General features: G+C 38.6%; 3 protein-coding genes and 3 long non-coding RNA genes across 10 annotated transcripts; 4 read left to right on the top strand and 2 right to left on the bottom strand.

The window, feature by feature from the left end:
• Positions 1-19,391: 19,391 nt before the first annotated feature.
• Positions 19,392-24,021, bottom strand: LOC146434454 (uncharacterized). The gene is made up of 2 exons (XR_014853267.1): positions 23,716-24,021; positions 19,392-20,663 (listed from the first exon to the last, which is right to left on the bottom strand). It is a non-coding gene; the product is annotated as an uncharacterized LOC146434454 (long non-coding RNA).
• Positions 24,022-24,140: 119 nt separating this feature from the next.
• Positions 24,141-40,654, top strand: SLC40A1 (solute carrier family 40 member 1). Its single transcript, XM_085065988.1, has 8 exons — positions 24,141-24,399; positions 24,621-24,688; positions 28,907-29,066; positions 29,885-30,000; positions 30,312-30,438; positions 33,446-33,688; positions 35,585-36,244; positions 37,354-40,654. Exons 1-8 carry the CDS (start codon positions 24,360-24,362, stop codon positions 37,671-37,673), a joined length of 1,734 nt encoding a protein of 577 aa, XP_084922114.1. The 5' UTR covers positions 24,141-24,359; the 3' UTR covers positions 37,674-40,654.
• Positions 40,655-71,806: 31,152 nt separating this feature from the next.
• Positions 71,807-88,704, bottom strand: WDR75 (WD repeat domain 75). 2 transcript variants are annotated; one of them, XM_085065985.1, is made up of 21 exons: positions 88,586-88,704; positions 88,308-88,437; positions 87,501-87,566; positions 86,850-86,943; positions 86,136-86,260; positions 85,746-85,816; positions 85,118-85,231; positions 84,508-84,596; positions 83,526-83,684; positions 83,160-83,219; positions 82,955-83,070; positions 82,320-82,492; positions 81,389-81,552; positions 78,747-78,930; positions 77,313-77,407; positions 76,803-76,898; positions 76,085-76,254; positions 75,450-75,509; positions 74,216-74,359; positions 74,044-74,135; positions 71,807-72,162 (listed from the first exon to the last, which is right to left on the bottom strand). In XM_085065985.1, exons 1-21 carry the CDS (start codon positions 88,669-88,671, stop codon positions 71,958-71,960), a joined length of 2,493 nt encoding a protein of 830 aa, XP_084922111.1. In that variant the 5' UTR covers positions 88,672-88,704; the 3' UTR covers positions 71,807-71,957. The 2 variants fall into 2 exon arrangements, with proteins under 2 accessions (XP_084922111.1, XP_084922113.1); XM_085065987.1 differs by lacking the exon at positions 87,501-87,566.
• LOC146434452 (uncharacterized) lies at positions 75,262-78,752 on the top strand. The gene is made up of 3 exons (XR_014853390.1): positions 75,262-75,334; positions 78,286-78,379; positions 78,479-78,752. It is a non-coding gene; the product is annotated as an uncharacterized LOC146434452 (long non-coding RNA).
• Positions 88,705-91,093: 2,389 nt separating the features above from the next.
• On the top strand, positions 91,094-93,098 carry LOC146434450 (uncharacterized). Its single transcript, XR_014853389.1, has 3 exons — positions 91,094-91,205; positions 92,040-92,168; positions 92,268-93,098. It is a non-coding gene; the product is annotated as an uncharacterized LOC146434450 (long non-coding RNA).
• Positions 93,099-112,574: 19,476 nt separating this feature from the next.
• Positions 112,575-254,401, top strand: COL5A2 (collagen type V alpha 2 chain). 4 transcript variants are annotated; one of them, XM_085065983.1, is made up of 55 exons: positions 112,575-112,650; positions 126,031-126,116; positions 206,061-206,282; positions 207,734-207,747; positions 209,065-209,097; positions 209,741-209,773; positions 210,313-210,366; positions 213,968-214,078; positions 215,756-215,833; positions 217,781-217,825; positions 218,335-218,388; positions 219,004-219,057; positions 220,525-220,578; positions 221,368-221,421; positions 222,127-222,180; positions 223,224-223,268; positions 224,216-224,269; positions 225,142-225,186; positions 227,485-227,538; positions 229,282-229,380; positions 229,806-229,850; positions 229,957-230,055; positions 230,468-230,521; positions 231,036-231,143; positions 231,637-231,690; positions 232,401-232,499; positions 233,196-233,249; positions 233,739-233,837; positions 233,930-233,983; positions 234,082-234,135; positions 234,615-234,668; positions 235,234-235,287; positions 235,621-235,665; positions 236,100-236,198; positions 236,931-237,038; positions 237,163-237,216; positions 238,636-238,689; positions 238,811-238,864; positions 239,864-239,917; positions 240,682-240,789; positions 240,897-240,950; positions 241,156-241,209; positions 242,267-242,428; positions 242,541-242,648; positions 243,525-243,632; positions 243,798-243,851; positions 244,180-244,287; positions 244,386-244,439; positions 245,717-245,824; positions 246,698-246,751; positions 247,476-247,583; positions 249,161-249,452; positions 249,621-249,808; positions 251,669-251,893; positions 252,778-254,401. In XM_085065983.1, exons 3-55 carry the CDS (start codon positions 206,099-206,101, stop codon positions 252,922-252,924), a joined length of 4,347 nt encoding a protein of 1,448 aa, XP_084922109.1. In that variant the 5' UTR covers positions 112,575-112,650; positions 126,031-126,116; positions 206,061-206,098; the 3' UTR covers positions 252,925-254,401. The 4 variants fall into 4 exon arrangements, with proteins under 4 accessions (XP_084922109.1, XP_084922110.1, XP_084922108.1 ...); XM_085065984.1 differs by lacking the exons at positions 112,575-112,650; positions 126,031-126,116 and adding an exon at positions 154,192-154,336; XM_085065982.1 differs by lacking the exons at positions 112,575-112,650; positions 126,031-126,116 and adding an exon at positions 156,752-157,235.
• The last annotated feature ends 7,966 nt before the right edge of the window (positions 254,402-262,367 follow it).

Here is a 262,367-nt window from a genome sequence, read left to right as displayed (position 1 = left end):
CTAACATTTCTCCGTCCCTTCCATTCTACTATGGATATGTCACAGTGATGTGTCTGTCTGCCTGTCTTTATAAATACATCATTGTCTCATTTTCATCCATTCTTTTTAAACATTGTGTAGTTCTTCTAAATACTCAAGAGTAATCTAAGCTTACAGACTTCTCAGTTGTAGGATTTTATGAGATTTCTATCCTACTTGTGGTCCTTGTACTGACTGCAGTGCAAATATAGTTCAAATCTTCATGAACTGTTTGAAATATTTGCAACTTTAGTAAGAGAGGTTGTATTGTTGACTTTTTTTTGCTTTATGGCTCACACAATCATACATATTATATAGTTTGATAATACTTAAGAGTTTTTGAGCAAGATTGCACCTTGTTTTGGTGGTGTAATGTTTGGTTGGAATGTCTGTGATGTGGATCACAATTTTTCTGCATAGGAAGAAAAAGGATTTTGGCTCCTAATAGAAGCATGAAGAAAGACAATTTGGCTATAAGAATATTTGACAATACACCAACTTGCAAACATGATGCTGATTTGCTTATAACAGAAAGACAAACTGAGGTTACATTATCATAAAATGTCAGTGTTGCCCTTGCCTCCACCTTTAAGCACACCCTCGTGCCTCCAGCCGTGCCTCACCATGGCTGCGTGTGGGGCTGTGTGGTTGGACAGGTGAGGGAGGTGATCCATTTATCTCTGCAGTGCCCAGTGCTGGTGTGATTCTGGCAGTCCCAAAGCAGACCAACTGAAGCTGCTGGAGAATCGTTGCCCAGGGGCTGGAGTGGTTCTGGGGCTTGTCCTTTAAATTCTAGGAGGAATACACATATCTGGGTCACAGAGATCAGTTCTGGTCCCATTGCTTAGTGTGCTTTGCAGCTTGTCACTGCTGTTCTGTTGAGTAATTTGTTTAATCTGAGTAACTCCCAACCCTCTGCGGCCCAAGTGTTTTATTTGTTGTTCATATGTTACAAAGGTTGATGATCAAGTAACCCAGTAGTCAAAGTATAATTTCTGTACTGATTATCCTTTTTATGTTCAGTAATAAATGCTGTTAATGTTTATTAGTCAAAAGTCTATCACTCAGCTTTATTGATTGGTTCAGAAGAGTGATGATAATAGTTTTGAGGCATAATAGCAAATGTGAAATGTTTTTAACTTCTGGTCTTACACAAATTGGTGATTCTTCTACTGATATGGAGTGGGTTTTGATAGGTCCTTTTTAAAATGAATGGATTCCTGTGACAAGATCACACCTGAAATTACAGTCATACCCACAATAAGAGCAGCTATGTTTGCAACTCAGCAAAGGAAAAGGTTGGCACCTTTCACTCCCTGTTCAGAGTGGTGTCATCTTCATCCAAGTTCATTTCAGGGCTGCTGCAGTTCTGGTGGTGTGATGTGCTTGCACTGTTTTTCCTGAGAGCTGGGGAGGTGACATAGAGCTCATCTGGCTGACAGCTAAGTGAGCAATGTCATTCAGTGACATATTTTAGGTCAATCTGCTTGTGTCTATGCCAGCTCTGGTGCTCTAAGCTGTTTTTCTTTTAACTAGCATAAAAGTATTTTTGGAGGTTAATAAAGCATGACATAATGTTAATAAAGTATCAAGGAATATTTCAGTCTTTTAAAGTCCTCACTTTTCAGCATCTGGCATCTTTAAAAATATGCAAAACAACACAATTTACCCAACAAATAATGTAAACAGTTAAAAAACATGACATAGTTACTGATGCCCGAAAGTCTTTGAAGTTGCCATCACCTGTTAGAAAATGCTTAGCCAAAACAGTATCCTTCAATAATGAAGTTCAAGCTCCAAAAGGCTGCTGTTAAAAGCACACTGAAAATGTGAGGGCATCCTTGTGAAAACACTGTCACTCTTGAAGACCTCTGTTCAGCATGTTGGCAGTACATTTGTGTCAGAGGATTTTACAGCTATGGGAGGCACAGAACAGGACTGATACTGCCTTTGAGACTTAGCAGTGCCACATCTCCCTGTTTTGCTGCAGACTGGAAATCCGCATGTACTCCATTCTGTATCTCTGCTTGGTAACATGTTAAACCACCATAATCGATTGTGGGTTCAAGTCTGAGTGGTTTATGAGGTTCAGCTTTAAGTGACTGTAATCTGAGGAAACTTGTCATGCTTGAGAAGAGTCACTCACAGAGGTCCTTGGATGGAAATAGCAGCAGGACAATTGTAGCTCTAATGTTGGCCACAAGAGAGCAAGCCGAAACTGTGCTGGCTGCTCAGAGACAGTCAAAGAAAAGAGTGGGGCCAGCCATGTAAAACAGGTGCATGAGGTCTCTCAAAGGGGAAAGCACAGTCAGAGGGTATTGCATTTATGTAGGTTTTTGTCTGTTTTGGAACATCCTCACTTCCGATCCTGGGTTCTTTTTTATTCAGACATTGTATCATCATAATCCACATGAGCAGCTTTTGAGATGTGACATCAATCTCTGTGTTAATTTCCCAGTTGAACCTACATTTTAATAAATTGCTAATTTATACCAGTCTAAGAAAAATGAAATTGTTGAAATTGGTTCAGTTTGCTTTATGGTAATCCTTCTGCTAATTTGTCTGAGACATCAGTATTTTAAGAAAGTTAGGTTAGTTTACGCAGCCAGGAATCTGGATCTATGTACTGGAATCTAGGCAAAGTTATGGTTTGTTTCCTTAGGTTAAGTATCTTGATTGTCAATTACAACAGAAACCTTGCAAAGCCTACAATCATTCTACTTTAAAAGTCCTGTCACTGCACGTAAAACAAGAAGTCTGAGCACTTTTATGGTCTTGAAGTAGAGTCAGTTTTTTCAGCACTTCTGATACACTGTTAAAGCGCTCTGAGAACTCCTTTGCACAAAAATTCTGTATAGTTCATGAGCATAAACTTATTAACTTTCTAATTAAAAGCAGAATTTCATCACTTTCACATGGAGGATTTTAAGGCTGTTGCCAAAATAGCTGAGAACTATCATCAATCTCTCATTAGGTTTTACAATATAATTGCATACCTCAAAGCTTCTAAAAGTGCTGAACCAAACAGCTTATTTGTAAAATACTCCCAGCAGTCTTTCATCTGATGATTTAAATAAGAGAGGATTTAAAACCAGACTTTTCCAAGTCCCCTCTGTGTTCTTCAAAGTAAAACTGAAGTAGCTCTAATGAGTACAAGGGTCTTTCTCCAGGTCTTATATTGCTGTAGTTGAGAAGAGATGTAATTTTCATAATTTTTCCTTCCTTAGAAGAACAATTTGTTGTTCACTTTGTTAGACTTTAAAAGAGAGTTAAGAAGTTCATGTTAGTGCCAGTTTCACTTAGAAAGGCGGAACTAAAAGATTTGGGTTTGTCTCTTGAAGGGCAGCTCCTCACATGCTCTGAATAACCAATGCACAGGTTTACTGCAGCAACTGTCAAGTTTGAATATGGGATCAGAGTTCCAGATACACATTTTGAGCAGTGAATGTTCAGGGATCTTAACAAATCAAGTGCTCTTACAAAAAAACCCTTTTTGTTTGCAGTATGCAGATGGAAGCCTGGTGCCTGGATGCTGGAAGCTCTTCCGTTGGTGCCACCAAAGAGCAGGAGTATGAGAGAGGCTTAGAACTGCTCAGGAACATTGGCTAGATCAATGCCTCATTGCATTACCTTGGATCCAGCATCTTGATATGAAATCAGATTAGTGCTAATAATTCTGCCTAATGAGAAAAGGAAAAGAGAGCTGCACCAAAAACCCTCTGAGTGAAGAGTCAACCTGCCCAGTAAGTCTGCTTTTTGGAAGCTGAGCTAGGAAGTCTGGAGAAGACTGGAGAGATAATTATGGGCTTGCTTCTCTTTCCTGTTGGGAGTGCCTTCATGACAGTAAGTACTGCATTTAATACTATGTACAACTGGTATTTTCTGGAAGATAAAACCCAGAGATTAGATTGTTTTGAAGGAGTAGGCAGGGCTGAGCAGGATGAGCTGAAGGTATGGAAGTAACAGCCTTTTTTTGCTCCCATAATATGTGTCTCCTGGAATCAGGGACTTGGTAATTTTGGCTGAGATAGGTTACAGCCCCATAAAGCATGTTCCATAGGCACAAAATGGACCTGCCTAAGTGTGAGCTTGGGCAGAACAGAACATGTCTGAGCAGGCTGGAGAAAGGGGGAAATGCATAGTGACTTTGCAAGGCTCTGTGAGGCAAGAGTGAAGGTAAGGCTGTTCGTTCTAAGATGCCCAGTTGAATTAGGACCTTGCCTAGGTTGTTTTATTAAATGCATTGCTCTCATGTGCTTTTTGTGTCTTTGTTCTCATTGTCACATATATTTGGACTTAGCTCTTGCTAGTGGGCAAATAAAGCTACTTGGACACCATGGAGAGAGATTGTTTTTCCAGGTTTGGAGATGGGAGTTATTTGAAAGAAAACACTTAGGTTTTCATGTTCTAATGTGCCAGAGGCCACGCAATCAAACGGCGTTTTGGGCTTCACTTATTTTTAAACTTCATTCTTTGTGTCTTAGGCTATGCTGAGGGTTTCCCATATTATCCATTGTCCTTATTCCTCTCCCGGTTTTTTTTGGTTTTTTTCTCCTCTCTACTTGAAGCTTTGGTACCAGTCAGCCTGCACACATGGCAAAACAACCTGGGACCCAAATAACTGAACCCTTAGTGGAACTTTCAGTCTTGAGGGTTACACTTGTTCATCATTGTTTTATGGTGAATATGATACTTAATGATTTAAGGGTCCATAGAACTCAAAATGCCTGACTGAGATAGATGAATACAGAGAGGAAATCTAAGCCCAAGCAGTGTGAGTTGGCAGGGTGAGGAACAGGACTTGGACGTCCTGGCTTTTATTGATGTTCTACCTATGAGCATTAGTATTTCCATGTTTAAATTACTATTTTCATATTTAAAATGGGGCTATTTTTGCTTTATCAAGTCACAGTCAGAAAACTACTCATTACAGAAGTATTCACTGCACTGAATGGCAAATGTGTATCTATTTTAATTTTATCACAGTTTTTATGTTGACTGTTTTAAACCTTCATGCTTGCTTGGCAGCCTAGACACTTCATCTCAGTAGCTGGAAGGAAAATATTCTGATCAAGTTCTCATGGAGCAGCAGACTAAGCATTCCACAGCTAGGTGAGCTCTGACAGAAAAGCTCACACAAAAGGTTTAATGAAACATATTTTGGGTTATCACAGAACAAAACATTTCCATGTGTCATGTTGACATAAAATGAAAAAAGGCAAAATTCCCTTGTTGCAAGTTGCTGTTCCTTGGGCTTTACTATGATTATCATCTTATTTAAAGTCTAAACATCACTGAAACTTAACTGCTTTCCCCAAATACTCTCCTGTGAAGCCCCATCACTGATTCTGTACTCTTTCCCACTTTTAACACACTTTTTGGAGTAATTACAACTATTACAATTAAGGAAGAAGGGCCCATGGCAGTACAAAAGGGCAGCCTATAACTACCATGAGGTGTAAGTACCTCATGTTTTAGGTAGTGTAATAGCCCATGAAAGGGTTCCTTCTCTTTCAAGGTAGAACCACTAGAACTAAGAAACCAGCAATGTAAATGCTGATAGGCTTTGGATGTTTGCCTTATCTGTATCTGATGCAGTTACTTAAAATGCATTAATACTTCCGCATTCCTGGTATTATCAGTGCTGATTTTTAAAAATGTTAATTCATCTTTTGGAGCAAGAATAATCACAAGGGAGGCATTGGTATCATTGCATAATTCCTGGCATGTATTTTAATTGTTGAACATTTAGCAAAACATTGTCCATGGCTCTGAATTTCACAATAATTTAGGTAATAGAATTAAGGTCTTTCTGCCAGCGATGTGCATTATCATATGTGAGAGAGGTAGCCTAGATAAATCATGCAATTTGCAACACTGAACATTCAAGGAACATCCTTTTTATAAGTATTCTGGCATTTCTTTAAAGAAAGGTAGTGGTATTTGGCACTTCAGAAATCAGTACAATACCTGTGTGGGAGACAAAACAACCCAGAACCAAACCTGTAATGTCTCAGTCTACACAACAATGCAAGTTCAGTTAATACTGTTAAAGCAAACTTTTAAAACCTTTTCACAAAGTATATGAGATTATAAACATAACTTGACAGACTTACTCAGAAGTAGTGACCTTGATTAGCAGTGCTAGTCAGAAATAAGAATACTGAATACAGAATAAACAACCTTTGCCAAATTTTGCTTTCAGTCTCAATAGGTTGAAGTGACAGTCATGTCAGCATCAGTTTACATGGCATAAAGTTTAGAGTGGTCAGTAGTAAAATGGCAAAATTGCAAGCAACATGAACAAGATGGGACTATATTTGATTCTCTGCAGACCAGAACAAAAAGAGAGGCATGACAATAAATTCTAATGAAAGAACATACATTTTTGGAATTATTCCAGTCCAAAAGGATGAAAGTTCTCTCTAAAGAAGGGAAAACGGGCAACTATTTTTTACTTTCTTTGTATCTTCTTACCCTTCTCTGCTGTTTCCACCGTCTATGAAATCTTGAAAAATTATTATCCAGGAGATAATGAATTAGCCAAAATCCACTTATGAAGTGTTCAGAGCTTAAAAGACAATTCAAAATTTAAAGCAATTCTTACACATAGAGTGTGATTTAAGATTTGACTGCAGGGGTTCTTGAGTTCTCTGTCCCAACAGAAGAAAAACCTTTACATCTAAGCCCCTGAACAGTAGTGTCACAGGATCTGCTTGGCTTAGTGGAGAGCACAGCTAAAGTGATAAATCTGTCACAACTGTTCTAGAATTTATACAGTAGTCAGCAGAGCAGGTTTGGCCAACACCTGCTGAAAAGGCCTCATAGTCCTTGCAACTATCAGATTTACCCTATTGCTTACACAGCTACTGCAGAGATTACATTAAGATATCTGATTAAAAATTGTATTAACTAGAAGGAGGTCATGATCTCTTTAAAAATCAGAGGAAGATGATAGTTGCTTTTTCTTCTTTTTCTTTTTTTCTTTTACTCTTTATCTGAAGTCTTTAATTGACTTTTAATCCTCTGTTAAGTAAGTCCTAACTCTGTACAGCCTAACATATATTGTTTGCTACTGCAATGGATGCAACAGCTCCCCAGCTGTACACAGAGCCATTGGAAGTATTTTTGGCTAAGAAATGAAGGCTCTAGCATTCAGTTACTGTTCATGTAACTTACACTTATTTGTTTACTGTGTCTTTTCACAAAGTGTTGCCAGGAGACTTTGTCAGGCTTATTTTCAATCATGCACTAAACTAGACTCCAGCAGCCTGTATGCTTCCTCCATTAGTGCTCTACGTTCATCTTTTTAATAAAACAGCTAACGGCTAGCACCTTGGAGAATGTGTTACTTGAATGACTGAAAAATTGGAAAATTTGCTTCAGAGGTGGCATTGGGAAATGAAATGCATTTCTTGTTCTGAGTAAGAATCGTAAAAAGGATTTATTTTTGTTTACTCTCATATTTAGTATTTTAAACTGTAATTAAAGTCATTGTCATCTTTTTATAGAAGAACTTGGATATGTGATCTGCATCTTGCTCATTTAAAGGAATAGTACTCTGCAAAGCTAAATTCTGCTGCTTTCCTCTTGTAGATAATTTAAATCAAATGACTTGATTACAAAGCAAGATGAGCAAGGTTTATCTGGTGAAAGGCTGTTTGGGTTATTGCATTCTTCTTGAAGGGAATATAAGCAGTGCAGTCTTGAATGTCCTGCTGTTGGAGGATTTTCATTAGCTTTAATCAAACTTCAGGTCTCATTTGTATAAACTTAAGTGTGTGCAAGTTTGTGTGTTCAAGTTTATATATATGTATATAAGCCTACTCCATTAGATATTAATCCTAGATATTCTATTTATTGTTAGTAGTGTTTCATTATATTGTAGAATTCTGTGTTTCATATGTATTTATGTAGTCAAATAAGGACAAATAAGGAAGTTATATGATGTTGAGCACTTAAAAACCCTTGCAAACAAATAATGATAATAAAAGAACCACCTAAGGTGAGCAGAAATAATTTTAAATAGCTTTACACCTTAAGAGATGCTGTTCTTGCTCCACTTCTGATCTGTCTTGCCACTGATACACAACTTTGTCATGGGCTTAATGACCTCTGAGGATGCCAGATGCTGTTTTGAAAAGGATTTTTAAGTCATCATGGATAACTCAACTAATATTTTTTCAAGTTTACAGAAATGCTTAAAACCTAAACTCGGGTGAGTTAACACTCGTACAAAGTTAAAGTTCATGCAAACAGAACAGCAAAAGGCAATTTCACATGTAATGAATCAGTCCTAAATATGCATCTGATACCACTGCAGTTTGCTATTTTCTTTCAGGCACTCCTCCACTCCAAAACCATGCAGGATAACTTAGTATTTATCTTATCAAGCATATCCAGTATTAAATATATACCTCAATATATTATCTTGACAGTATATTCAGCATTCAAGCTGCTTTTAGATTTTCAAAACTGAAAGTATTTTTCTTTGACAAGGCTGCTTCAAGCTGATGAAGAAAGCTAAAGATTTGACTAGTTACTGGACAATTCAGTTTTTAGCCACCGCAGAGTTGTGAGTGTGTCTCATATTCTGATGCTGAGGACAAAGCTGAGGAGACTGAAGATGAAGGTTTTGTGTTCTAACATGTAGATAGGGAAGTGATTTGGGGGAGTGGAGGAAGAGAAGGTTTGTATCATTCAGCCTCTTCCCAGCAGAGCTTCTCATGACAGGTTGCACCATCTATTCTGCCTACATACCTAGCCCTGTGCAGAACAAAAATGAGGAAATACTTGCTAGATGATTGGCAAGAAGTTTGCTAACAGTGTTGACAGTATTTATCTTTCTGATCTTACACTTCACCGGTACTGTGTGTTTAATATATGGGAGAATTATTTACAACTCTATCAGAACTGGAAAAATGGTTGAAAGGGACATCCAAGTAGTAGGGATTGTTGCTCTTTAAATTTTATTTTAAAACAGAAAAGGCACTGATAGGTTCTAATATATTTAGGACTGAAATATACACATGGTTGATAAGTGAAATGTAATGCCACAGAAATTCCTAGTTTTAAAATGCTGATTTTTTAAAAATAAACTACTTTTCTGAGCACTAATGATATTTTTGTTTTCATAGAGTACAGTTGAATCAGGAGAATGAAATCTCATGCTTCAATAGGTGTCAGAAGGGAATTAATTTAAGGCCATAAGTCTTCTGTACTTTCAAGTGCAAAAGCAACAGTGAGTTGCACATCCACTGAAATCTTCTCTGTAGTAGTGGCTGTTGTAGGGCAGGCAGAATGTCAGGAACTGAGGTGAATCCAATAGATCTTATACTGCAGGATCAAATGTTTCTTTTAAGAAGTCAACAGCAACAACAAAATGGCACAGTGGCTTGCACTATACTAACTACTGCTAGCTGCTCAGTATTACAGTAATTGCACAAATGCCAGTGTAGTCTGAGTGGTGTTGTATCAGCAGGGAGGCAGCTGGCAATGCTAAGCTTTGGTTATCATCTTCTCTTTTGAGGCTTTCACTATGCTAATTGGCATGACTAATTAAAAATTACTGGATTCCCTGAAATGCTTTGCATTTGCATTTTAGCATTAGAACATTTTTGTTTGTTTTTCCACTGAAGAATTTACTATAATTTTTTACTGAGATATAACCACAGGGAATTTTGCTTAGACATTAATACGATTAATTTTTAATAGTTTTTGAACTATTTCAGCTTCAGAAGTATGATTTTGCAATCTCTCTGTAGATAATAAATAGGTCTTTTTGCCAGGGTTTATTTATTATATATCTGTCCATTTCTGAATTGCAGAATAGACTTCACACATAGTAAAATCATTTAGCAGCATTTTATTATTTAACTCATTATGGTTTGTTTCTCATCGGTCTACTGTGTGTTTGGATCAAGTAGTTCTCACTGCCTGTGGAGCATCTTCTGTATGACCCAGTAGGTGAAATATTTCTGGTTAACTCAGTAAACTCATGTTCCATGTGTTACTGTGATTTGATGTTAGACTGTACTTTCAGTTCTTTGTATTTGAAAGTCATTAGGCAGGCTTCCTGCTTGACTTCAGTGCCATTGCTTCATGTGTTTATTTGCTTATTGTTTAATTGTAAAATAAAACTTTACTTCTGAGGATTTTTAAAAGTCATCACCCACTCTGCACTAGGCATGAAGTAATCTCCATTTCCTGGCTTTAATTGTTGCATAACACTGCAATGCACAGCGGTGGAACAGCTGCAACATCCTGACTGAAAATTCTGCATTATGTCTGAGGAGGGAGTGGGGTGCAATCAGGCCAATATTCTGTCCTTGAGCACACTGCAGTGTCTACAGAGTTATACAAAACTTGCCTTGTCAGACAGGAAGGATTATTAATTGGAGGAAATTTCCTGGGTAACCCAGCCAGGTTTAGAGTGCACATTGTGAAAGGCTCTTACTAGGCAGTAGCTTCATCTAGCAAGCTGTTTTCCTGCAAACGGAGATTTGATGAAAGACTAGAGTGCCGCACCCTGTGCATAGGTGTGGGAAGAACATTTATCACTGTTTGGTTTGGTACCCAAATGACGTTGCTGATTTTTAATTTGGTGAGGTGATGAGCAGCCTTGACCTCTGTCTCAGAGGGCACACAGGCATACCTCAAAATGAATAAAAATCTTTATCATAGAGTATCTTGCTGTCCTTGTCTATTTCCTAATGACTTAACTACTTCTTCCACAGCTGTTGCTCTCATTTTGACTCCCTGCAATTCTCAGGGTGCAAAATATACAGCCATGTACTCCAATTACTGTTAGTTACTGTTTTGTTGATTATTTTGGCAGGAATGCTTGTACAGCTGCTTCTTTTCTTTCATAAAACATCCCTGGGGACTGATATCCTTGTTCTGATGACAGTGAGAATGTTTTCAGCTTGTACAGAAGTCAGGAGGTTCTCCTAAAAGCACCACACTAGAGCCTGTTGGCCTACAGGATTTAAATATACCAGCTGTGAGACTGTTCATAGCATGGCCATCCCCTAATACTTTATGATCCTCTGAACAAAGGTGGGAGTTAAGTTTATAGCACAGAAACATCTTCCTTGGTTTTTATTCTCCTCACAATGCCACAGCTCACGCTGTATGAACTGAGTAAAAAAAATAAAAAAAATCAGCTAGTTATGCCTCCTTAGCAGAATAAAAGAAATTCTAAGGTGCCATATCAATGATGATGAACTAGGAACAGATGCAGGAGATATCTGGCAACTGGAAGCCTTAATTAATTTCTCAGATGAGATAAAAGAAGATGCAGATGATGACAGAGAAGTGGTGGAACAGGTTGTCCAGGGAGTTTTGCAGTCTCCAGCCTTGGAGGTTTTCAAGACCTAACTGGATAAAGCTTTGAGTAACCTGATCTCATAGCTGACTTTGCTTGGAGCAGGAGATTAGACAAGAGACCTTCTTAGCTCTTTTCCAACATGAATTGTCCTAGTATTCAAGACTTTGAGATTAAGAAAAGCTTGAATGTGTCTAGCATCTCACAAGGGCCATAAAACCTGCCACAATGTAGCCTGATGTTTACCTGCAAGATCTTTCTTTAATTGATTACCCTTCTTTCCAAAGAGCCTGCTCACACCTCCTACTTCTGCTAGTTGACCTGTATCTGTGTGGAATGCTACTTAAACCCCATTTCCCATATTTACTGATCTGCCACAGACTCCAGCACAAAGACTGTACTTATCAGTTGGCCCCAAGACTGCAACAGAAGTTCTGTTTAACTTCTGTGAAGGTATAGTGGAGAGAGAGAATAAGGGCAGTGTGTACCACATCCATTTTATATGCAGGAAGCCTGATTTTCTTCTGTGTGCTTAGCTACTGAAGTTAATTTCCTTACTACTTTCATGCTGACAATTCTACTGAGATCAATTAATCAATTTTTCTTCCTGTCATGCTTTTATCACACTGTTTGCTTTGACCTGGCTGGTAAGCCACTTTTCATTGTTTTACTCCAGCAGTTCTTTAATTTCCATTTTTTTCTAGCACCTAAAACAAATGACTTGCAACTTGCATTTCAGATGTTACTCTTACTTACTCTACTCTCCCTGTTGTCCCTTCTGTTTGCTCCTGCAGCTATGTGCTTTGCTGCATGGCTGCACAGTCCCTGCTCTAACAGCTTCACTTCAGCCCACAATTGTTGCGCAGATTGCTCACAAAAAGCTGTTTCATATCAGAAAGTACATGGCAAACACAGTGGAAAGGCATGCAGTGGAGAGAGGGCTCTGAAGAACCTTCAGGGAAAGTGATGTGTGACTAAACTTAGCACCTATATGTCGCTGTTGAGCAGCTAGCAGAGTAATGAAGGCACCAGTTCTCAGTGGCAAGAAGGAATGACCTTTATTGTTTTGATTTCATCACATATATAGAGTTCTCAAAAGTCACCCACATTGGTCAGTCAGAAGCCTTCCCCCAGGCCTGATTGGCCAGGCCTGCACTGTCCAAGTTCTGGGACACTGTTCCAATAACATCCAAACTTTATCTTTATTTATAAAACACAAGAAAATTTCTCATGGGAAAAACCTGTGCTAGCCACACCTATATATATAGCACATATATATATATGTATGTATGTATGTTTAGTAACCAAGGAGGTCAGGAAAAATAGAGTGGTATTCCCAGTACTTTGCCCAACCACTCTGTTTCCTGAGGAGTGCCCAGTACTGTGGACAGTGTGCAAACAATGTTTTAGGTGTTAACATTGTGACTTTTCCTCATAAAGAACAAATCATGATGTGTCAGTCCTGCAAACTGCCTGCAAACTGTTTTTTTTTTTGCTTGGATTTTAAGAAGTGCTTAGCATCCTGCCATAAAGAGAAGGAGTTCATTTTTAGTACAGTAGATCTGTAAACTGAATGACACATTTCCTATAAAACCAATTCTCAACAAATAGCCAAACAAAATTAGTCAAGTAAAGTATCATCTGCTTATAATGGTCATTAATTTAATATCACCCTGGGCACAGTAACACTACTGTTCCCTGTCTCCTGCTCCCTGGCCTCTCTGTAGAGTTAAACTTCATACAGTATGCATGTGGTGAAACTAAGAAGGAAATTGATTGAATGCTGTCTCCATTTTCAAGTTTTCAGAATACTTGACTGACACTCATTAATTCAACCTCTTAGTGACACATAAAATAATCCTCATTTTATAGATGAGAAAACTGTAGGACCTAAAACTAGACATACCTGCATATGACAGCACTCTGAATTTGCTCTGCAGGACACTGTTCATCTACAAATTTTAGAAGACTTTAGAATATCTCTCTCTTTTTAAAGCACAGTGAATTAAGACAAGAAATGCACTTGTTTGGAAAGACATAAAACCCCCTGGTGATAGAACAAAAAATAGACTGACAAGTGTATTCTCACTCTGCAGCCACTGCGCTGCTGATAAAGCTTGAAGAAAAACATGCCATAGTATTGATATGCCTTTCCTGGAGCTGGCAGCTTGTACAGCATTAGTTCAGTATTGGTACCAGTAGGTTTGGCAGCACAAAACCCAAGCTGACTGAGCACATACCCCATTTCCTACCCAGGCTCCATAGCTGCTGCTCAACTCCGTGCTGTCAGAACGAGATTGGAGTGAAAGGCTGCATTATAGGTGCCCCCTGCATCGGTCACAGAGCCCCAGATGGGAGGAATCCAAGGTTACTGCCTAGCAAGCTCCTATATCATTTCATTTTGGCATCAGTAGGGAGAAAGCAAGCAGTGAATTATCAGTGCTTCCATCCAACTTTCAGTTAAGCCACTCAAGCCACAAAAATATTCTTGTTTTTCTTTCACGTTCTCACGTGAAGGTTTAGATGTAATGTCACTTTTTGCAACTTCTCAAGTCATGTTATGTGTGGTGTTATTGAAAAGAAGCAATTGTGTTCTATAGTTTGGAGATGCAGCCTCTGTTTTTTAAACTAGGTGTTATTTTGTTTGTTAAATAATTACAATTTGCTGTCCTTTTTTACAAAACCTAGATGTGTGCTTGGTTGTGTTCCCATTTAAACATCTTGCAGAGATGGCAAATTAGCTTTCACTGGGTTGCCTTAAATTAGAAATGTATTAGGTCATAAAAGTAAATTTTGTCTCAGAATTTAATAACATTTTGGTCTTTCATCAGGTTTTCTAGTTCTCTCTAGAATTAAAACATGGTTTATTCACTGATTATGTAGAGTAGAAACAGAAGTGGACTAATAATTTGATTAGTGTGGCATATCTGGTATTTCATATACTAATTTGCACTGAATAACTGTCTTTTCTATTGCTATATTAGATCATGATAACATACTTAAGTCAGTGGCAATACCTGAAACACAGCAAATCTTAAATGGCAACAAACTAAAAATATAGTTCAAAATATTTATGAAATAATCTGTTTGAGTAGTTTAGAAATAAACTTTATTTCAGGGTGGCTGGTGAGTTTCTGAACTGAGCTTTCTTCTGTTACGCAACATTACCAAATTAGGTCAAGTTGTGATTTCATAGATAGTTGAATCTATAAAACCTGGCACACAAAACTTGAAACAGACTCATAGAAAAGACAGGCATATTAAGTTGGATAGAAATTGCAGTTGATTTATGGCACCCATAAAACACTAATGGCCTAACAGCTAAGACTATTTTGCCTTCCTGAAAGACTTCAGTCTTGAGCAGAGGAGTTGTTAGGGAAAGTCAGTTTGTGGTGATTTTTATAAATATGTTTTAGTAATACAAAATTCTAACAAACACCTGTCATCAACACTTTACTTTGATGCTAAGGTAGAAAAAGAAACATTCAAAATGGTCCTAGCTGGAGAGAGCTGATGACCAATGTTGAATATATTTGTCATATACATGATAATAGACAATCCTCTAAATACCATATCCTCTTGGAATCTAATCTGACAATCAGTTGGGCACATGATTAGCTGATAAATAGTTGTAAACACATGATTTGCTTGAATCAAACATTAGCTAAATACAGAGTATAATAACAGGTGAAAATAGGTGGAGAAGGAAGCAGATGGCAATAACAAATGGCGATTTCTTGCTTGCTTTCTGTAGGTATAGACTTTTTGCTGCAAAGCAAGGGGCAAATCAGTTCAATGCACTCCTACTGTGAATTTGGCCTTTCATCTTCAAAGTACCTTCCAAACATTTATTAATTATCTTTACAACAGTCCATAAGGCTAATAGATAAATACCAACGTGCTTATGAGAAACTGAAACATAAAGGTGGAGCCATCGGTTGGCGGCTGCATGGTGAGTCAGCACGGAATCGAAGATCAAAATCCAGAAGGGCCTGGCACCCACTCTTTTGGTCAGTCGCTGGATTTAGTCTCTTTCTCAGGCTTGTCTTCCTGTGTGCCAAAGCCTTGATTTTTTTTTTTTTTTGTTTGTTTGTTTGTTTTGCTTGCTTTTTCCCATTTGCCTTCTACTTCCGGCAGGCCTCACTGGAGATCAGATCATGTGCAAATTGGCAGGTACAGTTTTCATTTTTCCTTCTTCCTTCATCCTTTCCTACTTAAGTAAATGCTCAGCCTTCTTGTCCCCTTATGTCCTCTCTTTGGACCGTGTATTTTAGAGAAAGTAGTAAACCTTGAATTGACTGAATCTTACGTTTGTTAATTTGCCATATCAGAGCATAATGATGTAATTTTTCTAATTAAATGTCTGTACCTAACAAATCACAATGATGGATCTCATGTCTTGAATTAGTTAATTAAGTACTTCTTTTGATTTCCTATAAACCTCCAAGTCTAGGTTCTTGTACAAAATGTTAAGGATCTGAACTATTTTATTCCAAAAACTATTTTATTCCCACAGTCCATATCCATGTATTTAATTATCTAAGGAATAACGATTGTGAAGACAGGCATGTTCCCTTGGACAATTTGGAATGATTATCCCTGTCCTAGTAATAATTTGTAACCTTATTCAGTTACAACCACAATTGGCTGCAAGAGCACAAGCTCATATATTGTAGAGGCCCCATTTCCTTCTTTCAGACTGCCTCCTAAAAATCAGTCAGGACAAGTTCCCCACTAAGATGCCATTCAAGGGTTCTGTTGACTCCAAGGGATTATCCTGGAGAAAGCTGTGTAAGGCCAGACTCAGACGATACAAATTGCAACTGAGTGATATGTTTCAATTGCTTGGCTGTGGGGTTTTCCAGTGGAAAAGGCTGGACACAAAAGACTGAAGTAGATTTGGGAAAACTGAATGTGGCTCTCAATCTCCCCGAACCTCAGTTCTTCCCCAGTGTTGCTGCAAACCTAGTGCAGAAGTGCTGCTGAGTCTCAACATAGAAATATTGGCAAAGTACTCTGAGAAAAGCCAAAAACTTGCCATGCTAATAAACACACGTGCTATCCTGCAGATCCAACAGCCTCAGTAAGGTCATTCGAGAGTAGGAATTTGATCTTTTTTTCAAAATTTAGACATCTACTATCATCTGAGATGGCAGAGGCTATCCTGTCTGCCACTCAATGAATACACCTGTACAGCTCAGGTCTCTTACAGGACCTATGTTGTCCTTGCCATTTGGGTGTTTTACTTTCACAGGGTCTCTTGAACTAGATGCCTGTGTTTGGCACCTTATTTTGACCCTACATAACATGTAGTCACTGTGCAGTTTTTCATCTAAATTAATCCCTGTCTCGAAACTTGTTACGGACAAAGCATAAACAAAACACTTGTTTTGCAAGGGGAGGTATGAAATCGATTGCTGACAATAAGAATGTGGTCAAAACAGAAAGACTACAGAAGAAAGGAATTCACAAATGAAAAACCTGTGCTCCTCAGGATGGATGTGAATATTGTGTAAATAGACATTAGTTAGAGGTTTAATTGTGACAACGTTGTCTCTCATAATTATAGGTTACAACAACTCTTATGTTTGTTCTCAAGGTTAAACACATCACAACAATGCTTCTGACCATGTCTGACATCCAGAATTGCACCTTCACTTAAGAAACATCCTCTGCCTGTTTATCCTATATAATTTCCCAACCACTTGGGAGCCCTATACTTAATTGACTTTGGCATGGATTCTCATCCTGAAAACACTTGGAAGCACGTGCATAATTAATGTTTGAGTATTTCTACTGAATACAGTAATTGGCAGTTATGTGTTTTAAAGGACTGAAGACATAATTAGTGAGCAGCTCATAGATTTAAAAGAGTACTTACTTGAAATTTACTTTGAAAAGCGACTTAAGTCAACCTTTTCTGCAGTGAAGCAAGAGCCCTCCCTCAGCCCCAGCTGAGGTCAGAAAAAAATAAATTAATGTACTGTATTGAGACAATTTGAAATCCTTTAATCTTGCCATTGTTTTACGTTTTCTGCATGTGAACCCATATAGTGTATTTTAAGAATATGTTCTTTGCAGTACCAGTAATGTGCAGACTCCTTTAGACTTTTTTCCTTCTCATAGTTAAGTTGTTTGAAAATATTTTCCCTTTTTCCTGATATAAGTATGTCAGGAAAGGACATTCGTTACCTCAAGACTCACGTGCCAGGCTTCATATGACCAGGACCTCATGATGTTGCTAATTTTCCATATCAGTTCCCTTAATTTATTAAAGATCCATTTGGGAGTGCTAGCCATAATAATAGGGTGGAGAAGTGTTAGATAACAGCCAGCTATCGGTCATATTTGTGTTTTCTTTTTAGCTGATTTAAGGTACTGAGTAGATTTGTGCTTGAGATATTTAAAAAAAAAAAAAGGGAGCTCTGCAAAAACATGTAAGCCATGTTTCCAGTTCTGATCCAGCAGTGCTTACACAGAGCTGAAACTGAGGGCTAAGACCACCTCTGGAACCAAAGGCTTTGAAAAACTTTCCAAGGCAGAGGAGTTTGTATCTTTTCCCCAAGCACACTACATAAATATACCACTGCCAGCAGATTCCATATTCTGTTCTGGACATTGCAGGGTCTTCCTGGCAGTATTTCTGTAATATGATTCAGGCCCTTGGTGTCATTAATAAAACAGAAAGGGCGCTTTCTGTGGTATTATCTTAACTTTCACTTCAGACTGGTTAGAAAATTGACAAAACTATATTAATAGGAATGTTCTTATTAGAGCCTGTATAAAAGAAATTTCAAAACAAACTTAAATGTTCAGATTTTGAGTTTTTTTAATTTTTAAATTGGCTATTATGCTTTCCACCTTTAAAGAAAATAGCCTGAAGATGGGCAAAGCTTTCTATGAGAACAGCTTTACCTGGCTGAAACAATAGTTGGTTGAAGTTTGCTGTGTTAGTGAAGGCATATACCATCAGTGACAAGAAGGTATCTGATTGAGTCTGATGGGTAAACTACTCTTTGAAAGCTAAGGTTAGGATTTATGAGAATTTAAAGCTAAGTAATTGTACAATGATGGCTAATTACTAGATTATTATGTTGTTGTTATTGTAAATAATCAATATAGGACTAACACTAAGGGGTTATGTTAATGATATTGCAAAAGGGAAAAAGACTGGCTTATTATTCTTAATAAGATATGGCAACTTAGTTTAATCACTGTCTAACATCAAATACAGGCAGGTGGTAGTATGAGGTTTTTCTTATACTCAGAACTGTGTGTCAGACTCATCCCAGCAGGTTTTGCCAAAGATGTATTTGGCTCAGTGTCATGCCCCATGCAGAGCCCTGTTCACACAGGCTGCTGTATATGGGTGAAGGGCTCCACCTGCAAGATTGATGGCTACACAATTGATGGCTGTTGAGGTGGATATTATTTGTATAACTGCAGAACAGTTCAAATCAATTATTTCATTTGCTTACATATGCTTACTTCATCACGTGATTCTAAGTACATCTTGTACTTTATGCTTTGCCTTCCAAAAAATGAGGTTTCAGGTTGTGGCTGGTTTGAACATAAGTGTATCTTGGTCTCCAAAGAAAAACATGTTTTTATAAAGACTGTTCTGGAGACACCCAGAAACAGAAATTGATAGTGCAACCGAAGCTCTTCCCTTTTCCTGCTGTGGGATCACTGATACTACAGATTGTTCATTTCAAGCTAGTGGCAGGTCAAAAGAATCTTGTGTTCCCTGATACACTTATATTCCAAAAGGTTTTTCAACACTCTCTTAAATCTAGGAATTTTTTTGTTTGTTTTTTAATTTCATTGAAATCCGTGGAAACCAAACATGTGCCTGAAGTTAAAAATGTGCTTTCAAATATTTTCTTGGCATGCAATCAGAATAAAACATTGCAGAAAGGTGAACAGGGATGTCAAACACTGACTCTCTTAAAGAGATCAACCACAAGCTCCAACAGGAGTTGTTTAAGAGAAGAATGCATTTTACTTTTAAGAGAGTTTTTCTTTTTAAGTGATACAAATACAAATATGCTTTCATATTTGATTTTATTGTATGTATCAAAATTCCTTAACAATGAATTAAGGAATAAAGGCAAAATTCATAGGTATTAGAAGGCTGTGGGAAAAATAACAAATCCCAGTTTTTTCATATTGCATACTGAAATACACACAGGAAACAAAATAATGTTTATTAAGCATTGTTGTATTGTTTAGTATTGTTTAGTAACAGAACAATGACACCCTGTAGGAGACAAACTGCAGTAAGTTCTAATGAAGAAAACAAACCAAACGAGCTTAAATTGCAGATAGGCTGTTATCTTACCCTCCAGACTCATTTCAGTCTCTTCCTCAACACAGTGTTCCAGTTCAAGTAAATAATTCCCTCTCTTGAGAAAGAATGTGCAGGATGATATAGGGAGTCTGCAGAAATGTTACTCTTGACATTTGGGTGCAAATCATCCATTTGTCCCTAAGTAGATGTGGCGTCTTCTTTTCTTTTAATTACTTTTTCCTCATTTGATACAAGATGTTTTCTTTATTTGTGTTTAGGGTACAGTGTTTTCTTATGACTGAGAAAGATTGGACAAAAGGAGTCTGTTCTTGCAACAAGTTGTTCTATAACATATGGCATAACATACATGATTTTAAGCAAGTTGTTTTGGTCACTAGTCAGGCTATCACTTATCAGTTACAAAAGCCTGAGCTTGGTTTTGTGAGCACAGAGCTGGTTCAGCTCCCTGAGCCAGCTGTGTATAAGCTAGACAATTCTAGCTTCTCCAAATAAACCTCTCAATTCTAAACTTGCTAGAGCTTCTGGATGGTTTTCTCACTGGAGATTCTCAAAGGAGTCTAGTTCAGGTCCTGAAAATTATGATTGTTTCAGGTTAAAATGACTGGTCTGTCATTTTAACAGACAGGAGAGGCATTTTAAGGACAGCCCTGAGAGACAGAAGCTGTCACTTTGAAGTTTGAATGAAACAAATCCCATAGGAACATCACACTGTGGATCTCAGAGAAAGTGGAAAGGAGCAAATGTTTAGTTAATGACCATTAGTAAGTATAGATATTCAAATCACTAACATGTAAGTGAAATGAACAGTTCTGGGGTAACACCTGGGATACTTTTGCGACTCACGTCTGCATGTTTCCCTGAGCAAGAGCATTGCAAATCTGAGTGTCAGCTGATACAGAGATGGCAGTTCTGAGAGCTGAATGTGTGGGCTTGTGAGCAGCAGAGCCACAGCTTTCCGTGCCTCAGTCATAGCAGGGGGCAGTGCAGTAAAGGTTTCTGAACTTCACCCTTCAAAAGACATAGATTATATATATTCTTTCCAGTTTTGCTAGGCCTTGTTTAAGCTAAATGAGTAAAAAACCACTTTACACACCAAGAGGTGTGTCTTAATGAAGAATGGCAACAGCATGATAATTAAACTTCATGAAACCTTTCAGCTGAGTGTAAGATCCGAGTGTGCATGGTCTCTCACTATGATTCATGTCTCTTTGGTTAAACCATGATGACAATTGCGAGTATTATTTTGCAAAATTGCTATTGTTCTAGGTTCCGCAGCTCTATGACAAGCACAGTGCTTGAAGAAGCTGCCCCTGACGTGGGCAGTTGTTTAAAGCCAAAATACATCCTCTCTTATTTTTCAAGACATGTCTTTCCTGGAAGTGTATCTTTGAATATTACTGACATCATAGTTATGCACTTACCAATAATGAAAACATTTTCAGTTGTTTACATCTTATAGTTGAATTGTTGCCCTTGCTGCCACACTAATTAAATATAACTTTTTTTTGTAGACAGCTATCTCATTAGAAATATTTTGAAGAATGTCTTTTGAATGAAGTTATTTTATATTTTAATCAGAAACTTAAAAAATCTAAAAAATAATTCAGTATCCATATTTCTTCATTCAAATAATAATAAGAAAGATGACATTAGTAATACGTTTTTGAGAAGGCATATGGAATTTATCCACTGAAAAACTTTGGCTAGGAAGACTATAACATGAATATATACCTTGTTAATTCAAATCCCACTTTTTTGTCTCCATGTCCATTCTGCCAGTGACCATTAGTCAGGCCTGGTCTCAAATCTGTGGCTGGTGTGCTGTCCCATTATGGAAATTATTGCTGCAAGACTGCTGAGTCGGGGCTGTACCAAGTAAAACTGGTAACTCCTCTCGTACAACTTTCGGCTATTAAACACCTCCCTAAATACATCAGAAATCTGTAAATGTTGTGGTGAAAAGACTCTGGTGAGCCATTCAACCTGAAAAAATACCTGCATCTTAAAAAATTTATTTACAAGGGCTTCACAAAGCAATCTAATAAAATTTGGATTTAGTGGAGTATTTATAAGAATATTTGTGGCTTTTTTTAGCAGCATCTCAGATGTAAAAATCAAAGTGCTCAAGCTGCTGTATTATGTTGGACATCAGTATTGGAAGGGAAAAAAACCCCAGCTTAGACTTCCTTAAATAGGCATGTGGGGAAAGATCATTAGCAAAGTGGCAAATTTAGGAGAAAAAAAATTAATTTCCCCTACCTGCCAAGTACCCTGCTTTTGGAAGGAGGCAAATGCCTCACAAATCAGCTCTGACCTTTTAGCTATATGTCTAAGACCTCTGCACATTTAGCAGAGAAATTGTTAGAAAAGTATATAATATAAATGCCTTTGGATATAAGAAATTCTGGATGGTACCTGCTGGCAGCAAGTACTTAATATCATTGTGTGCAGTGACTCTGGTGTGTCTGGGACATGTGTGACCTGCAGTGGACAAACTCATGGTTTATCTGCACTCTGCAGTCTTATGCATCATACATGGTGCACTGTGGATAGGCCAACCTCACTTCAGACACACGTTGGGTTCACTGTGCATCATACTGGCCAGACAACACGTTCTTCCTGCAAGAAATGCCAGAGATACAGCAACCATTGCTTTGCAAATTTCAAAGGATGGTAGCTATGTTTTCTTTGCCTTTTGTCATAGCTTAAATATCACCAAAACCCAGCTCATTACCCAGTAGAAAAAATAAGAGATGATGATTTCACGTAGAGAATACAATACGCACACAAAAAGTTCAGCAAACATTCAATCAGAAATGCTTATTTAAACTCTAATTCTAAAAAGCCTAACCAGCAGTACTGTGCTGCAGATCCATCTAGTCCAGTAACTAAACCATAACAGCAGCCACAAGTGCCACCAGGGATAGGGGCAGAAAAGATGCGAGTCAAATGTGTGACAGTATGCAATGGACCATGGCAGGCATCTGTCACACAGAGCTCCTTGAGACTGTGTTGCCTTCCTGCTGAGATACGAGTAACAGCTAGGGGTGAGGCCCGAGTTAATTCAGTGTGTCTTCTTCTGGAGTATGCTGCCCTTGTCAGTTAAGTGCAAGAACTGACAGTTAAGAGACTTAAAACCCACTAAATATCAGTTTTGATACACTGTAGGGTTTTTATTTAATATAGGCTAATAATATTAAAACTTTTAATTTTAGGAAAAAGAATTCTCTTTTTAGCTGTTAGTAAAGAAAAATAGGGTTCAAGCAGTGAGGCTTTGTAAGGCAAACCATCAAGAAAATTTATTCTGCTTTTGATGTCAATCTGAGAAAAGATATTCTGCAAAATTTTAAGGAATATACCATAAGAAATCTTAACTCACATAGGAAAACCAATCCCCTTAAAATAGCAATTTTAAGCTTCCTCTGTTTATATGAAATTTTATTTCTGAATTATTTTTTCCCAAGGTATAGTTTGCATTATGCAAAGGATAATCCATGATTCATGCATAGAAAGTCATCTAATTAATACAAGAATACTTTGAACAAGATCACAGGAGTGGCAACACCAGAACAGGTTATTGGTCTGTTATGTCAGGCATTTGCTTCTGGGGTGGCCTATATACTTGGGGGGAAAAAAGCCAAACGAAAAAAAAATCAAACAAACATAAGAAAAACACAAGCCAACACAAAAGCAATTTTACACGTAGAAGATGGAACTGCAGTATTACACAACGAAAAAATCATCTCAGCTCTGGCAGCCAAGAACAATCATTATGTTTTCAACCGCACAAGAACAGAAAATTCTTTAATATTTTTACAGTGTCCTGGAAAAATACTAGATTATTGTACATTTTGACCGTTTTGCAAGTTCTATAAACATGCAGTTTTTCATGATGGTCTATACAAAAAATAGGTCATAGTGTGCAAAAAGGTATTTATGGTAGGAACTGGGATGCTTCATCTGAAGCAGAGAGCCTGAGCCAGCAGCAACTGAGTCAATTCTGCACCATCTTCATTAGCACAGAAATGCTATATCAGTTAAATAGCTTAAATTTTGGTACCTTGTCTAGTTTTTTCTTGCAAGCTCAGAATTGGGAGCACTGTCCTTGGCAGGTGTTTCAACCCAAGGCTTGTGATACTGGGCGCTTCTCTTACAAGCCCGGATTCTTGAATCCGCATATTCAAGAACGTCACGTTTTTTAAAAAGCCCGAAAACGAAAAGGCTACAGCAGAGAGCCAAGCCAGGGGCAGGACTAAGGGGCCCCCGGCATGGCAAGCGGTGCTCGTGGCTGCTGGGGTCGCACAGCGGTGCCCGGGAGCCGAGGCTGCGGCACCGAGCGCTGCCTGCCCGGGCTCCGCGGGGCGCCCCGCATGCCCTGCCGGCCACTGGCGGTGGCGGTGGCAGTGGCGGCGGCGGGGCCGCCTCCGGGGCGGGCCGGGCGGGGGCGGTGCCGCCGCCGCGTACAAAAGGCTGTAAGCGGCCAGCGCCGAGCCCAAAGCTTTCGGAGGCGGCGGCCGTGAGCACCGAGCCGGGCGTCGAGCGGCGCTCGGCCCCTCCGCGGCGGAGCGTCCCCGCCGCCCGCGGCGCATAAGGCCAAGGCTTTCCGACTTCAGCTACAGTGCTAGCTAAGTCGGGGAAGGCAACACGGAGCGAAGCCGCGCGTCCCCCCTTCTCTCGGCACCGGGCAGCGGCGGAGCGGCCGGCATGGCGCGGGCAGCGGAGGCGGAGGGCCGGCGGCGCGGCGGTCAGTGCGGCGGGCCGACTCTGGAGCGGCTGCCGGGCGCGGAGCGGGCGCGGGTCACCGGGCGGGGCTGCCCGCGGGTGGGGGGCACCGAACTGCGGCGTGTCCCGGTGGCTCCTCCGCTCTCAGAACGGTGTCCACGGCAGCCACCTGTGCCCGGTGTGCCGAAATGCGGTGGATGTGCCCGCATCTGCTTTAGCATCTGTTTCTTGTTTCTCATTTAGGATCTGTGATTGCCTATTTTACGTCTGCAAAGTTTCTTCTTTATCTTGGACATGCACTGTCCACTTGGGTAAGTAAAATACTGGCCTGGTACATGTAGGATTTTATTAATTTGGCAATGATTTACCTGAGCTTTGTGGGTACTTCCCAAAAGTCGTCACAAACTAGCGCACCACCACAAAGATAGAGGTCTTGTTACAATACCTTGCTGTTAAAAGTGTTTATAATCCTTATAGGATATGTTGCAGTAGGTTCAGTTTTAGTAGAGAGTAGTGCAGTACTCAATTTATGGAGGGCCTGGTTCTTACCTGTTAATGTTTTTAAATAACTACAGAACTAGTGAGACTCGTTATAGGGAAAGCAGAATAAGAGACAGGCCGTTGCAGCACATATGGTAAAGGATTTGTGTACTTACTAATTGGAAATTCTCGGTGTTTACAATGGACCCATCACTGCCACTCGCTATCTAACTTGTTGAAAGCATCAGAAGTTGTCCCCTGTAAAAGCATTTATCTCCTGAAATGCTTTCCTCCTGTGCTCATGTAACTTACTATACCAGCTTTTACTCACTTGAAGATACCAAAAATGCTACCTTAAAATATGCACTAAAAAGAGACAATCTGGTTCTGTCCCACAGAATAAAATTAAGAATATGTGTGTATTATAATGCAATCTTAAGTCTCCATACAATAGCTTTGTTCAAAAGTAAGCAGAAAGTTTGCCCCCAATTTCCTTGTTTTGTGTTTTTGTTCTGCATTTGGACTGGTTTGATGTATGTATTGAACAAATGGCTGATCTGCAGTTACAGCACTGCATGCCTGACTCTGGCACCTCTTGCTTTCACTAATCTGAAAGGTCGCACTGATGTTTCTCGTAGTGAAAGAAAGCTCCGAGTGGTACCAAATGTTTGTTTAAACAAGTGCAGTATTTTGGCAGTTGTTAATATTGAAGGAGCTGTTTGGCTCACTGCTATTTAGAGGTCAGGTCAAATGCCTGCAACAGTTTTTGTCAGTCATGCCCACAAAGTGCCTCACTGGCAATTTGGCCAACCCTGCTTACTCCTCGCTTACCAGTGCTTTGCAGCTCCGTGGTGGGATTGCTCTGAGAGTCTGTGAGTAAACGTGACAAAGCAGAGTTAGAAAACAATGTTTCACACAAGTATGAAATATTAGACCACAAGATGTCTATTCATCTGTTTAGCAATATTAATGATATACTCCTGGTAGTGTCCTGGTGAGGGTTGTGGTGAAAATCTTGACACAAAAAACCCCCAACCAAATCTGCTCAAACAGTAGAAATTATTGTACAACAGCTTCTTTTGACAGAACTATGTGCAGGACTTCACCTTTTATATTTCCTAAGCTTTGGTGTTTCTGAGGTCTGAAGGTTTTTGCTAAAAGGAACAGTAAACAAATACCCGAATCTTCAGAACTCCGGGTAACAGATCATCTTTGTTTGAGAATGGCTCTGTCAACAATACAAAACCAGAGAGGAATGGCATTTTGCTGCAGCTGAGAGAGCTAATTTCTGTGTTACTGTGTCATTCCCAAATGCCAAGAGAAGCTGTAAATGATTAAACATGTCACATCTTCAGAAATATTCAGACTTGAGCAAAGTCTAAACTCTGTTGGGCTCTTGCTCAGTGAAGTATTTGAATGTGAGCCTGGCCTCAGGGGTCTTAAAAGGCTGAACAATAATGCTGGAGTCTCAGACCTTATGCTGTTGCTGTCTATCCCTCAGCAATAAAGAACAGCATGGAACTGGGTTCACCTTGTTGGTGCCAGGCCTAATGTTTCCCAGGAGAGCAGCTGATTGCAAGTTCCCAGCCTTATCTGTGCCCCACAGGCCTCAGGAGGCCAGTCAGTAGGTGGTAGCCTGGCTACTGCTTAACTTGTTTGCTTCTGTTCTGAGGTGGGATTGTATACATGCAGTTTAAGGTGATTATAAAGGTAATTATAATTACAGGAGGGGAGGAGCTGTCTTTGAAATGGTAGTGGTGCCAAACAGCTGTAGCTATTTAAAAGTTTTGAAATATCTGCATTTTGAGACATTTTAAGGTGGGATTAAGTATATGTAATCAAGGATCTGCCTGCTTCTGAAGACAATATTTACTGTTCAAATTTCAGTAGATCTTAGCTTGAAATTACATACCTGCTACAAAGTTCTGCAATTCACTAATACTGTTCTACTCCATTATCTTTGCTTATTCTTTATGGTTTTTAATTCTTGAAAAAAATTATACTTCCAGGCTGTGACAGCTGTGGTTACCTCAAAAATTATCTGTGGGTTGGCCTGATCAAACTACTCTGGGTATATGTGTTGGATAAAGTTGAACAGTATTCAAAGGCTCGTAAATGAACTGTACAGCAAAATCATGATCTCTCTGGAGTCAAAGGAACCTTTCCATGAGTTTGAAGTGAGATTCAGTTTTTCACGCTGACATTAGTGACTGGCACTGACTTTCAGATGCTTAGATTTTTTTTTTAAATGCCTTTTTCATCTTGTCAGAATCCAGTAACTGAAACATCTCTGCATAAAGAAGAAAATCCAGACTTAATATGAAAGTTTGTTCCTGGCTAATTTTTCTAGCTTAATAAACAGCTATCTGGGTTAATTCACTTGCATGTATTTTAAGTGAAGTTCTGTAAAGTACCTCAGGACACAGTCAGTTTCAGAGAAACCTGGGCTTGGGAAAATATATGCCTTTGGATTCACTGCTGGGATATTTTCTATGTATTTCTACTAAATAACCATGGAATATAAGTGGAATATATTTATAGAAGACTTTAAATGTCTCTTGGGTGAAAATTGGTTTATTATATAAGGTGAGACATGTAAGATGGTCATGCTTAGAGTAGGATTTGCTGTTGTTTTTAATTAAAAAGCATACAAAATACCCAGAGTTTTTCTTTGAAGAGATGACATTTTTCTTTCCACAGCTGGAATATAATTTTTTAACAGCCCATGATCAAGGAAAAAAATACAAAGGTTTGCACATTACAATGCTTACAGAAATCTCCTTCAGGGAGGTCAAATAACATTAAAAGCCAAATTTTTTTTGTGGCTGTACTAGACTGAAGACAAATCAGAATTGGCAATTATTTTGACCCACCAAATAGTATGCTTTTTATGTATCTCTTGATTGCTGTGTTACATGATACGTTAGATCTGGCAGGCTTTGATTTTTAAAAGTACTTTTACATTACACCTCCCCTAGCCCTTCTGAATATTTGAGGTCCTTAGAAGTTTGTACTCAGCTGTATCATGTAGCAGTTATTTATTTAAGATAAGGCAGCAGAATTAAACAGTTGCATGTTTGGTTTGTAGAAGACTAATGTTAGGGACCCTTATTAAACAACCTGTCTGCCCTAGAGTGGTATGAATGATTTCTATTCATCTGCTTTGTTACTGATTACTTAAAGGATTTCCTGTCATGCATTTCTTGCAATATGTTTAAAAATAAAGTGAGATGTGGCAGCAGAAAAAGCTCCATGTGTTTATGAGAAAAACGAAAGATGTTTTGAATAGTATGAAAATTACTTCACCTGGCTGTGTCTAGCAATTTGGGCTTCCTTCTTATACCTGTAGCAAGTGGTATCAGAACATGAATGCTTTGTATTCTCAGCACTAGGCTAAGTTAGGAATAAGCTGAACTAGCAATGAGTTTACAATAGGTTAAATGAGCTCTGCTATTCTACCTCCTCTGGGTAATATGCCAGTGCTTACCACTAAAGGAGTTGAAGTCCATTGACTTCAGAAACTTCAGTTAACATTTATCTATATCTATCCTGAATTGTATGATGACTTATTTTTGCTTGACTCACTCTTGTGTTATAAAGCAGCGCTTAAGCTTTGATCATCTAAGAGCAAACTTCTGTCTTGAAAAGTTGTTTAATGTTCAGTAAATCTGTTGTTAATGTTTGATCTGTGCCAGAGAATTTGTGTAAGCTTTTTGGGACTTGTTGGACGTGGTTGGTGACAGACTTTGTCCGATAATATAGTAGAAAATGTCTGGGATTTTTGGATTTGTGGTATTAAAAGCTGTAATGATATACTTGATTAGGATGGATGATCTTAGTGATACTGGAATAAAACCAATGATGACAGTATGTAGCAATCAAAAAACCTCCCAAAAAACCAGCAACCACAGAAAGTCCCAAACCACCTCTGTATGTGTAACAAATCTTTATTTTAATACAGAATTTTGACAGGACTTTACTAAAATAGTGAACCTGTATGCTTCTAAAGTGCAGCCAGTAATATTGTGTATGTTCTCTTGCTCTTAAAGGGAGATCGTATGTGGCATTTTGCTGTGTCTGTATTCCTGGTTGAACTTTATGGAAACAGCTTACTCCTGACTGCAGTCTATGGCCTGGTTGTGGCGGGATCAGTCCTTCTCCTGGGAGCCCTTATTGGAGACTGGGTGGACAAGAACTCCAGGCTCAAAGGTTAGAAGCCTAGAGCAGGTTATTTACTTAAGGATGGATCAAATTCACATTAAAAAGGTGAAGCTGACAGAGAATTCCTCAAGTCAAATATGAGAATGGGGCTTGCTCATCCCTTTTAAGGAGGGCAGAGTGGTGATGGTTATACAAAGATGCTCTCAAGACAGGAGGAAAACAGTTTTAAGTCATGATTTGTCTGTTACTCAGGCTAAACCCACATGACGTATGGAAACACAAAAGGTAAATATGTAACTTCAAGGCCTACAGAGCAAGTCCTTTTTACATTGTAACACTAACATACACTTGTATTATTTATTGCCTTCTGTCTGAATAGAAACATCTTTCACTTAAGTGTAAACACACTGCATTTGCATTATGCATATTGTAGCTATATATGTTCTAGTCTGTTTTATAAATAAAATGAGATCAAGTTCTTCAAATGAATTTTTACTTTCCAAAAATTTTCAAAATAGCATCCCTTCCATGGCAGGTTGAAGATGAATTTCAGAGGCTTGAGCTAGGTTTTTCCTACTTGAAACATACTGTCAGCATTCAAACAGGGACTTAGTTTGAGAGAAGACCTACTTTACCTGTAGATCAAGAGCTACAAAATTACATTAGACATTAATTTTTTTCTCTAAGACAATGGAAGGTTCAGAATCTAATGTTTAGTATACTATTTTGGAGGAGACTAGGAAAATAAAGTTTTTAAAAAATCTGTGCATATTTCTTAATTATGTCCTCCTTAAGGTTATAGTTATAGGTTATAGTTAGCTCATTCTTATGTTCATAACTGTTGCTCTCTGTTTGGTTTAAAACAGTGGCCCAGACATCCTTGATTGTGCAGAATTCATCTGTCATCCTGTGTGGTGTTATCCTGATGATTATCTTCTTGTTTAAGACACAGCTCTTGACATTATACCATGGATGGCTTCTCGTGAGTGCCTGAACTTGTTAATAAGAAATTAATTTGCAAAGAAATTTTGGGGAGCATGGGAGATGGATGACTTTTATCTTTTTCTCTAATCTGTATAGACATTTCTGGGAGCTAAAACTGGCAAATGAAAATGCCAGGTAAACAGAGACAATGCTTGTTTTCTGCCAGGAATTGTAGACTTGATCTTGTTTTGTGTGAAGAATAATGCTAAAATGTATGGAATCAAATGCAAAAGTATTTTCTGTTTGTGTAGAAAGTGGAAATCTCCATCAGTTTTCTCACATTGTAACTCTTTCCCCTCATCTCTCTAGACATTGTGTTATATCCTGGTTATCACAATAGCAAATATTGCCAATTTGGCCAGCACTGCCACAGCGATCACAATTCAGAGGGACTGGATTGTTGTGGTTGCAGGGGAAGACAGAAGCAAACTGGCAGGTGAAATATGTTGCCTTTTTAATACCTTGTTTCTTACTTTCCAAGCTTGATTTTATCTTTTAAGACTAGAGTTTTACAGAGATCAGTGCATCTTTGAGTTCCAGGTATTATGAGAAAACATCAGGCAAAAGGGCAGCCTTTATTTCGCTCTTCCTTGCTCTGGACAGCAGCTATTGAGATCACAAATTACTGTTGTGATTGCAATTCAGTTAGGCATCCCCAAACTTGTTTTGCCCTCCTCTTAGTCCTGCTGCAGCTCTGTTAGGAAAACTAGTCTTGCTGAACAAGCCAAGTGTTGCAATACTTTATTTTTAGGTCCCTGGAATGAAACAGAGAACTCTTGCGTAACTGGGCTCCTCTCATAGGGATCAAAGAAAGATGCATGAGAATGAAGTCCAGAACAGTTAAGTAGGTATTTTAGGAAATTGCCAGTAGGTAGTACTATGCATGTAGACACATTTGAAACCTTGCATTTCTGTAGCATTGGATGTCTGACTTGGAGCTGTGAACACTTTCCTTCAGTTTGAACTGGAAGCTCTGCTTTCCTTTGACATCTGATGTTTTTTATCATAGACTACAGACTAAATAATCTTTTTCCTAGAGAATTTTTGTTTGCTTCTCCCCCTGCAGTTGCACAGTGACATTGGTACTACTAGGACAGAGAAATAATTTTCATTCAATTTCTATTGCACCCTGGTAGTCATGACACTACTTGGATATGAGAGATGGGAAATCTTGTCAAGGATGCACAAGGCAAATTACACCAAAGATCTTTGCCTGTGCTGCTCCTCTGATTGTAAGTGTGAGAAGCAGCATTTTTTGTGATGAATTTGGTCAGGCTATATGGGCTCTGAATCAACCCCATAAGGGGACTCAAGCCTTCTCAGACAGAGGAACTGATACTGAACTGCAAACAAGGCACAGAGCAGTTTAACATTACTAAGACCTCTGCAGCTCACTAACTCTGGAACTGAAGTTCAAGTCTGACAGCTTAGGTACTTTCAGGCTTAGACAGCAGTTCAGCTTCTGGACTCTAATTTTGTATAAAGCTGCCTGAATTGCCCCTAAAGTTGAGAGTCCTTTTAGAGATTTGAGCCCTGTGTTCCAGATTTTTACTTGATGTTTGTCTTCAGCGAAGGAATATTATTGACCCATGTCATCCAGGAAAGGCTAATTCTTAGATGCATTAAAAGTGTAATACTTTCAATTCCCAGTCTACAGATTATCCTCCCTCGTCATTTGTTATGACCTTGCAGTGCCTTTCTAGGTCATGGCTTTTGTAGAGCAGCAATACAGGTGAACTCTCAATGCCTGTGAATCACAGGTAGAAAAATAGCAGCTGTCTGTAAATGTCTTAGTTTTAATAGTTGTCATTAACCTTTCTTCTTGTGTCAGACAGTCAGCAAATCATCTCCCACATACCACACATGAGATAAAGCACAGACCACACCTGCAGAGAACTGCTACCTGGGCATCAGTTCTGCTTCTTTACTGCCTCATGAGCTCAGGCACGATTGTATGACCACTTACATTTTGTACTGAGAAATCAGGCAAGAAGTTACTGTAAATTCTCATGTGACTTGATTCAAGAATGAAAACAACCACTGAATTAAGCACCTTAGTTCAACAGATTTATCTGAAACATCCCTTCCAGGCTGATTAAGCTTGTTTTCTGTTTAACCATGATGTGACTTGGCGACTGCTGAAATTCCTTAACTTGAAAAAAAGTTTAAGTGCTGACAATGACTTTGCAGCAAATACTGTTGTCCATATCTGCATTGTTACCTTTCCTCAAAGAGAAGTCTTAGGTATGCAAGTTAGTGGAATAAGGAAATAAGAAATTACCTTAGCTTCTCCTTTGTTACCCTTGACTACTTTTCCTATTCACTCTTTGTACCTTTTCTGAGTGGGATTATTAGTATTTCTCAACTCAAAAAACAAAGGTTAGTTCTTAGAATTTTTAAAGCCAGATGTTATGCAAGTATCCAACTTAACTATTTGACTGAGAGTTAACTAAGTTAACATTGAATTGACTTTGAATTCTAAATAGAGTAGCCCAAATGTTTCTTGGAATGGCAAGGAATAATTCTCTACAGTTTCAATAAAGTAGATTCATACTGATGTAGAGTTTCACATGCCCTTCAAAAACTGTAATTTTATAGTAGGACCAAAATGGGCTTCATGTGTGAAACTGCTGAGTGTCTGGCAACCTCTAGGAGTGGAAGAATGGCGCTATTATTTGGAAACTTACAGGAACCCAAATGGTTTAATGACAGTAAAGTAGATAAGATTGAGGAGGGTGAGGCATCCCTGGCAGCAAATGAAAGATGCATTTGTGCTGAGAATGGGCTGCTTGTTTTGACTGTAAACATCAAAGGACCAGAAAGGAGTGAGGACTTTGCTCAGTAAGATCTGAGGACACCTACAGCTGCTATCAACCAATGTGACTTAACAAGGAAATGTAAAACCATTTCAAAGTTCTGTTCCTATCATGGCAATACTGTGGCCACCAGTTATTAGAAGTAAATGGAGGAGACTAAGAAATACATGTTCCAGTATTAGGAGATAGATTACTGTCTTTGCAAGATAGAATTCTACCTTATGAGATTCCTGGAGTTGTGCATGCTAGGTTTGAGTGTTTCCAGGATAGACTTAGGAGCCCACAGGATCAGTACTGTGTAAAAGTGATCTGTTCTTGTGATGAGCAGTTTTACCTGATCTCATGATGAACAGGACTATGCTGTCTCTGTAAACACAGCATGCTAAACCTGCAAGATCTCATGCAGACAAAACTGGCAGGAGTAGGGACTTGGCTTACAGACACCTTGGTTGATTGCAGTGAACTTAAACATTGAAACAGTCTGAAGGTGCCTCTGGTTACTCCTGCTGGAACCACTTACAGCTGGAGCAAGACTTGAAGCTTTTATATGTGCAATTCACAATTATGTTAGTGAATATTTCAGTGTAAGTGTTCTCCAGTCATTTCATATCAAATAATTTCTGACAGATATGAATGCCACAATAAGAAGAATTGATCAGTTGACCAATATCTTGGCTCCAATGGCTGTTGGTCAGATAATGACATTTGGCTCCCCGATGATTGGCTGTGGATTCATTTCTGGCTGGAACCTGATGTCGATGTGCGTGGAGTATCTGCTGCTCTGGAAGGTTTATCAGAAAACCCCTACTCTGGCTCGCAAATCTGCAAAAGTTGAAGCATCAGAACTGAAACAGCTGAATGTAAAGAAAGGTATTGAATACACAGAAGTAACTATTTAAATTTACAGTATATTCATTGCATCAGTCAAACCAGGTGTTGACATTTGACTTCTACAGGTGCTGCTTTGAGGCTGTATAACCTTCTACTCATAGCTTGGAGATTTCAGGCTTGGGGTATAGATATCAGAGACTCTAGTCTAAGGAACAATACTTTGTGTAACTGTTTGAAGAATTTCATAAAATGCAGCCAAGTAATTAATTCTTTCCTCTTAATTAACCCCTTAGAGTAAGTCTGCCCTGTAACTTAGGGCTGATCATAAGGAATGCTCTTATCCATTTATACTATAGCTAATAAGCTGGACCAGTTGCTTGACTCTGTAGTGTTTACAGCCTCTGTAAGATTATTCCTTGCTAACTCATCTCTACTTACACATAATACTAACAGATTTTCAGGAGTTGTAGAAGAGATGGTCATAGTTCTATTCTGGCATGATTGAATGACTTCTATATGCTCCAGGAAATGGTGGAGAAAAAGATCAACTCTCTTGGTCTTCAGCTCTGCTTCTTTGGCCAAGCAGTACAAGTGGGATTTGTAGTGTAGATGACTATGGCTATTACCACAAGTAACCCTAAAAATGATATTAACATTACTTTAGGTAGACTCATTATCAGAAATTAAAACTGTTTCAGAAGCAGACTTTTTATTGTGATGTACTGGAAATGTCAGATACTGCAATACCAAACTTTAAATGTTTTCCTGTTTTTAAGGTAGAGGTATATGAATACTACTGAAATCTCATGTTAAGGGCTCCCAGCTACAACAGGTTGTGTTATTTTTTGTTGGTTGGGTTTTTTTGTTTTGGTTTTTTTTTTTTTTTGAGAAATAATGAAGAATTACTGGGTTTCATTTAAATGCTAGCTAACAATCTTTGCTCAATACATAGTGAGATAGAAAGCTGCTGTTAAAGCACTGAAGAGATGTATTTTCTCAGCCATCAGATCCATGGTGGTTACAGCTGGTCCAGTAAGCTGTTGGACTAGGCTGATGGCAGTCCAGGATAGGGAGAACAAGATAGGGTGTAGAAAGCTCCATAGCTTTGGTTTTTAAGTAGTTCTGGAGAATGAAGCACTTAGCAAATGTCAATATGTAGGAAAGACCTGTTAATCTTTGCTGTAGGAGTATTCTGATTTCATCAGAGGACATGTGTTTCTAAAAGTTGCTAAAGTACTTCATGGGTCTCACTTGCTGTATGTGGAGTTAGTTTTCAACTTAACAGTGTAAAAACACTGCTCAGGCATCCAAACATTTATAGAATTTCTATCCTACTTACTAGGGTAAAAACTGCTGTGAGGTTTTTTTTATTTTTTGTTTGTGACCAGTGGAAGTACCTTCTTCCTTTATTACAGTGAGAATAGAATTGTAGAAATGAATGGTCTGAGGTTTTGGGTTTGGTTTTTTTTTTAAGTTGAGCTTTGAAAGCTTTTGCCTCTGGACAGGCTTCAGCCTTGGTTCTTCTGGCGTGACATGAGATATTGACAGATGTTTTAGTCTCTTCTTTCTTCAGTTAGCTCTTTTAAACATACAGAGCTGTGTCAAAATGCCAGCTGACATTGGCATTCATTAAGTAAATAATTTCCCTATGGAACTGGAGCATTCAGTCCCAAGTCTAGAAGCAGGCAATGCTTTCTCTTATCACTGTTTAATTAAATAAATTGGTAGGGATAAATTTTACTTGATCTTAGTCCACTGGTAGGATTTGAGGATGCTTTCAATGGTTTAATTTGGGTAATTAAGAGAAATCTTCATAGAGGAGTTTGCCTGATGCACTTCTGCAGTAGTGATCTTACTGCAAACAATTGTCTGTCACTTTTACACTGTGTACTTTGCAGGCAGGAGTGTATCTGACAGCTCCATTTCTATTTACAGAGGGTGACATGAAACCTGCTGAAGGAGTGCAGTTAATTGTTGAGAAAGATGTAACTGACTTTGAGCCCCAAGAGGAGAAGGAAGTTGGCTGTGCTGCCCGGATTGCCGAACCTTTCATAACGTTTCGGGACGGATGGGTTGCGTACTACAACCAGCCCGTGTTCCTTGCAGGCATGGGCCTTGCATTTCTCTATATGACTGTTCTGGGATTCGATTGTATCACTACAGGCTATGCATACACTCAGGGGCTGAGTGGCTCTGTGCTCAGCCTCCTCATGGGTGCCTCAGCAGTCACTGGAATCATGGGAACAGTAGCTTTCACTTGGCTTCGTCGCAAATGCGGCCTCATTCGCACGGGCCTTATTTCTGGAGTTGCTCAGTTGGCTTGTCTGATCTTATGTGTCATCTCTGTATTTATGCCTGGAAGTCCTATGGATTTGACTGTTTCCCCATTTGCTGACATCAGTGCCAGGCTGTTTGAAAATGAGCCATTGCCTACTATAGCATCTCCAGAATCTGAAATGATTTTTGCAACTGGAATGCCCAACTTGTTAAACGGGTCTATTACTCCTGCTAACAGTGACCCAGAGATGAGTCCTGAGCCTGTGCCTTTACTCTCTGTTAGTCTCCTGTTTGCAGGGGTCATTGCTGCTAGAGTTGGTAAGTATTATGTCTCTATTACAATTTGATTTATTATCTGCTTTTAATTCTAAAAATTACAGTGCCTGTCAGCTAAATACAAATTTGAGTTTAGAATTAGAGACTATAGTTGAAGTGTTACATCATGTTTCTGGGGCTAGTTGATTATACTTCTCATAAAAATGAAATGATCCTCCTATAGTATCACCAGGGTAAAGACCACAGTACCAATTCCATGTATCTTGTATGTCACTAACAGGACATTCGGAGAAGAGTGTAACATATTTTTTGGAAAGCTCATCTCCAAATGATTTTTGTTCACAACCAAATGAAACCACTTGTTACTAGGAAACAACTAAACACATCAGCTGTGAAAACGTTCAAACTTCACAGTTTACTAAATTAATCCATGTATTAAAGTTGTCTAGTCTTGGAGTTTAGAAGGGAAGCTTTGATTTGGATGACAGCTTAATTTTTGAGGAATTGCTGGTTAGCATAGTATTAGTATGTCAACAGAATAGGCAGGCAAATACATAAATGTAATGAACAGTAACTGTCATCTGTAGAATCTTTATACTCAATTTCTGTCATTTCCCCTGAATTTTGGAGGAATAAAATACCTGATTTGCATGTATTAAGATTGTTTGCAAGATGAGCTGCTAAAGCTGAATCATGAACAGACTAAACCAGTATGGAAGCTAGTGTCAACCATTTTAAATTATTGCGTATTCTGCGTAGTTTGAAACATGGTTGTTTTTTTTTTTTTTGCATCTTATGGAGAGCTTTAGTGATTGCAGCTAGCATGAATACAATGTAAATAGCTGTAAGCCAGCTATTTAAACAAAGAAAGCATGAGCAAAATATTTACTTGATAGTCATGTTGAAACAGGATGTGGCAGGCAAATTAATGTGTCAAGTTGTAGGTTGTATTTCAGGAAATTTTCGTAAAAGAAAAGTAAATTGCTTTTGTCTATGAATGTGAAATCAGTTCTAGTCAACAAGAGGATACTTTATACTGCGCATTTTTGGCAGAAGTGAGTGCTTGGAAGGATGAATTGAATTGTGCCCGTGATGAAAGTTTGCCATGAGAAGCCCAGCTGTATGGATAATTGTTTTTTTTCTCTCCATAGGCCTTTGGTCCTTTGATTTGACTGTCACACAGTTACTCCAAGAAAACGTGGTAGAATCTGAAAGAGGCATCATAAATGGTGTCCAAAACTCCATGAATTATCTTCTTGATTTGCTGCACTTCATCATGGTCATCTTGGCCCCAAACCCTGAAGCTTTTGGCTTATTGGTGCTTATTTCTGTATCTTTTGTTGCAATGGGCCATATAATGTACTTCAGATTTGCCCAGAAAAGCTTAGGAAAACAACTTTTTGTTTGTCACACTCCTGATCCCAAAGCAGCCCCTGACAGTTCACCACCTGGTAATACATCTACTGTCTGAAAGGATCCACGTCTCTTACTAACTTTGCTTCACAAATATGGTTAAACACATATACTTCCTTTTAGGACCCTGTCTGAGGTGTTTCTCTAGAGTTGAATGCATAACTTAGCTGTTTGGGGAAGCTGTCTCAAGAGAGAAAATTCATATTACAGTGAGCCTGTAAAAATGTTTCATGTTTGGCAGAGGACAGCCTGGTTGGATCTTGACAGCTGCAGTATCAAAGAATGCCCACAAGTCACGTGTCTGGTATTTGATCACAAAAATACTGCTCAAGTTCCATTGCTGACCCCCACAGTGATTCTGTTAAGTGGTTATACATACTCAGGTTACTCATGAATTCTGAATAATTCTTGTGCTCATTGAGTAAAATGAGGTTTTGTTCCTTTTTTTTTTAGTTACTTTAGAATAACTTTTTATACAGTGTTTGGTTTCTTGGAGTTTTTCTCCAGTATTCCTTTACCATGAACAGTTCTGCTTACCTATCTTCTTAAATTTGTATAAACATCTTCTATAAACATTGGACTTTGGTCCTTGTGGGTTCTTTCTAACTCACAATATTCTCCATGGATTCTTCAAGTGGACTAGATTTTTTTTTCCCCCAAAACCTTTACAGTGTTTTATGTTTTGGTTTAACTTTATGGAAACACCTTTGCAGGTTTTTTGCATGTTTCCTTACAAATTAGTTAAGTGTTAGGTACAAGATATTGTATTACACTTTTTTTGCACTTCATAGAGTAAAACAGCCTCATTTAGCAGAAGCTATCGATGTAATATTACAAAGCATGGCTTTTTAATTGCAAGTGGCAGGTTTGCTCGGGTTTGATGTAGCAGAAAGTGCTAAGGTCAGGAGTACTGGTACAGAGAGCTAAATTCTAGTGCTAACTTAGTTTTTGCCTCAGAGTACAAGCAGCTTTAGTTAATTTTCCAATATATCAGGCTTTAATAGGGTTTATAAAAACAATAGCATTTGAAAATAGGTAATATTTCATGCGCAAGGTGGATTACTTGCATTTATCTGATGTGTATGTAAATTTTGACTTTGTTCTAAAACACTGCTAAACCAATGAGATGGTGGACTGAGAGGCCCTCTAAAGCAACTTCAAAGCAATGAAAAAGATACAGCCTTCTGTTCAATAAGTTCTTGCCCTTTTTTGTTTGTTTGGGGTGGGGTTTTTTTGGTTTTTTTTACCCTGCATGTGTACTAACACAGTACTTCCACAGTCATTAACCCTATGTGCACTTTTGTGGAAACTACGCACTTTGCTTTCCCAGTAGAGCTGAACCTGGTGGTGTTCTGTGTTTTGCTATGGCTTGGCAGTCTGACTTCTAAATTTAAATTTTGGTAAAAGGTTTGTTTGCAACATAAGTAGTGAAAACATAATGTCAGCAACTTGTGAAAAGTATCCTCTGTAACTTCTAAGGGGTTTTTTTTTGGTACTATCCTTCACAGTCATGTATGTTGCCAGACTTCAGCCCTGGAATTTGTGTGTGAACTCCATTGAAACTAAAGGCGTTACACCAGGGCTGAATCTAGGCCAGTCATCACAAATTTATAGCAATTACAGCAACCATCAAAGAATGTAAAGAACCTCTAGCAGCTTTTGTCTCAGATAAAATGTTTTGTAAGAGGAGTGAAATGGAATGAATGCGAATCTAATGTACAACCAATGGACTTGTAGCCCATAGTTTTCAATAACTGGATGTAACAATTTTTCTTCTCTAATGGACCAAACCTAATAATTATTCTATGTTGCTGAAAGCTTCTCAGGGATGTTTTCACTAGGTTTATAAGTGTTTATACTTTGACCAAGCATTTGGGTTTTGTTTTGATATAATAAAGTAAAATATGTAATTTAGAGTAGGTTTAAAATTTGTAACTCAATCCTGAGTGTAACTTAAGTAAAAGGGAATTTTGCCATCAGCAGGATTTGTCAGAAGACAAATAAAATAAGCTTATCTAGATTTGTAGAGTAAATATGTTCAAAGGATAGCCTTATGTGGTATATGGTAAGTACACTAGTAAATAAAATAGCTCTGATTTGCCAGATATGTTTTCTCATGTGTATCTGATTTATTACATGGGGACCAGATTTTAATATTGTTAAATATGAATAAAGGTAGTCCAAATGTCAGTGAATGCCTCTATACTGCACTTTGAAAAACATCTGGATGCCACTGTCTATCTTGGACTCACTGGCCATCAGGGAAACAAAGCTGAAAATGCAGCTTTTTTTTTTGCGCTGTCTATAGTCCACAGAACCCAGGGTGCCTAAAACTTAATGCTGTAGCACTAAGCACCAGACATCCCAGAGAGGATGTATTCCTGAAGTCTAGAGAGCTCCAAAAACATGACAAATAGAGCTGGGAGCATGCCATGTTCCTGCTTGTTCCCAAAGACTTTTTTTTTTCTTTCTCCAAGAACAATTTAGTCTTGTTTAATTTGAGTACCAGTTTGTTTCATAAATAGTTCCACAAGATAGTGCAGTACTATTAGGAGAGGACTAGAGCTTTGTATTTTGTAAGCATACTGCTGTTAGGATTCATATGTGCATATCACAGCTGGAAGGCAAGACAACCCTAAAATAGAAAAGTGAATGCTAGTTTTAAGAGGAATAAGGAGGTCTAAATTGGAAAACTTGTGTGTATTGTTCCATGTTGGATGTCAAAAAATGTATACTGCTTGAGCACAATCCATTTATGTGCAAGTCCAAGATGTGTGCAGACACCTGTACTCAGTAGTGCTTTGAAGCAGTGTGGAGCCTGAAGTCTTACTTAGCAGGACTTTCATTAAGTAAGCATTTTTGGCCTTGTATTTATTTATTTTTTTTTTAAATGTCCAAATTGGATGAAAACTGCCCTTAATGTACGCACTAGAAATCACTCTTACCAGAATATTTTATTATACAACCTTATGCTGGACATAGTATTGATTTATGTATGACTATTGTTAAAGCTAATTAATAAATTTGCATAAAAACTTACTTGTCCTGTATTATTCAGTTTGTTGGTACCTTGATTTGTTACACTTAGCATGGATCCTGTGCAAAAAGCTTTTTTGTATGATGGGTTGGAACAGCCATGAATTACAAATTAATAGCATTGAGGCAGGAGCAAATGACAAGTTTGGTCAAGATCTTTCAATGGCCCTGTAACTCTTTGGTGAATTGCTTTTTATTTACCATCCACAGTGGTAAGTTAAGACACGATTGATAAAGGTAAAGTTGTGGTCTTGCATCCTCAGCCTGGGTCTTGCATTAGTGACAGAACAGTTTTGTCTTGGCCTGCTGAGCAACAGAAAGCAAGTGGTTTTACTTTCCCATGTATCTTTATCATACTGAATTTGAGATGATGGCCTTCTGTAGCAGCAACCTGTAGGTGGGAACCCTAAGCCTAGGAGTAGTCACAAATAAATGCAGTACTTTTAGTAGTCAGGTACTTCTCAAAACTAAACCCAGAATATTTCATATAGGACTGCTTCTGGCTGTGTGTATTTAGTATATGTTTGCACAAAGAATTGATCTTTAGAAGGATGTTGCACTGGTTCACTAGGAGTTCTCTGAACTGATTCCTCTTTGAACTAAGATTTTCCTAGAAACAGACATTTATGGTTTGTTCCCACTTGTTAATGTTTGCCTTCTTCACTGCCACTTACAAGTTAAGACAAGTGTTAGAATACTGACTTGAAAATGTAGTTACACATATCCACCCCTGTAAATATAACAGTACAAGGAAAAAAGATTTGTGAATGGTATTGTGTACTTAACAGGTAAAGAACACGTCTTTAAACTGAAAAAGTCCCTTCACAATTTGGGTGGTTTCATTGGGTTTTTTTCATCTAGTTATAAACACTTTGCAAAGTTCTGAGTTTTATAATCCCTTGTGGAATTCAGTGCTCAGCAACCAAAGGTAGAATCATTGGTGGGTATCTCCAATGTTGGTTTGCTTGTTGCACTACTTGGCTTACTAGATAGTTGAGATATCAGCCCTGCCTGTGGAAGGAAAGGTATATTGTATATTCTGTATTGTTCTCCTCTGAAATATTTAATTGCTTTTCTTTTCAAAAGTGTTTTCAGAAAGTGATCACTGATAATGGGGATTGAAAGCTGAATCCTGTTAAAGGAAAGAGTGAATTCAGGCCCTTTTCTATAAACTATTTTGTTTCCTCAATGAGAAATCTGTCTCAGAAATTCCAAAGGAGTAAGCAGGTTCATATCTAGTAACTTTAAAATCCTACAGTCACTGCTGTATTTGCTTCTATAAAGTGAGTGTCCAGGGAATCACAGTAAAGACTCTTTTTGCTATGGAAGAGTACAACTAATAGATGTAGCTTTCTAAATCTAGCACTCTGGAGGTGGTAATGCCTCTCTATCTGCCTCAAGGCTGGTCTATTTTCAGGTTCTCCATGAATATATTGTGCCATAATCTGCATTCATGTCTTTGTCAAGTATTTAGTAGTAAGAGAAATTAGTAGTAAGTGTTAGAGTAATAGTCTTTTTTTGTCTTGCCCTGTGTAGTTACACAGTCTCTATCCTGCTTGTGGGTGCTTTAACTGCATTGTGTAATAAAAAGTATTTTATTCCTGGAATAAGAGTGTGCATTTAGCTTCTGCTTCAAAAAAGACATTCTTTTGCCATGCTAAAGGGCAGAAAAAGCTGGAAAAGGATGTTTGCTTAAAGCCTTGCAGAGAGCATGGACAAAGTGCATGCTGCTCAATAATGCTTTTTCAAATACTTCAGCTTGTCCTTGTGTGGGTCAATATTTCTTTCTAGTTAAACTTTATTGTATTTGGTCACGAGGGAAGCATGCAACTGTGTGCTTTCTATTCTTGGTATGGAATGATGGAGCAATCTGTTTTCACACATGCAGAATTAAGAATTCTTAATCCTTTGTAAAATGCATGGGAAGTTACTTATATTTAGAAAATCGAAGTCCCTTCCTTTGGCAGATAAGGGAAAGAGGATGTGCAGTAGATATCGAAGTATAACTTACTGAGATCTAAAAACCCACCCCCAACAGCAAAACATATGTTAAAGCTGTACAGATTGGCTCAGAATACACCCCAGCTTTGTTCATGGTAAGCCATTGTTCACGTCAGCCAGGAGGGAGACAATAGAACAGGCTATCTGCATCTCAGTGCCACCCTACTCGAGTCGGAAGGTAAGCTCTTCCTTCAGCAGCAGAGCCACCGCAATGTGGTTTAGTCTCTTTGCGTGTCCCCGGGCCGTACACACCCCAGCTGCAATAGCTGTAGCTCCCACGCCTATCTTGTGTAATCCTGGCCCTTCCACCGGGTGGTCCCGCAGCTCTGCCCCTCCCCTGGGGTTTCAGCAGAGCATGTGCTCTGCCTGACCCTGGGCAGTGCCACGTGTGCGGGGGACCCGTGGGTGCTGAGGCACAGGGATGAGCCAGCTGACAGGACAAACAGCACCTGGCAAGCCTGTGCTCTGCCAAAGACCTTGGGGAATGGAAGCAGTTCCAGGCTTCTCTGCCCACCTGGTGCAGTCAAACTTTTGAGACCTTTCTCTTTCATCATATTTAGCTGGAATTAACCAAGAGGTTCAAAAGTTGTTTATCAGGAAGTGAAGGAGGTGGCAGAGGGCACTGAGGTTGCCTAAGTTCTGTGCCCTTGGAAAAAAAGGGTAAAAATGTCATGTCTGTAATGTCGTGTGGGATATGGCTCTGTGTCTGTTGCCAACAGCACACTGTAACAAACTGATGAAGTAGTCCAGAAAAAAATAAGATTAAATTTGATGCAAGGCACTACGTTTAGGCACAACCAACAGACTCCTCAAGTATTGGGTAGGGAATGCTTATCCATTGTTGTAGAAAGTAATTGTGAGGTTATAGGATAACAAAGAGAAAACATAAGTAATGTGAAAAAATAAATAGAAAGGGGATCTATACCATGTATGCTTCATGAACTGAATCATACAAACACCTGTTCTCTTTGGAATTGAAAAAAAAATGGAGACTTGTGTCCAGTTTTTCCTTCATATCTGTCTTGAAAAGCAGTGATAACAACAGAGAAGCCAGGACAGTGCAACAGTTACAGTAAGAGCCCTAGAAGTGCTGAGTAAAGTGCTCTAGGGAGCCCTGCTTGAGCAGGGAGGTTGGACTATATGACCTCCAGGGATCCCTTCCAACCTTACCCATTCTGTAATTCTATGAAATGAGTGAAATGAGTGAAAGAATTCAGGTCATTTTGAGACTGAGGTGATACGCTAACCATACCTGCCAATGTAAAAGGGGATGGAAATAATGTGTAATCTTGTTTGAGAAGACAAGCATTAGCTAAATCAGATTACAGCATACTTGAAACCCTGCAAGTTGGGGAGTTTCCAGTCCTCAATCTTCAAGGCTTTGTACCATTTCTTCCACCTGTGTTTCTCTCCAATTGCATGTAATGTATTTCTGCAGTTCTTACAGTTCAGTGTTGCCTCTAGAATTGCTGCTGAGGCAGTGGACTAGTCTTACTGTTTGCCTTCAGTTTATAAGCAATCTCTGGATTTGCTATTAAAAGTAGTTTTGCAGGATTAGTAAAATGGTCAGGCAGCTTTTATAGGAATTAAAGGGTATTTTCCTAAGCACTGTCAAAACGTAGCAATTACCACAGATTTCATCAAGCACTAATACAGCAGATTTTCACTGTTTTCCAAAATGCTCATGTAATATTCCTGTGCAGAGCCTGCTTGCATTTTATGTGTACATAGCCTATCCAGCTTCCTTCTTTGAGCTCCTTTAGCTCTTGGTATGCTGCTGATTTAGGTAAGAGGTGCAGCTCTTAACTTGAAGAATTTGGACAGTGTATTTTCTGGGGCTGCTTCTAGAAAGGCACAATTTGGTTCTCAGGCTACTGAAAAAGTAAATGCCATATGTGAATTCCTCTATTTCTGGGAGCTTCCTTCCCCTGGTCAACCACATCACATATAAGAACTGACAGGGAATTATACAAATATGTGATCTGTCCAGCTGGGAAAGAGGGAGAAGGAGTTGTCCACGTTAGAAATATTTGCTCAGCTGCTACTGGAGTAAGGCCAGTCAAAGTTACTGTTTACGGTATGAAGTGTGCTGCAGTCCATTTATCTTCCAAAGATAATCAAGCAAGATAAGGAATCCATTCTTTGGGACAGCTTTGGGTTTATTTGCTTGACTGCAATATACTATTCCCTGTCATCCTGTACTGACCTTGGCCTTGTTTAGCCATGTCTGGCAGGAGCAAACTGTGACACAGCTAGGGACCAAAGAGACACTAAGCAGCTCATCCAAGCTACAGAGCTTCCTTAGTGGCTGTCTAAACACTGACACAAACCCCCTGCAAATTTCAGTAGCGTAATCTCAAGGTGTCTGTGGAGTGAATGGATGGTATGGAACTGTGCTACAACCCCTGCATGCAGTGGGGCTGTTGGAATACAAACAGTTCCTGGAGAGAAACACACAAAATATCACTAGTAGTTTATGCCTGTGGAAGGAATGTAAAAAAACCAAAATGTTTTTCCAGACAGAAAAGTTTGGTACAAGAACACCTCCTGACTGTCTTTTGAAAAGTTTCTTCCTCCTCTGGAATACCAAGGAACTTTGTTTTGGGAAGCCTTTATTTACTTCCTTTTAAGACAATGTTTCTCTTATATCTTATTATAAAGCCATTTTTGTCTTGCACACTTCAAGGAGCTTTAACTATACTTTTAATGCCTTTACTATCCCAGGATAGCCTTGCCAGGGATTTTCAGTTGTCAAAGAAGTAGAATCATGCTTTGGATCTTTTCTTTTCTTCTGTCTTTCTTGCTCTGATTAGTTCCTGAGGCTGGCAGAGATCAACAGCCTCCATGCAAAATCCACAGTAGCTACAAAAGAACAAAATACATCTCATCACCTATAATTCCTTCCCCTGAATCTGTGTCATTAGGCTCATCTTAACCAAAAGAGGGAAAAGAAACTTCTCCTGCTGTTTGTTTCCTCTATTTTCTTTAATTTTGTGTGACTATGTGGACACAAGGAGGAACAGTCTTTCTGAATAGGGGAATCAGACCTGAGGAGGCCTAGTCTTGGTTTCATAGCAAAGGAAACCTGATTAGAAAATAAGAGAGATTTGTCTTTTCTTAAGATGATTGCTTAGGTACGTCTTCTCTTCACAAACAATGAATTCTTACCCAGTTCTGCTTTGCTAACTGATACTAAATTTTCAGTAAGCAAATGGTAACAACTTATTTAGTTGGATTATTAGCACAGGTTAGCAGTTGAAGTTCAGGGCTATATAGGAATGCATGGTTTCATTTTATGTGCTTAGCTGTGATAAAATCTAAATGTTGTCTTATCTAAATGGAACAGAGCAAACAGAAGAGACCAAGGCTGATAGCTGGATGTTCAGCAGAAAGCTGTAACTTCAGGCTGATTTTGTACTTGTTTTTCATGTTGCATCTACTGTGTAGTTGGCATTTCCCACTTAGTCATGGAGCACAGAGGTTAGATGAGTATCAGAGCATGGAAACAGAAGTGCTAGAAGATCATGTGAGTAACCTCAGCACTTTCTGGCAAATCCTCTTAAATATCACAAAGGAATTGAAGCTCAGATCAGCATTCTCCTCAACCCTCACCACATTCCTCCACATCCACAGAGCTCCAAACCATGGAAGTTGTGTCTGTGTGTTCAGGATAGGTGCTGATTTCTGTGACTATACGTTTCTGATACATCACGTATTTGCTGAAGCTACTTTTGTGTGCATTGACAAATTTAACACCAGAAAAGAGGGATCAAGAGGACACCCAATTGGTGGCACCCAGCAGGGTTCTCAGTGGTTTTCGTGGTCTATCCTTGTGACCTAGTGCCAAACATGATGGCCAAGGCAACAGCAACTTTTATTTCTGCAGTTCACTGTGTGCAGCATTTCTTGGGATCGTCCTTAAGCATTACTTGAGGGCATTCTGTGCAGATCTCCATGCACTGTTATACATTCCAAGAACCTTCACCTTGGGTGAAGATAACAAGCAAACGTTGTACTGAATTAACAAAAATATATATTCAGAGAATGGTTATTACCATTTTTGGTCTTCTAATTTTCTTTATTAAAAGACAGAATCAGTAACAAAAAATTACAATTCTAATCTTCCTTGTTAATACTTCAGAATAGGAGGATATCAGTATGTTTTCCTGCTTCTTGTTAGATACATTAAAAACAATTTAGTCATTATATATTGCTGCTTGTGAAAACTGCTACTGAGGAAAAGTTTAAGCAATAAAATAGTGAGTAGCTCACTTCAGTAGAACTCACTGCAATGCCTACAATGCATTTTTATTCAGCTAACTTTGCTCACATCTATGAATAACACTGTTAATGAGAAGGGAAGACCAGTTTCTCAAGACCATCCTGAGGAAGTGATACAAGGCATTATTAGATGTGCTTGAGGATGACTCAGCAATTCTTAAGTTACATCATGCTAAATGAATTATCCAGAAGTTTGGCCACGATCACAAAACAACAGGAAGGGGGAAAGTAAGCCAGTTCTGGAGGCTGAAATACAAGCATTAGTTTGAAGTGAAAAAGTTCTGACTGGGTTTCAAAGAGAAGCAAAGTAAGACTGATAGAAACAGAGGCATGGGAGACTGGGATGATAAACAGAAGAAGAAAGTGCAGCAGCCCACCAGGAGTATGTGATGCAGGACATGCTGCAGAATAAGGATCACTGGTTTCATGAGATTACCTCTCTTCTAGTCATTTAATTCCCTGCACACTTCAGACCTTCCATTTATCCTGGTGACATTTCCATCTTTCCCTGGTCCCTTACTCTGAAGCATCACTTGGTCCCCTACAGTAAACCTCCTTTGGATCCTCCTGCTGCCTCTGAAGTCACCTGGACCAAGACAGCTGTGCACCATGCTACTGATACCAACTGAAAGTTAATTCCTACAGGTTGTTTGTGTCTCAGGCTCAGTGACTGCAGGAGACCACCATTTCTGGATTCTGGTCATCTCAGTTACTTGCTGTGGAAATCTAAAAAACTAGGATCATGAAGCAAAATGTGTTCAGGGATTTCAGGAAAAAGAGCAGCCTATGAGGCAGAGACCAAGAGGAATTACTTAATTAGAGCTGTGCTGAAGAGTCCAGTGAGTTACTCATGAACTTGTAAGAAATACATAGCACAAAGGTAGCTGTGATTATCATGTGTTGTGGGTTCATTCTGTATAGCAGAAATATGTGGCACAAAGTACCTATAATGCCCTGTGCCATGTGGATACAACAGCTTTGCTAAAGCAGCAAATTAACTCAGCCTGTCTCTTCAACAGATTCCACGTGTTCAGCCTCTCACAAGTTAAAGTTCTGCAAAGGAAACTGGAAACACCACCCTCTTCTTTCTGGTGAACTACCCTCCACAGAGGCTGGAGAGCCAGGCTGCCCACAATTCCTGTTTAGAGATTATTTTGCTTTCCAAAGATGGATTTTTTTTTGGCAAGAAAATTTACGTAATGATATCTAAATTACAGATAAAATGCAAGATCTGCAACTTCAAGTGGCACTGCAGATATTTTTCTTACCCCTCCTGTATTAAAAAGGGCATGAGAATGTTTCATTATGTGATATCCAAACTCTTGGGTGAAGGTTACAGAGCAGATGCTAAAAGAGTAATATATATTCTGTTCTTCTTAAAAACACGAATGTGTTTTAAATGGTCAGATACTACATGCCAGTCCAACCAGGGAGGTGGGAACATTCCCATACACCAGAGAAAATATTCCTTCCCTTCTTAGTCTTCCCTCTACCATTTTGCATCCCTGGCACATCTGATGAGGTGCTGCTCTACCTGACCTATCCATATCCCTATCCCTGTACTTAACAGTCCCAGGGTGAGGCTGGGAGCAGCTGTGGTGCAACAGGGCCAAAGCAAGAGGTCCTGCACACTGGCCCAGGGGCTGGAAAGAATGTGGGACTTGTGCTGCTGGAAGAGGGGTGTCCAGCCACCTCAGACAGATGTGTCCAAGTTCATCTCAGCAGCCTGAATGGCACCCTTGCTGCTGATAAAGCCAGGACTTCAGTCTAGGGCTCTGTCATACCAGGCTACAAGGAGTAAGGGAGAGGGTAATGAAGTACACAGAAACACTCAGAGGGAAACTCTTCTGTGTCCTTCCACCTGTGTGCTGCTGAAGCCTAGAAAACACAGTAATTACAAAGACTCTCAGAGAACATGATTAACTCCAGCTGGAGCTTTCCAACTCAACTTTTTAAAACCTCTCCCTCCTCATTAAGGGTATTAAGTAGTCACTTTTTCCTAGACTTCAGAGAGAACCACTTTCTGTGTATTAATCCAATCTTTAAATGATCCAGAAATGCTCTTTTCTCCTCCCAGGTCTAAGAAATAACTTATAGATCATGTACTAAGAACATCACAATCTCACCAGCGAGGACTACAACTGAGACCTGAGTGACATCTGCTACTCATCAATGCTAGGTGTGTAAAAAGGTAAGTAAAGTTTCTTCTAAGGTGTGCTAAATGCAGAGAACTCACAGAATGCTTTGAAAAGGTTTTGGGAACTTTCTGTTAAAAGCTGATATGGTGAAGGGGAGAGATACTGTAGGAGAAAACATATTTGCTATTCTCTTTCTCTCAGGGAGATAGAAAGTGTAGGAGAGTGCTTTTCCATCCTTTGTGACCAGCAGCTAATCAGCAGGTTGGAACAATAGGGAACACTAATAACTTGTACGTGCTTTGCCAATTACAATGCTATTTTTGGTATGAGTCTAAGGGCATGATTCAGCAGTTTCTTAGCCAGCAAATAGTTCACACCTATCTCAAGAGTATTTTAAGACTCACAGTATCACATGTTTCTTAGTAATAGTTTTCCTTTCTTCCTTTATCTGTGATTATATAGTAATTCCATTAATGCTTCACTCATTAGTAAGTATGGGAACACATTGGTTTGTACAATACAGTGAGAGAACTCAGTCAAACAGGTACAGTGATCACTAAAGGTATTCCTGCTGAATGCTATTATCTGTGGCACTCTTTAATTCTTGTGAGAAAGTTAATTTTGATCTAAAAATAGCTGAAATCCATGAATTATAACCAAGGCAGGGTCAACTCTGTACCATATTACTTTTTGCATGCAGGTGGGAGGATTAGTGATCTTCTCAAGGCTACTAATACAGAGGAAGCAACTTGGATGTATTTTTGCGATTGGGGTTCTTTCTGACATAGATAAGAGAAAGATACAATGGACAGAGGTCAGCTGTAAGGCTGGAAATTTGGACTGGCAGTGTAAGAGTGAACATAAGTATAATGAGAAAGCTAGGATTTGAGTACCTTAAAATACAGGATGTGTGTGAGAAGCTCCTGTTTAATCTGCAGTCAGGTGTGCACCACTGATGTGATGAGTGTTCACTCTGTATAGCAGAAATACAGCTTCATGAGAAGCAAGCAACGTTGTTGCTGCCTTTGCCACAAAAATCCTGATTAGAACTAAAAAGGAAACAAAACTCACATGATAGAACCTTGAGCAGTCATAAATCCCCTCTATTCACACAGAACACTTTGCACAGATCCCCTCTCCCCACTGTCCTGCTGTCTCAGTGGGTAGCTGGGTAATAGCATGTGCAGGAGCACCTCCTCCTTCAGCTTCCCAGGGAAGAATCCTGATATGGTGGTGTACTGTGGGAAAACACTCTGGCCTCCTTGCTACAGTAGCCTGCTTGTTTCATAAACTCAGCTTTCATGGTTCCTTCTCAGTTTTCAGGCAGAAAATTGGGTAAAGCACATCTGATGCCCCTTGGCACGTCTACCCCATTCCTTGCATGGGGAGGAAAAGAGCCTGTGTGGGCAACTTCCCAGTATCTCCAAAATCAAACATGTTCCTCTGTAGAAAAATCTCATGGTATTTCCTTTGCAGGGAGGGACTGGGAATGAGAGGTGGAAAGAATCTGACCTGATAGTGCAGTGCTCACTGAAAAAGTGAGAAATAATCAGCATGGTTCTCAGTGGAGGTAGTGCTTCCTGTTGTTCATGTGGGAGTCAGGCAATGAAATGCCTTTGCAGCTTCAGCCCATCATCTAGAACTAATGTGAAGTGTCCATTAGTCTGTAGAACTAGATAATGGTTCAGTGGGAAAAGAGACTTCTTGAGTAGGTGAAAAAAATCCCAGACAAATGAGTCTCCCTCAGCCACAAGCACTTGGATGTTCTTGGCAAAAACAACAGAAAATTAACAACAAAAGAACACATACTCCAAAATATATTTTGGGAAAGAAAATACTGAGCCTTATCCAAAGTGTGCCTTAAAAAGCAGTATTCTCTAAACAAGAGTAACTCTGCAAAGGAGAACATTAAAATCTTATTAAATGTCAAACCCCAAACAACTTACTTTTTTTTTTCTTTTAATTAAGCGAAGAGGAAAATCTGTTTATTTAGTTTGAAGCTGTTCTGTCATTTAAACCAAATTCACACCAGAACTTCCTTAATACAATAGTCCCAGCCCACGGATTTGTATTTTAGAGGCATAAAAGATTTATGAAACTGAAATGGAAAGAATGAGCGTTTATATCACATCAAGGCATTAGAATAGCAACAAACCAAAGAATTAACAAAGTAAAACTCTTCCAAGAATACGTCAGTTGTCCTTTGGTAAAGGTAACAAGAAAATGGCTGTTGAAGGTTTGGGGGCTCCTGTGTTCCCTCGGCTGTTCGTGGGACTTCAGCAGGGAAATACAAATGTGAGGCATGTCATGTGAGTTTTTCTCTTGGGCATTTCTAACAAAGCAGAGGTTCTTTAGGTTCAGAGATGAATAAATCCACCCTATCAGGCAATATGTGGTGTGTTTGGGAAGCTTTACGAGAAGGTGTGTTAAAAGAAATCTGTAGTACTGAGTACCAGAGACAAAGCTGACCTCTGACTACAGGCTTAACACAGTATGAATTAGTTACTTACAATGAAAGCCTTTTTCCCCCCTGGATTCCCACAGAGTTAACAGTTCTGTAAGCAAGTAAAGCCAAATGAAAATATGAAAGCTGTACAGACTTCTGGCCTTGTCAGCCACTATGTAAGGCAAAGTTCAGCTCACTGCTCTCCATCGCTGAGATTCTTGGCAAGCAGGACAAAGCTTTCCTCCTACCACTGCTGGAGCCTTGCCACAGCTGTGCTGAACATCTCCCTGCTTTAGGCTCTGAGAAGCTGATGGAGGACATTTCACATTGTACCTGTATCTTTTTTTACTGGGAAAAAACTAAAACTGTGCTCTTGAAATTGCTGTGTTTTTATCTTGAGTAATTCGTAAAGCATTGAAATTTGGTTGGGAAGCTTCAAACACTTCAAACAGATTCTTCTAGTAGACAGAAATCTTTGGCATTCCAGATTACTGGCAAAGGTAATTATTTTACAATATCTTGCAGTTTCAGATTCTTTTAGCAAAGGTGCTCATGAAATTCCTAGGTAGTGTCAGCCTTTTCTTTCTGTCTTTTTATCACATGGTAAGAAAGTCCCTTACCAACACACACAGTGCTTCTGGATGGAGATACGCCTTGTTTTTGCTTGTTTTAGCTTTATTCTTCTGTGTGAAACACCCTGCTACTCAAACTGTACATGCCAGTGGTTCTGGATGCCTGGAAAGTCAAACACCTTTTGGTGTAAGCACTGAAATCACTTCGTCTGGATAACAGTGTTTAATGAAAATGGGGAAAAATCTGTACGGGACCTTCCAGCATTTTAAAGGTAAAACAATATTGCCTTTATCACTCAACTTAATTTTTGGATTCTGAAAATGTTTATTATTATAATTAGAGGGATATAAACTTAGAAGTTGAATGCCACAAATGTGATAACTTTATTGATTTGAGGCTTAAGCCTTTATTCTTTCATGTAAACTTCCATTTTAAACTGTTGCATCAAGGACTTTACACAGATTCCCTGCATGAACTACTGCCTTTAGGAATGAGAAGGAACTAAAAACCTTGCTTGTCTTACTGGTAAAGTGTTATCAGAACGGCAATTACAGCTGATCACGGAATAACAGTCCATTTTTCTGACTGCAGGCTACAAGTTCTTCTCACAGGGTCAGAAAGTGTATGTTGTCTGCTCTCAGACAGCTTTATTACTGCAAGTGTGTATTTTGAATTGCATTAAAGCACAAACCTGAATTCTGATTATCAAGTCACAAAGCTTCTCTTGCAGAACACAATAATCTATCTCCTAAAGTAGGAAACAATTTGTTGCTTTGATGTGAAATAGTTATAACCTGGTTGCTAGGATTTTTAAATTTTTTGCGAGTTCAAATTTCTCTTCTGAGTTAGGCTTCACACACAAGGAATGATAGGAAACAATCACTAGAATGATTTAAGTTCTGTGGCACTCCAACTCAAATAATTAGTTCTCCCTTTGCCTGTAGCAGTGCTCATTATTGGTTCTGTTTCCTGAGTTAAACAAAAGCCAGCAAAATGGCACAGTTTAAGTTGAGAGACTACAAGTGAAAAATCAGCATAGAAGTTTTCCAAACAGTCTGGGTGCTGTTGTCTGGCTGATGTGTGGGAAAAACTTTCTGCGATAACCAACATGCTAAAACAAGCTCTCATGTTTTGAGAACAGATTGTTGTTCATCACCCTTTGCAGAAAAGCAACAGAAAATTCTCGGATTCTGGTAACTTCTACTTAAAAACTACCAACAAGGTAGAAATTTCAGCTGTCCTGCCTTCTAACAGAGTGAATACAGAGGCTCTCTATGAACTAGGAGTCAGCCACCTTTAAAGGTTGCTTTGAAATTCAGACCTGCTGGACATCTTTAGCTTAATATCCAAGCTTGAGATTGTTGCCCCTCTGAACTTCCACGTAAGTGATTGCACTTTGAAGGGGTTTGTTAGGAAATGTCTCAAAGCTCCTGCCCACACCATCCCCACTTTCCCCTCCATCCTCCTGGCATACTGCATCTCTGAACACAGTGTGACACGAGCTCAGTTCTTAGGCCACAGTCCTGTCATAGTGTGTCTATAACTGGGAATTTTTAAGCTGGTTTTGAGGGAAAATCAGTAGTCTTGGCTATGTTTTGTTAGGCTTCAAATACTAATTTACTGAAAAACAGTGGAAATACTTCCTTAAAGGGTGATGAAGGGTACAGTTAAACATTTCTGTGCACATTGAAAAGTGTGGATATGAGGTCACCAATGTGTAAAACACCATCTGCAGTGTATCACATCTGTGCTTAATTTACACAATGAACTTCACCTCAGATGTGAAATAAATGTCTTCCATGCAGCCACTGATATGGAAGATTGTGCTGGAGAGCAGATTTATCTGCTTTTCCAAAGGCTGTGAATAGCAAGGAGGTATGGGCCACAGAGCAGCCTGTCCAGTGCCTATTCAACGTCAGGAAGGCTTACTGTGGCTTCTAATGTGAGGATCTTTCAACTCCAAACTGTTACTTCTGTGTGAACCAGAAAATTCATGTGGTGCTCTTTACCTCAGGGTTACTTGTTAGAAAACTGCTGTTGTTTCTGTGCTTAGAAAGAAAAGCTCATGTTTTTCAGCACAGATATTGCAAATGTAATTATGCTGATACTTGTAATTGGGGAGTTTCATTTCCTTGAAGTTCTTCTCTTTCCTGTGTCCTTGTGAAAACAGAAATACAATTAGGAACTTAAATCGCTGTCTATCGGCTATCTATGGAAAGTTGGCACATTCCTCACATGATCTCTATTTTTGCCTTGAAAAGACCTAATGTACTCTTTCACCCTGCATGTGGTCTAGAATGACCCTCTACCTCTTGTTTGCACTCTTTCAGAGGAGTCACTCTTTTTTTCTTAGAGAGCCTTAAAATTTAAAACTAAAACAGGCAAACTTAAAGTCAAGTTAAAATTCATAAATATATGTGTAATATTAATTTCAAGTAACTTCAGATTCTAGGATAAGAAGGGATTCTCAAATGAAATTTTGATTAAAAATTGGTTTTGTAGAAATGGTATTTTGGGCCAAAAGTCATTTTCACATGATGCAGACACTGGCCAGAAAGGCAGGGATGGCTGACAGCAACTGTGGAATGGCTGAGTGTTGCCAAGAGGCTCTGAGCAGAAAGATGTTGCAAAGATGTTCAGATACTTGGAGAGTTGAGTGGTGAAAACTGAGCCAGAACAGGATAAAATCCAGTGAGGTATGTAAACATCTAGTCTGTCTGTATATAGAGCTGCAAGCATTAATTTGCTTACCTGTGATCTAAAGTTGGTCAGGCATTTTTTCTGCCTTTTGGTGAATGAAAGGTATTTTCCAATCAATTAATTTTACTACAGCATCAGAAATGCAATTTTTTTATGTCCTGGAAATACTTGTGCCTCTACAAACAGGGAATGTGGGTTTCTCAGATGAGTTTGGTGGTTCTCTTTGGTGAGGACCTACATGTGTTCAAGAGAAAATGGGTTATGCTAGATCAGCTTTGGCTCTTTAGTACCAAAACCACAATATGCACACCATGCATATTGGTGCAACCTCATCTAAGCATATATGTACCATCAAACTGTACGAGTGCAAAAGAATTTGATATTTGAGAGGGGAAGTTTCTTCAAAAAGGAAACCTTTGCTGTAAATAGTCTATTTTAATAGATCAAAACCCGAGTTTGGTGCATTCTGATTCTAGCAATAATCATGCTCTATGATTTGCCCCTGGGAGCAAGAAAATTCATTGTGCTCATGACATGTAAAAATATACAAGAAATAATACTTCTGAGGTTTCACATCCTTTCATAATGTAATCAGAAGACCCAGGAGTAGATGTCTGAGCAATGATAGGAGTGCAGTGGAGTCATATGTTTCCCATGGAAATCATTTGTGACTTCCCTCTCTTTACTGCCACACATCTTCAAAGCACAAAACCAGCTTGTATTTTGAGCAGAACAATTATTTGCTTTACATCAAAGTTTTATGTAACTCCTAATTCAAACTGGATTTCAAAGGAGAGAAGTTAGGGGAGGTCTCTGTAACACATGGGTGGCGATGTGTTTTCCTCTCTTGGTACACTTTCTATTGATAGATCTTGACATATTTTGCAAACATTAATAATTCAGCTACTTGCCAGAAAGAAAATATAGTTTGCTGTTTCAGAAGAAGAATCATTGCCAATGCCTTCTACTTTTGCAGAGGCTTGTAAAAGCAGTCATCTTCTCACCTTAACTGCTGTGTGATTGCAGTGTAATTGTGATCTGATAGATCTCCAAGTGTTTCAGTTGAAGTATCTGGGGGATCTTGTCCTACACAGTATAAATTTTACCTCTCAAGATCGTATCCTTTTTGCTGTTTGTGTTGTTCCTGTGGGTCAGTTTAAAAAAAACAGGTCTGTTGTCTTATATGTAGGGAATTAAACTGCTCTCTGAACAGGTTGCTTGCCATCACAGTTGTGATGCAACTAGAATACTTGGAAAATTAATTAAAAGCAGAAATGGAATTACTCATACTAAAAAAAATTGATATTTTTACTATAATGCTTTTTCAACAGAGACAACTGTTGAACAAAGATAACCCAAATTTTTTTTTATCCACATGTTAGACAATTTTTTTCTTCCTCAAAAGCATAGCTCAGTGTTAACTAGTAAAAATGGGGACTGTAATATTTTTTTTATTTGTGCTGATTGGATCACAGAACACCTCGAAGCCTTGTCTGTGATCACGTAGTGTAACTGTGTACAGTTTTTCACCATGGTAATGTGGTCCTCCTGTACTGTGGGACTCTTATTTCTGTCAGTAAAATTGCTGGTTCTGCAGATTATTTGCAGAAAGCTGGTTGTGAACATTTTGCTTTTGACATTCATGCTCAGTCCAAAACTCTTGTGAACTCACTGTTGTTTCTGTTTGCTGGAAAGGCTAAAATGGCTTCAGTTCTGTAATGAATTTGCACTAAACTACCCATTTGAGGGATTATATCTATAGTTCTTTCTAGAAGTTGTATGCCTCCCTAGGACCAGAGGTGGGTGCAGTTGGTTTCCAGTATCACATTTGTTTCATAACCGTTCATTAAAGGGCTCTTTAGACTTGATGTTTTTTTAAATGGGATTAATCCTGTTTATGTCCAAGAACAAAACTGAGGTAAATGTTTTCTTTTATACTCTAGTTTCTTGTGGTCAGGAGCTGAGGTAGCAGAAGTAGTTTGCTTTCAAGGCTGCTGTTGCACTGTTAACAGCCAGAGTAGGGATGTCAGCTCCTGCAGATGAATAAGTGTGTCTTCCTGCCTGTGTGACTGAGATGGGCAAAGGCTCCTCTCAGAACAGGGGAATCGCTTTCCTCAGCCCCAAACTCCATCTCAGATAAAATCCCAGTCAGGACCAACAAATAAATATTTCTTTGTAGTGTCAACCTCGTTGTTACTCAGTGCTGTTAACATTTCTATTTTATATTTTTACTTTAAACTACCCTGTTTTCTGTTTCTGCTTGCACACTCTTGATTCTTTAGCAGGATGAATTTCTTTCCAGGCTGAGAGAGGCATTTTGGGAAGAGAAATAAAAATGGAGTGTCTAAGGAGTACAGTTTAAACACTGCGTTTTCTTCTGCTGTCTTGAATTACCTTAGACATCTCTGCCTGCCTCAGACTGGCTTTTTTGTTCAGACTTAAAGACTTCCTGGAGTCAAATCCAAGGGGAATAACATAAATATTTCATTAATCCCATTGTATAGTCCAGTTCTCCCGTGTGTCAGCTCCTCAGTGGCTCTATCTGAGAGCTAATTTCCATTGTAAGGGACAGAAAAACTTGAAAATTTAAACTCTTTCTAGCAACCAGAGCCTAGTGTAAGCCATCATTCCATTATTCTCCTTCAGTGGTGGACAGGGTGAATTTTTCTTTTCTTTTTTTTTTTTTTTTTTCCTTTCTCCTTCACCATGGGTTTTGGATCAGGCTGGCTGCGTGGTGTTGCTGAGGGCAGAAGAGCTGCTTCCCCACCCAGCCCTATGAACTACATGTCAATTCATGAAGGAAGCCAGCTCTGGAGAGCTGGAGGAAGGAAATACTTTTCCTGTTTTGTATTGGCCCCAGAGACTCTAAAGCTGCTTTTGTGATTAATCTAACCAAGTGCAGTTTGGGAGATGTGTATGCTGTTAATCTCTGAATGTCTTTCCTCTTTGGAATTCAAATATGGTATAAAATCTTTGGTACAGGTATATTTTTTAAAAATTAAAAAATAGTATTTTTTTCTTCAGTCATACAGTTACCACAGATCACAAATTGAAGATAAAAACACTCCGTAAAAGGTTCACTTCATGCTTTCTCTCAGTTATTTTACAGGATTTTTTTTTCAAAAAGTAGATTTTATCCTGGACAGAGGTTGCCCCTATACACAGCTTCTGCAGGATGAGGCTACACAGCACAAGGTGTGCTTTGTAGGGAGTAAACTATTAAGGATTGTCAATGTTTCTTGTTGTGGTCTTTCCTGTGGCTCCAGAGTCCTTTGAGGGAATATATTCCAGTAAAACAAAATCCATTCCTTATTTTATCTACCAGATGGTTCATTCTTTAGCAAACTAATTAAAATAAATAAGCGAGGTATGAAAACTTAATGGAAAAACAAAAAAAACCACCCCATGTTAAAACTGGACAGGGGAGCACTAAAATGAAGCCTGCGATTACTCAATAGTTGTTTTGTTTTTTGTGGTTAGTCAAACTGTCCTTTCCCTGCACAAGTGAGGATTGCTAAGCATGAAAGATCCCCTTTTGTAAGCGATCCAAGCCACAGCTTATCTGCTGTGTCAGCTTTCTCCCAGCTTTAGGTACTGCTAGCAGCAGAGAAGTGCTCTGACTTGTGACTCGTTCAATGACCACGGGTAATGGTTAAGGAATCAAAATGACCCTCAAATCATATGATTTTGACCTGGAGAATGTTATTGGAATTAAGGCAAAGTTTGGCATGTTTTTCAGTTTTTGTTTACTAGAAGGCAAGATATTGCACATGGCCAAATATGAATTTAAAAACCACGTGTGGGAAGTTAAAACCTAGAAAAGATTAAATGAAACTGCTTCGGTATACTGTCCACAGCAATATTATTGCAATCATGCAATATCAGCATTCTCAATAGTGCAGATAGTTATGGATCATGATTTTATCTTTAATCTTTTGGATATATATCCTCAGAACAGTCTAATTTTAATGATAATTTGAATCTGGCACTGTTTGTATACTGAGTCTGATTATAAGTTGGGATTGGTTTAGTTTCTCCAGAAAGGAAAGCAAACCCTATATATTTAAACATGATTGGTGTGCTTGGAGGCACTGCTGCTCCTACAAGCACTGGTGTCTCCAGCTGGATATGCAGTAAGAGGCCTTTGTCACCCAGTACAAGATCTCCTTAATCCTTTACATACATACAGAACAGCTTTTTTTCTCACATTTCTTAGAAGTCTGTAGGTTTAACAGCTTTTCAACTATATGATACACAGAGCAAGTTTCTCATCAGGATCTTTAACTTTTCCAGCAGACAAGCCTCAAATTGTGCAGTAATGCCGATGGTTTCCCAAATGATCCCAAGAAACAAGCCTTAAATCAGTTCCTGACACAAGCTCAGGCTTTTCAAAGCGTTGGTTGTGAGTTTTTTTGGTTTTTTTTTCCAGTTGGTCACAACTACATGATTCATAGATTCCTTGACTGCTGAAATATTGCAGCTTGTGCCAGCTTCCGTAAGGATGCAGAAAGTGTATATTGAATTACACATGATTTCAGTGCCCTGGAGGATGAGTCCTCATCCTTTTGGTGGCAGCCTCACTTTCAGGTTTCTGGATTTGTGGTATCATTTCTCTCTTAGAATTAAATGGTTTGAGCTTCCCATGGCCTTTACAAGCCTTAGGAGCTACTGCAGCAGACAGCAGTCCATGCTGTGTTAGGTAATGTGTGTGTTACGTGGAGGGATATGAGGTAATCTGTACCTGTCATGACTCTGAGAAAGGGTTCATTCCATGTGCAGGGAGATAGAGAAGTATATATGTCATGGAAAATGTGAAAAAGAATCTATAGATATGCATTGGCATTCCAAAGCCGTAATTTTTTAAGCCACTCAACCTTAGCAAATACAAAGTACAACTATAATTATGTGCCTGATTACCTTGAATTGTTGTTATGTACTACAGGCCTGAACCAAGGAAGATCATGACATTGTTTGCTCAGCTGAGACTTTTGCTCAGCAGAAGGGCTCTATCTGCCCAACTTCTCCGTCTGATTGACGTCATGGGCTTCAGTGGGGTTTGTTTGCACTCTTAAATGTGGCTGTGTGCACAAGCAGCTGAACTGCTGTCCAAGTAAGCCTTTCTTTTGGTACATCTAGGAGCTCAGCTCTTTGGGGAGATAAAGAATGTCATCCAGTCTTGTACACCAGTGGCATGTGCCTAATCTTTTGGAGCCCCTTCACCTTATGTGGTATTGGAAAACCAGAAGCTGATTGAGAGCCTGCGGTGCCTAGTTCTTTCACATGAAATTTCTGTCTCCTCTCCCACCCTCATTTCCACTTTCTGAAAGGATCTAGAAGTCTTTGATTTTTGCAAATGCATACGCAAGTAATTCCTAATACATCTGAATTGTCCCAGTAAATTGAATTGGACTAACTTTATGTGCTTGAACTCATGTGGAAGGGCTAGGTCTTCTTGTTTGTAACTTTAGTGCTGTTAAATTCTGAACAGAGAGAGACTGAGAAAAATGTAGCTCTTATTTGGACTGGTAAAAATCAACACACTAGAACTGCATCTAGTATTGTAGGAACAACTCTGGCAAAGTGAAGAGTTTCTATGACAAGATTTGCATAATTAACAGTGTCCCTTGGTCTGCTGCTTGACGTTCCCTGCACCTACAGCTTTATGTAGCTACAGTCAGGGCTTCATTGGAGGGGAAATACTTACTTAGTGCACTAAACTACCATTAGTGCAAGCTAGATTTGACTAGAATTGCTTCCTATTATCCTTTCAGCTAGTACTATCTGCCCCAGTGTTTTAGAACAATTAAACTAAGCCAAAAAAAAATCTTCTGTGTATATAATCTGGTTCTGATTACCTACTTTATTTTCTAAATAGCAGTGGAACTTATTCAGCGAATCAGTGTACAGTCCACAAATGTGGTATTAATTAGTGAGGTACATGTTTTGGACTTGTCTGCCACCAGCTCAGTGGTTTCTGAGTATGTTGGTGCATTGCAGAGAGCTCCTGATTTCTCTGGCTAGCTCCCAGCTGGGAGTTGATATTAACCTACAGACAGGGCAAAATAGTGAAGGAAATAAATTCTTTGCTATGGAACAGCACCCTGTATTGTATTTATGGATTGCTCAAAGGATCATTTTACATTAATTATGATTTCTGTAGAAAAATGTCAGAAGTCAGTGGCTCGAGTGTTATAGGAATATGAATTAATTACACTCCTGAAAGTTAATGTAAATAAATAGCAGTTTTCTAGTAACTTCTTTTGTCTATGATGATTATAAAGGTAGATAAATTAAAAACCAAATAGTCCCAAAAGTTGCATTTCCTCTTTCAAAATAACCAGTTGCTCTCAGAGGGCAACAATATACACCATTGAAAGAGTTTAATGGAACAAGTGGTTAGTAAAATCTGTCCAAGCACTGATATCTGGCATCACAGGAATGATGCTTGATAAAGGAAGAAATTCTTGTCTTGTTTTATGGAATATGCCATTGACATGTCAAATTCCTTTAAAGAGGTACTACACATGTCTAAAATGTGTTCTTCCTTTCCATCTTTTCAATTCCACTGGTTGAGCACAGCCATGGGGCTGTGTTATATCAGTGATGGGTGCTGTGTTTCCTTCCCAGCCATTCTGGGGCTCCAGCCAGTGTCTCCAGACTTGCCCTAAGCTGTCAGAGGGGATTTGCCATGGTGCAAATCCCAACATCTGCTCACACACCCATGGGATGTGTCAGTGCATTTGCGAGAGGTGGAGTAATGGAATAAGCCACAGACCCACCTGCCAGGTTACTGCTACAGTATTTCCCTTCTCTTGAAAGAGCAGAAGTGTAACACAACTGTGTTCTCTGGAAACTAGAGGCTGAAGGCAGATTTACAGTCAAGAAAACCTCTCAGAGTATTTAACTCATGCTTCTTTCATTTCTATCCATTATACACAGCTGTGGTATGCCCTGCACTCCTTGCTTCCAGATACAGTTGTAGCAAAAGAGTACATAAAAAATTCAATTAGTTAATTTCTAATGGTCTACAAATATTTGAAGGATGCTGTGAACTTTCCAAACTATTTTTTGAGGTTACTCATTACTTCAATCAATTAATGTTTGTTTAAATGCAAACACAGCTGTTTTGTATGGTTGTTTGGTTTTTACCCCAGTCATGAGGGACTCACAAACTGAGCAAACGAAACACTTTGGGTTAACAAACCCTATTTCTCCAAAGCCCATAATCTCAAATGATAAATATTATTGCTCTCTGAATTGGGGGCATGAGGGTGGATGGCAAATTGGCTTGGGTTTTGGTTGTTTTTTTTCTGATGTTGTTGCCTTTTGGTATGTGATCCTCAAAGCCATAAAATTCATAGAAATGAGCTTCCACTAATAGCTTTTAAGATGGATTTTGCCTCCATCAACGTGCCAAGAAAAGAGACACATCTGTTTTTAGTGTCATATCTGTGCCACATCTGGAATATATATTTGGCCTAACAAACCCCAACAAACCTGGTGTTGACTCTCATTTCTGCTTGTGCCAGTGACCACACACAAACCCCTCTTTGCCCCACATGATGTGTGTGCTCTATTTGAACATCAGACACCCCCCTGCATTACAAGGCAGCCTTCACCTAGTCAAAAGATGCAATGATAACCTTTTCCCTCAAAAAACTTGGACCAGCGTCACATTTGCTGGTATCTTTCAAACCCTTTGATCTGCAATATGAACACTGTAGCCCTGTTTCCCTATTGTTTTACAGAAAATAGCCCCAGAAATTTTCCCTTTTATTTTGAATCTCTCCCAATAACACCTTCCTATAGGACACTTCAGCATTTCTCAATTGTTCATTTTTCCAAAGATTTCTAATATTTTAATTTTCCTTCCCATAAGCAGATATTTCCTTCATTTACGCTAATTTTTCTTTTATGAACAGGAAAACCTAACCTTTTTGTGGGCAAGCAATAAATACAGGATTAGCAAACTTGCATAATGGGTTGATTCACATTTCATTCTTTGCAGTGTGATCTCATTAATGAATAGTCAAGTTGAATTTGGAAAATGAATACAGGATAAAAAAAAGCTGCTTTGTACCTCTCAGATTCTGGTTAAGAAATAATTAATGTTGACTGGATCTAATAAAAAGGCAGACTTTTCAATTTATCATTTTGAATTGAATGTTTGCTGTGGAATTCCTTATTCATCTTATTTCTTGAGAAATAGCAACACCTAAAGATCCCAAGATCATTTCCTTGGAACCCTGCTGATTTCATTCTTACTAAATTCTATAGATCTGAGCTTGTAGTTATGAAACTTAAAGGAAAATGACAATTAAAGTGATTATTTCAGTAAAACATTAGGAAAATTAATGTAATCCCTATTGTTAAGTGGACAGATTTTTTTTCTGATGGAGAAAAAAAGTTATAACAAATAATTCATTAAAAGTTTTCGTTTTTTGAGTTCTGTTAAGCAGTTTGTATTTTAAACTTTATTTTAATGAGAGCCACATTTGCGTTAGTGGAGAAATGTGTGGAAATTAAAACAGAAACAAAGCAGTTTCCACATGCTATTCATATCTTCCTTTGGAGACCCTTTACTTGTCTCAAAAGTTTGATTTTTTTTGTAAGAAAAAAATTTTATAGGTGTTAGGCTCTAGGTTCTGCCAATTTGGAGCAAAATCAAAGCTTTAGAGTCAAACCCAGAGTCCAGCCTAATCTGTTGTTTTCTATAGTGTGATCTGCTGTGTTGCACATGTAGAGTTTTTAGGTCATCTCTGACTGAACACCTTTTCTCTAATTACTGTAATAAAACGATTATGAAATTTTAGTAATCTTTGAAGTCCATTTGATGTGCTTGCAGGAAACCTCCTTTTTGTTTTTTCCTAATTCTTGTTATTTAGAGCAGTGACCTAGGCTGAATTTGTTAGATTTCATTTTTTGGAATATATTTTAAGTCAAGAGGCCAGCGGGGTCTTCATGTGAGATTCTTGTCTGTGTGGATTTGTGCAGGATCATCTGGATCCTTTGCCATCCCTGGTAGTGCAGGTGGCCCAGTGTTTGAGTAGAGACAAAAGGTACAGCAGGTGCCTCTCCCACTTGGCATGATTGCCTAGGAGGGAGTTGTACAAAAGGAGAAAATTGATTTCTACGTCAGTTCCGTGAGAAAAATGAAACTTCCTGCAATTTCCCTGTGTGTGTCTCCCTCACCCCCACTCCCCTTCCAAATAACTTTTGAACCCTCTGGTCAGTTTTGGCCCTGTTGGATTGGGAGGTGATACTGCAGGAAGTTAATTGAGATGAGCAGTTGCTAAGAGGAGAGAGTCCATGAACATCTTGATGAAGAGGAGTCTGTGGCTCGGCACCAGGAAAATACGGAAAAGAGATGTGAATGCTCCAGGTAGATGAAAAGCAGCCATTGGAGATGCAACAATACCCAAACCCACAAAATTATGGGAAAAACTTTCTGGTTTTCTTTCTCCAAAAGTTTGAAGGAATGTTCCTCTTGAGTCTGTTCCCCTTTGCTGTTCGTTTGCTTGCCGACGCTACTCTTGCAATCCAAGTGGTACCTGTGACTCTCTGCAGATTCGTTCCTTCTGGAGTAACGAAGAGCTAAGCATGCTTAAAGTTTATCTCTGGATGCAGGATTTCCATATGATACATCACATAGCTGTATTTACTCTGAAAAACTACTTAAGAACATTTGAATTTTTTTTAATTGTAAAAAGGAAGCTCTCTTTTTTTGACATGCTTGTGTTTGAACTCGTATCCATCTCTAAGATGAGGTCTCAAGCATGGTTGTGTTATATTTATCTATCTATCTAGAGATCTTTGCAGCATTTCTACAGGGTCTACTGAATTGTTTTACATGAACTGTGCAAGTGGCTTGATTTATTTATAAGCTGAGAAGGGCAGCTGGAAACCTCCGCTATTTGTATATTCCCAAACCATCTTTAATTGTTTTGTAAGTATTCTACTTACATTGCATTATTCCAAGTCAAAATGTTTTTGGAACATTCTTTGCTGGTTATATGGAAAGCTGCTATTTATGGCTTCCGGGTGATTTGCAGTGATGGGCATTCAGGGTGGTTTTCTGGCTTCACCTAAACCTGTTGATTTAGAAGTGGGTTTTTATTTTGCAAGTGATGTGAGTTTTTCTTTCCACTTAATCCCTGAGATCAGCTAGTAGATTTCATAGAAAAGGAAAGATAAACTGTCACTGTATCCTGAGCCTACTCACAAGAATTTGCTGTCCAGAAATAACATACTGTACAGACAGATGGAGCAAGCACTATGAAAATTTTCCTTTCCTACAGATGTGATAGTTCTCAGAAATCCAGCTTTGGTTTGTGCTACGCCAAGTGAAAAAGGGCTCTTTTCAGGATGGGATATTTCAGGGTTTAAATAGTCTCTTTGTACTAAGAGCACATGCACTGCTTTTTACTTGTTTGTATTTTTGGTACTTTCCTTCTTTGAAGTGTTGGGGGAATGGAGCAATCTGCAGCTCACATGAAAAATCAGGAGGCTAAAGTGATGTGCCCTGGGACTTGTACTTCATTGTCTTTGCAGCCGTGATCCCAACAGTCCATGTGCTCCTGGTCGGTCACAGCCCAAGGTGTGAAACCCACTCTGATACTTCTTCTGAGACAGGATTTAGTTGTCTTTCATTCCGAGAACTCATCTATACATAATTTTAATGAATTATGAATTTCTTGCTATGTTGAGCTTCATTTTCAAATGGGAAAAGGAAGAGGTGTCCCTGCTTTCCCTGTATTTCTTCCTTGGAAGAGCTAGGACTGGAAATAAGAGAGGAGCAGGGCCAAGGAAACTCAAAGCACTGAGGAAACATAACCTGAACAAAAGCTTTCATTGCAGAAGTGTCTGCCTTTGGTGGAAATTATATATTGCTTGTGAGTAACAAACCTAACAGGAGTGCCAAGTTACTTCATTATTTGTAAAGCCAGTGATTAAAATGAAAGAGATAACATCTCAGACAATGTTGGAGAGTTTGTTTGTTGGCTTGTTTCACTGGTTTGAGGAAGAACTGAAAACTCCTTTGGTCACTAAGGGAAATCAAATAGCTAAGATATTTGAAGCTTTGATCGCAGTCTTGAATCTAAAAATATAATAAACTAAGTAGCATTGCAAATAAACATAACTTGAGGCATCAATAACAGTAACTGATAACCAGCTTTATGGCTGGGATAATTTAGCTATTTTAAAATAAAGGACCTAGCAGTATAAGAGCCATTTTAAAAAACTGGCAAAAGCCCTTGCTTTTCTGGGCATACCTTCTACCTATTCCTTTGTTGCTGCTCTTATGAAGTAATTAGATGAGTTAATGACTGCAGTGTGTGTTCTTGAATGATAAGCCTAATTCTTAGTCACACAGCTGCATCTGGAAAGGTCAACAGAGGACAAAGGTCATGGCTCCAACAATCATACTTCCTTATGTGTTAAAAACCTCATAATTCTTTAAGAGTTTTCATTTTAGAAGCTAACAGAATAATCACCCTCAGCCGTTTAGTTCCATCAGATTAAAGTATTTTCTTTGAACTGCTGGCCACTGCTTTATTTGTTTATTTACCTATTATTTTGGGAGAGGAGGAAGAGGGTGTAAGGGGAAACCAGGAATTGCTCCATGAGAGCTGAACTGTCTCAGGTATCATACCAAACAAACAGCTCCTGGGAATGTTCTAGGTGTGGCTGCAGCCCTCCTAGCACAAGGGACAGGCTCTGGGACAAACAAGAGAGGTTTGGGTGTATAACATTAAAACTTCCCATCCTGAGCATAGAAAAACCTCTTGAAGAAAAGTCCTGCCCTGTTCTCAGTGGAACTGCAGTTCTGTGAACATCTTAAGCTATTTTTTCATGTATTATCTAGTTTCATCATAAGCAGATCTTTTTTCCCCCAGGCAGTTCCCCACAAAGGCAATGGCAGCTTGTGTTGGCACAGGAGATGCAGAAGTGGGCAGCAGATGTTAGCTGGAAGGTGGGAACACTTCTTTCCATGGTGGCCACTTACATGTTCAAAGCATTTGAAAAAGCCACAGCCTTGGGAACTGCTGATATGCAGGTTCCAGAGCTGTGTGGTAACTTTCCTTACAGCCACATTATGGTATTTACATAAAGGGTTTCATTCTCTGTATTACCAAGAATATTAACAAGAAATTCTTTGTAAGAAGCTTGGGCTACATTCACTTTCAAACCACACTTAAAACTCAGAACACTGCTTACAGCAGTATTTTAAGATTTAGTACTTTACCTTGTTGTTAGCAATGTGACTTTGTGACCCTGGACTAAAGTCAAAGGGTGATTTCTGAAGAGTAGGGATTTCATCCTGAGTTGGCTTTACAGTACAAACACAAATATTATTAATTTCTACTCTCTGATAATGATTTCATCTTGTGAAGATACTCTCTTATGACAAGCTCTCCCCTTTGTTAGTGAAGTAGTTAAAATGCAGAGCTGTTCAGAGTATTATTTAAATGTCTTTTGCAACCATAGAGAGTGACCTTGCTGCTCTGGCTAAATTCCAGATTACATCATTACAACTCACTGCTTAACTCCTCAAGGAAATGCTGTGCAGAGGCCATAGCTAAGTCTGCACTGTTCAGTCTAAACTGGGATATCCACAGAAAACAGGATTCTGCACGGGGAAAGGTGTTTGCTGTGAAACCACAGCAGATTTTAGCTGAGGTATAAACTGCTGCCTTTTCCTGTGCCATCACCAGAAAGACTCAGATAATAAAGGTAATCAGCAAGGAGTACAAGCCAGAACAGAGAAAGAACAGGCTTTAGCACTATCCAGAAAGGTATTAAATGACCCTGACAAGTTTTGCCCTTGAAATTATAAATTAGTCAGAACAAAATTTGACCTGTAAGCAATTAGCCCAAAGAAGGGCAGCAAGATAATTCTGGTGCCACTAAGGGCCCAGGGAAAAGCAAAAAAAAAAGGTAAAAGGGAGGGTATTTAAAGAAAATAGAGTAGCATGCTTTCATTTTTTCCTAAAGATTGTTATCAAAGAATGGAATTGAAATTTTGCAGGAAAGGAAGATTGCTTTTACTAGGAAAAACTGTCTGTGAGAATAGGTAAGCACTGAACAGATTCCATACCACACTTTTATCAGAGGTTTGAAAAATCTAATACCTATCAAGAATAAATATACCTCAGTTACTCTGCTTTGGGGTAGAAGGTCTGTTCAGGTTTCTCTGAGTTATATTTGAAGTTGTTGTTTTCCTATGTCCTATTCTCTGTTGGTTCTAATTCTGGCTGTTAGCAAATGCTTTAGAAGGCTCACTGCAGACTGGGATTTGGCAGATTTGAGATATCTAAAAAAGCCTCCCCAAGGCTAGACAGACAAATGATTGTTAGGCTCAAATACAAAGATCCAGGTGATCCTAAGACATGAGGCACAATTTGCAGGTTTTTTTTCCCCTGTTCTTGAACCCAAAACCCCCACGACAACTACTGTTTAGTAATACCAGCCCGTTTCTTATAGCTTTCCTGCCAAGTCTGCCCACCAAGGACAGGGCATGTGTTGGAGCTGCTGTTAACTAATCAGTTTGGGCCTCACAAAATACCAATGCACAGCAGGAATTTTCAGTCTCTGTGGAACTACACTTGACTGAAACAAGTGGGTTAAAATTACTGAGCACTTCTGCATTTAGAACAGCAGCTGAACAGTCTCAGGGAATAGCCCCTCAGTCAAAACCCATTGTCATGATATATTCCATAAGGCCTTGCTTTTATCTATTTATTTTTTGTAATGCTTGCCATAGCTGCTGGAATTTCAGGCCCTCATGTTTATCCAGCCACTTGTCTGAGTGGAAAATTTGGGAAGTAAACAAGTCCCCTTCTAGGCACCTGCCACCATTGTGTGGTCTGTCCCTCAGCCTAAATAAAGCCATGACTGCTTCTGTGAGAATTGCTGTCCTGCAGTGATGTTCAAAGCACTGAAAGGTATTGAACGCTGACCTCTACACATTGCAAAGGCATTTTCTTACCTGTTGTATTTATCATGTAACTGGAATAATGAGATTAAGGTCAATCTCCTCCTCTGTGGTCTTTTGTGTCAAATCTTTCTAATAAAGAATAATAAAATCTTTATAAACTAGCCTTTAGAAGGAAAAAGCAGAAGCCAAAAAATCAAATAAGATTTGACTTTGGGCATCACAGTAAATACAGAGACTGTTCATGGCTACTGAGATATACAAGATTAAAAAAAAAAAAAGTAAAAATATTGAGGAACAGCACAAAACTTTTAAAACTAAAGCATTCCAAAGCAGCTACAGACAGACCAGTAGCAGCCCTCCTTCTGTGTTCTTCCTTGTTGTAATTGCAGTATCATTCAGAAAACATTGTCTAAAAGGTTGGATAGAATGTGCCAACTAAATGTAGTAAAACTGTAACCAGAGATGTATTTCCTTCTTGAGCAGGAAAAAACACACACTCAGAGCTACAAAGTGAGGGCTCTCTTTGTTTTGCAGTATATTCAGTCTGCTGTGCAAAGCAAAACAGTTAGTAAAGAGAAATGGTTAAGTCTAAAAGCTGTATTTTGATGAAGATTGCTAACGCAATGCACTACTGCTTGAACACAAAACTAAACTACACCTTCAAATGCTGACTTGCACGTGAGTTGTCTCTTGCTCATACTGGGGTGGCTTCCAGGAAAGCACTTGACTTTCACAAGAACATGTGAATTTAAAAAAAAGCCCACATGAAGAGAGAGTAAGGTTTCCTCCTTTAAAGCTACACTTAAAATGTTGCTGACACCGGAACACCACCGGGCTTTGTCGCAGCACTTTTGCAACAACATGTGTAAAGATCTCTGCTCAACTCACACTTGTTTCTCACAGAGCTGAAGTCTGATGTTATTTAAGAAAAAACTCACAAACCTTTCAGTGTGTCTTTTCTAGTATAGTGCATATTTTGAAGTGGGGGAATCTATTTACTTGTATTTTTATTTTCTTGTGTTTTCTATTTCTTAAAGTTTCTGAGTGTTCAAAACCTATCATTTGTCAGTTACAGTCTTAACTCATTTTCCCTATTTGTTCTGTTGAAACGTTTCATTTAGCAAGAAATCCACTGGGTCCAAGGTTCTGAAAGGGTCGTATCAGTTTGAGATCTGCAGATAAGAGGGATGGAAATAAAAATTGCGTAACATTCGGGGAGCTGTGATTTTTTGCTTCAGCCAAATATACCATGAGGTTATCTAAATAGCTGCCATACAAAGGGAAAAAATGCAAAAGCAGAAAACTGGCCATAGTTGTGACAGGGTTAGTGTGTTTTCCTTCTCCCCCTGTTAGTTTGTGTTAGAAATAAAATATACATGAATTTACAGGCAAACTAACTTTGAAAAACTTTTACATGTCTTAAAACATTATTTTTCTGCTTAACTATGGCCTAAATAAGAAAGCAAAGAAATTCTCAGTAATGGTAGTCCTAGGTTTAAGTGATCTGTGACAGAAAAGCATGTGTCTCACAGTCATAAGTAATGATAGTCTGAAGAGCTGTGGTACCTGACTTCATTGCATGAGAAGATGCAGGAGCCCTTTGCTGCCATGGCACTAAGTTAACCCAAGCTGATTTAGTCTGAAACTGTAGCAATCAACTATTTGTTCAATTAACATTAATGTCTGGTCAGATGGAAATATAAAGAGTGTGCAATGAACTATCATCACTTAATTCAAATTGCATGGCATGCATTCCAAGGCTCCTTACAGAAAGCAATGTCTTTTGAATTATCTTTATATCCCCACATTCATGTTTTGACATCCATGACAGTGAACTTAGAGAATAAAAAGGTAAATTTTCTATAGTAACAAGTTTCAAACTAATTTTTGGCATTGATTCAGCCAGCATTCAGATCTAGTGGTAGACTTATTTTTAACAGTTCATTTCAGTGCCTGTCTCTATGGCAGGGTTTCCATTTTTCAGGGATTAAGATTCCCCCCATGCCCTCACCACAGCACATCAAGGGCCAGCACTGCTCACTAGAAGCAAACAGTGCATTTGTGCTAAGATGGGAGAAGTAAACCTGCCAGCAAAATAATTGAGGTGCTTTCCTTGATGCCTAAGAATTAATTTCAATCTTTCCTATACATGGGTTGAAGTGACAGATTTTTTCTGTTGTAGAACACATTCTCCCAAAACCAGTGCTGCCATTAATTGCCTACCAATATATTGTGTTAAAAAAGGAGAGGGAGGAAGGGATCCGCCACTTTGTTTTAAAGGCAAAGTAGGGAGAACTCAGGTTTCACTGACAAGAGTTGAACTGTTCTTGTTTCCAGCATTTTTAATCTGAGTAGTTAATGCAAAATATTGTTTCTTCAGCGCTTTTAGTGACCTATGCCACTTGTATCTGCTTGCCTTCATACTGGAGAATTATATTATATAGGAGATTATATTCACATTTAGGCCCTCTAATTCACCACTTCAAACTAATTCTACACTCTCCTGTGTAGAGTTGAATGATATACAGGAACTCCAGGTGATGCATTAAAGGACTACTAAAGTGGCTGTCAGGTCAACTGATACCTGGAATATTGGTATTTGGAAAGGTTTCACTGGGCTCTGATACACTGAGTACCCTCTGCCCAAGAATCTCCATCCCTGTGAACACCAGCAAACAATCTCTGTATTCTCAAATCAGGCATGTGTATAGTTAAACCACTTCTCATCTGTCTCAATACCTGGAGAAGACCTTCTGGGGAGGAGACTTGTTACTTACCTGTATACAGCACCAAGAACCACCCTGATTTCCCCTGCCACACCTTGAACTAAGCTGTTCAGTGCCAACTGAAGGCATTTGCTGCTGCTGCTGCTGCTTTGGCAGCACTAACCCAGCCTCACTGAGGAAGGATTTTCAGCAGCTGAGCTGTCGCTTTGCTAACTGATCACAAGTCAGATAATCAACTCAGTTTTGCTATTAGCTTTTTAAATATACTTGCAAGGGGGGGGGGGGAAGCCCCCAAACCAGGTTAAATGTTTTCTAAGGTCACAGAGAATCAGTAAGAAACTAGGAGCAGAATCAGCTTTTCAAAACTTTAATCCCTCCCCCTAGTTCTGCATTCCTTTGAAAAGAGAAGCTTCTAAAATTTTTGGCCAAGGACCTGAAAAACTTTTTTAAAGAATATTTAATCCACAAAACTTCAACTTGCAGTATAAAAAAAGATGTCTGTTTAGAAGGCTGATATCCAACTGTAGTCCGTTTTTCTTATTTTTCGTAGCTCTTTTTCCTGGGATTTAGACAGTTTACATGTTGTCTCTCCTAATAATTCCACATGGCTTGTATCTTCTTGTTCCATTTCTGTCACATCTTCCTCATCTGAATCATCCTCTGCTTTTTCACTATCCATTTCTACTTCATCAGCAATTTCTTCAGCACTGGAAGATGGAAACAACCCAATTAATGGGTATTCTCACATACTACAGTATCTCATACTGTAGGCAAGAGGCAAGTTATGCAAATAACTACATAAACATTAGATTTTAGCTATTTTTTTTTATTTCAGTCTAATTTAAAACTACTATACTTTTCCTGCCATCTCAATTTCAAGCCATTTTTCAAATAGCTCTCCTCTAAGTAAACTTAAAATAGTTTTCTTTCTTGAACTATAGTATGTAACTGCAGAGCAGACATGTCAGCATTATGACAAATGTTACAACATCACAGTCCAAGGGAATTAGAAACACTGGATACAATGGTAGGTGAGACAGTATTCAAAAAGGCCATTCTTCTCTTTCAAATCTGAAAAAGGTCACTTGGTCTTAAAGACTGCTAAAATATCTAGAGTGTTACTAGGAAAGAAATTTTTTTTTTTTTAACACAGATATTTAAAGTGTTCCCTTCTGAATTCAAGAGTTTTAAGCCTGTGCTGAAGTAAAACGCACAATTCCAAAGAATTATATGGAACAGTTACCATTTACAACACAGTAATTAATAATATTAATTCATATGTCTGTTGTGTAAATATTCCAGATGTCATTAATAGTGAACTGTGTGGCAGAGCAGTACTGGCCTTCTAAAAATCACCTGTTCTAATGTAAACTATTCATCACTCACAAAATGTAAATGGAGAAGCACACAGTAATTTCACAGTGCCAAGGAAAATAAAAGCATTTAATATTAATAATACATCTACTGTATAATACATACACTATGCAGTGATAAATTCTGGTCAATATTCAAGGGCCCAACGCTGCAGCCCTTACATGTACCTTTAAATGCACAGCCATACTAATCACCACTGTCAAAGTACAAGCTCTCCAAGTGCAAATATTTACCCAGGTCACTGAACTCTCACATTCTTCAGGACTGAAACTAGACTCCAGTTTCCATGTACTAGATTTCTGCCAGTGTTTTGTTGATGTTTTGTTGTGCCATGCAGTAAGAAATGTGTGTGGCAGAAGCCAGGACACTGCTGGTATGGCAGAACACAGAGCACACACAGGCGCTGCTCCAACCAGCTGTGTTTGTTTCCAGGTAAGCCCTGGCCCTGTGAACCACCTGCTCATCCCTCTGGCAAACTCACAAGAGCAGCTCATTCCAAAGACATGTCTACTTCTCTGGCCTGGCAGAGTTTAATGAGACACTTTAAAGAACAGATGGCACAAAAATGCAATTGTTTAACTGGCTTCAGTGTAAGTGACAAGATATTAATCCTAATACAAGACTGCTGTCATCCACCCCTGTGCCTGCATTCATTTTTTAGCAGCATACATTGATCTCAGAGGAGTAAGCTACCATTTTAAGTACCTATCAAACTACTCTATTAAATTGGAATTAATGCATTGTAAGCCAAACTTAGCTGTGCTTACAGTATTCAGCTATATTTTGTAGCTTAATTAGAAATGAAATTTGAGTTCTAAACAAATTCTTAAGATCAAAATTCTTGGTGTATCTAGAAACTGAAACCAAAAATTATGCAGGAAGTCACAGTAATTTCAAATAAAGTTGAGACTCTAATATTTAACAAAAAATAGCACTAAAAACCATTAAATACCTGGAATAAAGTTAAATTCCTAGAGAACATTTGAGTGCAAAAGGCAGCATTTTGCACATAAGCAGGTTATGCAAAACCCAGCCAAAATAACAGCAATAAAAGATCCAATACACTGAACAGCCAGAGCACTGCCACACTGAAGTATCCTAACTTACTGAGTAGATAAAGAGTGCTGGAAAACTGCTTTTACGCTTCAAACAAAGATGTACATAAATAAAAACCTTTCCTCAGTAACTAAAGAGAGTTCTTGAACTTTTCTTACCGTTTGTTCTCTTTGGAGATGAGCAATGAGTTAATAAATATAGTGCAGAGGAAGGAAGCAGATGGCAAAACGTGTGCTGGAGTGTGCAAAAGCTGAAAAGATAAAACAGAAGCTTTATGAAAGATGTTGTTTGTTGTGATTTTGCTTGTACATTTACTGCAATTACTCCTACCTCTTTGACAGCAGGTGAAGCTTGCTCCTGCTTATTATGAACAACTGGTTTTCCAAGGTCTGTATCCTCTTGTGCTTGCTGACGTCTGTGCTTTCCCAAGAGCAAACTAAATGGGGTCACAGGAAGACTTTCTTCTACTGCCAGCTTGGAAAAATGTAAGTAGAATTTTAGTGTCACAAATCTAAGTTCTATTTCCTTTTAAGTTACCAAAATTCAGAATAAACCCAGGTGACAGAAGTCTACACTCAAATTTAACTCAAGTGAGCGATGTGGCTCTTTGTACTCATTCTCTGTCAGGTGTCTGGAGACAATCCTGTGCAGAGGGTTGCAAAACTCTCCAGAATCTGAACCCAAGAACACCAGATCTGAATTGGCTGATGTACCTAGTAACTTCCAAATATGGGAGGTGGTGTATGTGCCACAGAAACTAGGGATGGGTTTTTCAGATTCCACTTAGAAGCAAAAGATCATTTATGTATCAGCATCATCTGCAGAGAGATTAAATTATGTAACAGAAAGCAAAACGTGGCACTTTGACTTTTGGCATTTTCCTACATCAATATACCTCCATCTGAGCATCAAATTATTCCCCCACCCTCCAAAGAAACCACTTACTCATGCCCACATTCCCACAGGATTTTGTATTAGAAAGATACTAACTTCCACTTTGCTCTATTTTATCTAACTGACCAAATCAATCAAATGCTGACATTTCAGTGAGTATGAAACACTTCTTCAGCATAAATTAAAAAAAAAAAAAATCCAATTTCCCAGACATACAGAAATACATACTGGAATGCAATTCTGGAACTCCTTCTCACTGATAAGTCACAACTGACTGCCGACTGTTCATCCTCATCAGAGAGCACAGTTCAGACCACACTCAAGGTTCCAAGTGTTACAGAAACCAAGATAAGGAAAGAACTTACTGAAACATTTTGCTTCATTTTTGTAACCTGAATCTTTTAGAAAAGTAGCGTTTTTTCTTTTTTCTCTCAGGAAAAATGGAGAGTAGCTTACTGATACTTATATATTTTTTTTTGTACAAACAGAACTTCCTGTAAAAAAAAAAAGCAAATCCAGATTGCTGCCCCTTCAGGCAAGTGCCTGTGACTGCAGGTAAGGATCTGGTGTGCATTTTCATGATAGAAGGGAATTTCAGTATTACAAAATGAACACCATCAGGATTTTGAACTGCTCTGTCCATATCAGTCAGAAATTCTATAAGAGGTACCTGTTTGCTTGATGGTGTAAGCCTTTCTTCCAGAGACTTTGTGCTAAGTGTCATTAGCTCCTAAAATGCAGAAGGATATAGCACAGTTATCATATGTGAAACTGCTTTCCATATTTCCATACCTTGCCTACAGAAGCTTCCAACTGGCCCAAAAGCTTTTATCAGACAAATGGAAGAGACAAAACCATCTCTTCATCTTTATTTTGTAAAGAAACTGAGAAGAAGCAAGAATGGACCTGGAGGCTCTACAGACCTTTTGGGAAAACAAACAAAAAACCCCACACCCTCACCCAGAAATTACAGGGAAACTGAGGATAACATGGAACATTTGTATAATCAGCAATAATACATACAGCAAGGTGGTTGTTTAAGTTAAACAGCATAGGCAATGTTCCCAAGTACTCTACCTTCTTGTATCAATGAGGCAGCATAAACTACTCACAGTAGAAAACCAGTAAGTAATTTTGGGCTTACGCTTTTGACAGTTGAAAACCTTCAACAAAGCATGGCTTACACTGACTTGAAATCACAAAAAGAAACTCATATGCTTATAAGCAAAACTCTGAATTTGTATTAATCCATGCTTAAGAAAATAGTTTTTCCCCAGGAACCACCTGCCAGTTACTATTCCTTACTTGTGTATCCGTAAGAAAGAACAGTTGGGATCTTCTTAGCCAAAGGTATTTTTCTGAATTTATCACTTCAGGTTCATCTCTTGGAACAAAGGCAGCAAGCAGGATCTTTTCTTTACAGAGGTTTCTCTGGATGTAGATTGGCCGTGGTTCATTTGGTTTAAACACAAACACTGCAAAACCAAGAATATCTTCTCTTAAAACCAGGAAATTCTTACCCTTCTGGCCAGCTGTCAAAGCCCTGCTTATCACAGCCAGTAAGGGCTGCACAGGATTGCCTCTAAGCACTAGTTTGCAGGAATATAACTGGGTAACTTTACTGCATAATGGAAGGTACCTTTCACAGCACTCCAGTCCAGAGAATATACTTGGAAATTAACATTTCTGTAGGAAGAGTTATTGTAATTTAAAGTCAGAGCCCTAAAACATAGCTGTACAGTTCTGCATTTACAAGAGAGGGTCAAGAACATTTGACACCCTCACCCAGAGAGCGTGGTAAATCCTGAGCTATATCCTGTACCAGAAACTAACTGCTGGAAGAAAAGGTAACATGCTTTACTTGACTGCTGTCAGACATGGCTCAGTTTCCACAGGTGCAAGCACACACATCCATCTTGCAGCTTTCATGGTCTGAATTCTAAGAAAACATTTTCCAGAAATTGTGTTTCCCCAGCTTTAAATTCTGCTGATTATGACTTGTCAAAGGAGGCTTTGTACTTACAGCTGGACTCTTTGGAGAGCCATGAGACCGCAGCAATGTGTTCAGAAAGGGGATCAGGTTGCAGAACTACGACATTGAGGTGGGCACTCCACTCCACTGGAAAGAAAGCACAGCAAGAGCCAGGGGTGAAAAGGAGACAGTCAGTTCTACCCCACTACCTGGCCACACAAAAGGTCAAACAAACAACACACAGGGCCTTAGCTGCTGGAACAGGCAGCATCACTCCTTCCCTGGTGAATAAAAACACACAAACGCTACCAACTTCTACACAAGTGTAAGAAATACTACCTATGACTGGGTTATCATCCATCTAACTTAGGATTTATTCTGCACATGCACACAAAGCACATGCACATGGTCAGGATCCTATCCTGATTAACTATGAAAATCATCCTGTTTCTACAGGACATTTTGTAGTGTGTAAACCTGGAACTGAACTAGAATTATTTCAAGGTTTCACAGTAATGTCAAGTATTAAATTACTCTAGCACATATTCAAGCTGATCTTACATGCACAAGTGAGCAGGTTCCAGCAACACAGAAAGCCATAATCAGTGGCACCAATAAGGTACTTGGAACATGTTAGTCTCCCAAAGCAGATGTTCCTACAGAAGTAAAAAGTCAAAACAAGTTAGTGACCTTCAGAGTTCATGTTTGTTTCTCTGTGTAGCAAGGATTCACAAATCACAAAAAATATTAAGATTTAGTTTTGATATCTAAATCAGGAGTTTGCTTCTTGCATCCACCTCTAGTGTCAAGAAACTTCCCACACAACAATCAGTACAATCAGATTTACAAGTATGTGTAAATATATAAGGATTACATTTTTCTACAGCATTCCAATATAAAAGAGATTTTAGGCTCTTAAATAAACCACAAATCCATACCTACTAGTGTTTACATTGCAATTGGAAAATAACATCCATATTTAAAGAAGCCCTAGCATTGTTTAAGAACTAGAAAGAGAGGAGTTGTTAAAAAAAGTTATTATAGGCTGCTCCAATTAAAGTGTGTGATTGGTTTTCACTTATGTTAATTTCTCAGTCTCTTGTTTGAGAATCACAGAACAGCCTTATGACTTCTAATTGTAAAAGATTTTCAAAAAAAGCTAATGAGACAGAATTTGTGTATTTGAAGTTATGCAACTAATACAGTAATTTAATATATTCCTAGAGTAATTATTTCCTTTTAATGTAACAAATAAAGGCTGTAAGAGGAGGCAGCAGCCTGGGAAAACTTGCCACTGCACCAAGCTAGTGGCTCATGTGCCTCCTGCAATTTTCCTGCACACCAGTTTCAGAATCACACTTCTCAATTTCTAATCTTAGAGGACCAGTAGAAAACAGATTTCATCACAGAAGAAAAGCTTACAAACATTCACACAAAACATGGAAGGGAGAAATCTCTATATGCTGCTGTGATTCTTTGTGTCAAGAGTCTAAACATTCTGACTATGCAATGTTGATGTCTTTTATCATGACAGCACACAATGGAGTATTGCTGGCATAGTCTGCCAGGCAAACATGGGTTTTCCAACAGAGTTTAGAGAGGATCAAGATATGTATTTCACAGTACAGGTAAGGTCACTATGCTTATGTGCTTTATTGATATAATTTCTATTTGTATGTATGTATACATGAATAAAGAACCAACTTCTTGTATTTATACTTTTCCAGGACTTTGATTCATCCCTGGATTAATGGGGAAAAAAGAGAAGGGCTATAAAGACACTACTGTGTGCCCCATGATACAGATTTGAGTATGTGAGGTACAGGATACATGTAAGCAACTAAGAAGGAACTGCAATGCTTGAGCTTATTTTTAACAGTATTTTTAACCAACCACCTAAAGGCATTTTAGTCTTTTATATACATGAATTGAAACTGTTAAATTCAATGTTTATGTGAACATATACAAGGTCTGGGACTGCTATGAAAAACATACCTTATATTTCCAGGTGGATGGCAAAACGTGCACTTAAGATCCCAAGTAAGTGAATCCCAGACAGTGACAGTTTCTTCAAAGCTAACAGCAAGCAAAGAGCCATCTTCTGAGAAGCAGCAGTTTGTAGCTTGGTAGTTGTGGTAGCTGCCTACAAAGTCACAGCTCCAGCTCACACTCTGCTGGGCTGCATCGAATGAACAAACCAGTTAATTCAAGTCTATACACGAAGAAAGAAAAATTCAAGTATTATCGCTGCAAAATAGGCTCAAGAACAAGGCAGTTTTCTTTCACAATTTTTGAAGAGTACAGGGAATCTGTCCTGTTCTAGTATGAGAAACAGCTGTTAAGGTTTTAATTTGTCCTCAGTTTTGCATTTGAACAGTGAATCCTGAGACTGACATGGTACAATATTCATGCTAAGTTTGCCCACTCTGTTAACTGTGTTCTCAAATAGGCAGATTAAAAAGATATTCAAACAGATTTAACATTTATTATTCTGAAGAATTGTTCTTTCAAAACTCTAGCAAGAGCATGAGCATGACTCAAAATTTAAACACAGGTTGCATTTGAGTACAGCAAAGCTCGTGGTTCATTCACAGAAGAGTTGAGGATCACCAAGTGACCCACCAGCATGCTTCTTGTGTTGGTTCACCAGCCAGTGCATTCTGTTGGTACACCTTTCCCACTGTTGATAACTGCCATAAAATAAACCAGAGCAAAGTGATGTACTTACCACATTAACATATATTTCCCAGTACAAAATCATTCATACAGCATGCTTTTGAAACATGAGTAGAGTGAGGAAAGAAAGGAAGGTAAGTTCACCCTATGCTAAGATATCCTTTATATAATGGCTATAAGTTGATGATTAAAAGACCTGCCTGTAGGAGGCAAAAAAAAAAAAGCTAGAAACAATTGAGTACTTCCAATTGCATGGCACCATCTAGGGGCACAGTGAGAGATCTGCTCCAATTAACTCAGGCTAGAGTGTACTCAACTGAGGAACTCATTGGTAAATTAGTATTTGCTGCAGAGAAGTTGCAGCATGTCAAGCCTTTCTACCTGAGCATTCCTACTCTGCCCCACTGGACAAGTACACCACAGCCAGCACTAATTTGTACTTTTACATGTGCCATGGAATAGAAACCTGTAGCACTTAAAAAACAGACACCCTGATGAGGCCAGTCAGCAGATACCAAACTATTTTGTGGAAAGAAAGAAAAAATTAGGTTTCATTCCCAACTGACATTATACTCAAGATGAAAGCATCTACACATCAAGTTAACATGTAAATTAGGCTCAGAGTAATTTATGAAAAAAGCAAACCCAAACACTTTTTCAGACACCACTGAGGGGGTTACTACTAATACAGTAAACAACACAAGCTTTTGTCTTTCTTTTCATGAGCAGCCACTGTTGAAGAGCAAAGGGCATGGAAGGAGAATGTAAATTTGGCAGAGTTTGCCAAATGGAAACCCTAGTAGCTCAAAAGTACTTTTGAACACATTCTTGCCTGCCCATGGAAAGACTAACAGATTACTAAAACTGCAAGCAGTTCAGCAAGACCACTATCACAGCCATTTGGGAACATGACATGACAAGACATCCAAGTGGCAGGAAAATTCCAGTTCACTTAAGTGTGCCTGAGACTGTAATAACATTTAGGTAAAAGGAAATTAACAAATGGTAAATCTTTTGTATTTCACATCCAAAGGCACACAGAACAATCAATACACATACACAGATGGTCTGTTTTAAAAAACTAAACATCAGCAGGCCTTTCAAGAGGTGAAATCTGGTTATTCAATGTATCTCATTGAATATGTGAGTGGATCCTAAATACTCATTCTATGATGTTCCAATATCTAATGGAAAGGAAGGATGTTCAAAAAATGAGCTCTCGAGTGGTGGAGCTGCAGAATGGTGTTGGTTGTTTGTGTGTTGTTTTTTGTGTGGGTTGTGTTTGGTGGGGTGGTGTTGTTTTTTGTTGGTGGGTGGGTGGGGTGTGTTGTTTTTTTGTGGTGTTGGGGGGGGTGTTGTTTTTTGTGTGGTGTGTTTGGGTTGGGGGTTTGTTTGTGGTGTTTGTTTGTTTGTTGTGTTTGGGTGTGGTTGTTTGTTTTGTGTGTTTTTTTTTTTTTTTTTTTTTTTTTTGTTGTGTTTGGTTTGTTTTCAAACCAAGACAAATGGCAAAAGTACTATTATTTTACATGATGTCTACTCAAACTGAATAACACGTTTCTGCATCCTGCTCCCTTGAGCAGAAGTCTCAAACAAAAGCCGTACCCAGAGGAATGACAAAAATCCTTTTTCTCAGCATGGAAAAATCCTTACCACAAACAATTCTTAAAACAATCAACACAGGCTGCCATTCCCTTCTGCAGCAGGCTCAGCAAGGTCTATGCTATTTCAGAAACCTCCATATCAATACTGTGGAACCATGACAGAACTCTATCCCAGGATGCTCCAGAAGAATACAATACTTCATGCTGCAGCAGATCAATTCACAGGACAGAGCAAATAGAAGCAGGGTCTTAATTCCTGTAGCATGACTTCAAATGTCATTGTAGGTCCTTTCCAACTCAGGATATTCTTATGGTTCTGTGTTACAAGGTGCAAGTAAGTTATGTTTTGACCCTGCTTACCTTCTGGATCGGTGTCTTCTACCATCACCCAGACTTTAAACACACAGTCTCTGCCAGTTGTTACCAGTATCAGAGAGTCATCTTCCAGTTCATCCATGTCACGAAAGCACATGTCTGTGATGTGGTTGTCATGGGGTGTGCTTATTCTGGTATTCAGCTTAAAGCTATAAGAAAAAACAGAAGCTTGCCTTTCTACTTCATTTGGAACATAAGAAAGATTTCAGGTTAAGCTCATTCTGGAAGTGGCATGCAGAAGAGGAATCAAAGAAAGTTTTGTCTAATTAAGACAGCTAAATAGCATTGCATTAACAGATCAGGTTTCCCTAATGGCTTCCATACAGTTGTCCAGCACCAAGAAAGGATTATCACTAGGCAAGCACCTCTCAAACACTCAGCCTGAACTCTGGGCAGTCTTTCTAGTACTTAAAAGAATCAAGTCACATAGTCAATCTGTGCAATAGCTTTCTTTTGCCTTGTTTCTTCTTTAAGAAAATAACAATCTGTAGTCAAAACATAATTTTTTTAATAGGAAAATTAGAGAAAGGGTATTAACCAGAGGCATATGTTAACTAAAGAGCAAAATCAACAATAAAATTATTATCTTCTGAGAAGGACTAATCAATTAATGATGGATTACCCAGAGGTGGGAAAACTGAATGAGCTATAGAACCATTATGTCAGGTCCACGATTTTTAGTACCAAGGAAATATGTGAATTTTTGTCCCATGGTTACAACAGCCTCTGATTAAGTAAAATAGATCCAGAGCAATTATTTCCCATGTACATTCAGTGCAACTTGGTGTGCTGTTGCAGATGCTTGTAGTGTGCAGTGAACTGCCTAGATCTGGAAAAGCTTTACCTTTGCAAGGCAACATATGCACAGAGATCTGTGTCACTCTGACACCTGGAAGGCCAACTCTATCATCATTACCTTTGTGTTTCTTCATTGTAGAACCACAGCTTCAGCTGTAACTCGGGGTCAGTTACTTCATCACTCTCCTCCACCGTGGCCAACCAGGTGCCCTGAGCGCTGAACGCCACCTTCACCAGGTCTGACTGCTTCAGCCCTGCCTGGTGGATGTACTGGCGCTGCACAATGTCCAGCTGCAAAGCAAGGCCACAAGTGAATTCTAAAATTCAAGTGTAGCTAGAAGAGATACAACTCATAAAATCATGGAGAGAGGCTGGTCTGAAGGCTCCAGTTAGAACTGACTGGGCTGTGGCATAAAAAAGTACCCCAATATGTGAGGAAAACATAATTAGGGCACATGCATTCCACAATGATGCTATGTGTAGCAAAAAAAAAATTTGAAGGTATTTTACCTAGAAAGTTTTGACATTTAACAGGAGTAGCACACTGTTTTGAAGTACTTTTTTCATCTATCAATATTCAGATTTGCTTAACAAGTTTGAGATAAAGCCAAGAATATCTCAGCCTGGAATCCAGCCTTGTGGGGTAGCTGCAAGGTTTGTTCCTGTTTGCCATATTAAATCTTCAAAAAAATACTGATGCAGTCTTACTTGACTGAGTAAGTTAAAGTTTTGGTACAAAGCCATCCAACTTACACTGAACAACTGCTGGTCAGTCTGGAGGGAATAGAACTGCAAGTGGCCTGGCTCTCCATTCAGGACCAAAGCTTTGGTTCTAGGATCAACCACTAGGCCTGTCTTGACATCCCTACCTGGAAACAAAAATCAGGTGACAAATGACCAAAGCTGTCAAGTGACACATTCCATCCTTTAAGTGGAAGACACATTTTATTGCACTTACTTTTTATTAGCCCTTGAATACTTCTGGAAAACCTTAGGTTGCTGTTGATTATTGAAATTCCTGAAAGATAAAGCAAAGTCTTGCAAATGGCACACCTCTGGTGGTGAGAAAGACACTGTAACAATCTGTACTATAAATGTATCTTTTCTCAGTTTATGACATTAAAGTGAAAAGCCGACGTTACAGCAGTCACCAGGCAAATTCACAGAACGGATCAATGAGCAAAAGACCACTTGCAAAAGCTGTTTTTTCAGATCAGTTATGAAATGTTATGTCGTACCAGTTAATTCATCTGAAATCAACAAAATAAAGCTCATACAGATCTGCATTTCCATTGAAGCCACACGTGGCTGTGTTTTGGCTTACTGTTGTCTGTGTGCAAGGTGCAGCAGAGTGAGCCATCAGAGGACATGGAGATGTACTCGATAGGAGACCCCAGACGAGGCAGGAAATCCTTCTGACACGAAGATTCATTGTGCCACTGGACTAGGACAGATTCAACTCCACCACTCAGTAACCTGGTTCCTTTTTCAGCAACAAAATACAGTTAAAAGATTTTGCTTTAAAAAAAAAAAAAAATCAGAATCAGCAGCCTGTGTCTTTACAATGAAAGAGAGACATAAGCTTATCAAAACCTTTTCAACTATCTCAAGCAAGCAAATACATCAAGCCTGGGCAACACACATAGATATGTTTTTCATTATCTCCTGTTAAATTGCCAGAGAAACTCAGATTAACTAACAGGAACTAGTGTCTACAGTGAAATTTAAACAATGCTTTCAGAGTAGTGGATCCCATTACTTTCTTTGCTTTTTGTGTTATGATATGGCTGAATTGTTCTCCTTCTGTGAGAAGTACTTTGCAGTAAGAAATATCTCAAGAAGAATAGTTCAGATCACACAGTTCAGGCAAAAATGTAGTATGTCTGACAGCAGGTTTGAGCTCAGACAAGACTAGCTTGTTTTATTTGGATGCACATAAAACTGGCAAGAACTCATCAGTATTACTGATGGAAGATAATGGGAGGGAGAGAGGAGGTGGGGGAGAAGAAGTGAGAGGAGGGATAAGATTTTATGTTCTACCACAGAAGGCAGATATTTGCCATTATGAATGCCCATAAAAAGATAACAAAAAAATAACAACTGATTTAATTTTTATTTCAGATTCTTCCTGGACATATTTAAAACCCTAGAAATTAACTTATTAGTAAGTGGACAAACTTGCAACTTCTGTTGATTCTTCTCTCTCTGCTGCAGTCTTGAAATTTGGGAGAGTTTGTTTGTTTGATGGAAGTTTATTTTGGGGGGAGGGGGGTTATTGCTTTGGTTTTAATTTTTCTTTTACTCACCCTCCATAGAAAAAGCCAGATCCATGACAATATCATGATGCCAATGCAGTGTGGAATATGTGTACTCTTTCCTGTGGTGGAAATTCCTCCTGTGTGGAGAGGAACAGAACAGCTCTTTAGTCACAACATCAACAACAGAGTAAACAAAAGGAAATATTGAATTGAATCAATTATATCATCCTGTCCTCTAACTTCTAGACTAGCTTTTCCCATGCTCAAGTGATGCAGAAGGAGAGAAGGAACCACGCTACAGGTCTGCAGAACCCTCTTGGTCCACACCTCACACCTTGGATGTACTGAGCAACTCAGCCCTGGAAGCAACTTAGCCATGTAATGTTTTTAATCATGTAGTTCCACTGGTGTGCTCTCCTTAGGACTCTACTTGCCCATAAAGAGTTATTCAGCTTCTCCTCCATTATCTTTTACACCTAACTTTAGATTCATGGAGCATAACATAGGTATTTTTTCCACTTGACATTACACTTACTGTCAGCACTACAGGTTCATTGCTCATTCTGACTTCTGAAAATGGCAATGCTGAGGACAAATTAGACTGCTTTGCTCAGCTTGGGGAGTTTATGGGATACACAGTTAACCCAAATGCACATACCAGAGGCGAATCTTTCCATCAGCATGGCCTGTTGCAATGCAGTCCTCTGTAGGATGGCACGCAACACAACTGAAGTTATTGTCTCCTTTTGTCTTCAGTGTACTTAATGAAAACCTTAAAGAGATAAGAAAGTAACTTTAATTATATGAGTTGGGTTGTGTTTTTTAAAACAAATCTTCAAAAGGGTCAGCTAGTGCACATAAAAAGTAAATGTGATTAGCAAAATTAAACATCTCCAAATTGTTATGGTTACACACACTCTTCAAAAATAATGACAGACTTATTTTTCTCTTGATTTCCTTGATTCTTCACTCCTATCTCTCCTTCCTTTGTCTCCTCCTTTCCTCCTGCTGCCTGGGCACTGCCCAAACTATGTCATCACTTGTTTCAGTTCAGCATCAACCTAAGTATTTAACTGAAAAAGACACACTCCTGAGCTGCAAAGGTAAGGTACCACTGCTGCTGATCTGCTCACTGTTCACTTCTACAAGAAACCTCTTACACACTAACTACATCCCCTCCAGCAGAAAAGCAAATATGAGATCATGTGTGCACACATCATCAGTTAATAAACATTTAGGATGTATCAGACTGAATCAGTACTTGGCATTTTCATTCTCATTCTTACCTGTTCAACAGTTTCCGTTTAAAAAAATAAACTTGGAGATTAACATCCTTCACTGATACCACATATTCACCCTGTTAAAGACATTTAGAACATACAGATTATGCTTTCACACAAGAAAAAAATAAAGCACATTTTGCTACAAAGTACTTAACACTGGAGAGAACATATAAGCTGATGTTAAGTAAATACTTTCCTGTTATAAATATCAAAGCTTCATTTTTTTTTAATATGAAAAAAAGCATAGGTCTTACACTGATTCATTTACTTTCAGTTTTCTTTCAGTACTGCTGTGCTTGTCTAGAGGCATAAACTGCATAGAGCTCATTCAAGAGGAAAAGCCCCCAACCAACCAACACCCCAGAGATGAAAAAAATCCAAAGGTGAACGTACTTCTCTTCCAAAAGCAATGTGCTTCATTGATGCACCCACACCATCCAGAACCACTGACAGCTCCTTGGCTTCCAGATCTTGGCCTGCTCCTTTTGTCAGCTTAACTGAGACCAGTTGGAATGTATCTGAACAAAGAAAAATTCTGTTTGAAACCAACAGTACTACTGAAGAATGAGGACCAGACAGTGGGTATGAGTGCAAGAGTAAGCAGAAACCAAGGGAAGCTGCACAGTCCTTGCTTTTGCTCTGAAGTGGCAATATATTATAGTACAGAGTAAGGCCAAGCTATCTATATTGCAAACAAAATCCCATAAGAAATATCTAGGCATGCTGTTAAATAGGACAAGTCTGTTTATGTTAATACTGCTTAAGCTGGGAGAATAATCTCAAGAACTCATACCCAACTCGAGTAGTATAACCTGTACCTTGTTGAGCACTGCTCAAAGATTTATTGCATCTATGAGTTCATATCTATGCAGTACATGCTTCAAAAGCAAAGATAAGAACTCTTCTAGGCAAATATTGGAATGATAGATGTCACAGAATGAAAACAAAGAGGTACAAAATGCAGGACTACTGACATCTGCCATATGAGTTAAGACTTATTTTCACAATTAATATATTAAAGCCCATTCTTGCAGCACACCTTTCACTGATGTGACAGTGGGACAGAGAATGACTGAGATGACATGGATGATGCTATTTGTACTGTACCTCGTTCACCCTTCTTTGGAATGACAACAAACACTGAGTCCTCAGCACTAGCAGGTGTGTACAGTGCCAGAAGCTGGGATCCTACAGTGAAAGTCTAAAGATAAAAAGAGAAGGAAGTCAACAATTACTACATTTGTGAGTATGTTTTTAAAGTAAGAAAACTGTATCTTAAAGAAACCTTCATGTGTTAATTAAAATCCTCCATTCTAAGACAAAACAATACATCTGTATTCTATCGAGGACAAATACAAATGTTAAAATAGTACTAATGAAATATGAGACATGAGGTTTATTGAAAAACCTGAAGATACCTTACCCCTAATACAAAGCAGAAGGCCCACCCAGAGGGAAGTATTTAGCAGAAAATGGGAGCAAGAGAACAGTCAGTAGCCCACATTTTCAAGCCATTGCATCAATTCCTATTGGCATATCCCAGACTGCAGCACACTCCCCAGAGCAACACTGGACTCCAAACTGCAGCAAGTAGCAAAGTCAGTATGTCAGTACATCTCCCATCTTTTTCCCCAAAAGAATCTGTATCATCATCATCACATGCTCTGTTACTGCCATAATTAGATGGGTAGGATAACCCATCTCAGTTTGATCTGTGCCGATTTTTGACATGCTCTGAACAGGAATAACTCAACATACTTTAATGGGAATCCCATCCATGAAGTCCCACAGCTTAATAGTGCCATCAAGAGAGGAAGAATAAAGCTGAAGTAGAAAAACAAAACAAACCAAACAACAAGTTATAGCAATATATCAAAGCCAGATTTTACATAAAATCACAACTGCAATTCCAAGTAACTGAATCATAAAAAGCACAGGACACAGACCAGCTCTGTGCTGCCTTCAAATAGGGAAGGCAAGGGAAATTTGCAAGGGAATTATTACCCTAGTTTGAAATGTACACTGTCACCCAGTTGGAATGCATAGATACCCATCGCATGAACATCTATTAATATCTACATTAGATTTTGCACAGCTAATATGCAGATCAGTCCCTCTCGGTAAATAACTCTTGTTTATTCGTAGACACCAAAAAACCCTAAGCAAACTGAGAGCAGGGAAAGCAGGCCGGGGGCAGAGGGAGCCACTGGGCAAGTTAAAGAGACTTAGTCAAATCTGCAGCAATACCAGCAGATACAGAGGGGCAAACACCAACCACAGTATTCCTGATTTTCTCACATGCTACTTTTACCCTTTCAATCAAAGACCCGCAAATTTTGCTGATATTTCCGTTTTGTTGTCAGTCCACTCAAGGAGCGTAATCCACATGACATTTCACATCAGCCTTCGTAGGAAACAAACACAAGGTCCACCCTTCTTGTCAGATTTCAGCAAAACAACAGCTCAAGGATGCGCTAATCACTCGCAGCCCCTTCCCAAACTCAGCCAGCCCCGGGAACTACACAAGGCTCAGGGACAGCAGCAACCACACCTTTCCCCGCTAACCTGCATGTGGTTGTGTGGGTTGAGCTGGATGCCGGTCACCAGGTCGGCGTGGCCGCCCATGAGCCGCAAGATCTCCTCGGTGCTCACGCTGTACACCTTCACGAAGTCCCCCGAGGCGCACAGCAGGTACCTGCGGGGGGGAAACGCCGTCAGCCCGGCGGAAGGGGCCCGGGCGCCCCGCGGGAGCCGCAGGCCGCGGGGACACCGGCGGGCAGAGCTCCGCTCGGAGCTCAGGAGCCCCCCCGAGCCCGGCAGCGCCAGCCCCCCGCCCCACTTGCTTGGAGTCGGCGGAGAACACGGCCCTGGCACCGCGCAGGGCGCTGCCCCCGCACCGCACCACGCGGAGCGCGCCCGGCGCCACCATCTTGTCCCGCCGCCGCCCGCGCGCCGGCCCCGCCCCGCCCGCCGCTGATTGGCTCCGCCGCTGCCGCGTGCTGAGGGCGGGCTGCGCTCGCGCCCCCTCCCGGAGACACAGCGGCAGTGCAGGTGGGAAACAGCCAAAGCGCCTCATCGCCCTGAGCACGGCACACAGCGCCGCGTCCAGGCTCTCCTTAAACACCGCCAGGGACGGTGACTGCGCCACCCCCCTGGGCAGCCCCTTCCAATCACTCTTTCTGAGAAGAAATTCTTCTTAATGTCTAATCTGAACCTCCTCTCGCACGGCTTGAAAGTGTTCTCTCTTCGGTTGCCTGGGAGCAGAGCCCTCCCCTCACCTGGCTATAGCCTCCCCTCAGGTAGTTTGTAGAGAGCGCTCCGCCCTTCATTAGTGCTCCTGCCGAGTGTCCCTCAGAAGGGTACGGAGTGTGGGGAGCTGCGGGGTGCTGCCCGTGCCCCTGGGAGAGCCCCTTCGCCTGCCATGCACAGGGCTTTTTCTGAAACATCACTTCGCCGCTCTCCCCGGCCATTCCCACGACAGAAAACGGCGGGAGCGCTGAGCGGGGCTGTTGCCTGTCCCTGAGGGGCTGTTGCCTGTCCCTGAGGGGCTGTTGCCTGTCCCTGAGGGGGCTGTGCCTGGCCCTGAGGGGCTGTTGCCTGTCCCTGAGGGGGCTGTGCCTGTCCCTGAGGGGCTGTGCCGTTGCCATCTCCCGAGCACTCCGGTCCCTCAGGGCGTGGCACGGACTGCCAGGTGACGGAAAGGGAGAGTCCTCTTGGTGGCTCTGGAATTGCGCCTGACTGAGGGGAAAAATGCGTTAACTCCCTTGTTTAAGTGGGTAGAAAGGCTGAACAGAGGAAATTGATGGGTAAGCTTTGCTAAAACCCCCCTTGTTTGCCGGCTTGGACGAGCTGTAGGTTTGCCGAGTTACTGAGCACATCGTGTCCTCGTATCTGGAGGAAAACCGCTGTCAGAAGCAATGTGAGTGTCTGGAATATGCCGTGATTTATGGTGTCTGGGCCCTTCACTGCTGCTTTGGAATAGCAATTGCAGTTCGTGCACAGCTGTGTAGTTTTGGCGGCTGTTTACAGTATTGAAGGTATCTCTGGTATGCTTGTAATTGATTTTTAAACAGTCGCCCCTCACAGACAATAACAGGGACAGGTGCGTTCCGGAGCAGGGGGTAGTTGCGATCACCCTGCTGGAAGTCATGTCCATTTCTTCCCTGCTGACTGAATCCTAGTTTGGAGGTTAACTGAGGATTGTGCAGGGAGAGTAGCACACACCGTGGAGTGTTGTGGTCAGAGGGAGCTGGGGATGGGTGTGGGAGAGCACAATGCACCCAGGAACCTGGTTGCCAAGCTCAGATGCTTTGACAATTAAACAGTGCACACCCTCTGGAGCTGAGAGCAGAATTTACAAATTCTGCCTAATTGCGGTTGTGTTTAACAGCTGTGTTGTTCTCTCATTCTGGTGAATATTTTAGAACCTAAAGGCAGATGCACTCTGGTGTTCCATTGGATGGGGCAGTACATTTTGTCTATTGTGTCTAAGTTCTGAGCCACAGGCACTGAGTAAAGACAGAGTTGTGTCACGGGGGGAAAAAGCAAGGTCTCTAGGAAAAGATAGTCCCTTTAATTCACATTATTATGTGAATAGGAGTCTTTAGACCAGGTCTACACTAAATATAGTGAAGTCTAGTTAAAACACAGAAACTTGGCCTGTTCAGCTTTTTCCTAGATGAAGGAGAAAGGCAAATACCCTATGCATCTTTATGCATATGTTTTTGTTATACAGTTGTAATGCACATTTATTTTTATCATTTAATGAAATTTATCATCAGCTCTGAAGCTGATAAACTCCACAGAGGTCAAGATTACTCCCAAACATATATCCTAGGGCAGGAGCACAGACAGATAAAATAAACCATATTGAGCCAGCATCAGTGCACAGCACTCTTCTCCCACAGCACAGCCTCTGCTTTCAGCAATGTGTTTCTCTGCTTCCAGCAGCACAATTAATTTGATTTTCCTTCCCATGCTTTGGCAGAAAACCCAGTGTCACAGCCACAATTAATGTGTTTTCAGTACCAAAAGACCACTTGCTAGTTGTTATTTACAGGGTTTTTTCAACTGTAGATGCTCTCTGTAATTGTTCCAAGTAATGCTGCCCAAAGTTACTAGCAGTGCTATTCTAGATATGGAACATTACAGTTAGTAACATTACATTACATAGGTTGGGTCACTATAGCAAAGTTTAAAAGACTTTTGTATTCAAAGTTAAAATAGTTGCCATAAATTTATTAGGAAATAATAATAATAAATAATTGTATATAATAATATAGAAGATATTATACATAATTATTAACAAATTATAAACACACACAATGTGTTTTTTAAAAAAAAATCTTCTTTTTTGAGTGTGGTTTGGTGCATAGATGTATAAAGAACCAAAATATACCTCTACCAATTTTTGGAGGCTGAGCTACTAGGAGATATTGAAAGTATCTGGGCTGTGGTATTCAAGTGAGTAAGCAGCAAAACTAATCTAACTTGTTGTTTGTTTCCATTTGTTTGAAGTGGTGGCTTTGTATGCTTTTTCTAATTTATTTGTTTAAATTTACATTTCCAGTATATAAAATTCATAGGTTTGTCTGTCCACAGAAATTTGCTTTTGTCTCTCCCAAAGTAGTGACTTGATTCAGTCAGGAGTCTAGTGCATTCAGCTGATGGTTATTTAGGAAGAACTAATCAATGGAATGTAATTGTAAGTACTACCAGGTGTATTTTTGCAAATGTTTAAAAAAATGTGTTCCAATGTATTGAGAAAACAGTCCCTAGGTCATAGCAAATAATACAGGCCAAAGATTTGTTTGCATTTAGAATTCACTGTGGGATTATGTAAGTAATTACAGGTGAACTGGTTGGAGAGAATGCAGCTGTATTTCAGAGACATCTATTTTTGATATTGTAGATAAAAATAGAATAATTTAAAATGTGTTACAAACTTAGAAGGAAATCCTTCCAGGCCAAGAGGCAAGTTCTTTCTGAACAAGTGTTACTAGTTAGGTTTATGTGCTCTGTCTAGACTGTAAGTTTCTAAACAGTTCCAGCACTTGTGAAATCCCATGTTAATAATACAGTGTAAGAGTGATTAAGAGAAAAAAAACCAATTCTGACTTTAAGGAAGCAGAATGACCATCCCTTAGGATAGGGTGTGATACACTGCAGTACCACTGCAATTCATTAAGTCAGTACTGCAACACAGAACAAATATCTGATTTGAAATGCTGATTATATTTTATATTCTACTTTGTTTTTAGTAGATTTCTTACTTTCCTGTACCATATTTGATTTCAGCCTTACTCTTTAATAGAATATTCAGCTATGTATCACTTTCTGAAGCCTGAGAGATGTGATATCTCCCTTGCCATTCCCTGCACTCTTCTTTCACACTAGGATGCTGGTTGGCCAACATTTCAGCATGAGGTAAGGTATCCAAGACATTTCAAAATCTATTCTCCTTGTCAATTCCACAGTTGGTCTTGAATGACTTTTTGTCTTCCATTTTGTGTCTTTCTCAACCAGCTTGTGGCTTGCAAAGAGAAGAGGGTTCTGAAATTCATGCCTTGAAGTTTTCTGCAAGGAAATGAATGATAAGAAAAGCTTCTTGTTTTAATAACACCTTCATTTAGGAGGTGATGTGACTGACTCAAATAATTGAGTACTAATTTGCCTATGTAAACTTACTTAGAGCAAATACAGTTTGTTGATTGTTGTTACAGTATGATATGTTGATTTCACTTTGGGGAATATACTTATTTGAATGGAAATTACATTGGTTTTTTTGTGGCACACAAAAATTAGCATCTCGTTTATTGAAAGAAAAATGAACATGACATAGATGAGAACCGAGTATGCGGCAGGAACAGGTGGTGTTGTGGGAAGCTCCTGCAGCGGGGCACATCAATCTTTTATTAGCCGGGAAACAGCTCTGCGGGGAGGAGAGGGGAGGGTGGGTTTTTAGTGAGGTGATGTCCCCATGGCAGTAACGAGTCATAGCCGCCGTTAGCACTAGAGGGTGCTGGAAGAACGACTGCAACATGAACAACTCCTTGTTTGAGGTCCAGAATGCCAGAAAAGGGGAGCTTGCCAAAGCTGTAGTACCCCTCAGAGCTCTCTGTTCTGACCCAGCCTTGCCATAAACAGCACACGGGTGTTTTCCTACTGGATCTGCTGCTGTCACAGAGAAAGCAGGCACCTTGTTTGGACTCTGTTGTGTGTCACACTCTGTTTCCTTGGCAGTGCTCAACAGGTGATGGCAAAACAAATGTAAACACTTCAATCACTTTTTCGAAGAAGTATTGTGTTGAAACATCTCTAAATAGAGAAACTAGGCATGTGGTGAGAATGAGTAAAGGCAGACTTTATAAATGGAAATTTGAATTTTGATACTGATTCTGAAGCTGGTCTTTAAAATAATTTCACTTCTGTATGTTTTGGTGTCTTGTGAAAGAGTAAAGAGTACAGTTTCTGTTTGATTTAAATAGTTAATTTTGAATATACTTTTTTCTTTTGAAGATTATAAGACTGTTTAATACTACAGAGTTATCCCATACTAGTTTGATTTTACAAGTTCTTTAAGTAGCTTGAAAATAGTGGTCAGTAAGTACTGAAGTACATTTAGTTTGATGGTAGAGCTGGTTGGAATTGTTGTTACCAACATTTTAAGATAAGGAGATATCAGTTGCCTAGTAATGACACAGTGAGAAGCCTTGCAAGTAAATAAAATAGATATTTCATTTGAGAATTTGACAACATGGATTTCACTGAAATGTCTTCCCTTTTCATGTATTCCTTTTTTTTTTTTTTAATGGTAAAAAGGGATAGGCTTTATTTTCTGACAATTTCTAGTAGTTAGAATAGAAAAAGCTGCAAGGTATAATGACAGCAGAAGCTCACCTTGGGGTGGTGTGGGTGTACTTGACCTTTTCTTCATTCATTGGACTGTGCCTTTCCTTTTGGAAAGGACATTCTGTGGAGATGTGGTACCAATTGAACTCCGTTTGAGCACAGCTATGTCTTTGTATCCAGGTTGTGAATATAGTCTTCTAGCCTTGCTATGGGAACTCTATATGGTCCTGTGTGTTATCCCAATATGGTGGTTTCTGCAAGCTGTGCATCACCTGCATTTTCTCCATCTGTGTGCGCCTAAAACCAAGGCAGCTGTAGAAGAGTCAGGGCTTCAATGGGAGAAACAAGTGCCTGATAGATAAAGTTCCAATGGCATCTTCTCAGTTAACCCAATAGACAGGGTGGAGATAGCTGTAAAATGCATGTGGATTGTAACTAATTTTTCTCATTGGAAAAGAGAAATTATGTACATGACTGTGATGACAATGCCAGTCAAATCCCATTGCTATTAACTGTTCATTAACACCAGCCAGATGTAGAGGTGTGATGCTGGTTTTGTGTTCTGGTGTCTCTCCACTATTCTGGTAATGGAAAGAAGCTCTCAAATAAATGATAATTAGAATTTTCCATTTATCCAAGACCCTTCAAGACTTTAAGTTACTTTATCAATAAGGCATTGGCTACTGCTGGATACTTTTTCCTTTCCACAAAGATGCAAATGTGACAAAGATGCAAATATAACTGCTGAAACAGATGTTGACTATTTCAAAGATAACCTGAAAAACAAAACAGAACCTGCATCTCTAACTGCCTTCTGAACTGAAACTGTTCTGTGCAGAGACTCTGCTATACAAAGATGGACATATTTTCAGAATATCTCATTGTATGTGGAGGTCTTGCTTCAAGGGTTTGTGTGCTAAGATAGGAAAAGGCTGTGAGCAACCTAGACCTCAATAAGCTACAGCTGTGCCCCTAAGCAAGAGATAAACAACTTTGTTAGAGAATGGAGCAGTGAATGCTAAGGTGTATGACTGATTAGAAAAGGCACCTGCAAATAGTTTACTAACGGTAATGTAATAAGAAACACCTGTTATGCATGTGAAGAAAGGGTATAAAAAGGGGTACCAGGAAATAATTGGAGCTACTGCTTGCCACCATGGTCAGTGTTGAGTCCACCATCAAATGGTGACCCAGACATGATAAGAGTCAAGACCACGGCTCAGAGAGCGGCCAGCGGTGGAGCCCAGCCAAGCAAACAGGTGGAGTGAGAGCCTGAAGAAGCCTGGATGAATTAAAAAGGAAAAAAATAAGACACCCAACTCCAGGTGAGTGGCTGGGAACATAGAAATGGGAGCCTAAATGTTAGCAGAAGAAGAATTTTGGACATTCTGCTTTTAATTTTAAAAAATGTTGTTTGTGCAAGGTGTGAAAGTTGTAGCGGAAAGAGAGGGGCAATAGCAAAATGTTCTATGTGTAAAAAAAGAGTAATGCAAGTTGTAGTTCAGCAGATTGAACCTGGCACGGTGCAGCAATTCTAAACTGTGTGTCCAGAATGCATAGACAGTCAGATAGAAATGGTGACCAAAAACCTAATCTGCTAGTGTTATAATTGTGCTTGATCAAAAGAATCACAGTGTCTTTCAAAGATGATGGCATGACTTATTCACAAAAATGAGAGTTCAACTCTCAAAAGCTTTGTGTGCTTTCCAAAAGACGAAACTCAAGACAACAAAGTTCTTGTCATATCTACTAGACTAGGCGAAGTGATGAAACATAGTAACCTAAAGGGTATCTACAATAAAGGAATGCCCATCTACAAATCTCCAATGGACTAAAGCAGCCTGATTATACAAATTTTGGTTCAGTTTCCAGAGCACTACTATCTTCCAAGGGAGAAACTGGTGCAAATAGATGTCATTTGTGGTTAAAAAGCAAAAAGGGGGAATTGTGGTAAGATAGGAAAAGGCCGTGGGCAACCTAGACCTCAATAAGCTACAGCTGTGCCCCTAAACAAGAGAGACAAACAGCTTTGTTAGAGAATGGAGCAGTGAATGCGAAGGTATGTGACTGATTAGAAAAGCACCTGTGGGTAATTTACTAACTGTCATGTAATAAGAAACACCTATTATGCATGTGAAGAAAGGGTATGAAAAGGTGTACCAGGAACTAGAAGAGGCTGATGCTTGCCACTGTGGTGAGTGTCAGCCTTTCAGTCCACCATCAGGTTTGTTCTTTAAATGGTGCCTGTTAGTAAGCCAGGACTGAGTTTAAGGGGAGTGGAGCTAAAATGGGCCTTCCTCTTACTTACCTGAAGCAGCTGCTGAATCTTTAGGGCCTCCTGTCATGTCTTTGAAGATTTTTTTTTTTTTTTTCTTACCCCTTGCAGAGGAGACCAAGCTTTGTTCAGCTAGGGAAAGTAAGTACTTCAATAGTTACAAAAGGATTCTGGCTTAAAAGGAGAGACTTAGTCTTTTAAAAACTTCATGCCTGTAGTCTAACAAATGTTCACAGCCTTTCCTCTGATCCAAACCAGCTGTAACCCTGCATTACTGTGTGTAAATAGTGTTCTCCTGCTCTTAGTGTTTCCAACCACAAAGCAGGAGATGCAAGCTTTACTGTTCTCTTCTTAACTGTGTTAATTCCCTACTACTGATAATCACCCCATTTTTAAAAATCCTGTCCCATTCTTGTTGAAACCAGCAAGAACAGGGCCCAGCACTCAATTACATGCCCAGTGACATGAAAACAGGCCTAAGAGACTGGGGTTTTAGTGTAGCTTTTAGTGTCTTTGTGAAAAGTCTCATTGCAATATCTTGGAACTCATGGAAACATTATACTTTTTGTTCATTAGGATAACTGTGGAACTACTTTTCAAGAAATGATTGAGCAAGCAGAGAATCTTTTTTTTTTCCCTGTGTTTCATTAATTAATTTTAAAATATTCTTTATGAGAGATGGTTATCTTTAATGGGAGAGAGCTTTGAAAGGAGCCTTAAGGGTTCATAGATCATAGTTAGTGATACTTCAGAGCTGGTGGGTGTCCTGTCCTATGTAATGTAATATAATGGGTCAAGTAAATATCCACTTTTTCTTTTCTGATACTGCAACCAGCGGGGTTACTTGTTTTTTTTTCCTTCCTACATCCATTTCTTATGAGAAATGGGCCCTCTGCTTTTTTGCTGCATTTTGCTCTGATGCCTTGGCATTTGTAGCATTTGTCTGACATATAGGCTGATTCTGAAAGGTGTATATACTTTACTATTTACATGTCTCCTCTGAGATAAACAATGCCAGTAGAACTCCAGTTTATATTCAAACTGAGGTAAAACTCATTTCCCAAATTATTTCCATGCACCAAGTCCAGATGCCTATTGTTAAGGTTTGGATTTTTCTCTTGCAGCAGCTGCAGAGTGGATTTTTTTTCAACAGTTGTATTGAGTTTCATAGCAGGGAAAACTTTTGTTGCCAAATGGTTGTTACCGTGATTTCTACTGAAAGAAGGCTGTTGGAGGGGAGAGTGAGTCCACATGTACTGTTTATTTCAGAGTTGTGTGGTAACTTCTAATGAACATTGTTTTAAGTATTCTGTGTAAATGCTGCTGCTTTAACTAACTGGAGAAAACCAACGTAACCCATGATATATTCTGAACTGGGGCTTTGTAACTGTTAGAAGCAACACTCAGTCATCATGGAATAGCTCTGTATTTTAAGGCCTATTGAACTGACAAGTGTAAATTAACATGGGAAAATCTCCTAGCTTACATGCAAGTAACAGGTTGTGTGAAAGTGTGGTTTAGGTGTGACACCCTCCAAATTCTGTCCCGCCTAACCTAGGCATGGCTGCACTTTTCACATTCTTAATCCCCAGGCACTAATTCTAAAATAGTATGTGCATGCATTAGATCCTTTACTTAACCTTTCCCATAGTTTACTAGAACTTGGTAGCTGGTGGAATAAAGATTGTCTTTGGGGTTAGTCTCGTGTTGCCTTTAACAATTGTTGATATCATCCATGTTGCTAATGTTCTGTAGCTTTTATTAGGGCATTGTCTTTTCTGAAGGCTGCATGTTCTACTGGCACAGTGTGCTCCAGATCTACCTAGTGTATGTGGAGGCCCTGACAGAATCAGAGCTCATAGTAATGAACTGCAGCTGATTGTGTGGCTTAGGAGGAAGGTGTTGCTCCAATGAACTAATAAGGATAGGACCACATTTTTGAAGGCAGCAGTAGCAATGTCTTTGCTGTCTTCAAATGATGCCAGGTCTTACTAAAGGATTCCAGAATAAGTAGTTGCATGATCTTCTGGACTTAATTAATGATATCCCTGAAATTCATTCTTGTAGCAAGAACCAAAGGTTGCTAAAAACTATGCTTTTGGTATATCTGGAGCAGTTTTTATCTCCAGATAAAAACCCCCTACTTTTAGAAGTGACAGAAGTGGTTGACTTTACTATGTGTTGGATGCAGTTTATAATTAGTGACAAATTAGTTACATGGAGGTGAGAGAAAATGCTGTGTGGAATGGAAGCATTTCTTTGGATTACCTTGGTATTGTTCATGAACACTAAGTCAGTCTCCATTTCCAAATTATAATTAAATATAGTTTTGCTCTCTTTGTGTTGGACTAAAAAGTCTTTTTATGAATAAGTACCTTAGGTTATACTGTTTTAGGGTACCTGCATAAATTTATGCCAATTTAAATTCTTTGTACATTGCAGTAAAAGTGATCTTAATCTGATTTATGTGGTTGTCCTTACTTGTTGATGTTAATACTGTGAGAGAGAATCTTCCTGAGATACCTGTTCATCTAAATTCTTACCCAAAACTTTCTTGTTTGCAATTATTTACTTATTTGTCTTGGTTCAGTTTCTTTTTGCCTTTCACGTACATGTCTTCTATCTTGACTATGTGTTTTTAACTTACTATTCTTTTTCATTTTCAAATTGTTTTCTTCCAAATTTCAAACCTTTCACTAGTTTCTTGATCAGTATCATAGGTAAATAAACTGACACTCCCTAACAATTTCCTCAGTCTCTGGAGAAAAATGTCCCCAGCACAGTCCGCAACTAGTGTGTGGTGTGTCCTGCTGTTCTGCTGCCTTAATAGGTGTCTAGGTAGCTAATGCCCTTTAATTTCAGCAAGGTTCTCCCATGTGCCCACTTCTATCAGTTGTATTGACATACCACACAGGTATTTTCCATCTCAGAGATGAATAAATAAGATCATATTTGACATTTGTGGATAAATATTTTGCCTCCCCTCTTCCCTGAGACTTGCAGCTGTCATAATTTAAGGGAACTCATGTTTACTGGCTGTGAAAGGCTGGATAGAGCTCCTGCCAGAGCCATGAAAATCTTCCCTTTGGTCAGCCAGCAGACTGGCTGTTGAGCAATTTGAGACCCTCCCTTCCCCTGGAGACTGGGTATTTTGTTACTGCAGTGCTTCCAGGCACTCCTGAATGGAGGGGAGAAAGCCATCGGAAATGTTTAGTCTCTTACATGATGGTATAGGAGGAACTGCAGAATTTGGCTGGCAAATTGATAAGTGCTCAGTCTCTCTATAAAATGTATTGTTTGTTAGCCACATTATGATTTCTGTGGAATCTGTGCTCTTAAGTAACTGTCAGGTGTGAGGAGCAGGACCAAAGGTTATAGTTTGAAGGGTAAATAATCTTGTCCTAAAGGATGTGCAGCTTTTGAAATATCCAAAATAATTTAAGCTGTCAAAGTAACATAGCAAAGGTATCAACAACACTTTTTTTGGCTGAATTTTCTTCCTCTGTTGAGCAATAGTGTCTGTAGACAAAAAAAAAAAAAATCTGAGAGCTCCACAGCAGAGTGACTGCCAAATACAACAAAGGTTTCCTGTGCAAATCTAGAAAGCCAGGCTTCAGTCAGCCTTATGGCAATCACTGAAATTTGCTTACATCTGCATTTTGTGTGACTGGGTGAGCTTCAGGCCCACAGGGGTAACCAGTTTTTGACTTTGTGAATTATGAATTTTCAATGTAGATGAAAAAAAAGCAAATAGTATAAGAGAAAACCATATTAAATGGTTTGAGTGAAAAGTTATATGGTTTACTTGTATGGTGCTATTTATTCCTAAGAGCCCACAAGCACAAGAACTCTAATTCTGCTGTATTTATAAACTCTTTCCATGGGCAGTGCTGCAGGTTCTTCCTGTTTTCTGACACTTGAAGCCAATTGAATGTTAAGTGATGAAAGATAATTTCTGGGTATCACTCTTTTATGATGTTGCAACAAGAAGTGTTCTGTTCCACACTAGCAGACCTTCCCAGCTGGGTCTGGTGGGCAGGTAACCGGCACAAACTGGTTAGTTGTGTAATTTTCCTTGTTCTCTTGCTTGGGTACAAGTGTTGATGTCATAAGGATTTCTCACCTGCTTATCCCCCATGTTGTGGTTGTAAGTCTCTTAGAGGTTTGTGTACTTGTGGTTGAGATCTAGATGTGTGGAAAAAACTGAAGCATAATGAAATAAATGAAATGAAATAAAATGGAATAAATATTAAAATTCTGTGGCAAACCCCTCTGTCTGATATGGACTCATCAACAAAAATATTTTTCTTTGCAACATACTATCTACACTTCAGCTGTAAGCTAAGCTATTTGCTGCCTTGGGAATCCAAGTGAAATAAATGTTTTATGCTTACTTTGTCACACTTTAGATTAAACAGACTTTCAGTACAGAGCTCCTTTGACCCAAGATGTCCAGATGTCAAAACCACAGTCACTTGAAACTAAATTGGAATAATCTTGAAACAAAATCACTGAAGCTTTAATTTCCTTTTTTATTTGTGGATGCATGTGGAATAATAATTTTGCTTTGTAACTTCAAGCTCAAAAATAGCTTTTTGTATCTATCAAGCTTTTCCTTCAAATGCATTTAGTATTTTATGCTAGATTCCTAAGAGGCATGTTAATTTTAGGAACAGGGGGATGAAAAAGGACCTCCTCTTCTCAAGGACAGAGGGAAATTTTAATTGATTAGTTTTTTTGTCTTTCTGTGACTTTGGAAGCTAGAGGACAGCTGAGTTGCCAACAGCAAAAGAAGCAATGCATAAAAAATACGGGAGGCAGGGCAGGAGAGTCAAGACAATGAAGCCAAGATAGTGTGAAGATTGAAATATGTTTTTTCTTTTGACAATATTGAAAAGGGAATAGGTGAACAGAGCATATATTGAGGGGACAAATCTCAGTGTGGTGTTACAGCTTTCTGACTTGTTAAGCACACCAGGAATTCTTAGAAAAGAAGCAGACAATGTTCAAAGCTGAATGTTGTGAGCTATAATTAGTCTGAAAAGGCAAGTCCCCACATTGAAGCTTTTTAGACTTAGCAAAGATGAGTGTCTTTCCTTTGTGTACCAAATGAAAGGATCTGAGAAGACTTAGATCAAGAGACAGAAGGGATATTTATGGAATGTCAACAGCACACGAAGAAGCAGTTTGTACTTGTGGTGGAGGATGAGCAGAAGTAGAAAGGACTTAGGCATGCAACTGAGTACTTTTGATTTGACATTTTGCTATGGATTGTCACTAGCCCAGAGTTTTGGAAATTTGTGGAGCCAGTTGAAGAGACACAACACTGCCAACTGCCTCCGCTGTGTGGGTGAAAACAGCCTAGTTTTCACCATTGTTTCCCACTTTATTGGCCATAAAGTTACACATAGTCTCAAAGAAGAGAAGTTTTAGACAGTGAAAACTGCCAGCCTGAGCTTTCACAAAATAACAAAATGAACGTATTTGTGGCAGCAAAAAGAGAGGCCTTTTTAAAACAGGGTCTTTTTATCCCTCCCAAAGATTTTTACTAGCAATCTCTGTACAGCACTAAGTGTGAACATCTAACTTTTCAATTTGCACTGAATAATCACAGAATTGTGTGCAACCACACAGCAATTCCATCAAAATGGAAAAATTACTTAAGTACTCAATGTACTGTTTACCCTGGATAGGTGAACAGAATGACATTTACAGAGGTTTATTTCTATATTCCTTGTGGATGATGCAATGTACATAGAGTGAAGTGAGCTTACCTGAGGGGAGCTTGGTGATAATCTGTTTTTAGGACTTGCAACATCATGCAGTCTGGAGGAAACCAGCCCTTTTGCTTTCAGGGTAATTTGAAAAGCATCTGTTTTCAGATGCTTTCATTAGGTCATTCCATTAGAAATGGAAGTGCTGGAAATATTTTTGATGAGAATTATGCAGTGGAAAAAGAATGCAGTTGTATTTTATCTCTAAAATGGCTTTGTATTTCAAAGAAGTTTACAAAAATAAGTGGGCTTCCAAGTACGTCAAGCAAGTTCTAAAGTGTGAGGATCAAACTGTAAGTGAACATGATAATTGCATCTTCAATTCTGTTCTAAAAGTGGCATTTTGATGAACATTTTTGTTTAAAGTATTTCATGTGAAACTCATTCTTGTATTAAACTAGAATTTTATCTAGAACTCCTATGGCCTATATTTGCTTGAGACTAATGTTAGATGTGCAGTGAGATGGTACCTTGAGATGTATTTTTAATGTGATTTTCTTTGTGGTACTGAGGCCACGAGTTCTATTTTTTTGAGAACAACTTTCATAGATGCTGGAGCCTGCCATGCTGACCTGTTGAATATAGGTGTACCTATGTACCCCCAGACCTGAGGAAGTTATGGTGACAGAGTCAGAACTGAAGCATTCTCTTGCAGCAGATCTGCAAAGAGGAGACAGAGACAGGTCGTTTAATACCACCTGCAGAGGGTTTTGCCAGTGTCTGCAGATAGCAGAGACTGGTGTCCTGACTGAGGAAAAGGATGGATTTTACACAAACAGCGTATTCTGGATCTCTGCATCAAAAGGGTGATGTCAAATAATGTGTTTTCCTGTCATGTAGATAGAAACACCTGTCATTGGTACAGTACATGAGAAGTCTGGTGGAAATGGTGATTGTAGGAGCTGGAGGTGATAGATCTTCAGGTGACTGTGTTGGAACAGTTGTATATGTCTGTAGCTAAGAGATTGGTGCTTGGATGTGTCTGGGGAGGACATGGTGACACTACTTGTGTCTTTCTTTCTCTGCTTTCTTAAGTACTGTTTCCCTCTCAAGTTACTCAGTTTAAATGCATATCTTTAATTTGAAATGTGCTAAAGAAACTAAAACTAAGAGCAGGTATGATGTTGGTAAGGGTTATTCGCTCAGGAAACTAGGTTAGTATTTACAGAGACCTGTTTGCCTCAATCTTGACAAGCAGTGTTTTCAGTTTCCTTCCAAAGGTAAAAGAAAAAAAATCCAAAGAAAAATCAAAAGATAGAATTTTGTGTGGTCTAAATTTGTTGAAATTCTAAATGAGGGAGGTGAGAGAAGGAAGATGCTGGACACTCTTTGGCTATAAGGGCTAATATAAAATGGAATTTGAAAGCAAATGAAGACAGAAAGGAGGTGAAAAAATAAGTTCTATGCAGATTTCAGGTGGTTTTTAGGTTTTGGTGGGGAGCAGGGTGGTGGTATTTGTTCTGGTTTTTGTCTTGGTTGGCTTTAGAAATCTTGATTTTTGTTCAAACTGTTAAAGGTATGGAGTTGCTAAAGCAGGGAATCCCAGTGGGATAGATGCCAGTTTAATTGCTCTGCAACTGTCAAGTGTGTGACTCCTTGGCAGCTGCTCTGCGTTCTCACAGCAGGCTGAGGGACAAGCAGACAGGAACAATCTGATCAGTTTTTCCACTGAGCTGAGGCCTGAGCACCTTATGTTTCACACTGGTGTTGGATAAATTGGGTCTCAGAACATGAGTGAGAACTCACAATTTATGTACAGCAATAGGATATATGTTTAAATATACACTGTGTAGATACTGATAGGTGCTCAATAAATACCATAGCAGGTGCTAAAGGACATCCCCCTGTATTTGAGGTTTGGGGTGACTGCGTCTGTGATATACATTAAGGAGTCTGCACCAGATCATTCTGTTCCATGGTGTTAGTCCACCTTTATCTACTTACACTTTCAAAATCCCTTTCTCTTCTTTCTTTGTGCCAGCTCCTGGTCTTGGATTCAGCAGTCAGCCCTGACTGAGTTCACATGAAGTCAGCTCCTAAGTCATCCTCCCCACACTCTGAAAGGTGCTTTGGCATAGAAAAGAGGGGTGGCTGCAGCCTAATGAGTCATGCCCAGCTGCTAAGTAAGATTTATGTTGATCAGTTAATTGAAAACAAAGTAGTGACATTTTTGCTTTTAATGAACTGCCTAGTCTTCTACTTTCCTTTCATAATTGTCCTTCAACTATTTTCTAGCCATGTTTTTCAGTCCCAGGAAACTTTACCATAAGTAAGAAGAAAGTTGGAAATAACTTGCCATTTGCTTAAAGGCTTAATTTTGCTTTTAAGTTGGTCCCCTGTCAGAGGACCTGCTTTTTATGGGACTCATAATTTTTAAAGAAAATAAAACAATAATTACTAGCTGAAAATTCTAATTGCTAACTGCTCAAGCAAGATATATTCAGGACAGTCTTCTGTAAAATTTAAGTGAATTCCTTTTAGTTCTCTTTGTGCTAAGAGAAGCCTGAATTGTGTGTTTCCATTTGACCTTTGGGAGTACAGCTGAAACTTGGAAAGATATACTTTAAGAAAAATGTTTTGTCTTGGAGAAGTAATCACTTGTTCTGAACTGAGACCTGAGTTGCCAGTGTGTGGTACTTAGGCAGAATGGCAAAGCCTGTATGTCATCCTAAATAAACTAGCTCCTCCTAGGTGTGTGTAGGAGAAAGATTGATTTGTTCTAGGGTGAAAGAGGTACAGCAGTGTTAAAAAGAAAGGTATTTGGTAGTTAGGAGTTTTCTAGGAGTGAATTTGTTGTGGTCCTTTTGTTTGTTGGTGAATGATAATGAACTATTAATGGATTGAAATGAACTATTCAAGGGTTTGCCTGCTCTGTCTAACTTGCAGGTAAAATTTTGACATGAACAAAACATTGGGAGTCTAGAGGTACACTAGTTAATGTATATAGTTAGCAAAATGTATTCTATCAAGGGGTTTCTCTCTTGCATATGTCATTACATATCCCACATTCTTCCTGTGGTCAAATTTCTCTCTTACCAGTATTCTACACAGAGATTACTTGAGCTTATAAACTGTTCTTTAATATTTTCACTTCAGTTATTTTGAGCATCAAAACAGCCAGATTCTCTTTCCAGTGTTTACTTAGAACTGCTGACCCTCCCAGAGGGTAAAAGAAGGATCCAGCTCATGTTATTTTTAAGGTGTTGCCTAAATCCATTCCAAAGCCAGTTCTTCAGAGAAAAGCAAAGACATAATTCATCTGCTGAAAAGGAATAACTTTTTTTTTCTAGTTATAGCGGAAAAAAAGCATTCCCTCATTTTGTTAGACAGCCAAGCAAATCCCTGACAAGTAATTAATCAAAACAATATATCAACTTTTAGTAGGAAAAAGAGAAGACTTGTATTCCTACTTGAGGTGGTGTCCTAATGTTTTAGCTATACTGAAGAATATGTATTTGTATTAGTGACTGTTGCAGTAGGGAGAGAATTTGATTGTTATATGTTTTTTTCTGTGGGCCCATTTGAAAATCAGGGTAAACATTATCCTTTGGCATAATCCAGACGCTTACAGAATACCTTCTTATATTGAACAGGTCAGAGCCAGCGTCTTGCAAGGACTTGATATAATGCCACATCAAGTGATACTTGTCTTCCTAATTCTGGGTTTTTTCATAGCCACCCATCTTCCTGGGAAACAGACATAATCCACTTATTCTGAGAACCAGGTTTTAAAATTTAAGATTGCAAATACAGATACATAAACATTCAAATATGGCTTTTTTGTAGTCAGCTTTAGTGTAGGAGTTTGTTACTTGTAAACATTGTGGATCCCCCCTGCCATAGCTGTTTTAACTTCACTGCACTGTTCGGCTGTTAGCAATGCAAATTGTGATGTAGGCTGGGCTTGATATCAGAGATGATGCCCCAGAAGGTGGGGATGGGAGTAACTGCAGTGCTCTGAACTGGAATTTTACCTTCAGGATGACAACAGTAGTGCTATAGATAGTAAGTGGATTCAGGAGGTAACCTGAAAAGTAATTTGTATATTGTAAACTTCAGACTAGTTCAGTAGTAAAGGCAGTTTTATGGGTTATGCTTGCAAACACACACCCAGAAGAGAAACTTCAGGAGCAGCTGCACAGTATTTTGCACAACCATTCTCACGATGTTGCTTTTCTTCGTATTGCACTGCCCTCTTCACTAACTATTTGCGTTCCACAGACTCCATGTAGGAGCACCAAACGTTTTACTTTTTGTAGAGAGGTTTGTGATTTTCCAGAAAAATGCTCTTAACACAAATATTTTGCATTCTTGCTTCCACCTGACTTTGATCAGTAGTGGGATAATTTTCTCTTAATCCCCTACATTGCTTTATGAAAATGTGGCATTTTAAAAAGGACATGTAAGTGTTAGATACTAAAATGAACAGCTTTGCTTTGTATTCCTGAGATACTTTTTAAAAACGGACGAAAGCAGATGTCTTATTTGGCATTTAAGAATGATCTTGTTAGCCAATATTTAAATTACTCTTAGTTAAAAGCTATCAGAAAAAATGCAGAATACAGAATATAGTTGTGCATGTCTCTATTTTCAGTCATATTGTGCACAGGTTGGGTGATTGAAAGTCAACTAGAGAGACCAGTTCTATTTATCTGGACATTGGGAAAATACCAGTTTGTGTTTGACCTGTATATGTGATTGTCTCCTAACACTTGCTGTTGACCATGGTTGGTCATATGAGAATTGGTCCATTGTGTTTTAAAGTAAGATTAAAAATAAGTTCTGTTCATTCTTGTTTGTTTTTAGTAAACTAGCCCCATACTATCTTACTCTTTTTGAGCAACATTTTCAATGTTCATAAAGGTAGCAATATTTTTAAATTGAAAAATCTTTCTTCTGACTGCAGGCTATTTTTTTTTATCTTTTGAAGCTGCCATGAGGTAGTTAAGAGATGCTGAATCTCCACAGTAGTTTCTTTTTAGCTTTCTGTTTTATTTGGGTGTCATTTCATGCAAACCTTTAGCCAGTATTGCTCTAAAAAAAGAATACTGAAACCCGGTAATTTGATCTTAATAGCTAAAAAATTTGTATCATCTTGGCTCAGGTTTGTTTGTGCCTTTAGGTAAAGGCGCCAGAAGGGTTTAGCTTTGTGTTCTAAGGTCTGCTTTTTAATAACAGTCTTGGTAAGGTAACAAAGATTCATGTGCTGAATTACCCATTTAAAGCCTGGGCTCTCTCCAGCCTCCAGCTGTCTGGTTCTGTGTGGCACATCCTGAGCAGCTTGGCATGTGTGAGATGTTTATCCCACCATAGCTCTCTCCACTGCCCTGGTCAGCACTTACCCCAGCACTAATTTAACTTTATTCCTTAAATGAAGGAATAGGGGAAGATCTCCTGCTCTGGAGAAGTTACTGTAGCATTTGTCAGGAGCACAAGGGCCAAATAAAATTACTGATGTCTGTCAGCACTCTGCTTTCTATTGGGTGTTGCCTTGTTAATTGCATTAAGGAGGTAATTTCTAGTATGATGTATCTGGTAATTCAGCTCAAACTGTGCCTTAAATTCAAGATTTTCTCAAAATTCCTGCTTCAGAGGTGCTCTTCTACCTACTTTGCTAAAATCACAGAAGCTATTTGATTTGTAAATAAGACAAATAGTGAAGTCTTGTAGAACTACCTGTACAGAGAAAACTGGAAAAGTTAGGTCATGTTCTCAGTGTCATGCCCTGCTGGTCACTGACTTGTGACAGCCAGGTAGTAACCTCTTCATCAGGAAGCTGAAATTTCCTTTTGCTTGGTTTAGTGATTATTTATGGATATTTTTTCAGAATATGGAGAAAATATTTGAAGACTTGTCAAACTTTTTAAACTCCAAGACACCATGGCATCTGACTGTAGAGGTCAAATTATTCATGCAAAATAACCCCAAGCAATCAAAACCAAAAATCCTCCCCAAAAAGCACAAGGAAAATCACTGTGATATTTTCACATTATTTGAATTGCTGTGTGATGGTTAATTTTTAAATTTTTTTTGCAAGTTATTAAGCTTTCAGTATAATGAAAGAAACTGCACTGCAAATGCAGTCATCAGAGTTTTGGAATGTCCTTGCTTTGAAATGTGTTGCTTTAAAAGTATAACTAGCACACTTGGATTTGTGTGTATTCTGCCAGCATCAGGTCCCAGGCTTTGACCATTGCTGTGTTTTTTTTTTTCCAGAAAGAGACCAACATGAGGAGAAAGAAATAATACAACCCAAAGTATCTGAAAGCACACTTTAATGACCATGACTTTTCTTCATGAGGGAGAGGTAGGAGGAATAGGAGATGGGAGGCTGAAGGAAAATGAAGTAGCTTGTTATGTAGTTTTCATGATGGCATTGGAACGTTTAATGCACTTGCAATAATTCAGAAAAGTTAGCTCAGTAATTGAAATTGTGTCTCTCTGATGTTTCCCCCTTTATGAAAGTCAGTGTCTTTTAACAGAGATGACTTGTCAGCTGTGCTGTTCCCTGTGCTGCATAAAATGTCTATCAGCACTTGCAGTAGGGAATGTTATTTTTCTTCAGGTGGCACTTTGACACCTGGCATGATGAGGTAACTGTTGTCTTAAGCATCATGCGGATGTGTGATGTATACAGTTGACATTACAAGTAGGTGTGCTGCCAAACAGGTACAGCTAAAGAAGTATTACATCAGTCCCTCTGTCCTCAAGGACAGGTACAGCTAGAGGCAGTAAAAAATCTATTCCTGATGCTTTGGATGTCTTCTGGCTACTCTGCTGCTGTCATATACATCATTAAACTAGTTTAAAGGGGAATGTTTCTGTACACGGCTGTAGGGAAAGAAAAATTTTCACTACTGTCTTGACTGTTATTTGGCCATAACATGTTTGAGATGAATGGGAAGGAAAGTATGTGGCAAACTCCTACTCTAAGATAAATTAGATTGGTATGTTTCAAAACACTTGAACTTTTGTTAGTAAATTGACTTACAGATTGCTTTTGTTGACAAAAATTCACAATACTTATGGCTGATATGCATTGTATAAACAAAGCAAACTAAGATGGGTTTATAGGTTTTTTCCCCCCAAGATCTCAATTTCTTTTGGTTGTTCATTAGAATGTCTTGATCAATATACTTAAACAGTCTGCCTTAAAAAGCTGTGTCAGTGGTCTATTTGACCTGTTAGCTGTCCATGTCCAGGTGACTGGTGCATTTTTCTTTAACCTGTCACTTTTGCTCAAGCTGGTGTAGTCCGTGTTTTGAGAAAAACTAGATAGCTAACCCTGCTGATTTTTCTGCTATTACTGCTACATTTGGTTAGCCACCATCACCTGAGTTCCAAGCACAGTTGTCTAGGCTTCTGTATATTTATTTGGGCAAGATCGCTGGCAGAAATAGCCTTAATGAATGTTTTCTCTAGAATTCTTAGCAACTGCTGTTGCTGACAATTTTAGTACTATGTATGTAATCTTCTTTTTCAGGAATTCAACTGACCTTATGATTCATAAATCTCAAGTAAAGCTCTTCTGTATTTATCTGTTCTCTAGCCTTGCTGTGACAAAGTGCAAAACCTCATATCTGTAGCATGTTTTTTTAAGGTAAGGGGGAGGAAAGCATATTCATTAAATATTTCCCAAAGCATGCCTTTAAGTTATTTTTGTTAATCTCTTCTCAAATGTATATGTGCTGTGAAATGTGTGTTTTGTGCATGAAAATTGATTATTGGCTACTTGTCTTCTGATCAGCATTGTCAAGTACACTTTTTAAAAGCTTTCTTCCCCTTTGTGCAGCATTCTCCAAGAGATTCCACTTTGAAGGAAATCTGAATTTTCTCCTGTATTTCAGTCCCAGTTTATCTTAATTGAGCTTTTTTTTTCAAGCAACAGCCTTTCCATTTTTTAGTCTGGTGTTACAGTGAATTCAAACAGAACTGCATGAGAAAAATATCCTCTCAGTCTTCCTCTGGAGTTTAAATGCTTTTAAACTGTGTGCACTTTTAGTTTTTAAGAATCTACAGCATTTCTCAGTAAAAGAGATGCCATACATCACAATCCATTTGTAAGGAGGTGTGGCTTGCTTCTGCAATCACAAGTTTCTGCTTTGGGTAACAGCCCAAGTTCTAGATGTGTATGTTTTTTATTTTAATGGGTCTGCTGGAGTGGCAGCCATGACATCAGTCCAAGACAGAATTACACAGTAACTGGAAAATGCACACTTTCACTAGCCAGCAGTGAAAGAAAGAAAGAGTGTGTTAGACTGTCAGAGTTTAGGCTGTGGAACAGATAAAAGGCCAAGTATAGCAACTGCCAGTTAAATAATTTCTAAAATAAGCCAGTGGATTTTTTTTTCAATTGAAGGATCAGTTTTTCCATAACTCCTCTAATGTTCTAGTTACTGCTTTAGAAACAGTACTGCAAAACAGAGGCAGCAATACATAATCCAACCTTTTTCTTGTTAATGTAGTTTTCATTTACATGTGTATACAAATTATATGTATATAATTACTTTTTAAAAATCACTCTGCAGCGTGAGGCACTATTTATTGTCAGTCTGCCTAAGTCTGAAATAAGCCCCATTGAGTTTGTTTTTTAAGCCTCTTTGAAGAGATTTGGGAAATCTGTGGCATCTCAGATGATGCTATCAGGTAATGAAAATGGGACTGAGAGTCCTAGAGCTGGAAATAACTTCCAAGTATTGAAGATTTGGCTTTCTGCATGTCTAGGACAGCTGGCAACCTGTCCCCCCCTCTCTCAGTCTGGAACTCTCTAAACTCTTTTTTTTCAGGATTTTTTTGAGTATTTTCTCCTTCAGTCCTAAGATTTAAAATATCAAACTGCATCTTAGTTCTGTATGTAATCTGTTCTTGTTACTTTAGCTTCAGAATGGAGACTAAAGGTGATTAAGGCATTCAACAAAACCCCTTTGCATTTCAGTTTGGAGTTGAAATTTACTTATATCTGAATCAGCTGCGACTTGCTCACATTTTTGCCTGTGCTTACAAAGCTTATCTAAGCAGGATAAAAAACAAAACCCAACATTTTTCATCTCACCAGCCTTTGGAACATTCTGTGCTATTTATTGCAGCTCTTTCCATCCACAGTGTATTCAGTGGCAAAAGATGTATTACAGCTAAAAACCTGCTTCTGGTTTTGCAATCCCAATTCTGGTTCCAACAAAACTCTCAATACAAATGTGAATCCGAACTTTGTCACAAGTTTGTAAAAGATTAGGCATGTGACAAATAGGTTACTTCAGTAATGGAGCTATTTGTTGATTTAGAACCAGCATTTAAATATCTCTTTCAAGTCAGACTCGGGAGCTATGTGTTTTAAGCCGTAGCCTGCTTTCTTGTGAAGTGTAGGATTATAGGGTCCAGGACACCTTTTGTGTTTTGTCTTCATTAGTGTGTTTTTACTTGTTAAAGAACAAGGCTATGTATGATTGTCTCTGGCTTTCTTTCTTTTTTTTTTTTTTCTTATTACTCCCCCTGCCCCAGCCCCCCAATTAAATGTGTTCATGTAATTAATTGTGTTCATTGTATACATATAAGCAAAACTTGTTCTATGCATATCAGCAACTTTCCAAGACAGTAAAATGAAACAAGCTTTTGAACCTCTTTAATGGGCTGTTGTGGAGTCATTTTGCTTTCTATCCTATTACCTAGTTTCTTGGCTTTGTGGAGGGTTTATTTTCAAACCCAAGTTGCTTTACTTATTGCTGAGGCAGTTTCTCCTGTTTCAGGGCTGCTTCACAAGTCATTGAGGTAGCTTTAAGTACAGCAAGACAAAATTTGGAAAAGATTTGTTGCAAGGGGAATGAAAAGCTGAAGGTTTTTCCCCCTTAATGGGGGATACAAAACTACAGAAGGAGAATAAACCTGGACAAACCATAGTAGTTATTCAAGACATTATGTCCAACTGGTTTTGCTGCCATGAAAAGAAGTCCAGGAACCATCTGAAATTCTTGCCAGCAAAACAAAAATACCCTGAAACTAACCTTTGAATTTCACTGATATTCCCTGTAACTATGTTCACCAAGTATATAGCATAGCAGCTGCCGCTGCTTTGTAAATCAGTAAGAACTTTACCCATTGATTTCAAGCATTTATAAAAGTTCCTTTCTGGATCAGTGGAAAGTGTGTTCATGGGCTTATGCCTGTCCTCCTATAAACCTACCTTTAATATGTCAGCACTAGCCTATGCTTTGCAGAGATGCTTATTTTTCTTCAGGTATCACCTTCTCTGATGTCTCCCTTTGCTGTGTTATGACTTTGATTCCAAGTTTGAGGATTTACTGAGCAGTTTTATTGCATGCTTGGTGTTAAATCAACTATTCTACCCTTGCTTGTGATGAATCTGCAATTGAGCTCTGAGTTGCACTGATGCCTGGTGCTGGCACTTTATCCAAATGTATCATAGGATCATTTTCTCATAGATTTACCACCAGAATTGCTGGGGAAATGAATGCTAAACTTCCACCATAATAAATGGTTTTAGGGAAAGGAAAATAAGAGGGTTTTAGTACATCTTTCCATCTGGTTATGCTTATGGCCCTTTCTGACTATGAAATAACACATAGTGCTGTCATGATAGAATTTTCCATGACAAAACCTACTGGCAAAGCCTTAGTTTCTGCTATTGGAAATTATTACCTATTTCTAGTAAGTAAGCCATTTCAGACAGATTAATTATTCATATTGTTGAAATATTAATTGCACTAAGAAATCATCTCTGGAGAAGGTATGAAGCTTTGAAATATAGTAGGAGTTCAGTTTTGAGATGTCTAGTCCAAGAAAGTAATTAATAGGACTTACCTCTGTGGCAGGGCCAAATAGAAAAATGAAGATGTAAGAATCATATCAAGTAGTATTTTCTGAAGAGTGAATAATATTTTTGAAACTAATATATGCATTGTTTATTTCTCTACCCAGCTAATTCCCTGGAAATTATGGAGAGGAGATGAAATTCTCTTGTATGAAAGACCAGAAAGCCCCTGGCTATAAAAAGGTATCAAAATGTGTATGTGCCTGTGTTGCATGTTGGATTTGAGAGCCCTTGCAGAAAGACACAATACCTTACAAATTTCCCTAAAACACACGTTTGTGGTAGCTGCTGTTGTAATAGGCAGGACTTTGTAGTATCTGATAGCCACAGAAATATAATTCAATTCTCAAAAATCTTCCCTTTTATGTTTCTATATCAAAAACATTTTTAACAACAATAGCTTCCAAGGAGTACCTCTGAAATATCTCTCCACCCTTAACTCATTTATCCTATATCAGAGGAACCACATAGACCTCCTAATACCCAGCTGACCAGTTTTTAGTCTGAAGTTTCTTTCTAACTCTTTGCAGGATTTGAATAAAGGAGCTCAAATATGTATCTAATAAAAAATTCTATCATGGCCAAAGGAAATATCTTTTATCTGTGTTCAAATATTTTCTTCTGACCCACTTTCCTAGGCATCCATTAATTGGAGTATTTTTACAGGTGTTAAAGGGTCTGACTTTATTTTAGTTTTTTGCAAGCTCTAAATTGAAAACAAAGAAATAATCAACAGCCTGGTAATTAATGTGGAAATAGAAGTGGAACAGAACACTTAGAAATGTTGAATATGCTCAAAAAGAATGAGCAAATGATTTTGTCTGGCCTTCTCTTGCAATAGTCAAATTTCTGTTGTCCTTTGCGGCCCTTCTGTGAGTACATCAATGCCAGGTAGCTTTGTGCTTCCCTATAATTGATAAACTACCCTTCAATTTGCTTTTAAAGATATTTGATTGAATTCATGGTATTATATTGTTCCCTCATAAAACACATGCATGTAACTCCTTAACAGTAGAGAATAGTACATTTATGTAACAAGAAAGATACCATCTATGGTAGATTACAGAGTAATACACACATGGTTCAAATGAGGGAAAAAATCCATTGTTTACTAAAATTTTATATTCTGCAACAAATACCACATGAAACTTGGGTAGTGTTTTTAGGCTTCTGTGTCAAATGTCAGGGAGTAAAGTGGGAAGAATGCATGAATTGTAGTGGCAGAAAATCTAGTGTTACATGTCTTGTTTCTTGAAGTATGCCAAACATTTGTTTGTTTTCAGAAAGGGCAGCTGTAAAGCAGGAAGGAAGGAAAGAAACGCCTTCTCTGACTGTCTAGGAAGTCAAACTGAGGACAGCCCTAGGTATTCTGTGCATGTCACTATGTTCACGTGGATGTAATAAAGCTTTCCAGGCATGGATACACTCCAGACTTTCCTCCCCACTGTGCAGCTTCCTACTCAGTACATCTCCTGCTCAGCAGATGAGTTTTCCATTGCTATCAGCAATGTGGTGACGTGTACATGGCCACCATCAGCCCACCTATTCTGTGGAAAGTAACAAGAAAAGTCTTCATGCTATTACATTTCCCAAACTACTTAAAGCAGCTGTGAGGATTTTTTTTATTTGACTCCAAGTAGGAAACCCCCAAATATTTATTCCCTACCTTTTATTGCAAACATAAAGGTGCTGATAAAAAAAAAAGGTATTTTACGTTGTCTAATATGCTGTGTCTGACTTCAGGGTGAGAAGCTTGCCAAGGGGAGCAAATTTGGTTTTGCCTGGTAATTCTGTAGATTTAAATGCACTTGTAACAAATTACCTTGGAACAGGTGTGCATTAGAGAATGCATGGTCTGTTGAGAGAAGGTTCTGGAGCCATATATCTGCATTTTTGGGATTTGTTTTGGGTATGTAGCCAAAAATAGCTGCTGCTATGTGGTGGCTAAATAACAAATCAGCAGAGATCTAGAAACAAATTTTGAGAATGTAACTTACAAAGAGTGCTGAGCAAGGTGGGTGATACAGGTAGGTAGTAGAAGTGCAAGGAGAATTTCTCTGAATACAGTCAGATTCTGAAGGCAACATGACTGGGTTTGAGTTTCTTCTTTATGATCCTTGTGATACCATAGGATGTTCCAGGCTCCCACACTTGGCTTAGGTTCCTGGGTGCCCAGAGCACAAACTTCAGGCAGAGTCATAAACCAGCTTGAGGTTTCTGCAAGTGCATGCAGGGCTGGTTTGAATGCATACTCCAATCACTCTTTGTGTGTACAGCTGGAGCTGTCTTGCTGTAAAACCCATCCAGAATGCTGAGAAATTTGTGTGTGTGTGTGTGTGTGTGTTTTCCCACACATTAATGTGTGAAACAGTTGATACCAAGTGCTGCATCTCTGGTTAAGATCATATCCCAGTGAATGCAATGGAAGATGAACAACTTCATTGCTTATGCCTATATCAGGTTTAACTGAAATTTGTAAAACTGCTTAAAAAATAAGCACAGTAGACTGAAGTTGGTCTCAGTAAGATTATTATGTTTTCTATAAACTTTTTTAGATCTTACATGTGTATCTTGTTTAATAGCCTCTTATTCAAAAGTCAGCCTGTCCCACTGTAGAGACTGCAGAGGGAGCAGCAATACCTATCTTGCTTTCACAGTGCCTGTGGAAGGGTTCTGGTTGACAGTAGTGGAAACTCAAACTTCCTTGGCAAGGCCTTCATGCCAGTGGCTGCTGGGAAGGGCAAACCTTTTGCTCTGGCACTGTGCCTCTGCCCAGGGAACAAACCCATCCTGGTGCAGACTACAGCTCCTGGGGCAATTCCCGTGGCTGTCACCTTTCCTGGAGCTGCTGGTGAGGGGTTTGCTGCAGCTGGGAGAGTGGCCAATGCAGGGGGATCAGGGACTGCCAGCTTGGTGTTCCAAGCTATGCTGGATAGGAAAGGTCACACAAAAGGAAAAAATTTGTGCAAATTGCTGTTGGTAAGAGAGCAGGCTCCTGTTTAGTAGCAGACTAAGGAGGAGATACAAGACAAGTGAACAAATATTTATTCTGGTAGTTGAATGTGTGTTACAGTTGCTGTGAGGAGAAGGGCTTGGAGCAGACATCAGCTTGGACAGCTTCTGTGGGTGGAAATTCCTCAAAGACAGACACTTGCTGACGTTGCACACAGGAATCAATTTAGCATTCATTAAGTTCTTAGCTCTTGTTGTAGAAACCATTTTTTCCTAGTTGGTTTATTTGAAAACTGAAAACAGTTGAGTAGAAGGCCCCAACAGGCCCCAAAACTCAGAATGTTTTGGAAGTGCCTGTGGGATGATGCAAGCCCCTCCCTAGTCCTTACATTTGTTTTCCAGAGACCTGGGTTTATAAGAGCATGCCTGGAATCACCTCATCCTAACTATGGAAAGGGTGTGAAAAGCAGAAAAAGAAGGATCATGACTGAGAGCTTAAAGAAGTCAAAATGACTACACTTTGACAAGTGTAGTATTTACAAGTCAGACAAGGTAGTATTTACTTCACAGAAACTGCCCAATTCTAAAATTTGTATAAGGATGAGTCCTGAATTTTCATACATACTCGTGGAAGAAAAAAAATAAATGTGATATTGCAAGAATAGAAAAACAAATGTGAATTTGTAGTTCAACACATTAATTGTCATGCAATAATCTTGAATTTTAAATTGTAGGGAGGCTTTGTTTAACCATGCCTGTAGGTTGTATCACAGGAAACTGCGTTTCTCCCTGGCTATACTTAGTAGTAGATGTAAAGATACAGAAGTCAATTAGCAGTTAGTAAAGGCATAATTCAAAAAGATGCTTCTTTTTTTTTTTTTTTGGCACTGAGCATGCAATTGCAACATTTTGTAGTTAGCCACCCAGTAAAGCAGCCACCCCAAACTGCTGTTTGTAGTGCAGGTCAGTAAATAAGAAAACAAATAATCCATCTTAGTTGAATATGCTGTTGGTCTGATGATGAAAATCTGGAAGTGAGACAGAAAGTAAGCCAAAGAAGACAGTCTTCGCTGCAATGTAACATTACTTTAAACTATAAACTTCATAGTGAGCTTTTACAGTAGCTGTGGGAACTTTATTTGCCATTGCTTCTTGCCCAACTATCTGCTACTGTGCTTGAATTGCTTTAATTCCCCTCTTCCAGTGAATGCCTTCCATCTTATCTATTATCTAGAGAAGGAGAGTTTCACTTTGTTTTCCACATTTTTTGATTTGCAGTTACTTTCCAAAAGTAATGCACATTCTTGATGCAGGGCTTAGAGACCATCCGTAATTCAAGTGCAATTCTTGTAGTGGCCACATACTGAATTGCAAAAGCAGTCAGGAAAATAGCATGCTATAAACCACGTGCCTGCTATACTTGCTCATATTTCTTTATAGCAGAAGCTGCTGCTTGTTAGGGATCAGAGAAGTGAAATGTCCTGGCATCTCCTGCAAGCGGGGAAAATTGCAAACCTCGGCCATGCATCTGTTGAAGTAGCTGTGGTACTTAAATAGAGGTCTTGAAACCTTAATTAAGATGAAGTGAGAACTAATCAGTAACACTTGGCACTGATCAGGCAAACTGTACTTCATCTTATTTGTCGTGCTATTGCACTTCCTTCCCGGCACAGGCATTCAAAATCCTCAATAGTGTTTTCCCTACAAAATGTAGTCCCCTATGTGGTTCGGGATTTTAGTATTTTTCACTGTCTCAAATATAAAATAAAAAAACCAAAACCTAAGAAAAACCACAAGCTCAACTCTGTGTTCCAAAACCTCAAAACGTCACAAAACTAATGCTTTTCCATTCATGGAACTTGCAGAGCTTATTACTGTTTCCATGTTTTTTAAGGAGGTGGGGTTACAAAAGTTATCCAAAGTGTTCTCTTTGAATGGAGGCTTGGTGTGTTTCTCGCAATCAGGCTTTACTCATGTAAGCACAGATTTTTGAGGCAGTGCTAAATTGGATTTCTTAAGGTAACAGAAACCTCTTTGTTTGAAACCTTCAGTTCTAGAAATGCCAAAGTGCAGTTTAGAAAAAAGAAATAAGAAACATCTGGTAAGTCAGGATGCTGTCTGCATTGGCACAAAGATGCAATAATAAAGCCATTTTTTTCCAAGTCTATTCTTGCAAATAACATTATTACAAGAGTTCGCTGGCTGCAGAGTGCTTTATGGGAATGAGGACATGTTGCAAACTGTTTTGGTGCACAGAAAAGCTACACTTTGGAAATAGTTCTCTGTTGGCTCCTTGCATGAGAGAATAGTGAGGTTGGCTTGTAATTTGGGCAGATTTGTACATCTTGCACAGACATATTTGAGCTAGCAGCTGGTAGCAGAATTAAATGCTGTGTAAAATCCTAGTTTTTTAGTAGGTAAGAAAAGTAATTTCTTTACCATTGGGATCATCCTCTCTGGTGTGTCAGCCTGGGTGATATTCTTAGTAGTGAAAGATGGTGGCCTGCAAGGAAATGGTCATTACCTGTGTGTATGAAGATTGCACCCCAAACCTTAATTGCGCTAGACTCATTGATACACATTGGGCTCAATGCCCCATTGCCCAGTTTGTTCTGGGCAAGTAGCCAAAAATTCCTGGCACAGAGTGATTCTCTAGCCCACAAAATGGCATGTATAATAGTTGTAGCAGTTCAAGCAAGGTAAGCTCATGCCAGCCACAGTCTAAGCCCTTGCTTTCAGAATGAAACAACTCTTGTGCTTTTTCCAGTGTGCAAGCTCTGCTCATCCTGGCACAGATAATCCTAATACTGTTCTCACGAAAATAGGCAACTCCCTATTTTAGCAGCAGCTAAAATTATCTTGAGATATGACTGACATTTTGGAAATAGTGCATAGCAGAAAAAATACTGTGAATATTCTCTCACTTTCTTCTCCTGGCTTTAAATGTGTCCCTGGCATTTTTACTGTTTTTTTCCTTTTCCCTATAGTCATATTCTGCCGTGGATTGGTGCTGACTAGGAGGTGCTGATTTATCTTAGTGTCAAACTAGCAACTCTTCAGTGAGTTGTCAATCGGGACCTTTGCCCCCGTGTAAAATGGCTATGCTGGCACCAGATGTCAGTGTTGGTCTGTGCTAACTGGCACAGGGCAGGGCAGGTCTGAGCGTCCCCCTCTGCCCAGGGGCTGCTAGTGCCTCAACAGGCTGCATGGTGACAGCCTGCTTGGGAGGAGTCATTGCCTGCAACTGAATTAGAGATGAGAGCAGCTTTCTGATTAAGGGATTTTTATAAATAAAATAATTGCTTTAAAAAGTGATTTGATAAAGTGTATCAACAAAACAGTCATTTTGCTTAGTTAATATGAGCTGTTGTTATTTAGCCAGTTCTGGTTGTATTTTATGTGCTGTAACCATACTGAAGGTGCAGCCTGTGGAAATCTTCACAGGTTTTGCATTTATGCTGTGCTAATTGTTTACAAGCAATTTTTTTTTTTTTTTACTAGACACTGATGATATGGAGCAGGCTAAGATAAATGTATTAATTTTACCAAAATGCCTCATAACCTAAAGAAATAAATTGTCATTATTGTAATGAATAATAGTCCCTGATGTAATGAATGGTACAAATGATGCCAACTCAACCCATTGAAGCACGTGTGTTTGGGAAAACGGAGTTTGGATAAACTAGGAAGGCAGATGTTTTGAGGCCAGTGGCTGAAACTGATTTCTGGGTCAGATTCTGTGTTTCACCTTTGGGAGGATTGTAAAGAATTCTTGGCTTGCTGTGATCTAAGGGCTAAAAGAGCTTTTGACATAACTTTGCCAGGGAAAAGTTCCTCTGTGTAATGGAAGCAATGCTGGCTGGCTGTACTCTTAATGGCTGCAGCAATTGTAACCTGGTGCCAGCGTGTTTGGCCTGTACTGCTGGTAAAGGATGCCCTTTCTGCATAACAGGAGAGTCAGAGTTCAGGGTAAGAGATGCTATTTCTTGAGTGAGTCCCTCAGTTTTGAGGGGAGTATACAACCTAGTTTGGAATCACTTCAGTGAACCTAAGTAAAACCTCTCTGTGACTTGAATTGCCTCTAGAGGTTCTTGTTAATCTCTGATTATCAAGGAGAATACAGCAAACAGTACCTTCGCTTATATGTATCAAGTGGTTAAGATTTAATGTGATTGATATTAATATCTTATTGTTTAGTAGATCTTGATACATTTTTCTACTATTGCTACTATAAAACGGATACTTTCTACTATTAACTTATAAAATTGAATTTTGCATTAGGCTCTCAGAGAAGGGAGTAGGTGAAGAAAAGAAAAACAGTAACTTCAGCTTAGTAATACTGAAAAAAGAAATCTCTGGTAAGAGGGAATATCAACAGTGAGAGAATTGGAACATTGCTCTAATTGAAAGGAATGCTGAACTAATGTTTGTATTAGAATAAATTACTGGAAAAAAACAAAGTATGAAAACACATATCTACACCACAGAGTTGAAATAGATTAAATTTTAAGAGAACACAGAAGTGAACTGGAAATGTCCTGTTATTCTCCTAAGTTAGATTTGTAATAGAAATAAGAAAGTGGTCTTACCAAGAAATGTATTTCTTTCTTATCATCTCTCTTTTTTCATATTATCTAGAAAAAACAGGATAATGGATATTAAAAATAAGAGCTCCATCTGCCCTAGCATACATGCTTTGCTGGTTTGTACTCTTGTTGGAGAAATTCTAATTCATATTTTTGATATAACTTAGGGTATGAATGGTATGAAGAAAAAAAACCCTTTTCCCGTAATAGAGAACACAGGGTACTTCTCACCCTGCCATACCCCAGGATCTGAACACAGAGCAAAAGGACATAAAGGAATGGGAACACTGGAACTTTGGATGATATTGAAGTATTAGCAGGTGCTACTTCATGCTGACATCCTGTAAAAAGGAGGTCATGACTAACAATAGACTTTGACCTTTTTTGTGAGTTTATGTGAATATTTATATCAGGTCTTTCATATTTGTGTTTTGGAAGTGGGAATTCCAACAGACTTTGGCTTTTTGGAAAATATCAAGATTTCTTTCTTTTTTTTGGGGCGGTGGGGGGAGACCAAGCTCCACAAAGAAACAAAAAACCCCAGGAAAAGTAAGTTATAACATGTTATGGATGTAGTCACATACCTTCTGAAAACTCACCTCAATTACAGCACAATTTGTCTCACATCCAAAAGCCTGTTGTTCTGCAAGAAAAGTACAAAGTGTTTTATCAGTTATAGAGATTGCTTCTGGGATGTTTGCCTCCAAATTAATACTACTTGTACTCCATTTCACAGTACTAACTTAATTCACTTCTAATCAGTAAAGATGTTTTCTCTGACACTCCCTTTTTCAAATGAGTTTTTAGGTTGAAATATGCAGCTATTAATAAAAAAGGGTCTGGATATTTGTGTCATCCACTTAAAAGTTGTATTTCATACACTGTTTCATAAACTATCCTCACAAGAAGAAACCCCTTAGCCCTGCCCCAAACCCCTAACTGGGGCCATCTTTATAATTCCTGTCAATCTGGAGGTGCCTCAAATACCCAATAATATGTAGCCATGAGATTAATTCTAATTTTATATTGCTTAATCATCCTGTCTGCTTATTACTTAGTAGTTCTGTGATTCAGTCCCACCTGTCACATACACTTCTCTCTTACTATTTCCTGTTCTCACCATAATGCTGTTATGACATAATCTTTGCCTGGTACTTCTAAAGCCTTCCACAAAATCAAATTAAGTCATCAGTTATTTGAGTATGTTCTGACAGGAGGAATCTAAAATATGTTAAAGCTGTAATAACTTGGTTAAAAAATGGAAATACTGGTCTATTTTAGATATGTGTAGAAGCCAAAAAGTAGCCACAGCATACGTTACAGTTTATTACACTTGAAGAATTACAACCAGTTAGTGTATTTCTAGCTGTGTAGTAAGACTGCAAATCAAATGCTCTATTTACTCAAATATTCCTACTTGGTGGTAGTAAGACCAACTGATGTTATGGAAATGGTATGTTAATAATGCTTTGAGAGAAGAAGTAATAGCTTGAGCATTTAAAGGGATTGTCTTTCTTTAAGGATCTTTGTCCTGATTTACTGAAAAAACTGAAGAGCTTTCATTTGTGTGGGTTTTATGTGTTTTATCCAGGGGAAAAAAGTTGTCATCTTCTAGCTCAGTGACGCTGATCCAAATCCTACTGAAGTTTAAGAACTTTCTAGCTGTTTCTGTAGGTTTTGGCATCAAGTTAGAAAAGAATATCCTTTTGACTTTCATACAAGTGAACTACTTGTGTCTCAGATCATAAATCTAACCACCAGTGGAAGTCAGACAGAATTCCTCTTTGCAGGCACTGAGCCATTGTCTAGGATTTTTGCACGCACTCTTTCTTCTTGTGTGCAAGTAATGACTGAGCAAGACTCAGCTTTCCAGAGGTTAGGGCTGATGACTCTCTTCTTCCCCATTCTTTCTTCAGGGAGCAGACAGTTCTCCTTCCCCAAGGTTGCCCAGCATGGTGTCCTTGCAAGAATAAGAAGAATATTTAGCACAATTTTCTCACATTTCTTCCTTTAGTGAGTTCTGTGCTTTATTTTCCTTGTACTAGATTTACTCCAAATTTTTCATCATGAGCTCAGAGTTTTACTTAAATTGTACATCTGTTAAATTAATCTATTTGTGTGTGGCAGACTGCTGCAATGATTAATATTTCCCATCTTGGGGTAGACAGTTGATGCAAAACACAGAATAGTATTTTCAAAGCTGCACATTTTTAACTAAAATCCTATTAGTCATCTTTTCTAGACAAAAATGAAGGGTCATGTCTACACTCAAAGTGAGGTTAGTTTAAAAAGCAGACAGAAAAATCATGTAAAAGCTCACATCATTTTCAGAGCATGCATTTATATACGTAGCTTTAAAAAAATTCCAGGGTGTGAGATTTTTTGTTTCTGGAAGAAAATACAGATGTTCAAACTCCAGCATTACCCACAGCACTAGTCATGTTTTCCAGGTTGGCTTCCTAGAGGGACTGTGGCTTTTGGTCTTGTATCTCTGGGATTCCTCTTGAGCTACATCAACATCTGGCATAGTGATTTTATACAGTTTTGTTATTACTTTCCCCATTTAAAATATATACACGATGAAAATGTTGCAGCATGGTGACATATGTTATCATACAAAGGAAAAAGGTTGTGGCTGCACAACGTCACCTCTGCTTTAATGGTTAAACATGAAGATTTAGTCAGGGGAGGATAGAGACCTTGGTCATAACTTTAATTTTATTTTTCTCACCTCTGAATAAGAATCTTCATCAAACACTAAAGAGTGATAAGACAGGCATCTGAATCAAGCAGAGAGAGCAGTCTGTGGAGCCATGCAGGTGCCAAGAAAATTCTCAATCACAGCTCAGTGACCTTTAGCATGGCTGCTGTGGTCCAGCCCTCCCTTTAGCAGCACTGAAAAAATGCCACTGAGAGCAGAAGGTTTCAAAGAAGGGAAACTCAGTCATGGTTTTTGTTCATTCTACTTAAGGATGAAAAACAGGTAAATAACCCATGTGTTGCACAAAATTGAGTTTTGAGAATGAAAATAATACCCAAGATTAATTTGGGTCAGATAGGAGTGTGATAAAATCAGCTGACAAAAAGTTACTCCACGCAATTACAGATTTAATCACTTTTGATCTGTCCTTCTACATGTTATTATCTTGTAGCACCCAAATTGAAGGGTTTTGTCTTCAGCCTTAGATTGCTCATAAATAAAAAAAAAAAATTGATGCGCTGTATTTCCACTGCCTTTCTAAATCCCTCCTTTAAAACTGTGGTTTTGATACATTTAATTTTATATGGGGCCTGTCCTTTATGATGTCATGTAAGGTAATTTCTACTATTTCTGCCCAGTTTCTGTCAGAGTTTCCTTAGTGTGTGGTTCCATGTGCTTACAGATACAATTAGCAGAGCTGCCAGAGCTGTATCTGCCTGTTATTAAAGTGGCTGGGCTGCACACAAAGTCATCTTGCTGGGGCTCAGGGACCAGGGGTTTTGCAGGACTGACTCAGAGTCAGTTTGAACTTGATAACTTCTAGAGATACTGGTCAAGAAAACATGCCTCTGCTAGGCAGATTAAATGTTTCATTTTTAAATTATGGAAGAGGAAAGTAGTAGCTAGCCAAAATTCTTTGTTCTAGTTTAATTGTATTTAGTGTATTATATAATTAAATTAAATAATCTAGTGCCTTAGGGGTAGACTTCAAAAATTGATTTAAAATTAATAATAAAGAGAAGTAATAATTAGTGCATTTAACCTAAGACTGTCCCATAATCCAAAGCTGAAGGGATGGGTGTATAATACTAAATTTTGTCTACTCCATTTTTTATCTCATCAAGTAGTCCTACATAGCTGTCTTTTTCCCTAGTCTGAAAAGGGTAATTGGAATTCACCACTTCTGTGGAATGAAGGGGGGAGCTGAATTCTGAGCACAGCAGTAAATGTAACACTACCTATATTCCTTCCTCGCAAGGAATACCCGTGACCCTGTAATTCAGAGAGGGATGGCCAAAGCTGTCTATAAACAGTCATAAAATATTAGTCCCACATGCTAAACCTTGATATTTTCTTTGTTAAGAATGCATGTGATTAAATCAATCAATAAACACATTTTGTATTCCCAAATTCTTCTAGCAGTTATGCCATTGTAATATCTTGCTTCCTGCCCTGTGCTTACATTCTCAGAGCTTTCAGAGTACAGCACTGACTTCTTACTGTAGCCTCTAAAGTTTGCCAGAATTTCTGAACTGTAGTCATCTTTGTAGCTGCAATCATGGCAAAGTCTCTTGTCTTGTGCTCCCCTGAGAGTGCCTCTTATTGGGATTCTCGGAAAATAAATCAGTGACTGTTTCAGCCCACGTTCTAGCGAGAGGACGACCTCTGTATCCCTTTGGATAGCTCTGAAGTGACTCACAAGTCTTGTCCAATCCTGGCTTTCTTAACATTTTTCCATTCACTTCAGTTGCAGTACAGTGTTTTTTCTGCACTTCAGCTCTAAGAACATGAGGGAATTCTATTTAGCATACATTAAATTAGCTGGCTAAATCTGTGCCTCTTACGGGGTTCTTCATGTGGCAGTTCTTTTCCTTTTCCCTGCCATGAGTTTCTGTTGGATGAGGTTGGGTGCTGAGCAAACCAGGCGGGCATCTCTGGCTGGCCCTTGGCTCTGTGTGCCAGGCTATGCAGTGTGACCTTTCTCTGGCACTCCACAGATTGCTGCCATGCTCAGCCTGATTTAATTTACAGTTTGCACAGATTTTATTTTGGAAAAGAAATCTGGCCATGCTGATGTGTGGAACAATGTATTGACAAAATCTCTGTGTTGCACTGTGGGAAGTGAGTGATCTGTTTGCAAAAATGGACAACCCAAGCAAAGTATGCAGCCAGGACATGAGATTTTTAAATGTACAAAAACCTACCAGGAATATAGTAGACAACAGACTGAGAGTTAGTTCTCATACACCATTTCCAGTAATAACCCTCAATTGAGAACCAGTTACAGAAAAAAAATGTTTCATTACATGTACTACCTCAGCACAGATAATGAGACCTTGGGGGCTGTGGGTTCACCACTACCAGGTTTCTGTAACTAGGAAACCATGGCAGCAGCATTGGCTGCCCACATTTTGGGGAGGTAATGGATTAGCATTAGCTAATCCATTAGTAGTAGCATGATTCTACAAGATAGCTTTGTCCAATTCCTCATCAGAGCTTCCATAAACTGTCTCTCAGTTTATAATACCTTGTAATTTACTCTATCAAAGAGCATGGTTTCTTGTAAGAAGTAAAACTGAATTCTTTGATATTACATAAACTATGAAAATGTAGAATTTTCTTTGTATTTTTCTAATTTTGGGAATTTATTGTAAGCATTGTACTTTGGCAGACAAACAACCTGAGATTTACAATCTTGGGATGATTAAATGCAGGTTATTGAAGGTATTTATCCATGTTAAGAGTCACGTTAGGTGTCTAAGGGCAGATATAAAAGACATGTAAACAAATAACAAAATGCTGCTGTTTGAATGCTTTTTTCCTCCTCCCTCTGAAAGACTTTATAAATGGTGAAATGTCAATTCTAGTTTTGTTCTGGTTTTGAACACAGCAGGAGTGCTGTTGGTTGGGCTGCACCAATCGCCTGCTCTTGCACAGAACCTGCCCAGGTCTGTGTGGGCAGTCAGGCTGTAACATTGATGGCAGGTTTGGGTTTTAGTCCCTTCACTGTTTCTGGCTTTTTCCCAGCCTCAGTTGCTTGGCTGTCCTGTCCACATTGCAGACAAAATCCTGTCAAAGCCAGATTTAAAATCAGGCCAAGTTCCATGTAAAATACAATATCCATCTTCTGTGACAGAGTTTAGCAATAACGATGATGGGTTTATTGTGTGATATAAATGCAGCAAGTCTCTCAATCCAAATCCTGAAAGTCTTCCTCTGTGCATAAACATGTCTATGCAAAAATCATTACAGAGGCAAATGTTCAATTGAAAACAAAATCTGTAATTTAAGTGTAATATTGTAACTGGAAATTTTAATCAGCAGATTTGATCTACTTGGCAAGAAAGAGCTATTTTGATGAAGATTGGATCTGAGTGATGGAGTCCATTCTGAAGGAGAGATTGTATGCAGTAAGTAGCAGAAATATTTTGTGATTCTTATTTGATGCTTAAAATATTTAAGACTCCATATGAGTGTGCAATAGAAATGCTTTTATAGAGGCTGAGTTACTGATGCTTAATACTGCTGGCTTCTGGAATGGCTAGAGCTCGATTTCTCTAAGGAGTTACCTGCCTTACATTGTTAAGATTAATTTGGCTTTTTCTTTTTCCTCTTTCCCAGTTAATTTTATCTATTTTAACACATTTAACAAATTGTTGCTTTATGACTTCACCGAGCTGAATCCAAGGGCACTGATGCCTTTCTGTATTTATAGTACCTACTGCATTCTTGCAGCTTTCAATTCCACATGGTGGGTGAAAGAGAAGAGTCACCTACTGGGAGAACTGCTAAACAAAGCCAGCTCTCAAAGGTGGTTAAAAATGAAGATCTGAAAACGATTCTAAAATACAAAGCTTCATTTCATTATAACAGCCAGCATTAAATTTCATGTGTTCCACTATTAAATGAGGCTGTGATAAACCCTATCCTTTTAGAATTTGTCCTTTTTTAAATGCTAGAGGTTATTTGAGGGATTGTTTTTTTCCAACAGGATTACTTAGCAAACCCATGCCTGAAGAGTGTGTCTTGTTAAGAATAATTAACTGCTAAGAAAAGAAAGCTTAAAAAAGATACAGCAACCCATTATAGCACACCGTTAATTCAAAAGCTGGCTTTACATCTGTAACTGAGTACATTTCTATGACTATTTTTCACAGTAGCCAAGAAATAGGTGTTCACTTGTTAGCAAAAAGAAATGTTAATGATAGCTGTGAATCATCCAGATTGTTAAGACGTTAATTCACGAACCAGGTACTGCTAGGTGGAGTTGAAAAATTGTGCCAGGGACTGCCGGAGCTTTTCCACAAGCATCGAGGAGAAACCTTCTCCAGTAGCATGCAGCCGTGTCAACTGGAGCTTCACGGTAGGTGAATTGTTGCCCTCACAAAGAGCTTGAGGAAGTAACCCTTGAATGTGCTGTCTCTGACCTGGACTTCTAAATGTGCAAAATGTTAAGGGAAAGAGCAAAATGAATCAAGTGCCAAGTGGAGGAGTTGATCTCTTTGCGTTCCTGAGAAGTGATCAAGATAGCTGCATTGCTTATGTAATTTGCTTGCTTTAAAAAAAAAAAAAAACACCAAAAAACAAACCATAACAGCAACAAAAAACAAACCGTAACAGCAACAAAAAACCCCCCAAAATCCACCACCTGAATATCTGTCCATTCACCAGATTTTTGTGATGTTTGCCCTCATAGAGTTTATTTATGACAGAATGAGGATCTGTGTTTTCAAACCTTGCTGGCATGTATTTTCCAGAAAAAAAGTAAATTGATAGCTATTAAGTAGAGGCGTGAGAGAAATTGCTAAAATATTTCCTTTTATGTTTTTGAAATAATTATAAGAGTTTTTCTGTAAAATTCTACTTTTTTTCTCTTTTTTGGGTGGGATTTCTACTTATGTGATAGGACTGGACCACTTGGTAAAAAATACCAAGTCCAGAAATCTAGAGGAATGTTGGTGATGTTGTGACCAAGTCAAGATAACTGAAAATATCAGTTCTGACCTTGTCTGTCTTTATTTGAACCAACAGAACTCTTCTGAGATGTCAGTTATGGCTGTGATAAATCTTGAGGGGGGAAATTTTTATTGTTTTCTATTAAAGATTTTGAGAGCAGGGTCTTGCAGGCCAATTCCTGAAGCTTTTTAATCAGAGATATGCCACACAAAACCCCACAGGTAAATTCCCTGTGCCTCTGGAGCTGGTGAATCAGTCAGGATTTAGAAAGAACACTAAGGAATCAGTAGTAAAAACTATAACATCAGTAACTAAAAACAGTAACATTTTTCTGTATGTGGCACCATTTACTAGTTTTTGAAAGTGTAGTCTAAAATGCCTCTTTGAGTTTCTTTGTGCAGGCCTGTGTGGTATTACTTAACTGCATTTACCCAAGAAAAATTACTTTACCAGTAGAATATCCTGGATCAAAATGACATACCTGTTTAAATAGAGTTTTGTAAGTTATAAAGACATAATTGGGCATTTTATATGAGCGGTGCCTAAGAATGGTTGTGTTTTATTAGTTCTGAAAACAGTAAAGCTTGCACAAATTGTTTGCATTAGCCTCTGAAGTCTGTGTTCTTAACATCCTGAATTCTGCTTTGGCTTACTGGCTTTCTGACAGAGATGCTCTCTGGAATGATTAAAGAATGGTAGCAACTACACTTGAGCCCAGGTGCTTCAGTGAATCCAGGTTTTGGTACATGGTTTTTACAGCTTCCACAAAAAGTGTAATATAAAATTGGCCAGAATGAAGAAGTCTCGTTTGTAATATCACTCATAGTAACGTAGTCTTTGCCATTTCTGCCTGCTAGAAAACTTGTAGGGTTAAAATTGTATGAATTTGTTTTGTATTTCTATAAAATTGATCCAAAAAGTCCAAAGTTTATGCTCATAAAGTATAAATTCATGTACTTTTGTTCCCTCTCTCATCTCATGGAAATTCTAACTTAACAGACACTTAAAGCATTGCAGAAAGTCACTATGGGACTGATGCTTTTCCATGCTGCACAGATGTGTGGGGTTTTTTTCTTAGCTGTGATTCTCATCAGGTAGGTTGGACTCTAAGTTATGTAGCAGAGTAGAAAAGGGAAGAAGCTTGTGAAAGAGAGACAGCGTCTAAGACCAAATCATAAATGGAAAGGAGAAGAGAAACTCTGTTATCTTTAAAAAAAAAAAGTTGGGTTTTTTTTCACATAACCATTTCCTCTGTATTTGTTAGACTATAATTTTCACATTCTCTCACATGATGTTTTACTGAAAAGTCATATAAAACATGATTTTTTGGTTTTGGGAAATTTTATTCGAAAAATTAGGGGTTTGCTTTTTTAAATAGATAACTTATTTCTAAAGCACTTCTGAATTCTACTGCGTTTTATGAGGAAGACTTTCACAGCTGTATAGTAAGGTGTCCCCATTCAAATCCAACTGTAGTTGAACACTGAACTCCCATTCTTTGAAAACTTCCCAGAGTACACCTGAGTATTGGGAAAGGGCTGCATGGCTCCCTGCAAGCTTGTGCAATGAGTGGAACATTTGGAAAGAGGTTTGTTTGTGGCTTCTAAAAGCACTGTATGTGAAAATGAATAATAAAATGTGGTGAAGGATCTAAAACTATTTGAAGAATTACACTGATGAAAAATGATGAGAGAAGTTCTAAAGAGAGGAACAGCCAAAGAAACCTCTAGCAACAACAAAGTTCTAAATCAAATGCAATGCTGATGTCAGTGTTCTATAGTTTTAATAAAGTAAATGCATGCATCCCACACTCCCCCAAAAAACCCCAACCCAAACCAACTTAAAACTGAAGTTCTGTAGTGTTGTAAATCCATGAAATGCTATTTTTAATGTGAATATAAAAACTTGTAGTGGCTGAATCATGAGTTCCCCAGTTTAATGGATTTATAAGCCAACAGAATATACTTCCTAAAACTCTGAGGTACAATTGCTCTTTTTAGATTAAGCTGACAAACCAACAATTTTGCCTGTTTATTAAGGGTTTTGGTTTCACGTTGGATTAAACTATGAACAGACTGTTTCCCTGAACATCCTTGGAAAAGTGAAATTTAATAGATACTCTAAAGTGTATTTTTTGGGTGAAAAGGTTTAATAAATACTCCATGCCTTCAGGAGAAGAATACTGCAAAATGAGAAGGGCAGAGAGGAGAATGCAGCAGTGAACACAATGCCAAATCCCAAAGAAGCAGTGCTTCCCCCGTGCCCCTTCTTGGCAGTGGTATGGGAACTGTTGTCACCTTGAGGTTCTTCTCGCTTACTGGGTGACATTTGCTATAAACTAACTTTATAGTCATCAGAGGAAAAATTTTAAAAAGGCACATGTAAATTACTTTATTTTCCTTTCACATATTATGTATTAGTAATTACACTCTCAGAGTTAAGATGTGAATTAAGTTCCTTTGATACATTGCATTGAAAACCCATATAGTCAGTGGTCTCAGGGCTTTCTGCTGCCTGGCACTTTGCCCTGGCTCATGTTTCCATAGATACTCTAGAGACAAGTAAAAGGACACCTTTCCCTCAGTCTGTGAAAAGCTGATGGAGCACTGCTTTGGTATGAAAGACAAAGACCTGGCTATGAATTATGCAGTGGAAACTATATGGGAGAAATTAATACTCTAGGTATGACTCCCCTTCTGCTGAGTCTTGGCAGTAGTTCCAGGTTATTGCTGTGCAAAAGTGCTGTATGTTACTGACAGAGGGGAAACTTCAAGGCCCCATGCAGGTCTGGAATATTGCTTTAGGAAAAGCACTAGAAAAATTTGGTCATGTCAGACCAAGTAAAACAGTAATGAAGGAACCATAACAGGAGCAGCAAAAACATTTGCAGGGTCTGCCTGCCTGGTCCTCTCTTGCTACTCTTCCCTTTTGCTCCTGAGCACCTGGTAGCAGTCAGTACTTGTTGATTTTGTTTGTGCAACTGCTGCTCATGTTCTGATTAACTTAGGAAAACAAATTAAATCTCCAGAAATTAGGATGAAGTGTTCCCACAGACAGCAAGAGTGGAGTTTAAAAGTGAGGACTGGAGAGGCTTTGACAATTCCTGTCCTGACCTCCTTAATGCTTTATCTGAACTTGTCTCTGAGTTGTTCAGCAGTTTGGGCAAAGATTGATTTATGATACATACAATGTTCAGCAAAAGCTGCACTGAAGTCATGAATGGATAGGATAGGATTTGCTTTTGTGATGGCATTATAAAAATAGCACTGTTGGCAAGCAATTTGAAGAGTCTCGGCAACATGAACAGCCTACTATAAAGGCTTTCTGATTTGTAAAATACTTTCTGCTCCATCAGGCTTAACCCTTTGGTGACTGTATACATGTAGCACTTGACAGATACAGTGATGGGATCTAGCAGCAGACAAGGCAAGAGGGACATAAGGTTAAGATATTATAAAGTCAGAGGTACTGGTATTCTAAGGATGTGAGGATAAATTATTCATCTAAGTAGCATACTGCAGATTAAGTGTCCTAAATACTTGTGGGTTTTTACTAAATATTCTATAAATACATATAATATTTACATATATACATAGAATTGAAATACATGTGTGTTTCATGCTTTAGATAAATTTTTCATGAATATTAACTAGATTTGCAGTCCAGAAAATATTTGGACCTAAACTGTTAATAAATGCTGTCCCAAGAGCACTTTTTTTAGAGAAAGCTTTTATGTAAGTTGGAAATGCCTTGCTGTTAATACACAACTGCATACAGAAAAGTGACATTACAGGTAGGTCTGTAAAAGAGCATCTGCAAGCAGTTTGTGGCCAGCTCAGGTTGCAAACTTCTATTTGTTCCCAGGGATGTCACTTCTTGTAAAAACACTGAAAGAGCTTTGCTCTAAAACTTTGGTTTCTCTACTGCATTTTTAATCTAAGTAAAAGATGTGTCTTGCCTGGAAGTAGCTGATAAGATGTTTATTTATAGCTTTGTGTTGTCTGAGCTGCTCCTGAATTGAATTGAAGTCCATTGCAATTTCCCTTGTAGCTCTTAAAGAATAGTGAACTGTTGGTTTATGTTTCCTTAAAATGCTGTGTGAACAGTGCCAGCTGAGGAGATGATGGTTGAATATTCCAGTTGCCCCAGGCAGCTGCGGCTGCTGCCTCAGCAGTTATCCCAAGCCAAGTCGTTTGTCTTTGTGTTCAGTGAGCTATGGCTTCTTTCTCTTTTCCAGTATATTTTGGACTTTAATGTGCAGCTTTTTCTGTTCCTTTTTTATTAAAGAATCATGAATTGCAGAGCTACTGTGCTGAGAAAAAGAATGGCTGATGTCCCAATAAATGCAAGGTGGCTGAGGCAGGCAGGGTGTTCCTCCAGGGCCAGTGTGGGGAAGGGAGCTGCAGGCAGTGCAAGTGCTCCTGGCACAATGCAGCACAGAGAGGGCTTGGATGAAGAGAAGTTTACTGTATAATCTACATTAAGGAGGAAAACTTTCTCCATAGATATTGTTTTCCTATGTAATCGGATAGATTGTCTTCTCTGGCTGAAAAGCAGAAGGCAGAAAACCACAGTTTATTATAACAGAGCAAGTCAGTGGTTTCAGGTTCTATGAGCAGGAAAACATACATTTCTGGAGGAATATCTTATTGCATAACCTCTGCTTAGCAGCTAAAGGAGAAAGTGAGCGCTTTCTCCAAGCTAACACCCACTCATGACATGCCTTTTGCTCCAATCCCAGAAGCTCACGAAATAACCATTTACTTTGTACAAGTTTTCCATGTGAGCTGAAAGAATAGCTCGGCTTTATGATTGCAGCTATTACTTTCATCCCATGTCAAAGCTGAGTTCCAAAAAGGTCTGTGTTTAGTCTCCACTGAATGAAAAAAAGTTCACCGCTCCTACTGAAAACTCTCATCTTTTCCAAATAGTTTCTCTGTGAAACAGAAGATGTGTCTGGGCAGTAGAGGTGGCAGCAATTATGCTATGCTTTGGCTACAACTGGAATTTGCAGAGAAATGCTCTCTGTCTGGAAACCAGGCTGAATATTCCTTCACTTGAGTAACATGCCCATGAAAAGGCAGGATAACAGAAGGAAACCATGTCCCCTGTGTGTGTGCTCCCTGCTTAGGGATGCACATGAGCAAAGCCTGAGGAAAATTCCAAGTGCTTTTCTTTCATGAAATGTTTCCTGCTTTATGTATTAGCTATTCCTCTTTATTTATACACAACTAAACCACTTGGTGGAGGATATTTAATTAGGAAAAAAAGAGTCAATATTGCACCTTCATTTTTTGAGTATTTTATATTAGTTTCTAAGATCAGAGGTGCAGGCATTTTAGAATAAAGATTCTTTAGAGTTTTAAAGGAATATTAATTCAGTGGGATTTTTGTTATTTGAAGGTAGTAAGGAGAATGACCATATGGTTGTGAAAAAAATTTTAGGCTATTCCAATCTAAAAACTGGAATCAAAACTGCATTATGTCCTTACTGTTCTTCATACTTGTACAGAAGCAGCATATGAAGCTCTTGTCTTAGAGAGGGTGGGAGTTTTACACATACCTCCATCAGGTACAAATAGGTCTGCAAAGAACAAAGCAGAGGAAATCAGTCCTGGTTGCTCAGTGCTCTTTAACAGCTTTAGCATATGACATGCAAGTTCTCTGTCTGCTTTTCAGAAGAGAGGAGTTGGTTACAGCAGTGCCCTGGCCAGATTCCAGCAGGGAACTCCAGCACTCTATCTGCCAACTCCCTCCCGCGGTTACAGATGGGTAACTCTTGCCTAAATAAAGCATCCACCCACTGCAGACTCTGTCCTGTGCTCAAGTAAATGCAGTATGCACAGTTTGTGTCTTCCTGCCTATGTCTAAATAATCTCATTAGTGTGACAACACAGCAGCTTCTCATTGTTGTGTGTTACATAGCATGGATGTTTGACCCCCACCAAATTTTCTGAAATGCAGAATTATTTTCTTTTTTTTGAGCAGGATTTTGGCTTTGGAGAATTTTTTTACTCTCTGTCAAGTTAAATACTGAAGAGGAAGTTGGCAGAAATTTCTTTTGTAACAATGTCTAGAAGTATCAAGTGCAAAATGAAGTACCATTATATTGGAGCTGGCAATCTCCGTGAGAGAAAGTGGAGAAGGCCTGGCATCTCTCAGCCTGAGGATACTGGAAGGAGGGAAACTTCTCTCTCCAACCAAGAGTAGGATTTAGGTTTTGCAGCAGACTGACTTTTGAAGACATGCTTCAAAGAAGCAGTCTTTGTAATTTTACAGGAAATCTTTATATTGCTTCTCATGCAGAAACCAAGACGTATGTTTTTAGCAGGATGTGATTGAGCATCTTTTCCAGCCCTGGATCTTGTCTTTGCTTTGCTTCTAAACAGGCTCCTTTGAGCAAGAGACAATAACAAAGAAACTATACAACAGCCTCCCAGGAAGGACAATGCTTGTTTTAGTGAAAAAAAAGAGGTGTGGTTTAACAGAGGCACCTGATTTGAAAGATCTTTGCAGGCAGGGGCATGAGGCAGTGTTAGTCTGACATGATGAATATCCTGGGTCAGCAGTTGTGTTGCCTATTCAGTTTTGCTGTCTACAAACCAGAGAATTTAAGCCAGTTTATCCTGACCATTAGTGTTAAGTATATGGTAATGCAGGCATTTTCTGTTTCCAGAATAAGCAAATGTCTTTACTTGATGCTGAAAGTATATTTAAGATTACTGTTTGAATGTATGTTTCTACCATAACGGAAATATAAAAATTATAGAACCACTGCCATGCTGTGGCTTCTAGAGTCTTTGTAGTTGAATATAAGTGAGGGAAATGAAATTCCTTACCTCTAGTTTTCAATAGATTTTTTTTTTCCCATATCCCCAATTGCTCTTTGGCAGTCAAATTTGCAAACAGATTTCTTTGGCATATGTGCTTCTGGCATAACTGTATGTTGATAATCAATTTTACAACAGAATGAAAATAAGAAATAGCTGATGGTAATTTAATATTTCCTTGATAATAAAAGGGTTATTCAGTATGTATTTTTGTACCCTAGCCCCAGATTTAAGTTAATTGTTGCAGAATGCAATGATTTATAAAGTTTTGTCAGTGTCAGAAAAATGAACAGTAGTTCAAAATCTGGGCATATCAGATGCAAGTAGGACTTTTACAGTGATAGGATTTCACCCTTGGATTATGCTGAGAGTTCTCACTCAAGAGATGTCTGAAAGCTTAAGCAATTTATTTATTTTTTTTGTCTACTGGAAAATGAGAAGTTGTTTCAGGCTTATGTCATAATCCATCTGAGTGGGTATGGAAGCAGGCAAGTTCCAAAATCACTTTAAATTAAAAATCAGGCAAATGATAGTTTGCGTTCCCTGCAAGCAAAAATTTCTCAGTATCCAAATATAGCTTTAAAATACATGGCCCCAAGGAAGGATTAGTACCATCTTATGATAAAAATGATTAAATAGAATAATCTATTTGAAGTTCCTCTGGAATTTGCCACTCCTATATTTGTACACCTTTAGCTACTCCTGGAGGAAAGTGAGTGAAAGGAATTTTCCTGATATTTGTATTTGCAAACTTCTTTTCTGAGAGCCAAGGAGTCTTAAATTACTCTAAAATTTATTTGGAAAATGAGAATGTGAATCTATAATCTTTTTTATATTTTATCATATTGCTGATGAACTAAATATTGTGACATTTCAACAGCAAACCGAGAGAAGCTGTCAGTCTTGTAATGCAGTAGAAGATTTGGTGAACTATTGTGTGAATGGTTTCTGTTTTGAATCTTCAGTAAAATGAGTGTGAAGAATACTCAGATTGAATTTACATTCTGAAATGGAGTTTCATGGTGAAGGGAAGGATAAAACATACAAGGGCTATCCTCTAAGCAACATTCACAGAGCAGAAGTATGAGAAGAAAAGAATTCTAAAATGTATCAGTTTAATCTCTGGGTTCTGAGAGATGTAGCAGGCTGTGGATCAGGGTCTTGGCAGAAAATTAATGCATTTAAAACTTAATGGGAAAATATGGGGGGGGCAAGGCATCTGCAATGAATGTTTAGTGAGTTGTGTATGGTGGTGTTTTGGTAGATGATGGCGCCATGTGGCTCAATGCATCTTCTCCCTCCCTCATTTGGGTGATTCCTCATATCCCCAGCACTTTTGTTTGAACAGTTATTGTTGTGGAAATCAGCAGGTGAGCAGTTCTGTAAATGATTGGTGCCACAGTGACGGTCTTTGGTTCGGATGTGGAATTTTTGTGACTGCTAAAGCTGTTGCAGCTATGGGCACACTTAAGGGATCAGGAGGTTCTAACTGTTTACTTGATAGATACTGCCCTGATACTTCATTCGGTTTGCATGTATTTATATGCACGTGTATAACTATGTAGGCATAAGAGTCTACATATTCATATACAGTGAGTGAATTTCATGAATGGAAACTTCTAATTTGGCGGCATATTAGTAAAATGACTGGGAATTAAGGAGATTCTGTCAGGACAGTATTTTAAATTTAACCAGACATAATACTAGTGACATATGTCATGTTGATAATGCTAAAAAATAAAATTTATCTTTTATGAGAACAGCCTCAGTTTGAACAGGTATAGATCAAGCTTCTAGTTTACTTATCCTAATTCAGAAAGACAACTTAAAGTATGTTTCAGCCTCCAGGGCATCTTTTGATGGATAGTTATGACAGTTTATGTACTAATAACACGTGTTCACTAGAAAATAATTTTGAAACCATAGATCACCTATGTAGTCATCCCACAATTTAACTTACAGTCACTGTTGGAGTCAACTATATTTGAATCATGAGCCTACCAGTCAAAATATATATGTTTCTTTACAAAACCTCTGGATCCCCTTGTCTCCCCAGAATTACTTTATTTAGGTACCTAAATAAGCTGACATCTATTTTAACCCAGTTAGGGTAAATTACATTTGTAAATTGGCAAATCAAAGTAAAGTAATCTAGGGCAGGGTTATGAAAGATGAAAGGTCAAACTTGTGTGTACAAGGTAAGTGGCTTTTATAAAATAGAGCAAATTCATTTAACAGCATACCTTTAAAAATTCATGACCTTAAAATTCATACAGGTTGCTGGTGTCTCCTTTGCAATGCAGGTAAACAGGCTGTCCTTTGAATGTGGCAGACACCATGATAAAATACAGGCATCATGTTTACTGTGAAAAGCTTGAATAAAATTTGCAATTCTTAGATACTTTTGCTACTCTTAACACTATAACAAAAGCATTTTCCCTTTTGATTTGCTACAGTGTTTATTTTTTACAGTGGAAAATGATGGCTGATGGTGAATCATCAGACCAGAAACTACTGGCCTGATCTGGAATGGTGTAACTGGTAGTCAGACGCATGTGAAAAGCAGTCATTAGCTGAAACAATGTTAAAATTACAGTATTAACAAACAAAAAATCAGATATCACAGTAAAAAGGTTGCATTGTGAGAAGGATACCCCAGTTACTCAGGATACTCTGAAAATTATCACAGAATGATGGGTCCTTTCCTGTTGGAAGCAGACAGGGTTGTTCTTATATAAGTTTTCTTCTGGGGAACTACAGATGTGATGTGTCATATTTGCATTTTTACTGTCACGTGCTATATTGCTGCATAGCTGATGTTTAAGTTGCAGTTTTAGACATGTTCATGATGTGTTTGGAGTGATCTATACTTAGCAAGTGCAATGGTTTTCAGGATAGCATTGCTCAAATGGTCTTTGGCATGTTACTCTCTCAAAAGGCAGGGCTTGAAACAGGTTTGTGCAGAATTCAGTGTTTGGTGAATGGAAGTTCATTCTTAGCACCATAAAATGGCAGCAGGTCCATGAGTACTGAAGATTCACAGCCTATATATTTTTAAACAATGAATAATACTTTAAATGGACCACATTTAAACATTTTACTGTCAGGGAGGTTCTACTAATACCTTAATCAAGATCTGTTCTTAGTCTGCCCCTCAAATGCTTTTTAGACTCAAACTAGAAACACGAAGTACTTTAATGCACTGTTAAATGACTTATGCTTTCTGTTGAGTCACATCCTGCCCCTTTCTTCAAGGAAATGAACATTGGAGACATTAGATTTTATGCCAGCAATTGTATGTTTAATGTGAAACACTTGGCCCTAGCAGACCTCATTTTCTAGCTCGTGCTGATTTTGCAGATTGGTAACTGCATTTATTTCAGTGGCACTAGTGAGATTTCATCTTGGAGAGCAAAGCTGTGTTAAGAGGGTAAAATGCAATCTTAACAATGCATTAACAATGGCTTTGGGAAATGCAAGAGGTTTTCACTGTCTACTCTACATGAAGATATCCATAATTTCTACACTAAGCTCCTTATAGTAGCTGGGAAAGGCAGTATTAATTCATTAATGCTTGGATAGAGGAGGTTGTTCTCAAAAGAGAGCTTGAAACAAGTAATTGTAGTGTCATTTTATTTTATTAGCATTGGTAATTAGGCACAACAGTTGCTGTGAAGTTCTGTAGATGTTTTAGAGACAGAAATAAAATGAAAATATATATTTCCTGTGTCTGCAAATTATCCTGCAGAGATTTTTTTTTTTTGAATGAGAGAGAATTAACAATTTTTCTATCATTAACCAGACCAAAATGTCACTATTTTAGTGAAACTCCTGAATGGCTTCATGTCTGCCTTGAGATTTCAATTAACTTTTTATTACATGGAGTTCAATGTTATTAATAGCCAAGAGAACAATGAGCTAATATTGTACATAAATGCCTTGCTCAAATGTAGAATTAAAAATGGGAAATGGTAATGCTGGTCTGTGAATGTTAATGAAGCGGTTTGTGAAGTGAATTGCTTATGGTTGATCTGTGTTGATGAAAGTAGTCCTCCAAAGAAAAAAGATGGGAGTGAGGGGTACAGTTTTAGGGAATTTAATGGCAGATGCTGTGAAGGTGAAGAGATGCTCCCTTATTTTGGAAAAATTGTTGTAAGCACTCAGAAAAGTCTGCTCCAAAAGCAGCGTAGGACAAACAGCAGAGTGTGTCCAGTTTGTGGCAGCTGCAAGGCAGGAGGTGACTGTTTTGCTTCCTTCTTGCTGAAGGACGAGGCTCTCCAGCTCCTCCAGAGAAAGGGGCTTTGCCCAGACATTTGTTACAAACTCTTCCTTCTCTACACACTTGTCCTATCACTACATGACCTGGCTTTTGCTTATATTAAGGTGTAAACCATATTTATAAATCTTAGAAATTGATGTTTCTAAGACAGAAAGCAGATTTCTAAAAGTACCCTCTGCACTGTTTCTTGAAAACATATTTAAAAGGTGTCACAAAATGAGTGAGCTTTTATTTAAAGAAATAAGAATATTTTAGAAAGTTTGGGGCTGCACACATTCAAAAGAAGGTTGTTCTTTCCTCATCTTTTTCTTCTCCATTTTCTTCACTTGAACGTAGTTGTGGAGAAGCTTAACCACTCTGAATACCAGACTACTTTGGTAGGAACAGAAACGATGACAGATGCAACTATTTTGGGGACTGAAAACTGCTAATCCATATAATTATAAAAACACATGAAACTCTATAGTGGCTTTTTTGTACACTGAAATGAAGATGTTAATTTGCACTTGTCTTTGAGCCTAATCTTAACTCAGGGCAATCAGACTTCCCAAGAAACTGCAGTACCTCAGAAATAGAGCACTTAAATCTGAATTGAGAAGTTAATTTTGTCATGTCTTTCTTAAATAGGGCTGCAATTAGAAATAATGTTTACTGAGGTGGAAAAAAATCTTTATGATCCAAATGAACTAGCTTGGTCTGTTTTTCTGAACTGCAAACAAAACAGCATCTTTACGTGATTTACAGCTATTCGACAATGTTTGATTGTACACCAGAGGAAGTATCTTGATTGAATGGAAAACTTGGACGTGTAAAGTGGCTGTACTGGTTACCATTCCCCAGTTGCTATGCAGAACTACTGTTTTGTTAAAAAAGGAATATTGAGATGTTTGTGAATTACTGTGAATTTCCATATGACTTGCCTCAGATTCTGCACTTGGCACGTGGCAGTTTCTAGCTGCCTTTTCTTTTTCCTCTCAGCTTCCAACCCTCATTTGATATTAATTCAGGACTGGTTGAAATAGAGAATGTTTATTATTAGACTATGAATATATAGTGGAATTTTCAAGGTCCCTTTTTGATTTTTTTTTTAAATGGGTTAAAAGGCACACTTGTAAAATTATTTGAAAATTGAATATGGGGAAAGCCAGTTTCATTTTCTCCATTCATAGTTGCTTTGCAGAACTTAGAGGGACAATAAGAGCGTAAGGTCCAATGCCTAAATAGGACTATTGCTTTGCAAATTGGTTTTACGTGGTTGCTTTTTAAATTTTTTTTTTATTTTTATATATGTATCAGGACATGTTTAAGCAGTAGGAGAGAAATGTCATTCAGCTGGCATTAAACTGGTTGTTTATACTTAAGACCAGCAAAACCCACTACAATCCCACACCCTTCCAAAGAGACTTTTCATGTAGAAAACTCAATGGTTAAATTTATCATCCTTGTGTTATCCTTGGATGCTTTTTGCATGTCTTTAAACACAGTTAATAGCTTTAGTTAACATCGTAAGATGGTTTGCAGTCAACTCTGAGAGATTTTCATCCTCAGACCCTCCCACCTCCTTTGCAGTCTGTTTTCATTTGTTTAACTGCTGCTTGGTGGCAGCTCCACACACCTACTCTTAGTTTCAAAGACTTGCAGCTGGACTATAAATGTTTAACAACATTAGTAATGGCTAGTGCCCTCAATTTGGATGCATAAATTATATTTTATCATATATATTTCTTTATTCTGTCTGTAAGGATCAGGATGTCTTTGAACTATTCTGTTCATAGCATACACTACCAACAATTTATGCTGCTGCTGTTTGAGGACTTTGGACTTCTTGGCAGCCTGAAAGTACCTGCTAGGCCATCAGTGATTCAGATAACTTCATCAATTACAGAAACACGTACAAAGATTTAGTTTGTATCATTCCTTTTTTGCAAAATGAAATGGATGTTTTGTTTTGTAGAAAAACTGGAAATGCAAATTTTTACTTTTCTTGAGTAGAAGTAATTAAAATTTCTGTCTGACTAGAAATTTACAGCAGTGGAGAACATTTTTCTCTTCGATTTATCGTTACAGCCTGTGCTGAAATGAATATGGTATTTTAAAAGTAGTTTGTGCCTGAGCTTTAAATGTTAACTACTATGTCAAACAAGCTATCTCCAGGTTAAAAGAAGCATTTAAATACAACAGGGTGATATTGATCAATTCAGGTTGTGGCTTGGAAGCAACTGAACTCATGAAGAGTAAAAATTAAATTAAAAACTCTTTTGTCTGCAGGGTGTTAGCATGGAAGGTGTGGCCCAGAAATTCAGAGCTAGCAGGGAGCAAGGGGCCCCCAGAACATTTTATTTCAGAGATCAAAACTTGATTCTTTTTCTTGTTGAAGAATTCTAGTCCATATAAATTATTTTAAAATATTAAAAGGCTCACTCCTCAATTGACTTTAAAAATGTGCCATAATTTTTTCCTTAATGTTGTGTGAACTAAGACCTAGTTAGTGACTTGCAAAAGTGTATTGAGCTCAGAGGACAATTGAAAATAAAATCCTGGTGTACTGATACTGAATAGGGCTCTGTTTTCCTTGTGTTGTGATTGGATAGAGATGCTGCACTATAATTGCACCAATAAGTGAACTAACAAATATCTGGATTTTTATCTTAATTTCTTTAGTTCCTAAATATTACAACATTCAATGACTTGGATCAAATTTTCATAGCTAGTTCCTGAGAAAATGTTTTTCAACATTTGAACTGCACCCTTCTTGCTGTCCCAGTGTGATCTGAGAGATACTCATCTTTAATTCAGCTAGTATGGCCTTTCCTAGGTCTGTGAGAACAGTCATAAAGTTGTATCACAGTTCCCCTCTGTCCCTGAGTTTACTGAAGTAAAATACTAATGTCTGCACTGCTGAAAGTTAAAGAATTTTTAAAATACTTCACAAGAAGCAGGAAAGATGAGTCAATCGTGATTCATTTAATTGTTTGGTCCTCCCTAGTCTTGTAGTATTTCACATCTCACTAACTTCACGGTCAAAATTTTGGCAACCCATCTAGCAGTAAGTGGAATAGGCAGTTGCTTCTTTCCCTGAAGTGCAAATACAGCTGTGATCCCTGAGGATGTCAGCAGGCAGGCTTGCATTGGCCCCAAGCTAGGTCTTAAATGACATAATTTAACATCCCCAATTGCTTGTCAACTGCACCACTGCAGTCAGAGGATCAACCTACTACTGTCTGCTCTGAAATCAAAATATTTGATCATTTACAGTCTCCTGTTAGATGGCACATAGCTGTTTCCTTTATTGTGCTTGGCTGCACATGTGAAAAGGCATCTCTTCTAAAAGCATAGGTGGGAAAAAAAATCCATCAGAGAATCAAACTTGTCCAACCTGTGTAACTTGGACAAAGTTTTCTTGGAAGCACAGATTCTTGACATAATCAGTCAGTGATGGGTACAAATAAAATTTATTTGAAGATCAGAACCCTCAGAGCTATAGAAAAGCCAGTTGGCTTCCAGGTGAAAAAGAAGGTGGATTGAAGTGACAGTCTATTTAACAACAATTAATAATAACTAGGGAACAAGATGATCTACTGAAAAATATTTGTAAAAATATAAATAATATAAAAGTAAATATATATACTGTATGTTAGAAATCCATTACATAAATTGTCAAGAAAGAGAAATTACATCTGTTTTTACAGAATTATTTAATGTAGCAAACATGCAGCAGGACACAAATTTGGTGAAGTGTCAGTGTAGAAACCAGCATTGCACAATTGCTACATTTTGTATTTACATGATGGGCAGATAAATTTCTCTGCCTGGAAATGCTTTTCATATAATTTCTGTCCTTGTTTGTGCCACTCAGGTGACACATCTAGCAAAGGGACAAACACAAAAAGGAAATGTTCATAGGGAAATTCTCCACAGAAGCTGGGCATGCTTCTGTAATAGAATGTAATAAATGTAATAGAAGTCCTGAATAAATTTCAAAAACCTGAGAATTGTTATGGACACTGACTCCATCCAAATCAAACTTTATTGTGGATATTGGTATTATCATCTGAGGGCAGGAAAACAAAAATCCATGCCCGTTTTTCTGGCTAATCTACTGATTTGTGTGCGTTGGGAGAAGTTGAAATATTTTTACCCTAGACCCAAGGCACAGGTACTGAAGCATGAGAATAAAGGATGAAAGCAATTAGGGAAATAAATACCATTGCATGGCAAAAATACCATTGCACAGTGTTATAAAGCAGGTTATGGAACTGGCCCAAGTAGGCAAATATTTTGTAATCTAATTTCGAGTAGGTAAAAGTGTATCATGCCCCAAATACAGTATTGTTTTTTCCATCCAAACCTGCTCAGCGCTCCTGAAGTTGAAGAGAAAGAGGACCTCTTTTAAAATCTGTATCTAAAGGATTGTGACCCAGCAGGAGTATCCACACAAAACACATTGTGCTTTCTGTCAGCTTTGGCAGTTGTACATAACCTTGCATTTAAGCAACAAAATCTTTGTCAAGTCCTTTGGGTTGAATGCTTGGAGTACCCATGGGAACCTCTCAGTTCAGCAGCAGCCTCTGTGTCGCAGTCTTCAAGGTGACATGTTCATCTAAATTCAGTTGAAGAATTTTTAAGTGAGATTACTTTGACTTTTTAGAGGAAAGTGATTAAGGCAATAGGTTTGCAATTATTTCGGTTTCTTCCAAAAAATATTTTTTTTCCATTATCTTCTGCATGTCCTCCAAAGATGAAAAAACTTTAAAGTCTCATTTTTAGCCATTATTAATTCCTTGCATTTTAGACCATGTAGGTTTAATGTGGAACCATCTCTTCACTGGATGTTGTTAAAAAGCAATTGCAAAAATGGAAAGCAGGCTGTAGTTTTTTCTCTCTCTCGTTTGCTTTTTATCTGGTTTTCACTCCATTTCTCACTTTTTTTCTTTTCACATAATATATGTCTACCAGGTTAATTAAAAATAAGGTTTCCTTTTCTGGGCAAGTAGTACACCATGTGTTACTTTTAAGAAATATTTTGGGCATCCTTTCACAAGACTTGTGTTATTATTTCTGCAAATTACAAAGGTTACCATTATTTCCTCAGAGGTTTCTTGGAGTCAGGAATACCTAGCCATTGAGTCAGAGCCTCTTCACATTTCACCTTGTAATAATTTTCCAGTTGCAATGGTTGCCTGTGTTGTTTTTTCTAAACCCTACATATGTAAAAAAAAATTCTAATTAAGTGAAAACAGACTGAAGTGTGACTCATCCTACTTCTCAGGGATTGGTTTGCAGATGTAATTTTACTTTCTATAGCCAAAACCTGGGAATAGTTATAGCTAGTCCAACATGATACTATGTTTCTGTTCAACTAAATTGAATCTCAAGACTTTAAAAAAAAAGTTTCAATAGGAATTATTTTCTTTCAGCCCTCCTATTATTAAGTAAATTTGAGCACTCCCTAAATCAGTCCTCCACTCCTGCATATCTCACTAGAACTTAAAAATCCAGCATGGAATTTTTGAATAAAATAGCAGCTTTTATGTTCCAGTAAGAGGGATTCCTGGTAGATGACTGCACAGCTGTAGTAACCTCATTGTTCAGGGGAAAGTGAGGTATTGCTTAGCATAATGCTGAATTTCCAATCTCCCTCTGTATTTTCTGGGGAACTTTGTTCAGAGATCAAAAAAAAAAAAAAAAAAAAAATTAACATTGCATTGCTACAGAAATACACAGGAAGTTAATTTTTCATACGTTATAAATTCTTTGGTTCCAAAATGCTTTAGCCCACAATCTCATTGCTTTATTAGCCTGGCTGGGAAAAGAGACTTTTAAGTTCTTATGTGGGAGGAGGAGGGAGGAGCAAATAGATTAACATCTGAGAGACAATTACAAAGCTGGGACATAAAAATAGCTTTTGGGACAGCACTGTGAAATGAGTCAGACTTTTGGTCAGGGAGTCAGATGAAGCAGGACTATGTAAAGGAGAGAGCCAGCTGTTGAGGGAGGGCCTGGTGGGAGAGTGCTTGGCCATCTCATGGAGAGGGGAAACCTCAGGCATGTCTGTTGTGTGAAGAAGATGGGGTTTTAAAAGTGGGCTGACTTATTTTATGTTTCCCACCTCTCAATCAGTACAGAATTGTCTGTCTTGGGATTTTTCAGACCTTTGAATATCCTGAGCTGGGCACTTGCATGAAGTTTGCACAAGAAAACTGTCTTTGAAGCAGTTTATGGTTTTTTGGTTTTGAGCTGTTCTGAAACTGTTTTTGGTCCTTTGCTTGGCTCTGCGCTAGCCCTGGCTTGCTATTAAATCCCTAGCAGCTTTCATAGCAATTTAAAGGGATGTATTTAACATAAACACTTATTTATAATACATAAATATTTAACATATAATCCTAATGAGAAGTAAAAATGGGTCCTGAGGAAACAGGACCCTGCCAAACAAGGGGCCAATTTTAGCCAATCCCCAGTGGTGCTGCGTGAGCCCTTCTGGAATTTCATCACTGGGTGCAGACACAAGCAGTGCTCCTTATGCTCTGATCTCTTTCTGAGGAGTGGGAAAGCTCAGAGAGCAAGAGGTCAAGTCCCTTGGGTGTGCCCTCCTTTGAACTGGCATTTGTTGGGCTGCCAGGCTGAGTCCCCCACTGTCCCCTGGCAGTGGGAGCAGCTTCATCCTTGTGAGCCGCAGGGTTTGGCAGCTCCATATCCAGTACGAAGAGTTGAGCCTCAAACTGAAACAAATCCAAAGCCAAAAAAGTTGATTAGTCTGTTGAAACATACTATGGTTTTTGCAATTTTAAATTATAATCTGGCCTACAGTCATAAAAAAACATGAAAATGTGCAGTCATTCAAGAAGTGCTGCAGCTGTAGGAGAGTTTTTTGCCTTCATCAAGTGTATGCAATGTCAATTAGTGTAAATGAGACTTACACAGGTACATTCATGACCTTGGGATTTCAAAGTATTTCATTTTTTGTTTGAATACCACTGACTGAATTCTCCTGCCTGGTACACAGCTGGCTTTCTTACAAAAGTATTTACCAGCAGTTAACCTCTTAAACCCTTCCCTATTGCCTAATAGGAACAGAGGATTGCACAGATGAAGGACTGTGCTGATTTTACCTGATTTCCACAGACAGGTTCTGTAATTACTCCCTAGTTTGAGTATACACATAATTATAAAACTGAATGTGACATTACACCTGTACGGGGGACATTTTGCAGAAGATCTGCATTCATCAATTCAAATGTGAAAAATATATGGATAAATTGTTTGCTAGCTCTTTAGAAGTACATTTGCTTTTGGAGGGATATTGTGTAACTCTTAAAGGATATGGAAAAAGTATTCACTGGGAACATTTTTGTAGATTGTTAAATGACAAACTACTGAAGGGCCTTAGTCAATTTTTTTTTTCCAGAGATGGAGGAAATAGGTGAATTTGTAGAATTCCAGGACCAAAAGAGATAACTTGGAGAAGGGCTAAGTTCCATATGCCAGGTGTAGATCATGCATGTTTGCTAAAGAAGCAGATCAAACTTTAGTTATGGCTGCCCTCAATAATATGGATAGATTCACTTTCAAATAAAAATAGGACAGAACATTTAGAGCACACTTGTCAGGGTAGGTATGGGACACCTATATGTTCAGATAGGAGTATTGTAGACAAGCCAAGCTATAGGATTAAAGCCTTCTAGTAGCCCTTGTGTAAATGTGAGTGAACCAAAGACAGAACTACTTTTGGTACATCCTTCTTACTGGCAGGAGAGAATTATTTCCATGAAGCCTGGTAAATATCAGAGACTTAAGGTTCAATAGCACTTACTTACAATAATTGTTTCTGCAGTTTCTTTGAGTCATTTCTCACCATCATTAGAAAAACAGCATTTGGCTTTAGGTTTTCTGACATTTGCTGACCTCTGTGTTCAGGGCACTTAGAGCTGACTTGAATCTAACTGTGTAAATGTGACACTAAATAAAGCTTGGAAATAAACAACTGCAAACAGTCTTTAGATGGGTTGAGGGATTTACTGAAGCATCCACTGTTGTAGAAACTAAAGGTCCTTTGGGTACAACACATAATATCTAGAGTTTTAAAACCTTACAAGAAACGCTGAAGGTGTATGCTGTTTAAAAGGATCAAGCTTCATGAAAGTAAAGGAATCATTCTATGATTTAGTTGTTCTTTTCTTCCCTATGTAACTTTGGGTAGTGTCTTCTCTTTTTGGAGTTTGAATACTTTAGTGCCTGTAAAAAGTGCGCGATAGGACCGTGTTCCTGTTTATACAGACTGATTCTCTGCCAAAGAAAATATTTGTCTGTGTGCCACTCTAACTAAGTACTTCCTCTAGTCTATGAGTGTGTTAAGTTCAGCTTGGTCTTCTGATGGTCTGTTGGAGCCTATATATAAGATAGTGGGCTTTCAAAATTCCTTGTTATTGGTCTAACAGCAAACATTCAAATAGCCACTGCAAGATTGTCATGGCAGTGTATTGTGGTCTCGTATCCTCAGTCTGGGGTTATGGAGAATGTAAAAGGTTCCATCTGCCTTGTTGTGTTTTTTTCCCAGAGTCTGTATTTTGTCATTTTGCTGGTGACAGGCAGGTTGTTTGCCTTTGCTGTGGTGGAAGTCTTTTTCCAGGACATGCTTTAGCAGGTCACTGAGCTGAGTTTCTTCTAGTACTGATCCTGAAGCTGCACAGCAAGGAGCTCTTGGTGGTCTGTAGGTCCCCCCCTCTTTCAAAATGACTTTATTCTACAATTTCAGTGATTTTTCAGGGGCCTTCGTGAATATAAATAGTATTCTTAAACATCTATGGCACTGAGGAGAGGTTAGGAGTAACTTTTCCCCCCTCCATTCTCTTTCTCTCTGTGTTCTATATATTAGAAATCTCACAAGATTCTTCAGAAGGGCTGGTGTACAAGTCCAAATCTAAGATTCAAAAAGACTAAAAGAAAGAGAAGATATATTAAATAAACTAGATGAGTCCTGGAGAATATCTAAGCCCTAGGAATATTTGACTAAATGACTTTTTAAGCATTTGCTATATCCTTGAGTTAACATCTACATGGAACCCTGTGACTTCAGTGGGGCTGTGACAGTTTTGACAATTCCTAAGGGAGTCTTACAAGGTAAGGCTGGGATCAATGTCAAGTTCCTGACAGGACTTTACCTCTGACATGTGTTTGCTTTCTCTTCAGAGGGACATTGTCCCAGGCTTCCTGAATGCAAATAAATTAGGTCAAGATTTTATATTAAAAGTTTTTCTTTATTCTCAGAAGTAGGGCTAGAATTTCATACCAGTCTCTTATTCTTAGTGTAATTCTAAAAACAGTTGCAAGAAACACAAAAACATGTGAAAATTCTTCCAGATTCATTAAAGTTGTATATGAATTGACATATTTTATATTGCAACCTTGATAAGTAATAAAAAAGTTATGAAATAATAATAGTAGATAAAACTTGCATTCTATTTGCAAAAGCCAAGTCTTTATTAACTTTTAGCAAAAGCACCTATTTCATCCTGATGAAATTATCCTTCATGCGTATTAAATTTTGCTCTTCATAGGAGAATTATTGCATTGTTGATACCGAAGAAATTGAACTGGCATTTTCATCTATGTTTTTTACCAGTGTATGAGATGTTTGAATATGAGGATAAAAATAGTTGACTACAATCAAACATTTCATTCCTGGTACCCTAAAATCTATGGAACATCAAGTACTTGCTATTCAGCCTCTTTTCTTCATAAAGATGTGATTTGGAGTGTATTTAAGAGACAATATAATGCAAGGTCACATTAAATAAGGCCATACACTCCTTCTGGAAGTAACCTGAATGATTGGTAGGAATATCATGATCAAAATGATAACACAATATGAGATATCACCCATCAATCTACTGTCAGAAATGAAATCAGGAGACTGCTCATAAGTTTTTGCCTACCACATGGACCTTAGGGTAGGGGGATCTTTGAGAAACAAGTAAGTTATGCTATAGAGGAAATACACAACCATTTTTAAGCTTTAATAGCTATATTATAAAATGACTGAGGCTCATCTAAACTATCAGTCTCTAAAAGAGGTAAGAGGCTGGTTTCCTGAACTACATCATGAAAGCAATCAATTAAGGCAAGATAAATCATATCAGTGAGTATAGAGAGTAGATATAACCTTCAACAATCTGTTTCAGCCCATTAACCAGACTAAAATCCACTTGCTGATGGCCATAACTTTGAAACTCATAAAGAGTTCTGAAATAAAAATTTCAAAAAGTTTCATAAAAGGGCTAAGCACATTTCTTCATAGCAAAAATTAAATGTAAACTTGATGAATTGTTTCTGAGTAAACTATGTTTTCAATTAGCACGTAATGTTTAAAGGCAGTACAAAATGTGCTCCACACATGTATTCATAGAATCTTACTGCAATAAGGCTCATAAAAGCTATAAAATATTGGAAAGAAGACAGCATGGAAAGGAAATGGAAAAGTAAAACAGGCAGGAAAAACCTAGGCACAACTGTACTGACATTTACCTAATGTCCCGAGCCTATCATTCTGGTAGTGACACCAACAACCCCAGTGGTAGAATTTTAAGTCTGTTACAGAATCTTTTTCTTTTTTTCAGCTTTGTGCAAATGTGATGCATAAATGCAAGTCTGGTATCTCTGACTTACATAAATGCCGATTCCTTTCTTCCTCCTTTGCTTCCTATTGCTTCCTTCTGCTGTTGTTCCTATTCTTGTTTCTTTTATTAACCATCCATAATTTTGCCAATGTTGACAAAGTTTTTCCCTGGCTGCTTAAAAGAAAGAAATAGGGAATCCATGTCAACATGGAAAATACTAAAAATATGACAAGTTTTCCTTCTTCATGATTTTAAAACTTGTTTTTAAATTGGGTTTTTTGAATTCTCTCATTTTTCATTTATCAGAGCTTATAGCCTGATAGAGGTGGATCCTGTTTTCCAGACAGTCTTCCAAGTGCTCAAGAGGGACGGTGTGGTGTGGTATAAGATGACCAGGGACACCAAAGTAGTTTGAATGTGTGCTTGTGCTGAGAGTTTGAACCATAGTTTATTTTAGAAACAACAATATGGATGGGACTACTACTGCTGCTGCCAGTAGCAGTTGATGAAGGATGTTATGATCAGTGCTCCAAGCAGGGATGGCTGTTTGTGTATTAATAAGCAGTGTGATGAAAAGATGGTTAGAAAGGGGGTGGAAGCATCCATAGCAAGAGAATACATTAATTCAGTAGCTGAATTATTGCTGCTAACTCCAATAGGGGCAATCTTTCACCCCTGTGTCTACTGTTTTGATTTGGTGTCAAAAATGCCCATCCTGAAATTATTAAATCAGTTTCTTCTTATTAATTAAAGATATTCAGTAATGCATTTTAAGAAGATTACCTTATAAAAAGCTGAGAAGTTCCAGTGAGATGCTGAGCAAGCTAAGTTGCTTTTGGCAATGGAGCTGAGGCCTTTCCCAGTTTTAAACAGTAAGTAAGTGGAATCAAAGGCACTGCAACTATCCAGGACAAAACTAGCATGTTTAAAAATGGGGATTTTCTGGCAAATGTGAATTTAATATAGAGCATTATATCATATAATATGCTGCTTTGTAAGGGATCCATCAATATCAAGTCTAACTTCTGGCCCTGCACAGGACACCCCAAAAATCCCATCGTGTGCCTGAGTTTGTCCAAACATGTCTATATATACTGAACATTGACTAAACATCTGCTAAGGTTTTTTGTTTTTTTTTTTAACATGGGAAACAATATCCTGTGTAAATGGATCCCTTCAGTCCTACTTTATAGTGTGTGTAAAGTCACAGGCACTTTGTTACATATGGACATAATAATAACTATGAGTTTTTAGGGCAGAAAATATATTCCTTATTTTAGTGGCTCTTTCCTCCAAGGGAAGACACTCCTTGGACCTGTCTCCACTTTTGGCTTGCACAGTGTCCCATCAGCTCGAGATACTCCTGCAGGCCACCCAGGGTGGTTCCCTCATAGCTCCCTGCAGGCAGCAGGCTCAGGCCCAGAACAACTGCTGACAAAGTCTCATTTTGAGCTAACAGACAAATTCCAGTACATTTGGTTACCCTGGGGTTTATCTTACTTGGAAACTTAGTCTGTAGAGCTTGATCAGGGACAAGCGTTCCTTGGAGCATTATGTATATATTTTTCTCTAAGATTAATTTTAACATATGTGTTCTGTGAGTAGCCTGGTGATTCTAAAGTTCCTCCTGGAGCTGCTTTAGCCATTCTCCAGTCACATCTGTAGGCCAGCTCTGTTGATTGGCATGCAGTGTATACAGGCTTTTTAGCATTTTTATTTTGCTAGGCAATCAGATATAACTTGGGAGCAATGTGTATGTAAGACTGCATTCTGAACTTGCTTGTGTATGGTTGGTAAGAATTTTGGTACAAACGTAAATGTTTTATTTTATTGGTTTCAAGTAGATGACTGCATCAGCTTTGGATATTCCACAAATTCAACTCTAAGGCTTTAAAAATAATAACGTAATGAAAACAATTGGCTGGGGTATTTACCATGCTTTGGTCAAACATTACACAGTCTGATTGCAGCTGATGGGATGTTAGTCCATGAGACCAAAACCAGAAACCATGGGCTCTTTTCTTACCCAAACTAAAACAGTTATACAGACAGGAGAGCTGAACATAGGTCCAGGCAGCATGCTGTGACCATTTTGCTTCTGGTAGTCGAGGACACACACTCTTAGGTCCTTAGCTTGCAAAGAAATGCTGATGACTGTAGGGTTCCATCTGCATGGGACTTTTGAAAGAAGCATGGGCAGTAAGAGTTTAATTGAGCTCCACATCACATTCCAGTCCTTTCAGCTGGGATCATTAATGCTTCTGACATTTGTGATGATAAATTCTGTAATATTTTTGGATCTATGAGACCTGCAGTAATTACATCTATTTGAAAAAGCTAGTAACAGATACAAAACTTCAACAACCATTAATAAAATCAATAAGTAAGATTTTAATCATGTCCTCAGTTAACACAATTTAAACTCTAAAAGAGAGAAACAGTGTTTTGTTTCTCGAGGACATGGTATGTTATACTAGGACATGATGACAAGTTACCAAAGGGCTTGTTTTGTTCTTGGGGCTGCACTGAGCATATTAAAGCACAGTTCAGTGGTCTGAAATCTGTTAAGACAAAATAGCTGTACATAGTCTTGGACATAAGTTTATAAATTAAGTAATGACAATGAAATAATATTATTTTAAAACTGTGGATAAAGTTTAGTGGTGGTGATTAAGTGATCGTGAGCTTCAACACATCTCATAACAAGCCTGTTCCTACAAGAGAATAGAGTTAAAAATAGACTTTCAGCCAAATTCTTTGTTTACAGTCCCATTGATTTAAGAGATTCCCTGGGTCAGAAAAATTATTGGAGCTATGAATATACTTGTTGGATATGACTTTTAACTCCTTTTTCAGGGACTTTAAGTCAATGAGAAAGAACAAAGTAAGCTATCTCTGGGTTCTAAGGTAAATTTATTAAATATTAGGAAAAAACCCCAGCAAAGGCCATCAGTTGGGACCTATTTGAATTACAGATTAGCATTTGCCCTTGCCACTTAAGTGGGTCGCTTGCTGTGATCCTTTTATGTTCTCACTTAATCAGTTTAAGTTCTTAGGCAGACAAAAACCAGCTCGACAATGAATTTGTAATAAAGAATAAAATAATGATGCTGTTTTTCCTGTTCTAGGTAAAGAATAATTTTCAGAGGATCTCATGCAAGACTTTCCCTAATTATCTCCCTAATTAATTCCTTGACTTTTTTTGCTTAGACTAATGTTGAGTTTAATTTAATTGAGACATTCTAAAGGAAAGGCTGCCAATGCCAATAACTTATTGAACTTACTGGGTTTGGAGTTCCTCATAGCAAAAGCACGTTTACGGTGACTGACATAATCCAAGACTCCACACTAGCACTTTTAAAGCAATGTACCATCCCACATTCCCAAATTAAAAATAAACTGAAACAACATTACAAAGGTTGAATGCAACCAAGAAAGATATCTTTTCTCTGTTACGACTTAAATTCATTTATTAAACCTTCCTACACAAAGGTTGATGGGAAAAGTCTCTTGCAATTGGGCAGCAACATTACTGATTGTTTCAATCTCTAACTGATACTAGTTTTTTTGGTGGATTTCTCTGCAGGAAGATTGTGGTTTTGAGGCTGTACAGTTTGGAATCTAGTCCCTTTAAAATATGATTAAAAAGTAGTATAAAATTCCTCTGTTTTCTTCCTTGCCCTTTTCTGTAGTTTCGTATTACATTTTCTCATTTTAAATAGCAGAATTTTTTCTCCTTTTACTATGTGAGAGACCTGTATAAAATGGGAAAACTGATTCCTTATGCAGTAATGGTCTTAAAAGTGCAAAGTGAACACACTTCAAAGGAAGAACTATTTTCCTCTCATATATTATTTCAGTCGTGTTCATTTTAATGGTTAATTCCATAAAAGGGTAAGCATTTTATGTGGGCTATATTTTTGTGAGTTAAATATATGGTATGACAATTTTCTGCCTTTTTTTTTTTTTTAAGCTAAGTGTGTGATCGAAGAAGTTATACAAGGTGGAAATTTCAAACAGCACTTACCATAGATTTAACTGCCTACATAAAACTTGATGGCAACTCTCACATTGACTTGAGCTCCCTTTGGTGAAACCACACTGCTTTTGAAAATCTTGCTTGTCTTTGAACAGATGCCTTTTGAATTGAGCTAGAGCTTATTTTCAGTTTCTAGGAATCCATGATTTTGTATTGCTCTAAAAGATTGGCCCGGGATCTCATTTGTCACAGATTTCTATGAAAGCATTTTTTGTCAGCTTGATACAAATTAGTTTAAAAGAGGAGGGCTGTCACAGTCTATGTAACAGTGTGAAAGGTGTGAGAGGTCCTTCAATTCTATTGGAGAGACCCTCATGGAGACTGGATTTTAATTGCTCATATGTATGTGTGCTCTGAAGCATCCAAAGCTGCTAATTGGGTTTTTCTGGCCTGACTTTGAGATTTTGAAAGGTTTAAGTCTGTGAATGATATTGCAATGTATTTGAGTCCTCACAATTACCTAATGATATTCTCTTGCCTTATCTATCAGTCACAATGCTCTTTGACTTTTGAGTAATTTTGGATTTTACATGTGACTTTTAGGTAAGATAACTTACAGTACTGACTTCTTGGCTAAAAGTAGGTAATAAACAGGATATTAGGGAGCACTGAGTTATATTTTTTTTCAGAGTATTGTATCTTGGCATTTCTAGGAGTGGCCTAGCTTTGGGGACAGCTGTCATTTCACAATGAGTTTTTAGAGCTTATCATTAAGGAGCACACACTGCTTTTGCATGAAGATTTTGCTATAGTGTTGTTTCCCTTCATGTTGTATGAAGATTCTTCAAACGTGAAGGTTACTCCAATGTGAAGCGCGAAACACCTCTCCTGTGAAGACAGGCTGGAGTTGGGGTTGTTCAACCTGCAGGAGGCTCTGGGGAGACCTTACAGTCAGTCCTGCCAGTCCATAAAGGTAGGAAAGATGGAGACACATATTTTGCAGGTCCTGTTGCAATTGGACACGGGGTAATGGCATGAAACTAAAAGAACATAGATTCAGACTAGACAGAATAATTTTATGATGAGAGTGATGAAACACTGGAAAAGGGGTCCCTGAGAGGTAGTGGATGCCCCACTCTTGGAACATTCAAGGTCAGCCTGGACAGAGCTCTGGGCAGACTGATCCAGTTGAAGATGTCCTTCAACTGTCCTTGTTGAAGATGTCCTTGTTGCAGGGGGCTTGGACTAGATTACATATAAAAGTATTTTCCAACCTAAATTGTTCTGTGATTCTATTAGAAAGTGATTTTTTAATCATGTCATCACTTTTTCATCTCCTGTGAGTCTAATCAGCCACAAATTGGTAGCTGAGACCATCCTGAATTCAAAGTGTCTCCTGCAGGCTCTTTGCCTGGGTTTGTGTCCTGCATTTCCACATTTATTGCTCTACTGAGATGGACTAGACAAAGAGAATTCAGTCCTACCACTTCTGCACTGTCTTTGTCTACTAAATTTGGTGTTGTTACATACTGTAAGCTGGATGTATAACAGTGATTAGATTGAAGGTGGATTAGAAAAGAATCTGCTCCAGGAGTTGGGGCCCAGGATTCTCCTCCCAAGGAATTTTCATCTTGTGTAAGTTTTCCTTGGCACAGAAGAAAAATGAACTCCAAAAAGGCTTTACTAGTGAATCCATGACCTTGGGCTAATTTGCAAAATTCCACATTCCTCTGTTCTTACAGAATACTAAAATCTATATTAAAAAAATGTAAAATGTAAAAAACCACTGGAGAGTAGTTGCTGCATAAATATACAATATTAGTCTATGCAATGTTGGCTTCTCCCCTATTGAGAGGAGGAGGGGAGAAGTGACACTTAGCATACTTGGAATTATTTATCTGCCAACTCTTAATTGCGTAGTCTGACTCTGTTCTGGTGCTGTCTGAAGATTTTCTCGCTCATATCCAATGGGATGCTATTAAATGGCTTAGACCTGGAAGTGAGTTTGTTTAAATGAAAAATGACAGACTTAGTGACTCCATTTGATGCTTGTAATAAAACTGAAAACACCTTTATGTGCAGAACCATGATAAAAGGAAGTATTTATTAGGAGGCATAACACGATGGATTCAATTTGCATCCTTTTCTATTCTGTTGTTCATCTGTTTTAGTTATGTGTCATAATTTGTTGGTGAGACCACAGCAGAATTGGATATGACGGGCAACTTTTAGGTATCACTGTAGGAATCTCTCCAAGTAGTGAAATGGCAGAAGGTATCTTTGAATGCCTCAGAAAAAAAGAAAAAAGTGTCAAGACTGGTGCAAGAGAATAGGGAACTTTGATGTTCTTTCAGTGTATTTTTAGGTTAATTTCTGGTTTTACTATCAGACTAGGTTTGATGTAGCATCGCAGTGCTGTACCATTTTCTCAGTTACCTTTCTTCTTCTGGGCATGCTGTTCCTTTGAAGAGCCAGCAGAAAACTTCACAGGCTTTAGGACTGTGCATCATTGAGAGGTGCTAAATCATGCTGTGATTAGCCAGAGTGTTTCCAATCTGTTTGAATCCAGGTGAAGATGTTTACTTCAAATGGGATTGTTCTCAGGCTGAAATGGTTGAACACAGAAAATCTTCCAAAAGATGAATCTACCTTTCCCTGCAGCAGGTATAGATGACCCTTTTCTTAGCTAATGAGGGGATTAGTGACTGAGCTTCCTTTCAGCAGACTATGAACACTGTGGGAAGAAAGAAATTTAACATTCTACCCCCAGTTGCAAGTGATCCACAAAAGAGAGATTTGCTTAGTGCTCACGCTAGAATGCTAATTAAGGCATATTGTTAAGGGCTCAACACTAGGCTGGGGCTTAGGTAGGTTTGTCAGAGAACAGGGGCAGAGAACCTTGAAGAAAAGCAAGGAATTGGATAGTTTGAATGGTCATTCTGGTTTTGAAAGTGTAGAGCATCTTCTGGTGATTTGCAACAGTCTTCCCAGCTGGTAGGACAGTAAGTATAGAGCACGTAGGCATTTGGGGAAAGATTATTCAGCAAAATAATTCATCTGAGAATGATAATTTCCTTTCGGTGGATGGTGGTTATTTACATGTTTCTGAAACAAGCTGCCTTAATTTAGCTCTGCGTGCCCCTCTGAAGGGACTGGAGTCCCGTCTGATATCACAGCGAGGCAGGGGCAGTAAGCAGGGGAGAGGAGGAAATCCTCTGGCGCGCTGGAAGGGATCAAGTTCCTAATAAGGGAATCGGCTCCAAATGGGGCTATACCCTCCATTTCCAGGAAGGCTGCGCTGGGTGTGTTAAAAGCGGAGCTTTCTCTTCCTGACAGCTTTTTAAAGCTGTGCTTTTGCTTGCTTAATAAGTGGTCCTGACAAAGCACATGCACTGCACAGCAGCAGGAAAATATCCTGCAAGTGTACTCGTAAAGACAAAAGTTCAAGGAAGAGTGAAGCCAGCTCTGATTCGGTTATTTACCATCAATCAGACTGTTGCTTGGCAGGGAGTGGATGATTAGGAGCCTGAACGAGCTGAAAAGGGGCAGGAAGAAAGTGGAGGCAGCATTCTTCCTATTTAAAGCTGCATCCCCTGAAAGGAGTGTTTGCAGACTGCGCTGGAGCTGGTGCTGAAAAGAGGGCTCGCAGACTTTGTCCTGGAACTGATGCAGAAAGGCAGAAAGACTCCTCAGCTGGCTTCATGGTGCTAAAATAACCTTACGATTCTGCACTTTTTGCTGCCCAGGGAGGATACATGTCTAATAGCTAGGCATGATGGCATTCTTGGTACAAACAAGAACTTTTTTCATCCTCGCTGCTTTATTAGGCCGATTTGTAACCATAAAAGCGCAAGAAGTGGAAGAGTATGAAGGTGGTGAGTTTCTCTCTACCTCTAAAACGATTATCATAATCACCCCTCTTTGCATGCAGTGTGTTTATTGTGTGATTTGGCGAATAAGTGGAATGGAAAACCTCTGGGGTACGAGAGTAACAAGACTTTTGCTTTTACATATTGGGAAGGGGACAGAGAGGGGTTTGCGCTTTGGGCTTTTGAGCGGAAGAGCGAGGTTTGCGGCGCTCGCTGCGGGCACAGAGCGGGAGGGGCGGGCAAAGGCCAAGTGCTGCCGCGGGGCGCTCGGGCTGAGCCCCCCGTCCCGGCGGGGCTGCGGCGCTGGGAAGTTCCCAACAAAAGAAAGGGCTTGGGACAGGGCTGGAGGACAGCTGGGCAAGCGAGCTGGGAGAGTAAACACCGAAGCCTCGCAGGGCGGAGTCGTTTTCGCTGAACTACATCTGCTTTCTCACATTCTTTGTTTTAGAGAAATGCAGAAACGTGGGTTCTCCCTTTTTTGTTTTTTTTACTCCCCTCCCCCTCTTTCTTTTTCTTCCTTTCCTTCTCCGACTCCTTTCCCCCCCGGCTCTTGCGGAGGGCTGCCTGATGCCGAGGATGGCACAGAGCCTCCCTCCCGGGGGCTGGCGGAGCTGGGCAGCAGCGGTTCGGGGCAAGCTCCGGGAAGGCAGGAGGGCTGGCGAGCTGCGAGCCTCACCCGCCTAACCTGCGCTGTCTGCAGCTGCTGTGGAGCCTTTTGTGCTTAATATCATTGCAATGCCTGCGAGAGAGGCTGATGGTCAGGAGAAGGCGTAGTGACTGTAGTCTTTCATCAGTCGGGATGGATGCCGTGCCGTATGTTGATTTCCTGAAATGTGAGCAGGCTGGTTGTGGGACAGTCTGGAGCTATTGTACTCCTGAACGTACTTCCTAGGCTTCTATATGTGACATTGGCTTCTTTTCCAAATTATGCCCAACAAAGAGACTTTGTTGGGCATTCCAGCACATTGTAGGATGTACCCTACAATGCAGTTTGCAGTTACTTTATTGTGTATTTTCAAGAGTGTAATTTTTCTTGTAACTGAACTTCTCTGGTAGTGCGCTGGATTGCATAAGTGAGGAGGAGTCAAAGGCTGATGAATAAACCAGTACAATATTTCTGAAACTTTTGTTCTACAAAGCAAAATGAGACAGTCCTGCCCATGCATAGCTGCGTAAAAAGTCCCATAGAGGGGGCACTTTATATAAACCTGTGAGTGTAATTAATATACTTACTATAAAGGGAGACATATATTAGCCATTTTTCAGTTACATATAGTTACATATAATGCCAAACAAAATACTTGTGAAAATACTGACCTAGATTTTGATACCCATTTAATAAAAAATATAGCTTTTTGCCTCTTTAAAAAATTGCAACATTTATCTGAGATTTCTGGGAGGGTTATTAGATGTCATTTACTAGTTTGTTGGTATTACGGAAATTATGGGATAAGCCAGTAATGTAGCAACATGTTCTGGGGTCTATTTCCCATATGCTGATGGCTGAGGCAACAAAGACATACGTGGTAAGTTAGAGAGCAAAATATGTTGTTACAAATTAGTGACATCTGTTTACGCTTACTTATTCATCTTCCTGTTTGAGAATGTAATAGCTTTTGTCTACTTTACATACCCTTTTCCAATGTTCATTATACTAAAAAAAGCCCTAAACCTAATTTAGTGTGATGTGAGGGGTGGTGCAGTGAAGGGTGGAAGTAAGGGTGCGTTCTGCACATTGGTCTGGTTTGACTGCATAAGGAAGGGATTTCATCTTTAAGTAGGAGTTTCTGATTGAAGCCTGTGCTGAAGAATGGACAGGTTTTACCCTCAGTTTGTCGTGGGTTTAGTACTTGTGCAGAGGTCTCACATCAGTCAACATTGTATTTTACTGCAGGTGACTTTGTCTGTACAGCTGCTTCATTTCTTCTTCACTTGGTCAAGTGTACCACTTGAATATAGGCACCACCAGGTAAACAAATATTGGAGGTATCTGGGAAAGCAAGAATTTCTAATTTATGTTTCCTGAAGTGCCTATCAGACTTTTAGAAAAGATGTAAACCAGTGTTTTCCTAGTCATTTTTCATGACAATCCTAGGAAAAAGAAGAAGGATTGAATACTGCTTGTCAATTTCAGCCACAGTGGAAGAAAGAAATAGCTTCTGTGGAAGCATGCTGCAGAATTTATCATGATAAGGGGGACTGATACTGATAGATAAGTTGAATATAATAAAGCAGGTAAAATGGTTTAAAAACTAATGAAAGAACTGTAATACTTGTTCAAACCAAACATACTGCTTAATAATATTTTGTTTTTGGCACTTACCATTGCTGTGCTTTTAAGTAATGCCAGTTTCTTTATTAATTTTTTTTTTTCTCTTGAAACCATTGCAGATTGATCTGTTTTGCTCAAGAGCACTTGGCTGGTAATGCTGCATGGTGGATGTGCTTAATATGCATGTAAAAATGCAAAAACCAGACACTTTCAAACCTAGTAGAGCAAAATTGGTCATTTTGAGACTGACTGTTTAAATGTGCCTATTTAAAAGCTATTTATCAAAAAGGTCAGTGCTGTAAAATTCTAGAAGGACTGAAAGATCCTGTTTTTAATTTCTGTGTAGAGGCTTGGTCTAGTTCAAAAATACAATAGTGTCAAAAAGTGCCCAGGAGGTGGCTGAAATTATGTGCTTTTTAAATGCTGAATATGTGAAAGCTCTGAAACTTTGGTGTAGGGATTTCCACAAAACTCTACAATCCTTCCTCTTTCCCTAGGGCTTGGGATAGAGGAAACTACTAGCAGAAGCCGTGTGTGCTTCTGGGATCCTTTCCCATCCACTTGGGAATGTAAATGTCACTGCTTTTTTTCCAAAAAGTTTTTTTTTTTTTAAATAAATTAGAAACACAGCTTTAGTGGAAAATCATTATACTTGAATCAGATCTGAAATTGTGGGAATCACCTTGTTCAAGAAGAATTGTCTATGCAAATTCCACATGGGCATGGCAGTGGTGGTTTAATGCCAGCATCTCCAGTATTTCTCTTCAATCCTATACTTACCTTTGGTTTTCATCAGTTTTTGCAGTATACCCTTGTCTGAATTTTGTGGTGTTTTTTCCTGTCCCCCTCTTGTGGTGTCAGCCCTACTTCAGCTGGATCAATGTGAGCCCTGGTTTCGATTTAAAAGTATCTAATTTGCCTTGTTTGACAGTGCGAGCTGGGGATAAAAAAAAAGGTCATTGTTCTGTTTGAATTAATGATCCTCTTTGTTGCCTTTGATTTCTCAAGGTCTTCCATTTTGTCTGGAAACCATACAAGGGAGACAGGAGAATGGACTGACTTTGTTGGAGACACAAACAGCTCAGCTGGTGGGATGGGGGCTACTAAATATATTCATTATCTTCCACTGATACTGTGTTTAGGGAGATGAGATGTGGTTACATTGCACAGTCTCCAGTGCGCAGTGGGTCAAGTGTTGGGAATAAGATAAGTGAAAGTCCTCTATAGCTATGAGAAAGTAAGAGAATTATTGAGCATTTGTGCCAGATGCTTCTTTAGATTTTTATGGGCTTTTCATCTATATGAAGTGTCCTCACAGCTCCTAAGGAGAATTATATTCTATATGAAAGGGGAAAAAATACCCCCATTTTGCCCATTGTCACAATTTTAATGATGATACCTAGAATTACAGAATTATTGTTTAGGTTGGAAAAGACCCTTAAGATCATTGAATCCAACTGGTTGCGCAGCACTGCTTCAGCAGATTGATACTGCAGCTGAGCTTGGTGTTGGCTGTGAACTTGCTGTGATCCCCTCATCCAGATCACTGGTGAAGATATTAAACAGGACTGGGCCCAGTACTGAGCCCTGGGGAACACCACTAGTGACCAGCTGCCAACTGCATTGAACTCCCTTCACCAGCACTCTCTGGGCTTGGCCATCCAGACAGGTTTTTACCAGTGGACAGTGCACCTATCCAAGCCATGAGCAGCCAATTTCTCCAGGAGAATGCTGTGGGGAAATAGTGACCAAGGTTTTACTAAGTTCCAGGTAGACAACATCACAGCCTTTTCCTTATCCACTGCATGGGTCACCTTGTCACAAAAGGAGATCAGGTTGGTTAAGCCAGACCTGCTTTTCATAAACCCATGCCGGCTGGGCGTGATCGCCACGTTATCCTGTACTTGATTCTTTTTTTCCCTTAAAAGTTCCAGATCCCCAAATTGCCCTCTTATGTCTGTACCTCTGCTTTCTTAGTGAGAAAGCCTGCATGTATGTATGTGTATGTGTGCGCATGTAGATATAGATATCTGGGAGTTTAATCATAGCAGATAACTCAAAATTAGAAATTATTATAGCTCTAAGCAAGGAGAAGATGGGAATCTAGTATCCATTAAACAAAGTCATAAATCTGGTGGGACTAACTCATTGACTTTTGAATATTTAGGGTTGACTTTCCTGACTGTAAAAGTGTAGGAAGGATACTCTACACAGAAATTTCTACAAGAGTTCTTGAGAGGATTCCTTCTGTTCAGCCTGTGCAAAACTTTCCTCAAAATTATGGAATACATAAAATTGAGGATCGTGTTAAACTATCCACATTAACTTGTAGTTTTTTTGAAAATACTTTGTGATCGAAGAATAATTGCATGCTGTGTTTGTCAGCGCAGGCATTTTTTCCCCATGATGTTTACAAATACGGTTTATTGTCATAGAAACCAAATGGTCATTTCATGACTCATGTTTTGACATGCTCAATCTTCACTGCTTGGTGAGGTCTTTTCATCCTTGCAATTTGTCTCAGTGTGATAACTTTTTATCACCTTGATTTGTTCATTCAAAACATGCAGGACTGGTCCTGTTTAACAAAAGTTAGTTAGTTAATAAGTTAGTTAAAAAATAAGTATTTTTTAGCTTGCCAGTTCTTCAGAAATTTTCAGGAAAAAATAAATATTCACCAAATTCCTTGACTGATTATAAATGCACCTAGGAAACCCTGCTTAGAAACAACTTCTGGTGTAGAAGTTGTATTTGCTGCCTGGGTTAGTTATGATTTTTCTGTGGTTAGAATTAAAACCGGTCAACTCGCCACATAACTTGGTTTTTGGTGTTTTTTGAGCAAAGAAACACAGATTCTTGTGTGTATGTGCAGGGAAGCAGAAAATGCGAAGGCAGATCTTCATGCAACAATATAATCCTTTAAAAAACTGAGCAGATGTTCATGGCCTGTATACAACTATTTTTCCGTATACAGAGAAAGGCAACGAACTCGGTGCCAAAAAATAACAAAGTAATAATAAAAAATAGTCTAAATTCCAGCTGGAGGCATGTGATCTATCCTTATATGTACACTGTTTCACTTATGTTTGTCATCGTGACCCTGCACATTTTTGTATGCGAAGTCCTGATGATATAATTTTCCCAGAAATTCTTAGAATAAATCAAAGTGCTAATCCAGCGGATGCTCAGCTGGGTCAGGGAAGAGAGAGACTGGGCTTCCACTTGAATTTGTTTTATAGATGACCATTTCCCCCCTCCCCCCATTCTTAATATAACAGACAAGGCAAACCCAAGTATCCTTTAGTGTAAAATGAATAAATTAATCTGATTAACTTGGAATTTCAGTTTTTGACAAAGGCTTCTTGGAGTTTGAACTTTTAAAGCATGAGGGAGGATTGTTGCAATGCCTGAAATCTCAAGCTTCAACAGACCCACCTTGTTCAACTGTCTTTGAATGCCCTGGTGAGACTGTCATGTGCAGAGGGTCAGGTATAATTGCAGCTGGAATGTTGGATGCATTCATTCCAAGCGTAATAAAGAACATGTACTTTTTTCAATAGTATAAAATAAGAGACCAGGTACTTTCAAGCTGGAGAAAAATGGCTTGTAAGTCATGTAGCGCTTTGAGGAACAGAGGTACCCCAGGGGGTGGCATCATGTATTGGTTACATCTTTTATGCAATTAGTGCATTATGTGTGTACAAATAATACTAGTTCTCTAGATACTTTTTTCTTTTTTTTTTGGTGTGTCATGGATTGTTCTGTGATTCTATGGTTTTCCTAACTTAAATTTAGTGAAATTTGAACTGTTAATGCTGTTCCTGAGCTACCAGAAAGGATAAACCTTTCTACAGGACTACAGGAAGTGACACAATTATTTTCACATAAATTCTTATTTTATAATTTGATTTATAATTATGAAAACAGTAACATGCTGGAAGCTTTGGATGCTGATAAGCCCTTGATTCTGTGGTAATTAAAATATCCAAACCGTTGCTTACAATTATCTCTTCTTAGTAAGCAACATACATTTTTCATAGCCTGCTGTGCTGTCTTTTATTCTTGCAGTGAGAAACAATTCCATTATTCTGCTATCCCACCCGCATTTGCTGCAGAAAGGTCATGTGTTATATAAGCATGAAGACTAAGAATGATTGTCAGAGGGCCAGTGGTGGGATGCTCTCTGTTCAGGGAGCCTCTATTCATGCAGACCCTCGGGATTCTGCTTGTATCAGCTGCTGAAGATAGGTCTTGTCTTTGGAGAGCTGTCCTGAGGTTGTCCCTTGGCCATGTTGCTGCCAGCTGAAACTTGATTGGAGCTTTGGAGAATTTGCATTTTTCTGCAGCTCTGTGTGAGTAGTATAGTCAGAGAGTGATATAATGAAGTTGTTTGTATACTGAAAAGCTTTCATGGTATTTTGTCTCTTCACTACTTTTCATTTATAGTCTTTGGACTATGTAGCAGTAGCATGGGAGGACTAAAGAATTAATTTGAATCATTGTGCCCTTGTTCTTTGGATAATGTGGCTGAATAGAAACACAAACAGCGACTCTGATACTGCTGGCAGGAATTCAGAGCTTTGGACATGAACTCATTTAGAGTAAGAACAGAAGAGTAAACTGTCTCCCTGAGGCCTGCTCCCTGCTGTGCAGTAGATGTCTGGCAGAGAAGGTCCATACAGTATCTTCTCCAAATATTCTTTGGTCATTAAATGCTTGCCAGCATCCTTCATCAAGCTGACTATGTGAAGTGTGGGATTCTAGGTATAATAACAGTGTAGTGCCAGAAGAGATTGAGGGAGGTAAAAGGAGTCATCATAGAATCACATAACTATTTGTGTTGTAAGAGGCCTTAAAGCTCATCCTGTTCCACCCCCCTGCCACGGGCAGAGACACCTTCCCCTATCCCAGGTTGCTCCAATCCCCATCCAACCTCGTGTTCAGCAGTTCCATGGATGGGGCAGCCACAGCTTCTCTGGGCAGCTTGTTCCAGCAATTCATCCAATTCATGGGAGACAATTTCTTTCTAATATCTAATCTAAACCTGCCTTCTGCCAGTTCGTGAGGGTATCCTGGCCCAATTGCTCCAAGACTGTTACTTCACATTAAAATGATAGTGAAAATACAGCTAAAAGGCAGAAGGAAACTGTTCCTCATTTGAGAAGAGCTGCCTCTGGCCAGCTGTATTGTCATAGGTAACCTCAGAGGTTACAGTAAGTGAGCTTTTTGTTCAAAGCAGTTCTCTCTCTTTCAGGAAATCCTAGACAAGCTTGATTGGTATTAAATCACTTTCTTGTCTGAAATCTGGTGTCTCCTGTCAGGTTAAACAACCTAGTAGGTCGAGAGAAAATAATTAAGGAAAAAATTAAGGCAGAAGCAGTGAACAAAAGCTGTGCTTGCTTGGTTGCCTGTTTTACACTTAGCTTTTCACAAATATTTTCTTTACGGGGTTCTATCAAACTTTTTGATCTAGTAAAAATATGCTGAATTGCCACAGAGATTGCTATCTTATGACATTTATGTCTTATTTTCTGTCTATCTTAATACAGTTTTTTCCCCCTCAGCTGCAGTGCCTCAAATTTTCCAAATACTGAGAATGATCTAGTAATTTTTAAGCTATCTATGCTATTTCAAAAAAATGAAGTTACTCTGAATTATTACCATTTAGTTGATCCAAATGATGAATTATAGTTAGCAAGTGATATAATCAATAAACTTTTTTTTTTCTTTTTTAAATGAAGTATGATCTCTTTTTGGCTTTCTTGCTTACGTCAATGATGAGCCTCTTGGTAGGAAAGATACCATTGAGTAGCTGGCTTATCTCACTTCTCAAAGGCTTCTGGAAGCTTTCTGAAATTCCTCAGAATAATCCTCAGTGTGTCCAAAGCTCTGAGAATAGAAGACAAAGGGAAGCAAGAGGCAGGAACTTCCAGAGAGTGGTTGTGAGTGTGGTGAGGTTTGTACCTCTTGAGAAACCCTCAGCTCCACCAAACCAGGTGGTCATTGTGCTGTTGTGACTGTGGGCTGTGGAAAATGAGTGGAAATAGCCTGCATTTTCCACTCTTTCAGAGGCACAGGCAAAAAATACTATCTCTTTTCCTCTGTATTAATTTTCCATTGGAGTGACTTCTTTTATCCTTAAAATTCCCAAACCAGCATACTCTAGTGCATGCATTGAAAACCTGTTGGTCTCTAATATTAAAAAGATTTCATGCACTGGAAAAAGAACACAATTCTAAGAGTAAATATCTATACTTTAGAACTCTCTCAAATCAGGAGTGTTCTGGTCTGTAAAGCTACCCACTATGTATGCCTACATTTTAAAAAGAAAGTAACATGTGTTTGTAACTTACAGCATGTTAAAACAGTCTAATATATAGTGTGTTAGATCTGTGTAGTGCATTTTACAGATATATGTGAGTGTGGTGTCTTCCCACTGGATGGGAACTACAGAGCAAGGCAGACACATCTCACTGGTGAAAGTAATGGGGGATGATTTCCAGATGTTCAGTGCTTGCTTTGGCAGGAGGCAGAAAGTGCTGGAACACGCATTGGCGGCAGCAAAGGCAGGGGAGAACCTGATGTCAGAGGCATTGAGCCTGGTGACAAGCAAAGCAGAACATGGAAAATAGAGCCATGTGGGGAAGGAAGAGCCAACATGACAGTATGGCTGCTGTCACAGCACTGAGACCTTGAATTATAGTGATGGCTGGCAGAGTGCTGGGAGCCTACCTCAGAAATTAGGACTGGGGTTTGACAAATTGTCCTTTACTCATTTTTTATTTTTTTTTTTCCCCAGGAGAAAAATAAAAGTTTACTGTAATGATAGAAAATTTTATCTAAACCTAGAGACTGAGCTTGGATAACTTTGGTGTGCTTTGATTTTATATTTTCACTGTGAAGTGCAGGGCCTTCCTAGGAATTTGTGCAGTGCAGAGCACAAAGCATCCTTGATATGAAATGAAGCCTTAGGGTATTACTGTAATATACATACTGAGTCATTGTGCTAATACATTTCTGGAATGGCATGGATTTTCATGTTGAATAGCTGGCTGGTTTCAGAAGTGGAAAGTGGCTCCTCAGCAAAGAAATCTCTAGGTAGTGAACCACCTGCTTGCTGTAGGGTTTCAGTAGGCACCACTGTGGGGCTGGCTGTCCTTATTAGTGTATGCACCAAAACTCTGCAGCTTTACCACATTACAGCAAAATGCTCACTCTTCTTGGTTTGGTTTATTGTTTTTTGGGGAGAATGGTGAGATGATAGGGAGAGAAGAGCTAAATTTTGATCTCTTCAGGCTGTGCATGTTTGCCCTCATGAAGAGTGCTAGGGCCAACCAGTGTAAAAGGCACTCTAATTTTTGTTAGCGATATCATTCTAATGGTTTTTAAACTGAGGCTATGGAGCACTGAGTTCTTGAAGTTGGCTTTTTTTTTTTTTTCCTTTTTCCAGCTGTTCTCTGTTTCTTTGAGCCTTTCCTGGTTTCCTAGGAAATGTCTGCAGTATGGAATTTATCTATTTTACAGGCACAGTGCAAGATAGGGAGTTTATTTTGTTTGTGTTTGAACGTAATGAACATAGAAAGTAAACATTTGGTTATTTAAATGTCCCATTCAGGAGAGTACTTTAGAACCTAACTTGAGGCACATGAATAGTCTTATTTCTTGTAATGAAATGGCTTATACTATGTTTATTTGCCCCATAATGAATGAAAACCATAATTCAGTTTTTCTTTTAAAAGAAGGCAACAAGCTTCAGGATCTATTAATCTGGAGTAAGATTTAATTAGGAGAAATGATGCAGCAGTGAGTTAGTTGTAATGAGTAGTTGTCTTAAGTATCTCTTATCAGTTATATTGACTTTTTTGCACAAATTCACATGATTTTGACTGAAGGTTGCTTCCTGTCATCAGTAAACATTAGTACACAAACATAATCCAGTTTGTGGTTTCACAGGAAACCAAAGGAGTCTCAATGGCTCTGGTTTGAGTTTGTTTTGTGCTCAAATCGGACATAGTAAAGGTCTTTGCATCATCTCAGATACACATGTATAGAAAAATATTGAAGTTCAGGCTTTTGGGGTTCTCAAGATGATTCGTGTGCTTAATAGTGCCTAAGAGATGAAATCCTGGCAAATTTTACATGAAGCTACAAAATATTCAGTAGAGGCCTAAGTTTGGGACAGAATTCAGCATGCCTAGTGTGGATAGTGACTTGGCGTTTGGTGTGAGTGACATCCTGATCTTGTAGCTCTGCCTGGAAGAAAGCTTTGGGACCCCTAGGCTGGAGTGATGATAGCAGAAGGGAATGTGACAGCCTGGAAAGGGGATGCTCCTATGGTCCTGTTTTCTAACAGGAGACAGCTGTGGCTTTGTCTGAGTCCTATAAATGTCAATGAGTGTTGCCTCAATGCCATGAGAAGAAACTTTCTGGTGTGATAGTACCCTGCCTTTCTTTTACTGGGACTGAAATTACAACTGAGAGATTCCTGACACACATGCAATTTCAAAATGCCACAGAAGAGAGCACAATCCTGCTGCTGCTCTTCATGGTTGCCTCCAACATCCCTGCTTTCAAAGCCCAAGCTACATCATGGGTACTACCTGCTAAGTAGAGTTCCCTTGAGACAACAAGTAAGACATTCTGCCTGTGCTTTTTTTTTTTTTTTTTAAGTCTCCCTACCCCATTGGTTAAATGTTTAAGCTTCTGAAAGGAGGTCTGCAAATATAGCTAAAATACAGCACAGCTTTTGAACTAAAGCTGGTCTGTGGGCTGAAAGATGAATTAGAGTGAAAACATGCACTCTTAAATAGTATTGTTACCCAGTCTTAGTAGGCACCAGTACTCAAATTAGCTGAGATGGCCTTAGGATCCAGGAGTATAGCTCCTGGAAGTATATAGCTTCACCAGATAATTGCCTCCGGGCTTTGCTCTTGGACACAGCTGTGAGACACTATGCAACACTTGCTGTGGGGAATTACAGTAGAGCTGTAGGCTGTGCTGAGCCCATATTTAAAGACCTTTACCCAGTTTGTCCTCCTGTTTCCACCCTCACACAAGAAAAAAAGATATGGCTTTAATGGATGCCTGTTATCTCCCAGCATAATCATATAAATCTGAATCTGTTTAGAATTAATGGAGTGGTTCATCGTCTGACTTTCAGTTGTTTACTTTGAAAGCATAGATCTGGGGCTGGTTTAGGAAAATGATACACTTCTCCTGGAATTAGTGTCCAGTTTATCAGAACTGCCACTTTACACTTTGTGTTACCAAAACCAAAATATCAGAAATATTTTTTTTACCCCAAAGTGGAATTTATTTCTTCATGAGATGGCTAAATAACTCTTCATCTTATTCTTGTGTGTGTGGATGTGCTCCCACTCTTTTCCTTTTTTTTTTTTTTTTTCCTTCTTAAATCTCCTCCCTTCTGGAGGCTGAAAGACTGAAATTCCTCCTTGAAGTTTGCAAGACTTAGAAAATTCTAAGTCATTTGTTTATACAATGGAATGCAGCTCACAATGAAATGTAAATACCAGCACTCTGATCCTCTGGCTTTCGCTTTTGTCTTGAATTATAACTATTTATTGAAATGGCAGAGTGAGCCTTAGGACATTTTGTCAGAGTCAGGCAAGACAAATAGCTAATTATTATGACCTCTTTTGATATCTAAAAGCTGTGAACTTTGAGGCTGTATCTCGCATAGGCCTGGTTCTTTTAGTACTTGTCTCAGTGGGCAGGAGGTGAGATTTTTTCACAGACATGGGGGTAGGTATAAGTTTTGTTAGATTTTTGTGGGGGGTGGGCATTCTTTTTTTTTTTCCCCCTTCCGTCTGGAATTATCTAGCATAAGGAAGATGAAGATTTGATAAGAGATTTTTTCAGAGCTCATGCAGAAGCAGCTTCTCTTGCCCCTTTGTGTGTTCTGTTAAAACAACGCTTCTTGTACTGCTTGCCTTTCTCTGAGAAGACAACAACAAATGGTATGGGACAAGCCTGGTTAAAGCAAGTTTAGTAAAAGAAATTGCAGGTGGTTCTGGCTGACAGTAGCCTCTGTCATACTGAAACACTTATCTTCAGTTTGTTCAGCAACAGAATGACAATGTTTCAGGGATTCAGATATGAAAAAGAAAAAGCATCTGCTGTGTAACTTGCAGGTTATTACAGAGGCAGTTACAGCAGTTATGTTTTCTGTGCAATGCAGCACAATATCTTCAGGCATCTAAAATGTTTCTTTCAAGTCTTAATGAACTAAACATAGCCCCTGTCCGTGAGGGTGTTGTAGGTGTGTGCCATTCTTCATGTACAGCTCTGCTATACATTTTTGTAACCCAGTAGGAGACTTGAGGCTGGGAGAAATTGCAGATTATTATCCCTAATCACTGATTTAATACTAAAGAACACAAAGTATTTCCTCAAAGTGTCTTTTATTTTTTTTTTCTGTTCTAGCTTACACTACTTTTCCTGTTGTTGGTTGTTTTGTTGTTTTTTAAGTTCTCATCCTGTGGGAAACATGTAGGAGCCTGCAACCAAACAGCTCTGGTTTTGGAAATGAGAATGTCTTCATGCAAAGTGCCTGAAGGGGAATGTTTTCTTTTCAGTCCAACTAAATGCATAATGAGTTTTCCAGCACCTGTGTTAGTATACTCACAGCTCTATGATGAAGAGTCTGACATGGTTGCAAAATTCAGGTTTTTGTAGCCTGTGAAATTTCTGGTATGTTATGATTAGAGCTCATGTCATGTGTTGTGCCAGAGCTTTAGACAATGCTTACTTGGAGAAAATTTCTGTAGAAAAAAATGTGAGTGGTATGGACCCTAATGAGGACTGTTTGATTAGAGCATGACTATTCCTTTTCTAATAAAAAGGAAGAAAAGTTGTGGTGCCTTGAACAGGCTGGTATATACTTTACTCAGGCTGCATTAGAGTGTAAGTAGAACAGAACAGAGAGTAGAAAAAACTTAAACATATTGCAACTCTTTTTGATCCAAACTGACTTTCCTTTCTGATTAAGGAATATTTTTTAAATGATTGGGCATTTGACTTCTCTATTTTCATAGCATGTGAATAGTGCAGCAGTTACCTGAAATTGATCAGTTGTTGTGTAGGTAAGTTTCCCACTCAGTTTATGGGAAATAACGAAGAAATAAATTCCACTTTGGGGTAAAAAAAAAAAAAAAAATCTGATTTTTTGGTTTTGGTAACCAAAACTCATTTACCTATGTTCATAACAAGTTAATATTAGGGAAGATGGTTCCAGGACATCAGGTGCTCGAGGCCTGATTGAAAAGGGAGTAAGTTTGTAAAGCCAGTTCTGGAGTCTGTGTGAAGCACAGCCTGGCTCCTGTGCAGTGCACCTCTGAGGCAGTATTACAAGCTCTCCTGGTCTCTCATGCTTGACACTAAAAATGCCAGAAATATTTGGTTGTATAGCTCAATTGCAGGAGGACATTTTGCAAAAGACTTACATGTTTTTGTATGCTGTCCTGTTTGAAATAAGGTGCTTCAGTAACCAGGTGGATGATTGACATCAATGCTGTTCTGTACTTTCAGTGTTTATTGCTAGATGTGCATCTGGGATTTAATTTATTGCCCTTGAGAGCTTCTAAAGGGTAATTATGTTCTGAATAGAGCAGTCACAGGTTTTGTACCTTACCAGCTGGCTCTTCTGTCTCTGCCCCTGCATCACTGGGCTCCTTAGAGTGTATTCTTTTCAGGGAGAGCTTGCCAGTGATGAATGAGAGCTGTTTTCCATATTGACCTCAAACTCTACTTAATTACACAAATCCAGCCAGCAACAGTGATGAGGTGTGCACAGAAAATATACTTCATGGACTGACTTTATAAAGCTTACAGGGCAGCTAAGTTGAAATTACATAGCAGTTATGGGAAATGCATGGTTAGTTATGCCCTGTGCTGTGCCTTCCCTCAGTTCTGTGCCATGGCAGAAACATGTCTGTATAATTCACTCCAAGGTTGTTTTTGTAGTAAATGAACTACTTTGAGGGTAAAAAAGGACAACTGGTTTCTTTATTATGTGTTGATTCCCATTAGTGAAACAAACAGTTAGAAAACCAGTGCTTGGTTGATCATCCTAATTACAATTCTGAGTTGATGCCTACGTTGAAAAAACAGAATAAATGTGCACTTTTATTGTTGGCCTTTATAAATCAGCATGAAAGTCAGAAAAGTGATTAATTTCAAGTTAATGTTTTGAACAGTGAAATTTTATTTTCACAACTAAGGTGATTGTGAAGTGGAAATTTGATTCCGATATGTTTGGCACTGAACTACCAACCTTAGATATTTTACATGTAGTGAAAATACTTTTCATGAAGTAGGCACTGAAATAGTTGGAGGGAGAGCCACCTGTGCAGATTTTGTGTATGACTGAGATGATAAACACTTTATTTGAATGTGATATATACAGGTTTATTTTTAAAAGAAAAATTTTGGTTGAGAAAGTGAGGAGTGAAACATGCTTTTTCTTTCCTTTTACCATGCAGCTTGCAGGAGCTTCACATGTTTTTTTTTTTTTTTTTTCCCTCTGATCTGCAGTATGTAGTCTAAATTCAGAGCTTGAGAACCAATGGTCTTTGGAAAATGGCTTGGAAATATCTCCCTTTCACCAGAAGAGGTTGGGCCTGATGTCAGTGGTAGAGATCCAGGAGTAGTTACTGATGCTAGGGTAGCATCCAGGCTGCCACTGTGTGTGGTGGGACCGCTCCCTTCTTCTAGGCTGGTGCCTTTAAATGCCAAGCCAGTCATTGCAATTCCTGAACTTGACACAGAACCAGTGAAATAAGGGCAAGCCACCATTTATTTATTTCAGCTTTCATGAAGGAGGCCTATCCCAGGCTCTAGGCAACCTGCCATCAATTATCCACACAATTCATAACAATAAAAGCAAAAAAGCAGTAAACCATACCCATGTTTGCCAGCTGCCTTAGCTTAGGGGAAATGAAATCATCCAGCCCCTTGCATTCCCTTAGGCCCTGTAACTCTGCCCCTATCAGACGTTTGTTCCAGAGACAAGCTATGTCTGTGTTGGAGTTAAAAATGTACGTTAATATATTCCAACAGATCATGAAATTTCCTAGCTTAGAAAGCTGGCTGTGCCAAGCTTCTCTTCTATAGACTATAATTTCCTTTCTGAAGAGAGAAGGAGCATCTGGACCTACTCAGTCCCCAGCACAGAGCTTGTCCACGTCAGCAAACTGGAGCTCCAGTGTGGCTGCCCAGGGTCAGCTGTGGACTGCCTGGAATCTCCTTATTAAACAAGCCCAGAGTTTTGGATCTGGACCAAACCCCTAGAACTGAACATGCTGGGACATTTGAAAAGTCCTGTTTCTATACCAGAACTCAGTTGCAAAAGGTCATGGAAGCACACTGCAGACATTTCCCTCCAAGTGTGCTCCAAGTCTCAGATTTCAAGTGCAAATCTTATCTGAGCATAGTTATGATTAAAAACCCAATTAATGAAGGAATCTGCTTTTATTCATCTCTCCAGTGGACAAGGGAATAGCCAGTGTATAATTTTTGTGATCAGAATCAAACCGTCAGTTTAAGATTATCTTGGTTGCTTTAGAAACATTTGTTTAGAACTTACATTCTCAGCCACTGTCACTTGATATAAATTTTCCAGTAATTAAACTTCTGTCAAGGACTATACTTGAATTGTGGTAATGTAAAGTTATAATTTGGTATGAATGGTAGATTATTAATTTTGGGGAGAGGCTGGTGTGATATCTAATTTCAGTCCTGAGTCTGTCTCTATGGTTCTTTCTAGATTACTGACTTCGAATTTTTCTAGATTCTTCTGACTTTGCTAAGAGAGAATACAGTAATATTATTCTTGGCACTAAACGCAAGGATTGTTGGCTACTGACACGCTTGGGTAGATGGAGACATAAAAATGGGTTCCTCAGTACACATTGGTCAGGGAGATTGGAACAAGATGCTTGCACTGGAGAGCAGTTGTCTCCTGACCCGATTGCCTCGGAAACCCTCAACCCCACACTAAAAACCCAACCACCTCATTCCCCAAAGAAAACCCAGCACCAGTCTGGGTTTTCTGGTTTTCAAGGTGCTGTGTTAGCAGCCAAGTCCCACCCAATGTGTTTCTGAAAGGCTTGGTTGAGCAGTCCATTGAAACTGGTCCCATCTGCAGTGGATTCTCTGGGGTTGGTTTTCAACGCCAAATAATTTTGCAGTATATTTTTCCCTTGATTGCAATTTCATAGCTGGGTAACTAGTGCATGAAAAAATGTACTGTCAAGTCAGATCATTTGACTTACTCTCCTGACATTTCTCTTTGGAAGAGGCAGATCTTGGAGTAGATGATCATCTGGTGTAAATTACAGTGCTGCCGTTATTTCAGTGGAATAATTTATGCAAGCCAAAGGTCTGCAAGATTATCCAGAGACCAGGTGTGCCATACATTCTGGTTTTTACCCTATTGTCTGAAACCAGCAATATATTAATGACTAGAGGGGTCCTATTGTGGTGTTTGTTGTGGTGTGTAGCGCTAATGGTAATCATACTTATCAGTCATGCCATGAAAGTATTGTCCTTACTAAGCTTACCTTTCATGCAAAGGACATGCATGAATTTGAAAGTATTTCCTAACCTCTGGGCTGTAATTTGGGGTTAGGAGAAACTCCCACAATGCACATGTTTCTAAACTGGAAAAACAACTGAAAATGTAACAAGTTGTTTGCTACTTTTTGGGTTCTCATCCAACACAGCCCTGAAAAGCCAGAATTAAGGCTTGGATTGGGGCCTCATTCAGTTGTTGTGATGTTGTTAGTGAGATTCACAGTCCTTTGTCCTAATTGGAGAAAGTGCAAGATAAATTTCCTTCCCTCCTGGGTGAGAAGCTGGGCCCCGTTGTGGCCTCATGTTGAGTGAGTGGCCAGTTGATGCTGTTTCAGCTATCTCAATGTTACTCATGAAAACAGCTGAATTTAGAGCTCTGTGCAGTTTGCATTAGAGATAAAGACTATGGTGAATGAAAGAGACAGGTTTCAGTGTGTTAATTCCCATCCAGTAGTAGGTAACTTAGTATTTTCACTGATACCACTGTAAACATCTTGAGAGAGGACCAGATGTTTTTGCCTGATCCCTGAGGACTAGAGTAAATTCTTGTTAGGACTGCAAGTGTGTCCTTAGATTCTGTGATACTATTAGAACTTCTAACAGTACTATATAAATGTGACCATGGGAGGCTTGTTTGTCTCCTCCTTGCTGAAATGTTAAATCATTGGGATGTCATCAAGCCACTAAAATGAATAAAATTAGGCAAATTATGTTCATGTTGTAATTTCCCATATGTTATGTCAGGCAGAAAAGCAACTGATAATATGAATATCCAGGTAAGCAAACTGTATTTATTTGAGGTTCTTGAGATCATGTCATCTCCTAGAAGTGTAGAAATCCCCTGATTGCTACATGGCCCTTCTTAATAGACTGGGGCAAACTCTGAGGAGTATGAAAATGAATCTGAATCTTTTGTTGGTTCCAGAACAAAAATAATCAAGAAAACATACATAAAAGACATCAATTAATGTGGCATGATCTACTTTTTTATTTAATAAATAATTTTAATGCGATGAGATATGGTTCTTTATTTTCTTCTAAATAATTATCTTCCCTCTTTTTTTCCCCCCAGTTGATAAACATAGTTTGGGAAAATGGAAATATGATGTATGACACTGACATCAGTTTTCTAAAATTCCATTTGGGCAAGCATTTTCTGTAGTTGCATTAGATCCTGACAGAAGTGCAATCAAAATGTTTTGTAGCCAGCAAAGAAAAACAGGAAACACTGTTAATCTTTGTGGGCTATGGCATTTATTTTTATAGCTATGATGAAAGCACTCTCCTGTAGTCAGCAGCAGAAGACCCTTATTTGACAATACTTAATAACGTGGCATCACATCTGTTTCCATAATTGCCATTTCATGTGTTATGCTGCTACTGTTTCTTTTCCAGTGATCCGGGTACCCCACTCTGAGTTACCTGGGAGAGAACCCTTGTACTGTGGTAATAAGTATCTCTCCTGTGGGTGCAACCATGGCAGGCCCCTTAAAAAAAAAATCCCTTTCTGTGTGTTTATAAATGAGTTAAAAGTGTAGCTCTTCATCTGGAAACATTTCTGACTGTAGGGATGTTTGTCACTCCAGTGTATAGAAAAACACTGCAGGTTCTGGCTTGTATTTCTGGAGAGCCAACCTAACTGCTTAATTAAGACAGCAACAAAACTCATGTTTTCCCATTGTAAGGGAGCTTCTTTGGTTGTGATGAAGGTAGTGTAAGTAACTGTGTGTAGCAGCTGATCCTCTTTTCATGTGACAAAGGTTTAATGTGGAGAAATCATATTTCTCTTAGTTATGGAGGAGACTAATTATAAAGTTTATAGAGCAGAAAAAATCAGCAAAAGTTACCTCGTGGTGTTTAAGAGTAAAATCTGTTTAAAAAGTGCTCCTAGAAAGTTTAAAAGCACACCTGTGGAGTGTGTGTGTATGGAAATAGGGGTTTCCACCTGGAATAAAACTAAGCACACTTGAGGCAGCTAGAGGGCATTTTTTCAACTGAAACAACCATGCCAGAGGATGAAATGTCCTTGCAAAAGAATTCATTTGAGCAAAGGTACCCAAAACCTGGGGACTGGACATCTTTATTTGTGTTTGGTAATTACTCATGAAATGAAATCAGACTGGAGTAGTACCTTTGCTTAGCTGCTGTCTTCTGTCAGGGTATTATTTTGTTCACTGTGACAAAATAGGACATGCAGGGTATTACAGAGACTTCTGGCTGTGAAGAGCAGGGATTCACCACTTTCTAGTAAAACTGAAAAAAACCCCAGATAATTGTGGAGCACCTCAGGAAAAACAGACATTTTTCTTTTTTTTGCCAGTGGATGAAAGGTAGGTGGTTGAATGTGTCCGTTCAATACCGGTGTTAATATTGCTCGTGTTGTAGCTGTATTTCTTAGTAAAAGATATTTGCTTAAAAATCTCTAAAATACTTAAAAAAATTAGCAGAATGTATTTAGCAAGCTTAACTTCTTGTCCTTCAAAATCAGGTGAAATTAAGTCCAGTCCTCTTGGATATTTTTAAGACAAGACCAGAGAGGCAGACATAAACCACACTATCACTCCTCTAAAATTCTGGGAACAAATTTCTTTCCAGGAAATAGAACTACATGACTTCTCACAATGTATGATTTGGCAAGCAATGGTGAAATGATTACAGGATCATAAATGCCTTGTGTTAGAAGGGACCTTCAAGGATTATTGAGTCTAACTTCCATTGTAACATGTTAACACCAAAATAATTTTTATTAAGGAGGAGCAAGTAAACTGAACAAAGCAAAAGATTTCAGTCTGATACTGAGAATGTTTTCAAATTTTATCAAAGCTATTAATTTACACGAATTAGGTGTTAAAGAGAGTCTAGTTAGAAAAAATAGTAGAATTTATCTTCCCAACTTAGTGCAGACTAAGGTCAAATTTCTGCAAAGTGACCTCTAGCTGGCCTGCTAACAAAAAAAAAAAAAAAGGAGGAAGGAATGCACTTGATGAGTAGCTGTCCTCACAGTATCTCAGGGTGAATGGGCCTACTATTTTAGAGAGGTAAAGATTTCAGTGTTCTAAATTGGGAGACGTGTAGGCCTGAATTTTTGAAAGAAGCAATTTATTTGCCCTTTTTACTTCAGGTTGAGTGGTGGTTGTACATCATTTCATTTGGAAACAACAATAAAAGAAATCTTTCCAGCTGAACAACCACAAACAAGGGACAAATACTTTCAAATACTACACATTCCTCAACTGTAATATAGGAACAAAGTAATATTATATAACCTAGGGGGTTTTTTTGAGACTTCAAAGTACTTAATATCCTTTGATGGAATTAATTATATTTAAAAATATTTTATGTAAATTATATGTCATCTTCAAATAGCTGTTTCATGGTACAATGGAAGAATATCCTCTTATATTAAATGAATTAAATAATTTTCTTGATTATTAATCATAACTAAAAAGGTAGCATGCTCAAATTCCATTTGTACATTTGAAGTACTTCAGAATATATTCATAATATATGTAGAGTACATAATTTATGCAGTACAAAGGTAATGATCCTGATCTAAGGAGGAGATTGTATAGGAAACTTCACAAAGCCTGTCTTTTCTGAATTCATTCAATGAAGAGAAAAATAAATCATCAGGAAAAAATAAATTTCAAAAGCATTATCTGAGAATTATTAGCATTAGTAATGTTTAGGCAGGGTATGTGCAAATTGTGTCCCTGATTCCATGATGTGTCATGGATCATCAGATGCTTTAAGTACTTCAAAATTAGCCGACAAATGCTGCCTTTTCTCTGGAAGGCACTACATGCCAGCAAAAAATGTCCAACTTCATTAAAATTTACAGCAAATGGTTCATGTTAATTATATCTAAATATCTGGTAAATGATTTTCATGTTCATAATACAAGAAAAAACAAATTATGGTTTAAGGCTCTAAATAATTCTGCAACTGGAAGGTTACCTAATGATTGTATTTGAATTCAGACAGGTTTTTGCAAAGCCACACATGTGCAAGCTGAAACTGGAGTTGAGTCAAACCAAAACACAAGTTATTTTACAAATATTAGAAACCTCCCAGCCCTGTGTGTAGGTTATTTAAAAGTAACACGAAGCTTGCAAACCAGTGCCAGCTACAACACTGAATATACCAGCATGACCCAGCCTGCTGGTGAAGCCATGTGACTGCCTGCTGGATGCACACGTGCTTTTGCACACCTCAGAAAAGTAATTTTTTTACCTGCTAGGCCTACTTACAGGTCATGCACACCTTGGCATTCAAAAAAATTACTATATGACCAACCTATATTTAAGCAACTGAGTCAAGCCTCGTATACTGATGAATGTGTGCCTGCGTAAGTTTTTTTTCTGCACTGTCTAAATAGGTTTCTGTGGCTGCTTTGCACTTGGAATAATATTCAGACTTAAGTTTTGTCATGTGCAAATCTGTAGTTGTTTTTTGAAGGGTAATTCCTAGACACATTTAAATTACTAATGCATTTAATGTAGTGTTTTTAGTCTTATAAAATGCCAAGAAATTTCTTGACTGAAACATATTTTACCTGTAATTTTAATCTGAGTATGAAATTGGACAACTAATGATGATGCAATTACAGAATAAAACCAGCAAGGCCATTAATAGTCACCTATGCTAAGTCTGTATTGAGAGGATAACAGTGAACCAATTGGAAGTTGTATAGCATGTCAGGAGAAATGCAGCCTAGAGCAAGGTTAGTCACTGATAGACAGATGTTGAGGGAAGTCAAGGATGTATCAGGAGAACTAAGTAAGGGAGTTCAGAGCAGCAGCAGGAATGAGGGCTCAGGAATCCAGAGCTCAGCTGTGTGAGGATGTCTGTCAAGCAGAAAGTAAACCCAATAGCCTTCCCTTATATAAATAGCATAAATAAATATCTGATATGTCAGGATTTCAGTTTGAGGAAGATTGACTGTGAGTAGTTCAGACCTGCCAGAACCTGACACTAAACATGCGACCGGCAGCAGGCCAGGACTCATCATTAAGCTTTTTCTGTTCTCATGACCTGGAAAGGATTTTACAGCAGAATACCTGAGCTCCCTTTTCTTTATAATTGAGTTGTTTTCAACAAGGCTGGGAGGTAAACTAAGTTCAAACTGCTCGATAATGCAGAAAAGCAGTGTCCCTTGCAATGTTTTTGGATCAATGCATGTGATGAATGCTTGGTACTCTGATGTTGAGTAAAGGGGAATTTATTAGCTCTGGGTGCTTTATGTTCTTTGTGACTCTGCATATGATTTGTGGGAGGAGGATGTAGGAGCAATGGTAGGAGCTGGAAAATGATTAGATGCTTCTGATACATATGATGCTGATGTCAGGCTTTTCTTGAAAACTGGGGAAATGCATTTGCAATTAATTAAAGCTTGGTTACTAATAAAGCATTTTGAAATGGAAAACTAGAACTGAAGAAAAAGAAGGAACATTCTGATGCTGATAATAGTAGATGAGATTAATGTCATGAGACTAAAATGCAGTTAATGCTGTGTTGCTCATTAAGATCTTTAATTTTGTGAAAAGTTAGCTGCTAAGAGTCTAAACCATGACTGAACAGTACATTTTGTTGCCAGAGACGACTGCTATTAAGCTTGTATTTTATATGTAAAAGACTGTAACCTCTCAGAAACAATAGATTAAATGCAGCCAAAATGTGGGAGGATGTTTTCTGTTTCTGTGCAGAGATGATGAGCTGACAGTAATCCTTGCACTGTGCAAAATCTGTGTTTGAGTGTGATGGCAGCAGAGCAGGCCAGTGTGTCTGGTGTTCCTTGGGGCTTTTTCACACGTGCAGTCAGGCAACTGCAGTGTTCTGGGCAAGGTCTGGGTACTGGGTGTCTCTTAGCACCGTGATAAGGTATGGAAAGGATTGGTTGCAGTTTGCCTCACACAGTTTTTTCTTGCACAAAACGTGTCAGTGGGTTGGGCTGCAGCTCTGGGAACATAACAAAGGTCTCTTTTTTAGAAAGTTGAGACAATTAACCAAAGAAGAATCTTCCTGAATGTTTGGAATGACAGAGTTAAGGGTACAGTTTTGACAAGGGACAACTTATAATTCTGAAACATCTTAATAGATTATTTCAACTTCAGCAGAACGTTTCTATGATTTTGCCTGACATTTCTAAAATTGAGATGACCTTTTTCTGGAATTCGGTTTTGGGTGGGACCTCTCTGGGTTTAAGGTAAAAGGCAAATATATGCTTATTTGGGAACAATTCCACTCTTATTTTTCCTTAATTTATAGATTTGTAGATTGATATTCTTCTCTGATTCTGTCTCCAGCATACAATGGGGTTTTACTACAGAAAACATCAGGACTAAACCTGTGTATGGCAGTGAGGCTAATTTTATAGGTATCTTCTGTCTGTTTAACTTCAGCTCCTTAGAACTGCAATGCTTTAATGGTTAGCAGATATATTGATAATTAAATAAGTACTCACCAATTAAGTAATAAACACCAAAGGTGCTTCTGGATTAGTATCAGCTGCCAAAAGGAGAGTTTGTGCATTCTAAATGAATCTGTGAACTGTTTCAATAATATGAGATGGAATACATTTGAAAACTGATTTTGTGCCAAAGTGAGCAAAAGGATAGCTTTGTCCTCAATGTCAAGAAGATGTGTTTTCACCACTAGATAATTAATGTGCATTTACTCATGCCAAGGTGGAAAACCAGCCTGGATTTTACTGTAAAGTAACTGTGTGAGATAAAGTTACTCCCATGATGGTTGACCTTGTCTGCATTGAGATTTTACAGTGCACTTTCTAATGCTAGTTTTCTCACTGGGGACAAAAAAGCCCAATAAAGGAAAAACTAAAACCAGCTGTTCTGCTCCCAGTCGAAGAAATCAAATTTTTATTTGTAAAGATTTTTTTTTTTTTTTTTTGCATAGTAAGAGTTAGCTTAGTCTCTATTCTTTTCCATCCAACTGCAATTAAACCAGGTGAGGAACATGAATAGGGCAGGACTAGTTTGATTCAGAGGGAGAGAGTGGTAGGGCTTGGGGTGTTTCTTTCCTTCCTAGAAAGCCAATAGAAAATTTCAGGGGATGGTGAAGGAATATTTTAGGTAATGAATGGGACTGAAATGCAAGGGACAGAACATGCTGTGATTTGGTAAGAAAGGGGATGCAGTCCTGAGCACACACTTGTAAAGGAATTGCTGGTACAGAAATGTGTCAGTATTGCCAATCCAAAACCTTATGAAATCATGAGTCATATTAAAAAAATTAAAATAATTGCAAGATTAGCTTTTTAGTTGTCTTTGCACTTGTTTAAATTTTTAAGCTTCCCCCATGCTTTTTTTGTTGGGTTTTTTTTGGGTTTTTTTGTTGTTGTTGTTGTTGATACTTTGTGTTTCAACAATTTCCTTTGGAAGCATGGGGCTAAAATTCTCATACTTTTCATGAAAGATTAAATTCTCATAAATCATGTCACCCAGAACCCAGAGTTTTAAGAGAAATACTGTGCATCTTCAGACTCATCATCAAATCATAAGAGCAGATAGGGTAATGCATCCACTATACATTACTCCTTGGTAATAAATAAATAACTGACAGATGTCATTATGTTTGCATCACATATAAGGTGGAAATGGGTAGAGTTCATATTAATATTCCATTTATTACTGGGATTATTATTATTATTATTGCTGCATTCTACTCATGAGCAGCAGAGAAACAGATGATTTCCTGTGTCATGGTGGAAGCCATGAATATTAGATTAGTCAATTTATATAATTTAGTGTCTCTATAAATTAAACTTTATTAAAAGTGAAGATTTTAAAGCTTTTGCCTTTTATTTGTAATTTGAAAACTTTAATTTTTGTTTTGAATTACACAGAGATACATATATACTCAAAATAGGAAGGAATTAGAACATATAACACATGTGCTTGATATACCTGGAAAGCTCCAACCAGACTAACGTTGAATACATTGTGGTAAAATGCAGTTTCTAAATGCTTTTTTTGTACCTGAGAAATTTTGTACCTTTTTTTTTGCTCTGAGAAATTTCTGAACCTCTTCACTATCTGTAAGAAAAGATGGTACTGGCCTGCCTTCAGAGGTAAATAGCAACTAAGAAATAAGATTCAAGAGTTTAAAAATAACCAGTCTGAAACACTCTGAAAAAAGGTGTTTCAGACTGTACTGAATCTTACTTTTTGTGTGTGTGAGAAAGAAAGAGATGATCAAATGGATTCTTGTCTAACTAAACTCTGGGAAATTATTATCAAGTTTGTGGCATCTGTAAGTAAGCATTGGAACATTGATTTCTGAGAAGAGTAGTTTATAAAATCTGCCATCCTTTATATAACCACAAAATCCATAGATGAATAGGGGATTGACACTGATTTGCCTCAAAGGGCTTAGAGGTTTTCAGCTCATGGGCTGAACTCTGTAGTTGGTGGTGTTGGGCTTCTTGAATGGTGCTCTGGTTCATTAATGTGAAATAATGCGTCATCAGAGGAAAAACTGTGTAGTGGTCTCTAAACCAGTGTAAAGAGATACAGCCATTTGAACTGTGTGAGTCCATCTCCTTTTTTTATTATTTCTACAAATGTATTGATTTGTGCCTTAATGCAGTCTAGGTGTAAATTCTATGTTGGTTGTTAGTATATATATAACACATTTTATTGTTACAAGCTGAAACAGGGGCAGGGAACTGATGTGATCTTCAGTTTTGCTACTTCTTCTCCAGTGGGAAGAATTGTATAGAAAAATGTTCTTCAGAAACACCTAGTGTGTTTGCAAGGGACCTTTTTTTCTGGAATTTTGCCACTAGGGACCCATTGTCATAAGTAAGCTCTGTATGTAGTAACATGTATGATACTGTGTCAGTGAATGCCACATGTCAAAAAATGTGGACATTTTACATATTAAGAACATTTTAAAAACTGGAAACAAGTGAAATTTAACAGGCGAGAAACTGGGAGACTTTGCTTCACTGAAAGGAAAATACTCCACAGGTGTGTGCTTTTGCATTTCCAAAAGTGCTTTGTGGTGAACATGCAGACACCACACTGGGCAAACACTGAGTGTACTTCATTAAAGGCCTGTTGGAGCTGGTGGGGTGTTCATACTCTAGCATGGCTTCCTATAGCTCTCTGGAATTTCTGTTCATGTACTCTGATACTTATAAATTAGGTGTCACTTAATGCCCTGCCATGAAAATGGTGTCCTCTCATCACCCACTTGGTAGTGCCTGCTGGCCATGAACAGCTCTGTCCATAAACCCTCCCTTTGATGATATGTTGGAGATTGAAAAACAGCAGTGCCAAGCAAGCAGCTGAAGTAGGGCTGAGCTCAGTGGTGCATCTCTGCTGGATTATGCTTTTCTCTTGCACCATTCCAGGTGCCGTTGCCTAGACCAGGCTTTTTCTTTGTTTTGAGTAAGTCGGGGTGATAATGTGAAATAGAGAGGAAAAAATGCACAAGCAGTGATTTGTTGAGTGTAAATGGGAAGGGAAATAAACTCTGGCCAAGGGCTGAAAATGAATCTCATCAAGCTAACCTAGGCCTTCAGACTGATTTGTATTCCACATTTTCTGTATTTAATCTGCCTTGGGATTTGGGAGATATTTTTAAAGAAATGGAATAGTTTTCTGAACTCTGGAAGACTGAAGCTATTTCCGTTTGAAATGGCCTTCCTGGCTAAGTCTCAGTTTCCCATATGCACTAAAATACTGGAAAATGTGCTTTAGTTCATTTGTACTATGGTGGGATGTAATCAGTTACAAAGACACATGAAATGTAGATTTTTTTCTCCCCCCCCACCCATGGTCGGGTTAGTAATTCTCACTGTCAGGAATTTTCCCTTATCACTCTTTCATATTTATCTAGTTTTCTGAGTACGAAATACTTGGGAACTGCAGGGGGCAGGGATGCAGTGACTGCAGGAAAGGAAACCCACAGATATTTGCTAAGAGCATCTGATCCCTGGGATAATGGCTTTTCAGCGTTTTTTTTTGATATGCAGGTCCTAAGAAATGTTGGGAGTGCAGTGTACTGAAGAGCATTTTAAATCTGCTAACAACACGTTGCCTTTTCCTTTTATTTTCTTTAAACTGAGGGACTGAGGTTCATGTCCTGACTATATCTCAGTTCAGTGTTGGAAAAAAGGGACATCCACAATCCTGGCTTGCCTGTTTCCTTTTACACTCTGGGTTTTTTTTGGGAAGAAGTGGCAGAGTTTGACTTAGAAGTGGGCTCTGGTCTGATGCTGTCTGGTCAGGACCCAGGTTTGGAATATCAGGACACCTAGCTGCATCTGCATTTTAGGTACTTCACACACATCTGTAGTCATCATAGGGCACTTCTACATTAATATTGGATAGATTAAATCCCTTTGGAAATATATTTAAGGAACAACATCAATAATTTGGGTTTAAATATATTCTTACTGGTTTATATGTAATTTATTGTGTATATTTAATATGCTCTGATTTTGATAAGCAAACACATTTATTTGCTTATAGCTCACAGAGCTATATGGATGATTTTGTGAGTTCAGGTTTGGTAGACACATTTATAAGACTGTAAGAGTTGCAATGGAAGAGTGATTGGAAGGATATTTGCTTGATTAAATTAAGAAATGTATTTGGATTGAGTATTGCTGGAAATTGGTGGCCATGATAGCAACACCATCCAAACTCAGGAAAAAACTGTCTTTTCTAGGAATCCCCCCAACCTTTTTTTGCTGTCTTTCCTGTGGGGAAGTTTTCTGTCTTTAATGCTTCTTTGTATTGCTACACTTTGACGAATAAAAAATAGATAGAATAAAAGAATTATTAACAAAAATAGAATCTATTCCTAGTACAAATATTTTGATGCCTTCTCTCAAATGACTTTGAATTTTTAAAAAATGTAACCCTACCATCCTGATTTGGTCCTGACCTCCTGTGTTATTATGGTATCTCTTTTTTAACTACTCAGAACATAAACTAAATGTCTGTTAAATACACTAAGTTGAATCTGGTACATTTCCAGACTGGACCATTTGAAAGACAGAAGGAAATTTCATGCATATAAATCCATAAAAAATTCTGAATGAATGAAATCCCAGAGTGATCATGTCTGTTTTCCATTTATTATATATGCTATCCAGCACAGAGCAGGATATTATAAAATAATGTAATGCATAAGTCATGAACAAAAATTTTGTGAGGGATTTTAATTCATGGAAAGAAAAAGGGAAACTGTGGCTCACATTCCTTGGAGTCACGAACTCCTGAACATGCAGAGAAACTCCTGAACATTGCAGGAAAGCAATGTATATAGTAACCTGGTGGCAAGGTGCTACTCCAGGTAAGTAAGTTCATAGAAGAAATCCTCAACTTTTTATACCCTGTCCATGTGTGTATCATGTAAAAAGTCAAATAAGCCTCTGTGTCAGTAATTTAGATTTTGCCAACAGAAATTATTTTGGGTTTTAAAAAAAATCTGAGTTTTATGTTCAAATCCATATTTTTAGGATTTCTTTGTAAATGTGAGATGATTCTTGGTTTAGTTCAAAACATGAAGAGAAGAAGAAATCTCATTTTACTTTATGCTGTTTACCATCATAGACAGATGTCCAAAAGTACTAAAATGCAGTTGAGAGGCCATTTCCTTAACAGATAAAATAGATCCTGAACAATGTGCTTGTTAAGTGCAGGGTTGTGTCTGATTCAGCTGCTTCAGGTTTCCAAACCATCCAGCAATGGGAAGGAGTGCAATAGGGTCGAGTCTCCTGTTCCCTGAAGTGGGATTGACTGGAGTCCTAGGGATGAAATAACAGAATCACAGCCTGGCTGTGATTAGCAGCCAGTGCCAGAAGATAAGTAAATAGCAGCAGGATGTATTTCTCCTCACTATATGAGACAGAAAACTTAAAAGGCAGAGCTGCTAGTAAGCTCTAAATAGAAGAGTCTGGAAAATAAATTCCTGCATCGTTTTGATTTTCCCTACATGTCTTAGAGCTTTGAAGTTGTTCTGGCAAGTGATGATTGGTTTGTTGTTGTTGGATATCTCAGCATGTATTCATTATGCTTACAACAGACATCAAGATTCCAAATAAATTGAGTAAACCATTTAAAATATGCTATGTGCTGTAGACACAGGAAATTTGAGGAATGCGTTTAAATTTTAAGCCCTCACCACCTGTTTGCAGTACAAAGAAAAGCTGATAGATGCTGCTTCCTTTTTGACCCTAAGTTATGGATAACTTCTGTGGGAGGATTCCTGTAACATAAAAGTTGCCTCTGTCTTGGGGAAGTGTTTTTCAAAGTGGTATTTCAAGCTCCTTCATGCAAAGAAAAAAAAAAAGGAAAAAAAGATAGTTGTTTGCTGCTGTCAACTTCTTAAATTTTATTAGAAAGATTTTTTGTTAATGGTGGTAGAGTTTTGTTAGTTGTATTTATTACATGTAGTGATGAGGTAACTGAAGCAATCTAGACTTACAAAGAGAGCAAGGGAAATGGAATAAAAGAGGTGTAAATAGCTCAGTTTCCTGTCTCTCATCTCCTGGCAATATGCCACTACAAGGAAGTATCTTTTTTTTTTTTTTTTTCTTTGTTTTTTTTAAGAAAATCCAAGACTGAGCATCAGTAATGGTCTGCAGAGGGGGACTTGCATGTTTGTTCATGTGAACAGCTGATGGAGAAGCAGGTCAATTGTGTACTGAAACTTCCGGCTGCAAAACTTTGGGCAGTGAGTTTTTTACGTAAAGTTCTTTGATCTTTGTTAAACCAGAGTTCCTCCTCTGGGTGTTGTGGAGTGTTCACCATGAGAAGCTGCAGTATGAGTGGGTGGATCTGGCAGGAAACTACCACTTACAGCCTAGAAAAATGATCTCCTGTGGCATAAAAATAGATATAAAGTGTGGCACAGAAGCTCTTTTGTCTCTTGAGCTTGGCAAGCTTTCTGTGAGGATGGAAATTCATGTGAAAGTGCATATTAGAGGTATTGATCAGAGGTTTACCAGTCATCCAGTGAAGGAAAATGAAATAACAGCTGTACAGGTGGCTTTTGAACCACTTGAATTTGGGAGCCAAGAAATACATCTGCAATAATTGAAGTCTAAAGGTGTAAATTGAATTAATCTTACCTTAAACAAACACAATTATGATAGTTTAAACTAGTTTAAGCCTAGTTAGTTTTCAGAAATACTTTGTTAGAAGATTCAGTTTTAGTTTTAAAGCTCTTAGAACAGATCTTCATGAAGATGAGAGAACCATTGGGGGATAATTGAGGCAGATTTTAGGGTTTGATTTGGAAATGGACTTGTCTGTTATTGCAGCACAGGTGACAGTGCATGAATTTCAGAGGACAATATGCTTTGCTTGGTATTGAAGAAATCATTAGTTACCTGTCTCTCATTCTTATTAAGTTGCTTTTGGACTGCTCTGTGAGGTCTGACATTCCCAGAGGCTCTTTATAACCACATGACAATGTTTTGGTTTCTGCATTTTATGAAAATGGATGTCAGAGTTTCAGTTTTATTAATTCATGCTTTTGAGATGAAGGCATGCTGCAGAGCATATGGTGACAGTCTGAAAAATATGGCTTTTGTTGAAAATAACCAGTTCACGTGTATGGAAGATTTACATACCGAAGTGGCAATAAACATCTATAGTGCAAAAAGTAATCAGTGTAATTTGGTAACTAAAGACTAGTTTTTCCATGAAGCTTAGTGAGCTGACTTCAACTTGTTCCACTGGAGCAGGCATCCAGGCAGTTCCCAGAGGATTTCTGGATTGTTGCAGTCTGGGGCTTAGCATCCTGCTGGCTCTGCCATTCCAGCCTTATTCTGGGATCCACGCTGGAACTGTCCCCAGAATGGAGCTCACCCTGGTGAGAGTGCAGGTGTGTTTGGAGATGTCCATGGAGAAACTCCATCTGCCTGGGCAGGCAGAATCTTCACAGTTCTTAAGTACCCTCGTGCTGCTTTCTGATTGACTCTTCAGGAGATGGAATTTACTGCTTAGGACTGCTTTGCTTGGCACTGCAAAGTAGGGTCAGGTTGGGTGTCCTGTGCTGCCCTGTGTGCCAACAAAATGTAGAAATCACTGGTTATGAAAATGCTCAGGAGTATCATTGGTGGCTCTTTTCAGCATCCTGTGACATCCCCAAACCTTACTTTGATTCCAGTTCCTGGAGCATGTATTCTCACAGGCCATTGCGATTTAGTGAAGTTTCACTTCCCTCTTTTATTATCTGAAGTGGCATCTTTGGCATTGAGTTAAAATAATTTCCTATTTGTGGAGACTGGAAAGTTCCCACTTGTTGAAAGGAGCATTATAACACAAATGCATTAAGGCTGAACCTCCTGCTATTTGAGTAAGTGCTTAGTGTCTGTGCTCTGTATTTCAACTTCAGGATGGAACTGGGGTTTTGGAAAGCAAACATGGAACAAACATTGCTCAGTTCTGTGGATGGTAAATCTATAGATCTATGAATATATAGAGCATACACAGTGAACACGGAAGGTTGGGGGTCCTTGTGTGTTTACAACTTTTAAACCTAAATGGTCAGTCAGTCCTGAAGAGGGAATTTCACCACTGTGAGGAAGGCATTATGATATTCATCTGTAAGCAATGGATTTAATCCCAGAACTTTTCTCCAGTATTTAAAGAATAATTCTTCCAAAGTATTTGAGTGAACTACTTATTCCAGAGCTTTCTATGGAAAACAGGTCCTTATAAAATTATACTGTTTGGAATAAAAATAAATAAATCATGTTGCCCAGATGTAACTATGACTGTGTACAAAACAATAATTTCTGTAGCACTTCGTTAAATTTGTGAAAGAATATTCACTAGATTCTTATATTTGGAGGGGAAAGGAGCTGTTAGCCCATATGCTCTCTGTCCCTTTTTTATCACGCTTCATTTGCTCTCACAACTTTACCCTTGAGCCCAATAGTCTTGTTTCTATTGATTACATCACTATTGAAAAATGTAGTGTGCCTCATTATCCTAGTTCTTCCAGAATTGTTAAGGTACCTTCTATTTTTTTGATGGTTCATCACCTATCTAGTTGGAGAATGCTGTCTCTCAGAGAGCGGTGAGGTTCTTGTGGACATTTAGTTCCCATTTGTGCTTCTGGGTAAAGTCAGTGGGGTGAGGTGTGGTCTAATGTCCTGTCTGCATCCAGAATGTCTTGGGGTCTGAAAGGTGCAGATTGAAAGGTATTGTCTGGTATCCACTGTCTCATTCCTAACATTGCATAATCTTTAGTTTTCTTTAGTGCCTCAACACTAAAAACACTAAAGCTCAGCAGTGATTTCTGTTACTTAGAGTTTGAAATTTTTACATTAGATTAATATTCCACATCTACTAGAAATCTTGTCCTAGTATTGATTGGTGGTTTTTTTTTGGGTTTTTTTTTTTTTTGAAGTCTGACAACAATGCGGTTATTCCCTAATAGTGGCCAGGGATCATGGATCCCATTACAACTTGGGAGGTTGCAATACCTCTTACAGTGACATTTAGTGGATGTGCTTCAGTGATATTTACCTGGATCTGTGGAAGGGCCTCAGAGATCAGCTCTAGTACAAATAGCTTCCTTTGCTTGTGTAAGAATTCTGGAACTGCTCTAAACCAAGTGCGATGGGGTATGAATCTCAAGTAAATTACATTATGGATAATAAGAGAACAACTAAGAGATTATAGAGAATTGAAATTGTTTTTGGGAGAAATAATTCAATTTGTTCAGGATCCAATCAGTATGCTGAGCTTTAATTGCATATTTAATTTTATCCCTTTAAAAATGAGCAGTGACTGGCCTACTAACATAAAAGTTAGGAAAATATTAGATTAGCAGCACAAATTGAAATACTGCTTGAATCAGATCTTGGAATGTAATTACCAAGTGCTTTATAGTCATTCTGGAGAACTAAAAATTTTCAACAGATATATTTGATAGTGTACAGAGCTTATCTCTACCAAACCAAAGCTTTCAATTCATTTGACAAGTTGTATAATAGAATCAATAAATGCAAGTTTCTAAGAATGATTTTTACAGTGCAGTATTTTCAGTTTGATTATTTGCAACCATTACTATCAAATGACATCTTGTTTTATATTCAGAGATTGTGTATTTTCTGATGATCAAATAGAAACTAACAAGAGCAGGTATTTCTGAATTTTGTATTCAAAACTAAAGAATACTAAGACTTTCAGCCTGTTTCAATGGCCAGATAGTCAGCACCTATGCAAGATTATTTTTAGAATGGACTTCTCTTATTTAGGATTAGTCCTTTATTAATGCCACAACTGTATCTCACTCAGCAGTCACCTTTCTGCTTTGTTCACAAGATTCTATGAAGTACAACAAACAATCTTTGAGCTATGTGCTTTTGCAAGTTGTTCTGTTTGATTTATAGACTGTATGGAGTGTAAACTGTGCTGCTCTGCTTAATATCAAGAGTATAAGGGGCCCTGAAACAACAAGGCTGTTTATATTCTTTGAGTGTTGATATCCAAGGAATGCCTCAAAGTGAGGTTTGCTTTGAACACACTGTATTTATAACTTTCTGTTTCTTAAAATGGCACAGTCAAACATGTGGAACTTGGAACTATGTAACTCCCATATTGTTCTTCTAATGCACTGAAAGGATGTTTTGCCTCCCAGGACGTTGTCCATGCAGCTCTGTCGAATAACTATCTTTTAAAAGATGACAGGGTAATTTACAAAAATGAAGGTATACTTCATAATACCAAAAGAAAAGTCTATGTTTTGGTATTATATATTTCTAACACTAAGTTAGACTGATTTCTGGTATTTGCTCCTGGTAGGAAAGAAAAAACAACTCAGAAAAACTGCAAATTACACTATTATGGTTTAAATTACTAGATTTCTGAACTGGTGAGTATTAAAATCAAATCACAGTGATTTATATGTAATACAGCAGTTTATCAGCTGTGCACAGTGGGGTGCTTCTTATCTTGCAAGTAAGCTTCTCCCTGTTTGTCTTACAGTACATCACTAGGGAAGCTTCTGCATGCACCCTGAAGTAAATACAAATTTATTTCAATTTCTTGTGTTTGCACTTACAGGTACAGAATTGCATAGGAGGCTACACCCTGCTGAAATGTCACAGAGCTCAGAACTCTGCTAAATTGCTCATTCACTCAAAATTCTTAAAAACCAAAAAAATTAAAATAACAAGGCAAAACAAACTAACAAAAACCACCCCCCTCCCAAAAAAAAAAAAACCCCACCAAAAAACCAGTCTTCAATTTTCTAAAAATTGCCTCTTGGGGGAATTTCTCTATTTAAAATCCAATATATAATGTACATAATATATGATTTAATATTTGATGTGTGTGTGTGTATATATATAAAGCTATTACCTAGCTTTAGGTGGGTGCAACCTTTGTTGCACTTTCTACATTCTCAAGGTTTACATGTGAGAGTAACTGCAATATCTCGTGGCATCTGATATAAATTTAATCTGTCATGTTGACAGTGTTTATTATTCATTTCCAGTGCCTTCTACAACAGTAAGAAAACCAAAACAGCTCACCAACCGCAAATAAACCCTGTCAAAAATTCCCCTGTCAAGCAGTGAGCAAATTCCTTGTCAAGAAAGGATTTGTGATCCGAATATAGGAGGAAATTCAAATAGCCCAAAGTTTTAGCAGAAGAACAGAGAGCTAGTCAATGGGAAGTGAGTTGTAAACATCCAAAGAGGAGCCTGATCCAAATGTAATGAGGCTAAAAAAAACATGTTTGTGATTTTCAAATTAAGGGGGTCTAAACTATGAAATTAAATTCTGGGTTGGATCTAGAACCTACTAAGGGGAATGTAGTTGCATTTTTTTTTTTTTTTTTAAATATGGGTCTTCAGAGTCGTTGATTTTCAATAGATAAAGTTAGTGAAAATACATTGAATTATCCCAGGTAATCATCAGTTCTAGCTCAAAGCAGTTAATGCTTTTGGGAAGGACAAAGCTGAACGAATGTTTTCCAAAATGTATCTGGATGTGATTTGTTAATTTGGGGTTTCTTTCAGCAGTAATAAAATCTGTGCTGGCTCGTCATTAGACAGAGATTCTTCCTGGGTTTTTTTCTAGGACTAACCTTTCCATCTCTCATAAATAGCTGTCTTATCTGTGTTATTTTCAGTTTCACACAGGTCTTATCCTTGGTTTATGGCTATTCTCAAAAATATATATTGTATTTGCATCTTTGCAGATAGGTGGCACAGTGTTTGTGCATGTTGGACAGCACAGGACAGAGATGATGTGGGTTTGGGTTCTGTGTCAGTGAAGTCACTGCAGCAGAGCCCTGAACAGCCACAGAAGCTGCCTGAGGTACAACCTTGCCCAGCCACTCAGGAATCTGCTGGGATATTATACCACCCTCTCCCAGGCTGCCCCCACAAACACCTCCTTCTCTCTTTCCGATGCTAGCTCAAGAGTTACTCTTCCCCTTGTTTTTCCAGGTTACCCCTGTGATTGTATCTCTCTAGTTGAGGTAGAAATGTTGCTGCCAGCTGGAAACTGCTGGAAACAGGGAGGCCTTTTATGGAAATGCTGACACAACTTTATCTATAGCATAGCAGTGTAAACCATCTGTTTCCAATAAGGTGGTTATTATCTTTTCTTGTCAAACTTATCACTACAAAAATATTTTGCTCTCCACTATAAAGGGGTGCAGTTATGGACGTGATAAAAATGAGTTTTATGAAGGATGGTTTTCCCGTTTGATACTATGCAGTTAAGATACTAATTTATGCAGGTTTATTTCATTGCCAGAGGCAAAAAGCTATATTCCTTTTATATTCTCGCAGTTCATCAGTTTTGGTAGTTCTTCAAGAATACAACACAGAGGACCACACTTAGACATGAATCTCATTCTGTAGCTTTTAAAATTGCTACAATCTACTTGTTTAAAAACTGGTGCACAGGTGACTGTTTTGAAGGGCAGTTGTAAACAGTGGGAGAGTCTCAGCAATGGTGTTGATCCGTTAACTTCAGTGCAACCATTCATGTTCACACAAATTCTGGGTATTTAGTCTGTGAGAATTTGTCTGGTTTCCTTTTTCTCACTTAATGTAGTTCTGCCCATTGTTTTATCTGTGTAACAGTAAGATTCATTACAATAGGCAGAAGTTAGGAGAGTACAGGCCTTGAAGGATTTAGCATCATACATTGAATAGGGCCCTGGTGGATAAAAGTGGAGAATTAATTCATAGGGTGATGTCAATTCAGTGCTGAAGGCCTTCTTGTGGTGGTCTACGAGTATCAATTTATTACATGCATCTAGTATATATTGCACTGTTACTGGAAGCCTGAACTCTCATGTGAATATTTGAAAAGACCCAGGCAAAAAGCCCTCTCCCAAGGAGATGTGCATTGGGGTGCCAGCAGGTCATCTTCAGATCATTGCTGTCTTTAAGACAGAAGTTACATTAGACTTGAAGGCTGGTAAAACGCTGCTTTTGAGTACAGACTGAGTATGTGGGAGGTCTGGGTGCAGCACACATGCAAGGCAGTTCTGCCTGGGATGAGAGACAGAGCTCAGGCTCACTGCACATATGATACAATCTGGCTCATTGCTCATATCTCGCCTCTGTGTTCATGCAGATAGTTGTGTGTCTCGTGTGTTGTAGCTCCCCTGTGGGACACTCCTCCCTCAAAGTGCTCTGTCTTGAGCACTGCTGTGCATCTTTAGAGGCTGAAATAGTCACTTCTTATGCCTTGAAGTGCATTTCATTTGAGAAAATTTATTTGATTATAACAACCCTTTAATGAATTTGATTCCAAGCCTACTAACTTGGTAGGATTAGTGATATTTTAAAAATAATATAGTGATGACATATTTAGCCTTATTTGTAGAAAAGATTTTTGGGTGTAGCTGTATGAGGCTGTGCTAGCCCAGACCACTAGTGCAGGAGGAGCTAGTGGGGCAGGACATTGGCACTATTGCATTTCTTTACCAGTGTAAATAACTTTAGCAGTAGGACACTGCATTCTGGAAATTGTCACAAACCTCTAGTGCACTTTGTGGATAGATGCCAGTGATTTTTAATCCTTTGGGAATTGTCCAGTAGGTAGATACCTATGTGAAAAACAGTTCCTGATCAAGGGACTGAAAGTCGAAGTCTTTAGCTGGCATAAACTGGAGAAGGTTCAGTATACTGATGGCTACAGATTTCTCAGAGCTGACTCTTTGAGTCAGCTGTGAATGCAGCACCATATTTCCAGCCTTTCTCTTCAAGAAATATGGGTATTTTTGGTGGTGCCCTTGGTGATTGTAAAGTTCTGAAGGAGCTAAAAGATTAGATTTGGTTCAAAAGCTCTATTAAATCTGAGGTGTAACATCCCTAACATTGGGTCAGGTCAATGATTAATTTAACTGCAGTACAGTGTAGAACAAAACATGTTAATTTGTTCCAGTTTTGCTTTACACAAAAATGTGAGTAGTGACTGAGGTAATAAGGCCTCATGTTCAAGACCTCTTAAAGGACTTGAACCTAAATATGTTACAGGCTTTGAAGAACCAAGATAATTATCTCACTTCTGTCCTTTGATGATAACAAGCACTGGACTTTGCTGTTACTGAGAGTGTGTTCCAACATGTTCAGTACTTTGCTGAACTGCATTCATATTTCTAAATTCACTGTAAAAAAATGTTAAGTGATTGTCTACTTAAGGTGTTGTGGTTTACTTCTTGCTATGGAATCCTTACAAGGTCTTATTGAGCAGTTCTTGAATGGGAAATTTTAATGTTAAGGTGTCTTCTTGGTGTAATACTCAGATGTGTGAGGTGATGAAGTAAAGGAAAGATATGTTTTTTCCTTGGGAATGTGTTTCAAAGAAAGAATTTAGGGTTTCAAGGAAAAAGACAAAGTGTCGAAGGGTTTTGAGGTTCAGGAAATGAAAATAATTAGGAACCTAAAAAGACAGGAAATCAGGGTGGTTTTTGAGGAAAAGTAAGACCTTCGAAGACTCTAGTGAGCTTGTGATAAGCTGGAGTTTGTCTGAACCAAGCAAAACATTATTTGAGATTCCCCAGGGAGTGATTTAAAAAATACCACGGAGATTTGGTCAATGGACTTGTATCATGTTTGTATGCCAAACTGCTGTTCTAGTCACAGTATATTGTTTTAATGCAAAGCCTGAAATAATTCCCTGTTCAAATAGAGCCCACAGGGCTGTAACGTGGACCTTTATGTCCTTTTTGGAAACTCCTAAACTGCAAGGTTGAAAGAATTAATTGGGGTGTTGTTATTTGTTGCTTGTATTGCAGTCTTACATATTGCATGAAAGATGTAATTTGAGGTGCATCTCTTGTATCACGATAATAATTTCTAATGATCTACTGCATTAGAGAGAAAATAACTATGCTGAAAGGTGTTTATAAGGAGTTGATGTGATGCATCATGAAATTTTAGTGCCTCTAAATGTAACACACTTTACATGGGATTAAAACCCACTGACATTAATAGGTGTCATTTCATGCCATGTGCTCTGTCCCCAAAGGCTTATCATTTAATGGCACTGAAGACTTAAAGAAAAAACCAACCTGTTTTTCATCTGGGTATGTGCTACTATCATGTAGGTTTGGAGAGTGGGTAGAGTAAGACAATTTCATTGTTAAACTGAGTCTAAGGTGTTGTGCACAATACCTGGTTTCCAGCTCATGATTTCCTCTTCAAAGCCCAAAGTTTGATCATGTTAGAGCCCAGTTTTATGTCAGGGCTCCCTATGTTGTTCATACCAATTTCTGAGTGCAGTGAAGGACCAAGTTTTGATACCAGCAATGGGGCATTGTCGCACTAGAGTGCCCACATAACCCTGAATTGTTCCCTAGAAGTCCAGTGTCTGAGGTGCTCCCTTGAATTCGAATGTCTCGAGTCTAATGTCTGAGTTGCATCCCTTAACCATGGATGCTTCTCTCAACCACATGCAGGTTTTCATTCTTTAGTAGAAATACTGTTTATTTTCTCTTTTGTATTTTATGCATTTACATGAACCTAATTGCAGCTCCTAGCTCTGCTTTGAGAGTTAAGTGGTGCAACAAGATGTCAGTATTCAGAGTGCTTTGCTTTGGAAAAAAAAATTTATTGTAACTTGGCTGCTCTCTCCTTGGGCTTTTAAAGGCTCATATCAAAGGAACAATAGTAGGATAAAATCAAAAAGATCTGAAAAATTATGAAGTAGTTTTGAAAGGAGGAACTAAGAGAAATACTAAGTAGATTATATTCAAAGCAAACAGTAGCTGGAGGTGATGATGGCTGGTTTGTTTTAAACTAGGCATCCCTATTTGAATTCTAATTCATTCCAAACCTTTTTAGTATGGATTATTTGCCTGACAAAAGTTCATAATGCTTCCTCCCTGAAGTATGGAAATATATCCAATGAATAAGAGTAGGAGAGCCTGCAGGAAAGCCTTTCATTTCCTCTGTCCCAGAAACCATAATCCTGCAGCAGAGCAAAGTAATGGCTGGTATGTATCCATTTATCAATGCTATGCATCTAAATGACAGGGTGGATAGTGTGTCTGCTTTGCTAACATTTTTTTGTTTTTTCTTTTATTTTTTTAAATGTTTGTATGGACCAAGAATTGGGACAGTACCAAAGACAAGCTAAAAATTAAATAGCAGTAAAAATAGGTAACTTTAATCCAGTGCATCATACAGTAACACAGAGTCTCCAGTTGGCCAAGACACCTGTAGTTCTTCTTTTAAGGGATTTTTCTAACAAAGTTAATGTTGCCATTTCCCACTGTTGCATCAAGGCAGAATAAGAAACTGGGTTTTGTTTAAAGCTCCTTAAATTTAATGAAGTTAGGCAGCACTCTGAAAATGGAGTGAGGACATTCTTCGCCTAACCTAGCTCCATTCTTCTCCTAGTGGGATTTACAGTATGTTGATCTGCAAATATGAGTCTACTTGAAGTCATCCTTGTTGCAGTGTATAATCATCAGCCTATGCTAGGGGGGAAGCTGCTTTTAAATAACTGAGTTTTCCCTTGCCATCCTGGATGAGTTAGGGCAACCTTGAAAAGGTCTCATGACTCAGAAATGATGAAAAAGATGGAATTGGGTCAGGTCAATGAAAACATTTTTCCGCAGCTTGACTTGGATGTTTTTTACATGACTTTTTTTGGTGTGAGGTTCCCTCTAGCAAATCCCACTGGGGTTTTTTTGACTGAAATAGGTGATTTCAAACATCCTGAGAATGAAAGAAAATGTTTTCAAGTTATGTAGCTAATAAAAGGACCGTCCTTGGTATTTCAGTAATGAAATGCTGTCCAACCAAAAAAAAAAAAAAGCCCACCCAAGCCCCCACAAGCTACATTGTAGAGAAATTCATGAGCAATACTAATTGTCTTGCTTTTATATTCAGTGTCAAGGATTTTTTCATCTCAAACATTTATGGAAATGAACTGAGCCTTATTCACTTACTGACATTGTTACTTTTACGCACAGAAAGGAGGAAACTGCTTATTGCTCCTATATAGCTAAGTAATAAATATGTTTAACTCTTTCTTGGGCATGAGACACATCTAGTGTGATTATCTTCAGGATTGCACTTGAAAACTAGGCTGCTGCTTTAGAACCTTCCTCCCTGATGGTGTGCAGAAAGCAGCCATGGTGCCCCGAGGGCTGCCAAAGTCTGTTCCATGTCATCTTGGAACCAGACGTCGCTGACTGAGCTGTCTGAACTGTGGTAAAGGTAATGGTGGCAGAAAAGAAACAAGAGGCTTTGTTCTTGAAATTTTTGCAGAGTTTTTTGCTTACCATTCTTCATTTTTAATTTCTTAGAGGCCCAGAATTTCAGCAAATGAATGGCTTTGCTGTACAAACAGCATATTATGAGTACAGCTTTCCAGCAATACCTTCCTGCTCCACCCAAACACTGGGTAGTTTTTGCTTCAGTTTGAAATGCTCAGCCTGTTGGAATGTAAGGATTTTTAATTATGGAATTGAATTTTCCTGCTAATTACAAATCTTTATTTTTAGTTGAAAGAGAGGGTGATATTAGCCAGCAAGGATGCATTTAGGGGATTACAGGAGTCCACTTTGCAAACCGCAATGTCGAAGAGCTTTGTGGGAAAGGCAGTGTGTAATGATAGGTTTCTACTGAACTTTGATGTGTATGGATTCAAAGAACGAGGGTGTTTGGGCAGCAGCAAGTGTGTTTCTCTTAGATATAATAAGAAAAAACATCCATATGCATTTTGTGTGACTTCAAAAGAGCTAAATCCTACAAAACAAGGAAGGCAAACCAGTTATTTTGCAGTGCACTGCTATTTTACCAGTTTGAGTATTATAGCATATGTGAAACTGGAACAGTGGAACTTGTAAGATTTGGAAAAGATGGGTGCAGAGAAGAGCAGACTGTGGCTAGGAGCTATTTAATGAATTTTCCTCTTGACGTTACACTGGTTATTTGGTTGCCTTCTACAATGAGATGATTGGCTTGGTGCACAAGTGAAGACGCTGTTTACTTTTGGTTCAGCAACGCTTTTGACACCATCTCCCATAGCATCCATAGACAAATTGGGGAAATATTCAGTGTGAGACTGAATGGGTGGATAACAATGTGAATGAAAACCTGCTGGGACTGTTGAGCTCAAAGAATAATGGTTGGCAATTCTGAGTCCGGCTGGTGGCTAAATCACGGTGACATTCCTCAAGGGTCAGTGCTGGAAACATCAAGAAATGGTTGTTTTGGAGCCTGGCTGACACAGTGCAATCTTACCTTGCACAGCTTGTTCCTTGGGCAATAGGTTTTTGGCTGACTGGACAGTCAAGATGGTTTTTTGTTAATTGTCTATAGATTTACTACAGAATTCCAAATGGGCTGTGAGTGGAAGCTGTGTCTCACTGATAATGACACAGGAAGCAGCTGAGAGAATTTTCTTCGCAGCCAAAAGGCATTATTTTTACTAATTCACAGCAGTCCAAGTCTGGATTTTGGAAAGACCAAAATCAAACATTCATGGATTCCAGAACATGGAGCCAAAATAGACCATAGAAGAATATTATATTTTCACTGTAATCTTGCTATTTTTTACTTAAATTTAGAAATACTACATGCAGTTCATTATGTCCTGATCAGATTGGCTTTAATTTGCAGTAGAAACAAGTTGGGTAGAATTTCCACTGTCTGGGTGTGTTTGCTTCCAGAATGAAGCCTCTTATATTTTAGAAAATGTGCTAATTGCAGGTTTAGTTTTGTTTTAATTTTAACGACAATGCCTGCATTGCAGAACTTGTGTGTGTTGAGCTGTGCAAAGCCCAGACCCTGCCTCCACCACCTGAAACATGTTTGCTGAGTGTTCTCTTTGTGAGTTCCCCACCAAAAGAATCTGGTGTTTCTCTGGGACCAGCCTGTCTTCATGCAAATGAAGTGATTCCTCTTAAAAATGTCATTCCTCAGTCAAGAATGTGCCTCCAACATTTTGCTTATAAAACTGAATGATCTTTGTTGCCTCAAGCCTCTTCTGAGATCATAAAACGTAATAATTGGCCATGATAAGCACTTTGTTGAAGCTCTTTCTGCACTGAGTCAGGAAGAAAGCTGTGGTACAGGCAGCAGTAGGTGAACTGACTTCCCTCTGCCTTGCATGGCAAAGTCCAAGCAGAGCATTTGTGGCCATGTGGGCTCCAGCAGAGATCAGGGACCCTGCTACCGACTTCAGGTTTTGACTGATTTGCCCCAACTGCTGAAATCTGCAATAATGTTTTCTCAGGCGTGCTCTGAATGCCTCCCCATTACAGTCTCTGTGCAGCCTTAGACATTTGGAAGTAATTTTATTTCCCACTGTATGCTTGAGGCTTGATTGCTGTCATCTGAGAGTATTTGTATAAGCACTGCTGGCCCATTAGGCTCTTCAGCTCCCTCCTTCACCCTGTTCTCCTGCAGGCACCCAGCAATGTGTCCAGCCAGCCTACTTGTGAACTGAATAAAAATGGAGAAAGAAAGGTAAACATGTTTACATCTAATCTTGTTCATGGGATAGCTCTAGTAAGTTAGTTTGAGTGCTTTTGAAATAGGCAGGTCCAAGACTGGGATGAACAACGGGAAAGGACCACTCTGACTAAACTTTGAGCAAAGTTGCTTCTGCACAGTTTCCTGTCCTGTCTGGGGTGTTTACAATGGTTGAGTCTTGTTTTGCAGCTCAGGACCAGTGAGGTTAAGATGCAGATATAACACCATCATTTTCTCTTAGGGAATTGAGTAGTATAATAAACATTGGATAGTGCTGTGGGACCGGCAAGAGAAAGCCTTTTTACTGGAAGGGATCCCACTATATTCTGCATTCAGCATGTGTTGGATCTTGTGATAAAAACATTGTTTGTGACTGTTTTTTTTTTTTCTATTTGCTGGGATGGAGATATAAATCTGTGAACCTGTGAGAAAAAAGGGAAATAAGGGCCACCAGACAAATGTAGGGTAGCATTGATTCCATCCATTTAAGTGTAGGAACAGTTGCATACTTCAGACACTGATTTAAAATTAATTTGGAGTTTTTTAACTGTATCCTAAGCATAATTTTTCCCATTCAGTTTTCCCCTTTCAGTCAAAATTGAAATCACAATGATGAGTGGAAAACAGATTTATTTATTCTGGCACAATTTTATGGAAGAAACAAACCCCAGCTGCCAGGTCACACTAAGGTCCCTTTACCTGAGAAGAAATTATTTCTTCTCCTGAGTCAGGGTGTATTGTTCTGCTGTTGCTTTCTGCTTCTGGACTGTGGCTTAGAGCTTGGAGGCTGCATTTTCTTGGTTGATGATCTCAGAGGGTGAACTCCCTCCCCATAGTGCCAGCCAGAAGCAACTGGCCAGATGGAGTGTATGGCTTTTGGAAGGCTTCATTGATGGTCACTGCAATTTCAACAATTAAGTCTCTTCTTGGGAGCTGACTTGCATCTTGATGTTTTGCATCTTAATGGTATTTATGGCCTCTGCAGGAAAACCAGTTGAGCCTGCAATTTTCCAGCTGCAAATAAGGTATTCTCGTTTAAGAGAACACCCTGGAACTTTTCTGCTTCTGAAGACTTGCAGCTCCTTGTCTAGAGAGTTGACCTCCTTGATCACATGGAAAGTCACTTGGACTTAAAAGCATTCAATATCTTTTATTCTGTGGAATGCTGTTAAAAAAGCTTATTAGTTGCCAACTTTGTAAATTACCCTCAAGGATCTTTTTTAAGCAGGAACTCTGGAGGATGGATTAAAACCCCTCACCTCTTTTCCTAAGAAAAACTTCTGATGAAACCTGGTTTCCTATAGGTTTATGTTTCAAACTGTGTGCCTGTGTGCATTCCCAGAAGTATAATGCAAGGGATTTGGAGGTGGGGCAGTAATTTAGAGCTCCCTTCTCTTCCTAAATGTGTATGTGCACAAAACTGATAAGGCTGTGCATCAGTTCAGTCTTTTATTAGGGGAAGATTTCAGATTCATCCTCATGTGTGCCTGTTAAGTACTTATATGAATTCTCTCTGTTAACCATTATTAACAAGAATTGTTTCTGTGCAACAACTGCAAAATAGATTTTGTATTTGTCAGCACTCCTAAAAACTATCTGATTTTCAGAATAATTGGTGTTTACATTATAATTTGTAAGTCACAATAATTTGGATAATACTTAATTACTACAAAAAATTACCAAAAGAAAAACAAAACAGGCAATCTGATTCTTATTGGAGTAAATGAGAGGTAATTTCCCATTGATTTAACGGGATCTGGATCAAGCCCTGTGTTGTTGTTGCAGCAGGCTGACAGTCAAACATTATTAACACCAAGCTGCTCTTGTCCTTGTCTTGGCAGCCTGTCCTCATGCACAACGGTACATCTGCAGGATGATTGTTAGCACGGCTCATCTTTCACTTTGATTTGCTTCTGCACCTCTGCTTTGTGAGTCAGCAGGATTAACTTTTGTAATTCATATCTTGAAACTCAGCTTTTCATTTTCTAGCTTTTTTAAACTTTAAAACCGCTGTATCTGTGTAATCTTATATTTCCCTATGCTATTCACAAACCAGTGTGAGGATGACAAAGAGAGGATGAGAAGATCCCTGTGCAAGCTGTTTTATTTCCAGCCTTTTTTCATTAAATAACTTTACTCTTCTGTTCTAGTCTTTTTATGTTAAGCAACGCAAAAGAATTGGGGTTTGGTTACAGTATGCATCAAGAAGCTCCTGCTGGCAGAAGAAAGCCTAAAACTGGCAGACTGTGCTCTCAATACCAGTCATCATCTTTTCTGCCTTTGTTAGACTGTGTTCTCAACCGCTGTAGGTCTGTCATCCTCTAGGCTCCTTTAATTAGCACATTGGTAGGACCAGGAAAAATGTGATGAAATGGAGCTGCTTTGATGCCAAATCCTTTTCTTTTCCTTGCCATTTCATCTGTGAACCAAAGATGTTCGTGTCTGCAGGAAACACTCATGTCTGCAGGTTTTGCCAGAGCCATTTATTTTCTTCAAGCAGGTCATTGAAATATATACTCCTGTCCTTCATATACCTGCCATCACCTCAGCTGCAGTAATGGTGGTTCAGTGCTTTTACTTTTTATGGTGCACATTTTTCTGGTGTTACTTTCCCTCTCTCTTCCTGTCTTCCTGTCTGGCTTTCTGTCTGTCTTTTCTATTGGTTCCATGTCCAGGCCTTACTTTCCTCTTTTCACGTGCAAGATGCAAACCAGAAGTCAGTGAAAGCAATATGGGCACAATAATGTGAAGTAAATAACTTTGAACAGGAAACAAAGCAGCAGTAAATTTCCAGGTGTTGCTTTCAAAACTATGTGGTGAAAAATTGAAATTATTTCATATGCTCTCTTTTAAAATGCTTGTCATGTTGTTGGCTTGTTGAGGAGTGGAATTAACCTTGAGAGAGATTTACTTGAAATTAAAACAAGCTCAGCACAAACCCAGAGCAGGGTGTGCCTTCCACACCTGGTCTGTGCACAAACATTGACACTTGCTCATGATGACTGATGGACACTGACAGCCATCTAGTGGCTGGGATGACATGTTGGGTCCCCTGTCCCCTTCCTTTCCCCCCCATCCCAATTAATTAGTACAGCTTACGTGGTGACACCAAACTGGGCCTGGGTATTTCAGTGCCTGGTGTGATTTTTATTTCCCAGCTGCTGATGCACAGTCTCTGTGTCTGATGATCCAGAAAATTAGCTATGACTGGCTGTTTGACTGCTGATTAATTAGTTCTTTCAGTAAAGCCCATACTCTAACACATGAATATATAGCAGAAAAAAATTGCCTTTTACTTACTTTGCTTTTCATTGAAATCCTCCTTTTGAAGGTTGGTTATTGTGCAAACTCATGGATGAATGAGTCCTTAAATATATCATTGGGTATTTCTCCTACCTTGCCTTTTATATTTGCAGACTGCTTTGAAACGAAGTAGGTTTGAAACCTGTTGGTTCTTTAGTCAGGTCCAATACCACCTGGAGTTGTACTTTTTTGTTGGTAAGAAAGGAATTGGTTAATGGCCTAGCAGATCCTTCTGCCTCATTAAAAATTTCCAAAGCTGCTTCTCAAGCCACTCAGCACCTTGTGTTACAACTGTAGAGGTAGAAAGAACATGTGATGTATAAAGAGTTTGTAAGTTGGTCTCTGTGATTAAAGCAAACTTGCAAATTTCCAAGGCAGAGAGGAAATGGTAGAATGATTTCCTTTGCTGCCTTTGCTGGCCTGGGTGTAGCTGGATAACATGCCTGCAGTTGAGGCCTGGGAGTAGAATGTCAAAATGTTCTTGTGAAACGAGTTGGCTTTGAAATAGCTGCTCTTTCCAGGTTACTCTTTCAATGTAATGCACTCACAGCAGAAAGAAAAACTAGAATCACTGAATGTAATCAAAAGATGTACAATTGTGTTTTCTGGCAATATTATGAGGTGGTGGGGTTTGTTTTTTTTAAATTTTTTTTTAAAAATTATTATCATATCGCCAGTATGATAGGGAAGCATACTTCTGTGTAGCTTTCAGAAGTTGGTGTGTGCTTTTTCCCCCTTCCTTTGTCTGCTTCTTTCCCAGCTGCTGAGTGGGACCCAGGCAGAAGCTAGTCACCATCTGGCTCAGCTCTGATTTGCCAAAGCAGTTGCTATGTGGTTTATTTGAAGTTATGACAGAATGCTGACTTTGGGCTCAATAACTTAGAAATTTCATGTATGCAAACTGCTGCTTTTTTGAACGGCAGTTTGCATACATGAAATATATTCTGCGGGTGATAAGTTAAAGAAGACATAGACCATGTGCCAGACATCTGGGGGGAAAAGGCTAAATATGTCAGACAGTGCATTATGTCATGCTCACAAGGGAGAAGTGAGAAGAGTGGTTTCCAAAATACGATCTGCAGTTTGGAAAATGATTCTCACAGTGTCATAAATGGACTGTACAGCACACTTGGTTGATGTCTTTACTTCACACTGAAAACATTTCCTCCTGAGCTTCTGCAGCACCTCTTCAAGCCATTTTGTCTGTTGGTGTGATGAAGCAATTAAAGAGGAGCTGACCTGGTGAAAATTTCAATCTGAGTTTGTGTTAGAAAGCTGCTAGTGATGGCAGGCAACAGTTAATGACACATCTGCTCCCTTTCTTCAAGCTTTGACATTGATGGAGTAACTGGACTTGAGATGAGACACGAAGCTGAAATTCCAAATCTGTTCATATTTATTACGCTGTAGTTTTTGTTTACATCTGGTTTAAATTAGGACAAAAATGTATAGAACAGTGAATTATCCTTGTGCTTAGAGCTGTTAATTTTTATGCTAGCAACAGGTTTGTTTAAACAAACAATGGTTGTGATCTTGGACTGAATGTGTTCTGTGTATATAATTGACCCTATTCCCAGTCTTATCAGTTAGAAATCAGGCCCGTTTGGGACTTTTCAGTAGTGGTTTTAACTGGATTGTCCAGTCTCAAAGACATTTTTGATAGGAAGGATTTCTATGGTCAGATGAAGCTCCCACCCACGTAAATTCAGTCTTCTCTGCAGTATCTCAGGGGTCAGGAGAATAATTTTTGGACTGCGAATGACAGCTTTGCTGTGTGTGACTCAGAGGCTGTCTTGGCACTGGGGTTCTTGGTTCGCAAGTTGTGACACATGATCTAGGGACAGCCTGGGGACAGTTCATTGGCTTTGCGGCTGCTTGCTCCTTTAGAGAATGAAATATTCATTGGGACAAAGTGAAAAAATATTTTTTTTGCTGCTAGGGCATTCTGTGAAATGTTGAATGCACAAGCAAACTTTCCCCTTTACTTGTTTTTTGAGCTCTTTTGCTCAAAAAGACATATTTTAATTATGGAAGATACTGAGATATACTCACTTCATTATTAAAAAAGGAGAATCCAGGTATATATAGTGTTGGCTACTGAGTAGGAAGAAAGCAAAGGCCTAGACTTAGATATGGCTTTCCTGTTTGGAAGATTTGATTCTCTGTGCTGGTGTTCCCTGACACCAGTAAATAAACCTTACCCCAATACATGGGGTTGTCTTTTTTCTTTCCCCCACCAGCTGCCGTGTCTCTGGAGCACTGTCCCATCTGGCTGTGTGAGCCAGCAGGGAGCAGGCAGTGTGTGACATTCCAGAGAGAAATGTCACAGCTGCTTCTCCCTGGGCAGACATCTCCAATGGCCTGCACTCAGTGCTTACACAGAGCAGGGAGTTGGCAGGAGTTCTCAGGCCAGAGGTAACACCCTCCTGAGCAGGTTGATATCTAAAAATTCATGAGGCAAAGTTCCTTTGATACTGTGGGGGAATTGGTGACTGTGTTTTACTTCTTTCTGATCAGGAAATAGATGGAAAATAAGAAAGACATGTCTTAGAAGTCCTTAATATCAGCTTCAGCTATGCTGGCAGGTTGATGTCTCTGTGTATGTGATGCTACTTCTCATCTCCAGATGTGCTCTTTCCTTGTCCAGTCCTATTCGTTTGGATTTCGTGGTTGGAAAATGTGTTGTATATTCTTTCCTCTGTCCCAGGAGAAGATGAAGAAATAGCCTGCACTCAGAATGGCCAGATGTACCTGAACAGGGATATTTGGAAGCCCTCCCCGTGCCAAATCTGTGTCTGTGACAATGGAGCTATTCTTTGCGATGAAATCCAGTGTCAAGATCTGCTGGAGTGTGAGAACCCCCAGGTGCCCCCGGGAGAGTGCTGTCCTGTGTGTCCCCATACAGCACGGGATTTCGAGCCCACCATTGGTAAGAGCCTTTTCTCATTTGGAAGAAGGAACAGCCCAAAGAACTGGCAGCTCCTGATATTGAAGTTTCTAATAGTATTTCCAGGGTGAAATTTTAAATCTGAAAATAGTAGATACTTGACAGTTATCTTCCATCTTGGGTTGTACCACAGCTGACTCTGGAAACAGTTTGCTTTAGACTATTAGTCTGCTATAAGCCCAAATGGCTTTACATCTATAAGGTCTGTCTAAATTCCATTTTGATATTTTGAGGAGGTCAAATTCTGGCTTGTTTTGTGAAACTGAAAGATAAATATATATAAGCAAACATATTAAGATTAATATGTATTGAATATATAACTATGTATACTAAGTTCTTTCTTTAAAATGCTCAGTTCGGGGAACCTCTAATAGATGAGTAAATGTAAACAGTGTAAAGTGCTTCCCCAAAGTGAAAACATGAATCCTTTTATGAGACTTAAAAATAAAACAAGCATGAAGTATTATTGACTCCCTGTTTGCAACCTTTCTGTTATATACCTTAAAGATCATGTCTTTTCCTGTCGAGTTCTTCTTCTTGGAGAGACTTGGATAAAGGAATCCCCCCTCAGTTTTCCTAAAAGAAAAATTCTTACCTTGCAGTTAAAGCTACATAATACTGTACATTGAATTATTAGAACTACATTCGGTGTATAATAATTAATTTCTTCAGGAGATATAATTGCTGTTGATCAACTTAATATCAAACAGAGAAGTGATAAAGACCAAAGCAGGAACTTGTGTAATTGAGCAGTGGAGCAGATGTGGTGAGCATTAATAAATAGATGGTGCATCCTGCTGTGTTTTGGGAGGCATTAGGCCAACACCAACAGGGTACACCCAGCTAATATCAAGGCAGTATGGATATATTCCCAAATTCCTTGATGTTATTTGAGGTATTTATAAAATAGCCCTCTGAAGGAATTTTGTGGGCATAAATGTGGCTACATGGCTCTGAATGGAGGCATGTGGTAGTGCAGGCGCTTTTTAGACAAAAAAAAGGTCAAAAATCCCTCTGTCAGCTCTGTCTTTTGAAAAATACCATGTAATATGTTGTGCATCCATCATCAATGCTTATATTGAAGTTAGCAATAAAGCTTTCCTTGACTTCCTGTCAATCATTAGGCCAGCATCTGACAATCCTCCACAAGATACTCTGCTTTCCCAGAGTGTTTTTTGTTATTCTGTGCAATGAGGGAAAAGGCTGAGAATCAGGGGACATTTTTGCAAGCTGTTCCGTTTCCTCACACCAGAACAAGGGAGTAAGCTTGTCCCTGGGAATTCCCCAGCCCCCTCTAGGCAACACACCATCCCCTCTGCATCCAGGATCAGGGACGGCTCTGGCCGCAACACCTTCACTCAACTCTTACTGTGTTCTGTCCCTCAGAGTTAAAAACATTAATTTCTCTTTTCTTCTTTTGTCCTTTTTCATAGGTAGAGGAAGAAAGGTAAGATTTCCTTTACTTTTTTTTTGGTAATGTATTACAACTGCTTAAAACACTCTAATGTATCTCCTTGAAGCACATCACAAAAGATATACATAAGCTCTGTTAAAACACTTAGTTCTTTCTCTTGGTCTTCTCTTGTGGCTAGGGAGATTGCAGTCCACATGGAAAAAAAATGTTGGGATGCAAGCAAAAACCCTGATCTTAATGCAGAGAATCCCCTGGCTGAAAATTCCTGCTGTCTTCATCAGAGGAATTCTAGTTTGAGTAGTTTGGTTGTTTCACCTCTAGCAGTGCCACAGACTGAGGGAAGGGACCACTATGTCAGTAGATGCTGAACTATTAAAGCTTGCTGCTGGTTTTTGTGCTGAGACTCAGCTGCCCAGGGGGCAGGAGTAGCACTGGGATCATGTGTCCTTGCCCAGAGCAATGGTTCTGTGGGCAGCTTCTCTCATGGTGTGCAATTAAAGGGAAAACCTCATCTTACAAAGGAAATGAAAATGAGAATGCATTTTATTAATAAATAATAAATTTAATAATGAAGTCTCATAAATGGACTGCTAAGACAGTAAGCAACTACAAGAAATAATTTTTAGATGATCAAGTACATACACTCACCAAAACTGAGTACTCTCTTTGCAAAGGTAGTTTATGGACTGTGACCACCTTATTATTACTTGATAAGCAAGGCAGGAAATTTTTTTATCTCTGCAAAGTCCTCTTTTTTCCTTAAAAAAACCAGTTACGAAAAATTGGTCTAAACCCAGTTATTTGATGTAACATGTAATCACTGTCAACACATTCAGCTCAAAGAAAAGTCAATTGTCAAATGCTGTTGTCCTTCACTCTGAAGCTATGCAATATTGTTGTCTTCTGTCCCAAGGCTGCAGATGCATTTCTATGTCCATGGATTTGATAACACACATTTTAATTTAGTATCTTGAAGAAATGGAATCTGAATGCTGCTCTAGGCTCTGTATTTCACATGAATCAAATCATCCAGTAACAGGACTCCAACATACTTTCTAGCACTTTCTAGCAGAAAATTTTCAAATTTTTTTTTGTTTGATTCTTCTTTCAAACAGTGCATTTTACAGCTAGAGAATAATGTGAATTTATAGCCTTCATTTAATCAGTGTCCGTAGCCATTAAAATAATATGGATTATTTGTCACAAGTTCTTTAGTTTAGTCTTGTTACTTCATTAGAGAAGCCTTAGTTTTTATTGCACTCACAGGGATGGTATTGGTGAAACTGGTACTGTTAATGGTACTTGCACTTCTTTTCTGCCATCTGATGTTTTGGTATCTTTTTCCTATAGGGACAAAAAGGAGAACCTGGAATAGTGCCACCTGTAAGTCAATATTTTCTTCATTAATCAGCACACCCTAGAAGTGTACATATTAGTGCTTTAAAGCAGAATTGCAGGAATGAAGTAAATACAACAGAACTGTACAGCCTAGGAATGAAAGGAATGGAATTAAGTATCCTGTATCACATATGCAACATGAGAAATTACAGTGAATTGCATTTTTGGAAAAGTTTTTACTGAGTTAAAGCTGCCATAATATTTACTTTTATAGTTAGATTTTTGTGGAGCTATAATGGTAAATTAGTATCTAGAAAGTGGTGAAATAAAATTTCACTATCTCTTTTTTTTTATTCCTTTCTATTGTGAAGACAAACAGATTTAAATAATCAATAAGTTGAGCCTAAATCATTATAATTCTCTTATTTATTTAATCTTTTTTAGCGTAGCAGTGATACTTCTAAGATTTTATTCACATTGCCAATAAAAAGACTCCAAACTGGAAAAAGATAACCAGTAGAAATTAAATTTACTTTTTCCCCCCCTTTCCCTAAAAAACCTTTTAACTTGCTTGGTACTTTAATATCGTGCCTTGCTATTGACTTTTCAGTAACTGATTTTCTGTAAGGCAATCATGACAAATACAGCCATTATGTGTGGTAACTTTAATTTCTATTCTCTGCTCTAGGTTTCAGGGATACGAGGCCGCCCGGGGCCAGCTGTGAGTATTTTCTGATCTTCTGTTTCTCTGTTGGGGCATCTGCCACTTTCTGCCAGTTCTGGTTTGTGTTGTGAGGGTGATGTGAAGGAGGATTCTTCTGTGCCTCAGTGGATGTTGTCTGCAGAGCTGATGGGTTTGAAGAGGCAAGGAGATGATGGGATGTTTTTACCAATCTCAGGGTGCTTCATGCTGTGGCTGAGCAGAGAGCAGTCCTGGCCTAGCAGGGAGGGTCTCTCAAACCTGGACATCTCTGCATGAAGAGCCTCAAGCATTCAGAAACCCTTTGCTGAATTAACCTGGGGAGCACATGAGAGATGAAACAACTTTGTAGATCTCTGCATCTTGGTTCTACTACCTTCAGGCAATGTACAGTTGAGAAGAAATACTGAATACTTGGTGATTATAGCTGTTTGCTTCATGAGGATGTAGAGAAAAACCCACAAATTAATTTTCAAATAAACATTGGATTTTATATTTTCAGAGCTTTATTAATCATTAGGTAGTTTAAAATATATTAATATTTCTGGTCTTTTGTTTAGGGACCTCCAGGCTCACAAGGTCCACGAGGAGAACGAGGACCAAAGGGAAGACCTGTAAGTAATTAAATATCTCAGAAATAAAGTACCTGAACCAACATCAAAAGATTAGATGGCTTCAAACTGTCTCTATGTCTTCTAGAGTTACCAAAACTGTCCTTGTATTTTCCAGGAATCAGGTAACAGACAGGGAAACATTTCTATTTCATTGTTCCTGGGGTAGATTGAAACCTGGATATTTTGAGGGAATTGACAGAGGCTTAGCAGTAATTCCACTAAAAGCTTTCTCAAGAAACACTCAGACAGAACTGGAACATCACGTTGCCTTGATTAGAGCTTGATGCCTGTTTGCTGGTGACTGCTGCAAGCAGAAACAGTGTGAGCTGTGTGGCTCAGAGCACTTCAGAAAAGATGAAGTTCAGAAGTTAGCAGGAGTTAATATGTGACTACATTTGTTGGTATGCTGGTGAATAATATAACCAGGATTGCTCAGTGGAAATAAAGACTTCATAAGGGAATTTCGGTGTCTGCATGTGGAGAACCACAGAAAGGCCAAAAAGGAGTGCTGAAAATACCCAAGATGACATGTTCCTTTTGAAAAAGCTAGGTCAAAAAGCAGAAGCTGCTAAAAGCAGATTTTAGAGTCAAATCATTGTAATTTCAATGTGGATATTTTCTGTCCCCCAGGAGAGAGCAAGCCAATACTGAGGTTAGGCATAGGCCTAAACCAGACTCTCTTGCCCTGTTTCCAGTGTATGCCTGTTGTCTGTAGATGGTAATGACATTTTTAAAGCAGTGGACTAAGTGTGTAGCCTCTTTGAGATGGCTGCCAAGCCACTGCTGCTCTTCAGATCTCTGTAAGACATTTGTCTGAAGAATGAGTATCAAAATGCTTAATAGAACTCTGGGAGTAATTGTGCAGTCTTGGGGATGCATAGAGGAGTTTTGACTGTGTTTTCTGAATCAGACTTGTCTGAAGTGCTTTCCTAATGTGCAGTATTGTCAGTGCGATGCTAAATAAATTCTGATTCCCTGCCATACATCCCTTGTGTCTCTACAGAGTAGTGGCTACAAGCACCTAAAATACCAACAGGCTGTAAATGGCTTTGAGTCCTTTTGACACAGGTTGTTATTCTGCTTTCAAGGAACAGCAAAGGACTGAGAAGCAACCATCTCCTTTGCAGATGTTCTGTCAGAGGTTCTGGTGAGCTGTGTGCATGCCAGAGTGCAGGTCTGAGACCAAAGAGCACTGCTCTCAGAAACACAATGACTGCTAGTGCAGGGGTTTTATTTTTATTTGTGGAAAAGAAAGGTTAGCTCACACTTTGCAGTTTATTTTATGAAAACCCCTTATGGAGCAGATAACCTTTTAGAGACTGCCTTTACAAAATGAATCTGGGTAAATACATTACTACTGATGGGGGATGTTACTAATGCACTAAACAATTTCCAGGCTGGTTATTTACTTCCTCAGATGATTTTTGTTGTTCCCTAAACTCTCACTCCTCCTCACTAGTGAGCAGAAGGAACTCAACCTTGCTGTAGATCTCTGCCTTTTACAAAAGCAGGACCCTTGACTGTAAAGTGGAGTCAGGAGTATTAGCATATTTTTTTAACCAGGTTCTTTGTTAGTGGAACAGCAAGAGACATCTAGGGAATGTCTGCATTTTCCAAATGCAATAAGGGAGGGGAAGTTTTGGAGTATGATGACATTTTAGTTGTTTACAAATGATCCATTGAAGATGGAAAGTAAACTTGGACATCCTGAGAACCATTCATATGTTTTTCTTTCCTTGTGGATTTACACTGGATTTTACTTGCAGTAGCAGTTTAAGTAGATAGAAGTTTGGGAGGGTTCTACCATGAGCTGCATTTTCCTTTTATTTTATTACAAGTGAAACCTTTAATTGTTTCCTGACCAGCAGCAGCTCTGCGTCAGAATGAGAAAATTGTGTGTTTAAACGGTGCCACCTCGTGGCATTTGTGAGAATGTTTTTCCTTTTCCCTTTTCTTTTTTCTTTCTTTTTTTTTCTTTTTTCTTTTTTTTTTTTAACCTCAGTGACATTAAACTGGTGAAAGAAAATGAAAGGACTTTTTTCTATACATCAAAACATATAAATACTGTAAAATAAGTAACATTATAATCAATATTTTATTTAGAAAACCACTAAACTGGTTGTATACCACTGGTTAGTTGCTGTCTATAAATACAGCCATGCATTTTGGTGACTTTTTGGTTTTGAGGTATGCGGTTGCATTTTTCTCTTGAAGCAGTTTGAGTTTTGGTGAATAAAAAGCAGGTCCTTTTCTAAAAAGAAATTTTAAAAGGGCATTTTTTTCTATTGTTTTTTTTTTAAGGTGTCTTGTTTGGGTATTGAAAATCAGCAATCCTACAAAAACTTGCTAAATTCTTTATAGGCAACTGTGGTTTTGTGTGGTTTTTTTTTTGTTTGTTTTTTTTCTCTAATGCTTAGGTTTGTTTTCTTTTTGTTCTGAGAACAAACAAATAAGGTATCTCATTCTTTTCCTCCTTGGGACAGTAAGCACTTTTAGGTTTGGCAGCATGTACTTTTATTTATAGTAGATACATTAGGGAATAAAGTTTTGTGCTAGAACCTTCTGCTTCCATCCAACATGCACAAACCTTCTCATTTGTTCAGACTACCATCTATTCATAACTCCTTTTGTGAACCATACTAGTTCAAACCATACCAGTTCAGATATAAATTCCAGTGAAATGTGTTGCAGACACAGTCCTCACCTCTTGGAAACACAAGCAATCTGTCTGATTATTAATTGTGTTTGAATAGATGACTCACTGAGTCAGGCTTCTAAAGTTTTTTGTTTAAGGATCCTTAAAATGGAAGAGCTCATTATATAGTCTAAAACATTTCCTTGCCTTGGTTAAGGATTTTATTCTAATGAAAAAAATACTAGTAACAAGCACTTTAAAGTCTATATTTATGATTGAATTACTTCTCTATTGGCCCCATTCATACTCATTTTGTTCCACTAATGTTTTATTAGCTGCCTCCATATTTTATTTTAGTTCTTACACTAGTTAAGATGAATGCAGTTTAGGTATCAAAAGTAGGGATCAAAATGGGAGCCACAGGATGGGCTTCTATCCTATTCTGTAAATAGAGAGGTGACTAGAGGTGACTTCAACATCAGAGAACTTTCCCTGCATTTCTGGCATTATAACTGTGTTGAGAATTTGACAATGGTATGAACTGGCTAAACCATTCATGATGTCAAGTAGGCTGTAAAAGTCCAGCATTACTCTGGAGTTTCCTTAAGTGTGTGTATTTACACTTATCTGAGCTGTACACATTTTAGAAGTAAATCCACTTTATTCTATATGATGTGCAAAGCCAGAGAGTTTTTCAGGAATAGTATACTCTAGTACGGAATGATAGGAAGCCTGAGCTTCTGAAAGAGCCTGTGATAGAAATGACTGCAGTTTACTTATGTGTTGGATTCATGATTGATTTTAGTCAGTGCTTCTGATCTGAAAGGGGGAACAGATCTCGAGGGATACTGTTTAAGATCTTTCTGTAGAAATATAGATTCACCCCTAAAGATGCAGCTGTTTGCCAGTTACAGTGATTTCAATGAATACTCTGCACATTGTTGGCATTCCTGATTTTCTTTGTAGGGTCCTCGTGGTCCTCAAGGGATTGATGGGGAACCTGGTATCCCTGGCCAGCCTGGTGATCCTGGTCCTCCAGGGCATCCCACTCACCCAGGACCAGATGGAATAAGCAGGGTAAGTTTTATATCTGCTCAAAGGTGAAGTGGCTGGTGGGCCAGATGCACATAATGTAAGTAATAACTTTTCTTTGTTTCAGTGGCCATGGAATGTTGTGTCCACAGTTCCTCTCTCCCAGTCATGAGGGCCAGCATGTAGTGGCAGTGTACATTCTGCCAAAAACTGGGACAAGTTGAATGTGAGAAACTGTGGCAAGGACACACCTTTTATAGTAGATTTTAGCATCTAGAAAAGCCAAACTGCCCTAATATCAAACCACCACGAGGGTTCTGTTGCTTCCACCAGCTGAGGGCTCTGGGCAATAGTACAGGGAAAGCTAGCCCCCCAAATCAGGATTGTAGAAAAGAGACAAGTAAGATGAATTATAAATAACTAATGAGAGAAACTAAAATGTTGGTTGATCATGCCTCTGGCTGGAAGTATTCAGACCAACACTGAAAAGATTAAGTAAAAAAATTGTTTGTGAAAGCAATGCTAACTAGTCATAGATACAGACAAGGTATTCTGCAAGACTTCCTTTTCTCCCTGCCCCTTCTATTGGACACTAATTATAGTTGATAATTAAATACATATTTAAATTTATCAAGTGTATTCAGTTACATGTTTATTACTGTTTTGACACCTGTTTTGATTTCTCGTTCCATTGTTCCTGAGATGTTACTGAAAACAATAGAGTTATAGTGACAAAAATCTGCAATATTCATGTTAGACTGATGGCTTGCAACTTTGGACAGCGTTCCATGACTTAACCACATTTCCAAATAGTCCTGAATCCAGCAGACTCAGCCCAAGTAAATATCTCTAGCACACAGGAATCTCTTAGAATCACAGAAGCACTATAATGGGTGTTAGGCCATTATCCTACATAGAATTTCACAGAAAATATGGAAGAAAGGTGTGGCTGGAAATCTAAGACATTTCTTGTTTGTATTCCTGTCTCTGATGTCAGGCATTCTCCAGCCTTTGGAAGATCTGTTTGGGGACCAATCTAATGAGGAACTGACTTTAAATATTACAAGATTTGAATTCATGTTTGAGCTGTTGCTCATTCTCAGATGCTGTAAACTCTGCCATGAGTGAGGATCTGACTCTGAAAGAAACATGATAAAGCTGTTGATTTCAGCTACGTGCTTGCAAAAGAAGGAGGGCACTGAAGTTTCTCCCTGCTCTGAGTTATTGGTCTCTGGTGATTTATATTAACAGCAGTAAGGGCAACATGCTTAAAAATTCTAATGTGCAATCATAAAATCAGCTACACTTACAGTTACCTTAAAATATTTCTGAACGTGAAGCATGGTAAGGGAAAACCAAAGGAAGGCTTAGAAGACATGAAGGAGTATGTCAAGTTTGATTTAGATTTGAAGGTGATGAAAAAAATGAAATTAATTTAATGGGAAGCTTTCCTCTTTTTAGGTAATTTTATTACTTGTTTGATCTTAAAGTGGAAATAGTCAGAATAGTAAGATGATAATATAATGTATTCACCTGGTCTTTGAAACTTTAAACACCTCAAATTTACAGGAAAGTTAAATTTTGTTTTAGTGGTTAAAATAAGAATTTAGTTGTTAGCACGGCAAAAACCAGGGTAAGTAATGAAGATGTGATTACATGGATTTTTGCCTTATAAAACATCACAATAACTCACAGCTAAAATCACCCATCTTATTTTTCCAGCCATTCTCAGCTCAGATGGCAGGACTGGATGAGAAATCTGGGCTTGGAAGTCAGATGGGACTGATGCCTGGTGCAGTGGTAAGACCTGAATAGCCCTGTACTGCAAGAGACACAGGAAGTGGAGTGGATGTACAAAAACCCAAAAGGGAATTCATCCTCTTCACCTTCCTGTGCCTCTAGAACGTGGATGTACAGTATATTGTATTAGAGTTTTGCACAGTACCTGGGGAAAATGTAAAAAAAAAAAAAAGTAGTTTTCTGTTAAATGACAGCTTCTTCTTGCACCTCTAGCCTCCCACCTCTATCCTTCTCTCCTTTTGAAATATAGCAGCTACTAACAGTAAAGTAGAGGAGAAAAAAACAGCTCCTCTTGAGTCTGCAGAGTAACTGAAAATTGTCAGGTGTAACACAAAGCAGAATAAACAAATATGTAACTTCTTTTCACATGGTGACATCAAATCAGGGATTTTTTCTAGCAGTTTAAAAAATTATTTCCAAAATCAGCTCTTAGCTCAAATCTATGCATTGTTATTTCAAGACAGACTTTCTTTTTCTCCAGTGAGTCTAGTTTTTTCACTGACATCCCTCACTGTTTAGATATGCCCTTTACATTTAGTGTACTGGGAACTTAATGGTAAATTTTGAAATTTTCTACTCACTGTGAAAGCTGTTTCACCACACTAAGTTTTCTCTGCTAGAATTCTTGGGGTTGCTGTTTCTTAATATTACCTCGCTTCTATCTTGAAACTACTCTTTGCTAATATTTTTAACATTCATTGTTAAGGAAAACATCCTTTAGCAATTGTACTATCCGTGAGTTTGCCCACCTGAATCTTATCCAAGTCCCCATTAGTAGCAATCAAAATCAGTTTCAATGGCATATAGAAGGTTATAAATATAATTTGATATTTTGTCTTAGGACTAACTTTTGCAGTGATTTCTTCAAAGAACTTTTCAATGAATGTCTCTCTTCAGTGAATTTGCTTTCTGAACATACAGTGATTTGTTCCACCATTCTGTCCTACTTTGTTGCTTTCATTATTTTAATCCTTTCACTCAGTTTGTCTCAAGGTATTGCATCTCTTGTACTGTTTCTTCTCTTGTCATTCTCAAATAGGATTAATTTTAGTATTAATATATCCAGGTCTCTCTAAGGCCTTACACAAAGTCAGCTAAAGTCAGTTGGCACTTAGTGTCTTTAGATTCATTCATCATGTTATGTGACCTCCTTTCTTCCATCCCTTGTAAACTGAGTAACTGACAGCTGAAACATTGTTTTGTTTCTAATGTTCATTAGCTTTTTTAAAATGGCCTATTGCTAACTCTTCTACATTTGCTTTGCAAAAATTGGTAAAAATTAATGAATTTTACAAGACACAAATCTTGAGTTTCTGTCAAAAAAAAGGTTGTCTATTACAGATATTTGTGTATTCCTAGAACCAAGATAATTACTTTTAAACAAGATAATGTTTATTTCATGTTACAAGTTACAATTAAGTTTGAGATTTTTCCTAAAAGTCTGAGGGCACTTTCTAAGGGACAATCTGAGTTTTGTGTAGCAAACCACAATGATTTGGAAGCCCTTTTGGTGGTTTGTCTGATACATTTAAATATGACCTTTCATTACTGCTTAGCTCATGACTGAGAACACAAGATTAATTTATTTTGTCATTGATTCCATTATGAGAGTCATCTGGGTAATGAGATTCCCTTCAAGTGAAGACTATTCCCCCCAACTTTTATTTTGTTACTTCATTTCTTTGAGTGGAGCTATTCAGTTTGGTTTTTCTGATTCCAGACATATTTTCAGCTGCTAATGAAATTGCACTCCTGTGGCTTTTGGCGTTTTAAGATTTCATTCAGTGTGCATGTGTATTTCATAATGCCAGTTTTCTGAGTAAAAAACTTTCAGAGAAATGTAGAAATGCTCTCTAGGTCACTATCAGGCTATTTTGCTCTTTGTAAGGGTGAATGTTACTGGGGAAAGGTTGTTTTCCAGTGTGTAACAAGTTCTGTGTTCGACAGGGTCCTGTGGGTCCAAGAGGTCCTCAAGGTCTCCAAGGAAAACAAGTGAGTGCTTCACCTCAGGGGATTTCATTGGCCAGAGATGAAGGCAAAGCTTATAGTGACCAGGCTTTGTGCATCTCTGGGGCAGTGGCCATCCTCAGTGACTTGTGGCTGAATGCACCTTCATCCAGAAGTGAATTTAACAAGGGCTCTGCTCCAGGTGGACTCCATACACAGGGATTGGCTCCAAAAACCTGGTTTATTAGACCTTTAGCAAGGTTTTAACCCAATACGTTTTTTGATGAGTTAGCAGCAATGAAAATGGATACTGTTCTGGTTTTGGTGTTGGCATGGTGTTAAGTTTCCAGTGGGGTTTGTGTATGGCATAGGATTTATCTAGAGCTTGAGGGTTTTTAGTATCCAACTTTCAGTCATATGGAAATGTGAACTGGTTCTGAATTAGAATCCCAGACTCTCCCATAAGCTGTGGTTTTCCTGGTCATGAATTTTAATTTATATCCTTGTAATTCCTTTCGGAATTTGTAATTGTATTAATCTTTGGTTAATTTTAGGGTGGTGCTGGCCCTGCAGGCCCACCTGGTGAACCTGGGGATCCAGGACCTATGGTAAGACCAATAAATGCAAACATTTCTACAGCAGAATTGCAAATATGCTATACCTTTTCATGTCAGAATAGAATTTTTGTCATGCTGTTCCAGCTGAAACTATTAAGTCGCTTCAGTGAAGAGCTGTGGTGTTCAAAGCATGTTGTCCTGGATCAGTGAATTAGAATTGTTTTGAGTGTGAATAGCAATGATTATATTATAAGCAGTCATTCTTACCTTTCCAGCACAGGTGTGAGATAGTTAAGCACTGGTAAAACCATACCTGATAGTTAACTTCCACAAAGGATGATGAGATTTTTTTTTTTTTTTTTGAGGAAACAAAATGATTCAAAAGTATAAGCAAGAGACAGAGATTTGAAGCAACAGCAACGACTGTGATTTTTAATGTTTTGGTTTTTGTTCTGAAGAATCTCTCCTGTATTTTCATATAATATAATGCAAGTTTTTTAGAGTCACAAAGGTTAGAAAAAGCAACACAAAGTAAAGCAAATGTATTTAGGCATAAAATCTTCCATTTTCTACATCTCTTTTTGTAAAACCATACTTTGAGATGGAGCAAATAGATATTTTAGTGATGGCTAAACTGACTACTCAAAAATTACGTTTATTTCTAAGGGGCCAATTGGTTCTCGTGGACCAGAGGGACCTCCAGGCAAACCTGGTGAAGATGTAAGTTTGTTATTCTTTGTATCTTGTTTTATTTTTAATAAAACAAACATTGGCATCTGTGAGACAGTGACTAACCAGCAGATGTGCCTGTTCTAACTACTATTGTCTACTTTGCTTTGTAATTGTACTCCTCATTAAATCCAGTGTCACAACTGTGAATCTTGGCAACCATTTTCCAACCCCTCCTTTCTTTTTCTTACATGTCATCATCATACCTAAAGTCTAAGCAGCAGCTCTTTGCTATTTCTTGCCTCAGTAAGTTCTTAACTGAGATAATCTTTCTTGAAATCAGGCATAATAATAAATCGCAGTTATGGGGGGTTAACTGGAGATATTTCATGTCTTTTGGGATTGCAGCTTGGGTTAGAAGAGCTGTAATGGCAGCTTACATGTGTCTGGGCAAGATTTTAGTATTTAATTTCTTAATAAAATTGATAATGGGTTATATTCATAACGGATTGTATTGCTTTAGTCATGTAGGCACACATATATATGTAAAATGTATTTTTTTGTGCATCTTACTTAAGTGTATATGTACACAGTAGCCTAAGACCTTACTGGTAGGTGTATATTATTTGTTTGTGAATGACACTAGATCCATCTGATCTGTTATTTATAACCTAGAAATTGGTTAGAAAACTGCAGATGCTATTTTAGTATAATAATTAATTGTGTAAAAGCTACTTTCCCATCAGACTATACATGGAGTTTTGAGTCCTTGGCAACAGTTAACTCAGTGCAAGGAAGTCAAATCTTGACACTACTGTAAGAATTTCCTCCATTTCCATTTTCTGTGCATCTTTAATTGCATTTGTGAAGAATTTTACCTTCTCTCTGACCTGAAACTATATTTCTGAAGCCTTTCATGTTCCTGCAGCCTGGTGTCCTGTGTGTATTTGAACTGATTAAAGCTTATAAAGCAATGGTTGGCTGTGACTCTGGAGGGCTTTGATTAACCTTCAAAATATACTTGTTTGGTTCAGGCTGACCATATTGTCTTTCTTATTGCAGTACACAGAAAATAGTCACTGTCCTAGAATGAAATTATACAAGTTTTAAAACTTCTGAATGGAAGGAGAGTAACAAGGTACAATGCAGGTAGTTTTAGATTGCAGTGGGAGATAACAGCAATCTGATGGTCTGTGTGAAGATGACAGAAGGCTGCCTCATTAATTTCCATCAGGAAAATCAGGTGGCAGCACCATCTCCTGATGGCTGGGATGCATTGTGGGCGCAGCCTTCAGTTTTCCCCATTCTTGGTTAAAAACCTTTTGTAAGTTAGTGTGCCTAGCGCACATGTACTTGGCATGTGTGCAGTTGATTTATGTCACTGACATTGTCACAGCAAAGAGAGGATGCATAATAGGGATGTGAACGTCCTCATTTGTTTGAATGGAAGAATGATAAGACAAGTTGATTTTCACATTTCTTATCTTAATGTGTTCTTTTTTTTTTTTCTTTCCTTAGGGTGAACCTGGTAGACCAGGACAAACTGGTGAGCCTGGATTTCCAGGATCTCCAGTAAGAACATGATTATTTATATTTTAGCAAAATGATTGTCTGTCATCATACGATATTGGCTCCTCATTGCATCATCCTGCTCTGACTCATTAGTTTTGCTTTTAATAATGAGCTCCACCATTCAATTTCTGAAGTACTTAGCTCACTGTCAGGCTTCAGATCAGTGTTAGCTGAACTGTTTTTAGCTGAGAGGAAAACTGTTGCTATCTGTGACTTCTGTTCTAAATTCACATGACCAATATTCTGACATCAGGCACCTGAGTCCCTTCCATTAGCCCTTCCAGAAAACCTGGAAGGAAGCAAAATACAAGATAACTTTGGTTTAATTGCTGAATGTGCTTTAATGGCAGTTTTTTATTATGTTACTTGGCTAGCACATTCTGAAAGAACAGGTACAGTTTGGAGTTCTGAGTTTATATTTAATTTTAAGCGACTGCCCTGAGTTTTGATCTCAGCTTAATTAATGTTTCTCGATATTAAGCCTCAAAACTTGATCTGCCACTCATCTTATTTAATTTAATTTCTGGTGAAATTTGAGGTTTGATCACACACCTGTAGGAATTAAAAAGCTTTAATTGTCAGTGAAAATCTGTGTAATGCTGAGACAGTCTAACCTCAAGGCTGTATCATCTGTGACCTGCTCAAATGCTGTGCCTTACTAAGATGAAGGTGAAAGAGTGTTAGCAATATTAGTATTATTGCTGCTGCCCTTGTCCCTGTTGGCACAATTATTGCTGAGTTTATCTGCAGAATCAGGATTGTATTTTTTTTTTTCTTTCTCCTACCTAGGGCCCTCGAGGCTTTCCTGGTGCTCCTGGTCTCCCAGGTCTCAAGGGTCACCGGGTAAGAGACTAAGTTTTCTCTCTGTGTATAGATGATATTTCCAGGTAGTTTCAGAATGAAGCTTTTTCTTTTTATCTGTGCAGAATTTGCCTGCAGTACAGACGACGCAGCTGTAGCAGAACTGGCCTTGCAGAGAATCAGCACTATTCCCCTTTAAGCTGACCTCTGTATTACATTCTCCAGTGCTTTCTTCACTCTATTTTCAAATGTTCTGGGAATCTGGAAGGAGCTTGCATGAGCCCTGCCAAGCTTCAGGAGGCACAAACCTGACAGTTCTCTCACTCTGTTGGCAAATCTTGCGTTAGGGTGGGGAACTTGAGAGGTGGATATGTTTGCAACATGGAGTGATTACAAATTACCAAGTTTTCTGGCCAGAATTTTACTTCAGGGAGGAATAAATAGGTTTCCTATGGCTCAGAGCCTTCTCCTTGTTGTTTTAGGATTTTTTTAAAAAACTTTCTTGTTTTAAAAAGGAAACCAAATCCAAGGAAATGTACCTAGTACAAATGGTTTCCATTTAGGAAATGTTTAAAAGCTTTATTCCATCTGGGATTTTTCTTCCTTATTTTTTTTTCTTTTCTTATTCTTACCACCTCAGATCCATTCTTAATACTTTAGTATCAAATTACTTTTACAATAATCGTAGCAGTGATCTCTGTGTGTACATATATAAATACAATTTCTTCATGTTTTTATACTTTACAGGGATTGAAAGGACTTGACGGTCCAAAAGGTGAAATTGGAGCAGCTGGAGCAAAGGTATTTTCATGCACCACAGGAGTAAATAGTTAAGCATGTTTTCTGTGATACCAAAATCATGAAAGGTAGTAGATCTTTTGAACACATACCGGTACCCTCTCTGGTCTTCACACAGGGAGAGTTCAATAGTGCCAGTCCCAACTTCAGCTGGGGCTGGTTTAGGCCTGCAAGGGATCACTGGGTGAGCTGAGTGCTCCATTAGGGACATCTATGTAATCCTGAAGGCAGCAAAGTCTGCTAACAAAGAGCCCATGCACATCTTGCAATTCTCCACTTGGACAGTTTGTGGTTCTTATTGGCTCTATGTGACCAAGCTGAACATTTTTTAATATAATCAAAGCGATGCATAACTAAAACATGACTCTCCTCTTTCAAATTATGAGAGATTGGCTCAAAAGAAACAGGCTTTGAGAGGAGAGGGGATATATTTTATCAAACTGACTAATTCATTAGTTTATTCTCTTAGAATTTTTGATCCCCACTGGCACTGCAGCACTCTTGCAACTTCAGATCAAAGCAGTGGTAACACAGAATAGCCAGCTGGAGTCAATCCTTTCAAGATAGGTTAAAAGATGTTTTACAAGAGCATAGAACACTTTTTTCAGGCTTTTCCTCTTTCATCACTGCTGATGCTGGAACATTTTTGGCCTGGCATAGGTGATAATTGAATGTGGGACACAACTATTTCTTTAGATTAAAAACATAGTAAATGAAGTGAATCGTCCAAAATCTAAATATAAATATGAAATTAGTAGTTAAGAAGAATTCATGTAAGAAAAGATTTCTTTCCCAAGATTGCCTACTACTTTCTGTGGAGGCAACAACAGCAGAAAACTTGGTGGAGAACACCTAAACACTGAGAACACATAAACAGGGCGTTTCCCATCAGCATGGGGAACAGTGTCCTTGCCATGTGATGCTCACAGGTGACTGTGCAAATCTGCCCCTGAGGTGCAAGATAAGCATAGAGGACAGGGTTGAGATGTTGGTCCATTTTCCTTTCACCCTTTTCTCTAATTGTGTCATTTCATTTCCATTTCTAGGGCGAGTCTGGACCAACGGGAGCCATGGGTCCAACAGGTCCTCTAGTGAGTGTCACAGGCGCTGGGTATTGCAGAACTGATTGTGAATACTATTGCCAGTGGGAATTTCAAGGGTTTGATATCTGTATTTGGGCTCATGGAGCTGAACTTTCTCTTAACACAGGCTTCATTTTCTATTGCTCTGATAGTAACTTTGGTCCACTGTAAGCTGTTATTGTTCTCTATTCACAGACTTAGGTAATAATGATAAATTAGAAAGCTCAACAGAGACTTGGCTGTAGGTGTGACAATTGTTTACCTACTCACGTAAGTGTAGGGCAATAGTTTTTTCTTTTTTATGTGTTGATGCCTCATATGGAGTGATTTCAGCATGTGAAAAACTGGCTTGGGTTGCTCTGAGATGGAATTGGAGTCATTGAGATGAGGAATGAACTAGCTAAGAAAACAGGATTTTGGAGGTTACAGTGAGGATGAGTATGTATGACCTGGAAGTGAAATGGAGAAACTTTTTTGTAGAATAATTTTCATTCAGATGTGGTTTTGGACAACTGAATATGTGTGAGCAGTGTTACATGACAAAAATTGACTCTTGGCAGTGCTTCTGGAAGTAAAGCCTCCTTCTGATATCAGATAATGGAATCTCTATATGAAGCACTATGTTGTGTGTAGAATGTAATATCCCTGAAGTGGAATCTAATTTGTGAATGAGATTTAGTGAAAGAATTTGCATTATTGTCACTGGTGAGTATATACAGAATTCATTCTTATGTGTTTAAAACTGGAAATACTGTTGGAACAGAAAAAGAGAAATTACAGTTTATTAAATTTCCCCTGGGCAAGCCTGTGAGGCTGAAAGGATTTATTTAAGCTGCTACTTCTTTCCTGCCATGGGACAAGATAAGCTACACCTGCAGGAGTGAAAGAAAACAACCCTTTTTATTCTTCTGCCATGATGACCTCCTAAATAATGCACTTTTTATTCTTTCTTCAAGGGACCTAGGGGAATGCCAGGAGAAAGAGGACGAATTGGACCACAGGGTGCCCCTGTAAGCAGAATCTTCCTTCTCTCTTGTAATTCTTCTCTTGTTTTACTTAAATTTAAATCCACGAGCCTGAAGGTATTTATTCATGTGACTTGCCAGTCACTTGTGTGGTGAGTTCTGCTGTCGTTTAAGAAAGTTAGGGCTGAGCAGTTTTGTGGGGTGAGATCTTTACTATAAATGTTAAAAGTCAAAATCAGTTTTAAAATGAGAATGGTAGCTATACAGTAGTTTCTCATAGCAGAGCTGCCCATGAGTCCAAATACCCTCACAACATGCTTTCCTGGGATATAAAAGTGCCTGCTCTGTTCCTGTGCAATTTCTTGTGAGAGGTTCTTTTCAATAAAAATTACTGAACTGGAAATAATATGTATCAAATTTTCTGGAAAAAGGTTTAAAATCAAAGTTTAGATGAAGTGTTTCAATCAGATTCCAATTCAGATGAAATCTAAAAATTTAATTCCAGATAATAAAGCTATCTTGTTTAAAAATATTTTGATTTTCAGCAAAAAGAGAGATTATCCTTGACATGAGATCATATTTGAGTTAGAACTTTCATCCTGCTGCTTTTGTGTCCAATGTCAAGTATGTTTTTTCTGCCATTTCTCCCTGTGACTTTTATATGTTCCACTTATGTCATATACACCATACCACAGCACTCTCAAAATATTGTCCTTTCTGAAAATAGAGAAACCCATTAATTCCAATGGGAGCATAATTTCTTCCAGAATTTTTCCATGATGGTGTTTGGAGGAATGTGGAATCCAGCATTTCTTCAATCACTTTAGTATATGGTTTTCACACAAATGCTGGCAATAAATGATTAAAAATAGGTAGAATTCTAATAAGTATTCTGTGGTTTCTATTTTCATATCTAGGGTGGACGTGGCCAGCATGGTATGCCTGGGAAGCCAGGCCCAATGGTAAGTGATTGGTTCTCTTTTGTATTTCCACTTGCCTTTTGACACTAACAAAAGAAAAAAGAAAATTTTGGCAGTTGCTGGTATCAGTTAAATGCACCTGGAAGGAATTATCTATGAGTGATTCCTAGTTTTATTCATTTGAGTTTTAGTCCTGCCTTCTGAGAAATTCACTCTGTAGTTTTACTTCATCTAAAGGTTTTAATTTGCAGAGGAGTAGGCTGTAGCATCTCCTAGGGAGGTGATGCTCTGCTGCACTTATGGAGTCCATATGGTAGGAAGGAAAGAGTCTCAAGTGTATGCACTGTAATATATATAAAGCAGTTTATCATTGCCTGTTATCTTCTTCATAGACAAAGCTGGCAAATGAGTCTGTGCCCATTCTCAGCAAGAAGAAACACCACTCACTGGTAGCAGAACTTGCTCCCTGCAATTGTTCTGTTACCAAACCTGTAAAAAGGCCTTTTAATTCAGGACAGTGACTTTTTGAACTGAAGAACCAGAAGCCCCTGTCTGAATGCCTGCCAAGCTGAGAAAGCCAGGCTTGCATGGCTGTTGAAGTTCTCCCACCATGGCAACAGGGCTGCAGAGGAAGACGTGGCTGTTTCCACTCAGAATGTCAGTTTAGCAAAGGGTGTTGGTTTCAATCCCACAGTCCAATCTCATGCTGCATTTGCAAAATACATTTGTGTGATTTCACATGAGTCAGGGATTATTCACATACATACAGTTAATATTGTTTTTTCAAGTGAAAACTAATGAGGATTTTGTACTGTTTCTGCATGGCCAGCTTCCACTTTAAAAATGGGATATTTGTTTGCTTTTTTTTGGAAGCATCACTTGTTAGGATATGGTTGACAACTTTCACCCATTGTTGTAGTCAGCCTGAACCTTTATCATTCTGTGATGCTCATCTTATAAAAAAACCACAAACCAAACATAAAATCTGACAACCAAACAACCCAAAAGCACTGCACCAAAAAAACCCTCCTCAAAATTCTAAAACACACCTGCCTGCAGTTAGAATTTCATTCTGCCTATACTCTTTATTTATTAGTGACTAAGTTCTGAGAAAAAACAATTTCCCTTAATGTACAGACTTTTATTAAAAATGTCATTAAGAAGTAATTAACTGTAATACAAGCTCAAAATTGAGTTTTAATGCCTAAAAGCTACTAAACTCAATTATTTAGTGTATCATGAAAGAAAGGTAAGTCATTAGTAGAAACTTTCAAACAAAGAAAAGATTTTTCCTGTATTTACAACAAATGATAAGGTTCAAAAAAGCTGGGTTGCAAGCTATGAGGTTTTACATGAAGCTTGTAATTTTTCTTTGGCATAAAATGTGAGCTCAGCTTCCCTGGACATAAGTGGTTGGCTAATATTTTTGGAAAATCCCATGAAGTGTCACAAGGGAGATGCTTGTCTTTAATGCACATGTTTCTCATTGCAGAAAGTGTTAATGAAATGTGTTGTTATTTGGGTCAGTGCAGTGGTACACCATAACCCTGGAATTCTTCCTGCATCAAGAGGGAGATTTGGCAGACATTATTTGTGATCCCTTAAACTGGGACATAGGTTTTCAAAAATACACTTTGTGAGCTGTTACATCAGTTCTGTAGAAATCCAGTGCAAGGTCACAGCAGAATTGTTGTCTGTAATTAATGCTCAGTGGGACAGATTGTTCTGATTAAGTTTGTCAGGAGGACTTTATTCCATAGAACATTTTTTCTCAGTATGAATCATATTTTACAAAAAGACAGAAAATCAGGAAAAGATATCTGGGAACAGGGTTGTAGTGAGTGTTTATAACCACTGTGTGCCGCCATCCAGAGACTTTGGAATACAGTAGAAAATTATTTTGTTGAATGTCTTGTTCAGCGCTAGAGGCATTATGGAAATGGAAGTATCTTTGTCACTATAGCCCTGAAAGTTTGATACCAAATCTGTGTTTTACAGCTTGAAAATGAATTTTCCTGTGAATTTAGGAATCTTAATTCCCATAGTTGTTAACTGTTAATTGTGTACATTGCAACTTGGGCTTTGTTAGCTGAATCAAGAGCTGTAACTTTGCTGAAGTCAGTAAATGCATTATTAACGAACTGCATTACAATTCCATGAAATGTATGTGTGTTACTTAAAAACCTGATTTTTAGAGTAATTTTGTTATAAACAGCTGTTCTGTGACTAAAAAATACATGTAATTCTGCACGCATAAATGAAGCACATTTACCCAGTGATTAGATACTAATGTGTGTGGTCTAAACAGCTGAATTACAGCTTTATATCTGTCTTTTATAGGGCCCACTTGGCATAACTGGTTCTCCAGGTTTTCCTGGTATTCCTGGTCTAAAGGTAAAAAATAAAATGAAACTATCTTTTTAACATATCTAACAACACACACCTAAAAATGTGTACTAGACTACACAGAGTTCAGACTGACACGTGTACAGGTCCCCCGGAGATGCTGTGAAATCAGTCTTATTCTGGACCTTCAGAGAGAAGATAAAACCCAAAGCCAAATGAAGCAATTGCAATCAATCATTGTTATGATACTTGACTTTCACTTTTGCTCATGTTAAAGGGGTGATTATTACTGCCATGCTGTGCCTCAGGAATCCCATCATATATATTCAAACAATAACAAGATACATTATTACAAGTGAGGTTGCGAGGGCAAATGTAAGACAGTATGGAAGCAGGACCTTCTAGTGCTGAAACCTGTAATTTTGGCCAAGAACACTTTCTGAGATGATTTAGATTGATAAGACAAACGCCTGAACCCCAACAGAGTTGTGCTGTGGTTCATCACAATAGAGCAAATTACAGTTACTGCCTTTTGTAGCTCAGTGTGATTGGGCTGTGAAATGGAAAATTTTCATTGGCTGCAGCACTGTCTTTGTGGCATTTCCCTCTCTTGCTTTTCAAGAGAATGCTCATTTTTTTTTTCCTTTTAGCCTTGAGACAATGTCTTTGAAGGTAGAAAAGACAACTCATACAGCTTCCTTATTCCTCTTGCACATGCCCTCCACCCAGCTGCTGCTCTTTGTTCCTTTATACTCCTAAAACATGATAAGAAAATGTTAAACAAGAAGAAACTCTCAGATGGTCAGGCAGCCAAGTTCAGCAGATGTTTTGTGTTGTTGTGAAGCTGGCGACATTAGTTAAACTGTGTTTGGAAACAAGTCATAGTAACAGTATCGACTTAATCACAGAACCACAGGTTGGAAGGGGATCTCTAGGATCATCTGCGCCAACCTTTGTTGGCAAAAGCACAGTCTGGACAAGATAAGTGTACAGTTAAATGACAGACCTTGTGGTGCATGTCATAAAGTGTTTTAGTATGGCTAAGCACGATTTTACCAAAGTAAATATTTGAAGAAGCTGTCACATGATGAATCAATTATAGCTTTTGAAAAGGAGAAGCTACCTTCAAGTTTGATCATCAGATGACGTAAATTTGGAATAGCTGCTTTGAGCTCATAAAAGCTAAGCAGATTATACAATGAAGATATGGACTTTGGTTATGACGATGTGATGTTAACAGCCATCAGTTCCAAAAGGCATATTTTCTACATGAAATTAAAATCCAAAGAAGATGGCAGGAAATGTTTTTTTAATCATCCAGTCTAATCTTACAGGGATTTGATATTTAATATAGTGCTGCAACAGTGAGTTCATTTGTCCTGTGCACAAAAACCCCAAACCTGCCAATCCCAGATGTGTTACTATATCTAAATCTAAATCTTGCTGTTAATAAAGGTAAAAAAAACTTGTAAAATTAGAGACACATACTGGGATTTTTGAGAGACCAGGTCTGTTCTTGATCTGATTTGGATTCCTGGGTAGTGCTGCTTCTTTTATAAGAGTTTCCTTACATACATTGAGAAAAGATCCTGTCTGTACTTTTAATGTTTGCATTCATCTAGAAGTAATAGAAGCAAAATTAGGTAAGCAAAACCATATTTTAAGGATAATAAACTACTTAAAGCATGAATTGTTTTTCTGTTATGAAGTCCGTATTCCTCCTGAGTTACTTTATAGCGCTGCTTTTTAGAGCAAAATAATCTCCAGCTGTTTTCTCATGTGGACTCTTAGGGTGAAGCAGGTCCAACAGGTCCTCGTGGTCCTGAAGGTCCTCAAGGACAAAGAGGTGAAACAGGTCCTCAGGGCCCAGCTGGGTCACAAGGTCTTCCTGTAAGTAGATTGAATTGAGTTCCTCAGTGCTCAGCTTGTGCATGTTAGCCTGTTTGTGGGGGTTTCCGGTGCCCCACTTGACAATGAGTTTTACTCAAATCTTGTTCCTTTGCTTTGTGCTAATTTTATAGATAATAACTTTTCATTATTTAATTACAAGTTAGAAAACTGAGTTACACAACTGATAGAGTCTCAGTCCTCAAAGTAATTTGAAACTTAAGCTTTAACATAAAATCTTCAACATCAAGAAATCACGTTAACTTGTGTGTTTATTGCCCGTTTTAGCATTTGTGTATGTTGCTGCATTTATTTAATGGCCTTTATTTTCTGGTCGTGTAAAATTGGATAAAATAATTGAGGTCTTCTTTTGTACTTGATGCCCTTCTCATTAAAATGATTTTTAATGATTGGTATGTTATCTTTAGGGTACTGAAGGGACAGATGGCTCCCCTGGTGCAAAGGGCCCTACTGTAAGTAATCCTATTTCCTGTTGAAGAAATTTTGACAGTTAAATTATTTTATTTTCTTATTTTTATTGTGTATCCTCACTGTGCTCTCTGTTGTTTGTATTTGTAGGGATCTCCAGGCACTGGAGGCCCCCCTGGTTTATCAGGTCCCCCGGGTTCCCCGGGACCACAAGGCAGCTCTGGCCCACCTGGTATTCGAGGCCAGCCGGTAATGGGGTCTTTGTCTCCTTGGGAATTTCTGGCAAATGTGTCATTCCATGAAACTAAAGCAGTGATTAGCAGTGGGCTTCCTTTAAATACAGCAATAGCATGCCAGGGGAAATGCTGAGTCAGATCCTGTGAAATTTCTGTGTGCCCATAATACCATTACTGTTTGTTTAAAGGCCTGAGAAAGAAGAGTGTCTTTATAAACCTGGAAAAAGCGATGTCTTTAAATTTTTGTCTTGAAAACATCATAAGAAACGAGCATAAGAAGGGTAAAGAGAAAACATTATAAGCATCCTAATATATTGCCTGTAATTAGTGACTAAACTAGGAAATGTTCCTCTGTTTCATGGCATAATACAAAATGATTAAGTGACTTGTAACTTTACTGGTGCTATTCATGTGTTTGTTTCCAGGGAGACCCTGGTGTCCCAGGTTTCAAGGGAGAAGCAGGACCCAAAGGTGAACCTGTAAGTCTCCATATGCTGTGTGAGATGAAGAGGAAACACAGAGGCTTATAACCATGTAGCTTTTGGGAGAAAACTGACTCTGCAGAGTTTGAGTTGGTTTGTCAACTAATCTTTAGTTTTGCTTTCTCAGTAGTTAAATGATCATGTAATAACTGACAAAAATCTACAGGTGAAGTAATAGTTCTCTTACCAGTGTCCGCTCCTTTGAAAATTTCTATTAGAGTCTCACTGAATTTTGACTCCTTTGCACCTTGTCCAAATAAAAAATTGTTATGGATGATTGTAAGAAACACGGTACAGCCCAACTGCAGAATTAGAATTTATTAGCTTGTAAACATTGTAAAAGAGAAAAGCAGATGCTGAAAAGCTGTTATTTTTTAACTGATCCAAAACCTATGTTTTTCTCCTTAATTTGGAAAAACATTTATAGTGTTCAGAAGACAGTCTGTTTCAATGTGCCTGAGAAATGGTGAGCTTAATAATGTTTTTTTAAATAACATTTCATTCTCACTAGGGTCCACAAGGTCCTCAGGGTCCCATTGGCCCCATAGGTGAAGAAGGGAAAAGAGGTCCTCGAGGTGATCCAGGGTCAGTAGGTCCACCTGGTCCTGTTGGAGAGAGGGTAAGCAATCCAAAGAAACAATGTCTTGAGAGAGGCACTGCTAAGCTGAAAAACCCCTTGACCTTCCCATGCATATTCTTACAGCTTTGTTGTGTGTGTAGTTAAACTTTATTTTCCTAGCAGTAGTTAATACTGTCTGTTATTTTTTTACACTTGGTATTTTTATGTGGAGATTCAGTGCACAGAATAGTATGGTGGGAGAAATGGTGGAGATAGGACACATTAATCTGCAGACTTGTTTCTTACCCCTGTACAACTGCTCATCTTGCTTTCAATGAGGCTGTTCACAAAGAAGGAGCTATCCAGCATGCATGAATGAGACACTGCTATTTTTATCCTTCCAAGTGGTAAACCACCCCCTCCATGTTTAAGTACTGAAATAAGAAAATTGTAAGGAAATGAACTGAATCTCCCAAAAATAAATCTGGTCCTTGATTTGCAGTAAGTTATGTAAAAATTAGGGTAATCATCTCATATTGATTACTTTTCCTAGGGTGCTCCTGGTAACCGTGGTTTTCCAGGTTCTGATGGCTTGCCTGGACCAAAGGTAAATGACATTAAAGTGTCCATCTTTTCTTGTGTCATTTGTTTAATTTTCATACATCCAGACATATAAAAAGAAAGCATTCCATTAAAAATGTCTGCTTCTGGGTAAATAGGCAGATCCAATTTACAAATGCCATAAGGGGGTCTGAATGTTTCAAGACAAATTTTTTTTGGGTAAGTCACTTTCAGTTCCCATGATGTTCAGCTTTCCTTGCTTGTCCCCAAAACATCCATGTTGATCCATCCATGGATTTCAACATCCGTGTTGAAATGTGCATGGATAAGGGATTGACCTATTCTATTCCTATATTGCTTTATGTATTGCTCTGTAAGAGATGGCTCTGGGAAAAAATGCTTATTCGTTGTGTGCAGTATGATTTTCTAGACTTGTCTGTCTTTGGCTTTCCTAACTTTTCTAACACTTCCAGGGAAGTGACTCACATAGACATTTGTCTTTTACTTCCGTGAATTCCTAACGTGGTAAAAATACATTAAATGCTTATATAAACTTCCTTTAAGGAAGAGACAACTTTTACATAATAATTTTGGGGAGAAGAGATAATAATTAGACAACTAATAATAATAGAAGTATTAATGATTTTTAACTTTGTATGAGAAAATAGGTCCTTAATAGAAGATACAGGTTTTATTTAACCTTCTCCTATTGTCACTGTTCTAGCTGTTAATAGCAGCACACTGGTGTCTTTCTAGGGTGCCCAAGGAGAGCGTGGTCCAGCAGGATCTTCAGGACCTAAAGGAGGCCAGGGAGATCCTGGACGTCCTGGTGAACCTGGCCTTCCAGGTGCAAGGGTAAGGGACTAACAGCAGTACGCTATAAACCATGGTACCTCTCATTTTCAAAAGGCAGCAATGAATGTTTGGGAATTCAGAAACTGTTATACAAGGGCAGACTGGTTTCATTTGGGCTAAAGGCCAAATGACTTGTCTTTATTTCCTGCTTATGTTGGGAAGCACAGGTTTTGTCTTAGTTTCGAAAAGGAGAAATAGCCCTGATGGAGAACAGCTGGTGCAACTGAAGGAAGTGTGCTTTTAAAGCACAGTTTTCATGGGTACCATGGATTGAATGCCAACCTTCATTAAATTGGTGATTGATAACTTGAAAAGTTGAGTGGTGCATATCACTTAGAGATTTTTTTCAGGAGAATTATTGGAGGACAATTCAGAATATCAAAAAAGGAGATAAAGGGAACAGTGAAATGTGATATAGATCACTGGGTAATGTTAGCAGAAATAAAGATGAGCCTGTGAGAAGGTCAAGAAGTGTGAAAGCAAGAAAAGGGACAATAGGAAGAAGGAAGAGCAAAGACAGTGAGGGATGAAGCTGTAAAGTGAAGATAAGAATGAGACCTTTGATATAGAGAAGTTTGTGCTATGGTAATAACTGAGCATGTCTTTTGGATTTATTTATATTTCTTTATTGTTTCTATATTCTTTATTGTTGTAGAATTATAGGCCTTACCCTAAGACCAATATTTGTGTTTTTAGGGATTGACAGGAAATCCAGGTGTTCAAGGCCCTGAAGGAAAACTTGGCCCCCTGGTAAGTGACATAAAAATTAGTCTTTTCAGTTAATGTCACAGTAATTCAAAGGTCCCACCTCACTGAAATTGCCTTTATTAAGGCTTATCTTCTCTTTTGATAGTTCCCTTGACATTCCTGACTTCAGAATTAGTATTGATAATGTTTCTTCAGTTTTGTCTGTGTAGCAGCTCTGCTGTTTAGCAGCTACTGCAACGCAGTTAAATGTTGGAGGTAAATATTTTTCTATTTGTCTCTTTAAGGTCGCAGTAAAGTATTTATTCTAAATATTGCATAGTTTTGGTTAAACCTAGCAGTATGGCTAAAACTATGTCTGCTCTAAAGACCTTTTGACTAGTAAGTGAGGCACCAAACCAGGTTAATGTTATTTTCTTTCTATATACAAGCATTTTCTAGGGGTTAATAATTATCTCCATATGAACAAATACAAGCTCTTCATATGAATAAATATATTTAGAATTTAATGTGGAAAATACTTTATCTCTGCAGGGTGCTCCTGGGGAAGATGGACGTCCAGGTCCAGCAGGCTCAATAGGAATCAGAGGTCAGCCAGGCAGCATGGGCCTTCCTGGGCCAAAGGGTGGTAGTGTGAGTATGGCAATCCCTATTTAAACATTTTCATATATTTTCACGGATGAAAAAAATACCTAAACCTGGTTAATTTTATTTCTGCAATTTAGGGTGATCCTGGAAAACCTGGAGAAGCAGGCAATGCAGGTGTCCCAGGACAGAGAGTGAGTGTGGCTGTTATTTGCCGTGATTACAGAAAACTATGCTTTTGTGTTATGCATGTTCACTATACAAGATTTCTTCTCCTGTCATTTTAATGTAGGGAGCCCCTGGGAAAGATGGTGAAGTTGGCCCTTCTGGTCCTGTTGGCCCACCAGTAAGTCAGCTTTTACCTCTCTGCCTGCCTGCCTGTCACTCCATCTATTCATTACTCTTCCAGCTTCTGTTCTTACCAATTGTTGTGCCAGTTGTTGATTCCAAACAAGAAATCCCAAGAACATTTAAAGAAAAAATTAGTAGCTTAGTGTTAAAAGTATCTATATTAGTAGCCTAATTCTTTTTACTAATTATAACAAAAAATAGTGCAAGGAACAAAATATTCTTATAATACACTTACCTGGCTTTCTTCATTTCAATGGAACTGAGTGTTTTCCTGTTGCCAGGCAGCCTTTAGGGGAAGGATTTTAAATAATATACACCTTACTGCATCTTCTAGATAGACCATCTTGTTTTGGGATAAGTAAAAATGTATCATAAACAAATACCTAATTGAAATTATGCATATTCAGAGAAAAGAAAATTTGTGGAACTTGCCTATATTCCTCTACTGTTTACTTATTACTTCCTTTTGTGTAGGGTCTGGCAGGAGAAAGAGGAGAACAAGGCCCTCCAGGTCCTACAGGATTTCAGGTATGTGCATTCATTTTTATTTTTTTAAATCGAAAATAAACTGCCATGTCTTACCAACTTGGAGAAATTCAGTCCAGTGATGTATAACATAACACAACTTCAGAACTAAGGCAAGGATGTTCAGAATGGTTAATGACACTTCCATATCAGCTGTGCACTAAACTGAACTGGCAAAGGCTTAATTACCAGCTCTGTATCCCTTGAGAAAGCCTTTGATACTATTCAGTTTTAATTTGAAGATTTTTCCAAAAAAGCTCCAAATACAGAGCAAAATAATTGTGTCACTAATGAAGCATTAATTAAATCAATATCTGTTTATAGAGAATTTTACTTTTAGGGCTGAGATGCAGATGTCCTGCAAATGTTAAAGAAGGACTGCCATCTGGTTTAGAGAGGGGAAAGCACTTCGGTGCAATATTCATATAACTGTTTCCCTTGGGGATCTCTGAGGGTGTGCACTTGTACTAAGTGTTCTGCTACGTTTAGAGTCTTGGTGCCCTAGTTAAATCTGGATTTATATAACTTTCTATCATGTTAGAGTGACCATTTTGTTTACTTTTTACAGGGCTTGCCTGGGCCACCAGGTCCTCCAGGTGAGGGAGGAAAGCCAGGTGATCAGGTAATTCATGTGTAACGCAGCATTAAAAAGAATACACTTCATAAAGTAGTTGTACATTTTCTTCTCTTTCTAATTAAATTTCCCACTGAGTTTCAAAATGCATACTGATGTAGTCTGCAAGCTGTCCAAGAACTGCTTTGGGATAAAATAATTACAAGAATCTGTGTTCTTGGACTGAACTGGACTACCAGCTCTTGTCGTTGACAGATAGTATTTAGAACTGGCCATCTGCATTCACAGTACTTTGGAAATAAAAATGTTTTTCTCTAATTTCCATAACTATAAAGTTATGAATAACAATTTCATTCTAATGGTGATTTCTGTACTGCCTAGGGTGTGCCTGGAGATCCTGGAGCTGTTGGTCCATTGGGCCCTAGGGTAAGTGTTTTCTTTCAGAGTTTAAATATTCATTACGTTTCTCTGAGGTTGGAAGTTGATATGTAATACAGACATTAACAGCTAAAGTCAGTATTTGACCTTTTCCCCCGCCAACAAAATGTTTGTAAATATAGTTATGTTTCAAGCCATTTCTGTAAAATCTATCACCTTTAATTATTTTGTAGTTCTTCAAGTGGTGTTGAGTACTCGCTGCTAAATTATTTGGTTTATGCTGTGAAATACAAGTTTTAGTTTGCTGAACAACATATTTCTCCCACTTCTAACAGTAAAAGCATAAAGCTAGTTTTTATTTGATCAGTTCTCCTAGGATTTGTTCATGGACTCTGAAGTTCTGCACTTATGGTGTGCTTAGGATTTTGTATACCAGAACTGTACCCTGCCTTCTAAAAAAATAATAATTTTCCATTTTGTAGGGAGAACGTGGCAATCCAGGGGAAAGGGGAGAACCAGGTGCCTCAGGACTCCCTGGTGAAAAGGGTATGGCTGGAGGTCACGGTCCTGATGGTCCAAAGGTAAACTGAGTGGAGATTTGGATTGCTGCAGTGATGTGATGTATAATTCTGCTCATTTGCATGAATGTAAGAGAGCGCTTTTTTATTATAAATATGAAAGATATCTCCATTGTATAAGGGAGGAAACACAAGTTACTGTGAGTATAGCAATATTAGTAACACTTAAATGTTAAGCATTTTACAGTAGAACTGTGCAAAGCCATTTCTGAGCTGCAGAAAACCTTCTAGCAATGTTTTAAGAGCCATGCCAGTTTACACAAAGATACTTGGCAGGCTTGAGAAGTTAAAGTAAAATGCTGAAAGCTGCCTGCCTGCATGCATGTACCTGCTATTGATGTGATTAGGCCAGGAAAGTCACACCAAGCAGGGAGTGCCTCTAGTTATGTAACACCTGAGCATCTGTGCCCCTGGCACGTCTACCTTTACGTACTTTCTATTCTAAGCCTATATGGCATCAAGGTCAAGGCAGAAAGATGCTCAAGGTTCTTTGCTTTGTCTGTTTTCATCTCCAGTATGCACTGATTAAATACTAATGTATTTGGAAGAACTATGGTATTGCAGTTGAACTTCCTGAGTAACACAATGGGAAAAGAAAAGTATTTGGATGTGAATTAAGTCCAAATTTCAGATAAAATTATTACTTAAAAGTGTACCATAGAGACTTCAACTTCAGGCACATTATGTTCTGCTTCTCAGATGAATAGGCTACAACTTGTTTGCTCTTTGTTCCAGGGAAGCCCAGGTCCTAGTGGGACACCTGGTGATCCAGGCCCACCAGGCCTTCAGGGCATGCCTGGAGAAAGAGGGATTGCTGGAACACCTGGCCCTAAGGGTGACAGAGTAAGTCTGTTTATTTCTGTCCTCTTGAGTAGAACAACCTGTCCCTTAACACTGCAGCTATTCCAGGGTATGACCTGCTCAGCATTCAGTGCCATAACTGGGACTTTCTGGCTCTTTTCCATAGGGTGGTGTTGGTGAGAAAGGTGCTGAAGGTACAGCTGGAAATGATGGGGCAAGAGTAAGTAAATCTGTCACTCTCTTTGGACACACTAAAGAGAGCTTGTCTTCACACACGGTTTTGTTTACTGTGTTATCGTCCAACTTTTCAAGGTTCTCAAGACTGCTGTGCACAATGTTTTGGGTTATCTGTGTTCCAAGCCTCTATCTTGTATTATCAGTAAAGGGAGTTAAGAGGTCAATGGAAAGGATTCCATTGATTTGGGATTTGTCTAAGTTGACTATAGTAAAAAATATGAAAAAATGAACAGGCAGAGATGAATAGGCAAAAAGCAGACCTTCCATCTCTGAGTCTTGGACTAAGGCAGATTCCTTCTTATTGTCTGGATTGAGTTGTCAACAGTCTGTCCTGAGTTTCACAGGTGAAAATTCCTGAAAATGTACTAAGCTTCATATGATCAGCAAGTTGGAAAGCTTTGAATCTCCATTGCGTAAATAAGGTCTCTTGTCCGCTCAAGATGTGTTTAGGACACACTGCACACACTCTGCTGCATAGACCAACTGTTCAATAATCCCAGTTGTGCTGGGTTTTCTTTGTATGCACTGACCATTTTTCCTTCCCAGATATTATCTGAGTTATTTTTTACGTGAATTGAGACTGTATCTGAGATTCTTGGGTTGTGCAAACCAGTTGTAGTATGAGCTGCTAAGCATTTGGAAATCTGAGGTAAAGTCAAACTATGAGGATCCTGTCTGGACTAAATTTTTAGTTACAGAGGAAAAATGTTTTTAAGAAATCCTACAATATGGAAGCACTAATCTGTGAGCTGGAATTGGTTATACAAATCAAACATTACCCAAAGATACAGAACAGTTCTTAGTCATTGTAAGGCATGTTTACAGCTTACAGTAATTAAGGAACAGGTAAAATAAAGGTGAGCTGAGGGATCATTATGTGGAGTTGATAGGTTGGGATGGAGAACTTGAAACCTCTTTACCTAACTACCTCATGAAGAGAGAAAAGACAATTTTGAGGAGTTTGGAAGATATAACCGAATCTTCAGAAGTAACGACAGACACTTTGAAATTAATTTAAAATTAATTCTTTTCAGAATTAAGAAACAGAGCTCTGTGTGAGTGGGGAAAAAGGACTTGATTTCTTTTTGAGAGCGCAAAATGAAGCTGGGTTGGTTTTTTTTTTTTAAATCATTGGCCTTATTCATGAATACTGCATAAAGCAGATGACGAAGTTAGAGAATAAAGAGAAAATGAAGGAGAGCAGGTCTTCTGTGGGGAATTTGGGCCGTTGGGAGAGGAAACACAGGTCAGTTTTAGATAAAGAGAAAAGAATTTTCCAGAGAAAAATAAGAATTCAAATGAATGAAGAAGCATATAGGAATGGTAATATATGAGAAGTTTTAAACTAACTGTTTTGGAGCATCACTTCTCTAACCTCCTTTCATCTTAATTTGTTCAAAAGGGTCTCCCTGGTCCAATAGGCCCAATGGGTCCAGCAGGTCCCACTGGTGAAAAGGTAAGCAGATTTTTATTCCATTCCCTACTAAAGATTCTTAATATTATCAGACTTCATTAGCATTTTAATGATTCAACAAATAAGTTACTGGAGAAATAAAAACCTTTAATTTTATTTTAAGGGTGAACCAGGTCCTCGAGGTCTAGTTGGTCCTCCTGGCTCTCGTGGAAACCCTGTGAGTAAACATGCTTTGTTTTTGTCTGATCCTAACACTGATCCAAAGTCAAAGCATTTTTCTTATTTGCTGATATATTTTCCTCTTTTTCTTTCCCTTTCTTTGTAGCCAAATCTGAAGTTCTGACTTGTTGCTGTGCACTTGCAAAACTATTACCAGATTTTCTTCCTCTGACCTCTTATTGTTTTAGGGCAAACTTTATAGATTTACCCTCACTTACCTCACTCCTGAAACTGTGCCACCACTTTTAATTGTGTCAATGTTTTTAAAAGCATGCCCCTAGCAGATACCACTGTGCATAAACAGATATTTAGATGGGCAAAGCACAGAGGTAATCCTTAGTTCATCCAGTTATGCAACTCTTGTCATCTTCCATGTATTAGTGATTTTAAGTATTTTAAGGGTTGACTTCAATTGGGGAATTAGAGACTCGGCCCTTCTAGATCCTTCATACTGCTTGAAATTGATTATGTCCCTATCATAAATCAGAACAGTCTTATTTCCAGTACAATTTGGAGCAGCTTCCACCCTTTTAGGGAGTGCTGGAGTTGGCAGCCTTCAGCTACTTCTTTTCCAAGCAAATGTTGTGTGGAAAGCTCAGCTGAAGCCTATTCTGACCTTATAGGAGATTACATCTTTGAACTACTGTTTTTTTTCCCCAGTGTGACTGGAGTGGTAGGTTGCATGAAATGTGTGCTCTTTGGCCATCCCTGGAAGGGCTGGGTTGTGACCAGAATTTCTCCTAGTGCTGTTTTAGTGCTTGCCTGTTTCTTCCACCTCTCAATTCTGAAAGCTCAATATAGTCTTGAACACATGGCAGATTTTAATGTCGTAGCTAATGTCCTTTATTTTATGATCAAAAGGTCATTTGATTCTGATTAATAGAACAAAAGTATAGTCACACTTAAGACAGTAAACAGTTAACATCCTTTCTTATCTATGTAACTGGAAATACTATCAAAAGATGATAGTTACAGTTATTTTAACTTTTCTCCCCAGGGTTCCCGAGGAGAAAATGGCCCAACTGGCGCTGTTGGTTTTGCTGGTCCTCCGGTATGTGTTCTGGAACACATGAGTTTCCTTTATTCATGTTTGACATATTTATTCCTTTATTCATGTTTGACATGCTTCATTTCCTTCATTATGAATAATATTGCAGTGTTCTGGATTGGGAGTCACATTCTTGATGCAAAATTAGCTGTTTCTTTTTCCCATCAGTATATCAAGTGAAGAAGAGGGCCAGTAAGCACTCTAGACAGTTGAAGAGTGGTTTTGTTGTTAAGATTATGTAATTGCTCACCAGATTTGATATTTTTGTTAATATGCTATGTTGCTCCTTTGAGATTAAAATGAGGGAAGTTAAAAAATGTCATCTACTGAAGGTAGCAGAGATTTGCCCCATGAGTAGTGAAGGCTGGAATGAGTTGATGGACCAGATGGAATGGAACACCCTAAACTTTCCCACAGCCTAAATATCTTGTTTCAGATCTTCCACACGGGTCACACACCTGCTTCCCTTGGTGGGAAAAGACAACATTTGTTTTGTAGCTGCTGAGGAAAACAAAAAATCTAAAGAAAAAAAAAGTGAGCTAGATAAGTAAAATCTTTAAAATGGAAATACTGGCTTCACAGAATGTTCAGAAAATCTCATGTGTGATCTTCTAAAGACCATGCTAAATTGTTAAATGCAGTGTTTTCTGGACAGATTTGTACCCCTGTTATTTTTTTCAGTTTAGAAATTCCCTTCAGATTTCCTTTGTTAGGAAAGATTTGGTATTGTCTGACCTGATGTTTCTTATAAATATTATTTCTTATAGGGCCCTGATGGTCAGCCTGGTGTGAAAGGGGAACCTGGAGAGCCTGGACAGAAAGGAGATGCTGGATCTCCAGGACCACAGGGTCTTGCTGGGTCTCATGGTCCACCAGTAAGGATGAATAACATTATCACAGAACTAGTGACATAGTCTGATCTTGCTAATTTAAAATGTTCTGGGTGTTCACTCTCACCCCACTCTTTCTCCTTTCTTTTTAGGGTCCTCCAGGTGTTCCTGGTCTGAAAGGTGGTAGAGGAACTCAGGGTCCACCTGTAAGTAGATTTTATGCATTGTCACCTGACCACAGATGATATATTACTGAAATTTTATGTAATGCATCTATTATTCCTTATCTCAGCTTGTTTTTTCAGTCTGTAAATATAACATTTGCTCACTAACTCAGCTGAGCACATTTGAGGTAACTAGTGCCATATTTCTTTTGATAAAGATGGCATTAAAAAGGGTTTTTCTTTTTAGGGTGCTACTGGATTCCCAGGATCTGCTGGAAGAGTTGGGCCTCCAGGACCTGCGGTAAATCAATTGTCATTTTCCTAATAGGTTTGTTTTATAAAATGGTCACCAAGAATCTGAAGATTAAATAAAGCAGGAAAGGTGAAGCAGTGTTTATGGCCTGATGCTGTTGAAGAGAACAGTTTGTCAACACTGACTTCTGTGACAGATTGTGTCATTAAAGCTCATTTGTCTTCAATGCCTTATATTGGTCCAAGACTTTGCAGTGGGTTAAGTAAGCTTTCATATTGCTGTTCAAATTGCTCCAACGACTTGATAGGAACTAAAAACTCCAATGTATATTTTCTTCTATGTTTTACTTTTTTGTCCCTTTAGTGGTGACTGAAGTTAGGACAGTTCTTGGAAAAGGATGAGCCTCTGCTGGGCATTCTCACTGGTGGAGTTTTTCTTATGTTCCATTAAAATAAATTGAAAACAAGCCCACAAACCCAAAATCTCTCATGTTCAAACATTTTCAGAAACACTATAAAAAATATTAGGTGTGGATCATGTTGTGGCTTGAACTCCACACAGAGAATAGTGTCATGCTTGATATCCCTTTTAGTGTTATCATGGGAAAGACAACTTGCACTCATTGTGAGGTTATCATATGTGAAGTTTATGGAAAACTCAAGATCATATATGAAGTCTTTTAAAAGTATTTGAGAAATGAACAAAGGTCTGTTAAAACATTAATTTGTACCATGGGAATGAAAAGTTTGAATATGGACCTTAGCTTGATGATATTAGAATAGGCAAGGGTAAATTTTGCATTAGTGGTTGTACATGTGAGGTGAAAAAACAAAACCAAAATTTAAAAAAAAAGTCTTTTAAAGGAGTGTGTTTGGAATTGAAAACTGGGGGGCTGTGGGTGGAGCTTGGACATAATTCGATGAGATGTTTATTTCATCTCTTTTATTTAATCATAAGAGAGATGATAATGGCCTCTAGCTCATTCACATTTTTTGGCCTTTCTCAGAGGGTGCGTATTTATAGTTAATTGGAACACAGTCATTAGAATTATACTGTCCTGACCAGAAAAGGGTCCAATGTAACTAGGTGCTCTGATTTTTTTTAGGGAGCCCCAGGGCCTGCTGGGCCTATTGGTGAACCAGGAAAAGAAGGTCCCCCAGGTCTTCGTGGTGATCCTGGCTCTCATGGCCGTGTGGGGGACCGAGGGCCAGCTGGGCCTCCTGGTGGCCCTGGAGACAAGGGTGACCCGGGGGATGATGGGCAGCCGGTATGTCCCTTGGTGTTACTCACTGTCCCTGCACCAGCTCCAGGCTTGGTCTCGTTGTTGTTTACAGCTGCTGACATGGCAGTGATGGAGTTTTCTCCTCTGTGGATTTCAGGGCCCGGATGGCCCCCCTGGACCAGCAGGAACTACTGGGCAAAGAGGAATTGTTGGTATGCCAGGACAGCGAGGCGAAAGAGGCATGCCTGGGCTGCCAGGCCCTGCAGTAAGTAACAACCAGGCCATGTGCCAGCAGCCTGGGCATTCTCTGTGTGGGATTCGCAGTGTGGTGCCCCATAGCATGAGGAGAAAGCTGGAAAAATCCAGTTGCAGGAGCGAAGAGTAGGAGAGTTAAATTTCATACAAATACATGAGGTGGAAGGTTTGTTTCTGCCATAATGGAAAGTCTGAACCTGAACTAAGAGTGAGTAATAGTATTTAAGGCTTGTGTCTAAAACGTTCCTATTTGACTTAAAACTTGATCCCTGCAAAAAACAACCCCAGACTCTTCATTTATGCACCCAAAGGTCACTTGAATGTGAGTAGGTACTCTGAAAGCAATGTTTCATCAATTGTGAACTACAGCCTTCCAAACTGCCCTTTGAGCTCTTTGCTCTCATGTAGAATTTAGAGATATTTATTGAATAGCCTAATGATCTGGGAGATCCAATAATTAAATAGATGATTAGTAAAAGTGTTGCTATGGAGGATCTGTCATTACCACTGGATCCATCAAGTCACCTTATAGCTAAAGGTAGTCAGAAATTATTACAGGCTAACAAGATTTGTTGATGTTGAGACAAATTATGTTAATTATTTCAAACTGCATTATATTTTTCTGAAATCTAAAACACCTTAATTATTGCAGGGAATGACATCAGACTTACTGATTTATCAGTAACTTCTTAAAAATCCAGAGTATAATAAATACATATTCAAATTCTGTAAGAACCTTTTCTTAAGATGTCAGGGTTTTTTTCCTTTTACAAATGTAGAAGATAATTCTGTCTGGATTAATGAGTAGTTCAGCAGGTAGCAGGGTTTTTGTGCTTTCTTTGTTTTACGATTAAAATTTTGATATGTTACTTCTCATCTTTTTTAGGGTACACCAGGAAAGCAAGGTCCCACGGGGCCACCTGGTGACAAAGGTCCCCCAGGACCTATTGGCCAGTCAGGTGCCACTGGGCCTGTAGGTGAAGCTGGTCCAGAAGTAAGTATGAAAGCATTGTAGCATGCAAAAAGACTCCTTTTTGTGGATGTTCTCCTCGACTTGAAGTTAGAGGGTAGAAATTAGAGAACAACTTTCTAGTTGTTCTTCTAGAAGTACAAGATTACAGAGGTAATCAACAGCTCTGTTTTTATTCCATTACTCCAGGGACCTGCTGGCAATGATGGTACTCCTGGACGAGATGGAGCTGTTGGAGAACGTGTAAGAATATATTCTTTTCTTAATTTTTCTTAATTTTCTTCTGGAAATCCCCATTTTATTGTAGATTTTCTTTTCATTCAGTTAACCTGGATGGAGAACTTGTTTTTAAAGTGTATCACAGCTTTGAATAAATAGTACCTCTCGAAGCTTAGGATGCCTGGCTAAGAGGCTAAGAACATCTGCCTCTACAAACTCAGGGTCGAGTTCATGCAGCAGGAATATCTTTGTGGATTACAGTTGCTCAGAAATAGATTGGCAGTGCTACAGTTGTGTTGCTTTGGTCTAGACCAGTCCTCTTTAGATAAATAGTTGAAATTGTGTTTTGCAGGGTGATCGTGGTGAACCTGGCCCTGCAGGCTTACCAGGTTCTCCAGGAGGTCCAGGAACTCCAGGTCCTGTTGGTCCTCCAGGAGATGCAGGTCAAAGAGGTGAAACTGTGAGTGACACTTTTTAAAAAATACTTCATTTATCAACAATTGTTGTGTATGTTTTTTGTGCATTGCTTCACACACTTTCTGTATGCAATCTTTGTAGGGCTCTCGAGGTCCAATGGGTCCCCCAGGTCGTGCAGGAAAAAGAGGTTTGCCTGTAAGTTGTCCATGGTCACTGTGGTTTTATCTGAAATGCCTTTTACAGGAAAGTGTATGAGAAATTCAGCTGAAATTAGAATGCCAAGCAGGGCTTCACCTTGTGTTCTGACTGCAAGTGGGTGCAGGTAGCTCTGAGTGGCAAAGCTGTACAAATTAGGATCTGTGTATTTGGATACTCCAGTAATGCTTTGGAAGCCTCTTTATTTGGAGCATGTTGCTGTCTGGGTAATGGTAGCAGCTGAGCTAGCAAATGGCTGGAGTCTCTGTCTAAATAAGGGGTAAAAAGTGATTGCTGAACAGAAAGGGACGTTTTTAGATAAAAATGGCAGAAATACAATAAAATCACCTGTTCCCCTTAAAATGCCTTAATTCAACTCATGAATTTGTGACTTCAGTCCAAAAAAGGAAAATAAACAAAACTCCTCTTTTTTATGTTACATAAGTCTTTTATAATCCAAGCTTGGAACAGAAAATTAATTGCAAACTTGGGAAATTCAAAACAACATTGTCCTGTCCCTAAGCAGATGTCATTTGAGAGGCCGGAAAAGTTTATTGAGTAGTTAGTGATAATGATGCCATTGATAAACTATTTGGAGTCTGGCATTGAGAAATTTAGCATGCAATTTGAGCTGGGAAATATAGAATTGAAAACAGCAGACACATTTCCCAATGAATCTCGAATTAGTGTAAAAAGTTGGCAATTATCAAAACTAACAAAAATGAAATTGTGACAGCAATAGAAGCAAGGTATTTTTATTGGGGAGCCTGGATGATGTTGTCTGTAGTTAGGGAATGTAACTTCTATTGTACCTTAAATCATAATGAAGGTGAAAGAAGCTGTGAGAAGTAAAGATGCAGCCTGGATGATTTCACAATGAAAATATGCTTTATCACAATGAGTCTATGAAAGATTTGTGGTATTTCAATCTTGTCAACAAAAATCATTTGCCGTATACAGTAAGGCAAAGAGACATCTGCGCATTAAAAACTGGTTATGTAAATTATTTATTATCATTACAGGCTTGGGGTTTTTTACTGTGTTATGTGGCTAAGTAGAGTAAATTTGCTACAGCTGTATTAAGCACAACACAGTTTTCTGTAATTACTTGTTTACTCTTTGGTAAAAAATTAAGATTCTCAGAGCTGTCCCAACATCATTTTTTCAGCTTTAAAAGGGAAGGTCTGAGTGCTGTGTTTAAAAGCAAATAAGGGCTTTTTGAGGTCGGGGGTTTTTCTTCAGTTCAGAATTTTACATTTCATCATTGATATTTACAGGGTCCCCAAGGACCTCGTGGTGACAAAGGTGACAATGGAGATCGAGGTGATAGGGGCCAGAAAGGACACAGAGGTTTCACTGGACTTCAAGGCCTTCCTGGCCCTCCTGTAAGTTATGCTGCTTTTACTCTAATTTTATTTGCTTGGTAGTTAAACAGTGTATCAGGAACAAAGTTATTTAAAGTGGAAAAAAACCCCAAACTAGGTATTTTTACCATACTAGGTATTTTTTTCCCACAAGGTGTTTCAGTGGCCTGGCTGTCCATACTTGCTAATATTTTTAATGCAACTTTACAGTACTCTTGCATGATGAGGTAAACCTGTGTGCTGCAAGATGTGTGTTCTCCTATTCTTGTTCTCTTTGCAAGACCAATCCCTAACAGTCAATGAACTGTCTGTGCAAGATTCTAACAGAAGCTGGTAGTTTCAGATAAGCAGTTTAGAGTGTGAAATTCTTTTTGGCAGTGTTCGAGCTCATTAGGCTCATTTGAGTCAAGGAATCCAGTGCAAAATCTCAAGAGGACTGTGAGAGCACCTCTTGCTAATATTATCTAGAACTTCATGATTTTGTTGTTAACTGAATGGAAATGTCATGGAAAACTTTCTTTTTTTTTCCTCACTTTTATTCATTGGTCCTGTGCAAACGCTGAAAGTTTCAACATGCAGGAACAGCGGCAACAAAAAGATTCCAACACCCAAGTTATCTTTTCATTTTGTGATAGTGCTGTCATTTACTCTCTTGTAAGCCACTGTGATTATAATACCTCAAAACCAAGGCTTTTCTACAGAAGTAGCTTTATATGTAGCCAAACACCAGTAAATTCTATTAAGTCACTTAGGGATTAAGGAAAGGGCACTACCCATTTTTTATGTATATTTTAATCCTATTTATACCAAACTGTGTATGTCACACACTAAAGTCTTAAAACTAAAGGAATATGCTCTAAATGGCACAATCATATGATAATTTCTTCTGTGTAGGGTCCTATTGGTGAACAGGGCAGTCCTGGCATTCCAGGCCCATTTGGTCCTAGGGTGAGTATGACCTTTAAGGTTTTCCTTGTTTGTTTTTTTGGGTTTTCTTTTTTCCATGCTCAGATTTCTATTTCTGCATCACTTTTATTTCAATGGCTTTTATTGAGTTTGGTGATCATGTAGTGATCACTCTAATATCTTTTGCTGAGACATCACCTTGTTTAATACAGTAAAGCTTGGCCATGAGTGAAGGTTACAGGTAGATAAAAATGTCAGCTCAGGATGACTACAGGGCTGCAGGCTGTTTTTACAGACACTTTTGCTGCAGCTGATGCAAAGCCATGTATGTGGCAACTCTGCTAATTGTTACTCTGCATCTCGTGCCCCCATGCATGTCATTGACTCAAAAGTAAAGGAGAAATACTGTGCCTTGGGAACATCCAAGGGAGGCATTTACCTCTCAGTCTGTATATCTGTGGGTGTACAGAAGCTGCTCCAGTCTCCACAGCATTTGGAATCTGGAACTGATACCACTTAAATGGTTAAGGAAAAAATATACAGTTGATCCAAGTTATATTGTCTGAGGTGATTCGCTCGAGAAGAGCAGCTTTGAAACTGCCCTCTTACTTTTACAGAAGAAGAAAAAAAGGGATTTTTAAAAGTTTGGTGATAGGCACAAATAACCAGATTGCTTCCTGACAAGATATTGCTTATAATGGGCTGTTTTGTAAAACTTTGTCATTAAATGCTAAAATACCTTCCTTCTGTCTCCTGTATTTTCTAGGGTCCTCCAGGTCCTGTTGGTCCTTCTGGCAAAGATGGAAGTCCTGGTCCACTTGGGCCAATTGGGCCTCCTGGTGTTAGAGGGACTGTGGGAGAAGCTGGACCTGAGGTAAATTGATGGGAATATGGAGGGGAAATGTTGTCTTCAAATAATCACATTATGTTCTTAAATATCTGTGATCTTAAGGCAAATAATAAAATGGGATAGTTTCTCCAACAAACATCCAGGATAACTGTATTTGAAATGGTTCATTTCTTACTTATTTTCATCTTTTGAACCTGGGATGATCCCAGCCTCATCCACCTGTGCTCTCCTTTGGCCAAGCTGGGGCTATTTATTTATTTATTTATAGTCCCAAACTTTGCTGAATGCCCCAGGCATATTCCACGTGTACCAATTCACAATATGCTGTCATGAAGTGGTAGTTATGCCATTTGAAGAAAGATAAATTAAAAAAAAATAGAGGAATTGGAGGAAAAAGTGATCTGGCTGATCATGTGGGGAATTAAAAAATTGTTATTGCTTATTTTGTGGAAGAAGTGGAAGAGGTGGAACAAAATAATGAGCAAGACAAGGCAGTTTTTGCTGTCTTTCTGTCAGGTGTTTCCTGTGTTTATCATGTGCTAATATTCACCCTATTTCATTTGGATTTCTGCTGATTATCAGTATCTCCACTGCTGCCCAGATACCAAGACCTATATGAAAAGTCTATGCTAGAACATAAGAATATAATATGTCTGTAGATACTTGGTCAGTGTAATGAGATGGTACAAGAAATATTACATTCCAATATTTTTTGGTTTGTTTTCCATGTGGGCTTGCATGCTGCCATAAGTTGGAGCACAAAAGCAAGAAATAGAAGTTGAGATTTCGCTTGTCCAGACACTGTGTGTGTTTGTTCAGATGTGCGCTCAGTAGTAAGCATTTGGAATAGTATTTAAAAGTTCTGAACTCTCAAAGGAAATGCTACTTCTGATCCACCTGATACACAGAGCATCAAAATTCATGTGGAGGTAGACTTAGTGCAGCTGAAGAAGAGCTGGCAGGGTGAGATATGTATATTAACAGATATCATCTCACGTGTCACAATTCACAATGACAGAAGAACCTCATAACCTGCTATTTGGGAAAATTTTGTTAGTCAGGAAAACACCTGCTCTTCCAAGTAAGGATGATTTAGATTCTATCCCACAGAAAGCCCAGGTTCTGTGGCTAGAGAGCTCAGCACTTTGCTGGATAAATGTAGAGATGTTTCCAGAGCCAAATTTTCCATCCAAGAAAATGAGGCTGAGGCAACTCAGGGGAAGCAGGAATTTCAAGAAACAAAACTATTAGGCAGGAATCTGAACAAGGAGAGACAGGTGGTTTAAAGGGAATGAGGGCATTCCCTGGTGAAGTTTTCTGGGTGTAAAGTCTAAAATCCGGAGTAATAAAAAGTTGAACAAGGCATTAAGACTGAAATCAGAGAGCAGAACACAAAGCAGAGTGAACACCTCACATGCAGTTCTAATCTCTTACTCCTGTTCTTTAAAAGGTCAATTGTTTATATATAAACTATTCCCTGTGCTTTAGGGGGACCGGCCCTGAAGTTTTGGGTTGGTTTTTTTTTGGTGGCTGGCTTTGCTGTCATTTGGCATAGTATTTACTCTACCGGACCTCTGCTGCCTTTTTGTTTTGAACCTTAGGGTCCACCAGGTGAGCCTGGTCCTCCTGGCCCTCCAGGGCCTCCAGGCCACCTCACTGCTGCCATTGGTGACATTATGGGACACTATGACGATGCTATGGCAGATCCTCTACCAGAGTTTACCGAAGATGAAGCAGCCCCTGATGACCATAACAAAACAGACCCAGGAGTCCATGCCACCCTCAAGTCCCTGAGCAGCCAGATCGAGACCATGCGCAGCCCAGATGGCTCCAAGAAGCACCCAGCACGGACCTGTGACGACCTGAAGCTGTGCCACCCCTCCAAGAGGAGCGGTGAGTGCTCACCCCATCTTCTGTGTGCTCTGGGAGGCTGCCTTGTGTCCAGCACAGGCTTGGTCTTTGGCCTTTTTGCACTGTTGCAACATATTTCTGCTTTTATCTTCCCAGTTATCTCAAGAATATTTTTAAGGTAATGTAATCACTTTTTATGGTCTTTTGTAGGTGAATATTGGATTGATCCTAACCAAGGATGTGTTGAAGATGCTATAAAAGTGTACTGCAACATGGAAACTGGGGAGACCTGTATTTCTGCCAACCCATCTACTGTGCCCCGCAAGACATGGTGGGCCAGCAGGTCCTCTGACTTCAAGCCTGTTTGGTATGGCCTCGATATGAACAGGGGATCACAGGTAAGTAAATACTGTCACTGTTAAGAATTGGCTTATGTGAAACTTGTTGCCTTGTGGTTTGGAAATTTATCTGCTGCCCTGAGTAGATTCTGCTGTAGTCAGAACATTATACTTGTTGATTGACTGCCTTGTATTCAATTGATTGTTAGTACCATGTAATAGAGATAGGAAATAGCTGGGAAAAACAATGCAAACACATCTAATGCAGGATTGGTTAAAATAGACCACTGCAGGATTGGTTAAAATATTGCTGGAATAGATTTACTTCTCTTGATCCCAAAAACATCAGCTTCTCTGTCAATCTTTTGCTAAATTTCGGTCTTGTCCTTAAACAAGTGTATTTCTACCCTAATATATAATCAGATCTCTGCTTTTCAAATTGAATAATACCCTTCCTTTAGAAAACTCTATACTGCTAAAAACTACAAAACTTACTTTATAAATTTGTTTTTAAAAGAAGGTATGATTGTAATCACATGTGTCAAGTTGATCCATGAGGAATCCAGCAGTCTCTAGGCAGGAAAAATTGCACTCACCTTTCTCTTGGGTTTTTTCTCTGTGGTAACTTCTAAAATTAGTCTTAATGATCCTGACAAATAACAGATGTTTAGCCTATGCAAAGTTTATAATTAATTAACCAGCTTTTGCCACTTTTATTCCTAGTTTATCAAAAGCACAGAGTATATCAAGTGCTATTTCATAGGGAGTTATTATCTTTAACTTGAGTATTTGATGTCTAAAAAACAATGCCGTTATCAATTGGATTACTGAAAGCAGTTCAGAACTTTAACAGCTGAGAACAGATGTGATATTAATTGGTTTTTTGAGATGCTTTCACTTATTAATAAACTCAGGAATTCTTGCCCTGAGCCAGGATATCACAGTTGATGTTTAGCTGCCTGCAGAGCTACACAGAGGTGTTTGTAAGTCAGATGCTCTTCAGAGGAACAACATATCTTCAGGAGTACTGTAAAATAATATTTCATTATTTTTGACACACTGTCAGGTTTGGTAACTAGTAATATGAGCTATGTAATGCACTCCTTATGGATTCTAAATAATAAATGCATCCAAGATTACTAAACAGAGAGACCACACTTTATAAATTATGATAGTGCCAGTGAATAAGATTTTCTCTTCACCAGTTTCAGTGAAATGTATAAATTTTTAGTCATTCTTGACTGTTGTTTTTATGTTGCAATGATCCATAAAACATGACTAAAATGAAACCTGCACAGAGAGGGGAAAAAAATCTCAGGAATTTTAGAATTTCTGTTATTTGTAGAAAAATTGCTGGTTCTTTATGGAAGCAGCGGCACTTTGTAGAACATTTGTCAAACTTCCGTGCAAACTGATCAGCTGATAAAGCCCATATACAAATGTATAGTTATTTTTATATAGTCAAACTTTGTCTGTCTGTGCTGTTTCTAAATACAATACAAACCCTACAGAAAACAAGTTGCTAAAGTTGCAATATAACAGGTTCACTGTAAAATGCTTTTCTGTGCTTGATGTTTATCTGCTTCAAGGTTGCTTTAAAGCACTATTTCATATGTAAGAATCCCTTATGGAAATGAGGCAGAATTCATTCCAAAGCTTGGCCTGTTGGTGGAGGCCCAGCTGCCTTTGAGTTGTTTGGTTGCGGAGAGTTATGGTCAAAATTCTCCCTGTTACAGAATGCCTGCCTTTCTTTGTCCTCAATTGGCAGCAAATTGCAAAAGAAACCATTCTTAGATTTTATTTAATAGGACTCCTACTAATCATGTCTGAAAAATTACAATGATGGCAGATATTTCTAAAATTCACCAACTTAATGAATTTCAATGTTCTGTAAGTTGACCGATTTCTTTATTTTCACAGTTTGTGTACGGGGACACAGCTGTCACTCAGATGACTTTCCTGCGCCTCCTATCCAAGGAAGCTTCCCAGAACATCACCTACCTTTGTAAAAACAGCATTGGGTACATGGATGACCAGACAAGGAACCTGAAAAAAGCTGTGATCCTGAAAGGGGCCAATGACCTGGAGATCAAGGCAGAGGGAAACAGCCGATTCAGATACACTGTTCTGCATGACAGCTGTTCTGTAAGTTTGGGGGTTTTGCCATTTGCTGGGGAGGAAAAGGACTTATGTCCCTTTTCATTTCTCTCTTGAATTAGAAAAAAAAAAAACATACCAAGGAAGTTATTAAAATGCTGCAGGATTTTATAATGAATTGTAGAAGTAACTGATCAAGCAGGCATTTTACTAGAGTTCTAGCTTCACATAATAGAAGCCTGTACTGTTTAGAGGCTATTTGCCAATTCCTAGTGCTCCTGCAAAATCCTGCTCCTACTGAGCAAACTGAAACATATATCTTGCCATTTTGCACTTCCCAGTGCTTGTTTACCTCTGGGTGGAATCACACCAACTGGTGAGGTAACCACAAACATTTGTGTGCCATCTGGGCAAGGTTATTGCAGCAGCATTGTGGAGGAAACTTATTGTTACTGTGACCAAGTTGAAAAGGAAAATAGTCCTCGGAGATTCTTGGTGGGCATAGAAACCAATAAGTAGATTTTTCATGTTCAGCAGCAGTTTCAGCCAAGTCCAACATACTGGAAAATATTTCTAAGTCTAGTTTTGCACCTGAAAAATGTACTCTGTTTTAAAGTAAGCCCCCAGTTATGTGTGCAGGCACATGTTATTAACACATAGAGAATTTCATAGCATAGAGAAAAATCAGTCTGATAGGTTTGCTAATTACTGTATTTAGGTACATTTCAAAACAACCAAGGTGCAGTGCAGACAGTGTTGCTCCAGGTGTTATTCAGCAAAGGTACAGTGAGACCCTCCTGAACAATCAGACTGAGTCACCAGCTTTGGGCTGTGGCTTTTGGGCTGTTGCTTTTGGGCTGTTTTGGACATGAGCTCTGGCCTAATGCCTAATTTTTTTTTTTTTTTTTTTTTTTGTCCTTTTTTCCCTGTAGAAGCGTAACGGGAATGTGGGCAAGACTGTGTTTGAGTACAGAACCCAGAAAGTGGCACGCTTACCTATCATCGATATTGCACCGGTGGACATTGGCAGTACCGACCAGGAATTTGGAATTGAAATTGGGCCAGTTTGCTTTGTGTAAGAGCAAGGGGGGAATTTAACACACTACCCAGCAACAGCAGCAATTAAACATGAACTTAGACTGATTGAAGTTAATCCTGAGACTCTTGAAGTAATGGCTGATATTGGATCAGCATTGTATATACAGCTCTTTTTAAATGCCCGGCCTCCTTTTGAATATTTATTTTACTTACAAACCTTCTGTTTTCAATGATTGAAACCAATGTTTTAGTACAATTTTAAGAGGATCAATGACCACCATTTAAAAGTAATATGAATATTTTTCCTCGGTTTTGCTTCAAATTATTTTGACTTTTCCAGGTATTCAAAATAGTTTTATTGTGAAACTATGTAAAGCTCTAATGGTTATTTCTTTTGCTTTGATGCATACTGAATAACAGAAAAGTAGAGCACTTTTGTGAACCGTTGGCTATATTTCAATCATACCTACTCCCTCTACCCCAGTTTGTGTTCCTGTGGTTGCCATTCACAGAAATCTGTGTCTCTTGTAGAAGAAAATCTCTTCAGACAAGACCATCTTAATTTGGCATTGTTGTTCCTGCACTTTCCTATGTAAGTCTGCTCAGAAGAGTGATCCATAGCCATGGTTAATTTATGAAGTAAAAACATTACTGGGGTAAATATGAGTTTTCAGTAGGGGTGTCCCATATCTTAAATTTTAAGGCTAGATTTCAATTCTCACATTGTATCAGTGTAATTCCATTAAATTATCCTTAATCTTCAAAATACGTCTTGAATCCAATACTTGTTGATTTTCCAATATTTGCCCATCTAAGAAGCCATTACATATCAAATTATACAGATGTCTTATATATGGTGCCAATTTCTGTACCTTGCAGACCATTCACATGTATACCAGACCAGTTGCTAATAAATAAAATTTAGAAATTCCTTGGTTTTAGCTGACATCCAGACATGCATCACTAGTAATTTGACTTGCTGGCCTTGAGCTGTCAAGGCAGGAAAGTTCCATCATTTCTTAGCATGAGCTACCTCATCTCTGGAAGTTGGGATGCAATTAATATTCCTTTTTTATTTTAGATATTAAAAGGTGCTATGCTTCTGTTGTTATTTCAAGATAGGAGATAGGCAGGGCAAAAAAAAAAAGCAACAAAGTGATGGTGCTAAATGACTCTCTAGAAGGCTGACGAAATAAAGATGCCTATTGTCAATGTCATGTTCAGAGCTTAGCTGTTAGGCTTACAGTGTTTGAGAGAACAATGTTACAGTGCATTTATTTGTTGGTCATTCAGTATATAGAATGTTTTGTACCTCCAACATGCTTTATTTTGTAAAGTATGTGGGTACAAACTTACTTAGGTTTTTTGTTTCTTTACTGCATCTGTGCTCTCCACGGTTTTTTGTTTGTTCCTTAAAAAAAAAAATAAACAGCTGGGGCTCTCCCTAAAGAAAGTCATGCACATAGCTTTATTCATGTATCTTTGCAAAGCATTTAATTAAATACATGCTTCTCGCTATGTAAGTGGTTTCCTTTTTGTAAAACTCCTTCCAGTGTGTTCATTCCGTATCAGTTCATTCCCAGGAAATTAAAAATAGAAGTATTTAATTGTTGTTTGGTTGCTCTTTGCATAAATAATTTGCAAGGCATTCTGAAATATTTTGAAGGTAGGAATAGAGGAGGGTTTGTATAGTGCCTTGTGTGTCAGTTTTTACAGGTAGCTGTCAGGGGAGGTAAGCACTGGGAAGTTGACAGGTTCATGATCATGTAATCTGTTTGCTTTTACTGCCAGTGCAGGAACTCTATGATTTCTTTATTGCTAGCATGAAATGATTTCTATAAATATGTGAGTCAGGAGTACTGGATCCTAGAGAAGTTTTAGATAATATTAATTTCACTGAATAAGCTGAAGTGGAATGGCTTGCTGCAGTATGTTCAAACAGAGGTGGCTGTGGTCATATCTCTATAGCACAATTATCCAGATGCACAAAATAAATAATATTTGGAGTATAGGTTTATGTTTGGAATTTAGTTTTAATCTCTAATTTTAATCAACAGAGTATTATAATCAATGTTTGGTATAAATACTTTGATAGGTTTTTGAAGAAGAGTATTTCTTTATGAAAAATACTTTTCTTTTCAAGTCTCTCTTTACATTTCTCTCTCCTCAGTATTTCCTCAGCCATGTGCCTTGAGCATTGAAAAGGAGCTTTAACTAGAGAGCCATCTGAGGTAATATTCTGTAAAAGCCAGGACTGGAGAATCACTGAAGGAAAGTCTGCTTTGAAGTGGAAGTTCTCAGGTAGTTAACTGAGGAGTCTGTAGTGCAAGGGGTTGGATGTATTTTCTCTTCTCTTAACGATGTTGATAACATATGCATCTCCCTGTTTATGCATTCCTTATAGTGTTACAGAATCATTTTAAGCAGACAAAAAAAAGGAGAGCATTTTCTTATCCAGGTAACATTGCATTGCCTCGTGTAAATACAGCTTCAGTTTCGTGAACCTAGAATGAGTGAGCTAATAATTTGCAATTTATAAAGCAGCATTAAGTAAATGTCAGCTATAACATTTAATAAAGTTCTTAGTTGCAAATTGCTTCAAAAATGGTAAAAAAAGGGCACTTTAGAGTGATTAAAATAATATAGTATCAGACACTGAATTCAAATTAAGTTAGAGTTTCAAGAGTTGGTTCTGTTTTCCATAATTGACCTGTCCTCAGTGATAAACCCTGGGGCTGCCAGCATTGACATCTTCTCTTGGCTTCTCAAAACCAGTAGTACAATATTTGTGTGGCAACTATTCATTAAAACCTCATCTAGAAAGTAAAATTCCCTAACTCCTTCCTTGCCTGTCAGCTTCCTTGTAGCTATGATAAATAACCAGCTCTACATTTTTAGCACTAAAAAGGTTCTGTAGAGCACCAGCAGTACTGGATGCAGTAGAAGAATGTACCAAGCAACACAGAAATCTAAGAAAGAAAATGTCATGGAATTACAGCTAGAAACAACACAACCAAAGTCCACAGAACAGCAAGAAAATAGAGAAGGAAGATTTCTCTTCTCAGTGAAGGCAAGTAAAGAGTCTAAAAACAGCTTAAGAGCAAAAAGCATTATTTTTCTTATTATTGTAGAATAAGAGCCCCTATGTGTTTATTTTGTCTGCTGTAGCTGCCTGAGATTGAGCATAGTTATTGAGTTGGTAAACACACTCCTAATCTATGGATATTTTAATTTTCCATGAAATGAAGGCTCTACTTAAGGTTTAATACTCACTAGTTCTTGCTGAGGGAGGATTCCAGGAAGAGTAAAACAATTGGAAAAGGAAAAACAACAGAAATGTAGAAATGCTAATGAAGGAAAAAAAGATTCCCTGCATATTCGCATACTATAGAGAAAACAAGGTAAAGATTATAGCACTAGACAATGATGGCATTATTGTTAAAAAAAAAAAGAAAAAAGGTAAAGCTAAATCAGCAGTTCAATAGATGAAATAGAAATACCAAGGAAACTGGGGACCCATAAACAAGTTTTATTGTGAATTTGCTGCTCATTCCTGTGAGGTGATTATTGAACAATATCTTTAGGAATTCTAGAAAAGAAAAAAAAAGCAGTTCATGCTTTTTCTACAAGCCAAAGGAGAAATATGCCAGAGCCAATGGCTTGTAGAAAGCTCAGGAGGACCTGAGCAGAGTGGTGCAAATACTAAAACTGAAAAGTTTTATGGTGTTACACAACACAGAGAGCCTGACTGCTGATCTATCTACTATGCTATTGGCATTACATGTTTTATCCTTTGCTGGGAGGGGAAAAGTACAAAGATATCAGGCAACACTCCTTTGAACAAGATGCTAAAGAGTCCATTTTTAACTCCCTCCCCCATGTTAATTCTGTGCACATTCTCATTTCCTTGCTGGTAGAGTTAGAAGCCATCTTTCTATAACCTCTGGTTTAAGTTTTTTTTTTAAGTAATGTGATAAATTGTTATGATCTGTTCTGTTCTCAATATCAGAGAATGGTGCACTATCAGACTTTTCTATTGCAAAATTACTTCTTGATTTAGATACAACTCCAGGAAAGGCTGTAGCCTTATTTAGGTTTTGGGATGTTTATGCAGAAAAACAGAAAAAACCAACCAGGCAAGTTCACATCTGCCAAAGCATCACAGAACTGCTTTTTGCCCTTAGTCAACTGAGTGAAAAAATCTGATACAAACCCAACCAACTATAACCAAAGGATATTATTACACTTCTAGAAATTCCGTGGAATATTTTTGCATGTCTGTTACGGTATGATCTTCCCTTCCACAAGGAAATGTGACAATGACAGAAGATTGTGATGACTGCAGGAACCATTGCTGTAGTTCAGGAGCCTCTGCCCTCTAAGGAAAAAGCTCTGTGATTTCTACACAAAAATCAGTCAATGGCATTTTCATCTGCCCTATTGCTGGGGTTTAACCCAGCACCTAAACACCAGATAGCCACTTGTCCACTCCTCACCCCCTCAGTGGGGCAGGGAAGAGAACTGGGAGGTATACAAATACAAAATTAATTGCTTGATAGAAAAGGAAGGGAAAGTAATAACAAAAGAATTCAAATCTGCAGAGCAATTATGTAGAATGCAGTTGTTCACCCCCCAGTGACCTATACCCAGCCAATTCCTGAGCAGGGGCCCCTGGCCAGCTTCCACCACAGCTTTATGTGCTGAGGATGACTCCATATGTTCTGGAATGTCCCTTGGATCAGTTGAGATCAGCTGTCCTGGCTGTGTCACCTCCCAGCTCCCTGTGCTCCCCAGCCTCCCTGCTGGCAGGGCAACATAAGAAGCTGACAAGGCCTTGACTTAATGTAAGCATTGCTCAGCAACAGCATCAGACTGTTAGCAACAAGATTTTCATCCCAAATCCAAACACAGTGCTAGCTACTAGGGAAAAAATTAACTCTGTCACAGCTGACGTGTATCAAGTGAGCCGTTTCGTGCCAGGAATTTTGATCTGTGTTTTATAGATGCACCCAAACTGAAAAGAGGAACAAGCAGGCTTTTTCAGGTACCTTGTGGTTGTTACAGCAAATATAGTGAAGCTGAAATGTGAGCTGCAATAGGAATATTCACAAAAGCCCTCTGAAAGTGCCTCAAGAGTGACCTTTCACTGACTGCCTTCTCAGTGGATGTGGACTCAACAACAAAAGCTTTAATCTAGAGATGTCCATGGCTAAGGGGTATACTGAAAAGAGAAGTTTGGATAAGCATGGCTTTGCCAGTTACAACTTAAGGATTTAAAAAAAAACCCAGAAAGATGCTTGGTGGCTTTCTCAGAAGGAGACATCTCAAGCAAGAGTGGCTGCTGTGCTGGGGAGGCAGCAGTGTGGGTTACAGTCAGTGTTTCTGGAAGACACTCTAGGCTGAAGCTATTGCAGTATGAAGAGCAGTTGGGAAGACAAGACCACCAGGATTTTGTTCTGGTGGTCTTCATCCATTCTGAAGCAGCAATCCATCACTGTAGTGTGAGCTACTTCTTGCTTCCTCCCAGTAAACAGGTAGGCAGAAACACAGAAACCATCTCTTCATCTCCCAAATCCTAAAACTTGCAAATATCTTTCTCTCCTGGTGCTTCAAACAGAGGTGTCTACAGATTTCCTTTAAGATCATAGCACGATATAATTGAGGGCATCTGATTACAAGCACATGTTGAATTTAAATGCTAGATTATGATAAAAAATTGTACACTACTGTAGCTTAAAATTTTTACATTATGTGTGTCATTACTCACATTTTTGGAAGAGAAGCACTTGGTTTAAAAATTGGAGTTTGCCAGATCCAGCTTCTTTACTGGTGTAGAGAACTGGATATGATTGTTCATAGAACCATCAGGCTTTTGGTCTTGGTTGAAATGAGTGTGTTTTTTATAATAAGAAAAATATTCTAATGTAGTGACTACAATAATACTTATTATTAGTGCCATAAATAATAATCAGTCCTCCAAAATAACACCTTTTCCAGGCTATAGGAATAACATGCATCTGACAAGGAACACTGGACTTAAGATTTTCCTAGTGAAGGTGTCAGGACAGCCACAGCATGGCAAAGCATATGTTGGGAAGAACTTTCTCCTTTATGAATTCAAAATTCTTGTAGACAGCTCTTCCTCCAAGTTACTGCCTGCAAATAGAGGCTTAATACTATTTAGCTGACACCACAACAAGACGAGAGTTACAAATTACACCCTGCTTATTTAAAAGCTGACTTATTTTGTTTTAGGCGGGGAAGTTGTTGACAACTGGCCAGCATCCAGAAGAAATTCCTAGTAGCTTCTCAAATCCAGAAGCAATCATGACCCCACCATAAGTGCTGTTTTACCCTGGCCTGGCTTCAGCTGCCAACTTACTGCTGGGAGAGAGGGTTTGGGAGGTTTAAAGCAGCTGCAAGCCATGGTGGCCACGGAAAAGCCTTCCCTGTCTCTCAGAGGGAGCTGAAAATGTAATCCAGTGAGTTACAGGTGTTTACAATTTGGTTGTAATTAGGGCCTAGTCAGGTAGCAACGTTTTTCTCTTAGACGAGGGTTGGCTGGGTTGTTGTCACGTTCTAAGTTTCTTTAAACATCCGTTTTGTAAAGAACACAGAAATCTGTGCCACAGAAAATAGTCAGGAAGTGTATATTCACCAGAAGAAAGGCTGCAAACAAAGGTGTTCTACAAAAGAGCTCCACCCTGAGATGACAACTTGCAGTTAATTGAAAAGACAAAGTTCCAAGGTAATAATAAAACCTAAATTAGTGATATCTTAAAGTCATTGGTATGCTCTGGGAAACTCTTTGAGGGAGGACTTTTTTCTCTTTTTGCCTTTTTTTGTCTCAGAGAGCCATGGGAATGTGGTGCTGTGAAGTAAATGAGCATCAGCTGGTGTAACAGATGACAATCAGAAACTGTAGATCGGAGCAAGAGATTTCTTATCCTAGTCCTGTTATTGTGTGGGCAACTTTTTCCTTGTTTATTCATGTCTCTCATTCAACTTCACAGCTCTCTTTCAACTATGTAAACTACAATAGTCTTCTTTTCTCCAAGTCAGCTTTAAATTTAAATGCCAAGGGACTATGCCCTTGAATATGTACCTAAAATCAACTTATCTTAGAGCTTGAAAGCAGCTGTTGGTGTTCTCATCTAGACCAGTAGATCTGGATGCTTAAAATTTAGCAAAGACAAACAGGGCATTCATTGCTTCAGCCCTTTCTGAGTGAGAGACTTTGTTCAAGTCACAGTTTTGGATTTATGTACTTTAGTTTTAGACTAACTCTCAAGAAAAGTTTACATTTTTATGGATTTTTCCCTCTATGGAGGCAAGTAAAAAGTCTAAAAATGTATTAAGAGCAAAAAACCATGCTATTTTTACAACTGTAGGGTGAGGGCCCCAAGGTTTCTTTGCTCCCCTGTAGCTGCCCAAGACTGGGAAAAGTAGGTATTGGACTCATAATCTATGGATATTTTACTTACTTTTTCAGGAAGTTGAGGCTATAGTGAAGGTTTAATATTCACAAGGCAGTTGGTGTTGCTGAGAGAGTGCTCCAGGAAGACGGAGAGTAAAACAAAAGTTGCAAAAGGAAAAGGTAAACTAAATGAAAGTGTAGAAATGCTAATGAAGGAATAAAGATTCCCTGCAAGTATGTAAATATGACAGAAAAAAATCAAGGTAAAAATGGTAGTATTAGATAGTGATGGTATTATTGTTAAAAACAAAAAAAAGTCAAAAAGTAACACTAAATCAGCAGTTCAATGGCTGAAGTAGAAATACCAGAGAAATTTGGAATCTATAGATGTAGGTGTCCAAAGAGCATGTTTGTACTAGGGAAAAAAACCCCTAATTTTGGATTATTGTGTCCTGTGGATCACAGTTTGTTTGCTGGGAGTTTAAAGATTTTCTGAAGGGTGTGATTTCAATCAGATGCTGCAGAGTTCAGGATATCCACAAAGAGCCTGTTTGGGCAGAATTGGTACCTGAGTACCAAATAATTTAGACTGTTTTTAGCCTGCTTATTTTACCTGATGTCATGCTATTCAGAAAGTCAGCCTGGGTTAAAATCAGAGGCAATACTTCTTAAAGTATGAAATAAAGATGAGAGAAATTGTGATGAATTACAGCTGAGGATCACCTGTACTAAACGCTGCCCCAGGAGAGCATTGGTGAGCACAAAGGGAACAACACCTCAAACAACAGAGCAGTTTCCTTGTGAAGCTGTTGCTCGTTCCTCTCAGGAATTGGACAATTATTTTTAGGAACAGTAAAAGAAATCTGCTTTTTCCACAAGCCAAAAAGAGGAGGCTGCATGAGTGAATGAGTCACAGGTGTTTATAATTGGTTGACAATTAGGGTTTAATTAGATGACAAAGTCCTTCTGTTGGGGAAGGGTTTGCTGGGTTTCTGTTGTGTTTTGGAGTATTTTAAACCTAATCTCAATAAAAACAATGTAGAAAGGACATGTTGAAATAGTCCCCATGCCAAGGACTCCACGAGAAGAAAAACTCTGGTTTCCTGCAGAAGAGCTGCACCTCCAGGTGATTACTTACAGGTAATTGGAAAAGTGAAGTTTCAAGGCAACATTGAAACCTAAATTAGTGATATCTTGAGATCCTAGTATGATTTAGGTAACTTTTTGTGGCAGGGTTTAGTTTATTTGCATGTTTGGGGGCTTTTTTTGGTAGGTTGGATTTTTTTTATTGTTGTTTGGGCTTTATTTTGAGGGGTTTTTTTGTTTGTTTCCAGCCATCCACCCTGCCCCAGTAGCACTGGAGGTTTCAAAGGCTATTTTCTTCTGTCATGGGGATTAAGAGCAGGTGTGTCCAATGCATTTTTCCACTAGCCAGCATTCTTACCAGCTGCTTTTATGGAACTCCAACCAAAGGCTTCCTACCATGTAATATATATCAGATTAATATTATTATGTACATGTATTTCTCATTTTCCATAAACAGTAGCTTATTTTCACAATCAAATAAGCAGGTTTACTGCAAGAAAGAGCCAGTATTTTTTATGAATTGTTGGCACTATTCTTATATGTTGCATTAAGTACAGTCATGCCTGTGGTGATACTGCATTTGTGCTGGTAGGTCTCCCCAGAGTCTCACTACTTTCATCCTGTGTGATCATGTCCAAATTTGCAATGCCAAAGCATGGCAGTGTCTTGGCATGGCCCCAAATCTGGTGAGATTTCTTTAATACTAGAACTTTGCTCATTTTTCCTGCTTGGACTAATCAGGAAGTATTCTCTGAGGATACATAATCCATAATTGCCAATAAGAAATCTTAAGAAGCTGATTTTTTTTTTTTTTTAATTGACTACATTTTGTTTTCTGATCTTGTAGAATGTCTCTAATGATCCTGGGCTGTGGAGCAATGTGTGGCTGTGCAGTAATGATGTGGGGGGAGGCTCTGGGCCTTGCTGCATGGGAAAGGCTGAGTAGCATCTCTCAGTACTGAACTGTGGGAGAGCTTTCCT

This window comes from Lichenostomus cassidix, chromosome 7 (genome assembly GCF_008360975.1).
Source record: "Lichenostomus cassidix isolate B80296 chromosome 7, HeHo_3.0, whole genome shotgun sequence".
Lineage (NCBI taxonomy): Eukaryota > Metazoa > Chordata > Aves > Passeriformes > Meliphagidae > Lichenostomus > Lichenostomus cassidix.
The sequence above is the reverse complement of the archived record's forward strand: the minus strand, read 5'-3'. Positions and strand labels throughout refer to the sequence as shown.

Bases quoted from the DNA above. Each gene is read 5' to 3' on its own strand.
- COL5A2 (XM_085065981.1), top strand. From the start codon at position 157,136: ATGATGGCATTCTTGGTACAAACAAGAACTTTTTTCATCCTCGCTGCT. The intron at 214,079-215,755 runs GTAAGTTTTATA...TTATTTTTCCAG, and splicing joins GACCAGATGGAATAAGCAGG to CCATTCTCAGCTCAGATGGC. The intron at 237,217-238,635 runs GTAAGTAAATCT...TTTGTTCAAAAG, and splicing joins CTGGAAATGATGGGGCAAGA to GGTCTCCCTGGTCCAATAGG.
- SLC40A1 (XM_085065988.1), top strand. From the start codon at position 24,360: ATGGCGCGGGCAGCGGAGGCGGAGGGCCGGCGGCGCGGCG. The intron at 30,439-33,445 runs GTGAAATATGTT...AATTTCTGACAG, and splicing joins AGACAGAAGCAAACTGGCAG to ATATGAATGCCACAATAAGA. The intron at 33,689-35,584 runs GTATTGAATACA...TTCTATTTACAG, and splicing joins ACAGCTGAATGTAAAGAAAG to AGGGTGACATGAAACCTGCT.
- WDR75 (XM_085065985.1), bottom strand. From the start codon at position 88,671: ATGGTGGCGCCGGGCGCGCTCCGCGTGGTGCGGTGCGGGGGCAGCGCC. The intron at 78,931-81,388 runs GTAAGCAGGGTC...CATTCGATGCAG, and splicing joins AGAAGACACCGATCCAGAAG to CCCAGCAGAGTGTGAGCTGG. The intron at 74,360-75,449 runs GTACCTCTTATA...CATTTTTCCAAG, and splicing joins TTACACCATCAAGCAAACAG to CTGGCAGTAGAAGAAAGTCT.